General features: G+C 40.2%; 9 protein-coding genes and 1 long non-coding RNA gene across 14 annotated transcripts; 2 read left to right on the forward strand and 8 right to left on the reverse strand.

Annotated features, from left to right (window-relative positions):
* Nucleotides 1-708: 708 nt before the first annotated feature.
* Nucleotides 709-1,913, reverse strand: LOC123864979 (CDGSH iron-sulfur domain-containing protein 3, mitochondrial). Its single transcript, XM_045905805.1, has 3 exons — nt 1,700-1,913; nt 1,322-1,554; nt 709-943 (listed from the first exon to the last, which is right to left on the reverse strand). Exons 1-3 carry the CDS (start codon nt 1,748-1,750, stop codon nt 811-813), a joined length of 417 nt encoding a protein of 138 aa, XP_045761761.1. The 5' UTR covers nt 1,751-1,913; the 3' UTR covers nt 709-810.
* A 1,006-nt stretch (nt 1,914-2,919) lies between these two features.
* LOC123864742 (cell division cycle 7-related protein kinase-like) lies at nt 2,920-11,722 on the forward strand. The gene is made up of 10 exons (XM_045905368.1): nt 2,920-3,239; nt 3,367-3,592; nt 3,912-4,005; nt 4,215-4,357; nt 4,579-4,672; nt 7,600-7,743; nt 7,995-8,129; nt 8,554-8,734; nt 9,030-9,193; nt 9,760-11,722. The coding sequence occupies exons 1-10, from the start codon at nt 3,095-3,097 to the stop codon at nt 9,940-9,942; spliced, it is 1,509 nt and encodes a 502-aa protein (XP_045761324.1). The 5' UTR covers nt 2,920-3,094; the 3' UTR covers nt 9,943-11,722.
* A 437-nt stretch (nt 11,723-12,159) lies between these two features.
* Nucleotides 12,160-14,253, reverse strand: LOC123864745 (protein OPI10 homolog). Its single transcript, XM_045905371.1, has 4 exons — nt 14,083-14,253; nt 13,740-13,992; nt 13,462-13,571; nt 12,160-13,252 (listed from the first exon to the last, which is right to left on the reverse strand). Exons 1-4 carry the CDS (start codon nt 14,119-14,121, stop codon nt 13,052-13,054), a joined length of 603 nt encoding a protein of 200 aa, XP_045761327.1. The 5' UTR covers nt 14,122-14,253; the 3' UTR covers nt 12,160-13,051.
* Nucleotides 14,254-15,040: 787 nt separating this feature from the next.
* Nucleotides 15,041-18,108, reverse strand: LOC123864741 (delta-1-pyrroline-5-carboxylate dehydrogenase, mitochondrial). The gene has a single exon (XM_045905366.1). It carries the CDS (start codon nt 17,546-17,548, stop codon nt 15,845-15,847), a length of 1,704 nt encoding a protein of 567 aa, XP_045761322.1. The 5' UTR covers nt 17,549-18,108; the 3' UTR covers nt 15,041-15,844.
* Nucleotides 18,109-19,878: 1,770 nt separating this feature from the next.
* Nucleotides 19,879-80,834, reverse strand: LOC123864740 (serine/arginine repetitive matrix protein 1). 2 transcript variants are annotated; one of them, XR_006795834.1, is made up of 8 exons: nt 80,465-80,834; nt 79,477-79,544; nt 75,887-77,472; nt 33,335-33,517; nt 31,653-31,863; nt 28,158-28,247; nt 26,360-27,773; nt 19,879-26,061 (listed from the first exon to the last, which is right to left on the reverse strand). XR_006795834.1 is itself a non-coding variant. In XM_045905365.1 (7 exons), exons 2-7 carry the CDS (start codon nt 79,514-79,516, stop codon nt 27,601-27,603), a joined length of 2,283 nt encoding a protein of 760 aa, XP_045761321.1. In that variant the 5' UTR covers nt 79,517-79,544; nt 80,465-80,834; the 3' UTR covers nt 19,879-27,600. The 2 variants fall into 2 exon arrangements, 1 of the variants encoding a protein (XP_045761321.1); XM_045905365.1 differs by having other exon boundaries at nt 19,879-27,773.
* Nucleotides 60,395-62,825, reverse strand: LOC123864744 (protein ANTAGONIST OF LIKE HETEROCHROMATIN PROTEIN 1-like). 2 transcript variants are annotated; one of them, XM_045905370.1, is made up of 3 exons: nt 62,307-62,825; nt 61,114-61,328; nt 60,395-60,993 (listed from the first exon to the last, which is right to left on the reverse strand). In XM_045905370.1, exons 1-3 carry the CDS (start codon nt 62,609-62,611, stop codon nt 60,440-60,442), a joined length of 1,074 nt encoding a protein of 357 aa, XP_045761326.1. In that variant the 5' UTR covers nt 62,612-62,825; the 3' UTR covers nt 60,395-60,439. The 2 variants fall into 2 exon arrangements, with proteins under 2 accessions (XP_045761326.1, XP_045761325.1); XM_045905369.1 differs by having other exon boundaries at nt 60,395-61,328.
* Nucleotides 80,835-85,678: 4,844 nt separating the features above from the next.
* LOC123864250 (FMRFamide receptor-like) lies at nt 85,679-177,046 on the reverse strand. 3 transcript variants are annotated; one of them, XM_045904546.1, is made up of 5 exons: nt 173,621-173,627; nt 153,602-153,679; nt 104,667-104,671; nt 91,256-91,260; nt 85,679-87,758 (listed from the first exon to the last, which is right to left on the reverse strand). In XM_045904546.1, the coding sequence occupies exons 3-5, from the start codon at nt 104,669-104,671 to the stop codon at nt 86,494-86,496; spliced, it is 1,275 nt and encodes a 424-aa protein (XP_045760502.1). In that variant the 5' UTR covers nt 153,602-153,679; nt 173,621-173,627; the 3' UTR covers nt 85,679-86,493. The 3 variants fall into 3 exon arrangements, with proteins under 3 accessions (XP_045760502.1, XP_045760503.1, XP_045760504.1); XM_045904547.1 differs by lacking the exons at nt 91,256-91,260; nt 104,667-104,671; nt 173,621-173,627 and adding an exon at nt 176,725-177,046; XM_045904548.1 differs by lacking the exons at nt 91,256-91,260; nt 104,667-104,671; nt 153,602-153,679; nt 173,621-173,627 and adding an exon at nt 90,334-90,339 and having other exon boundaries at nt 85,679-87,740.
* LOC123864251 lies at nt 146,014-158,079 on the forward strand. The gene is made up of 3 exons (XR_006795737.1): nt 146,014-146,066; nt 151,631-151,637; nt 158,068-158,079. It is a non-coding gene; the product is annotated as an uncharacterized LOC123864251 (long non-coding RNA).
* Nucleotides 177,047-210,971: 33,925 nt separating the features above from the next.
* On the reverse strand, nt 210,972-238,692 carry LOC123864750. The gene is made up of 3 exons (XM_045905375.1): nt 237,232-238,692; nt 233,562-237,176; nt 210,972-212,261 (listed from the first exon to the last, which is right to left on the reverse strand). The coding sequence occupies exons 1-3, from the start codon at nt 238,690-238,692 to the stop codon at nt 210,972-210,974; spliced, it is 6,366 nt and encodes a 2,121-aa protein (XP_045761331.1).
* A 6,219-nt stretch (nt 238,693-244,911) lies between these two features.
* On the reverse strand, nt 244,912-246,867 carry LOC123864751. Its single transcript, XM_045905377.1, has one exon. The coding sequence runs from the start codon at nt 246,865-246,867 to the stop codon at nt 244,912-244,914; it is 1,956 nt and encodes a 651-aa protein (XP_045761333.1).
* Between the last annotated feature and the right edge of the window lie 1,074 nt (nt 246,868-247,941).

The raw sequence follows: 247,941 nt of genomic DNA on the forward strand, positions 1-247,941 counted from the left end.
GAAGACGTTTTCCACGCCATTAAAAATGGCGGGGAAGACCCACTCCTGCGCATCCTGGAGGGACTGCGACGACTCGCCGCCTTCACCGGTGAGGCCCAGCCTACCAAGGACGCCAGACAGGAGGAAGAAGAGAACCGCGCCACATAGATGCCTCGGAGCGCGTCCTCCGCACACGTCGACCACCCAGCTGGGCTTCCCACAAGCGGGTTCCACCCGGCTAGGTCGGACCACGACGGCGTGAGGACCGCTCTCAACTCCCTCTTCCTCACTGAGGAGGAAAGCCCGTAGGCCCATGGGCCAACCCAAGGACCCTGGCGTAGTCACGCCAGGCGGAAGATCCCGCATGCAGGAGGCCATTGCCTCGGACGTGCCTCTCCCGCGCCCTTGCGGGCGCGCGAGCTCACATACCGGCTATCTTTTCAGTCGACTTGTGCCACATCGTCTGGCTTCGTCACACAAGTTCACTGCAAACATTGTGTAAGGCCAGCGTAATATTCTGAGTCCTTCCAATCCTTTGGATGTCTTAGGCTGAAATCTATAAAGCGCACTTTGACTTTGCTCTGACTTAAGATTGGAGTTAAAACGAGACAGATTTATGTGAGATATAGCTTTGTCTCGTTTTAACTCTGTCTTAAGTCTAAGCAAAGGCAGAGCGCGCTCTATAGATCTCACCCTTAGATAAGTAGGTTATTTGTGTATGCAATAAAGTTTTAACAGAATGCTACCATTTATTTTAATAATTATTATTAACAAATAATATTTTATAAGCTAAAGGATCCTATCTACAGTAGATAATACAGTTTTAACATTCTAAACTCTAATAGTTGTGGCTTCCATCACTTCCTTGCTCTTGTGTGTTCCGTCACAAAAAGGTCTGTTCTTTGTCTGCTTGCAGTTACAAAGCCAATAGTCCTTCGTTTTCTCCACTTTGAATATAATAGGTCTGTAAGCAAAAACAGATAGAGGACAGTCAATAATAATTACTTTATCTCTTGTCTGAGACTATTGTAGCCTAATGATTGAGTTTGACTATAAGCGTTCAAATTGTGAAGTTTCTCTCCAATAGGTCCAGTTCTTTTAAGAGTGCACAGTCATACTAATGACCTCCCAGCCATCTTACCCTGACCCACACACAATACACACCCAACCCGACCTCAAGCCTGTTTACAGTCCAAGGACTGATCGCAGATCGAAGGAATATAGAGAAAATAAATTTATTATAATCATTCAATGCACAGCCCTTTATCTTTCATCACCTTGTGACTTGCATACAACCTGTTTTCCATTTGGTCTAAGTACCTTGGGTGTAAAATTAACAAACCTTTGTGTAATCTTTAGAAACACATCTTTATGTGTGCCATCGCAAAGTGGCTGTGACTTGGATCTACCGCACAGACACCAGGCGTAGGTCTTGCCTTCCTCCAGAGTCAATTTGAAAGGTTTCCTGTCATAAACGATTCCATTATCCAATTGCTCATTAGCTGCATACACTTTCTTTAAAGGATTACTTGGAATTTCAGGTTTTGGTGGTTTTGTGACATATCCTGCTTGAAACTACAACAAAAATTATGTTTTTAGGTTATTTTGGATGTAGCACTTTTACTGTTTTACAGAGACCACTATGCGATACAATAATATTATGTAGTACGTTTCTAAAAACAATAAAATAATTTATTAATTATTGCATATTTCTACTAACAGATTTCATGAAGTTATTGACTAGATTATACCGAATGTTTCGATGGAGCATTTTTAACTTATCATTTACTATGTACTTATAAGTTAAACTTAGATGGTTAATAAATCTCTGGGTGTTATTGTATGTACACAATAAAGAATTTTTATTTAATATTTAATTTTCATGTAATAAAATTAAAAAATAAAATCCTATTTTTTTTATTTTTTTTTCTCTCTCGTTTGGCTTTACCACGGCTTTCATAGATTAGCCAGTGTCAAGTTTGTAGTTACAAGTTAGGGAAACTATATAAACATGGACTTCGTCTGTGCCGGCGCCCGCCGACATACGCGCGGCGCCCCCTTAGAGCGATTCCCAGTCAGTTCCAGCATGGTTCCAGCACCAAAAAACACCAGTGAAACACAAAAATCAGCCACTTAAAAAAATACTCCAAAAAGGCCTCGCACGCGCGCCAGCACAGTGCAAACGCTAACACAGACGAAGTTGTGATTACTTGTAAACAACCACAGACCACTATATCATAACTACAAAATATCAAGACCGTATCAAGACCGGGAGCCGCAGCAGAAATGGCTGAAAACGGCAAGCGGCGCAAGTATGCCTCTCTTATTGAGAGTTACATTTTTGTTCCGTTTGCCGTGGAGACCCTGGGGCCATGGAGTCTTAGTGCAAAGAAATTTTTACGAGACATTTCACCGCGTTTAATAGCCTCATCGGGTGACAGAAGGGCTGGCTCATTTTTTGCGCAACGGATCAGCCTGGCTGTCCAACGCGGAGATGCAGCCAGTATTCTTGGCACCATTCCACGCGGGCATGATTTGTACAGTAATTAGATAAGGCTAGCTTTAAGTTTTATTGTAATATTTTCACACATTATTATAATTTAAAAAAAAAAAAAAAAAAAAAACTACAAAATTGACATTGGCTAACATGATATTATTATACTCCTTAGTTGGACTTCGTCTGTGGTGGCGTTTGCCGGCGCGCGTGTTGTGGCTTTTTGGAGTGTTTTTTTTTTTTTTTGTTAAAAACTGGAGACTGGAAAGCGCTCTAAGGGGGTGCCGTGCGTATGTCGGCGAGCGCTGGCACAGACGGGGTCCATACTTGTATAGTTTAGCTAACTTGTTACAAATAACTACAAACTTGACATTGGCTTATCATTGTAAAAGCCAGACGAGAGAGAAAAAAAAAATACTCCGTAGTCTTTGTTGGTTAATCTAATCTGTTATCTGTGTAAGCAAAACCAGGCGAGAGAAAAAAAAAAGAAAAAAAATTATTCATTTTCTAATTTTGTTTTTATTTTTATTTTAGAAACATGATGAAGTAAAAGTGCTATAATTTGTTTAATTTATTTATAAAATGAAACACTGCTTTTGAATATTCGAATTATCTTGAGTTATGTCTAGAATAAGAGGAATAGAGAAGTTGAAAGTGCAAAAAGATGGGCTGCAAGCGTTACAAGATTTGGACTATCAGAAGAATAAATATGTTGAAACCAAGAAGAAAAACGAAGAAAGTTTTGACTTGAAAGTGGACGTCGAAAGTAGGTTTCAGCGTTGGTTTTTTGTGACACTTTGGACTTGAAGGTTATTTCGTAAACCATCATGCGACCTAAAAATATTTACAGAACATAGAAATCATTGATTGATAAACAATGTTACCCTTTCCAGGCCAGCAAATTAATGAGTTATTACTGAAACTGCCAAAGTTAGAAAAAATATTCGACGTGCACAAGAAGATAGGCGAGGGTACGTTTAGCTCAGTGTACCTGGGCTCATTGAAGCAGCACAGCACACTGCCTGATGCTGAGAAGCGCTGGTTCGCCATCAAGCACCTAGTGCCCACGGCGCACCCTGCCCGCATAGAGCATGAGCTGCGTTGCCTCCGGGACATGGGGTGAGGATGGTTCTTATATTGTACCTACATTAGAACTTCTGGCATAAAATTTAGGATCATTTTAATTGTTCTTACTGTCACCATTTACTGTACACTATGTAAAATTGGTGGTATCAACATTGATTAGTGCCAGATATTGAGTCATTGTGCTTAACTAAATTCAATAAAGTGCTGTATATACTGTAACACTTGAAGTGATGGTAATCTTGACTTGTCATAAGTGCCATGAGTTGGTTTAAATTTGTCTACTGATGATGAACAATAATTATAAATGTTATGAAGTTAAGTAAATGCTATAAAGCTTATTTATTACTTTCAGAGGGAAAGACAATGTGATTGGTGTGGAGCTGTGCCTTCGGAACTTAGATACAATAGTGTTTGTGATGCCCTACATACCTCATAAGAAGTTTTCTGTAAGTCTAATGTACACATATCAAAATATTCCTTATTGACGCTTAAGTTCTAATACCATTTTAGTAATTTTTTTGAGGTTTTAAGATTTCAAAGCCATTCACTAGAGAATCAAAAGATGTGGCATTATGGCATGTCAGAAACAAGAAGGCATACGGTACACAAAATATTAAATTTTATATGTGTAGAAGATTTTGGTCCTCTGTTGTAGGAATATGTGGGGAACATGGATGCAGAGGAGGTGCGTCAATACATGAGTGCTCTGCTGGTGGCGCTCAGACACGTGCACTCCTTCGGAGTCATCCACAGGGACATCAAGCCCAGCAACTTTCTCTATGATAGAGAGAACCGAAGGTGACATTGCAATACTCTGTGGTTATGTCAATGAATTAAGAGATTACTACAAACTCATAGATATGTTACAAACTACAATTTTTAGGTGGCTATCAGGTGATTTAATTGGAAGTTACTGGTCATCATTTCGCATGAGATTTACTATAGAGCGGACTACTGTGTCTCTTAACTGTGGCAGTTTGGTTGTTTCTTCAATTATGAATTTGAATTTGAATATGCAGGTACCTGCTGGTGGACTTCGGGCTGGCGCAGCGCGCTGTGGCCGAGCCGCCGCCCGCCGCGCTCGAAGCGCCCCGCAAGCGCGCAAGGGAACAGGTACACAATATTATATTTCTACTAGCTGATGCCCATGACTCTGTCATCCGTGGACCCGACAGTGGTTTGGAATTTCTCTGATCTGGTCTGTTGGGATGCTTCGGCCGTATCTAGCCTCCCTACCGGCAAAGCCGTGCCGCCAAGCGATTAAGCGTTCCAGTATGATGCCATGTAGAAACCAAAGGAGTATGAGTTTCATAAAAACTGCCATACCCCTTCCAGGTTAGCCTGCTTCCATCTTAGACGGCATCATGACTTACCACCAGGTGAAATTGTAGTCAAGGACTAACTTGTATCTGAGTAAAAAAAAAGTTTTTCCAAAAAGATAGAAAAACTGTTAGGAGCTATTCTCAAATCAAATCAAATCAAATCATCATTTATTTGCTCAAATGTAGGTAGCATAGATTTTACAATTTATTTTAGTGTCACTACACTTGCCATGTAATGGCGTGCAAATATTTTACATAAGCAATGTAAACTACACTAAATAGTTTAAATGTACATTGAATATGCTCAAAATACCTTACACCTTACAGTCATACTTAGGTAGGTATACATATACATAGTCATAAAAAGGTCTGATTTCACAACACCATCATTACTGTTAAATAAAATATAATTTAGAGCTCTTAAAATTAAAATTAAAATGTAAATAATTTAATAAATCATGTATTATCTATGTGAAATGTCAACAAAAAAGTCACAAGAGTATACAATTAACATACTTAATAATTGATTAATAGACTAGTTCCTCATAATAAATCATTTAGTGTTGAAGAATTCATTTAAACTGTAGAAACACTCATTTAAATTAATTAAAGGAATTATGAGTTTATTTGGATACCTTGTGTTGAAAACCTTCTGGCTTTTTTTTGTGTAGAAATCAGACTTATTTTTTTGAACAAATAGGCTTATCTCATAAATGTATTATCATAATTATCCTAGTCATAACAATTTCTTTTTTGCATGGAGTTACAATATCATAATCATAAATCAATAATAATAAAAAATCATAAATCAATCAGTAACAATAAAAAATCATAAATCATAAATCAATAATAATAATATGTCAGATCTTACAGCTATCTAAAAAATCTTTAACGCTATAAAAACATTGGTCAATTAAATAATCAAATAACTTTATCCTAAACTTCGACATTGGTAAATTTTTTATGTTATCAGATAACTTATTATATAGGGTGACAGCCATACAATATGAATTACGAGAGCATATCGCTAGTCTTTGTCGTGGTATTTCCAATTTAAATTTTTGTCGCCGGCTTTCGTTGTCAGGCTTCCTATCAAATAGATGCTCGTGTTTCTTTACGAATAGACATGTCTCAAATATATATAGACATGGCAAAGGTAATATCTTTTTCTTTTTAAATAAAGGCCGACATGGAGCTATTATATCCGCACCACACAGTGATCTGATACATTTTTTTTGTACTCTGAAAGCATTTATAATATCGACAGAGTTACCCCATAGTATTAGTCCGTAACGCAGTATAGATGCAACATAGCCATGGTATGCAGTTGTGGCTGCTTCTTCAGAGATTGTATTTCGTAGACGATATAGTGCAAATACGAACCTATTAAGTTTTTTACACGTAATATGTATATGTTCTTTCCAGTTACAATATTTATCTATTGTAATCCCCAGAAAAGTTGCCGACGGCACGACATTTATTTTTTCATTATTATAGTTGATGCTAAGGTTAAGGGATGAGCTATTATAGGTCTGGAATTCCACTACTTTTGTTTTATTTAAGTTAACGCAAAGGTTATTCATGTCAAGCCATTGAATAATTTTGTTTAGTGCAATATTGATGTCTTGTTCAAGTTCATTTTTTATTTTACTTTCAACTATTAAGGTAATATCGTCAGCAAAAAGGATTGTATCATTATTAACCGTGTCTGGTAAGTCATTGATATAGAGCAAAAACAGCAGTGGACCCAGGATACTACCCTGGGGAACTCCGGATTTAACCTCTTTATATAGTGATCTATAAGTAGATTTTTGTTTATTTTTTACTGTCGTAATCTCAACACATTGCTGACGACTATGGAGATAGCTCTTTAGCCAGTCGTAGCCTTTGCCTCGTATACCGTATTTAAATAGTTTTTCGAGAAGAATCTCATGGCTGACGCAGTCAAAAGCTTTGGACATATCCAATAGTATTGCGGCAACTGAACATTTTTTGTTGAAGGCACCATTTACCTTTTTAATTAAATCAAAGCATGCTAATGTAGTTGAGCGCTTTTTTTGAAATCCGTACTGGTTCGTTTTCAGAATATTATTTTTATCAATAAAGTCGTTTATTTTTATATGCATTACTTTTTCAAGAATTTTTGAAATAATTGGTATAAGGGTTATAGGTCGGTAATTATTCATTTCATTTTTAGCACCCTTTTTATGTATAGGTTTAACAATAGAATACTTTAATTTTTCAGGAAAGGTACCATCTTGAAAAGACATATTTATTATGTGGCATAATGGCCCTGTTATTGTTGCTGCACAAGCTTTTACAATCTTCGTTGTAATGTTATCATAACCTGTAGAATTAGTATTTTTAAGATTTTTAATCACTTTATACAGGTCATATTCAATGATAGGCGTTAAGAACAAGGTATTAGTGTTAAGTGGTATGTTTTTTGTAGAATTGTAAATATTTGTGGCTTGTTTATACTTAGTTATATTAATAAAGTAATCGTTGAATTTTTCTGCAATGGTGTATGGATCATTATGGACGTCAGAGTTAATTCTTATTTCATTGATGTCATTTGATTTATTGTTGCAATTAAAGTTATTCTTAATTAATGTCCATGATGCTTTACATGTATTCTTAGCTCTTTTAATGTATCCTAAACTCTCTATTTTTTGTGACCTAAAAATACAGTGTTTTTCTAGATGTGTTATGTTCCAGGATGAGTGTGTCAGTGTGTGTGACGCCAAGCGGATGGCGCTGGACCTGTCGCTGGGCGCGCGCTGCACCAACATAGCGGCCCCCGTCGCCCCGCGCCGCGCCATTCTGCCAAAAGTACAGATCCCTAAGCAGAATATACCAAAGGTAATTAGGTTCCCCGCTACCTATAATATACGTACTTGTCTTCAAAAAAAGGCTGAAAGGGCAAGAAATTAAAATCGGTGGTACTGAATGTTTGACTTTAATTCAAAGAGTTTAATAATATTGCTTTAAATTCAGTCCAGTTTACCCTGAGGTTATTGTGTTTCAATCTGGATTTCTATCAACATTGAATGAAATGTAAAGTCTCATAAAGCATATAGATTTGTATGGTTTAAAGCGCGGCGTATTCACAGAACACGCCGGGCGAGTTTGTGCCTCGCGCAGGGCTGTGCCTGTGCGCCAACGTGGGCGGCGTGTGCACCGCGTGCGCCGCGCGGCCCGGCGCACGTGCCCCGCGCGCCGGCACGCAGGGCTTCCGACCGCCTGAGGTAAATGTTACTGACTAATTAACGTATCCATAACATTTAGCTGAGTTCAGGGTCCTTTTGCTGGCATGATACATTTCATCCCGCTTGCAGACACAGTCCCATCACTTTTATATTATGTAAGTCGCATCGATAAAATTCGTTTTGCGTAGAAGAGTTGACACTGACTGAAATCAAATGTACACCAATGAAATAAATACACACCTTATTTGTTGATGAAATAACACAAACACAACAACAATAGAGACTCGTGCCATCGCGCGTACAAAACATGGCACGTAACCAATAGCGGATGAACGCGCGCTAACATTGGCGGGATATTTACACGCCATTCAAAAATAAGATGATGCGCTGATTCATCGGCGTAACTTACAAAAGTGGCGAGTAGTGAATAGTGAATAGTAGTGAAGTAGTGAATGTAATGCAGGTGCTGCTGAAGAGCCCGCGGCAGGGCACGGGCGTGGACGTGTGGGCGGCGGGCGTGGTGCTGGCCAGCCTGCTCACGGCGCGGTACCCGTTCTTCCGCGCCGCCGACGACGTGTCCGCGCTGGCCGAGCTGACCGACCTGCTGGGCACCGAGCCGCTGAGGAGGACTGCACACGCGCTAGGTGACACCTCCTCTCTCAGGTGCCGCTGAAGAGCCCGCGGCAGGGCACGGGCGTGGAACTCTGCCAATCCGCACTGGGCCAGCGAGGCGGGCTATGTACAGACACAGGGTGCCGGCGATGAGTTGATCGTGTCCACAAATTCTGCCCGCCAAATTTCATAATTCATATTTCCTAAAGCATGCCAGCTCGCAGTGGTGCTTACCAATCGTCATTTATCTTATAACTTTAAGCCCTGAACGTTTGGTGCAAATTGCTGTTTGGTTTTACAATCGTGACCCCGTGTGTGGTGCCGCAGGACGGCGCATCGTGACGTCGTCGCGGCGGCGCGGGCTGTGCCTGCGGCGGCTGGCGGCGCACCTGCGCAGCGCCGCGCCCGCCGCGCCCGACCCCTCCGCCCCGTCCTGCGCCCACTGTCACCTGCCCCTCCCGCACTGTTTGTGTAGAGACGAAACCAAACCCGTAAGTACACATGCTCACCATGTTTGATCGATTGAATTGGACGATTTCTTTGGTTTTACAGTTATTATCACATGTTAGTTTTAATAACCCAGACCAACGGCTTAACGTGCTCTCCGAGGCACGGAGGAAACCAAAATGCCAAATTTGGTCACTCATCCAGTTAGCGACTTGAGTCAACGTTGCTTAACAATCGCAATCGATTGATATGCGTTGTTACAACTAGGCCACACGCTCCTCAAAATGTAATTGAACTACTTTATTGTGAATATGGGTAAACAGTGGAGATGTTACAAAAAGAAAAGGGTACAGCCAAATTCTGCCTATTTACACACAATGATACAACTTGTATACATGGTTTGTTAAAATTAGTCACATTAAAATACATAAATATTTGTCACAAAAATATTAAAATACTATAACAAAATGTCAAAAATTAAAACTTTTCTGATAGTTTTTTCAATTTTCTCTTATATAAAGCAAATTTTCACGTTTCAATAAAATTATACACGCAATAAGCGTTGATCTAAAATCGCTCTAAAGTAATTTTTGTGTTATTGAGTTTACAGGCGGATGCAATAAACGACACGGCCACAATAGCAGGGTTCCCCGACTCGGCCTTCGCCCTCGCGGCGCGGCTGCTGGAGCCGCTGCCCAGCGAGCGGTACTCCGCGCACCGGGCGCTGGAGCACCCCTTCCTGACCACGCCCCTCACGCCCCGCGCCGCGACGAACACCGATAAGCCGGCATAAACAAACTACAGGATCTGCCGTTTTGTTGCCGTAGTTTTTGAGTTATCACTCTCTCACTCAAAATGGTTAACGCCCACTGACTTTTTGTTTCTGTCCTGCAATCACGTAACAGAGAGAGTCACATTAAATTATCTCTGTGGACAGAGCATAATGTGAGTAGTGAGTAGCACTGACAGCAGCACGAGCGCAATGTGAGCTGGGAACTAAATGTTAGTGGTGAGACATCTGTCAGCATAGTGTCAATGAAGAAAATTTGATACCATGTGTCAATTTTAATTTCTGGTACCACCTTTTCTGGGAACTTGTTTATGTCTATTTCAGTGAGGGGCTGTAATAAAACAGTACCCTGGCAACGCATAGCTTCAATTGGTGCTTTTTAAAGATTTTTGTTGAAGGAAATAATCCTCGAGTGCTCTGGCAGTGCACTGAGGAATAAGGATTTTGAGAAATTCCTACTGGATCTTTAAACATCACAAATCCACGCGAATGAAGTCGCAGGGAATAGCTAGTACAAAATATATTTTGGTATTTAAATTAGCCCAATCATATGAAAAATTGTGCTGTTTACATTTTTATTATTGTAACTGGAACTGTTTTAATTCTATGTACAATACTGGGAGTGATTGTATTTATACATCTCATATAATGAAATGAAATGACATTTGCTGAATATGAGTAAATGTTATGATGTTTTTACAAGAGTTAAAACAGTATTTAATTTATATTAGGCTGGTGTGGCAGTCTGCAAAAGTTTTTGTTGGAAAGAACCTATCCGGTGTAATTATATAGAAGTCGTTGTACTATGTACTATACTCGATTACTAACTCCAATGAATAATACTAGACCATGAATTGTTGAAGAGGTTGTTTTGTTAAAAAAAAGTTAGGTTATTTCTTCCGTATTTTATTATCTTTTACGTTGAATGCTTTGTGTATGATGAAGGCGTTTTGTTGAAGTAATTGTTAATTATTTGTAGCATGGATCTCAGAGCTAATTTAAGTTTTTAGTACAAAGTAACGGTTGCTCTATGCACAAGCTGCACAATTTAGTCACATTAACCCAAGAGCTTTTTAGTTTTTAACTATTTGTGCTTCCTTTAACTGGACGATTTAGTTATGTTGATAGTTTAAGTCTGACTAGACTGGTATTTATAAAATCTGTGCGCCAAATACTCAATAGGAGTCAACCATAAAGGTCATCACCGACTTTTTCAATAGATTTTTGAACGAGGAGAAATCATATTTACAACTTTTACAAACGATTGATTGATTATATGCTTGATACTGGGATTTATTATTAATGGTTAGGATTAGATGAAAAAGCTGTGCTAGGCTAGTGGTTAAGAAGTGAAGCTTGAGAGGTTGGTGGTTCTATCCTGGTCGCACCTCTAACTTTTCGGAGTTGGATATACTTATTGTTTTAACGGCGATGGTGAAGGAAAACATCACACGGGAGCCTGCACGCCTGAGTTCTCCGTAATGTTCTCAAAGGAGTGTGAAGTCTGCAAACACGACTACTGTGGTGGACTATGCTCACACCCTTCTCATACTGAGAGGAGACGCTCTGTAACAAGCCGGCGATGTGTTGACCATAGTGACTGATAGATTTTAATTTTATTTGGTGCACAGATTTTAATGAAAACTTTACAATAATAAGCTTAGGTAAGATTTTGGGTATAAAATGTGATCGGTTCCAAGCAACCTGTGCCTTAGGTATGTGTTCACTAGAGTATTGTTACCTCATTGTTTCTATTGACTCCAAATAAATGTTGCTTCCAACACTTGTAGTTTTTGTTAACTAGAAGAATCTTTGTCATATTCCATTACAAGTTAGCCTATGACTGCTATAACACCTGATAGTAAGTGATGATCATGATAGTGGGCTAATTTCGAAGGGTTGAGGCGGTTTTGATTACACCCATAATTGATTTCTACATGGCATCATTCCGCAACACTAATGCTCTTAGCGCCGCGGTCTGCGCGGGCAGGCTGGTAGCTAGCCACGGCCGTAGCCTCCCATCAGAGAAATCTGATACTCTAAGGGCCTGTCCAGACGAGGGACTATTGTCTGCAGAGGACAAAAGTCCCTCAACTACAGTGTTTTGCCATATTAGTTCATTGTGTGTGCATTATGCGATGCAGTTGTTAGTGATCCATCTGTCTTCCGCGGACGATAGCCCCTCCTCTGCACAAGCCATTAGGAATTCAAAAACTCTTGCATTCATAATAATAATTTATTATTATTGTATTAAAATATAAATTCATAAGCAGTCTTCATTATCAAATAATTGAGTCACATTGCATCTTAACTTCTTTATTATTTATATTACACTATTATTAAATTATGCATTGTTACCACATTAAAAAGGAATTCAAATTACCTGATTGCACATTTGGCTGCAACAAACAGGATGTTTTTCTGCATGTAAATAAATTAAATTCACTGTCCCCTGCCATGTACCGTGTGGCCAAGTGTGCAATCACCTTTACATTTTGAAAAACACTTTCATTCAATTCAATGTACAGCAAAACTTACACTCTATATAAAATTACATATTTTTATTGTATTACCTTTACAGCAATGTTTTAATCACACAAAAGTTGTCTTCCTTTTAATAATTTAATGTATTAATTTACTTTAGGAGACTTGCCTTGCATATATTTCATGACAACAGCGGGGCAAGCTGGATATCTTGTGCCCATTTTCAGTATTTAATCTACCTGCAATCTGTAGATATGTTACTGAGCAACATTGTTATATTTGTCAAAAACACTAGTAAGTATAGTCCGTACAAAATGAGAACTCACTAGCCACTATAACTCTGTGTCAACTGTCATGTCAACTCAAAAGTACGGTTCACCTTAATTTGTAAGGACTAAATTGTACTTTTGACATAACAGTTGATACATAAAGTTAAAATTTCAAGTGAGATCTATCATCAAATAACTAAAAAGTTTGTCACAACTAGTAAAATAGATTTTGTCATAGCATATTAAGACCCAGCCATACACAAAGTGTTGCACCAGCCTACACTACAGCAGATTGCACTCAAGCTGTCAAATATACACTAGCTCCTCACTAAATCTCATATTTCATTATGTCCACAACACTAGTTCTTCCAGAAGTTAGGGTTTTGTTGCAACCTCCTCTCAAAGTTGGCGTACCAGGTGTGTAGTGTGTTGAGAGGGATGTAGGAGACGCCGGGCGTCGGCGTCATTTGCTCTTGAGTCACAGAGAAGGACGCCACAAAATTGACTAAGTTCTCTAACATTTTCTGGGCAAATGTTACATAGGAATATGTTTGTTGAGCCTAGAACAAAATATAAAACATTACAATTAGGTACTTTACTTCAAAAGAGGATTATGTATTTAGGATAACTTAATTTGTCATAATGAAAATGATTACAGCAGTTTGAAACTACTTAACCAATACTGCCACAACATCAAAATTAGATGCAGACTAAGCCAGGGTAAAACTGAAAAACAAATTGATATTGACAACATATGTATAATGTTTACCTCAGAGTTTGGGAGGAGTTGCGCATTTGCCTCTGGTTCTATTGAGATTCCAATTTGTGCATTGTGACATATCTGTTGTTGACCAAATGCACTCATAAATTTATTTTCATCTGCAAAGGGAGATATCACATTATTTTATGATATTATATGATATTTAGTGATACCAAGAATAGTCTTTATCCTCAATGATTATCCAAACAAATCTTCGAGAAAAATATTAATACAAACAATAAAAAATAAAACAATGTTAGTAAACATAAAAACGTTTCAGAACTTGCCAGACAGTTCATGTAATTTTTTTAAGTTTGATATCTTAAAAATAGCTGAGGGTTTGGCGTTGGAGATGTGTCCTAGAGGCTGCCAGTTGGGCGGCGCGTTGGGGTCCGGCCAGCTCCAGTACACCACGGCCACCGTGCCCGCCGGCAGCGGCGCCGCGCCCGTCAGGAACACCACCGCGTGGTTGATGGAGTCCACGTCCAGGATCGTGGTCACCAGGCTCGTCTCCGACACTGGCGTGAAGTCGGTCTGCACCTAACCACCATCAAAAACTTTAAATTTACCTCTCGACTCTCGTTATAGGTTAAGTCCTATTTTTTATAAATAAAGTAGCGCTCTACCTACCAAGCGTCCTGACACGATTAATCCAAAAATGTTAGCCATCTTAGATTGTTGAGTACACGTTAAACTACAGTTTTAATTGAGAACTTTAGTAATATTTAACCACACAAAATATTTAATTCTAGAAAGAACTTTGAAATAGAACTTTATCTTTGTGTTGCTTTGCAAAACTGCCAAAACTGCATCACAGATCACTATAACTGCATCAATGAAACGTCAAACTTCAAAGTCCCTGTCTTATATTTACAAAGTACTCTGTGGTCCAGTACATTCTACTCTATGGTTAAGTCAACTGTCAAATTATTAGGTCGGACCAGCGGCCAGCCTGTGGACTGTGGACCGATGATCCGACATGGAGCCAACAGGAGTCAGAAATGTAGGTCGATCATTATAGAACAGACAGTACCATATTTTCCACAGATGAATGATGATTAGCCCTCTATTTTCCCTTTTTTTTAGGTGGAGTGGAGATACCTACTGTGCATAGAGAGCGTTTGATGCTGAATCGACAATAATATGTCAAATATTAAGCTATAGGGCTATGATGACTTGAAAATTGAAATCCATTCAAAGAAAAATAGGACTACCTGCGTCAAGTCAAATACTAACATTTGACGCTTGCCTCTGCGTTTTGTTATAAGTTCCTTAACTGTCGTGAACTGTGGCCTTCGCCCTTACCACCTTGCTTTTAGGCATTTACATTTACCTATGATGAATCTGTATACCTTCTACTTCGTGGCCTGATATATGTCTGTAACCATCCTCTGTTCATCTGTCTGTAACTGACTAGAGTAAATTACTGAACCGATTTTGATGTGCTTTAGCTGTGGGCTGTAGTATTGTAATCTATGTATGTAGGTAGGATTTGGACAAGCACAAAGCTATTACTAATTTGAGGCAGTACCTACATCAAAGAGAACTTGCATGATGAGCATCAATTATTGAAATAAAGAACCATAAATGAGCAGAAATATTTTATTGACTTATAGCAAACAAAATAAATAATAGTCTAAAATCCAATGAACTTAACAAATAAAACTTTAATGATTTATTAGGTGCTAAGAAATAAAAAATTACTTACATAACAAAAACAACAAAATATACAAAAACTACAACCAGTAGGCTATAAATAGGAATTTGCTTAAATGCAGGACAAATACAGAGAGCAGCGGAGGGCCAGTTACTGATAAAATTGTGAGGAATTCTAGAGATAAGGCATAAAGCAAATAGTTGAAACTGAGATAAGGCCAGTGTGGGACTGGTTGTGGTTCAAGCTTCATTCAACTTATCATAATTACATAAATTAATTTTTCAATCAAATATATCACAATTGTTGCACTGCACCTACTTTTTTCTAACAGGAATACCACATAGGTAAGATGTTAACAATTTAACTATTATCTTAATTATTGAAACAATTAAAATTATTATTATCCATGAGGATTGTATCTATACAATCTCCTTTTGCTCCACTGCAAATTTAGTGATTATTATTATGTTATAAACACTGATATGAGATATAGTAGGTATATATTTTCTGTTACAGTAATTATACATCTTTATTCAATTCGAATGCTAATCTAGTATCCTTAATAATGTTATTGTTAACATTTTCTAATAATAATTTAATTTACTTCTAATAATAATTCATTTTACTCCTAACAATATCCTACATTGGAAATGTTGCATAACTCAATTAGTTATTATTATTATTGTACTGATAACTTGATTGAAATGAGTGCTGAGCATGGGGGCCCTTAGCTAGTTAATCTCTCATATAGGGGTAGTCAACATCGCGCAGAGGAACAAAGGTCTCCTTGATGGACTGAGGCGTGGTCCAGCGCATTACATAGTTGGGTCCGCCCGCCTTGTCGTTGGTCCCCGACATGCGGCCGCCGCCGAACGGCTGCTGCCCCACCACAGACCCCGTCGACTTGTCGTTCAAGTAGAAGTTGCCCGCCGTCATCTTCAGCTCCTCCAGAGCCGTGTCTAGGAACTTTTGGTCAGAGGCAAATACAGCTCCGGTTAAGGCAAATTTAGTGGATGTACCGACAAGGTCTAATGCTTTCAACAAATCTTTGTCTTCAAACACATACATAGTGAGAACTGGGCCGAAGATTTCCTCCGTCATCAACTTATCGTGTGGATCAGTGGTTTCGATAATAGTCGGTTGCACGAAGTAGCCCTTACTGCCGTCGAACTCCCCGCCGCCCAGGATTTTGTTGTTGCGATTGTTCTTTGCATTTTGAATGTAGCCGGTTATTCGGGCGAAGGCCTTGTCGTCGATGACGGCGCCCGTGAACATTTTGAAGTCGGTGGGATCGCCGATCTTCAGTTTGGCGCGCTCCTCCAGCAGGCCCCGCTTTATCGGCTCGTAGAGCGACCGCGGGACGTACATCCTCGAGCAGGCGGAACACTTCTGGCCGCAGAACTCGAACGCGGAGCGGATGGTGGACGTCACGACCGACTGCACGTCGGCGGAGGGGTGCACGAAGTGGTAGTTCTTGCCGCCGCACTCGCCGATGAGGCGCGGGTAGTTGCGGTAGCGAGCGAGGTTCTTGCCCACTTCGTTCCACAGCCAGTTGAAGGTGGGCACGGAGCCCGTGAAGTTGACGCCGGCGAAGAACGGCGACGCGGTGATCGTGCGCCCGAACGTGGGCCCGTCGGCCGGCACGAAGTTGACCACGCCCGCCGGCACGCCCGCCTCGCGCATGATGTTGAAAATGCGCCAGTTGGACAGCAGCGCCGTGTCCGAGGGCTTCCACAGCACGGCGTTGCCCATGAGCGCGGGCGTGTAGGCCAGGTTGCCGCCGATCGCCGTGAAGTTGAAGGGGCTGATGGCGGCGATGAAGCCGTCGAGGCCGCGGAAGCGCAGCGAGTTGCGCGTGACGGCGGGCTGCTCCGAGATGGGCTGGTACTTGGCGTTCTCCTTGAGGAAGAACACGTTGAAGCGGATGAAGTCGATCAGCTCGGCGGCCGAGTCGATCTCGGCTTGCACGGCCGTCTTGGACTGCCCCAGCATGGTGGCGGCGTTGAGGCGCTGGCGGTGCGCGCCCGCCATGAGGTCGGCGGCGCGCTGCCAGATGCGCACGCGCTCCTCCAGCGGCGTGCGGTCCCAGCGCCGCTGCGCCTCCACCGACACCGTGATGGCTTTCTGGATGGTCTTCTCGCTCGCGTAGGAGTACTGCGCGATCTTGCGCGCGTGGTCGTGCGGCATCACCTGGAACTGCGGCGCGCCCTCCTTGATCTCCTCGTCGCCGATGACGATGGGCACCTCCTCGGTGACGGCGGCGGTGCGCTGCAGCTCGTCGGCGAGCTCGGCGCGCTCGCGGCTGCCGGCGCGGTAGCCGAGCACGGGCTCGTTCTTCACGTCGAAGTCCTCGAACTTCGGCAGCTGGACGACGCTCGACGCGCAGCGCTCCAGGGAGCGAGCCCGGAGCGCCGTTCTCGCGCAGATCGTTGAAATCATTTCGCTCGCTAGTGTCGGGTTTTCGGGGAACTAGAACAAGATCGTTTCGTAGCAGAGTCGAGGACAGCCCCGAGATCGATTAAAATCCTGTACGGATGCAACGTATGTCAAACGCAGCTCGTTACGTAAACGCGCGCCGCGCCTCACGGTCTGCTCGCGGACTGCCGAGTGCCGCGGTCGCGCGACGCGGACAACGGATTAGGAAAACTACTCGCTCGTGTTTGGCAACGACGACCTAAACACGCACGAATTATTGATGACCTTCACCAATTCACATTTTGTAGCGATTAGCGAATGGCAAATGTTCGATTTTTGCAACGTCTTATAGGAACGCGAGACGAGCTTGACGTAGGTATCGCGAGAGCTGTGGGAATCTCAATGAAAATTTTTCGTATCGATTCCGTTTATCAGTATCATTTTTCTTATCACAATTCACAATCACAATGCAAAATCATTCAAAAATTCGAATGAAATTCCACAAAGATTTTGACTTTTGAGAATACAAATGACAGTGACAGGTGTAGTTTCTATTTCTCTTTGGATTTTGAACTCGTTTGGCTCGGCTCCAGGCTCAGCTGATTTTTGCTGTAGGCACAGATACACTCTCGGTTCATATTTCGAAACTATGATATTCTATGTCCGGAACTGAGGAAAAAATTAATTTGAGCTACTTTGTAACAGGCCGGGCGATTCAGAACACTCAATTCGGTAAGTTATTGTTCGTTATATCGTTGGTTTACGAATCGAGTGTTCAGAATCGCCCGGCGCGGCGGGTCGCCTAAACTAAGATTTGTACGTGATATCGGACTAGGATTGCCAATTTGCCACTTCTTCATATGCGGGTTACCAGTTACCAGCATCAAAGGCAGGTAAAGAGACAGTATTTTAGTTACATAGATATTTTTTAAATATATATGAAGTTGTTTGAAGAAACTTAAAATAACATATTTTAACTTGTAATTCTGCCTTCACGGAGGTATCAATATTAAGTTTGTTAGTCCACGCATTGCCGCACAAGGAAAATATTCTATCTAACTAGTTACTGGACAAAACGTGAGGGTTTGGTTTCATCAGCCAGCTCCGGCTGAATTTGTAAAAATACGGAAGCTTCACACAACTTTAAGAACATTATGCAAGCACACACCTTTGAGAACCAACTCAGGCATGCAAGTTTCCTCATGATGTTTTCTTTCACCTTTAAATCTTATTTAATTGCTTAAAACGCAGAGAACTTCGTGGTTAGAGGTACAAAAGTTAGAAGTGCGTGCCCGAATCGAGCCCCCGAATATGAAACCGATGTCTTGTATGTGTGTATGTTTGTTACTCCTTCGCGCAAAAACTACTAGACAGATTTGGCTGAAATAGATAATATCCTGGATTAGCACATCGGCTACTTTTATCCCGGAAAATCAAAGTTTCCACGGGATATCAAAAAACCTAAATCCACGCAGACAAAGTCGCGGACATCAGGTAGTTTCTCATAAATACATACCATAATAATAGCAATCATACGGGCATTGGCAGTGTGCAAGAGTGTGGAGCTGCAATATCATTATTCATTACGGATTGGATTCTTCTACTATCTATGGTTTGGTTCCCCTTCCAGCCAAAACAAAATCGAGGTGAAGCGTGAGGAAGCCGGAAGTAGTTTTGCTAACTACCTACAGTGCAACTTTGGCCTCTGCCTCGGTGCATTTTACTACCTACCTAGGTACTTATTCAGTTACATTTTATTATGCAACAATAAGGGCGGTGTGCGCTCCAATGCGACTCGCACTACCTTATTGTACCTTGATGGCAGGTAGGTACTGTAACTGCCAGTAAACCTTCACGCAAGCGGCGACAATTATTGTACAAAGTTTCTACTCAATCAGATGAATATTGAGCGCATGCATAGGTAATAAATATAAAGACAAATCGTGAAACTCGTGTGGAGCACTAGTTATGATAGAAATAACTTTAGCCCTGAATCCAACACCAAGTGGAGTCGTAAAATCCACTGGTCGTTGTAAGATCGATAGATGTACGAGAAGACAGTATAATTTTTACGTACTCCGTAGCGAACACTGAGGGCATAGTCAGGTGAAAAACAAAGCTTTGGGAGAAAGTAGACTCCTCCACATAGCACAGCGACAAAACGATTCCTACTGCACACTCGCTTCCTGACTTACTGACAACAAACAAACTGAGCATTATTTTTCTCAACATAATATTTAATTATTCCATGTTCTCGTCTCACAAGTTGCATCCATTGACGGCGAGTGTAGCGACAACGCCTGTGTGGATGCAGGGTAACCGGGGTGGGCATCGGAGTAAAACAACGGCAGGTGTATATTTGTGTACATGTTTATTGCCGCCCAGCGTCGCGGACGTCCGCACTCCTGAAGGTCGGGCGTCCGTGGCGACATGATGACCGCTTCCTTCCGGTATGGCTTAACAACACATGTCGCGCAGTGAAACTATCTTATGTTGGAACGTGTTTACTATCACGAGTTTAAAAATGTCTTTTTTCAGGACAAATCATGAAAATATAGGAAGATTATTAGCTAGTCTTCAAGTTTATTTTGAACGCGTTCCAAAGAAGTTTTCAACGAATTTCTTTAAGGGTCCGTAACGTGACACGAGGCCTTATCGTCCGAAGCGGTGATCATGTGCCCTTTTGTACCCAAACAACTATAATATTTGAACCAATAAGTTTATGTTTACACTAAATAAACGTCATCGGTTGCTATCACTCGCAGCGAGTGAAACCGGAGTATTTGACATGTGTTACGCTCGTATAAAAGAAAACTCGACTACGGCGCTCAGTACTGCGCATTACAATCTAAATTACAGCTCGCACCAAACTTCACGATCGCTCTGAAGGTATAGACACATTACTGCGATGTTTGTGCTGACAAATCAGAGGCGCTACTTGCGTCACAACCTCACAACACGGTAATGTGTTAGCGCCTTTAGTTTACTTAAATGTAAATAAACTGTAGTATGGCATGTACAATGTAAAACGATGGTACTATATTCAAAATCAGTCCTTATAACGGACACTGAGAATCAATCAACGGACACTGAAAATCAATCAATCAATGAATCAATGCGACAATGCAAATCCTTCGATTGACAGGTAGGTGTTGATATGAGTTTCGACAGAAGTGTACCATAAATCCAGCCAATCACAACAATAGCTGGCTGTAGGCCTAGCACCAAAGTTTGACAGCGACGTGTGATGATTCTTATCACCTCTGATTGACTGTTAATATCACAACTTCCGCGTTAGCCTCCTTGGCAGATCAACGGTCATGTAGTTTGGTGCGACTTGTCGGCATACAATTATTACAGTACATTAATAATTTTACATGATATAATCACCAATAAAATACTTAGTCGATAAATGTATGAATGTCATAGTAGTTGCAATGTAACATACTAACATATAATAAGTAATACAATATAACTAGGCATTGGCAAGTGTGCGCGCCCTCCTACACGCAGCGTCTAACAACTAGCTACATCAAACGCGGCTCAGGGAGGACACGATAGGGAAGTGCCGTGGGGGGAGATATAAGGAAAATCTTCGAGAGTAGCTAATTTTCCTTCCTTCAGCACGCGATCTAAACAATACCTTACCCATTTGTATAACAATATTTTCCCTATACAAGTGCAAATAGCTAATGTTCTAATTGTATCTCTTGAAAATAGTCCAAATAAGAACACTGATGCTTTTATATATATTTAACTTTTAAACTGTTATGTAACGATATTTTGGCTGTAAGACTGAATGTTTTGTAAGTTTGTATGTGAGCACATAAAGTAAACACTACTGATCCAGTTCTTACAAGCCTTACGCAATTTAAAAGATGAAAATAGAATCAAACTGTATACTGACTTTTTGGTCAGAATTCGTGATCTCTTAGATAGAATTTCACGCAAGCGAAACCGCGGGCAAAGGTTATTTCAGAGTTGCGCGATGCGTATATTGCATATGCTTTGAGAATGCACTCACCATTTTAGCTTTATGTATCATGCCAAGAGTACGATTTATTCCATAATCTACCGTTACCATACTGTTGACATTACAGTCTGTTGACACAAAACAAATATGACGAGTTAGCAATCAACCTGTGTATCGGATCAGTTTTCATCTAATAAAAAAAAATGGAGTTTCGAGTATAAAAGGTAGTCACCACACTATCGTCGTCCGCCCTAAGCGCTTAGCCTCCATGCGGTCGAACCCTAACAACAATCGCACCATGGGTTCGATCTACTTTATCTCTGCAGCCCTAGCACGTAACTGTGATAGCAATCAATACAATAATCGCAATCCTACTGACTAGCTGTCTCGTGCTAATTCGGTTGTGTACACTCCCTGACTGAACTAAACCGACGGCCGAAATGTATCCTATCTGTAATCTGTCGATAAGATACTTAGCAACGTCATGCACGTATGGTCTTTTTGAAATAAAACAACGTCGCTAAGTAACTTACAGAGAGATTACGGATAGATTGATTTATTAATTCGACCGTAAATTTACAGGTCTATCGATATTTCTGTCCTTTTCTATGCAGAACATTGTGGGAGGGGTGTCGTTATATTGAGAACTTTCAATTTATTTAAAAACTGAATAAGAACCAATATTTTAATGGGAGTAATACAACAACAATTGCGATAGTCACAATGTCAGGACAACAATTGCGATAGTCACAATATCTGACAACTATCATACGATGCTAGGGATGCTTATCTACACATAACGGTGCTAATTAGTTTGTACACAATCTGTAAACTCTACATACAAATCTAAAATAGTGCTATCCTGTTCACAATGTTCCCTGCGGAAAGGGATAGCTTAACTTTTTGACATGTACGACCGAATCAGCACCGTTATCGACATAGTTCTTGCGTTTCATGAGTGCATATGGATTATGCTCATGTTAAAGTAGTATTGGTATACGTAAACGTGTGCGTTGCGAGCGCTTGCTCGCGTCTGATTGGTCCGACCGGCACGCACACTTACGCAATGTTCTTGTATACGACGCGTAACCACAAGTAAAGTCCACGCGCGCTCGTGAATTGCAAGAACTGTTACACGTTATAACGCTGGATGTACGAAGCAGCGGTCAGTACAATACGAACAAACAAACATAATATGACACTCTTAAAGCGTGCCTGAACGAATCAGCTACTAAATACTAACCTACGCTAAATATACGCCACGCTGCGCGTCGCACGCGCGTCATCGTCATTGTACGCTTCCTGTACGGTTGCGCGCTGCTTCTTTGTAAGGTACACGACAGACAACTCACAACGAACTACCTTACTGTATTCACACATAAAGAAAAGTGTAATGTTTTATTCAATGTACATATCTACGTCTTATCGTGCGTTTTTAAATACATATTCGGATCTAAAAAAACTAGCCTTTTCATAATTTATTTATTCACGCATTTCTTTTGAACTGACGTCTCGTTTTGAACTCCTCGGTTTAGTTTAATTAACGGTCGAAATTAATAATAATCTACCCGTAATCTGTCGGTAAGTTGCTTAGCAACATACGTTGGTTGTTTTGTCAAAAAGGACCATTCAATTTTTGACCAATAACCACGTTGCTAAGTAACATAACGACAGATTATAAAAAGGATTGTTAATAATGATTTCGGCAGTTAAATGTGTGGAGTTACAATTTCAATTCGATAGCAAGATATAAAAAAAAAATAGTAATAGTTAAGGTCGGTAAAAATATAAAAGCATATCGCAAGCGTACGGTGAGCATCAAATTACAACGACGCTTTACGGAGCGAAGCTACGCATAGTGACGTAGAGTTAATTAACTAAAATAAATGCTCGTGAGCCTCGCCCTCCCTCGGGCACCCCCTCGCGTCAATCACAATACATACAACCTAGCAATGCACACTATTATTAAATACACTAAGTGTTAATTCAGTTCCACACATAAATCTATAAACTAAATTGATAGATTTGTAACTAGTGCCATCCTTTTCCGCAAGGAACATAATGAAAGAGATAATACTTTTTTAGATCTGTCAATTTAGTTTAAAGATTTGTGTAAACCAAATTAGCACCAATATTATCTATAGCACGCGTCTCGAAAGTTGACATCCCTACCCATATTCTAACTAAATGCGCAAGTGTGTTGGTTTGTCCTTCAATTACGTCGCATCGGAACAATAGATAAATGAGATGTTTCACATGGATATATTTTAAGATCTGGAAAGTAACACATTATACTACTTTTTATATATTAGGGATTTAAAAAAAAATCCACGCGGACGAAATCGCGGGCATCAGCTTGTATTACAGTAAATGACGTATCATCTGAGGTCCGCAGGTCGCTTCAAGCACAGGGAACCCGAGCAATATCCACTTACTTTTTCAACTTTCGTGACGCGTATGTAGCAATAATGGCTGTTATCCAACCGCAAACTAAATTAAGGGGGATAAAATTAATGCTATCCTTTTCCGCAGTCCATTTAGTGTGAAAAGGACGGCACCACTTAGATCCTTTCAATTTAGTTTAGTTACAAATTAGCGCCAAACGTAAACAAAAGTACATTTTACGTTTTGTACTTTGTTACTAAAATCATAATAATAGCGTAGTTCCAAATCAAAACCTAGCAAGTGATTATTTATAGTCTTTTTTTTCATTTTAATATTTACAACGATCAATCCGCAATCCGATTTATCCGTAATCTGTCGTTAGATTACTTAGCGATGTTGTTAATTATTTCCATACATTTTTTGATAAATAATAACAATGCTTAGTAACGTATCCACAGATTGCAGATAGGATCAATTAATTATTAAATTCGGCCATAAATCACTTACCAAGTTTTGATACGGTGCAACTAATACGCGTGTGTAAACCAGGCCTTATAATATGACATATTTGCTTGGAGCAAAGCTTGCTTAGGTTAAATACTATAAATACAATAAGAATTGCACACAGTTCCAGCAATATTATGATCACTACTCACTAATTAGTACATGTTGTTTATGTAGTACATGATAACTATAGTCATAGACTAAAGGAAAAACATAGACGGACCACCAATATGTGAAACAGCACCTCTAGTACAAAATTTTACGCATAAAAATCACTATTTTTCAATTATCTGAAACTGTTCTAGCACATTAATGTGGCTATTAAGAACGATATTGAATCGTCTCTAATAGTCATGAATTAATTGTGGTGGCAAACTAGGTAATAGGCTACAGAACCACTGAGAGCTTTACATTATTGAACATATCTGTTGCATAGGGTTCCATCTACATTTTTCCTTTAATTTGTAATATAATACTAATAATAAATGGTTACGTACTTATCACTTCATAATATATTATTTTATTTCACGATAATCGTATTCAGTATAAAAGGTGTAAAAACGGTCCAAAAACTTCAAGTAGATACCACAATAATTTAGGAATGGACTTTCAGGAATGATTCAATATAAACTATTACATTTGATTACATCCAATATACATAAGATTTGACTCTACAACAAAAAAACATTTACAACAGACACTTTTGGTCACTTGTAAGCTTTTGACATGAAAAGTACTGTAGATTTATAAAAAATTTAGAACATTCTTTACAGTAAGCTTGTATAAAACCTTAGAAAAGTTGTCAAAATTTTGTTTTCCATAAGCTATACTAATCAGTCGAGCTTGTTTAAATAAAATTCATGTTATTTCACAGACTATAGGAAAATAGGGTACAAAGAAGCCAATATCAGAACTCGAATGCACCACCACCGAATTGAATGCAATAAAACTGGCTTCACTTTGAGTAGCTTGTATATTCGCAGGAGCTTCTATCTTTGTCCTATAATCTGTGTGTTAAGTACTTGTTAGATATGACTGAGCGTTCTACAATTGAACTATTATTGAGCAGAGCTTAACTTACGTTGCACATTGTACAGTGTGCTTTTGGCATTTCAAATGTCATTGGTTACCTTAAAGGCCAAAACGCACGGATGGTCAAATAATAATCCTCCGTGCATTTTGAACCTAATACTGATCGCATACTACAGTACTACCACATTTATAAGTTACGCTGATGTACCTGCGCAGAAATACCATTTTTGAATGGTGCGAAAATATATCAGCCAATCATAGCGCGCTGACTACAAATCAAGTTCATCATTCATTCGTCATTTTCAGGTATGTACTGAAGAATATGCGGTCAACTTAATGAACAGTTAATACTATGGACCGAGAGCCCACATGATGAAACCCCTATTTCTGTGTTAATTATTATTATTATTCATGTAATTTATAGATTATAGTACTAATATTTATAGATAGATATTAGGTTTTATTGACATCTTTACACCATTGCATTTTATTTATTTATGAGTTCATGATATTGATCCATGTTCATGACTGAATTTTTCATTTCTTATTCGGACATTTTCATTATTTGACATTCTCTTTATCATATGTTTACTTATTTTTTTTAACTTTAATATTTGATCTGATTTGTTTTTTTTTGTATAAACTCCAGATTTATTTGACTATCCAAACGTATCTCATAATAAATTAATGAGTGTAATTTTACAAACAGCATGTAAATGTACAAAAAATCATTTATGAATCTGAATTTATGAATATTTATGAATTTTTATCATTTGATTTATAATTAACTACCACAATATTTGTACGCCGCTACGGCTAATGTCATGGACTTTGTAATAATCACCAACATCTTTTGTAACACTTATGCAAATAAAGAATTTCTTTCATTCTTTTTTTTCAGGAATTTTATCAATTTTTCCATTATTTAGGTATTTTTGTACTAAAGATATAAAGTCATTTATTGAAATAGAGCTACATACTGTGGTCTCTCGGACTATTGATATATCAGTTACAAATTCGTACACATTATTTTAAAATGGTTACAAAAATACTGCTTTATTTTTAAGTTAAAAATCTGTAGGTCTTTTCGTTGATTGGAAGACTGGCGAATTTATGTATATTTTTGCTTCGTTACATCTATTCTGCTGTTTTATGTTTGATTCTTTATATGCAGATAACATCGGAATGAGTTTGTATTACATGGAATGTTTTAACATGATAAACGTATTGTTTCGATTAAGACACTTTTTTATTAAATTTCGGTTACAGGTAAGTATAATCCGTACTAAATGAGTTCTCGCGCGCCATTTTTACTCTGTGTCAACTGTCAAGTCAAAAGTCCGTACTTCTGACATGCCATTTGACACATAAAATTATAATAGCGCGTGAGAACTTATTTTTTTACGCATTACACCTACAATTTTTTTTCATTGGATTGTATTCCTCAGTTCAGTACAATATCAGTGTATAATATCGGTACTACAATATATGAACGACGCGACTAGATTACGAGTACATCTTTACCTCTAATTTTAAGGCAATTTTGGAATTTATTAAATGCAGACTATAATTGTAAAAGCTGGTAAAGTATTTGAAAATCAGTAATTTAATTTCCGATTGACAAATAATACAGTATCCAGCAGGAAATATTGATGATGGATTGACGCTCTACGAAGCAGAAATCTCTTTCCAAAGTTCGATGTGTGATGTGTGTGTGTGTGTGTTCGATGTGTTTCCTGCCGGTAACTACACTACGTTTCGTTAAATCAACTTTGGAGTATCAACGATTTCGTATAAAACGTTCGTAGCTCCACATGGCTACGACCGAGCACGACACGGTTTAACTTTATTTCTGTTTCGTCCGTGTCCAATTTACTATACCAATATGACTATTAAATGGAACACAGAAATGTTAATAGTTGATCAGTTCCATAATAGATGGCACCGCCAGTACGATAGTTCACGCTATAACACAGTGGCTTTAGTGGTAAATAAGTTCAAAGTTTAATAAAGGCCCATGCGTTCGGGGTTTAATGCTCATCATTTCTCCCCCGGCTAACAGCGTCCTGTCCGTTTTATCTCGATAAGTCACCTCCGAGAGTAAATCCGCTCGCCACAGTATCCATGGCTCGTCATCGTTACATAGTAAAGGCTAGTTCGCCCCCGTCGTCGGCCGGCGCGCTCAGAACAGCAGGTCGGTGGCGTGCGTGCGCGCCTCGCTCCACGAGCGCGCGCTCTCGGCGGCGCAGGGGCGCGCGTCGCCCAGCTCCGCCTCGGCTTCCGGCGACGGCTCCTTGTCTATGGCGCTCCGACTATCGCCGTTTTCTGTGATACTACCGTCTGGCTGCTCCGACTCTGTAAATTATTTTGCCATTACAAATTAGCCCTTGACCTCACCTGGTGATATGTGATGATGCAGTCTAAAGTGGAAGTGGGCTAGTTTGGAAGGGATATATGGCAGTTTTTTGTATCTTTATTCCAAAATGCCTACACAGATTTGGGTGTTTGAATCTGCCAATCAATCAAATCATCATTAGAATCCTTACATTCTTCCGTGTAACAAGAACAACCGGCTGTAAATTTTTAAAAATATGTAATAAATTCAACATGGCGGCTGTATGGTGCCATTTTCAAATGTCCGCTTTTTGGCAGGGCGGTCGTGTTTTTTTAATAACGACTGTGTCTATACTTCTTTTGATAAAAAAAAGTTATAGCAAATAAAAATTGAATTAGTCATACCATGCGGCGAGCAGGCGGGGCGAGTCATGCCGAGCGCGAACGAGTCGGCGAGCGTCTTGCACGGCGTGTAGCGCGACAGCGACGCGGACGCTGCGACACAAAACCATCAGTTAATATATCCAATAGTAGCTCATTCTATTACCTACATGTTAAACAGTCTTAGCTTAACTCAGATAATAGTATTGGTGGCATAATTAAACAAGAAATAATGCTATTTAATACAAACTTTGGCAATGTTTGTTTAATACAGTCTTCAAACTATGCGTAAGAATTCTCAATTAAACATTTTATTAGCTACCACAGTTCACAAACAGAATTAGCTCTCTACAAGAAAGGAATATTATCAACAGTTAAATAATACAGAGGTAGCCTATGAAGACAGTAATTCCAGTTTTTGTGGTAAGAGCTGACTTTTTTGGAATCGTCCGCGTGGATTTAGGTTTTTAAAAACGAGGGAGCCCTTCGATTTTCCGGGATAAAAAGTAGTTATGTCACTTTTCAGGCCTGATACTCATGCAAAAATTACGCTGGTCCGTTGCTCTGTTGCGACGTGATTGGAGAACAAACCAACACACAAACATACTTTCGTATTTGTAACGTGGGTAGTGATTCATTGTCTGACTAATGCCACACACAAGATATATTGTACAATCAAATAGTTTTTTGCGATAAGTATTTAGAGGACCTCTAACATCTGGTCTCTCAAGTGGCATCGATAATTATGTTACTGTATAAGGTTATCCATTAATTGTTTACATTTATCTTAAAGTCGCGCAGTAATGATGACAACTCACACGTAAGTCGTAACTGATAAGCGCCAGACTGGGCGTCTCAACCAGCGATCCAACGCCCGCCGATAGTTTTGTTTACAAAACTACAATACTTTACGTTTTATATTTTACTATTAGACTACAGGCCCATGTTTAAAAATGGGTGGGTCATATGAACCACCAGGTGACGTATACAGGACGATATAAGAGCATAAAATAATAAGATTCAGCACTATGCCGTCACTTGTAAGCTGTCCAACAGAGTGCTGGTGAGAATTGAAAAGTGCAGGTAGAGTGAGTACATTTTGGTCATATATTTTTGTACGGCATTTTTACACTATCATGTTAAAAAAAAAGTTGCCGTACAGAGTCAAATGATTTTACAGCTTTAAAAATTAAGTATACCATGAAATTAAGATAATTATTGATACACATTCAAATGAACACTAATTTTTTTACGGCATTATTTTTAATAGTACTTTTGAGTGCTAGATAATGTTTTGGAACCAAAGCCGTACTTTCTCAAATCACCCCCCGGACCACGGAAAGAGAGGGGGTTGCTACCCTCAATTTTTTCCCCTTGTCGCATGATTTTTGTACGGCGTTGCGGAATAATGGATTAGAGGCTGTATTGAAACAGTATGAAACTAGTGCCGTACAGAATTAAATGACCAAATTTACCCCGGAAATTGTCAGAAAATCAAAACATTTACTGACTTTGTGGCGCACCATTTTTTTACGGCACTGCGCGCTTTCTTATTATTTTTCATGGATCTATCGATGGTAAAAATGCCGTACAAAAATATATGACCAAAATGTACTCACTCTACCTGCACTTTTCAATTCTCACCAGCACTCTGTTGGACAGCTTACAAGTGACAGCATAGTGCTGAAACTTATTATTTTATGCTCTTATATCGTCCTGTATACGTCACCTGGTGGTTCATATGACCCACCCATTTTTAAACATGGGCCTGTAGTCTATATAGGAAATAATACAGAGTGTAACCAGAACGTTAGCAAAAACTTAGCGTTATTTACGATACTATCTTAACACAAACCATGTGCTTTATCTTGTAGTTTTAGTGATATAGTATTTTTCAAACCCGTATTGTATAGCGTACAAAACCCGGGTAAAGCCCCTCCTACGAGGCTACGACGCGGCATTGACTTCGAGTGGCCTATTCACGAAACATTCGTTGACCTTTAGCGTCAGTCAGGTGTTTTGTTCGCAGTTTATTATGAGTTTAAAAAAATATAGTTTTTATTTAATTTTTTCGTGATTAATTTGGTGGTGTCTTATCAGAAATCATCCTATCTTCGTTGTTGCTAGCGTTTTGGTTACACCCTGTACAGAGAGAGAGCCAGCGCGCGCCAGACCTTCACTATATTATAAAAGCTGACAGTTTCTCTGCGTATTGTCCCCAACACACGGAGGAACGATCAGCGACTATGGAGTTTGGATCGTGGTGGCTTTGGGAGTTAATGTGGTCATTAACATTAACCTCGAGTCGTAGGCGAGGGTTCAAAAGGGTAAACCAGAGATTACAAAGGTAAAAGACATAAGAGTTTAGATCGTATAGCGGGGTAGCCTACGCTGGTCGCTGCTAGTAGATATATGCTAGTTATGCCAGGCGCCTGGGGCACGAGCGGTTCGGGTGCTTGGTAAAATTGTATCAACGCCAGCAGTGCTTGATGTAATCCGATCCACAGACATTCATACGATTTTATCAAGCGTCCGAAACGCAGCGAACTGCAGGGCGTGTTCTTCATACGCCTGTTATAACTAGTTCCATAGTAACACACACACAAACACACACACACCACGCGGCGTGAGGCTCGGCGGCAGTCACACGAAGGCCTCGGCGCGAGCCAGGCTAGTGAGGCGCAGCAGGCGATGAGGCAACATTGCGAACACGTCTTTTGACAAACAATGTTTTGAAAATGTATCCAAAAATGTGTTAGATAATAATATTTTAGGAGTATTTTATATTACACCGCACGTTTTTAATATTCAATCTATACTGTAATCTGTGAATAAGATACTTAGCAATGTTGTTATCTGTCAAAAATTGTATGGCCCTTTTTTGGCAAACAACAATGTGGCTAAGTCACATTGCAGACATTAAATATTGAAAACGGAACAAATTAAAATTGGTCTCCATTTTGATTTGCACTTTATTGGGGCCCTTGTCACAATGTTCATTGCGAAAACGGATGCCACAATCAGTCATTCATTCATGTTCAATCATTGTTGAGTCTGTACATCTGTTTTCTTTGCTTTTGCTTTACCTACTTGTAATTTGTTACTAATTTACAAGTAAACAAATAATATACTTATATGTTTATTTTCAATGAGCGTAAATTAATTATGCAGCTGACAGTAATTGTGGTTAATGGGCAATATTACAGCATTGCTGTGATAACCCCGTTCCAGAGTGCGGCCGTGTCAACATATTATTATAATATAAACGATAACATAATATTCAACGTTACTCATCTTATTAACTAAAGTAAAATTCATAATATGTGTTGTGGGTAATATGGCAGTAAAACACAGTTAAATTGAATAAATAACCAAGAGTTTCCTCACTCTAGTAATTATTGTTCGTGTCAGGTCGACATGGCAACCGGGGCGCCCCCCCCCCCCCCCCCCTCTACGACTAACGTCATACGCAACTGCCATGTCAACCTGTCGCGAACTATATACTCAGTGCGAACTCACCGAGGTGCGTGTTGGCGGCGAGCGGCGCCATCATGGTGCTCTGCGACAGCTGCAGCTCGCCGTTGCTGGGCGCGGCGGGGGCGGCGGGGGCGGCGGGGGTGGCGGGCGCGGCGGGCGCGGGGCAGGGCGCCGCGGGGCTGTCCTCGCACAGGGAGGTCTCGGAGGGGTACTCGAACGTGCGCGTCAGCGAGTCGTCGAACTGGAGCTTTAGCTGCAACCAATGAGGAGGACTTGGCTAGACTTGTCAGTATACCAGTGGCGAAGGGTGCAGATCTGAAAAAGGGAAGCCGGAGCAAAAAAAGTTCTAACCTAACAGAATATCAGCACCGCCGTCACTGATGTTTCTATGGTGATTAAAGACCCAATTTTACCATTAACAATATAAAAAGCACTGGGACTTCGTCTGTGATGGCGTTTGCTGGCGCGCGTGCTATGCTTGTTTGGAGTGTTTTATTTTGTTAAGAGTGGATGGTTTTTGTGTTAGTTGGTGTTTTTTGGTGGTGGAACTGACTGAGAAACGCTCTAAAGGGGCGCCGCGCGTATGTCGGCGGGCGCCGGCGCAGACGGAGTCCATACTTGTATAGATTCAATAACTTGAAAATAACTACAAACTTGACATTGGCTAATCAGAGTAAAGCCAGATTTAAAGAAAAAAAAAAAAAAAAAGCACTGATATTTTGAAAACCTCGGTCGCTTTGAAAAAAAAACTTTTAATATAGCTGTGATATACATCCTTGCTTGCTTTATTAAATACACCCTTAACCCATATGGAATTGAAAACTATAACAATTTTAGTCTTTAGTTTAACACATACACTAAACAAACTGAAACTAAATTACCGTTAACTTACACTTATTAGTTATTAAAAATCGCTAACTTCAATTTGTTATATTATCAAAATCAAACAATCACTAAACTTTAAATTCAAGCATGCATGTATGTTTCACGTAGGTAAACGATTGTATTAAATCACCCTTAAAAACAGAAAAGTAGTATGTAGCAGGTACCTGTTAAAATAGCAGTGTAAATAAAATATTTAATTTTAAGGTACGATAAGCCGGTTTGCATCGGCTTATGAACCATATTTATCTGACCTGTCAGAGAGGCGAATTCGTATTCGTTCCGGGGCCACATTTAATTGGTGGTTCCATATTGGCCACCGCAGAGCGAGACAGACTTTGCTCGCTTCCTAGGGAAATGAAAGAGATGGAATGCTAAGCAGCAAGCCGGTATGTTTACGGGTTATCGAAGCTTTTTTCTATTGATGATAATTTTCCCTGACACTGTTATAAATTTTTAGGCGTCAAATAAACGTACACAGTACGGTAGTATCATTTACTTTGGTAGCCTGCATGGTAATCGAACTTTTGCCGTACATTTGTCACTAAGTAGTAAGTGCGTACATAATATGCCAATTCTTAAAGGGAAGCCGATGGGAATCGGGTTACATGGACCTTTCGCCACTGCAGTATACAGACCTATGTGGTTGTTTGACAACCCTCGCTGATGTTAAACTTGAAATCTATAAAGCTTACTTTGACGTTGCTCAGACTTTACTTGGAACTAAAACAGATTAACGTTTTCCTCCTCCGAGTGGAAGCCTTGCACCAGTGGCTAAACACGCAGCACCACTATGCCCGACTCGCCCGCCTGCAGACAGTAGACAAACTAGGGAAGCTCACCCGGGCAGCTCTGTCTTTGGCAATAGTGATCCGCGCCGCCATGGACGAGCGCCCGTTGATCAGCACGTTGTCGTTGACGAAGCGCACGCTGCACGGCGAGGGCGGCCGCGCGTCCTCCTCCTCCGACTCCGAGTCCGGCTCCAGCGCCTCCGGCCGGAGCACCACTATGCCCGACTCGCCCGCCTGGAAATATCACAAACACTTGCTTAACATCGAGAAAGAAAGCGCTGCCGAATGCAGATGCAACCTAGCCAAGACAAGGCACAAAGCGAACTTAAATCCGCCATTCCCCGAAATGCCGTTGCACTACTGTCGTACCCTACTTTACTACTATAAGTATTACAGTTTGATTTTACACGGAGTCGCTCAACAACCGGTAGAGGTATTGAGTTAATCCAAACTACATAATATATTTGAAGCCTGGGAGGAGGAGTGACGTAATGCGCTGGGCGGTTTCAGTGATTTATCCAAGGCTTTCGACTGGGTTGAACATGAAACATTAGGTAGTCAGCAAATTAGGCCACTACGGAATAAGGGGTGTAGCATTGGAGTTAACGAGATCTTACTTAAATAATAGAATACAAAAAGTAAACGTGATTGGAAAGCGGTCTTCCAGATTAGTCGTAAAATGGGGCTCCCACAAGGTTCCATCTTAGGACCGGTCCTCGGTCCCTCGTACTGTTCTATCATACCGACTCCTCATACTGTTCCCGCGGACCGGAGTTGACGGTAGAATGTGATATGTACTAATGGGAAAATATGTTTTTAGGGTTCCGTATCTCCAGAGAAAAAAGGAACTTTTATAGGCTCACTGCGTTGTCTGTCCGTCGTGTCAAGACCCATCAGGGGAATCAAAACCTATAGGATAAGACCTAAGACTTCTCGTTGATGTAGAATTATGTATAGTTTACAGCACAAAGAAAGGGAAAAAAATGAAAAAATCCGAAAACTGTGAATTTGTGGTGACATCACAAAAAAAGTTTTATTTCTTGTACGATGGTTCTGGTTCGGACTTCGGAACCCTTCGTGTGGCAGTCCGACTCGCGCTTATCCAGTTTTTTCATACGTAAGCTAAGCTCGCAGTCCTGACCGGTAACCGTGTCGGAATCCGGCCCCGGACAAGTTCAAGGGAAAAGGCGAGCGTTAGGGTTGTCACTTGCCAACTTATGCTATTATCTGCTTGAGAGATTTAATAGTCACCTATTCCATCCAATAGTAAGCCGATCTAGCCAATCACACTAATATTATAAAGGCGAAAGTTTGTGTGTATGTATGTGTGTATGTTTGTTACTCTTTTAAGTATAAATTACTGAACGGATTTGGCTTAAATTTGGAATGGAGATAGATTATACCCTGGATTAACACAAGGGCCACTTTTTATCCCGGAAAATCAAAGAGTTCCTATGGGATTTTGAAAAACCTAAATCTACGCGGTCGAAGTCGCGGCGTCAGAGTAATAGATATTTAAACAATCGCAATACAGTGCTCAAATTTTTGTGCTAGAGGGCTCCCTAGTACTCGTAAATTATAAACATTGCGTAGCAACCAGTGAGACTAAGGTTATTAATAAAACTTTTTCACATAATAATCGATAATTTTAATTATATAATCGATAGTTCGTTCTCATATCTCGAGTGTCGATTATATCTGGAGTGGTTGGGCAACTATCTAGTAGATCTACTACTATCCACTCGGCCGGGGACCGGTCCACCCTCGTACTGTTTCTGTGGAATGATACGAGGAAAAATTCTCTCGAGTCGCTTCTAAATGGCATTAACAGTCACTTTACTGAATAAAAATACATATCCAGAAATTTCGGCACTGAGCAGTAAGTGAACCGTGGCTTAGTTGGTCGAAGGAACTCCGGGCGTGATACCCAGCGAAGACGCAGATAGAGATATCAAAAGTTATTTACAGAAATTACTCCTATTTTCTACGAAAGTGATTCAAAACGTTATGTTATTCCGCGAGACTAGGTTCAACAGAAACGCACGTAAAATGAAGCTAAAGATTCTTCAAAATTTTAATAATATGATCAGAAATTAAAAACATTTTTGTGGAGTAGTAAAATAAATATTATTTTGCTACGCAAAATATCGTAGGACGTACTATGGCATGATAACATAGGAATCTGGTCTAATATCCTAAATGATAATATTGAACATTGATATATAGAGTTATAAAATTAATATACGAAACTGTAATTGTTATTTTTTTTTTAAAGTGGCGTGTTGGTAGCCCTCAGAGTACTAGCCACTAGGTAGGTATACTGAGCTTTTTATTGAGAAGGAATCGCTGCACGAATCAATCAAACAGCAGTGCAACAAGCATCGGAGCGCCCATAAGACATTTTTCACTAGAAATACAGACGCATTAATACTTTTATAAAACTGTAATAGAGCTATTTAACTGACGTGAGAGTACTCTTAATAAATAAGGACTCATCTGTACTCACGTCCTAGTTTGTGTTTAAAAAAAGTACTTCGGTGAGTTTTACACTGACAAGTCAAACAAACTAGAAAAAAATTAAAAACACGACTGCACTACCAACAATGAACTAAAAGTACAATTTTTTGTATTTGAAAATGGCGCCATACATCCGCCTTATTGATTTTTTCAAAAAACTTATAACCTTTACCTTTTTATAACCTAACTTTTACAGGGGATGATGTAAGGATTTTAACGATAGGTATACCTATTACCTACCCCACAACTGAAACTCACATACATACATAAGTATAATGTATGAATCCTGTAAACATTACACTCTTTTTTTGGGCAGTCTGAAAAGCTGACTTTTTATTTGTATAGTTTTGATGCAAATATAATTAATAATAATCATTAATGGTAAAGCCCAGCCAAAGTTGAAAAAGGACGCTGATATAGAATTCCAACCATCTATCTATTCAACAGCCTGAATGCCCACAGCTGGACATAATATAGGGCGTTTGGAGAGAGTGCCAACACAGCTACTCGTCATTATAACATACAACATTATAAAATTAGTCACGTGTCACTAAGTTTGTTTAAGATAATACGATGATAAGTAATCGACACATACCTACTTATCATAACAACACTGATGTAAAACAAGATACACCACTCTATATTATATTGTATATTCTGTGGGAAGAGGATTCAAGCATTTCTAAGGAAAATATCGAAAAAAATATAATATTGAAATACGATCAAAGAGAAAGAATCATTCAAGCAAAATGTATTCATGATGAATGATGTGAGCAAGATTAATATAAAGAGAAGGAAGTATCAAAGAAAGAGCCTAGACAAAATATAATATTAAGTGATGATGAATAAATGTTATTTTGTTAATATCCAGCAGCGCGGGAATTCGCTAACTCAGTGGCTAACACTGAATGATAAGCTAATGCGCACTTGGTCAGCGTGGCAGACTTCGGGCTAACCCTCCTCATTCTGAGAGGAAACATGTGCACAGTAGTGGGCCAGCAATGGGTTGATCATGTGGTTATGACTGAAGAACATTTAGTCTGCGGGACGATTTGGTGGTAAGTAAATGCTGATGCAGTGTAGTTGGGGCTTACAGCTTAACTAGTTAAACGGTTAAGTTACAGCTTAATTTATAACTTGCAGTTTAAATTCAGCTAAAAAGTAGGTCGTAAAGGCAGGTAAATCCTTACACGACAATGGCACATTTCACAAGTATTCAAGTATTGGAAACTCACCGTCACCAGAAAAATTGGTCCCTCTTGAACCATTATCGATATAATTTAGCAGATAATTAAGTGACTATCACAACCATAGCACGTGAGTACGTCGCGAGCTGTGCTGCGGGTGAGCGATGGGCTTTATCGCGGATTACTTTGGCCTGATAATCCTTTATATTTCAACTGATATAAAAGGTGCTAGATAATGTCCTTAACATCCGTAAGCTAAGGTTAGGACTAATGTGTAGATGTACCAAAAATAATGAGCTTCGTAGCGTGATACCCGTGGGAGATAATATGAGGACTTCAATAATTTGTTTAAAACTCCAATGTGAGAACCCTGATCAGCAAACAGCTGATTGCGATTCTGTGAACTCGAAGAGCCGTTTGAACGTTTGACAAGTAGCAGTGACTACGGAGAATTTATGGCACTAACTTTTTTTTTATTCAGATACAAGTTAGTTGACTGCAACCTCACCTCGTGGTAAGTCATGATTCAGTCTAAGATGGAAACGGGCTAACCTGGAAGGGATATGTCAGTTTTTATCAAACCCATATCCCTCTGGTTTGTACACGACATCGTAACGGAACGCTAAATCGCTTGGCGGTGTTAGGGTGGTAACCAGCCACGGCCGAAGCCTCCCACCAGATCAGACCAGTTGTAAACCCCTGCCGGGAATGGAACCCGTGACTCCCGCTACAATAAGACCACAGCGGCAGGGAGGCCGTCAGAAACTATTTGTTACGACATTAGATGTCATGTTATAGGTATATTATGATACTTTATCAATCACGCTGTATACAATGATATTTTATTATCGGATTCTTTAGGGGCCTTGATATGAAGGTGATGTCTATTTTGGCAGGAAATGAGTCAGCAATGCTGATTGAGGCAGCAATTGATTGAGTGATTTCAAAATAACTAAAGGCTCTTAAAATTCGTGAATTTTCAATTCTTCATTCAATCTTATCCCAATCCAATCAATATCAATTGTGATGTATTTTGAAAATGTCATTGAATAAATGAATGAATGATTTATTGTCGACCTCCCTGGAGAAGTAGTGACTAAGGGCACAAGTGGGAGGTCCCGGATACCATTACTGACAGGGGTCATTTGGAAATTTATAATTTCTAACTTGTCTCTGGTCTGGTCTGGTGGTAGACTTCTGTCGTACGTGTTACCAGCAAAGGCATGCAGCCAAGCTATTTAACGTTTCGGTACGATACCATGTAGAAACCGATAAGGGGTATTTATAGGTTAAGCAAAGCTGCCATACCCCTTCTAAGTTTCTTCTATCTTTGACTGCATCTCATCACTTATCGGGTGAGATTGCAATCAAGGGCTAACTTGTAATTTTATTTATTATATTTGTTAATTTTTAATGGTTTAAAAAAAAACAACCTTGAGATTTGTTCATAATCGTGAGGATATTCAAAGTACTTTTATCAAATTAGTTGACTTTGATAAACACAAATCATTTCTGAATTGCTATTTGTCCAACTTGGTTTTCTAGATTTTCTAGAAAACTGAGTTGCAGGTTCCTAGCAGGTTTTACTTATTATTCTAAGCCCTTACTAGACCTAAAATGTAAGACAATTAGCTTTCACAATTAAAATAGCCAGAGTCCAGACCCTTATTTCAATAATGGAAATCTGAAATGAAAGCTTAATTGGTATTCGATCACATATTTTCTCTAGGCTCGACCGACGTGTGTAGACCACAGAATTATAATTAAGTAATAGAGATGGAGTCGACTGTTCTCTTATATCGGATAGCGACGCTGATTTTTAGCTACTCACATGTAAGTACAGAAATAACCTCGCCGGCACCAATCTGACGCATCCAAAAAACTGAAACGCTATGCAAACAGTCTGTTATAATAATAACGTGCACTGATGCTTCCTTGTTTATTTAAGACTTGAGTGCAGCTTCTAGTTAACTTAGTGTGTAGAGATGTCAAACTTGACGTTCCTATCCATATTAAATGACGTATTTACGCAGAGTTAAGGTTAACTTGTTAGGAATGACTCTGTGTGGTGATCATGCTGCTTTGCCACTTGTATCGTCATGATCAGCCCATTACCGGCTCAATACTGAACACGAATTTCCTCTCAGAATGAAAATGGTTTAGGCCATAATCAGTTACGCTGGCCCAATGCGGATTAGCAGACTTCACAGATCTTTGAGAATATTATGGAGAACGCTCTGACATGCAGGTTTCCACATGATGTTTTCCTTCACCGTTAAAGCTAGTGATATTTCACTGCTTGAAACGCACTGAACTCCGAAAGTGCGTGCCTGGGATCTAATTCTCAACCTCCCAAACCAACTGAATAGAAGGTTCAACCTCTTAACAACTCTTATCACCGCTTAGCCACTTCTATGGCTATTCTGAATTCTGTGGCGAGCGCAGGTCACGCGCGAAGTATCGGCGGTGCAAAGCAATTAAATCGTGATTAAAATATCTGATACCCGCTACCAATATGTACTGCTCACGTACCTGCTGTAAACAATCGTATTCTATGAGCTGGAAATTAATAATGGAAATCTGAATTTATTGCTGCTTTTTAATATTGAAATTAATTTCTTGTTGGTATAATATAACTGTTGATCGCCGACATTTTTCGGTGCGGTTCAATGCGGTGGTTTCCCAGATATTTCCGCACATTACTCGACTATACATATATAATATGGATAGGTAGTCCAAAGTTCAAGCCCAGACCAGCTTTTCTAGGTCCTAGTCCTAAGAGTTTGGACCTAGAAAAGCTGAGATTTTCACTTAGGTTTCCTTTATAATGTAAACAACGAATCAGGCTAGATTTTTCGAATTTCCCACGAGGGCGAAGATACGGGAGATTCTAGTCTAGTTCCACGCATTGCAATAGTCAGCTCAGAAGTAGGTACAACGCAAAAAGTATTATGGCACGTACAATTGTGTGTGTTGCTGTTCGTTAGTACTAGCAGTACGTGCTCATTCGCCAGTTGTGCCGATTACATGCTGTTCTGTCGGCGAGGGACCCCTCCACAAACAAACAAGCTTCCGACTTGTGATCTTTATATTAACCATAAACTAACGCAGCTTTGTATGCTGCGTATATGTACATTCGACGACCATATCATAACCGCGCCGGCCCAAAAAAATATGTCCAAGCGGATGAATCCCCAGGGATTTCTTTTTTTTTTCATATAAAGAAATTTGGTTTGACTTGATTTTTTTTTAAAGAATATTAGGCATGCTAATCATGACTAGTACTCCCCTTTCCCCTCCAATAAGCGTAAAGTTTATGCCAGGAATGGGGACGTCAATAGCGCAACGGGTGGGGTTTTAATTGCCGACCTTTCGGAATTCAGTCCACTCTTCAACCGTTGAGCTATTGAGGCTCTTATATTAAATATCACTTGCTGTGACGGTGAAGGAAAACATCGTAAAAACTGCATGCTTTATAATGTTCGGAACCCTCGTAGCTTTAGTTTTAAGTTTACGTAATTAATTACCACCACTATATCATCTTTCAAATCTAACAAATCGGACAAACAAAAGGTGTGCATTAGTACGTACTTTGAATAAATGATTTTGACTTGACTTGTTCTCAATGATGTGTGAAGTCTGCCAATCCGTGGTTCAGCGTGGTAGACTATGGCCTCAACCCTTCTCAATTCTCATTCTGTAGGAGAACCGTGCTCAGTAGTGGGCCAGCGATGGATTGATCATCATGATATTTCAATCAATAGTTTAGTTACATTTTCAAGGTCGAACATCCGATCTATTTAAAGCTTTATGTAGGTAGAGCTAAAATATTTATTGATACCTTCAGAAACTTGGAAGTTTCAAGTTTTCAAATGAAACTTGGCTAAGAGTGTAATTTCCCCCGAGGCGCGAGGCCCGCCGTCGCGGCTGATCACTATCTTGGTGGAAGACAATCTAAACGCCTGCTAATCTACGAGTAGAGATCTTCGTTTGTAATTGAGTCGTTAAGTTTCAGTAGCATATCGTCGGTGAAGTACTAACAGTGCGTAACAGTATGTCTGTCTGTCCGTCTGTCGTGTCTGTAGAAAACCTATAGGGTACTTCCCGTTGATCTAGAATCATGAAAGGCAGGTAGGTAGGTCTTATAGCACAAGTAAAGGAAAAAATCCGAAAACGAATTCATTTACAATCATTTATTACCTAATGGTTGAATTATAGCACTTATTTATTTTATGCTGTATTTATTACGTGAAATACAATAAACGATAGGAACTTCCTAGTCAGTGCCGGGTATGGAATCACGTAAAATGTTGGATGGATTAGCAGATTATGCCTATTTGTGTCAAGGGAAGCGGCCAGAACTGCGGATTACTAATAAAATGCCTTCACGTCACATTAGATAATGATACACCTACTTTGCAACATATTATGTCAACACGGAAGTTATTCCAAGTCGATAAATTATAAGAATTTTCTGCAACTACCAAATACGAGTACCTACAAGTATCATTCAAGTTACAAAAGTTTTTCTATAAACTAAACATAAGTTACAGTTTCAAGAAAAAAAAAGGCTGTATGGCGGCGCTATTTTCAAATGTCTTTTTATTCGTTATTTTAATTACGACTTTTACCTATCCGATGACTCGGACAAAAACTCCCTGATTAATTATTTAAAATCTACTTATTACTCTGTAAATGTGAGAATAACGAGGCAGTTGCTGAAAACTATAAAATCGAATTCTGCCAATGTTCCAAGGCCTAGATTTAGGTCAAAATGTTAGTTGCAAAAGTCACCAAGAATTAAACAGAAGTTTTTTTATATTTATAGAATTACTGTTTGAACTACGATGATTGGACAAAATGGCATTAAAACCGGTAATAACAAAAATGTCACGGCCAGTAACAGACAGTGCAAGCGCCAGTGCCAGCTAAACGGACATTCATTAATGCTCATAAACAGCTTCGTTTACGCCAATGCTATTTATACGCGTCATGTTCGTCGAGGAGTCCTCATAAAGTATTTTCAGCGTCATACGTTTTGTACGAGTAGAGTTAGTTCATTTTGTTCGTCGTCCTCAACTGTTAATATCCGATAAACCGGTAACATATTACCGATTAAGATATGCCTGTTTATTATAAATTAAGACTTGCAACTTCTTCAACCGCAGGTTTTCTCCTTTCCACCTTTTCAGTGAGTGTCGGTTGTGATACACAAGAATTTTTATAGCGCGCTCATTCCTGCCTTGTTGTCTTTGAAATTTGACTCGTAAGAATGCTCAGTCATTAAGCAGGATGCTAGGAGTTTCCCTACGTGATCAAATCAACAGATCCGTAGGAGAACTCAACGGGTAGCGAAGCTGAAGTGGTATTGGGCGGGGTACATAGTTCGAAACCCCGATAAACGTTGGGGTCCCAAGGTGCTAGAATGGCGACCTCGCACCGGCAAGCGCAGCGTTGGAACACCCACCACTATAGGTGGGCAGACTGCGTCAAACGAGTCGCCGGGAGCCGCTGGATTCAGGCGGTGCAAGAACGTGGCGTGTGGAAGTTCAGCAGTGGGCGTCTATCGGTTGACAATGATGATCATGATGATTATGCTTCTCGTATGTCATATGTTGACGCAATGCAAATTAGCCCGCGATTGTGACATCCCCTTCCGTCACTCTACTCGCTGACCGCTGAAACGCAATCTGCGTCAGCCGGCGCCATTACTTGCTATCGTTTACCCACACCCTGTGCAATCCTAGCAAACCTTCACCGATTAGCGGTTGGGGAAAGTGAATACTGGACAACTTTATTATGACCACATATGTATTACAACAGTCTGGATCTGATGATGAATAGAATGGAATGGAAATATTTCTATTCAAATAAACTTTTACTCACCCTTTTTAACCCCCGACCCAAAAAGAGGGGTGTTATAAGTTTGACGTGTGTATCTGTGTATCTGTGTGTCTGTGTATCTGTGTATCTGTGTATCTGTGTATCTGTGTATCTGTGTATCTGTGTATCTGTCTGTGGCACCGTAGCGCCTAAACTAATGAACCGATTTTAATTTAGTTTTTTTTGCTTGAAAGGTGGCTTGATCGAGAGTGTTCTTAGCTATAATCCAAGAAAATCGGTTCAGCCGTTTAAGAGTTATCAGCTCTTTTCTAGTTTTCTTGTAGCAAAGAAGGTTAGATAACCGTTAGGTTCTTAATATTATGTCAATTGATAAATGTCAAGCTGTCAAGATGGACGTTGCCTAAATACATAATTATTTATTTGTAAATGATGTTTTGGAAAACTCAGATACTTTAGATCGTAGGCGCGGAATAGTCCAAGAAAATCAGTTCAGCCGTTTGAAAGTTATCAGGTCTTTTCGGTCTTTTCTAGTTACTGTAACCTTCACTTGTCGGGGGTGTTATAAATTTTTAATTTACACTTGTGAATCATCAAATGCATCTACCACCTAGTATTGACAGCTTTTGCTTTACCGAGCACAACAAAATTTTAGAGTATGCGCATCCTCTTCTTACTAATGTAATATGAAAAAGTCAGACACTGTTTGACAGTTTAAAATTTAATTTAGAGCTGTTAAACCTCGTGACTTTAGCTGCCAGTCGCGAGCCTGTTGTTTAGTAGCGTACACTAAAATTGAGAGAGTCCTTAAATGTTAAAGTCATGGTCCCTCCTATTTTAGCAATATTAAAAAGAGAAAGATGCAGATACTCTTTTAGTTTAGACAACACTCAGCGCCACTGTCTCATTAGAATTCCCTGTAAGGGCAGCGTACATTATGGTAAAGTAAATAAATAAATCCATGTGTCTAGTAGTGTAGAAGAGGTGCTTCGCGTTGCACGTCATTGACCCAACCCGATGTTAACACATTTTCTTAATATAATTACATAATCCTATAGAGTTGCAATGGTTTCGCTACTACTCTTTGTTTAACTTCTACACATTTTCATGTACCTACCGTTGTAGCAACGGAATAAAGTGTGGATTCAGTAATAGACGGTACACGTTTTCGACACTTTATTCATTTGCTTATTTTTTCTTCAACTTAATAACTCTCATTTCTGCAATCGTCATATTTAAGATTCTCGTCGATACTTTATCAGGTGAGAGTTATGCTCGACTCTAAGTGACCAAATCCGAAATAAAGAGATCCGTGGAAGAGCCAGATAACACAGGTCGCAAAGATTCGCAAACACCGATATACGGCTTCGTGGCAGTTTGGCTCCAAATTACAGCACACAGAATAGAAAATAATAGAAACAATGTCTTATCTACATAATTATCTTTTATCTGATATGATGACATATTAAGGAATCTAATAATATTGATAATATTTGAGATTTGGCATAAAAGATAGCATTACTTGTTGTTCCTACTATCTACAAATTATTCAAAAAATAATATAAAAGACGCGATCAGAGAAAATTGATCTTCTATTAACAACAAGCCAGGGCTATCACAAAATAATAATTGTACGTAACAAAACAAATTATAAATCCAATCATAATAAATTCCATCGACGCGCGTCGCGTGGAATTTCACGCGCGTCCAATTAAGTTCCTCATTTAAGATAAGTAATGAACCTGGACGTTTTAATAAATAGGATTTTAATTAATGAGTAAATGTTTGCTGATAGTATGGAACAAAATGTTACAGCCTTTTAATAATCCATCAATGATGATAAAAACATCCTTCCTCATTACAGAAACAATGCATCTCATCACGAGCAATTTAAAACCAATTAATTACAATGAACCCACCGATGAAAAGAAAATAAATATTCATAAAGTTCGTAGTCACCTTCAATACGTTTGCGGATATGACAATGCTCTACATGGAACGATGAGATTAATTTGCGGCAATATCAATGTCGGGTATGTACCGCACTACCATCGCTCTCCTAGCGCATATGAATTGAAGTTACATACTCTAGATTTCCCATATTATAATGCACATGTGAGAAAAGCAATATTATTATGATCGTGCTCTTTAAGCTCCCGTGTTTCCTTCCACGTACAACCTGTAACCTAAATACCTTGAAAGCAAGTGTGTAGGCATCTCTTAGGCGACTAGACCTTATCATTGCGTTGTATGAAGCAAATGGGCCGTGAAGCACAAGCCTATAGATACTTGCCTATACTATACTGTAGCAAAAAATCTTAACTACTAAAAATCGTAAAGTAGAACCACTAAGTCCCTAAATCAACTCTGGCAGATAATAAGACAGCCCTAGCAGGAACTAAGATTATCTTTCTAATTTAAACTGACAAAACCATTTTCCGCCGCATTCGTTCAACTAAAGTTAACGAAACGGTCTAATTATGTGGCCTGGGAAATAATTTATCCAACTAAAACCGTAATTGATACAAACTTAACTTTTATTTTTAATTTATAGTGTAGCCCTTGGCTGCAATCAGACTTGCTGATTAGTGACGATGCAGCCTAAGAGTGAGCGCGCTTGCCTAGAGGATGCCTGGTCACTCTGAACTTGAAGGTATCCATATTAAAAGTGGAGGGGAAAACTGATGCCTGAAGAGCGTTCGAAATAGAAACGGGGAGGCAAATCGCTTCGTTACGTGTCTGTGGAATTTCCTTCCGATACATTAGTCATTTCATGAATGAAAATGTTAGAAATATTGCGTACACGATTGATAAATCCATTGATAAAATACGTTACAGTCATCTTACCTTAACCTATAGGTATATTTATGATATTTGATCTATTTATTTAAACCTAACTTTTGTTAGGGTAAGTACAATAAACTACAGGATAATTTTGCGCGGAAGAATTAAAGTAAAACAATAATTAAATCAAGGAAAATAATAGCATCACGTATGCATTGTTATAAAAAACATAATTGCTATCGCCCAGTGACTAACGTGCGAGTCCGGTCGACAGAAGCGGCGTCGAAAACTGTAAAATTAACATTGAACATTAACCTAAACTAATTTAAATATTAATAACAAGTAGTGATTAGTAAGGAAGAAAGAGGAATGGACGAAAGAAAATGGCCATCCTACCCGATCCACAAAGCAGCTGGCTAAAAATTATGCTCATTCACTTTGATTCAAATAGCAATTCTTTTTTCCAAGTATAAACCATCCTGACACCACACATTACTCTTCAGCAAACGTTTTCTTTATATATGTAAATGTTAACATCTAGGGAAATAAGATACAATGGGCAATCTGCCCACAACTTTTGTTATGACAACATTCTTAGCTCTCTACAAAAATGTAAATCTCACGCAATAAAAGAACCCACATAACTTTATGTACATAAAATATAAACAGCTATTACATAAGTGGCAGCCGTATGCGAAAGGTATAACCACGGCGCGCAATGGCAACTTTTTAAACAAACATTTTATTTCCCACTTTTCCATTTGCGTTTACAATTTACCTACACCGTTTCCTGCAACTCCGAGTTCTGCGATTTTGAAATACTTCTTGGAAACTTTCGGATACCATATTTAGCTGTCAGTTTCTAGCAGGCTTCGTTATGTAAAACTTGCGGGATGTGATTCAATTTATCAAATTATATTCTCATCGGCAATACTTCAGTACCTGAAGACGAAATTCTACTGTGTCCTTCCCGTCCTCATTTATGGTGGAAACTGCCAAAGAGCTTGATCTAAATTTAAAGTCGCTCAGCGAGCTATGGGAGAGGTCAGTTAAGAGTCTTTCTGAAGGATTCGAAATGAAGAGATCGCAGAAGATCCAAGGTCACAGCCCAAATTATTACCAGCGAGTTGAAGGGGCAAAGGGTAGGCCATGTTTGCGGTAGAAGCGATGGCCGATGGAGCTTGAAAGTTTTAGAGTGGAGACCGAGAGTAAGTAGGCAAGCGTAGTAGGGGCGCCCTCAAGCAAGATGGATCGACGAAAGAGGGTGGTGGGAAGTGGCTGGATGAGGATAGGACAAACATGGGAACGTTATTCAACATTTTGAGCCTGAAAGGTTAAACAAAGCCCTTTGTGTACTGCAGTGTCGCGACACAACGCACAAATGATTAAAACCCAGAGGGGAATGACAGGCGCACTCGATCACGCTCGACGACATAAGATGAACGGGGCCTTTCTTTTTATAGGGTCCCGTGCCTCGAAAGGAAAAATGGAACCCTTATGGGATCACTTTGTTGCCTCTCTCTCCGTCTGTCGTGTCTATCAAGAAAACTTATAGGGTACTTCCCGTGAACCTAGAATCTTGAAATTTGGCAGGTAGGTAGGTCTTATAGCACAAGTAAAGGAAAAAATCCGAAAACCGTTAATTTGTGGTTATACCACGCAAAAAAACATTAAAACGTGTTCACGAAAAATTCAATTCACTAAATCATATTATTATGTAGATGGCGCAGACCGTTATTAACTTGCAGAGTTCTACATAAAAGTGTTAGGTATATCTTGTACGATAGCACGGAACCCTTAGTGTGCGCGTCCGAGTCGCACTTGACCGGTTTTTTTTAAAATTCTAACTCACCCTCCGCAGCGTGCGTCTGCGGCTAACAGGTTGTACTGGTTTCGAGAGTTCGGTGTTATCGCTCTTATGATACCAACACTGCTATTACGACATTTAAATCACTTTTATCCGTACGCGCTTTGAATCTTTACGATCGATTGATCTTTCAAACCTGTATGTAAATTAGTCGATACATGGGAGAAAAAAGAAAGGCGACTTGTAAAGTATGTTGATTGTAATTTATAGTTTTTTATAGTTTAGTTATTTAACTTTTACACAAAATTAGATAGTAAAAGCAATAGAAATTTTGTTGCGAAACAAAATGTCTGAAGATATACCTAATAGCTTTAAAGAGTTCACTTCTTCATCACGATAAACCCATTGCCATATTACTACCGAGCACGGGACTCCTTTCAGAACGTGAAGGGTTTGGGAATAGTCTAGCACGCTGGCTAAGTGTGGATTAGCAGACTTCACACACTTTTAAGAACAAACATTAGGTATAGACAACTTTCCAGCATGCGCGTTTATTCACGACGTTTTCCTACGCCGTTAAAGGAAATGTAATTAAATTAACTTTGGGTGGAACCGGGATCGAACCTGGGGCCAACGTCTTAACAGTTTACTAGAGATTTAAATGTATAATTACTAATGTTTTTGATTACGTGGCGGAGTCTAGTATCTACTATCTCTACTAGACCTAGCAGGTACCTATATTACTAACAGTAACATTTTAATTGCTGTCCGACCTTGACAGTACAGGTTATAATAATGTGAGTGAAACGTGTTGTATTGTAACAATTATCGCGGAGACCAAAACGCGCAAATTGCACGAATAATTGCTAATTTTGCAGAGCAATGTCATATCAAGGCCACTCAACAGTTTCAACAATCGCCTCTTTGCTTCGGCTATTGTTAATATCGGCAGTCAACAGTTAATGCAACATAGATAGATTTACCAGCAAATCAGTAGCTCGATTCAGAAAAACGTGCATCAATCATTATTATAATCGCAATCGTTGTGATTGGCTGAATTTATGGTATTCTTGTTGCAACAATGCATTGTAGCCAATGGCGAGCGAGCGTCAACCAATCAGACGTGATTGCAATCGTGACATTGTAGCTGTCATTCTACCGCAATCGAGCCGCTGATGCTGTATTACTGACATGTTGCAACTTGTAACACAATAACATCATTTGAGTGTCCCAATTGCAATCATCTTATCACCAAACAAATCTCCTTCAGTATTGTAGTTTTTAACCCCCGACCCAAAAAGAGGGGTGTTATAAGTTTGACGTGTGTATCTGTCTGTGGCATCGTAGCTCGTAAACTAATGAACCGATTTTAATTTAGTTTTTTTTTTTGTTTGAAAGCTGGCTTGATCGAGAGTGTTCTTAGCTATTATAATCCAAGAAAATCGGTTCAGCCTTTTGAAAGCAGCTCTTCATCTATTTCTATCAGCTCTTTTCTAGTTACTGTAACCTTCACTTGTCGGGGGTGTTATAAATTTTTAATTTACACTTGTACCATTACTTATTATTAACTGGACATACATACTTACTTTGCACTCATTTGTTAGCATTCATACACACAAGATCTAGTATTGTTACAAGTGACCTTTATTCATCTGTTGAAACGAGTGTTACGTTAACAGTAATTTGATGAGTTGGTAGTAAACTCATTATCATCGGCAACACACAGACGTCCACGGCTGGACTCCCACACGCCACGTAGTTGGTATGTCTGTATGTACTGTGTATATAAAGTACAAGTGATAAGTGGTATTGTGTTCGCGAGTGCGTGAGTCAGCGAGGGCCGGTCGATTAACTGGCCGAGTTAACTGGACGGTTAGGGGTTTTCGCGGAAATACGTACACTCATATCCGTTATGGATTCGATGTCCTCCCAGTCAACAAAGTCTTCAACGACACCTTGATAGAGGCGCTAACAAATGTACCTATTTAGTTTTACGATTAATTGCTGAGAAATCAAAATGCAAAACAAATATTTTGTTTTGCAGACGCTACTAGCAAGTTAACTTGAAAAAAAAACCGATCAAGCGCAAGTCGCACTCACGCACGAAGGGTTCCGCCGACGATCATACAAGAAATCTCAAACCAGTATAGTAAACATTTGCAAGTTAATGACGGACAGCGCAGGCCGGGCACTTAGGGTCTTTTGAGCAATATTATCATTATCAATTAGTGTTTCACTAGACTAGAATAGAAATCTGATCATCCCGACCCCATGCAGTCCCTCTAGAGTATTTTCTTGAAAAAGAAAGTCGGTCCGTTCGGTCCGTCATTACATTTCATAACCTATGCTCCGTATTCTATGATATCACTAGATATTTTGTTTAGTGAAATGGTCTAATTGATTTGTTGTTTTAACATCTCCCGGGAGTTGGCCATATCCCTCAGGGTTTATGCCATTTCGCTGCGACATACAGATACCAACTGTTACTTAGAGGCTAGGTGAGCGGTGTAAACACATATAGGGTGATTAGCTGCCCGCATAGCGCAGCTCAAGCCGTTAGTTGCAAATCAGTGGCATCGCTCGATGCTAACTCATTTAGTGGTTCGCTAACGGTTCTCGAGCACGGGGCGACATCTCAGGCATCTCGCATGGTCAGCTGGGTGCCAATAGTGACAATATGTGCCTACCGTTTATGACCTCGATTCATAAAACCGGTCAAGTGCGAGTCGGCCTCGCACACGAAGGATTCCGTACAAGATAATAACACGATGTGCCTATTTTTTAATTTACATAGCGGCCATTTTGAAATTTTTATTTGTTGCTATCTTGCATTTGATCGGATTTTAGGGTTCCGTGCCTCAAAAAGAAGACCGGAACCCTTATAGGATAATTTTGTTGTCAGTCTGTCTGTCCGTGTGTCGTGTCTGTCAAGAAAACCTATATGGTACCTGGTTCCTGTTGACCTAGAATCATGAAATTTATCAGCTATATGTCTTATAGCACAAGTAAAGGAAAAAATCCGACAACCGTGAATTTGTGGTTACATAACAAAAAAATATTAAAAATATGTGTTTCAATTTTCAAAGTAAGATAACTAGGTATACCATAAGTATGGTATACCTAGTTATCTTATGATAAGTGGGGTATCATAATATGAAAAAGCCTTACTTGTACATTCTAAAACACATTTTATTTATTTTTATGCACAATAGTTTTTGATTTATCGTGCAAAATGTCGGGAAAAATACTCGAGTACGGAACCTTCGATGCGCGAGTATGACTCGGACTTGGTCGGGTTTTTGAAGTGGAGACTGCCAAAAAGATACGAAGCGTGTTCGGGAAATGGATTTCATGTATAGATCTGCCTCATAAAGAGCAATAAAACTTATTAGTCACCATTAAATGTCAATATATTCGAGTTGATGATCGTAAGCGAAGGTCGCTTCGTCGTCCGAGCACAGAATGTCACTTGAACAGACCCATTCCGATTGCAATTATCATATTTTACTGCATTATGGCGGTTTCCGCGTCCCCAAACTCAGCACTAATGTAGGATTTGCTAAATTGATGCAGAGCGATTCAGGCAAAGTTATAAATTAGGCGTTTACGAAGCATAAATATCTACTAAATAAAATAACGTTGTTATAGTTTGTCTGTTATTTCGTCAATATATAGAAAATATTCTTTTACTAAGACTCCGCTGCACTGTCCGTCCGTCTGTCTGTCAGCGGGCTGTATTCGTGTTGCGTAGATAGGTATGCGTTGATAGGTTTTTACGCGGCATCATTCCGTGACGTTTGGCGGTACGGCTTTGCCGGTAGGGTGGTAACTAGCCTTGGCTAAAGCCTCCCATCAAATCAGACCAGACACAAATCGGAAATTATAAATTTCCTAATCACTCCTACTGGAATGGAAGCCGGGACCTCGAACTTATAACACCACAGCGCTCACCACTATACCAGGACGGTCGTCATCGCATTGGATCAATAAGATTAAAATACCTACTCGTAAGCCGTATGATCGTATCCCAAGCAACTTCGACATATTATATTTTTCTGCGGACAAAACGAGGGCAAAAGCTAGTAGCATAGTTATAGAAATAAATATAATATATGTAATTAGCTGTAGCACATTCCTCAGGCGGTGCCTAATTGAATAATGCCTCAGTGAGTGGGTCGACGGTTACATTTACATGTACAGTTAGCGCTGACCAACTAAAAACTTATAATTTGATAACGTGCCCATTGTTTTGCGGAACTCATGTACGAGTAGGTAAAGTTTTAGCACTTGAAGCATTCAACGAATATTATGTTTTATTAGCTGATGCCCGCAGCTTCGCCCGCGTGGATTGGTCAGATCCCCTGCAGCATCAGGATTGAGGAGTTGGACTCCAAATTTTTTATGAAACAATGTCGCAAAGTTCCTCTATCGATTAAAAAAGAAATGACGCAAATCGGTTCAGAAATCTCGGAGATTTCGGTGTACATAGGTAGAAAAACACAACTCCCTTTTTGAAAGTCGGTTAAAAAAGTAGCCTATTTTACGCCCTGGTCAATCCTCTACTTGCCTGTGAAAGTCCCGTCAAAATCGGTTCAGCCGTTCCAAAGATTAGCCTTTTCAAACAGACAGACAGACAGACAGACAGACAAAAATTTTAAAAACGTGTGATTCAGTTATGGTATCGTTCAAATAACCATATGAGCTTAATATGAGGTAGTTATTTCGAAATTACAGACAGACACTCCAATTTTATTTATTAGTATAGATTAGCGGTCAAGTGCGAGTCGGACTCGCACACGAAGGTTTCCGTACCATCTCGTACAAGAAATAGGTACCTAACAATGTGTACTTTTTTAAACTAATGTTTAGAGTTCCGTACTCAAAGGGTAAAACCGAAGCCTTACTAATGCAACTCTTCTGTCTGTCTGTGTGTCCGCCGGTCACAGGCCTCTAACTCGTAGACGAACTGATTTAAAAAGCTGAAATTTTGGTATTCGGCGTAGAACGTTGAGCTAAAACCAAACACTGAATTGGAAATTCAATTAAATTATTTTTCAGGTGGCTTTCATACAATTTTTTTTTCTTACCCTAGCATGTGGGGTCTCATTGTTTAGTTCTCATGTTCATTAACAAATTTCTTTTTTAAATAAGAAAATGGTAGCTCTACTATAGCCCTATTTTTCTACGATTTCACGTCACACTAATATATTTTGACATATCGTCGATTCAGGACTAAACCGAGAGTTCCCTCACTCTAGTTCACTCTGTTATAAATGCAGTGTGACGCAAGATTCGTCCAGTAGCTGAACACGGCATAGTTTGACAATAAACATAATATAAACACATTTATTTCGGCAGCGTTACCAAGCGTGCCGCTCACGTGCTTCAAACATTTATTGAACGAGTATCGATTTCAACTTGTACATAATTCGTAATTCGCCATTCAGCGTGGCGTGTTTGCTGACTGCGTATCCCCGGCACGCGCGGAAGCTACGGCGTTCGATGGCTGACAATTACGGGCGCTTTCTACGCCATGCAAGACCGGCAAAACCAAAACACATGGCTGCAACACAATGGCATCTGCAGCCAAAAAACGCGCTCCCGGCGCGTGGGAGCGGTGACTGCACTTTACATCATTGCCGTTATCAAGATTAACGCCGTTCGCCGAGCGCACAGTAGCGACGAGTCGCATTACTGATTGCACATTTCGATATCGGATCCATATACATTCGTCTAGCGAAAACCTTAACTTATATAAGCTAGTTTATTCCCGTGACTTCGCGTAGACTACATAAATCCCAAACCCCTATTTCACCCTCTAAGGAGCTGAATTTTCAAAGATTATTACAGTTGATGTCTACATCACAATAGCTATTTGCATGCCAAACAGCCCAATCCGACAGTCAATCAGTCAGTCAGCTTTTCCTTCTATATACCTAGGCGGTCCCATAATGAATTGGCCTAGCTATGAAATAGTCAACAAAATGAAATGAAACCAATTTTATTTTTATATGTAATCTCCACTAATATAAACACACTTTTGAAATCTGAGAATTAACACCTCTAAACCTTCATAAAAGTGACTTCAATCTTTGTCTTCAAAATGACTAAAAACGGCCGCCTACAACTCTTCATCGTTTGAAAATTTCCTTCCTCTTAAGCCCCGCTTTAAAGGGAACAAATAATAGTCTGATGGGGCCAGGCCTGTACTATACGGTGGATGTTCCAGTTCCGTGAACCCGCATTCACAAACTGCAGCCTTCGGAACACCGGCAGTGTGAACGGGTGCGTTGTCGTGGAGCAACAGGACGCTTTAAGACAACTTGCCTCTGCGCTTCTCCTTAATCGTGTCTCGCAGTTTATATAGTAATGAAGCATAATATTCGCCGTTTACGATTATATTACGTTTTTTAAATTCTACCATCAAAATCCCTTGAGAATCCCAATAGATTGTACACAAGACATTTTTGTTGGATTTTTGCACCTTTGCCTTACTAGATGGCTTTTCACCCTTGTAACACCATTCCATTGACTCGCGCTTGCTTTCTGGATCATGATATAAGACCATAGTTTCATCACCAGTAACTAGCCGCTCGATTACATTCTTTGGTTTTCGTCACAAAGACCTAAAAACTCGGCTGCACAGCGCACTCGCTCCTGTCTTTGGACAGCTGAAAGAAGTTTCGGAACTCATCTTGCACTAACTTTTTTCATACGAAGATGGTCATGGATTGCACGATGGATGGTACTTTTAGAGAGCATAAGTCTAGCTGCAATTACTCTAATCTTCAAACGTCGGTCACTTAAAACCTCCTCTTCGATTACAGCAATAGTTTCAGGAGAGAGCACTTCCACCGGTCGACCGTCATGGCCGAAGTCTTCGACCGTTTCTCTCCCGAAGCGAAACTCTTTCACCCAGTTTTTTACTGTGCTATACGAGGGGAAAGACTCCTTGTGCACATCATCTAATCATTCTTTTATTTGGGCGGGAGATAAGTCTTCTTTAAACAGAAACTTGTGACGCTTCGATATTCGGTTTTCGACATTTCCAAAAAACACGCGAATCTTGATGTTCAAACCACTGCTGAGCTGAGACTACGCTTTTCATGTCGATGCATGTTAGTGTATAAAGTAACACGATAAACGTACTGTCCGATGTAACATAACATGTATCGATATGTTGCTTAGAACTATATCAGGCCAATTCATTTTGGGACCGCCCACGTATAAGTATCATAAGTATAGACAGCGAGTAAATGAGCAGACGGGTCGATAGATGGTAATTGATTACCGCCGCCTGTAAACATTTTAAGCACTAGAGAAACCGCCGAAAAATTGCCCGGCTTTTCAGGAATTTGTTAATTCGACCCTTGATTAGCAACGAAAGAAAGGCGGGATCCATAAATTCCTGAAAGGTTGACAACGCACTGGTGGTTCCTCTGGTGCTGCAAATGTCTATGCCCTCTTTACATCAGGGGACCAACCTGCTCGTTTGCTCACTATTTTTTATGTAAAAAAAGCATAAGTATTTTTTTCAAAAGTGAAAGGATGTTGCGTTCGGAGCCTGCGACTTGTGCAATGTGCGATCGTCATGGAGCGGTTCTCCCATCTCTATCACTCGTTATCAATCGTTTGATTAGTGAAATCGATTGGGAAAATTCATCGTCTCGGCACGTGCAGCGCCCGATTGTCATTATTCTGTGACGCGCTCATGTAACTTCCTTATGTCATTACTCCGACGAGGCTCACGTGCACTTTCTATTTCCTTTATCGTTTATTTCGGTACGTTAATAAGGTACAGCTATGGCATAAAATGCCGTCATGTTTTATTCGTAATCATGATCACAGTATTTGATGTTATAAGTTACGAGATAGGTATATTCACAGTAGTTTCTTATGGGCCAAATGTTTAGATTAGGAGTCATTACTTTGACCACAGAAAAATCAGTTGTGAAAGAGAACTGGCAAGGGCATATAGTTCGAAAAACTGATAGATGTTGGGGTCCCAAACGCTGGAATGGCAACCTCGCACCGGAAGTTGGATGACTAGTGTTGGGAGACCCCCCACTAGGTGGACAGACGATATCAAACGTGTCTGGATTCTGGAAGCAACAGTGTAAATAATATATGGATGAACTTGAGCAAAATAGACCTTAACCGCTTTGTTACTACGCTTAATTACAGTTTTACCTCGCTGGGCTTCTCCACGGAGGTCAAAGGCGGAGCTTTCGGTTCCTTTCTTCCGCAGGGGCGGTGGTGACGCACGCCTTCAAGCAGACCTTTTGAACGTCAACTTGACGTAAGTACATTCAAAAGGTATGCTCCAAGTCATGGTCAGCTCCACGTACGTGCAGTGATAGAACCACGGCAAAGGCATCGCACTTCCTCTGGAGATGATCACAGATCGGAGATGAGATGGCAACGAAAAGTTGAGGCTATTGAAATATGACGGGCCACTTGTCGAAAGTCTCAGACGTTCCTCGTCGCGCGAAAGTAAATCTCAGGTAATGCCGCCACGTTTGATACGCGAAGCCTTATCAGTTATCACTACATACATACATACATATGCCTACTGCGAGGGATTATGTAACCGTATATGTTTTCGTTCTTTGCAGACTGACTGACAGGAAATCATTGTAAAATGTTGATGTAAATATTTGGTTAGCCTCTTTACAACTACCCTTCTACTTTCTACCGTTTCACAATATATAAATACCAAAAGGATATAACTTAGACAGTGCAGTTACTCGAGTGAATTTAGATAAAGTTGGCGGCATTGGTGTCAAACCTTGATCAAATACTCGTACTAAGATATGACCACAGACTGCAATGACGCAATCAGCTCTGTGGACTAAACGTGCCAAATATAGAGTCCAGCGAGGAATGCGCATGAAAGCCAGCGCTCTACTGAATTTGCAACAATTTCCCAAGAGCCCCGGCCGGCGCTCGCGCCACACTCAGCACTGAGGCATGCGACAACTCACCTTTCGGGGAATTCAACACGGCTGGACTCCCAGTGAACTGATTCTTTGTTGGCATTTCTAGATTTTAAAAAAAAAACATTATAGGCAAGCTCTCGGCAACCTGTCGCGAATTATAGATGCAAGGCGATATGACAAAGACAATTCATTTACTCAAAGCGAAAACAGTGAAGAATTTGGAAGACTAATTATTTAATTAACTACTATCTTAATAATTGTCTGTTCAGTTAAGACGACACCTAAACTTTGTGTTATCTTTTTTTTCATCATGTCATTAGTAAGAGTTTACCGATTCGTCAAACAAGATATACCAAAACGCATTACATAAGAAAATTAAAACGAAAGCCATGTATAATTAATAATAATTACGAAACGCAAAGAACATCTTCCCCAGCGCAGAATTTATTGTAATTTAATTTGCTGCTCTCATCATTAGACAAATCTTCTATTTTAGCATTTACTTATTGTTACCATAGTAGCCTTGCAATTAGACATCAATGATTTGCTAACATTTATGGACGCAAGATCCTGGTATTGAAATCCCTACAAGAGATTTTTATTCAGCAGTTAGAAACTTGGGCCATTTGTTAAGATGACGATAAATGATTTGGCATTATGTTAAAAGTTATTTGATTAGTTGGAGAATTCATTATCATCGCCAACCAATAGACGTTTCACAGCTGGACATAGGTCTCTTGGCGGCCACGTGTCACCACCGCCTGAATGCAGCGGCTTCCTGCGACTCGTTTGATGTCGTCTGTCCACCTAGTGGGGGTCTGCCAACGCTGCGTTTGCCGGTGCGAGATCGCCTTTCTAGCACTTTAAGCCCTCAACATCTACCGGCTCCTGGAGCTATATGCCTTGCTGTTCCCACCTCAGCGTCGCAACTCGTTGAGCTGTCATTTACTCTGGTTCACTTACGGATCTCGTCATTTCTGATTTGATCACGTAGAGAAACTCCAGCCAACTCTTTTCATCACTCGCTATGCGACTCTGAGTTTGAGTTGCAAACGTATTTATTTGTCCAAGCATAGATTTGACTCGCTTCAGCAATGCGCGGGGGTGCAATTTTTTGTATAGTATATGGCATAATATTGTAAATTGAATTAAGTACTGAAAAGGGCAACCGCCGAGTTTCTTGCTGGTTCTTCTCGGTAAGAACGGCATTCCGAACCAGTGGTAAATTATTTTGACGATTCAAAGCACTTGTTAAAGTATACTTGAATAAAAATATATTCTATTCTATTTTACATCTAAGAGGTAAAGTTTGTAAGTTTCTTTGTAGGAGGTAATCTCTGGAACTACTGAACCGATTTTGAAAATTCTTTCACCAGTACAAATTATTTTTGAGTGATATTATGTTTTATTTTCCAAAAAAAAAAAAAATAGAGATCCCTACGAAAATTGTAATAAGCTACCCGTGCGAAGCCGGTGCGGGTCGCTAGTAATAAATAAATGTGGACATGTTATTGAATATTATTATTAATATTGTGTAAATAAAAATGGATGCCAAAGCAATTTGTCAACAGTATATTAAGCGATACTTTATCGCTCCGATAACGCTCGATAAGAAGATTTACTGCCGAATATTTATCAAGTCATTGCTGTATAAATGGAGCCTCTTTATTATGTCGCCGTACGTGTTCAGGGTGCCCGTGCCGAGGTAGTGCAGTAGCCCGATCTCGGTCGATAATGATCGAATGCACCGTCCATTACTCAATTTATTATGTTGATTTGTAAATAAGTATTGAAGTGGTTTTGTTTGATGGTCTTAAGGGTAAGCCCACACTGCAAAATTTTACCGCGCGATTTTTTTGTAGAATACTGTGACATGGAAATTGATAGCGTGCGGAATCATACAATGCACATACGTCGTAGAATGCTGCGAGAAAAATCGCAGGATGCTTCGTAGTGTAGGTACATATGGAAATTGTATGAAGCCGCACGTACTCGAATTCATAATAACGTCACAAAATTTCCCAGTGCGTACTTACCCTTATATTTACTCAATTTATGAAAGTGTCGTTCTCTTTTTTAACCGACTTCAAAAAGGAGGAGGTTCTCAATTCGTCGGAATTGTTTTTTCTTTTTCCTGTTTCGATTCATGTTTTTGAAAAGATTAAACTCTATTGCGAAGATACAATTAATTTTTCAAAATTTTAACATTCAACTAAAATCTACTCAAATATCTAAAATCTACTAAAAATAAAAAGTTTGTCATATTTATTTCTATTTTCTACACATCTTTTTTCCTCTCTCCTGTTCGTTCCTATTTGGCTCGAAATTTAAAAGTACCGTATAAAATATCTCGTACGTTTAAGCCATTTCTGAACTTTTTATTACTCTTACGTAGAATGTGTACAAAAACTATAAAATAATTAAATAAGAGGTTAATGCCCCTCTAACTGGACTAACTCGGACGCCTCCACAGTAGCTATAACAGATAACATCTGAATAGTAATCTTCGCATCATATTCATTGTCATCTCGCGACGCGCTCTCCGCGTTCCGAGACACAAACAGCCGACACTAACTGACTGTTGACCTCGAGACGGGACCTACTTACCTATTTCATTGATAAGACGTGACAACCAACAAACGTGTTGAGATAAACTAGCGCCACTTCGGGGGCGGCAGGCTTGGCACAAGTTTGCACAGCTCAAAAACGTTGATGGATTTCGAGTATCGAAACATCTGAACATTTAATATTCACAATAAAGCACCCCAGTCGGGACTTTGTTAAAAAAAATTGGGAGAATATTATGGCGCACCGCAAATCGGCAGAGTGGAGTGGAGCCAAGAAGCACGAACACGATGCGCCCAGGCGCGCCATGCGTCCTTTCAATCATCTCTATGTTCGTTTTTAGTATACCAATTTCAACAATAAGGGTCACTGGTAGAGATACACATAAGCTAAAGTGCTTCCCTGTCCACTTCTTATCTTCTTCCTTGTATTGTTATTAATTTTTGGTACTTACGAATAAAAAAAAATAGTTTAAGTCGTTATCAAAAAGATTCGGCACTACCTACAGTCTCTGTATGAGTTACTCCTGAATGACTTCAAAATTGATTGACATCACAGTGTTTTGATATTCGAAATCTATCAACATTATCGATATGTGCACACATGTACTAAGTGTACGGGTAATGTAAATATTATGAGTTACGGCAGGCCGCAGTTTTATCGCGTCATATCACTAAACACTGGAACGTTTGGATTGCACTCGCACCCGCTGACATTGCATTTACATAATAAAACGATTAACTCAATCTTAATTGTTGCGATCAAGTTTACAGAGTTCAAGAGTCTTATTTATTGCATCGCGGAATGTAGATAGTTTCCATAGCTACCTCAGTTCCAAAGATAATGAGTCTAATTCCGTGAGTTTGAAGTAAATATGAGATATGGTTCCATAAATGATTACTCGCTATTTCCAAAGAGAAACAGGTTAAAGTGGTTAGACTCTAGCCACGGAGAGGCATGGGACTCTCTTTGTTAAGGCCTACGCAGACCGGGACGGCAAGGCAAGGGATTTTAATTTTTACTAATGGACATTCAACCGTACTGGTACAGAAATACGACATAAATTGCTATGCTTTAAAATGATGCCGTGGCATTGAAAGGGATTTTATCGCAACACGCGCCACAGGCTCCCGTGGCGGGATGCCGTGGCATACTGCGGTAGGCAACGGCATGCCACGGACTCCGGCGCTCGTAGTGATATACTGCGGGGTGCGGCGGCGGGAGTAGAGAAGCGGGGAATGCACACCAATATTGACCATCCATTTGCGCCCGCGTCTTTGACGACTGTGCTACGTGATTTTTTCGGAGACCAGTTTTTTACGTTTTTTATTCCAACATGGAGGAAAAATTAATAACTTTAGTTCAAGACTATGATTATTTATATAATATGTCATCAAAACATTATATGAACACTCAAATGAAGAACAATGCGTGGAAAAGAATTGGAATAGAAATGAATAAAACAGGTAAGTAAATATTTTTGCACTATAATTATATTTTAAGATTTAACACAGTATTAATGTCTATTTACAATATCGTTTTGCCATGGAATAGAGCCCTCATCAGACCTAAAGTAATCTTTAAACATCTCCCGTACTGTCATACCATCTAATGCATTGTTCATATTATTATCGTTTTCTAAATTAATGCTTACACTTGCTATATTTTGGCTTTCTGTGCTTGTACCACCTATGATGAAATTGTGTAAGCAAGTACATGCTAAAATGATATTATCAACATATTTTGGTTGAACCTGAATTCCTTTTTGACATAATTCGAAACGTTCTTGAAGTATACCAAATGCATTTTCGACGATACGCCTGGCTCTACTCAAACGATAATTGTATATTTTCATTGCTTCATCTGTCAATCGATCGCCACTAAATGGTCTCATAATGTTTGTGGTTAACGGAAAAGCCTCGTCTGCTACAAAAACATACGGCAACTCAAGATCAGTCCTCGGTAAACGTTTTTTTGGGGGAATATCGAGGGCATTAGAAGTCAATTTTTTTCCAAATATTGAGTTTTGCATTATACCTCCATCACTATTTCGTCCATATGATCCTACATCTGCAATCACAAATTTATAATTTGCATCCACAACCGCTAGTAGTACGATACTGAAAAACTTTTTATAGTTTATGTAGAGACTTCCACTATTGCGAGGTGCTTTTATCCTGAAATGTTTACCATCTATTGCACCGATGCAGTTCGGGAAATTCCATTTTTCATCAAATTCCATCGCGATTCGCGTCCATTTTTCCCTTGTTGGTTTTGGCATAACACTAGGTCTTAGGGCATTCCAAATGACTCGGCAAGTTTCATGTACGATAGAGCGCACTGTACTAAACCCCATGCGATAGCTGTAACCTAGAGACTTGAAGCTACTTCCCGTGATCAAAAATCTGAAAGATAATATACCATTTTACCTGCTTATGTTTTGTTTTAGGTGAAGAATGCCAGAAAATATGGGGTAATATACGTAATAATTTTAGGAAAGCTCTGAATAACAGAAAAACAAAGAGTGGTGACCCGTACACAAAGCGACGCCCTATCAAGTTTGAAAAAGAGCTGGAGTTTTTGAAAAAATTCATTCAGCACAGAAAACAAACCTCGAATCTGGACTCCTCTTCAGAGGATACGCAGACTTCTTTCGCAGAATCCGCTGTCAATGATAATGATGAACGTTCAGTTTCGCGAATGACCAATGATTCACACCATTCCTTAATAAGACCAGAACCTACAACAACTGCTGAAATACTAAATAAATACATTGAATCGAAAAAGGAGGTGGACCCCATTGATTCGTTCTTTCAAACAATGGCTGCCACAGTAAAAAAACTACCAGAAAGAGTGCAGGTCCAAATAAAGAGACAAATATTTAATGTGGTAACTGACGCCGAATTAAAATACATAGAGGGAACTCCAGCTCCAACATCTGAAGATGTCTCTAGCTATGAAACCACCTCAGGCTCTGGTTATGAAGCTGCTTCGGGGTCTGGCTATGGAACCGCCTCAGGCTCTGGTTATGAAGCTGCTTCGGGGTCTGGCTATGGAACTGCCTCAGGCTCTGGTTATGAAGCTGTTTCACGGTCTGTTTATGGTACCGCCTCTGGCCCTGGCTATGAAGCTGCTTCAGGGTCTGGCTACAAAACTGCAGTTTCTGAATACGAAACTAATCTAAACTAGTAGGTACTCTAAATTAAGTAAAAACAAATAAAGATCCAGGGATTATCAGTGAGAAGGTTTATCAGTGCAAAAACTTGAAAATCGTTATTATGTGTCTACAATACATGATTGTACTTGGCAAAAAATATTGTTTTTTTTTTTTAATTTAATAAAAGAAGAAAAAATAAAACTTATACAATCATTTAACTACCCACCTCAAACACAAGGATAATCTCTGATCGGCTTCAATGGGGTTGCGAAAATTGGTCCTCTGTTTTTCGATATATGGTCGACATATATTCAACAGTGCTTGAAATTTCTCATAATCCATTCTATGATAGTCATAAAATTTTTGCACGTCGTATTTTAAATCATTAAATAAATTATTGAATTCACCCTTTGATTCCCTTTCTTTCCATAAATTATCAACCCAAAATCTTCTTCTATCCCTATTATTAGCCTGTGCACCTTCTTCTTCATCTGCAATAATCGATATCAACACCAAATCCCAATCTACCATTTTAAAACTGAGGCACACCAACACTCGATCAAACGCAACTGAAGACTAAAAGTGTATCAGGCAGCAGGAGTCGCTGAGGCGTGCTTTGTCGTGCCGCGGCACGCCGTGGCATGCCGTGGCAAAGTGCTGGAATGCCGCGGTATCTAAGCGGCCAGTGTGCGCTGACTCACGGCAAAATCCCTTGCCTTGCCGTCCCGGTCTGCGTAGGCCTTTACGTAATGTCATACAAGTGACAAAGACAAAAGCTCAGTGGACGTTAACAATTTTGAATCACTAACCAATCACAAACGAAACTACGTTTTCTGTGCTATATGAAAGAAAAATTATGTTTTCAAAAAACATTCGAAATTCAATTTGTAAACATAATTGGTAGCTACGAAAATAGTGCAACAGGTGGCCTTTGACCCGTCGACCTTTCGGATTTCAGAGCGCTTTTTTTAACCCTTGAGCTATTGAGGTTCTTTGGAACTAAGGTATCGGTTTGAAGTTTGAAACACTCATGTATCAAAACAAAACGCGGCGAACGCAGTACAGGTTTAAATAGGGATTCCCAAACGTGCAGCAAATAACAGACGTTGCCAACATGGGCCCTTCGATTAAGGGAATTGGGGCATAGACAAACCCAAATCCATACGTTAAGCATCAAAATATATTCGTATGGAAATTACATTGACTTGAGAGATTTTCGTAACATCAATTTGATGTAATCGCGACGCTTTTGGAGAAAATTGTGTTTGTTTACAGAGTCTCACCTCACATAGGTGTAACAGAATCTATAGGATAATTTAATTTACCCACATGCACACAACGACGTCACAACACAGAACTAATCGCGATTACGACGAAGTATGTTTTCGAAGAATTCATAGATTTACGTAATCGTTTGTTTTTACGCTAGAATTATGTAACTGTACCTACTTGAAGTTTTTTTTATTACATTTAAAACTAAATAAATTGATTTATTTTTATTTTGACGTGACAACGTCTTATAATTCGATAGAGCCGGCTGCACGCACGAAAAAACATTACGGCGTTACCTCGCTCTGAGGCGTTCCATGTAAGGCTTGAAGTGCAAGCGAGAGCGCGGAACGAGCGACAAAGAAGCACAATCGGCCTTTGTTGTTATTTACAACTAGTGCTCGGCTGCATCAAACCTGCTAGCAAGTGATGATGCAGCCTAAGATGGAGCGCGCTTGCCTATTCACTCTTGACTTGAAGGTACCCATGGAAATATTAAAAGTGGAAGGGAAAACTGATGCCGGAAGGGCGTTCTATATCCTAGCGGTTCGAATTAGAAACGAGGAAGCAAATCGCTTCGTACGCGTCCGAGGAATTTCAACTACGCACGGATGCAGACCTCAATGATGCTTTGCAGTACGATGATAGAAAGTTGAAGGAGGAACCAGGTCAAAGAGCTCTTGTGCAAACTCTACAGAACTTAATGAAGGACTCACTGGTAAAAAAAGACTTATCTATGTCCAGCAGTAGACAATGATGATAGTGATAAATGGAAGGGGTCACGAGCCGCAGCGACGAAGAATACGAGCATGTGTAATCTGATATACCGAGTGTGATCAGTGGAGGCAGTGACGACGGTGTCAGCTGCGCGGGCGCGGTCGTTCCGCTCTGCTTCGCGCCGCTCCAACGTTGCCAGTGACGAGCGGTTACGGGCCGCTCGCGGGCTTCTCCTGCACTCATTATAAGTATTGTTTACTCGCTCGCCACTGCCAATGAACTTGACGCCCGTACCAGCTTGAAGGCTGATTGGTGTTTCGGCGTGAAAGGTGGCTGTAGCAGCTTCAGAAGGGAAGTTCACACACAGTTCAACCATTTACAGGCAATATATTCTTCAAACACCACCAGATAATAGAGATAATAATAATTCTCTAAACCGATTTTACGAAATACAAAACACAGAGCTATTTGACCTCAGTAGTACGAAAAGCACAAAATTATACGAACATGCTGGTTCCGTTATTGAGATACAAAGATACAGCTTCTATTAACAAGCTCATGTGAAGTTTTGGTAGTTTGTGCAAAACTTAAAACAAAACAAGACAAAACAACAATCTAAACTCATTATACTAATCACCAATAGGCACCAAAATGACCAAACTGCCACTGAACTGAATGATGACTCGTCACTCGTGTAGTTATTGTGAACGCGTGTTGTTGGCCTACTTTAGTTATGTTGTTCGCGGATTTCGCAATGAGTCGTAGTTTCAGCTGAAATATGAGCTTCGTCATTCTTCTTTTTGAAAACAGTGCAATTGTCTCTTTTTATTTGTGTATATTAGGAAAGCTAAGTATCTCAAAATATTCATAACTCAGTGGTGACAGCCCAGTGGTGGACGTCGGCCTCCTATTCGGGGATTCGATCCCGGGCGCGCACTTCTAACTTTCCAAGTTATTATTGTTTAACATTTAATTATCACTTGTTTTAACAGTGAAGGAATATAACGTGAGGAAATTTGCATGCCTGAGAATGATCCATAATGTTCCCAAAGGGGTAATAAGTAGGTATGACAATCCGTACTAGTCCAGCGTGGCGGGCTATGGTCAAAACCCTTCCTATTGAGAGGAAACCCATGCTTAGTAGCGGGCTGGCGATGATGATGATGATGAGATAAAATTAAACCTAATGTGTATCTGCTATCCTGAACTGAAAGTTCTGAAAGTCCTGAACGAAAGAAGTAGCGTTTTATCTTTAGAGCCTGCACATTAAGCTTCATCAGCCTGTTTGCGTCCAATGCTCGACATAGGCCTTCCCAAGAGCGCGCCACCACACACGGTCCTCCGCCTTTCTCATCCACACACTTCCCACTACCCTCTTAAGATCGTCAGTGCAGTGGATTGGAGGTAGTCCCACACTGCGCTTGCTGATACGCGGTCTCCACTCCAGAACGCGTCTGCCCTAGCGGCCATCGGTTCTGCGACAGGCATGACCTGCCCACTGTCACTTCAGCTGACTAATTCGTTGAGCTATGTCGGTCACTTTGGTTCTCCTACACATTTCCTCGTTACGTATTTTGTCCCTCAAAGAGACACCTGACATAGCCCGTTCCATAGCACACTGAGCGACTTTGAATTTGTGGACAAGGCAACTGTCAGTGTCCACGTTTCAGCGCCATAGCCCATACGTCATCACAGCAACACATATTAAGCTTGTACCTCCATAACTCTTGTCTCAGTGTATTGTCTCCTTATTGTGATATTAAAGTAGAGCGGATTTATTCGCACGGGCGTCAAATTTTCTCCCTAACTAGATGCGCATAAATTTGTTCACCCCGACAGCCGCCGGGACGTGGAATGGAATAGCTTCGGCTATTTATTCCCTCAGGACAAGTACAAAAGGATGAACCTGTCCGACTACAGCTACACTAATCCAACATTCCTGGAGTTGCTTTGGTAATTTATGTATAAAAAGCTGTCTCGGTTTGATTAAGCTATTTGGTTTTATTTTTAGTGTAACACGACTGGCAAGTGTGTTTTGCTGGATTTGTACTGTTGCTTGCTTGCATGATGCAGCACACGGATGCCAATGCCTTGCCTATCGAGAAAAATCAGCAAGAAACTTGGCAATTGTTCTTTTCAGATTATTCAATTTAATTTACAATAACATTATTATACGGTGTACAGTACAATAGTAATTATAGTTGTGGGATATTATAGGCATATCTATGTAATTGGACGAAACGGCGGTGATTTATATACTTTGGTACGCCGAGAGATAAAATACATTATTTGCGCAAAACAAACCCTTTTGCGTAGTCAGCCTACGAGTATATCCTCCAGTGAGTCAGTGTTGCGCGTTCGAGGGACAGTCATTTAATTTCCTGCACCAATGTCGAGCTTTATAAATTGTGTATGTTACTCGACCAGTTTTATTGGGGACCCTACTACAAAAAAAAACCTAATCATCGAACAAGAATATCTGCTATTGCAGTGATTAATTCGTCTAAACAACGGACAAATTAAGATGAAACTTTATACTTCACTATATCGTCATCGTGGATTTAGGTATTTACAAATCCCGTGGGACCTCTTTGATTTTCGGGGATAAAAAGTAGCCTATGTCCTTCCCCAGAATGTAAGCTAAAGCTGTACCAAATGTCAAAATCGGGCCATGAAAAGCTAGCAGACAGACAAACAGACGGGCAGACACACTTTCGCATTTATAATATTATAGTTTGGATAAGTATGGAAGCATGGATATGGATAGTATGAATGATGGCTGGTGAAAGCAGTGATGAGGAATAGGTCGAAGCGCGCTTTGAGGTGCCTATCCATACTTACCTTGAAGGTATTCTTGAAGTAACGAACAATAAACCCAAATTAGTTAAAACCTGATGTAGATCGTGTAAAAAGTTGATTAACAAAACAATACAATTAGTGTGCCAATAAACTCAATTGCGTGTGCTGAATACATACAACGTTGACATAGCTGCTCGCTATTGTCACAGCAAGAGTGTCAACGATATACGCACTATTAGTAATAATTGGATTGTTAAATAATTATGTTTTGTTTCAAGTAATTACTACGACAGAGAGATTTCATCAAAACCGTAATTTACAACCTACCCCATCTAAACCAAAATGTACTAAATAGATGACAAATATTCCAAAAAAACAGTAAGTTCGTCTTGCCAAACATCGTAAACCCCACCGACCAAGAGTGAAAATATAATCCATTTCATCACCATCATTATCATCATCATCATCAGCCTGTGGACGTCCACGGGTGGACATAGGCCTTCCCTAAAGAGTTAGTCCATTTGGTTTTTAATAACCTTGAAAACAGCTGGCAATGATATAAATAAGTACCAATGTGCATCTTTGTTAGTACTGCTTATCTACGCTAATATTATGAAGAGGTAAAGTTCGTACGTTTGTTTGTAGGAAATACCCACCTAATCTCTATAACTACTGAACCTATTTTGAAAATTCTACCAACAGTAGAAAGCTACACTATTCCTGAGTATGACAGGCTGTATTTTATTTTCAAAAAAAATTAGAGAACCCTACGAAAATTGTTGTAAGCTACCCGTGCGAAGCCAAGCCCGGCGCGATTGTTAGCATATTTTATTAGTCCAAAGGTATGAGACATCAGGGAACTTAATAAAATCATTGACGATAAAAACTAGTTTCCGTGGACACGAGGTGACGCATTCGAACTGCATGTGTAGACAGACACACGAGTAAAATAAAAGGTTTTGTTCACCATGGACAGTTCAGATGAAAATCTTAAATAATCCATATTGGTATTATAAATGCGAAAGATCATCACAGAGGCTTGTTGGGCACAGATGTCCATTGTGTCCAAATTCATACAAAAAAAGCATGCAGTCGAATTGAGAACCTTTTGAAAGATTTTTTTTTAAGTCGGTTAAAAAGAAAACCTAGTTGATTTTTTTAAATTTGTAATACCTAATTAAATTATATTCTGCACTGTTTTTAATCTAACTAACTTTTTTATTCTAAACATATCCTTTACTTTTATTCGTATATATCTTATATCTGTAATAAGATATATACAAATAAAAGTAAAGCATTCAACCAAAACGACAAGACTTAATCCAATTCCGTCTCCATAAAAATCCATAGGAGTTTTTTCAGTAAAAACATAAACGTAAAAAGATCAAGTAAATAAATAATCAACTTCAAGTTCAAAGACAGCGTCGGTGTACTGTGTAGGTATCTGCAGCCGGTATTTGCTCCTCGATGGAGCGTGACGCCACGGTTCACTGAGGAGCCGCGAATGCTGACGATCAACAGTTCCGGACACTTTTAGGGTTCCGTACTCGAAGGATGCCATCGGGGCCCTATTACTAAGCCTCCGCTGTCCGTCCGTCCGTCCGTTTGTCTGTCAGCGGGTCTGTATCCCGTGAGCCTTAATAGACGGAGTTGAAATTTTCACTGTCTGTCTCTACATCAAGACCCGTCAAAGATATCAAACCTATATTTCCTCGGTAGGAAAGGCATTCCGAACCACTGGTAGATGCTTTTGACGATTTAAAGGAACTTGTAAAAGTCTAATTGAATAAAAATATTTTGAATTTTGAATAGGGTTGACCGTTGACCTAGAATCATGAAATTTGGCAGGCAGCAATGTCTTATAGTAAGCAAAGGGAAACATCCGAAAACCACGAATTTGTCACAAAGTTTTTACATCACGAAAAAATTAAAGTGTTATTTCTTGTACAATGATGGTACGGGCTACGGAACCCTCCGTGTGGAGTCCGAGCCACACCTGACCGATTTTTCATCATTGTTGTTGATATGCCGGTGGGCATTGAGTCCAGAAAAGCTCTTTATTATTTTCTTGCCTGTCTTTGTGTGATTTGAAAAGTGAACAATGCACATCCTTCCTAGTGTTGCTTTGGTTTGGTTCTACCGATGGAGGCTTCTACTAATATTCTAACGTTCCGGCGCGATGACGCGTTGAAACTAGAGACCGATACGGTTTTATAAAACTGCCATACCACTTCCACCACTTCCAAGTTGGCCTGCTTTATTCTTAGAATGCATAATTACTAAGGTGACTATCGCAGTCGAGGTCCAACTTGTAATAAAATATAAAATAATAGTTATCCAGATGGATTTGACTTGTAGAGGAGACGTGGACAGTAACATTGCGTAACGTTCAACATCAGATAGGCATCGGAATGTCCGCAGCCAGCGGAATGCAGGGCGCCTCGTTAGCATTCGACGGGCAGGCACTTTCCTCGTGTCACGCCGAAACCGAGAGTGGCATCGACTCGTACGCGTCCGACAGTTTCACCCGCGGCCGCGAGCTCCGACCCGTCCGGCCCACTAACTTTCACCGTTTGAACAAAATATTTTAATATTTGCATAATTCGGGTTGTGCAATCAATTGAATTGATAGATGGTCAATGGAAAGCTGGCAGGTTCAATGAAGAACTTGTCAGGGCGTGCGCCTTCAAAGCCTCATAGATCGCGCCGTTCATCCCTTCCAAGCAAAGTCGTACATTTTTTCTCAAACCGAACATTTTTACATACAATGTGTAACATTTTGTTTTTATAAACAGAAGAGCAACACCTAAGTTTCTTGCCGGTCTTGGCACAGGTAGGCTATCCTACATTTTTTTTTTAAATTCAGTATAGGCACACGCTTGGCCACAATCACACCTGATGGAAAGTGATGATGTGGCCTAAGATGGGACTTCTGTCCGTCCGTTTGTAACTAAGCATGATACAACCGAGCTGCACCATTGATTCTTATATCGGTACAATAGCGTAACCTTTTAGTTCATATTGTATTACCCGAATTAAAGAAATAAACCCATTTCATGACTTTCGACGCCATTAAAGATCATGTTGATAGTAGGATAAAGAGTAATCGAGCAATGGGAAGCTCGGGAGGACGAGTTCGCCCGTTCGCTTGTGGAGCGGCCCGTGAAATGGAGCGCTTCGAGCGTGGGCCATTGTCTCGGACATTACGCTGTCTCGCGATAAACGCGGTCACACGTAAAACGTAACGTATTGGAGCTCTAATCAGCGATCACAACCAGCGTATTCCAACCATTTGTTACGCAATTCTTGTGTTGACCATTTTCAAGCTTCCGTATCACCAGAAAAAGGAACCTTTATGTGATCACTTTGTTGTCTGTCTGTCAAGAGCAGTTAAACCTATAGGGTACTTAGCGTTCACCTAGAATCGTGAAATTTGGCTAGTGTAGGTGTTGAGGACTTAAGGCTTCTTTTTACTTTGGCAGTATTAGGATATTAAAAGACACGTACTCCTCCTCTGACTGTTTATTTGCGACTGATTCTTACTTATTTATTGAACATTCCGCCCGCCAAAGGACTCTCCGTCCTTTCTAATCCTTAATGATAATATGATGACAGTAATTGTGAACTTAAAATACATCATCTTATTAGTTATTCGCATATAGAATCAATACGACATCAATCAAAACCATACAAAGTTACAACATGCGCATAAACCAATTAAAACTTAGGTAACAACAAGGTAATAATAGTTAGGTAACCTAACAATCATTATGCACCTACTAGCAAAACATGATAACAGAATATAGCTTCAAAAATTCTATTAAAGTAGGTACCTAGGTGCAACGTTAAAATGATACTCTAATAAAAATAAACATTTTTTCAACTTAACCCTTATACAAACTAAGAATAAAACTCAAATTAGTAGTAGGCATTAGCTAACATGACAAGTAAAATTCTATGGCAATGTTAATCCAAACGTAGGTAGATAGGAAATCTTTAAGCGACCATTGAATGGAATACAACTTAGTAGGCAAGTATTGTTGAACCAGTTTCAGAGTGACATCTCGGCAGTGTGTCGAGCCAAGTTCTACTATAAAAATTACATTTTTTAGAATTTACTTTACTTTTATTTTTTAAATCTTAAAATAACACAAAATTAAATGGTAACTCATTAATTGAGGAATATCTATTGATATGGCACTGAGTTTGGATACGAACCCCTGCCGATCACTACTTTTGCTACTATATACACAAGTTACGGGACAGGGCCAGTTTTTATCGGACCTTTTCACGTCGCTGTGTGCAAAAGGGCTTGACGGATTTACTCTTTCTAGAGGTAAGTCTCCGTAAGTAGTGACTTTATGGCTTGAATTTGCTTGGCATATATTAAACATTTCATAAACTCTGATTTTACACTTTTTTTTATATTTCAGGATCCAGTATTTTTGGCGTAAGTATCCTATCATCAATTGTGGTCCACCATGCAACGTCTTCAAATAGGCGTTGGCGACAACGAGCCTGGACAGGTAAGTATCACAGTCTAGTATTATAGGATGTCTACCATCTTGGTTTAGATCTGCATGGCGCAATCGGCCGCCCACCCTGACGATTCCTTCATTATCAAGGTAAGGTAGTAAGGTTTTTAATTTACTTTTCACTTGGACTTTTCCATTAGACTTTAAATAACTTATGTCTTCCTTAAAGCTTTCTTGCTGTGTTATCTTAATGCATGTTTTTAACGCTTCATCTAACTCTTTTGTTGTGATAGCTATGTCTTCATCTTGCAATCTCTTTCCTTTTAAAAATCTTTTACTGTAAGTTATAACTTTTAGCAGTTCCGTTAAATTATCACATTCTTCAAATTTCGCAGTTAATCTTGTATCTTTATTTTCTATTTTTAGGTTTGTTTCTAAAATTTCTTTTCTTTCCAGATTTGTACTTATGTTCTTCGGTCTGCAGTATTCGATCTCATCATTACTTAACCATTCAGGACCTTTCCACCACATTTTGTTTTCTTTCAGATCTACCAAGGATATTCCTCTCGAGGCGATATCAGCAGGATTGTCTTGCGATTGGACATGATACCAATTGTGATTGCCGATGTCATCTAGGATCTCAACTACGCGATTTCGCACGTAAGTATTCCATCTTGCAGGATCTCCAAATAGCCAGGACAAAACTATAGTAGAATCCGTCCACGCATATATCTGGCTGGCGGGTATTCTCATAGATTCCTGTATTTGTTTTAGAAGACCAGCAAGCAGCACTGCGCCGTTGAGTTCAAGACGAGGTAAGGATTTAGACTTAACCGAGGCCACACGTGTTTTGGCTGCGATGATTGTAGTCTTCACTTCTCCTTCAGAAGTTTTTACTCGCATATAAGCGACGGCACCATAACCTTTATTGGAGGCATCGCAAAATCCGTGAACTGTAACATTCTTCATCAGTTTTTCAGTTGTTTGAAGCCATCGATTAATCTCTATTCCAGATAAATGTTGGAAACTGTTTCTTAGATCGAGCCATTCGTCAGAAATCACGTCGTTTACTTCTTCATCCCACGTTAATCCTTGTAACCATAGTTTCTGAATTAATAACCTTGCAAGTAAAATGGAAGGCGCTAACCAGCCGAGCGGGTCAAACAGACGGTGTATATCAGCGAGGATAGTTCTTTTTGGCTCAGCTACGGCAGGTAAGTTGAGATTGTATTGTAACTTGTCAGTTCCTTTGTTCCATTGTAATCCAAGTGCTCGTATAGTATCATTGATTACTATATCTAGGTTTACTTTGGAACTCCTTTGTTTTAGTTCAAATTGTTTCAGGAATTCAGCATCGTTAGAGCACAACTTCTGCAGCACAAAGCCTTCCTTTCGCAATTCTTCTTTTGAATCTGTATTCATTGCAGTCTTGGCAACCTTTTCCAGATTATTCACCTTAGCTTTGACCACGGCATGATGTAGTAGACCGACTGCTGGATTGTTGATTTTTTCCCTTGGTACTTCTTCCTTGTGATTCATCTCTTTATGTTCGTCCATGACTTTAACGTATTCATTTTTTAAACTTGTATTCTTCTCAAATCTTCTTTCTAACTGATATAACCCTTTTAGCGCAATATCTCTTGTTTTTCTTTCGGCACATTGTAGCTGTTTTATTTTTCTTGGTAGTTCTACAGTGTATCGTTCTTCATCTGTTCTGGTGGTTGTAGTTTTGTATATTTCTTCTTTCTTATTTCTTTCTTCTTGTGTGGGTTTTCGTATTTCATTTGTGTCTAGCTCCCACATATTCTTTAGCATATTGTCCAATTCCAGATTCAGATGCATGCTTATAATCTCATCTCCTTGGGTCTTTTGTATAGTGCCGAATAAGATCCAACCCAGGCTGGTATTCTGCGCGCTTGGAGTTCCTGGGGGACCTTTGATAATTTCTCCTTTGATAATTTGGGCACATACATCTACACCGAGCAACATGTCTACTCGTCCTGGTTGGTTGAAACTTGGATCTGCCAGAACGAGACCTTCTAAGTGCGGCCAGGTGTTGTTAGAGATGGTTGTGGTTGGTAATTTTGGGGTGAGTCGCGTTGGCATGATATACGTCTTGATCTTGAATGCTTCTTCGTGTCTTGGTAAGACGTATAACTCTGTTGCTTGCTTTACAGTGGTTCTTGTTGATCCAATACCTGTGATCGTGCCTTTAATCCTTTTCTTCTTCAATCGTAAAGCTTGTACTGCCCTTTCACTTACGAAGCTTGCTTGTGATCCTGTGTCCACGAGAGCTCTTACTACCGTAGTGTGTCCATAGTCATCTTTTATTCTTACTAAAGCCGTTGCCAATAAGGCTATGCTGGTAGGTTCCTCAGTAGGTTCGATTCTTGCGTTAACTTGCACTATTTCCTCACTGTGTTCGGTAGATACCGTCGGTTGGGTAGTTTCTTCACTATCCGAAGTATCTGTGACTCTTTTTTGATGGAGAAGTGTAGAATGTCGCTTATGGCAAATTTTACAAGTATGCTGAACCCTGCACCTGGAAGAAATATGTCCCGAAGAGAGGCAGTTGAAACAGATGTTGTTTTCTTTCACATAAAGGCCTTTTTCCACTGGAGACAATTTTAAAAACTCCTGACAGTGGCCTAGTGTGTGGTCACCCTTACATCGGACACAAATCTTCGTTTGGTTGGTCACGTGGAACACTTTTTCCTTAGTAGTCTTCTCTTTACTTGTAGAAGAGGTCACTAACTCTAAAGTTCTGAATTTAGTGTCGAGGAACTTTGATAAATCTGCCCACGCCGGTAGTTCGTCAACGTTGTCCTTGTGTGCAAAATCTTCCCATTGCTTGTGGGACTCTTGGTCCAGTTTCTGCACTGTGAGAAATATTAAAATAGGATCCCAGGAGTCCGTATCTATTCTCTGATTACGCAAACTATTTATAATTTCGCTAGTGGTGTCTAAAAGTGTTTTTATATGTTGAGCGGACTGTATATTATTATTACTTTTGCGAATCGAAAAAAGTCGTTTTAACAGGGAATTAACTATTAGCCGTCTACTACCATATCTATTTTTTAATATATCCCAGGCGAGGGAGTAGTTGTCATCTGTAATTTCAATAAATTTTAATAAAGCTGCTGCCTCACCTGTGATACTTGTTTTTAAATAATGTAGCTTTTGCACGTTGGTTAACGCAGAGTCCGTATGCACTAATGAAACGAACAAGTCTTGAAACGTTGGCCATTCTTCATACTTTCCATCGAACGTCGGCAACTGTATTTTCGGCAACCGCGCTAATACATGACTCGATGTACTCGTATCGTTGACACTTGGGCTTCGATTACTGGAACTGGTTTTTAACTCCAACAAATCCTTTAGATATCCTTGTAAGTAGAGGTACACGTCTTCTTGTACATAGAATTCCTCATTTACGAAATATGGCAAATTGCCTCTCTGCTCCCTTGTAGTGCACCTTATTAAATCTTGGTGAGCTTGCTTGAATGTTTGCCAATATTCGTCTATAGATTTAATTCTGGATTCCAGGTACCCCTTTGTGAGGCGTTCCTTAGGGCATTTCTTAAGGTTGATCTTAGCCTTTTGGAATAGTTGCGCCGTATCTTCCAGAATGCTTATAACTTGGTCCGATGTCGTAGTCATAATGCACTGCTAAAATGTGTCTTCATAGAACTTGGTGCGCCACACTTGGCGTGCGCCTTGCTAATTACCGTAGGTATCTTTACTCGACGCGCTTCGTGTTTCGTGTCACTTGCTTGTCTATGAATCCGGCTTCGATTTTCGACCATATGTTGAGGACTTAAGGCTTCTTTTTACTTTGGCAGTATTAGGATATTAAAAGACACGTACTCCTCCTCTGACTGTTTATTTGCGACTGATTCTTACTTATTTATTGAACAGTAGGTAATGTCTTATACTCGTAGTAGCACAAGTAGTACTGTACAATGGAACGGAATCTTCGCGTGCGAGTTCCACTCGTCCTTGGCCGATTTTTCGCAGTTATTCTTTTCCCTTATTTTAAGGCATTCGGAAATTCAGTCTAGAGTAACTTTTCAAGTTAACAGTGACTGTGAAAACGTCAGGTTTGGCTTAGTGTAGGTATAATTATAAGATGTTCCACATCTTTCTAATTTGTCTTGTAGCTAAGTACTTGGCAATTTATTCGTCATTTATTTTTCGGTGGAACTGCAACTAATTTGATGTTCGATAGAGATTTTTTCAGAACACAATTAGCGGCAGAACTAACTTAATTCAGACCATGAAATTGTAAGTAAAGATCGGACCGCTAGCGAGTTGGAGTTATTAGGAGATTATGAACTTGGCTATCTACCATAAACTCTATAGGTACATTCTGAGAATTCTGTAAAGGGAAACCAATACTACGGTTAAATCAATAGACCGCACTTCGACTCAGCTCAGACTTGAGACACTGTTAATATGGCTGGCATAAACCTGTCTCGTTCTAATTGAAGCTTAAGCCTCAGCAAAATCAAAGTATTCTCTATAAGTGTCGGTGCGAGGCACTCACCTTGAACCTGTTCCGGCGGCTGGCGCGCAGGATGATGCCGTCGTTCTCGATGTAGTCGGGCACGTCCTTGCGCGCCGAGAAGTTGAACACCACGGACGTGGCGCCGCCCGGACTCGCGCCCTTCGTCGCACGGACCGCGCCCGCGCCGCGCGCCCACGCTGGCACGGGGCTCGCATCCCCGTTCTCGCTCCTCTCCTTGCCCGCCGCCGGACTCTTCCTCTCTTCCGCTCCCGTCCACGCTCGCTCGATCCCAGCGGCGCCGATCTTCGAGAATGCTCCCTTCGGCTTCGTTTCGGAAGGTTTCGGTGGGGTCGCGTGGCCATTTATCGCCGGTTTCGCCGCTACCTTTGGTGTTTCGAGTTGCGCGCCCGGAGGCCGCGGCTTCGCTTCGGGTTCGGGGGTCACGTCGCGGGTCGTCGGCGGAGCTGCGGGCCCGAGTTGCGCGAGAACGAGAGGACGCTCCTCGGGGGGCGTTCGGGGCAGCGGTTCCACGGTGGCGGAGGGCGGCGAGTCTTTCTTTGGCAGGGTTTCGGCGTTGAACGGCGGCGGGGACGCGACGCTCGGAATGTCGTCGAGTTTTTCGTCGACCACGTCGACGTCGCTCGGCACGGGCGTGGGCGACAGGACGGTCCGGTCCCTCTGCGCGGGCATCGGGCGGATGACGCCGACGCGGCGCGGCGACGCGGAAGCGCGAGCGCGGCCCAGCAGCACGGGGTTGGTGGCGCTCAGCGGAGGTAGATGTGAGGCCACCCGCGGCGCCGGGAACGAGTAGCGGACCGACGAGCCGGCGCGAGCGATGCCTTCCAGCGCGGCGCGAGACACCTGCTTCGCCTCGCACGGGGACGAGCATCCCGCGCCCTCGGGCTCGTCGATGGCCGACAGGTCGGCGGCGGCCGGGCTGGGCGAGCGGCCGCGCGGCTCCGGCGTGGAGCTGCGCGGAGCGTTTTCCAGGCCGCGGAGGACGGCGGATACGCGCGCGGCCGGCGCGGTGCGGCGCGGCGGCGCGGTTTCGAACTTTCTCAGCGTCGAGCGGACTACGTCGGCCGGGGGTCGCTCGGTCTCCCGCAACAGCGGGGTCACGCGGCGCGGAGGGCGCACCGCGCGCGGCAGCGGCGGCGGCGGCGGCGGCAGCGGCGGCGGCGCGAGCGGCACGGGCGGGGGCTCGTCCCGGTCCAGGCGGCTGAGCGCGTCGACGGAGCGCGCGCGCTTCACGGACTCGCGGCGCGTGGGCTGCGCGGCGAGCGCGTGCGGCGCGGCGAGCGACACGGGGCGCGCGGGTCGCGCGTGCGGGCGCGCGGAGGGCGGCGCGGGCGGCGGCCGCTCGTCCAGCAGGTGCTCGAGCGACGCGGCGCGGCGCAGCACGGAGGGGCGGCGGCGCGGCGCCTCTCGCAGCGCCAGGCTGAGGTAGCGCGACTTGAGGCGCTTGACGATGCCGGGCCCGTAGCGCAGCTCCTCGTCGTCGTCGGGCGGCGGCGGCGGCGGCGGCGCGGGCGGGGGCGCGGGCGGCGGCACGGGCGGCCGCGCCCGCGCCGCGCGCCGCTGCAGCAGCTCCCGCTTCCACTGCGGTAGCACGCCGTTCGACATGCCTGCGCCCACGCACAAACCTCGTATTAATGTCATAAATGGAGTTGCAGCTATTGAAGCATTTAAATTTATACTAAACACAACCATGTGATTAATTTAACATGTACTGGATATAAAAACTGCTCTTTGCCCCATGAGGTCAACCAACAAATGTAACATAATGAACATAATGTTCATTCATTATTTATCATGTCTTTATTTATAGGCACTAAAATGTGTTAGCAAAGCAAAGTCAATGACCTCCGTATCTCTGTCACAAGTAACAACTAACTCTAGCCACAGTTCACTCTGATTAACGTCTGTTGGTCAGAACCACTCAGGAAGTAAGGTAATAAGCATTGAAAATAATTGAAATTGCACAAATAGATAGTATGACACATGTATAAAGTCAAGCAAACATTTTTTTTTGCATGCCATAAAGAATATATCTATCTACTAGTTGACGCCTGCCATTTCATCTGTGTAGATATAGGTTCTTTTAAAATCCCGAAAGATTTCACTGGATAGAAAAGTAGCTAATTTGTTAATACTTAAATTCAGTGCAGTTATAAGCTATCTCCATTCCAAATTTCGTAAAAATCAAATAAATGGATGGGCCATGAAAAGGTAGCAGACAGACAGACAGACACTTTTGCATTTATAATCCATATTAAGCTGGCTATATGGACTCTTCATTTTGCTGTATGACATGAGCTACTTCTTATCCAGGATAATTGAATAGTTCCCTTTGGATTTAAAAAAAACCTGAATTCACACAATGTTGCAACATCATCTAAGAGTATAAAAATTTGTTGGTTAAAAATTAATAAGTAGAACCAGTAAGTAGAACTCTTCAAATTATCTAGATTCTAGACGTACAAAAGACTTATTATATTTTTAGGCCTTGTAGTTTAGAAAGTATAGAAAGTGGTTGGAATTGCAATTATAAACCGCTGACTTCAAATTGACTGAGTTAGTTGAAAATAATTAAATCACTCAACACCAGGATTTACTCAGTTATCATACAAATATTGCTGTCTAGATTCTGAAAGATAAGAATTTAGCACAGCTTGTTTGGTTTGTGAGCTTGGTTCTTATGACTGCAAATATTCAATGTCAATGCCCATACATTTTTTATGCTCTATCTCATAGGTTAGGAACCATTTTCTTTTTCAGCTCAAAAACATTCTAAATGTTACTTGACTAACTTAATTGTCTATACTAATATCATGAATGAGTAAAGTTTCTAAGTTTGTTACAAGTAGTAGGAAGTAATATCTGGAACTACTGAACTGATTTTGAAACTTCTTTCCCTCTTTTTCTTGGCGAAAACCATATCACATTCTGTACTGTAGTTACTAGTAGTGAAGTTAGTCTGAACAAACAAAAAGTCTGCTTGATGTGGGACTTTAATAATAATAATCAATGTAATGATAAAAAGAAAGTGATTGTTAGTTTGATATTAGGTAACTGTTTCATACTTTTTATGCCTCAACAAATTAAATTAAAACTCAACAAATTTTAATATTTGCCACAACGCTTAAAGATTTAAGAATATGGCATACTTATTAGCTCAGGAAAACAATGATTTCCTGATGAGTTCCTTTTAGTTGATTGTTGCAGACAAAACATAGTTTCCTATTTATTTAGATTCTTACTCTATTTATTGTGGCAAAATTTCTGAGGTGTATAAATTAAAACCATCTTAAAAGAAAAAGATGATTGGAACCAATTGGTTATGTGAATTCTTCTATATTTTTTATTGACCCAGCAAATATATAAAAATGTGCCTCATTGGGTGATTGTTCTATAGTATACTGAGCATTGAGGCCTGAAATAATATTGAATCTTTATGAAATCTGTGGTCATGTACCAATATATTTATTTGTCAAAATGGCATGATCTTTTTTGAAAATGTTGCTAACAACTTATTGACAGATTACAGAAAGTTTATTGATTTCAGCTGTATGTCTATTATTATAGATTGATCTGGTTAGTTGAAATAGTTAGATGATAGAGCAACTTACCAAAGTCCTGCGAGGACTCCAGAATGGTTTCCACCATCATCTTGAGGCGGCCGTCCCCGCTCTACCAACTGATGTGGGATGCCAAACAATAACATATTAAGCAACATATAACATCAAATATAACATGATATAACGTCGTCTTAGTAGAGTGAAAACCTCGGGAATGCATTTTTGCTCAAATTTATTTTATTGCGTTTCTAGGAAGAAAACCTCGCAACGCACATCCTGATCTGACTTTGTTCATTCGATACTCGTAACGCCATCTATGACATTAAATGAGCTCGTAAATACTCGCTTCTGTTAGTTACAGCACGCAGTTTTTTCTTCCTCCTGAAAAGTTACTTCTTTTACACTTACGAGGTTTTCACTCTTAAGCCGTCGATAATGCAAAAAAAAATAATGGCAAGCACTTTCATTTGCAGTCTAATAAGGATATCCTCACTATGCTGTAAAAAATTCTTGTATCAATTACTTTTAAACTTTTTAAATTGCTAATTATGTAACCCAAATTACATAGTATATTTGTTATTATGACTTCATAATAACCTATAACATAAATTAATTTGTAGATTAAACACTAACATTGATTAATTAGAAAATTTTGATAATTTTGTGTTGATACCATAATCAGTTTACATAGTTAGCATTATCTTAAAAAATAAGGTAATGATCCATTTTATAGGGCAACTAATAGTAAATAAAATGCAAGGATTCTTTAAAGTATCTCGCAAATTAAATATAAGAAATTATATTTAATTTATAAAGCACTCCTTTGTCGTAAATAATACATTAGCTAGAAATCATTGACCTGCCAGGCATAGCATCAGACATGCCGGCAAACATAACTGTTCCCTCCACAGTCGCCTCCACACCAGTCGCCACGCACCAAACAACAACAACAGGCAGCAGCGGCCATCGACCAGCGCACACCGGCGCATTCCAAGCCGCCATGCTTCACATAACTCCATTCTTTTGCATATTTACTCACCTATGCTCTGCCCATCGGCTTCTTACAACAACGCGTAAAAGCCAGGCTCGGTCATAGAAATTCCATTTATCCAATATTTAAACCACAATGCACTTTAAAGTCAATGAAACTCAAAAAAGAAGAACATCCACATCCGTTTTTTTCAGAAATCACCCCGGGCACGGATTCTACAAGCGATCATATCGGTACATGCATCGATTCGATTCCCTGCATTGACTTTTCAAATTGTTACGCTAAGAACGATTCACAAAAAATTATGGCTGAGTAACTATATATTTTACCAATCAAATACCAAGAGAATTAATAATCAATTTATTAAAATTACACTTCTTAAACAAAGCACCACACGACCGCCATTCGAAGCGAATTTTTTGACACTGACGTGAGACGTCTGACCTGACAGTTGCTGACATACATGACAAGCGCAAGACAAGGTGACAGATGTTATAATCTACCGTAGTCTACAGTAATGCTCGATATACACTACCCGATTCCCAACCAACAGACAACGAGACGAGCTATCCATTGGATAAACTTAACCCACTTTGCATTTCAAATGTATTGATTGCCAAATCTCGTATTAGGTCTTTAAATAGGTCTAAAGTGGGTATATCGGTATGTTTGTAGTCTGCTATCTGAGCCCATCCAAGCCGCTATTCGCATGCATTTCATACGCACTTGAAGCAAATCGTACGAATTTGTCTAATAATAATAATAATATGTAGGTAGCTCAAGTACCTACATATTATCATGCGTAAAATATAACAGGTCAAGTGCGAGTCAGACTCGCACACGGAGGTTCCGTACCATTGTGCAGGATATTTTGACATTTTTTGTCCAACACTGGAAGGTAATGACAACAGCTCCAAACAGTAAATTCACGATTTTCGGATTGTTTCCTTTACTTGTGCTATAAGACTTACCTACCTGCTTCATGATTCTAGGTCAACGGGAACTGGGAAGTACCTACCCTACTTATAGGTTTTCTTGATAGACATGACCAACGGACAGACAGACAGACATACAGACAACGAAATGATTCTATAAGCGTTCCTTTTTAGGGTTCCGTTGGTTCCGTACCTCAAAAGGAAAGCACAGAATAAAATGCACTTAACTTACATAATTTTACCTACCTAGTATCGTTAATAGTTCCTTAATCTAAGATTAAAGCATTAATATATTTGTCTACAAGTACCTATTTTATGTAGGTATTTACCTAACTTACAATTTAAAAAAAAATGCCTTTAAAATTATCGCGGCAAATAATTCACAAAGCAATTGCAGAAAAGTACCCGGCAGGCGTCACAAACCGTAGCAGCTACCTTTCCGCGTAGCGTGGCAAATTACGCTCCAAAGCCGAACTCCCAATGAAGAGTGACGGCGCCGCAAAAGGGTATTTCTTCATTTACTGCGCCGCAATAAAGCCGGGGCCCGAGTAATGGCGTCCATTACAGCTGATAACCCTTGCTGTCTGGTAATGAGAATGGGATTGTCTCCCCGGCGATTGCCATTCAAGATGCTCGTACATTGCAGTTAGGTGAATTCGTTCGCATTTACACAAATGTTTTCACCACTGCGTCACCTCTCAATGAATCCCGCAATGGGAGATATTTTATTTCCCATTATTATGGGATCCTTAGCGAAGTGGGTGAGTCGGTGACCTAACAGCTAAGTATTTCGGATCGAAAATTTTCGGATTCGAGTAGGACGCAGTGCGCCTACTGTTACTACAGCCTTACTGTTTTGATGAAACCAAACCAGTATAAATCCGCTTCATTACTTACGTACTCTCTGATGCTCTTTGCTTTATGAAGAGATTTGCAGGAGTAGTTTTGACTTTTGTCCATACATTGAATTATATACGGATTTAGGTTTTTTAAAAATCCCGTGGGAAGCTCTTTGGTTTTCAGGGATAAAAAGTAGCAGTAGCTCCGGAATGTCTCTCTGACAAATTTGATCAAAATCATGGTCTTTGAAAAGCTATCATTCTTAGTATGGATTACATTATTATTTTTATACCTACCTATTGGTTTAGATTGAGAGAATGAAAATATTCTAAAGGTCTCTACCATAGATAAAGTCGATACTAAATACAAATGTGGCACTGGTTATCTCTAGGCCAATAAAAGATAACTGCTTTAGCCTGGTTATTACACTACCCACTATCGCTGACTGAAAGTTTGTGTACTTTGAACTTACGCGAACAATAGTTTGAAAATATTAACTAGATTTTATCATTTTTATGCCTAGGCTTGCTTTATTTATTTTATTTATTTATTTAGTAATAGACTTAATTTAAAGAGAAACATTTTTCACCATTTTTTATAGACCAAAGCACTAGATAAAAAACAGACTGGAGCACTTTGAAATTAGAGTTTGTACTTTAGATAATTTTCATATGAGCATTGAATTGTGTGGTAGCTTATGGTAAAGACGTCGGCTTTTTATTCGAGGGTACCGGGGTTTGAACTAGGGGGCGCACCTCTATAACTTTTCAGAGTTATAATATGCATTTCAAAAAATTAAAATATTTCACTCGCTTTAACGATGAAGGAAAACATCGTGTGGAAATATGCATGGGCTTGTGTGGCAATGTTCTCAAAGGTGTGTCCAATCCGCACTTAACCAGCGTGATGGACTATTAGTTTAAACGCCTCTCTTTCTGAGAGGAGGATGAGGAGTGCTCAGTAGTGGGCCAGCGAGGCAGTTGAGGTGATTAAGTACTTAATATTTTTACCACTATGGTTTATTTGGTCAACATAGGTTTTCAGGAATTCTCGTAGTCCTTTGTCAAGGCAAAAAGTAACATATTGCAGTAATTCACTATGAACGCTTTGTGCGCCAGATAAAGCGCCCCCTTATGAGCAAGGGATAATGAGGTCGCAATCTGCGAGATAAAAATATATGAGTGTTTTCATAAATAAGGTCGGTTATTGTCTGAAATCCGTAGGCGAAGCAGACTAGGATTGCGAAGCTAAAGTGACCATGAGCAGGGCACATAGTTTGAAGGACAGATCGTTGGGGTCCCAAGGTGCTAGAATGGGGACCTCTCACCGGAAATTGCAGCATTGGGAGACCCCCCACGCGGTGGACAGGCGACAACAATCGAGTCGTAAGGAGCTGTTGGATTCAGGCGGTGCATGACATAAGTGATATTTAATTACTTATTATTGCACATAACTCGGAAAAGTTAGAGGTGCGTGTCCGGGATCAAACCCAGGACCTCCCGCATAGAAGACCAACGTCTTAACCACCACCTTGTAGTCATGCGTCATTTCAATAAATTATGAAATACTAGCTGATGCCCGCGACTTCGTCCGCGTGGATTTACGTTTTTCAAAATCCCGCGGGAACTCTTTGATTTTACGGGATACGGGGAACATCCAAACATCCACACTTTCACGTTTATAATATTAAGTAGGAAGGATGCTTATTCGTAATACTTACGAATTGTTAACGTTAAAAACAGGCAACGTATATTCCCCTTTCTTTAGTCACGGCAAATAATCCAAAGGACCGGATCCCAATAAACAACCTTTACCCGAATTTGCGTAGAGTTAATAAACTTGGTATTACTTAGGAATACCTACTTCATCGCAGCTTCAAATTACAGTACCTACATAGATAACTGGGGAGTTTGGGCGGACGACGTTCGCCGCAAGACGGAAACCCGATACGCCATTTCCCATAAATCAAGATTGCAATGTCGATAGACGATACAGAGTTATAATTAACTGACCAGTAAATACTAAATAACCAATTTTATTTCACTAAAAATAATCCATAATCTTTTTGAACTTCTTATTAATCTTCTTAATAATCTTCATTATTTATCAAAGAAAACCCATGAGAAGAAAGTACAACTTTGACATTCCATTTTCAAATAAGTTAGGTGGTTTGTATAGAAAACTTAAGAACCCGCGAACAAATGATTTACTTACTCGTATATGCCACTAGAGATGAGGTTCCGATAAGTTCGCCACAAAAGCCCGCTCCACATTTCCTGTCACAAGCAGACAGACAGTGAGAACAAGTAATGCCCAATTGATGAAGCGATCCGTTCCCGATGACCTCATTAACCCTCTTCCGCCCTCCGGCCCTCCGTCGCCGCCCTCAGCCTAAATAGTGGCACATTACTGCGATATATTACTTAAGCTTGACCGTTGATCATTGGATACTGTTGGGAAGACCATCGATTAATACTAATTAACTATAAAATTTGGTACTGCATATACCTACCTAAGTACTTTTTTAGTTTTGGCCCCTTCTTCATCCACGTGTTTTTAGGCTTTTAAATCCAGCTGTAGCGTCCTTTATTTTGTAGTGATAAAAAATGTGCCCAATTGTGTTAACAGACAAACAGACACGCTTTCGGTTTCATCACTACCCATGTTAAAAGAAGGAAAGAAAAGGAGGAAAGTGTATTTATTCGTTGGTTTAATAGTTTGTTGGTCCTCCAGTCACGCCGCTACGGAGCAACGGATCGGCGTGATTTTTTGCATGGGTATAGTCACAGACCTGGACATAGGCTACTTTTCATACCCGAAAATAAAAAGTTCCTAAAGATTTTTTAGAAACTTAAATCCACGCAGATAAAGTCGCGGGCATTAGCTAGTAGCGTATAAATGTGGATATGAAAAAGGATTAGAACCTTTGTGAGGATTCACGTACTGACCATTACACAATTACGACTTTTTTATGAATGGTACAGAAGGCTGTAAACCGTTCACTTCGTGCCTAACATTAAACTGCTCACGAGTAAAATAAAGCATCATCCAAACCTGCGGGACCATAGCGACCAAGCGGGAACGTCAGCCGCGCGGTGCTCACCGGCCAAGATATTGACTAATGGCGCCATGTATGCCTACGTGACCACTACACCTGGACGTCGTTACTGAACGTGAAAACTCCGCTATGCGAAAATCAGAGGTTTTCAAGAGAATATGAAACTATTTTGAAAAAAATTCTTTACTTTAAGAGCAAAATCACATAGGTAGTTAAAAAAAATATCTCTCGAACTAACCATACTGTAAAGGACGGGTTTCTGCTTGAATACATGCCGCTCAAAACCGGAAAAAATAACATTATAGGCGAAAATTCTAAAATGCAGAGACGACGTATAGGTCCGTGTCGTGGACGCTCCCGCAGCCGGCGTTCAGTCAGACACGCAGGTGTGGCCATAGCTTAAGGGAAAGGTAAAAACACAAAATGAAACACATGTTTGTAAACGGTGTGACACATTGAAATGATTTTAATTAGTTAAACTATTAGGATCATGTTGCACATGACTCCGTACACGTCACAGAATAGAACCCTCGTCCTCTGAGCACGGCAGTTTATCACAATAACGCCTGTGCCACTGGGCCACGACCACGTTACATTAGCGACAGTTAGTATGAGCTGCGTTAAATCGCGTGTGTCGTTTTTGTTGCTTGTAGCGTACCCGTTGTCGCTTATGCTGCAAGGTTGTGGCCCTGCGGTTACAGTTTCAATCAGCGACTATTTACAATATAACTAACATTTTACATACATACACATAGTTGGATAGACATCAACTTATCGGAAACTCGACCTACTCAACATCAAGGGCTGTAGGTTTGTACATGCTGGTCACAGGGGTTGCTTACAAGGATATAGGATGTTCAGTGTTAGCGGCTGCACTGTAGGTTGGGTAGTTTATGTTCTGAGCGTAGTAGGGTTGCCGTTCTAAAGGCCATTTCACAGCCAAAAAACAGTGTTGTAGAGGAAATTCTTTTTAATTGGAAAAAAACATTACGCTTAGTAAAAAGTATATCTTATAGTAATCGTATCACTAGGAGCATTTACATTGAGGTACGCGCCTTCGTCACCCGGGAGAAGGCTACATTAATGTCTTTTATTAGTTTTCACATAACCTACACATTGAGCACGAGAGTTTCGATGCGGTCAGCACTTCACATTCACTCGTCATAAGTTCACTAATACTGTCACACTGGAGAGGTAGATCAGCAACTACGGGCAGCACCGCTCGGCGCTTACGAGTCCCGACGTCAGAAGTGCAGCCTGGCGGTGCCGTTCCAGCGCGCGGCGGGCGGCGGCGCGTCGGCGGACGCCAGCGACACGTCGGTGGAGGGCGGCGGCGCGGGGTAGTACACGGTGGGCGCGGGCGAGGCGGCGCGGCGCGGGCGCGCCAGGCGCGCGGCGCGCGCGGTGCCGTTGCGCGCCAGGCGCAGCGACATGCGCTCGCCGCACGACGCGAACGAGTCGTCGCGCGTGTGCTCGGGCGAGTCGCGCAGGCCGCGCGGCCGCACGCGCCCGGCGCAGAACATCTTGAGGAACACGCGCTTGAACTTCTCGCCGAAGATGACGTAGATGACGAAGTTGACGCTGCTGTTGATGGTGACGAGCAGGTTGCTCGTCTTGACGAGCGGGTCGAGGTTGTCGAACTGGTCGCCGAGGAACACCTCGAAGGCGTTGGTGACGAGCGGCAGCAGGTTGCACAGGAAGAACACGAGCACCACCACCAGCAGCATGGTGGCCAGCCCCAGCTCGCGCCGCTGCACGCGCGACAGGCGCGCGCGCTCGGCCTGCGCGCGCCGCACCTGGCGCACGATGCACGCGTTGAGCGCCGCCAGCGCCGAGAACGGCACGATGTACATCACCACCAGGTACATCCAGTGGATGTACACGGCCACGTACCTATCGGTGCGGAAGTCCACGTTGGCGCGCACGCAGTAGATCACCTCGACGGCGGGGTCGCCGACGGCCACCACCTCGGCCTCGAAGAACTTGGGCGCGTTGTAGGCGAAGGCGAAGGCGGCCGTGCCCAGCACGTACCAGCGCGCGCGCGACGACGTGCACAGCGCCTTGGCGCGGAAGGGGTGGCACACGGCCACCCAGCGCTCCACGGTCACGATGAGCGTGAGGTACACGGACATGGTCTGCGCCACGTTGGCCAGCGGGTAGGCGTAGGGCGTGAGGCGCGGGCACACGTGGTAGTAGTAGTAGCGCAGCGCGCCCGCGTACGGGTACACGGCCGTCAGCCCGAACAGCAGTACGGACGTGAGGATGAGCGCCGTGTCGCACGCCGCCAGCCCTACCAGCAGGCAGTTGACGGAGGAGCGCATCTGCGGTCGCGACAGCACCAGCACGGCCAGCGCGTTGCCCAGCAGCCCGGCCGCGCCGATGCCGTTGAGCAGCACGCCGTGCACCACGAAGCGGAACAGCTTGTCGGCCGCCGGCACGTCCGCGTCTGTGTCGCACTCCAGCGAGCCGTTCATGACGCGCGTGCCGCATGCTAGCGCGCCGCGCCCATCTGCCGGCAAACGAACACAATCAGTGATGAGCCATTGAGTTCGGAAACCTAGTGGTTGAGATTCGGTGGGTCGGGAACTCTTTTGACTTTTCCGAGTTACGTGCGTTTAAGCAATTAAATATCATATGCTTCAAGGGGGAAGGAAAACATCGTGAGGAAACCTGCATGCGAGAGTTCTCCATAATGCTCAAAAGGGTGTGTGTATAACGTAGTGATTACATACTCTTTGGGTGTGTGAAGATGTGAAGATGTTTTAATCTGAGAGGAGACCTGTGCTCAAGTGATCACATACTCTTTAGTCTTTGGACAGCGATCTCGTCGGGCAGCAAAATGTTACTGACGCGACCATCGTTGAAAACCTTTGAAAAATCTATGGCATAATACAGACTGCTTATATGTATTATGAACGAAGAATAAGTACACTCATTTTAAATTTAAGTTTAAAAAGGCAGCCCAAAAATTCAAAACGCAATTCCGCGCAACAAAATGAGTGTAAAAATGGTAAAACATACACATCTGGTCAAATGCTCGAAAACACAAAAAGTATTCTGTGCTCGGAAATAAAACAGCCGACATGCAGCCGACCGCAGCGTTCGTTGTTAGCATGTTGTTAGCAAACCGAAATATAAAATCTTTTTCTTCTTTTTGGCAGAGTACCGCTCTGTGCGCTGAGTGAAATTATGTATGATTTGGTGGCATTATGATGTCAATATTATTTACAAGAAGTTGAACGCTTTATTTTCGCTGTATTTAGCTTTATTTATTATGACCATTTAAATTTTAAATTCAACACTGTGATGATTTTGAACAAATTATGCGTAGTTCGAACTGTCTTAATTTTGTTTTTTTTTGTAACTGTAACAAGTACAGTAAACCCAAATAATTTGAGTATTTTTAATCATTTGAACTTGAAAAAGAAAAATTGTACGCGGCATGCATTCTTTCGGAGCATGGACGCGGAGGCAGTCCCGGGAGCCCCCGGGTCCCGGCGCGTGTTCGGCGGGGCCTCGGCGGAGTTGTCGCAGTTCCCCGCCGTGTGCGCTCTGCTGGACCGCTACTGGTCCGTGCGCTGCAGCGCCACGGTGCTCACCGCCCGCTGGGCGCTGACGGCGGCGCACTGCGTCACACCGAACATCGCCTACGTCAAGTACAACACGAGACGACCCGCGTCTACCGATGGAAACGTCACAGCCGTTCACTTGCTCTATCGGCATCCTAAGTTGGTTTGCATTTTTTTTAAAACAATTTTATTTCAAATAGAAATAGACGGATTTTTATTTTAATAAATTTTTACAAGTGGTTTCAAATCGTCAAAAAAATGTACCACTGGTTCGGAGTGCCACTTATACCGAGATGAACCAGCAAGAAACTCGGCGGTTGCTCTTTTCCATAAATTATGCCATATCATATTGCTGGAGCGAGTCAAATCCACGCTTTATTCTGTGTATATACCTACTGCAATATTTCAGGCTAAACTTTGATATGGAATTAATCAAGAGAAAGATAATTAAATTACCTAAAAGCAGACAACGCGGGGTTTTCTGGTGCTACAAAGCCAGTATCATCAGTTATGTCATCAGTTGACCTGCTATCATTTACAGACTTTGAGTTAACCTTGATACTTATCTTCTACACGAAATGCTAATAATGAGACCTATCTCGATTAATGAATGGCAATACAGATCAAAAGATGGAAACTTGAACTTTCGCAATTATTTTGATCGAATAATGAAAAGGAAAGGAATTTCGTGAAACTCGACCCCTGATATGAAAACCTCAATACGTGGAAGGTGGATGTTGTGTGGGAATAAGGACTATGCAGATATCTGAATATTGATGTTTATTGACATATTGTTGTGAAATTGGTTTCTATTTACAAATTCTCGAATTGATCAAGTGGTTAGAGCTCAGCAGTCCTCATCTATGTTTTCGGGCTTAAAGATCTTAAGATCTTTGCATAGAACATGCTAACTTTAAAGCACATTGATAAAAAAGTACGAAGCCATAAATGAAAGTCTACAGCAACTGTAAGATGACAGATGCTGCTCCTAGTAGCATTTGAATAGAGTAATAACGCGTTTTCTAGTGAAGGAAAACATCGTTAGGGAACCTGCATGCTTGAGAGTCCTGTGTAATGTTCTCAAGGGAATGTCATCATCATCATCAATCCGTCACCAGTCTACTACTGAGCACGGGTCTTCTCTCAGAATGAGAAAGAGTCTTCTCTAATAATAATTAAAGGAAGTCTGCTGCGCTTGCCCGGTGAGGATTGGTAGGCATAAGGCAAAGGTGTGTGAAGTCTGTCAATCTGGACTTGGCCAGCGTGGCGGATTATCGCCTAAATCCTTCTCATTCGGAGAGGAGACCAGTGCTCAGTAGTGGGCCGGTGATGGGTCAATCATGACGATGATGAAAAAGCTTCTGTAGCTTTGTCAAATGAAAAAATGTTCTAGGTTGAATAACATCCGTGTACATGGGCAAGTCCGTTAAATATGCTACTAAACGGATCGATGATAATCCTTGTCTCCAGATATGAGGTGGAGCAGAAGGACGAGGGTCGCGGGATGGACGTGACCCTGCTGCACCACGACGTGGGGCTGGTGCGCACGCGCGACGCCATGCAGCTCGCGTCTGCGGCGGGCGACGTGCTCGACAGCTTGCGTCTGGTCGACCCATTGAGCTTGTATAATCAGGAAGTTCAGGTGATGAAAAACAAGTTCTTTCATTGTTGCATAGAAGCAGCCGTTACTTTGCGAAGTCCATGATATACAAGGATGTTAGACCTGAATCCTTAAATGTAAGGTCCTTAAACCTAAGGTCTACATCTCCTGAGGATGCTCCGGTGTCGGAGTAAAACGTGCGTCGAGAGGTTTTGGGATTTGTGTAGTGCTGCGTGGTGGTGGTGCGTATTGCTTGCTTGGCGGCTGACTTTTTCTGCATGTTTATCAGTGGGAGGGGTGGCAGTGCAAATCACATGCTTCATGTTCCCCCATACAGATTTGTCTTGTTTAGCGGATCATAGTAAATTAAGCTTTTGGTTCCTTGACGTTCTTTCATTTCTATCCTGTGTTAAAATGTAGCTATAAATTAGCTCCTTGTTCGACAAATCGTCATAAATAAATACAAAATTATACACAAAACTGCTTGCCAAGTATAACTTACATACCATGAGGCAAGAGTGAATAGTCATCTTATAGGCAAACATGCTCCAACCCAGACTCGCTGGTATTTGCGCAGGTGCTAGGGTTCGGGCGCACGGAGCAGTCGCTGCTGGGCGAGGAGCTGTTCTCGGTGCGGCTGCGGCTGGCGAGCTGCGAGCGCGGCGCGTGGCTGCACTGCGTGTGCGGTGTGGCGGAGGAGCCGCGCGGCGTCTGCTCCGGCGACTCGGGGGGACCCGTGCTGCACCAGGGCTTACCCGTATGTTCTTCATTATCTTCTACTGATGCTAACTCCAATCGGAGGTTGGCAACCATGAAGGCTAATTGGTTTTTTTTAACGCTGCCTTAAACAGTGAGCTTGTACTCATGTTGAACCACTGGCGAAGGTTCTTCAGCCAGAATGCTTGTCTACGGACAAGTCTACGTTTGCCTTTTCCCTTGTCTCATATTATAAGCTGAAGTAGGTCATATTTAGGATTGCGCATTATAATGGGCAAAATATTTTTGAGCCTTCTCCTTTGAACACATAATATTTTCTCCGGACAACCCACCGACCTACGTCGGTTAGTTGTCTTTCGTATTTTCTCATTTCTGATTTGATAAACTCCAAGCATAACTCTCTCCATTGCCCTGAGTGACTTTGAGCTTTCTTATGTTATTTTTCGTACGGTGGTACGGGACCCTGCGTGTGCGAGTCCAACTCGCATTTGACCTTTTTTTTAGATCGGGGTCACATCGATGGGTCCAGTGGAATGCGCGCGCACCGAGGGATCGCCGGCGGCGGGCGCCACCAGCGTGTTCACGACGCTGGAGCACTACACCGACGTCATCAACGCCACCATCCGCGACACGGAGAGCGCGCTGCGCATGCGCATCATCGCGCACGCGACGCGCGCGCGGCACCGCGCCGCGCTCTGCACGCTGTGCACGGTTGTATGCCTTGTGTATTGGGATTTAATTTATATAATTACGTGAATATATTGTACACCTGTAAAAACTTTGTTTATTTTTTTGTAAAAGATCTAGGTAACCTATAAAAGCTTTTTGGTGGAATCTTTTCAGTTGTATGTCTGTTGCATTAGATTATAATTAATTAGGCTACTGTCTGTGTCGAACAAAAGTCCCATTAAAATTTAGATAGAGGAAAAAAGGTAACATGTTCCGTAACCGAATATAAGCAAATTGTATGTACTCTTTACTCCAAATCTGAGTCGGGCTCACACGGGCGCCGCGATAAAGTAGGATATATCGTGGGATGCTGCGATATCTCACGTCAAGCCTCGTGCTCAGGTAACGAGCACCTGAGACGAGCTAACAATCAATAAGCTTGCGAATTACCTCGAGAACCAATTTAATGCGTACGTTCCTTGTGTAACGGTATCCAGTAACGTTATGGTAACGTTCTTATTTCACGAACGCGGTATCGTTACATGCGTACTTTATTAGTTTATATATCGCGTTATTTTTCTAGGAAATTACGTATTTTTAGAGCCATCGATAAATTCACATGGGCAGTAACCGTCAACATGCTTGTTGAGTGTGTAGTCTCCACTAACTGAAAGACTCGATATTACTATGACCCATACTAATATTATAAATGCGAAAGTCTGTCTGTCTGTCTGTCTGCCTGTCTGCTAACTTTTCACGGCCCAACAGTTTAACCGATTCTGACGAAATTTGGTACAGGGTCTGCTTATATCCCTGGGACGGACATAGGCTACTTTTTTCCGGAAATGATTTCCCGGAAAAAAGCGTTCCCACGGGATTCCTAAAGATCCATTCGCTTCACCGATTTGTATGAAATTTTGTATCGAGGTAGCTTACGTCCCTGTAATTGACATAGGCAACTTTTTATCCCGGAAAATCAAAGGGTTCCCATGGGATCTTCAAAAACCTAAATCCACGCGGACGAAGTCGCGGGCATCCTCTAGTTGTTGATAATTATGTTGTATGATTTATCAAGCACGCTGTATAAACGACTTTGCATGTTACGTGACTTAATATGCAAGTTTCCCATCACGTAAGTTACGTGATGGGAAACTTGCATGTATTTCAACTATAATATCGCGAATGTTAATAACTACCTCTACTAGATATCGAAATCAAACGCTATCGTGTACCTAACTATCATACACTAAGGGTTAATTATAGGGAGCTTCTCTAGCGGTAACCCATGTACGTCATAATATAACATAATTACGAACCAATCATCACCAGCTCATTACTGAGCACGGGTCCCCTCTCAAAATAAGAAGGGCTTGGCCATAGTCTGCCATGCTGACCAAGTGCAGATTTGCAGACTTCACACACCTTTGAGAACATTATGGAGAACTCTCAGGCATACAGGTTTCTTCACCATATTTTACTAATATTGAACTGATCAAAACGCATATACTAGCTGTCGTTACGTTAGAGGTGCGTGCCCAGGACCGAACACCGACCTTCCGAGTAGAAGGTGGACGTGTTAACCATGACGCTATCACGGCAAGTATCTATATAAAGCGTATCATTTATTTCTAGCTAAAAGCGTCCTTTATCGGATCTCGTTAGTATTCTATTAATGTCCTTTATCCTATTCCTTATTCCAATTGCTTCAATAAAATAAGTGGTGGCGCAATATAGTACCCGCAGCTACGCTTCGTAGAGTCGTCGTAGAGAAATTGTAGACATCTTTGTTGAAATGGTACAGTGTTTGCACTAACGATTTTATTTCTACAAGTGTGATAATTTTCAAAAAAAACACCGGTCAAGTGCGAGTCGGGCTCACACACGAAGGGTTCCGTAATCGTATGAGAAAACACTTTAATTTTTTTGGATTTTCGTGGTAATCATATTTAAATTGTTATTATTTGTTGTTATAGTGGCGTTAGAAATATATATACTGTGTGAAAAATTAAACTCTCTACCTATTACGGTTCACGAGATACAGCTCTCTGACAGACAGACGGATGGACGGTCGTTTTTAATTATAAGAGAAGTATATTAGTAGCGCGCTCCAAACAAATCTGTCTGTCGTTTGTTAAATTTTCATTGAATTATTTGGTTTCACAGTTACACAAAGACTCAAGGAATTACATACAAATACTTTGTACCCGTGTATCTTTAAAATTTGATATTTTTAACCCCCGACCCAAAAAGAGGGGTGTTATAAGTTTGACGTGTGTATCTGTGTTTCTGTGTGTCTGTGTATCTGTGTATCTGTGTATCTGTCTGTGGCATCGTAGCGCCTAAACGAATGAACCGATTTTAATTTACTTTTTTTTGTTTGAAAGGTGGCTTGATCGAGAGTGTTCTTAGCTATAATCCAAAAAAATTGGTTCAGCCGTTTAAAAGTTATCAGCTATTTTCTAGTTTTCTTGTAGAAAAGAAGGTTAGATAACCCTTAGGTTCATAATATTCAAGTGTCAATTGACAAATGTCAAGCTGTCAAGATGGACGTTGCCTAGATATACATAATTATTTATTTGAAAATCATTTGTCGGGGGTGTTGAAAATTTTTAATTTACACTTGTTATGGTAACTGACTCAGGCAAAGGCGCAGGTATTAGTTTTTGGCACGTGTTTACAAAATTTAATTGAGTTTGATTGTAGATAACCCATTATATGCAATCAGCACGCACAGCGCACAGCGAGCTGAGTCCCTATGAGAAAGAACCTTAGAAACTGGTAGGGCATGCGTCGACTGAATACGTTAGTATAGCCCTAGCCGTAACAACCTATACTTATAGTGGAAGTCACCCACGATAGCTATATTCTAACAATCTTATTTCATACATAATTAATACTAAGCGAAAACACAATTAATATCCTTGTAGGCGGAGATATTACAGTACGAACTAATTATCCTGGGAGTAAGTATCTTCCCAACACGTAGCAGGTTATATCATGTACCTACTTAATCCCGTTGTACGTGAGCAGATTCCCACTCAACCTATTACACAGTATATAACCTCATTGGGATAACTACCACACCTCCGAGATTTAAAACAAACAAGATAAACCGGTCAAGTGCGAGTCGGACTCGCACGATGGGTTCCGTACCATCGTACAAGAAATTACACTTGTCTTTTATTTTTATTTTTTGTATGGCGGCCATTCTGAAATTTTTAGTATTTGCTGTTATAGCAGCAATAAAAATATAATATTACACTCTGTGATTTCAACTCTCTACCTATTACGGTTCATGAGAAGGCTACAGTCCACTGACAGACAGACAGCGGAGGTTTAGGCATAGGTTTAGGCATCCTTCGAGTATAGAACTCTAAAAAGGCGAAAAAAGAAAATAATTGTGAAAGTGTGTCTATCTATCACTCTGCCATATGATGATGTCTATTGCCTACCTACTTTTTAACGGCTCTTAACCACTAAACCGACCGCATAGAGATAGCTTGCATCTTGGACGCGAACATACGATTTGATTCCGCGAAATCAAGTATCTATACTAATAAATAAAATTGGAGTGTCTGTCTGTAATTTCGAAATAACTACCTCATATTAAGCTCATATGGTTATTTGAACGATACCATAACTGAATCACACGTTTTTAAAATTTTTGTCTGTCTGTCTGTCTGTCTGTCTGTCTGTCTGTCTGTCTGTTTGAAAAGGCTAATCTTTGGAACGGCTGAACCGATTTTGCCGGGACTTTCACAGGCAAGTAGAGGATTGACCAGGGCGTAAAATAGGCTACTTTTTTAACCGACTTTTAAAAAGGGAGTTGTGTTTTTCTACCTATGTACACCGAAATCTCCGAGATTTCTGAACCGATTTGTGTCATTTCTTTTTTATTCGATAGAGGAACTTTGCGACATTGTTTCATAAAAAATTTGGAGTCCAACTCCTCAATCCTGATGCTGCAGGGGATCTGACCAATCCACGCGGGCGAAGCTGCGGGCATCAGCTAGTCTAAAATAATAAAGAACCCCACGATATATCTAAACCCCTAAATTCCCGTGGTGGAAACCCTGGGCATTAACTAATACCTACAGTTACTACTAAAGAGAATGGAAAAACTTTTCAACTGAATACATTAAGCCCCGAATAAGCTTAGAAAGTTTACGATACAAATGGCCGGATGCCAGATTATATTATTGTCATACAAGTTATCATATAATTTATTGCTTTTGGTAAGTTTTATGAAAAGATTTTTTTAGTAAAGCTTAAAATAACCCATACCTAGTCTGTTATTAATTATTATTAATGGTATGTAATTAAGTAAAAATTCTGAAAAGTAATATTTTTAAAAAACCCTGAAGCATTTAAGTACTTTTTCATTTTTGCCCGAAAGCCCAAACACAAATTTTCATGGATATAACTTCAAAATCGACGGACTTTCGTACTAAATGGTTTTCCAAAAATCGGTAAACGATTTTTCCATTTTTAATCGACAATCTAAATACCAATTTTGATAGATAGATATGGCTTGACGGGTTTTCATCGAATTTTGTTTTAATCCCCTTAGGGGTGGAATTTCTAAAAATCCTTTCAAAATTTTAAATTTCTTACCCCAGCGGTATATGCTGCGTTGATGTCAGTCATGCGGGACAAGTTTTTTTATATCTATAGATATTAGGCATTAGTTTTGAATATGTATACTTTTGTTTGTGCAATATGTAGGTTGCTTACGCGTTGAATTTGAACAAAAGGTGATACAAAATTATGTAGGTTAGATTAAAAAATATCAATTAAACAATAGCATTTAAGATTTGATTATAATTACTGTTAGATCGTAAGAATAGAGTCGATCATAAGCTTGCACTGAATAAAGACGTCTACCACAACGCCGTCTCTCCATCATTTAACCCACCAACAAGAAATTAATATTTCATTTGAAATTTGGTGCAGTGGTAGCTGATACTGCGGGTTAATGTATACAGTGATTTTTATTTTTTTTGGTATAAAACTTTTTATCGATTTTACTCCATAACTCAATTTACAAAGTTTGTAATGTCAAGTTGGTACCATGTTTTTTTGAAGATCTGATAAACAGTTTCGGAAAAAGAGGATGGAACTCCTCAACGGGTAGCAGCAAAACGATCGCGATCAGTATAATAGCTTAGTAGAAAGTAGACTCTTAGTCATAACACCCATACTTTACCCATACTTTGTCTATGGAATAGGCAGGCTCCCCGTGCGAAGCCGGGGCGGGGCAACTAGTCACAGTAATATTATAAAGGCGAAAGCATGGACAAAAGTTTGTGAGTATGTACGCAAAAACTACTGGACGGATTTGGCTGAAATTTAGAATGGAGATAGATAATGTCCTGGATTAGCACATAGGCTACTTTTTATCCCGGAAAATTAAAGAGTTCCCATGGGATTTAGAAAAACCTAAATCCATGCGGGCGAAGTTGCGGGCATCGGCTAGTAGATTATAATTCTCGACTGATTGCAGTCGACCTAATATGTTTTCATTGATTGGCATTGGCATGCCCACGTATGTGGCGCAGGGTAATATCGTGTGCTATTATTAGTGATTCATAAAGATTGATGGCTGTTTGGCTCGATGGCTTTCATGTGGCGTTATCATGTTTTATCGACGAAAAATTAATCATCGCCAGACAATTTATGTGTAATATAAAATTATACATGTACTTTCCTATTGTGTGCATAATGATAGTAAAAATTTTATAAGAGACTAGCTGATTGATGCCTCCGACTTTTTAGGTTTTTTAAAATCCCGTGGGAACTTTTTGATATTCCGGGCCATAAAAAAGCCTATGCCACTCTCCAGTTTTTAACTATGTTCTTGCAAAAAATCACGTCGACTCTTTGCTCCATTGCGTTGTGATTGAAGGACCAACCAACAAACACACTTTTTCATTAGGGATATATTATACCTATAGCAAAAGACAAATCATTATCTACAAGTTAATAAGTTAAAAGATTTTTTTATTAAGTAAAAGCTTTTTTCATGTATTGGGATTGCTCCTGAAAATATAATATATAAGTCCAATTACTGTCTTGACATACAGTGCCATTAGCGAGTTCCAGCGCCCACTTTCCATCTCTATTGTAAGGGTCAGATAGTCATTATATTTTTCGTAAAGTACCAACCTACTCATGAAAACAAAGCAAATGAGCCTAAATTCGACTATCCTGCCCATTGACTTAAGTATGATAATCTAAGGTCCTGCCCTATACCATCAGGGAGTTCTAATACTCCAATGTTCCAAACCTATCACCTATTATCATTCAAATTACACGTGTCTGCAAAATTTCACCTTAATCAGACAGTCGGATTTTATAGCTGAATAATTATTTCGACGAAAGAAAATATACAAATACTAAAAAAAGCCAAAATAATAAAAAGCTTTTAGAAAGCTCTGTTAACAAAGGAATAGATTAAATTCAGTTTGTATACTTAACTCTTTGTCAAGGGCTTATGTCGATGTCTAAGCCTTCAAGGCAGAACAATAGCTTAGGTTAGGATGTCGCTGGCAAGAGCTAGACTTCAGAGGCGGTAAACTATTCACTATTCAGTGTGTAGAGGCGTTGCGGTGACGCGCCCGACGAAGCCTGACTCGATATACTTGAATATAAGTACCTAGTCCATATGTCGACTTTGAATGAGTCGGATACCAGAAGCTGGCACAATACACAAACGCAATCTTATTATACACTAGATGTTGCCTGGGACTTCGTCCGTTTTTTAAAAATTTAGTTCGAACTCTTTGCTTTTCCGGGATAAAAAGTTGCCGAAGTGAATTTCCATTTGTTTTACATTAAATAAACTAGAATTGATAAGACAAGAACTAAGAGCTTAGTTGAATTTGATACTCACATTATAATATATCAAGCTTAACAGGGCTCTCTCCGTCACTCGTTTCATACAATCGTAGTTCCAATTTCATTTGAATATTAAGCAACCAAAGTCCATGAAATTTTGCAGACATATTTTAGAAACTAATATCTGTGTCTGTGGTGTTTTAGATTTTTCTAAAAATATGTAGTTGTAAAATTACAGGGGCTCAAAGATTTGTAAGAATTTTTTTAAGACCGCGTAACTTTGAAACCGAATATTTTAACAGAAATCTAGAAAACCACAGACATAGATATTAGTTTCTAGAATATGTCTGCAAAATTTCATGGACTTTGGTTGCTTAATATTCAAATGAAATTGAAACTACGATTGTATGAAACGAGTGACGGAGAAAAGCCCTCTTAACGAAAATTATCAAAGTTTTCGAGAGGTGATAACTCTTGCTAGGGGTCCAGGTGTCCGCGTAAGGAGTTTCCACGTAAATTCCTCTTGGAGAGTGCCTGTCGTGGTGAGCGGGGTTATTTATCGCGATCCCCACTTGTGTGGTCAGGACGAAGTTTATTACTTAGGTACATTTTAATTAACCATTAAGTTACATAAATATTCTGTTTAAAAAGTACTTTCTATTTTAATAAGCCTTGGCAGCTTAGATATAAATCTTTATTGCACACAAAACATGAAATACCAAAGAAACTAAAAATTAAAAACAATTGTATGTAAAGGCGGCCTTATTGCTCAGAGCAATCTCCACCAACCTAGCCTAAATCAGCCTAGTGGCCGTAAAGCGTCCGCCTCGTATTCGGCAGGTTGAGGGTTCGATCTCGGGCACGCACCTCAAACTCTTCGGAGCTACGTGCGTTTTAAGCAATTAAATATCACTCGCAATAACGGTGGATGAATAAATTATTATGATAAGAATAGTTTACCTACTCTTTAAGAATATAAATTAAAGTTAAAATATATTTATGCTTGATGTTAAATTGAATAGAGTAGTAATACTAAAAGAGCAGATAATTAATATAAAAGTCCCGCGAGAAAAAACCTTTTAACCTAAATATCGGAGATGCTTTTTGTTCGTGCCGCTAACAAATGGCTTTCAAGCCGATATGAATAATATGTTAAATAGTAAAGATTTGGATAACTCTTCAAGATTAATAAATATTCAATAAAAACTCTATATAATATAATATTTTGCAAAAACTGTATGATATTACGTAGTGATTACAGCTAACGCGCTCTCCAAGGCACAGGGGGTCAAATTGGACTTCCGGAATTTTTTCTGCCTTGACCCTCTATTACTAGGTACGGCTTGGGTACAACTTAATAAGTCCAAAAAATATATTCTGTTCACTAAAAATATGCTGTTATTCGAAAATATTCTACTCATATTGTCTTGCCCTAATCTCTAAACCTAATATTACGCAATAAACTGTAATTTACTAAGAAAATACTTATAACGATCTTCGTTTTGTTTTTGTGAAATTCGTTTGTTCATAATTCTTTTGCAGAGTTAATTTGGCAGTCTACCACTACTACCTGGATAAAATACTGATATATTCACAGTATATAAAATGAATCCTGTAAAATTGACGCCCAGCTCCCTTATAGAATCATAAATGTAATTATGAAACAAAGAGTAGTTAATGCGGGACAAGGTCTAGGGTTACCACATATAAATCAGAATTCCCAAACCAAAACGCTTAGTTTCTAAAACATTTCACATTAAAAAAAACAAAGGTCTAAAAGGAAGGTCTAAATTATATCTTTTTACAGGGAACCCAGAACGCCTTTCAGGTTGAAATCTAAAGAGCGCACTTTGACTTTGCTGAGACTTAAGTTTCAGTTAAAACGAGACAGATTTAAGCCAGCGGTATAACGCTGTCTCGTTTTAACAGTGTCTTAAGTCTGGGCAAAGTCAAAGTGCGCTGTATAGATTTCAGCCTTAGACCTGTCAATTAGATTAGAGATTAGTTTACACTTTACAGGCAAATAGCCGAAGCACACGTCGAAGTTCGGTTGGAAGGACATTAATATTACTCTCCCAGTCACTGCTAACCCTATGATGACGTCACAATAATTAGCCTCGTACGCTGCACGGAGCGGGCAGGCGAGATACATCGTCTCTAACAATAATTTATTACGGCTTACTCACGCTTCCCAACAAGACACATTACCGAGCACAGGCCTCGTCAGATAGTCGGATGCATGCTTTAATTAATTTGAGAATATTACGAGTAATAAGACTATTACATAAGCCCCTGAGACATTATTCCAGCTGCACTAAGTACACGTAAAGTACAGCATTGGAAAATAAATTGAGAAACCTGGTCAACTTCTAAATAGAGACAAGTTTTTAAAAGCTTTTATTAGTTTTATTTGTTCATATAATATTGTGTTCATATAATTTTAAGTATTTTTAATATTTGTGAAAATCTTTAAATAAATTGTCATCTGGTTCAAAAAAAAAAATCGTCATTGAATATCAAATTGATAACTGATTTTTCGATTTCAATCATTGATATAAAATTAAGTGTTATATAGTTTAATAAGGCAGGTATGTACATTATGTTATTGTATCCAAGCTATTGTTCTCTTCTGAAATATCAAACGGAATCGTTAAAATACAAAAATAATAATATCCAGTCAAACCATTATCATAGCATCAATATTAATTTAATTATTAGTAGAGTTAGTTACCTTTGCGTCGTGTTTAGACGAATGGGCATATCTTTAATATTCATTTTCCGACGCCAAAGTGAAGAGAATTATGTCAAAATCTCGTTTAATTTTTGTTAAAGTATGAGAAACCTCATTTTGTACGTACGGAACCCTAATAAAATCTTAATTAGATAATTACGCGTGAGTGAGCTCGCAGATAGCGCCCACCCATTTTTACGGCCCGTCAGTTGAGATACAGTCAAAGGCCGTAAGTCGTGTAGCACCCTAATGATCATATTTGCATGGCACGGCTATGCACACGTGTTAGGTGTGTGTGGCGTGTTTATAGAAAAGGTCATTCTTTTTTAAAAGAAAAAACGCAACGCAGACGGAGGCGCGGGCATCATCTATACACTTAGTTTTAAAAAACGTGTTAAAATAAAGAAAATTATTCTAAAAAAAATGCAGGTAGCATGTCTAATAATAATAACATTCTAATAAAATCTGTAGGTTGCGTCGTAGTCTAGACAAAGAATAAATTATTTATTAATTAAACAGTGGAGACAGATTTCCTTTAAAAATGGTGCCGGGCGCTACGTGGTAATTTTCGTAGCGCTGTAGGAGCTTCGTAGGTAGCCTCCGTAGCACTTCCAAAGATTACGTGGCACCACCTGACCAATCATTGCTGTATAGTATACTAGCTGAGCGCCCACTTCGCTTTGATGTACCTATATTTACATAATATGTTACTTCTCGATTAGGTAGTCTTCAAACGGTGAAAGAATTATTACGTGCGGTGAGAGTTCTCCATAATGTTCTCAAAAATGTGTGAAGTCTCCCAACTCGCACTTGGCCAGCGTGGCAGACTATAGACAAATTCTTCTCATTCTGTGAGGAGACCCGTGCTCTGTAGTGAGCCAGCAATGGGCTGATCATGATGATGATGACAGTATAATATGAAGATAATAACAATTTGCAACTGAACTGTGAGCACAACTCAATCACCATTATAACCTAGAGATGTTTGTTTATAACCAATTCCAAATATTATTCAATCTCTCAAAATAATTTGGAATCCCCTTTAAAACTTAAACACGAATAATAAAGTAAGTTTGAACAACGGGATTAGCATCGATCGCTGAAAAACAAAGCTCCTCCATTTGCTTGTTAGCGCTTCGTTCAGCTTCGTTCCGCGCTGCCAGGGATATGAATGTTCCGCTAGATGCGGTTCTAAAAATGTACTCAATACTGATGGCCTAGTGGTTATAACGACGGCCTCCTCGAGCCACGGGTGTTTAGTTACTACTATTCAGACATATAATGCAACACAACAAATGACCTTACCTTTATTTTATTTTAACCTTAGTTAGTGAAACAATCGTCAAATATTATTTATTGTAAACGCTATCGGTATATTGTTAAGCGAATTAGGTACCCACGACACAGGATTGCCTAGTGTGGGTACCATCGGACAGTGACAAATTGAATAAAATATAGTTCTTTGGTTAGTAAATATATTTTCATTTTTTTTCATTTTCCTCCTATTCGGGCGGTCGGGGGGACGATCCCGTGCACGCATCTCTTACTTTTCGGAATTATGTGCGTTTTAAGTAATTAAATATCACTTGCTTCACCGTGAAGGAAAACATCGTCAGGAAACCTGTATGCCTGTGAGTTTCCATAATTATCTCAAAGGTGTGTGTTGTCTGCCAATCCATACTTGGCCAGCGTGGCGGACTGTAGCCTAAATCTTTCTCTGAATAATAAAAGGAGACCCGTAATATGTGCTAAGACTGCGTCTAAAGCCAGAGTGAACTGGGGTAGGGGAACTTTCGGTTTGATGCTGAATCGAAGATATGTCAAATATTAGGCTATGTTGACGTGAAATCATAGAAAAATCACACTAATATTATAAAACCGAAAATTCGTATGTGTGTGTGTGTATGTTTGTTACTCTTTCACGCAAAAACAAGCAACGGATTTCTCTGTTTGGAATTGAGATAGATTATATCCTGGATTAACACATAGGCTACTTTTTATCCCGGAAAATCAATGAGTTCCTACGGGATTTTTCAAAACCTATATCCACGGGAATGAAATCGCGGGCATCAGGGCTACCTATGTCAAATGTACTAACATTTGACACCTGCCAGTGACGACGAAGCCTCGACGTTTTGTTAGAAGTTCCCTAAGATGTTTATTGGAACACGTTGTCACTATCGCCTCATCTACTGGGACATTGATATCGCTGCCAGCTCCGACCGCTCTCCGCCCGCAACACTCCAATACTTGGATTGCGACCAAATTATAAGAGTATAGATTTTTTGACTAGTATTTGCATGAAAATTATTCCATCGAAAAGCACTGAAGTACTTTTGTAGAATTTTACAAGAAATAAAATTGTTGAGAACTACAACCTCAAAGCATTGACAAGCTTTGGTCTTATGAAAGGGTTCGATTTCCAGCTGGGGTCATTTATAATGATTTTTAAATAGGCTTTGGTCTGACTGAGTGGGAGACTTCAGGCATGGTTAGTTACGACAACACCCGTGACGCCAAGCGGTTTGGAGTTCCAGCACGATGCCGCATAGGAACCAATTAAGCGTATGGATCTGGTAAAAACCACCAGATTCTACGTTAGGCCACTTTCATCTTAGACAACATCATCATTTACCACTTACTACTAGATGTGTTTGCAGACTAATATTATAAATGTAAAAGTATGTCTATCTATCAGCTAGCTTTTCATTAAATCCATAGGCGGAGGAAGGCGGGACCGCTACTATACTTTTAGTACATAAATATAAATCAAATCAAGTTCGAGATTTATTACAACATACTTATTTTGGGATAATATTGGATTTGTTTGATAGCCTTTTGTGATATCGATATACGTAAAAGTGATACCTTGCTAGTATAAGGCAAATTATCTGCTCGTAATATTTTTGTAGGAACCGAGTCGGGACGGTAGGAATAACTCGCGTCAAGTGGGCCGATAAGAAGTCAATTAAACAGCCGTTAGCAGGTTATTAAATATTTGACCTTTCCTCGCTCTCGGCCATCAATCTTCCAGCGACACCCAGCTTCTCTTCCATGTCTATAGATGTTTATTGACTCGAATAATACAAAGTTTCGTGCTAAATAATGCTAAATCAAATGTTACTAGTAATTTTCAGTAATCGCGATCGGTGCCTGGTGGTACGCAACGCAGAGTGCCTTCTTAACTTAATTTTAACCACAGACCAACAAGGCAGTTGTTAAAATAGCTTGATTAATTTACTAAATATCCAGAACGCCAGCAAAAACTTAGCGTTATTTTTATACTGCCTTTACACCATCTAATGCCAATAGCCATTTGCATTATCTTGTAGTTTTATTGATTTAGATTTTATTGTTTTATTTTTCAAACCAATTTTTCAAACCAGCATTTTATAGCGTGCAAAACTCGGGTCAATGCCCCACCTACGACCCGGAATTGACTTCGAGTGACCTATTTACGGAACGTTCGTTGAACTCTACCGTCAGTCAGGTGGTTTTGTAGTTCTTTTATAGTACCTTATCAGTCATCATGAGTGCTATCACCTGTCTTCATGTTTGCTAGCGTTCTGATTACACCCTGTATAACCTTATAGAGTCTATCACCTACTATCTGAAGCTGCAAGTCACGTGCGACAATAATCGCTTTCCCCGTATCTACAGCGCAGAAAAGGGTATCAAATGAAATCTAAAAGAAAAAATTTTTTATAATTTATTTCAAACAAGAGTTGAAGATCTTGAACGATAGCATTTCCGAGAGAATGTAATATCTGAGATTTATCTCGGATATTACTTTCAAAAAGATATTATCAGGAAAAAGTCTCAATAGATTTTATAGGATTTGAACTAGTTCACCCGCCTCCACTACAATCGGATAGAACTTCTGAGAATCCTAAGTGGGCCTACACTACACGCAATCACTATAATGAATGGTTTGTCCTTCAATCACATCACAAAGGAGCAACGGATCGAGGTGATTTTTTGCAAGGGTATACTTAAAGACCTGGAGAGTGACGGGATTTAAAAATCTAAATCCACGCGAACGAAGTCGCGGGCAATAGCTAGTTTTCACTGAAGTCAAAGCCATACCATTCTCTTTTATTATTTATTGTTGAATTTGTAACATAATGATGTATTGTTGAAAATTATGTAAACTTAAAACTAAAGCTACAAGGGTTCCAAACGCGCCCTAATCAGACTGGAATTAATAAAAATGATTTTCAGCCTGACCTGAACGAAGCTTGGAGCGTTAGATGGTCCTTTTATATAATTAAAAGTCAAGAGGTTTGTTTTTATATGTTGAAATAAAACAACGTTGGAATTTATCGAAGAACAAAGCAAATAGGATCATGTTTTGTCAATTCCAGATAAATATCAGACGCTATAATATTATCGTCAAAATATTTGCTCAGATTTACGAGTTCTTTTCACATTTTGTCGAGTTGGGAATTTTCCATTCCTTTTCAATTACGAACGAAATGCGTGATTGTTTATTTCTTTCTGTTTAGAAAACTGTTAGAAGCTTTAAATTACATTTAAACAATAACAGAAAACAACTAGGTACTCTATTAAATATTTGTGTAAAAATGGATACTAATTAATCTTTAGGTATTATTCTAGAATGGTGAGCAGCTCGCACCAGAAAGCGCAGCGATAACTCAACTAATCACTAAATGGTCAGGCGACATTATACGATTCGCAGGGAGCCGCTGGACGTCCCTAGAGCTATGCCCAGCAGTGGACGTCCAGCGATTGACAATGATGATGATAATTTATTTTTAGGTGGAACAATACTGCAATGTGTATCGTGTTGGAATAAAAATATGCGTTCCTGGAGTTTCAGTGAGATTTTTGAGAGAAAATAACTCTTCCAGTACCAACAGCCAAAATCTACTTTCAAAAAGAAATAAAACATTTGTTTATCAAAAAAAACCTTTTTTTGTGTAGAGCGTACTAATTTTTTGTTGTTTTATTTTGTACGTTCGTTAAAAGTTTTTTTAACGAACCCTTGAGACATAAGGAAAACAAAGGGTCCCTGCCTAATTAATTACGGCGTGTGTCACTAGCCGGTCTCACACGGGCAGCTCGAGCAGTTGAACTTGAAGCTGCCTAACAACTGCAGCTGACCGCCCGGAGCAGTCGCAACTGCTCGAGCGGTTACATGTATGTATGCAAATAGAAGATTGTAGTTCACTATGTAGTCGCAGTTTGAAGCAGTCAATCCTGGCTGCTTCAAACTGCCCATGTAAGGCCAGTCTAGGGCCCATGCTTTGTTTATTCACTATAATAGGTATATACGCTTGACCACGACCACACATGATAGGAAGTGATGATATTGCCTAGAAGGTGGCTATTCATTTTTGTTTTAAAGATACGCGTATTAACATTTCTAGGAAACCCTGATCTCGGAAGAGTATGTCGAACTCTAAGCCATGCGTACCTTAAAGTCTTTGATAAGTAAGTATTAGTGGTAAATAAATTTATACTTAATTATAAAAGTTATTTATGCAAGTTTAACAATAGAGGCACGCTGAACAAAAGTTAAATGAAATGTCAAGAAATCTCATTTGCAGCAATCACGAAAACTATAATAAGTTCAACTTTCTGTGAAGGCGCGGTTTCAGGGGTGGTTCGTTTCGTATTTACTATAATGAATTTTATACTGTACAAACGTTTGCAAGGGCAGAAGCTTTGCTAGGCTATAACCATGGCTATTTTGTATTTTTTTTTTCATAAAAATAGCGAGCTAACGAGCAGGCAGGTCACCTGATGTTAAGTGATTACCGCAACCCACTTACATTTGCAGCACCAGAGGAACCGCCAATGCGTCAGTAGTTAAGGTTATTATTACATACCTACCCTACAAATATTACGATTATGATTATGGTTATTTTTGGTACCTAGAGACTAGAGTCATTTCCATAATCTTATTAAACGGATTATTCTTTCAATTTCTGTCAGTTATTTTGTTTAAAAAATTAATAACTTAAATATAATTTTGCAGATAAAGACACCCAGCCTTCGCTAGCTTATTTAACGAGGCTATTTCGCAAGATTTGGGACAATTAGCGAGGCTTTGGGACCGAGGTCGGACGGAAATATTCAAATCAGGATAGATAATCGTAAAATAATATTTATTGGTAGATTTACTTCCTTCTTGGAAAGTATCCTACTTCGCAAAAAATAAATAAGTTTCATTTGTAATAAAAACATCTTAGGTAGTAAAATTAAGTCTGCTAATAATAATAATTAATATAATTTGCTGCATTAATAAATAATTATGGATCCTACTATAGTCCGACCTACACCTAGGTAGGCCCTTAACACCTAGTTACAGTACAGTACAGCATTTTCTTGCATCAGGATCAGAAGTTCTTCCGAATTCAGTATACCTACCACAGGGTCAACAATATGCTGAAACCTAAGTTACTTTTCATGACTTTGACTTTTAGTTTTAAATATAATTTTCTGTGTATTTCTTTTTATTTATAGACTAGCACTATAGACTAACCTTAATAAATATACAATTGAAAATTGAAATATAATTCAAATAGTAAAAGTTTTAAAAACAGCTTTGATGGAAAATACAAAAAGAAATTCTAAATCTTATTGTACAAAAGCGGATTAAAAATATTCCCACATTAAAGCAATTTTTCTTTCGCAAAAATGTAATTTGATCGCGTCAGAAACCCCTAGAGTAGGTCGAGTGTATGAAATAAAAGAAAAGAAAGAAATAAATAAAGTGGCGTAGAGACAATTGTAAATGGCCGCAGACATTGAAGGGAGTGCGTGGCTTCAAGAAGGCGCAATTTGTAGCCATTTGTATGAAAACGACTTTTTATCGAACGCTTTTGAGAGTATGGGCCGGCTTAGGGCAGTCAGTCTGATTGAGTTGCGGGTAGAGCCACGGTGTTACAGCATCCCATTTTTTGTTCAGTATAGGGATCCACTTGACCGCTATCTCGCGTGATGGAAATCCATGATGTTAGTACCTATTCGAAGAACGCACCTGCGTTGAAAATAAAACCAGAATTTTATCTCTATAGGTTAGGTATCGATAAGTTTAGTGACGCGGTCTTATTGACCTAGGTAAGTAGGTATGTTAACGAAAGTTAAACGATTCAGATTACCTTTGAAGGAATCCAAATTAATCCAACCTTGGTAGGTTGGTTACCTGGTGGTAAATAATAATTTTAACTACTTTTAAAGTAGGTAGTTCCATATATTGACTAGGTGAAATACACTGTATTAAATTCTGTGTTAAATAAGCTCTTAAATTGTAATAAAAGCATTAAACTATAACGAGAAAGCGCACAAGCTTTAACGATTTTTCCCAGCCATCAATGTGAGGAACGAGGTCGCCTCGTGACGCGGAAAGTCATTCCGTCATTCTCATGTGTGTCGGTGCAGTGAGTGTGAGCACTTGGCTTATTGCCCCATTGTCTGCGTGCCGCGTGCCGCGTGCCGCGTGCCGCCAGGCGCCTACTGTGTGCCGCGGGTAATAACTTGCGAGGCACGTACGATCTGCTACGTGCAAGTCTGTAGCACACCACTATAAATCTAGTTGGTGTATTGTTTCAGCTGGTGCAGAAACCTTGCACTAGTGGGTCACATCAGTTTTACAATTTTTTATTCAGTTCTCAATAATATTAATGCCCTTCCGACCGAATATCAGCCACGGCGACCAATCTCCATACAGATTAGCCGCCGGGAGATATGATAGTGCATATGTGTGTCCGCAGAAACAGATGCACTCCCACTCCCTATTCCGTCACTCCGACGTCACTTGGACGGAAATCCGACACGACCGGAGAGAGATCAGACGCAGGTCCGACGGCTTTACTTGCTCTCTGAAACACGGGGGTGACACACCGCCATCTTCCTAATTCCAGGCTAGTACGAGTACTTACTGAGAATTTCTTTACACAAAAACCCAATACATATTTTTTTTTGGCCCACCCCAAAAATCGTACCCAGGACCTCGTCATCAACATAGTATTAGTTATAAATAGATAGCTAAATGCAGCGTTAAAGTCAAATCACTAAACAGCTTTGGCTTCAGTGAAGTGTTGAATGCCGTCCAGCTATTGTCAATAGCTGTAGTCAATAAAGCGATTAGAGCGCACCAAAGCAAGTGGGAATTACTTTCATTATGAGTTGCACGCCACTGCTGGCCGGGCAAGAAATACGAGTAGGTATGGAGAGATCATAGATATTTTGGATTTCTGTGGGAGAGATAACCTTCCCGCTAGTCCCACGACGTCGACTAGTTTGTCTGTCTTGTGATTTCTATCCTAGGTTATTATCAGATGTTAGTGATACTGATGATAACCGGGATTGACAACGGATAGTTCGGAGACAACGAAAAGGACCTTGGATGTTCAAACTTGTTTACCTATGAACCCTTATGTTCACTCTGCTTTCGTAAGCAATGCCTGGGTCATAAAGCAGACTTGTTTAACAATCTTTATGATAATTAAAAAACAAAAAACAAGCGCAATCGAATGATGCAGTGTCATACGAGTAATTAGGCCACACGCCTCTCAATAATTTCAACTAATTTCGAGTAACAATGTGTTAATTCTGACAATAGGTGGTAATTTGCATGGAACGTGGTCGCGCGGAACTCACTCGCCGCTGAATGTGTGTAGGCACATTGTTCGCGGCAACTCTGTTATCTGTTATCGCGCTCACCACTTCACTTATTTTGTCAGCACGCATCATCACGCGGCGAATGGTTTATTGAGCATTCTCTCACATAATGTCTAAAATAATACTAGCTGATGCCCGCGACTTCGTCCGCGTAGATGTAGGTTTTTCAAAATCCCGTGGGGACTCTTTGATTTTCCGGGATAAAAAGTAGCCTATGTGTTAATCCAGGATATTATCTATCTCCATTCTGAATTTCAGCCGAATCCATTCAGTGGTTTTCGCGTGAAAGAGTAACAAACATACACACACACACACACACACACACACATACAAACTTTCGCCTTTATAATATTAGTGTGATTAACAAATAATTTAAAAACTCTTTAAAAACCTAAACTGCGGTTTGCACTGTTGTCTCAAGTATGTCGACATGTGAAATGTTATCAAATAATTGTGGATTTTTTCACATTTGAAATTGCCTCATACAGCCGCCATATTGAATTTCTCAAAAAATTATAGCCAGTGTTACTCAGGATGGTGTGAGGATTTTAATTATACCCCATACATCCAAATCTATTCAGGCATTTAGAAGTTAGGATGGAATAAACAAACTCACGTACATAACTACACACATAAGCCCTGAAAACATTTTTTTATGTATATGTATCTTGTATTGTGTGTGTGCTTTCGTGAGGAACGCCGACCGAGAGGCTGAATCGTAACATATTGCATCTTGGAGACGGACACTGATCTTAGAAGAATGAAAATTAAAAAAAAAAACCTTGCTCGTCATTTTAAATAGCGCTTGAACGTAGCATCGCTAAACAATTAAGTATTCCTCTAGTAATGAGCTTTTGAACTTAACTTAAAAATAAAAATTATTGAGTCCTTTCTTATAAAATAAAATTTCATCCAATTTCATATTCTTGAAATTAGATGGACATCAGTTGACCAACTTTGCAGTACGAAAGGAAATGTAAAAAGGGTTGAAAATAAATGAGAGCGACACTGCAGCAAACTCATTACACGAAGCATGGCGACAAAGCAATGTGACTTTGAAAAACAAACTTTATTTGACTTCCAGTGTTGCCAGTTGCAGTTATATACTGCTTTGAATGCGCGAACGAAATTGGTTTTCAAATTAAAACCAGAGTTTCGAATTGCAATTTACTATTTCTAGGAAGTCCTTTTTGGTGACGTCAGAGTGATCTAGTACAGTGGTCATCGTTACATGCTTTACGCTTAGTGGGAGAGGACGGGGGCTTACATAGATAGATAGAAATAGAAACAGAAAGATTTTAACATAAAAAACTTTTACGATTGCTTTTGAATCGTACTTAAAATTACCAGTGGTCCATGCCTTCCTGCCGAGAAAAACCAGCAAGAAACTCGGCGGTTGCTCTCTTTATACCTACGTACCGCATTAAGAAGGATGAAAACAAAAAGAATAGAAATACACAGGCAGAGGTGGTGGAATACAAAAGATGGCCTTAAGGCCCGTTTGCACAAATTTTTAATGCTGTCGCTTTTTGGCAACCGCATTCTGCTCTTGCTAAAAAGTGACAGCAGTAGGTACAACATATAACTATGACTAAACTATTAAATTTTTATTGGTAATTTGATAATGCCATTGATTCCATCCGTACGAAGGCGCGAACAACCATAATATTCTTTAAAGAAGAACAAAAATATACAACGGCAAAAATATTTTTTAACTTTGTAATTTGAATTTAACTTAGAATTAATAAAAATCTCTCTCTTTGTGGATTTCAAAGTTGCACTTTGGTTCTCAGAAATATGGGAAAATGCGATATTCGAGCGCCGCGGAAATTAGATTAAACTGAGTGACCGCGGCAAAGTGAACTTGATTTAAGTTTGGATATAACTGACTAACTAAAACGTAAGTTTAGAGTGAGTGCCTCATCCACTCTGAGTTACTCGTTAAGCTAGTTAGCGTCACCACGAATGACAAACTTTTGTTTGGCAGAGAGTTGCAGCAATACGGGAGTAACTGGGCTAGTTTGCATCCCTTTGTCATTGAAACGACTCATATGAAGCGCTTTGCATCATCTAGCCTTATATTCTAAAGTTTTGAACACTTATATAGTTTGGTTTCAAGTTGACGTAGAATTATCTGGAGTATATACAATGTGCTATATAATAATATACTTGACATCTCGACAAGCGGAGCGCTGTGTAGATGTACTAAAAAAATAAAGGGCTTCATTCTGTGATACCCGTGAGAGATATGAGGACTTAATTGTTTAAAACTTTAATATACTTGATAAACGTGCCAATAACTGATCGCGAAAGTGAGCTCGTAAAAAACTTCTGAGAACTGAGGACCGTTTGAACATTATCAAATAGCAGATACAGCAAAAGAATCCATGGCACTAACTTCTTATTTGGTACTCAGTACATCCCTCATTTGTCCTGTCACGATTTACCAACACGCTATATACTTCACGCCTAATTTCACCAAGCAATTAACTATGGTTTAGTTAAAAATTCTTTGTATCCCTCCTTTTTGAAAATCTCGTATGTCATCTGCCAAAAAGGGACAGCATTACAATGTTAAACGGGGGTTAAATACTTGGTGAAATTGGGCCTTAATCTCAGTCATTACCTCTCTTTTATTACTTTAGTTGTTAAAAACTATTGACATTCGAAAAGTATACAAGGATTTTGAATACATTAACTTTTTGATTTGAAACTTTTCTGGAAATCGAATAAACATAAAATACAAACAATATAAGTTTTGGGCCTAGGTTAAGTTAGGTGAATCTTTTTAGCATGTTAAGTAGATTCATTCGACTGATTGAAATCACTTTTATAAAATTTGAAATCTATTCTACAAATATTTGGAAAACCTTACCTTGGATACCTTCATGTTAAAATCGGTTAGCAGTTCTCCCAGAGCGCAAAGGTCCGCAAAGGTAGACCACTCGACTAGTAGATTGAATCTCAATATTTACATACCCGGTTAGTTGAACCGCAACTTAACCAAACTTTAAATAGAAGACGAATTGAAACTAAATGTAATAGGATTCTTTTGTGTCGGGTGGCTTGAATGCTCGATAAACACTACTTCTAATGAACTGCGTGTGTCCTACATTCGAATTCCCCGTCGGCCAAACTATGTACATAGTTATTACGCGTCTTAACCAAGAAACAGGTCTCCTAGTTGGGAGGTCATCTTCCATCTTAGCATTATCACTTACCATCGGGTGGGACTTGACTGTGAAGTCAAGAACTAACTTGCAACGGACTAAAAAATCATAATACACATTTTTGGCATTTCTGAATCCAAATAAATAAGTTTTTAAAGTTTATTTCTAAATCTATTCGATCCGTACAAATATATTTAGAAGCAGATAGTCTGAGGAATTTTAAGAAGGAACGGTAAAACAATTACATCCCTTTAGAAAGATGTATTTCTCTAGGGGCCGAAACATTTCCCGAACTTTATTGAGCTGGGACACCGGACGGGGTAGTATTTTAATAATGGACCGTAACTTGGAATGAAAATCGAAATATATAAGTGCTAAGAAAAAATATAGACTCAACTTAATATTTGAACTTAACAAATATGTTAATTAACAAAATATTACTAAGCAATATGAAAACCACAAAACACAATACACTTGTTATAAATTCATAATTATTTTTGTTGTAGGTATTTTTATTTCGCAATATTGCGTAACATGTTGTCCGTAAGCCGTGTGTGAGCTGTGACGAATTATAAACTCAGTCTCTATGGAGAAATGCTGGAGTAACGTTGTGTTTTTTTCCGCATCGTTTTAGATTCAGTTAATCTTCATTATTTTAATCATGTTATTATTATAATCATTTTGTTCCATTTCGCTATGCACCATGGTAAGCAATTGACCGATATTGAAAGACAAAGAATTATTGACTTAAGAAGTTGTGGGAAAACGCAAAGAGAGATAGCAAGTGTGATTTGTAAATCTCAAAGTGTAGTTAAAAACTTGTTAAACAGGGGATTGAAAATTATGGCAAGAAAAAACGATCAGGGCGACCTTCTTAATACGCACCTACTGTAAAACGAGCTGTGTTGAGATAACTTTCTAAAACGGGGATGTCATCTTCAAGCCTGGTGCGCCAATTTAACTTGAACTGCCATCCTAGCCTCGTGAGGAAATGGATGGTACAGTCTGAACACTTCAAGTATCAGAAGTATTAAAAAAAACCGGTATTGAAGCACGCAGTCATTGCAGCTCGAATTGCATTTGCAGAAAAGTACATTAGGAATTCGGATACTTGGCAGCATGTGATTTTTAGTGACGAAAAAAAATTTATCTTGATGAACCCGACAGTTTCAGTTACTATTAGCACGATTTAAGATTCGAAAAAAAAATTATGTCACGACGAGCTCAGGGAGGAGGATCTGTCATTGTTTGGGCTGGTATCTCCCGACTTCAGAAAACTGAATTAGCCAACATAAAAGGTAGAATGAACGCTGCCGGTCATCAGAATTTGCTTCACGATTACTTATTGCCTTTTATCACCTTAATTGAAGATTGCAATGTGGTTTTCCAACAAGACAATGCACCATGTCATGCAGCATCTACTACTATTCAATGGTTTCAAGAGTTTGGGATTCAGATATTGAAGTGGCCACCTGCAAGCCCCGATCCCGGTCCAATCGAGAATGTGTGGAGCATATTAGCAAAGAATATTTATGACCAAAATAAGGCACCAATCGCGAATTTTCACCAACTAAAAGAAAGACTGGAGTTATCATGGGCTGAAATTTCAAGTTCTGCTTTGATGAAGTTGGTATACAGCATGCCTGATAGACTGATAGACGTGCTTAAAAATAAGAGAAAAATGAACCCAATATTAATTAAAATGAAATTAAAAGAGACGTTGAGTTTATAATTTTTCTCAGGGCCTGTGGCACGTCGTAGACTATGTTTTAAAAAAAAATCGTTATTATTAAAAACAAACAAGAATAAATGTAATATTTAGTTTTAATACTACTCGTAGTACTTTACTAGTATATCTAATTTGAAGTATCATTACTATCTTTTTAATTAAAGTTCTATATCTGCTTGAGTCTATATTTTTTCTTAGCACTGTAACTTGGCCCTCGCATTCTTGTGATACATTTTGTGACAGATCTTAATTTTTTACTGTATTGAAATTCCTACGCTTTTATTTCCAACTAAGTACCTAGGTGAGGGCCGCGAATTCTTCCGTCTGGATTTAGGTTCTTGAAAATCCCGAAGGAACTCTTTGTTTTTCCGGCGACAGTTTATATCTTTTGGCATAGAACGGATTTTTAGTATAATCTGTTAAGATAAGAAAAGTCTTAAAACCTCTCGAAAACACTTTCGAAACCAAACTTTTAAAAGTTGTATCTTAAATCTCGTTTTTGTTACATCGCTAAAGAGTTTCCTATGTATGAATGGACAGTTTCAGAAACAAAAGAAATTCTCATTTTGTTATTTCGTCGAGCAAAATGGTTGTTAGCTTAAAAAGCACTTAGGCTTAAGTAGGAAAATTGATATAAATTGTTTAGATTGTTCCTTACTGTCATCACATTACAGCTGTTTTTGATCCATCCCGAGTAATTTCTGGAATCATTTGTAGCGTAATTTTAGCATTACGCTAATTCTTTTAAATTCCAAATTTTTTACTACTTGAGCAAGGGTCTTCTTTCAGAATGAGATGGCTTTGGCCATAGTCCACCACGCGGGCCAAGTGCGCAGTGGCTGACTTCACACAACCTCAACCGTTGAGGAGCGGACTGAATTCCGAAAGGTCGGCGGTTCAAACCCCACCCGTTGCACTATTGTCGTACCCACTCCTGGCACAAGCTTTACGCTTAGTTAGAGGGGAAAGGGGAGTATTCGTCATGATTAGAATGGCTAATATTCTTTAAAAAAAATATGGAGATTTCTTAGGCGTGCAGGTTTGTTTCCTCGCGATGTTTTCTTTCACTGGTAAAACGACATTTAATTGCTTAAAATGCACATAACTCCGAAAAGTTAAAAGTGCCCAGGATTGAACCCCCGACCCGCCGAATTGGGAGGCGGACGTTTTGACTACTAGGCTATCATGGCTTTTTATATAATAATTATCATTAGGTATCTTGTAATAGAATACATTTCCAGCTAAGACGACACACTATGGCAGACACGATTAACCTTTCTTAGTTTGGACTCGTTAGGACTTAGATAGGTACTTAATCCAAATTCGCCAGCACAGTTATTCTAAGTTTCCAGATATCTTTTTGAGAACCGTCGGTGTCGAATGGACGGCGGGGTAGCTGCGGCGGCGGGCGGCCACTTGAATGGCGACGCGGCCAGTCGACACCGGCTTCAGTAAATTGTCGGCTCTCGCTAATTGATCGCCGGATATAATTGGATCGCAGGCGGATTCTCAATTTTCGGCCATGTTGGTTCGTCGAGTTATCTATTTTCTATCGAAGTGTTGACTTTAAAACGAGTACCTATCGGTTTTTAGTGAGTACAAAAGATTCTATCGAACTTAAATTAAAATATAATGCACTTAATTGGATTTGGCTTTAATAAGCTCTTTTGTATCGTCAGAGTGTCTCTTCGCAGTAGAAATTGCATTATAAATTGGTGAAATTGTGATCCGCACTGATTTCAAAAACCAGACCATCAATATGCCGGCTCACTACTGAGCACGGGTCTACACTCTCCTCTCACAATGTCTCTGGTTATATAGTTATAGTCTACTATGCTCGCCAAGTACGGATTGGCTACTTTACTACTTATTATATGAACGTACATCTCATACTTTTTAGAAACAGAATAAAGCTTGTTTTTATTAATTAAGTATCTATGCTACGAAACTTTAAACTCTAAGCACTCTAAATATTTGTATAAATACGCTTTTAACCCATATTTTTAGAACAAATTTACATAAATAATAGGTAATAAAATAAACACAGAAAGTTATTATTTGAGTGTAGCAAATTAAAAGGGAAAGTTCTCTCGAGAGAGTTGAGAACTGAGACGCATGAAAATGATCATGAAACTAGAGTAGACGTACTAAGGAAACTGCATACTTAGTATAAATGTGGTGTGTATGTGTATATGTGCAGTATTGCAGGGCGCTGTTGTGCAGATGGGATGCGAGGCTATCAAGATGCAAATAATCCCCTAATGGCGGGCGCGCGTAGGTACTTGATAAACATTGCCACCTGATGGACTTGCCCATTACCGCTATTGCTTTCCAAATACGAGCTTCCCTCTACGTTATGGTTTAATTATTCGATTGCTACTTATTCTAATAAATACATGTAGCAGTGATAAAAAATATCTATGTAAAAATACTGTTTCCCTTAATAATAACCCGGCCAAGTGCGAGTCAGACTCGCACACTGAGGGTTCCGTACTCGGGTATTTTTTCTAACATTTTGCACGATAAATTAAAAACTATTATGCATAAAAATAAATAAAAATCTGCTTTAGAATGTACAGGTAAAGCCCTTTCATATGATACCCCACTTGGTATAGTTATCTTACTTTGAAAATTGAAACACATTTTAATATTTTTTTAATGATGTATTAATGAGAATGGCTTGCCACAGTCCACCACTTCCACAGGCAGACTTCACACACCTTTGAGAATATTATGGAAATCTTTCATGCAGGTTTCCTTGCGATATTTTCCTTCACTGTTACAGCAAGTGATATTTATTTATTTAAGGGCATATATAACTCAACGAGTTAGGAGTCTTCAAGCATTTCACGGTCCATTCGCTTAAACAAGAGATAGGAAGAACACGTTGCATCGTCTAAATGTAGAGCACGTGGAAACGCAATTACTGGCGTACAATGAAGCCATCTAACGCTGTATTCAGATGACGTCTCGGTCGACGCTTCATCATTCCATCTGCACCGTCGCCTCGAGGACCAATGCCTCGCCATTACTGACAACTGATAATGTAACCCCGAGCGTAGGGTTACCAAACAGTCTAAATTGGACGGTTTTTAACAGTTGTAGATATAGAAGCAGGCTTTAAGTTTGCGGAAGTTCATGATATACAAGGAACCAAAAGCTTAATTTGTTATATGATATGCACCGCCCGCCATGTTTGGAGCATGCAAAAAAAGCCGGCAACCAAGCAAGCAATGCACCACCACCACGCAGATCCCCAAAACACCTCGATGCATGTTGCGCTCCGACACCGGAGCATCCTCAGGAAATGTAGGAAACAATTTTCTTTTGGTTCAACACACTCTCGAATTTATCACTGCATATAGTATCTATTAATTATAAACAAAGATAAAATTATAGTGACGCTATTTAAATCTTTTTAGTTACCAAATCTAAGAAAGTGAAGAAAGGATTTTTTCCAAGTTCTTACCAAAAGATACTTAATCAGTGTCGTAATCCCTACAGGAAAATGTTGCCAATTTAAACTATGTAAAAGTAAATAATATACTTACTTAATAATTAAGTCTACCAATGCAAAACCTCTTCATGTATTAGCATTTAATAATCGAATATATTTTTTTAATTCATTTCAAATGTTTTTAATCAATCACTGCCACTTTAAATGCCGCCCGAATATTTGACATAGGGTCAAATTCAAGTGTGTCAATAAATTCTATCGTAGACCTTCGTAACCCTAGCTCGGTACCTACTGCATCGATGATGGATTGCTTCCTCCAGTTAGTTATTACTTTGCTAATAAAAAGAAGACCTTTCCACCTTCTCATAAAGTTCAAAGCCCAAGGTTGATCAAGGTTGGAATGTTCTCGGTATCATTTCTCTTTTTACTTAACTAATGAGCCGAATTCCGCTCCATTTTTTTGTCACTTTTTGACTAATTAATGAGCTTAGTAAAAGGTTTCCATCATCTTGTAAAAGTGTTCAAGTAACAAAGGTTTTGATAGCGACAGGAACTAATTTTTTTTTTGACTTTTTGTTTTTCTTTTTCTTCCCACACTTTCAATAACGTTTTAAAATCTGGTGTAGTATTTATTGACTGAAACAGTTTGAATGATTCTTTTATTATTTGACTAGCTGATACCCGCGACTTCGTTCGCGTGGATGTAGGTTTTAAAATTCCCGTGGGAACTCTTTGATTTTCCGGGATAAAAAGTAGCCTATGTGCTAATCCAGGGTATAATCTATCTCTATTCTAAATTTCAGCCCAATCCGTCTAGTAGTTTTTGCGTGAAAGAGTAACAAACATACATACACACACACACACACACACACACACACACACACATACAAACTTTCTCCTTTATAATATTAGTGTGATAGGTTAAGTTCAGTTTAGTTCCACACTTTCAGATAATTGCATCTCCATTAAAGCATCGATGTTCAATAGCAATTTTCCATGTGATTTCCACATTAGTCATGCAGCAGCCGTCGCAGTATGACACGCGTTGAGAATACCGTGCAGCGTGCCGTACGGGGTTGCCACCTGCCACTTCTTGATTTACGGGTTATCAGCATCAAAAATACGGGGTTTAGATTATTTTTAAGGGAGACAGTGTTCTATATAGATATTTCTATGCTTATTGTTTGAAGAAACAGCTTTTCAAATCTCGTTATTTTGTTACACAAATCTTAACACTTCACAGTATCAATATTGAGTCGGTTCCAGCTACGCGCATATTGGTCCACGATTGCCGCACAACGAAAATATTCTTTCTACTGGGCAAAACGTCGGGGTTTGGTTTCGCCAGCCAGCTCTGGCTGAATTTCTAAAAAATACGGGTTATTTACCCCTATTTTATTTTCGCAATTAAGGACTTCTGTATTATCCTGAAGGGGCAACCCGTAAAATACGGGGCATCTGACAATCCTAGTGTCACATAAACCCATTTGTCAGTATATACTTTATTAGTAACCAGTTAATATGACGCAGGCGACATATCGAGCGTACGTGACAACAACTTAATAATCTCTGATGTCACGTAGGGTGTTTACTTAATATAGTCTAAAGACATCTTTTAGTGCGAGTATTTGAAGAATATGGACCGAGTGGTTCTAAGACGTTGTCTGTTTAGGTACAACAACTGCTCCGATATTACGCCAGTCAACTTTTATTTAATAAGCTCTTACTAGATGATTATTCAGATTTAGTAGAACTGAGAACTCTAATTTTAACAATATAGAACAATAATCCTAGAAAGGACAAAAGCGAAAACAGACATATTTTGGGAAGCAAAACTACCCGTTGAATCAACAAACATTGTGAACGCAGTGAAGTTTGCTGAGCCAAAGTTTTATGAGTTTTGTTTTCATCTTAACTATTTCGAGAGGAAAGCATGGATTAAAACTTTATAGAAGTTTATCAATCGCAAGTGCTAGCTAATATTTAAACACTCGCTACTCTTCTCGAAGCTTCCACGGATTTGAGAGAGCTTAAAAGATTTTCTATCAAACAATATTTTCATTTCTTAGCTATTTTACGCTAGCTGTGTTCCATTCTTGCTTAACGCGTTGTTTTCTAATTGTTGAGAGTCGTGAACTCTTCTATTAATAACATTATGATATAGGTAGTTTTTCTTTCAATATAATGAGTTATTTGTATTTTGAGGTTCAGTTTTAAGTCAGGATCAGCTAGAATCTTACTTGCTGCTTTGGTCGTCTAACTAAAATCTTATCTTTCTCAACTTTGACTTATCCTTTCTTGATAAACGGTGTGCTCCAGGGCAAATATACCCCATGCAATAACACGTCAATCCGTTGCTCCTTTGCGATATAATTGAAAGGGCACACCAACAAACTAATAAACCAACAAACAACCACACTTTCGAATTTATATGTGTAACATTTGTACAAATACGGAAATCCATTTATCTAAGGTTTCATTTCGTTATGAGTTGGAAGTTGTTTTAGACAGAGCTTTACCGCTTCCTGTTTCATTATTATACTCGTGTTATATTAAATGTTCCATCAAAAGTTAATGTTTGGCTGACTACATTTAGCGACACGTGCTCGCAGCTTCGATAGCTAACTTCCTGTTTGCGCTGTAGGCTTGAAATTCACCAAATAATTCTAAACAAGGCGTTAGCTAATGACTCTTTAAAAATAACAGCGCTGTTATGTTATAATATACGTTCCATGAAACATTTTTAACTGGCCGTCAATTAATTAAGCATTATTTGAATGATTCACAAGGCTCACTAGCTAACTTCTTCTTTGGGCTATTACTGAGAATTTCGTAACAGAAACCCCCAAATAAATAGATACCTGTTTTCGCTAGCGTTCTGGTTACACTCTGTATAACGTTTAACTTGCAAAAATATTAAATGCGGACTCCTTTCCTAATCGCTTTTGTCATTAAGAGAAGCAGGCGACTAGCGTTATAATATCATAATATTATGAGAATGCAATTTAGGTAAAAATTCATGTTTTGAGGTCGCGTTCACTTGTTCTGATGCCACCACCATTCTTACGCATCGGCCATGCGGTCGAATTTCCATGCTGGAGCTTTCAGTATCAAACCAAACCACGTGCTACTATTTCATAAATAAAGACCTAAAACGAGAATATTTTTATATTTGAATTACATGATGGAATGGACGTCTTTCTTTTTTTCGTCTTAGTTTATGACTAGGTATATTTCAGTCAAATAAACTTTGACAGCGAATGAGATATTTTTGCGAAAGTGGATATTTATGATATTCATGCGTAGTTATTTAAAGCCGACGTTATTACAGTCATGTTTGTGGATATTACGCGTTTTCTCCCAAACGGCAATAACGCGGCAATCTCCTCTAACGATGCCCGTGTGTTATTACGATACCACTATGGTAAAATGAAACAGAGTAAAGAAGTACTGGTAATATTATTAAAGTTATTGTGATTAAATAAAACTTTTTTTAAATGACTTTTCCTCAACTAAGTAGAACTTAAGAATTTACGGATCCTTCACCAAGTAATTCGATTCGATTTTGTAATTTTTAATGTAACTGATACATAATCAAATCCCAGTAAGTACTATAGATTTACGACGCGAAACGATTCAAAAGTAAAAAAAGATTGTAAAAAGTGCGGTCTTATGACTTTTAATACCGTTGAATTAGTTTCTCAAACCAATTTCATGCCATATCGTAACTTCAAATTCAAATTCAAGTTCAAAATATTTTTATTTAATTAGACTTTTACAAGTTCTTTTGAATCGTCAAAAGCATCTACCACTGGTTCGGAATGCCTTGTCGTAAGTCTAGGGTTGCCAGATGTGTTGAAAAAAAAAACCGGACCAGTTTTTAATTTTAATATTATTAACATAAAATTAACTTACCTAAAAAGGTAACTTTCTATCTTAACTAAATTTACATTGAATAAGAAAAAAAAACGATCAAAAGAGAAGAGAAAATCATTATTTCCAATAACAGTAGGTAAATCTACTTAAACTTTTTTAATATATTTTGTATTAGATGCCACTGCTTTCAATAAAGATGTATTGTCTGAGATGGCATCTTTGAATTCAGTGCAACTAGCAGATATATTAAAGAAAACGCACAATTCACTCTTCACAGTATTAACGGCGAGACGATTTCTTTCGTCTGTCCATACATTTCCCATGACGCTAAAGATTCGTTCCACAAAAGCATTAGATATGGGAATACTACACACATACTGCACTATTTTCAATAAATTAGGCGCTGCTTCGTTGGTAAAAAACTTGCACCACATATTAATAGAGTTTCCTTCAAGTGAAGAGAAAACACTTTGAAGTGCAGCCAGTTCTTCATAAATGTTTTCAGGGGGATTTTGCTGCTTCCATGGAGACAATGACCATAACTCAATCAATTGATCCAGCGTAGGAAATCTTCCGCATTCGAGATCTAAACAACTAAATGCCTTATAATTGTTATTTTCAAAAGAATACCACTGTTCTATATATGCTAGGGCTCTTTGGTAAACTATTAGAGCGTTTTTAGTAAATTCTCTTGATTGATTTTCTGAAAGATAGCCTTGTCTTAATGCCATATGAACTTTCATTCCGAAATGTTTGTCACTTATTTTCTTTGCAATACTGTCCCGGAATTTCACCATTATATTGTGCAAATGAAATGCTGCTGTGGTACGTTTTTCTAACAAAAGTAAAATTTCTTGAAAAGAAGCCATAAAATTATGAGTGAAATATAAATATAATTCATTGTAAGTAGGAGTGGTTTCACTTGCAATTTCGTCTACTTGATCAGACAAGATAGCCCAAAGAGCCCTAGGACAATTATCAGAACCTTGTTCTAAGAAGTACCTTTTCAATGGTCCCCACGACAAAAGCATCCTATCAAGAGCTTTAAACAAACTAAGCCATCTTGTAGGAACATGTCGTATAACTTCTCTGTATTCGCTCTCAAAGAAATCAAAGCACGCCTTCAACTCTTCTCGTTTCTTCGCGGAACAAGAAAACTCTGCAAATACTTTCATCACTATATTTTCGACATCAACAGGCATTACTTTCAAAGCGTTTTTTGCGCAGTTGTGAAATATGTGGTCATTACAGTGAGCAGCTATAATTTCATTATTTTCTTCAGATTTTAGCTTTTGAAAAACGGAATTATTAACTCCAAAATTTACAGAGGCATTATCTGCTCCATATGCTGTTACTCTACTCCACGACAGTTGTGAATTATTCATGATTTGACATAATTGTTCCTTAATAGATCTTGAATCTTCGAATGAGTCTTCATAAAAGTCCAAAATTTTATGACAAATACCGTTTCTTGGTGAGAAATATTGAATCGCAACTGGAAAGAACTTTCTGTTTCCTTTATTAGAAGCATCGGTAGCAATGGAAAACGGAACTTCATTCTTTAAATCCTCCTGCACAAGTTCCATCGAATATGGATATAAAACTTGGTTTGCGATAGCAGTACATTTAGTGCGTCCTCCTGTCATTTGCTTTACGATATCTGAATCTATAATTATTTTTTTTAAAACTTTAAATGAGCAATCTTGAGCAAGATACGAAATATGGTGCTTGATACCATGATAAACTTCAGTCAATTCGGCAATACTAACTTTTTCACTTTGTGCGCTGCCTTTTCGTGTAAAGAAAGAACTCATTCGCTGAGACATGGCTGCAGCACTTTCTGAATCTTTGTGCTTCTTTGACGCAGCGTGATGCGTTAATGCTTTCAAGCCATCATAAGCCACCGTGAACTTATTTTTACACAATTTGCAGTAGCCTTTTGTGTTGTCTTCGTCACATTTATTTAACCACGAAAATCGAGATTCCCAGTCAACATTATAGTGGCAAACCCTTCTTACTTTTTTAGGTGGAGTTTCTTTACTTGTTGATGCTTCCTCGTCTTCCATTTTGATTGACAAAGCCACACACAAACAAGATAACGATGAAACACAGCACAGGAAACAAAATATAATAACAATAATAACACGCTGCAAGCGTCGCTAAAAATACTTTAGGGCGCGACTACTCTCACTTGTAACTATTAAGCGACTGAAGTGAAACAAGTGCGTGGGAGCGGGTCGGGGGTGGCGGGCGGCGCGTCGAACGAAGCGTTCGAGAGTGGTTTAAGCGCCAGGTGAATGAACTACTCGTAATTTTTACTAAAACCGGACAATCTTTTGTCCGGTTTACCAAGATTTTCTTGACTGGACAAGCATAAAGAAAAACGGACTGTCCGGTCGAAAACCGGACATCTGGCAACCCTAGTCGTAACATGTCGTTAAACCACGAAATAAGCCTAATTATCGATTTTCCGTCATTTGAGATGTTTTCCACCTGATTTCCCGGTTTAAGAATGAGAAAGTACTCTCGAATACTTTCTTATTCTTAAACCGCGTAAAATGCTTGTTGCTTCAGGGCGCGAAAAAATGATATTATTTAATCGCTTGGGATTACATCTAATCTCAAGCGAATATGAAGGGTGCCCGAAAGTATCTCACGTGATAAAATAACGTTAACACATCATGTAGCAATAAATTTATTCAATTTCTAAATTTAGATTAACCCTCTCGTGAGCGTCTAGCTATTGCAGTTGAACTTTTGTATTGAGAGGGGTTTTCTTCGTAGTGCGCTCCAAACGAACGCAGTTTGGGTCTCATCTGAATACTATACGCTTAATATTGAAATGATCACCAAACTACGTTTGTATGTTTTTATAGACCGAGTGACGGAGAGTCCTCGGTTAAGGTCTGAACTTTGCCCTTGTCCTGTGAGGTTGGTTTTCACGGTCATGTTCGCTCCAGCGGCTGCGCCCCAGTCCGTTGTAAATATCGGCGGCGTGTAACGGATCGCTGTTGCTTTTACGTAAGTATTTGTATTTGTTCAGCGATGACACCCGACACGCCGGGCTCCGTTACAGGCTGAGGTTGGACATAAATTAGAAATACGATATTCAGCCAACTGTTCTTTGAAATCTAGAATATCCATACTATCCATACTAATACTATAATTAATGCGAGAGTGTTCTGTCTGTTTGTCTGCTAGCTTTAATTATGACGGATATAGGCTACTTTTTATCCCAGTGGTTCCCAAAGTTGACTGGGCTACGACTCATCTGATTTAAGTTTACACACTCGGGACCCACCTCTAGGAAATTTAAGCGTTAGCAATATTAATAAAGGACTTTTGAAATAACAAACTGTTTTAATACAATCTTTTATTACTTAATTATATAAATTGAATGGGAAGGATGAAATTGTTTCCTATGTTTCGCCATTACAGTTTTGACATCAACTTCAACTTTAGTTACTTTTAATCGCAGTGAGTTTGATAAGTCCAATTTATTTCGGTATTTAGTTTTAATTCGGACGGTTGGTACTATAGGCAGGGCCCACTCAATATTCGCTCGCGACCCACCAGTGGGTCGCGACCCATAGTTTGGGAAACCCTGTTTTATTCCATAAATTGAAAAGTTGCCACGGGATTCTCAAAGACTCATCCGATTAACCCATTTGTATGTTTGGTACAAAGGTAACTGGGGTTCCAGTAATTGCCATAGGCTACTTTTTCAAAAGCAAAAACTTTCCACGGGATATTTAAAGCCCCTAAATGCCACGCGGACGAAATAGCGCGCATCATCTCGTTTTCCGCAATTCCATCTATACTAATAAATAAAATTGGAGTGTCTGTCTGTAATTTCGAAATAACTACCTCATATTAAGCTCATATGGTTATTTGAACGATACCAACACTGAATCACACGTTTTTAAAATTTTTGTCGTCTGTCTGTCTGTCTGTCTGTTTGAAAAGGCTAATCTTTGGAACGGCTGAACCGATTTTGACGGGATTTTCACAGACAAGTAGAGGATTGACCAGGGTGTAACATAGGCTACTTTTTTAACCGACTTTCAAAAAGGGAGTTGTGTTTTTCTACCTATGTACACCGAAATCTCCGAGATTTCTGAACCGATTTGCGTCGTTTCTTTTTTAATCGATAGAGGAACTTTGCGACATTGTTTTATAAAAAATTTGGATTCCAACTCCTCAATCCTGATGCTGCAGGGGATCTGACCAATCCACGCCGGCGAAGCTGCGGGCATCAGCTAGTTATAAATAAAGCATACGCAGTGGTGAGCGCTTTGGCTTTTTAAGTGAGGGTCATGCAAGTCAAAAAATTTAAAAGTAATCTTGTACGATGATACGGAACCCTTGGCGTGCGAGCCCGACTCGCACTTGACCGGTTTGGCACGATTGTGTTCACAAAATGCGGGTGTTACAGTAGATTACAGGTTTACAGCATCAGTTAAATGAGTTAGAGATAAGAATTCCAATTAAAATGTTTTCACCCAACGGATTTCTTTGAACGAAGCGCTTTAACTATGTCTCCGGAATCCAATTACAGTGTGTGGTCCTAGGATTTAATTAAACATAATATAAGATATAGGTATTTACTTACAATTTTAGTTTTTTATTGATTGAAATATTTTATAATACTATGTATGATGAAACACCTACGAGTAGGACAAAAGATAATGTTCAATGGTATTTGTTGGACAAAATCCATTGAAAATATCAAAATTATTCAATATAAAGTAGGACGTCACAACATAGCGGAAACGATTGCCCTTTGTTAGTTTGGACGCATTATATGTATTGAATTTTGATATAATTATCCACCATACAAGAGCTACTAATTTTTGCCTCTACAGAATTTTGTGTCGGGTGTTTTCCCGCGTTATCCTTATCAGGGCCGCTGATAAAGGGCTGTAATGAACGGGAAATTGAGGGTTGATGAAATGTAACGAGGGTAAGCACCTCGCAGAGGGTCGCGGGGTCGCAGGCGTCGCGACGCCGACGAGATTATGGCGATGATGTCACGTCCAAATGGTGCCCCGATAGCTCAACGGAGGAGCGGACTGAAATCTGAAAGGTCGCTGGTTCAAACCCCGCCCGTTGTACTATTGTCGTCCCTACTCCTAGCACAAGCTTCACGCAAGTTGGAGGGGAAAGGGGAATATTAGTAAGTGTAGTAGAATATGAGTATTAGGGAAATAATAATATTTGAATTTGAATTAGGTATGGCATATCAAGACTACCACATCAAGCGTAAGTGGCACATGCTGCCCTGAGTAAAATATGTAAATCTAAATTCAAATTCAAATATTAAATTAATCAAAGGCATAATACCACACTTTTGAAAATTCGCTGAATTTTCCTCGAGGAAAATAATAATTAATTCTTAGGTAGCATGTATATCTGAGAACACCTAATGAGTATTATTCTATGCCAGTAGACACACAAACACCTTCAGATCAGTAATCCAGATTAACGAGATATTAAATTACCTACTTCAATCTTGTTAAATAATTAATTTTCAGTCGGTGCTCGGTACATAATAATTTTATTATTATAATATGTTATAGGATTATCTACACTAATATTATAAACAGATAAAGTTTGGAGGTTCGTTTGAAGGAAGTAATCTACTGTCTGCAACTACTGAGCTGATTTTAAAATTTCTTTCACCTATAGAAAGCTACATTCCTCCTGAGTGATAAACCATATTTTATTTTTAAACCCCCGTGCGAAGGCGGGGCGGGTTCCTAGTACTTACATAACTCATTTATTACGTGTCAAGTTGGTTAAAATCCGCTTTTACTTACCTAAATACAAAAATTAGGATCTCTTTACTATCTGCATTCTGCATCTATGGGAAGTTTTACAGACTTCAATAAAAAGTCGAGGAGCTAGGTATGTAGGTATTAAGTAGGTTTGGTTCGTATTCTTGAGCCGTTTTTTAAACTATATTTTCCGGGTCCGATACAAAGGACTAAAGAAACGCTATCTATACAATGATTGATTGAGTAACCGAAATTCAAGTCCACTTTTGACTTCAATGTTGATTAATTGACTCTCTTGTCTGCTGTGCCTAGGCTGTGCACGACGGGCGAGATAATAAATTGTAGGAACGTTTTGTTATCTACTGGCTGTCTTTTCGATGTTCATTAATGATTTTAACTTACTGGGGCAGGTCGCAGATTTACTAATTTAATTAAATACGCAAAATGTCGCAATAAATACCCTAGTACGGAACCTTCGGTGCGCGAGTCTGACTCGCACTTGGCCTGTTTTTTTTATTACTATTTCTTACTTTATTGTCTGAAATAAACGTGAACAACTCAATTAACGTAGCTCTTTGATGCAACTGAATGGGTAGCATGTCTGAAAGTTCTTTCATTCACGACGAACTATGATATCATAATTAAATAGAACTAGCACGGTTTGAGTTATGTTAGTCAGTCAGTTTAACCATTCACATAGAATGGATAGAGTCGCAGCGCGCAGTGCGGCCTACGCGTATGAATAAACATTTAGCCGGCATTGTTGATGCGAGCCGTGAGCCGTAATCCGATCACTTGATTGCGGCTCAGCCGCGCGCGTCCCAGCGCTCTGTGTGCGTTTCATTTTAACTTTGCACACCAAATACCTACAGCCCGCTAAGGGGGAAATACGTCATCATTATCATCATTATTATTTAACTAGCTGTGCCCGCGACTTCGTTCGCGTGGAATAGCTCTCAGCGCGCTTTATATAGCCACGGACGCTCAGGCGCGAGGCGTGTAGTACGAACTCTGTACGTTAAAAATGTTCGCCGTGATTCTTTAAATTGACATAACTTTTTTATTTATGAACCGATTGACATGAAATAAACACTAAATGTTAAGTGAAGCTTACTACAATATATTAATGAAAACCGTATCTAAATCGAGTAAGCCGTTTCTGATATTAGCGTGCACAAACACACAGACAAACAGACAAGCAGACAAAAAAAATTAATTACAATTTCGGGTTCGGCATCGATATAATAACAACCCCTGCTACTTTTTTTTTTTATATTTCCATTGTACAGACACCACTTTTCTACAATTTTATTATATGTATAGATAGATTGCTTAAAACGCACATAGCTCCGAAGTTAGAAGTGTGCGCTCAGGACCCAACCTCCGACCTGCCAAGCGGACGTCTCGACCACTGGACTGTCACCACTCCGCTAAATGTATGTTATGTATGTAATGTCAATACCTTTATTATGATAAATAATAGGTACAGTCTTTTGTTTTTTACGGAATCCATTAGCGACTAGCAGCGAGGGATGTCGGATCCATTTAGCGAGATTGAAACATAATTATGTAATACGATCTTGTTGATGTCGTGACGCGTGGCAGTGACAGCCTCGGCAGAATCAGTTCCACGGTGTTGGGCTTCACATGGACAAAACCGCTAGAACGAGTTGTTATACCGATTGTACTAAGGCTGCTGGTTCACCAAACAGGTGAGGGTGCCAAAAAAAATTAACGTACCCATATTATTAAAAGTTGCTTCATGCCTACTTTTAACGAAAATACCCTGATTATGAATATGAATTACTGATTAAATTAAATTTAAAATGAATAAGTTTTATGCAAATCTTAATCATCAATCATCATAGTCATCAATCATCATTAACTGCCACGTTATTTTTTCATAGCTCATATGAAAAAATAATGTGTCAGTGAAAATATTATACATGCCTACTCTACATCAAACGTAAGCAACCTCATAAATCAAACCCCCGACTCACCAGGCCCTAAAAATGAATTGAATATTTTTTTTTAATATATTATCCAAGTTTATTAAGCTGACTAATATTCCCCTTTCCCCTCCAACTTTCGTGACGCTTGTGCTAGTAGTACGACAATAGTACAACGGGCGGGGTTAGAAACGGCGACCTTTCGGTTTTCAGTCCGCTCCTTTAAAAGTTGAGCTATCGAGGCAATTACTTATTAATAAGTAAGTATTAATTAACTTAAACAGAAGTTTGAAAAGAACGACAAACAACTAGATGTCTCTTGGGTGAGGCTGCGCGTGTTTGTCAATAAAGTTAGAGGAAAAATCCCAAAGTAAATAAAAACATTTTATAGGTACAACTTAAGTCACTTTAGAGTCTCTCACGGAACGCCCTCGGTTAGTTGAACCTAATCCCTTCCGGGTTGCTCAATAATAAACGAGCATCTAATAAAAAGGAACTTTCTACCATCACAGGATCCTCATTTCTTTTACTACGTAACTGACAAAGTTAAGGGTGTGCTTCAAAACTCAATATTTTGTTTGATGAACCTAATGGAATACTCGTCAAAGAAAGTATCAGGACTTGTGGAGGACGGCAATCCACTCTTGACTAGCGTAGGGGATTCGAGCTTCATATATCGTTGTATGGAATCAAACGATGTACTTAAGCAGTGAAATACAAAAAATACTTCTACTATGTACGTGTAGCACCTGAATGATCATTTTCGCGTGGCTCACTTAAGCACATGCGTTAGTTGTATGCTTATAGAAAAAGGTCATACAAGTGTGACAGGTTTTTTTGCAATAGTTTTACGGCATTGCTACTCGAATTCTGAGGCCGACCGTGCAATGTTTTTTTTGTGTTAGTGCAATACAGAGTCGCATTATAAAGTTTTTCGGACACGTCTTTCGGCGTGTGCGTGGCTCCATTGAGTGACTTGTAGGGCATCAGAGGGCGCAGAAGGTCGCTTGTGCAATGTACGAAACATACGGCCCCTTCCACGAATGTACCAACCAGGCTGTCGGCCCGCAGCGCGCAGGGAGAAATAGAAAACGCGCAAACCCCTATCTTAAGCGATATCAATCTTTACTATTATTATTGCTATACACTGCCTTATTGAACCCTCGAGGCTGTTTAACACGTTCCTATCTTGAGTGCATCGTGTCGTCACTAACCAAATGTTATAAAAATAATGAGGATCGTAAAAAATATGCAAAAGATCCTTTTCCCCAATTTTCTGCAATTGAAAAGAAACGTATTATTTTCCCATCATTCAGCAAACACCATTAACACGATTGGTATTCCATTCACACTTCCGCTTCCCCGGCACTGTTGACTCTGCCAAATCATTGTAATTTGCGCCGAGCTCACAATAGTAGATTGTACAACAAGGGCATTAAATGAGTTTTATGACCGAGTTATACACTCTGCTTATTACTTAGATTGCGAGAAATAGAAACTTAAAAATCTAAAAATACTTCACCTTTTCTGGTCATATTACGTACATATTCTGGTCATATCTAGGCATACATCGATAAATCACCCACTGCGCAGCTACAAGGGCAAGGGCCTTTTAACGAGATTCCAAATATGTAGAATATATCACCTACTGTGCAAGTTCAAGGTCGAAGACCTTTAGACGTATGACCATCATACATGAACCAGCAGAGCATATGAGGCTAGAGTCAGGCATGTAGAAATATCCGTACAACGCTTTTATGTGCAAGAAAATAAAAAGCAATTTTAGTCCTTACCCCCAGCATAATAGCAACTCATGAGAAGTGAAAATAGTATTGCATTCTGAGAACTTCAATAACTTTATTATGTAGATCTATATTCTGCACGAGCATCTCCCTTGCAATTGGAGTTACGAGTACGAAACGCAATATTTGCATATAATACCTCGTTGAAAGGAAGCAAATATTACATTGCAGGCGTATATTTTTATATCAATACCTTAGATTGTATAGCGTGTTTGATAAAATAAATCATATAATATAACATGACAAAAATGAAATAATAATGTAGTAATCAATTAGTGTTATCAGTTGTTAAGTTGCTTGACAAACGTTCAAATAGCCTATTGAGTACACACGAGTTCCGCGATCAGCTGTTTGCAGGGTTGTGTTATATTAGAGTTTTAAACGAATTCTGTAAAGGAAAGTCTATATTACAATAAAAAAGCTTCTTCTTCAACTTCATCGAAACAAATTCAGGCATTTAAGCTGATTCACACCAAGCGCGTACACGTTACACGCGCGTGGTGACGCGCGTGAATCCGTAGACAACTGCACGCATTACATCTACGCGTACGTTCACGCCACGCAAGCGGTATGATATGTGTCATACAGTTCCATACATTACAACGCAATGTTACGCGCTACGCTTACGCGACGCATACGCGGCCTGCGTGGCCGGCGCTTTAAAGAAACAGACACGCTTTTTCATATTATATTCTCGTATATGATATTAGTGTGGACAGACGTGGATTGAAACACAATGCAGCGTACTTATTTGCAATGCTCATAAGTTATTACATAACTTGCTCGTCGAGAGATATTTGAACTGTGAAGCTTCAGTTGATTGGATTCGTAGGATCCAGCATTGACTCGCTTTATAAGGATTCGAGCCCAATTGAATCCTCACACTTTGCTGGGTGCTCACTCATAATATTTACACTACATAAAAATGCATGTCAACTTTCACCAGATTTCGAAGGAAAAAGAGGATGTGATTATTGTGTGTTTTCTTGTCATTTTCTTTATTTTATTGTTTTGTCGAGATTAATCCCCAAAGAATAGCCACTTCGCAGCAACTTTTTCTTTTTCAAGTTTCTTGAATTCAAATACCGTCTTGCTTTTATTTTTATTACGGCTGCTATACACAGCCAGACGATCAGACGGAGTGGACGAAACTAAAGAGTTCCTCGTTTTGCTGTAGAACTATTAAAAATACCGGGAGATCAAACATTTTCGAGAAATCAGTCCAGGTTGGAAACATTGATGGGAAGTTGCTCCAAAATACATTAGCTGTCGGTAATTGGGCAGTTTGGCGTAGCTGCCGGCAGTTCGCGTCAATATCTCCGCAAACGAGCAACTTTACGAGCGGGCCGTCAGCTCCGCAATTTCCACCATCAGCCAACGTAATTATGCACATCCAGATACCTGAAAGTAAAGTAGGTAGGATATAAAATTGTCGGATCGGGAGGAAAAGTTCTGATACTCTGTAAATTGGGCAATCTAGATCTCAATACCATCACTATGACAGAACCATATCGCCGGCGCACTACTGAACACGGGTTTCCTCTCAGAATGAGAAGGGTTTGGCTATAGTCCACCACGCTGGCCAAGTGTGGACTTGCAGACTGCACTCACCTTTGAGAACATTATGGAGGACTCCTATGCATGCAGGTTTCCTCCCTAAATTCTTCTTCAACGTTTAAGCAAGTGTTCTTACACATTTTAATCCGAAAAGTTAGAAATCCGTATCCCGGATTGAATCCCCGATCTCCCGAGCAGGAGAAGGGTCTTTTAATCATACACTACGACGTCTAAATCATTAGGCGTCACAGTTCAATATGAACTACATGTATCATTTGGATTTACGTTACTCACTTATTGAGTCTGACAAATTAAATATTTGGTTCACTTGTCAGTAGGTACCTAGTGCCGAAGTAATTAATAGTTTCGGAGAAGCAACATTAAATTGAGTCGCACAAATTGGCCAGAACTCGCAATGTCACAACAAACAATAATGTGTTTGGAGAATTCTGTACGTTCAATTTCTAGCGAAACATTGTTCACGTGCAGATGTAACCTTTTTAATGATCGTAACTTTAGCAGCAATAAGGCCGAGCAGGGATTTGTCACTGTTTTTGTCGTGTTTTTAAATCCATATAAATTGGAAATTGTGTCTGTCTGCTGCGTTTCAGACGAAAGGTACAGATATAGCTCGCACGCGAACATGGACATAGGCCACTTTATATTCTGGTAAATCAAAGAGTGCCCACGGAATTTACAAAACGTTAAATCCACGCGGATGAAGTCGCGGGTTTTGTTTAGTTTTGTAAAATTAATATAAATTTAAAGATCCTAATAAAACCATCATGTAGACGAAATAATGCGATGGTAACTCTCCTTTTTAACCCTTTTGATAGAGCTACCGTGGTCATCATAAAGTGACTTTTTTCGGAGCAGAGGTTTCACACACGAGCATTTACCGTTTCTTTCTGCTTTTATTTTCATCCTTAGGGCCGATTATTCAACCGACAAATAACTTTTATCTGAGGAATAATTTTGACGTTTTGACAGATTTCCTATACAAAAAGTTATTTGACTATTGAAAAATCGCTTTTTCTCTGTTCTCAGCACTCGTGTTCAGTTTCTTGCGTTGCTAATAAATGTAATTCCTGTGTACGTTGTTGCCACAAATATGTGATTGTAATATATCGCGGCTTGTTAAGATGTTATCTGTCAAGTGTTATGTAGTGTAGCGCCTCAGTCTCGCGTCGCGACGGATTAGCAGACTAATGAGCAGATTAACGCTACACGCGCTAGTGATGCGGCCAATCATATCAGCTGGAATGTTAGCTTAACAGCGCCTATCTACTCTACTAAAGGCGAATTCTGTTGCCTATGCCGCATAATAATTTATTAGTTGACGTAAACTGAACAAGTGAACACTCTTTTTACCCGCACGTAGTCGAAATTCTACAAAGCTTCTTGTGCTGCGAACTTTAACAAACTTAAAATCAGTAGTAAGCTCAGAATACAATATACCTAATAGTTAGTCATTGAATAATTAATTAAAATAAGTTTTTGTATAAAAAGGCCATTGATGCTACTGTACCTCAGAATAAACGGGTGGTCTAAAATCATTGGACGCTACAGGTTTTGAAAAACAAAACCTGAGAGCTAGTATTTTTTCTGAATTTCGCTGTGCTTCAATTTGTCAACTGTGGCGCTCCACAACCATTCCGAGGAATGCCTCAAGTTTTCACTATCGGAGCTTAATGAAGAGAATCTCATTTCGCTTTCAAGGTTGTTGTCTTTATGTTGAGAGAAGTTCTGACTTAATTCATTCCATTTACTTCGTGAAGTTCTTTAGGTAAACAAAATTAAAATTCAACTGAGTTTTTTACAGCTTTTGTCCGTGTGGATTTGGTCTTTTTTTAAATTCCTAGGGAACTCTTTGTTTTCCCGGAATAAAATAGTGTTTATCCGTCTTCAGGTTAAGTTATCTCTGTACCAAATGTCAAAATTGGTTAAACCATGGTTAAACAGATGAGCCGGCAAAAGCTAGCAGAAAGACAAATGTACAAGACTTACGCATTATTATTACGTATCATTAGTTTATATACAAACTGCCATACCCCTTCCAGGTTAGCCCCCTTCCATCGTAGACTGCATCATCACTTACCACCAGGTGAGATTGGCAGTCAAGGGCTAACTTGTATTTGAATTAAAAAAATTCACTAATTTTCCTCTTTACTAATATAATATATAATAAATAATAATATATAATTTCTAGAAGGTACGTTCTAGAAAATACCCTGAATAATAATATCCAGGCAGACTACGGCCTAAACCCTTCACATACTGAGAGAGACCGTGCTCAGTAGTGGGTAGTGGGCAGGTGATGGGTTGATCATGATGATAAAAATACATATTGGTTAACAGAACATACCAGGTAGGTCGTAACTCGTATCATACTGTACGATAGCACAGAAAGATCACTAGGATCAACGCCCTGTACTGAATATCCAGACACATGGTCCGCTTATCCGAGATAGCGCCACCACTCATGCGGGCTTTGTTGAATATATCGCCCTGGAACTTGGCTCATATCTCCTACTGGTTGAAACATTTCAGGAATTAAAAAATAAAACTAACAAATAAAATAAAACTAGTTGGGCTTACATCGACTAAATATGTGAGCTGTAACAACCTATACATATAATGGAAATCACTCAGGGTAGTTTAATAGCTCGTTCAGACAGGCTGCGTAACCGTTGCGTAATCGTAGACGTAGAGCGTACCATTGTGTTGTAAGGTATGGAACTGTATGAAACATGGCACACCGCTTGCGTAAAGCGTGGACGTATGCGTAACATGGTGTGTTGGAGGTTTACAAGCGTCACTACGCACGTGTCACGTGTACGTGTTTGGTGTGAATCGGCCTTAAATGTTAAAATTAAAAATACCTATACAATTTTTCCATGTCAAGCTCACAGTAGAGATATTTGATACTTTTTCGCATCGAAGAGATTCGCATAAGAAAGATTCCACATATTTGTAAAGAAATAATACTTTAAAATGGTTTTGTGATAACCACTAATTTATGGTTTCCGAATTTTTCTCTTTACTTGTACTATAAAACATTCCTACCTTTCATGATTCTAGAATCTTACAAGGTACTTCCCTTAGTAGTACTTTGTACAAGTACCTACTTTATAGATTCTGATTCCCCTAGTCTTGACAGACACGAAAGAAAGACAATAAACTAATCCTATAAGGGTTCCTTTCTTTCTCTGGCGATACGGAACCCTAAAAATAGCCAACTGGACTCAATTTCTTGGCTTAACTTAATTTAAAATCTTTCTTTTTACCTCTTTCATGTTTTATTTTCGGAATACATATACCAATTTCAATCGTTTGCCAACAAGTGATTAAACACGAATTTCCTCCGCGCCCGTCTGTAAATATGCCCTGTACGATTCCCATAAATAGGTCAAAGCATTGTTTCTGCGGAAATGAGCCGCAAACTTGACTGATGTCCGATAGTATAATGGATAATTCCGCGAATTCCGCCCGTCCGTCCGTCCGTCGCCCGTCCGTCCGTCAACTGTCACCAATATGCCGGCCGCGTCCATTAATCAATTACGTCGATTTTGGATAGGAGCAGGCGTCACTTTGCAGAATCCCATGATACAAGGAACTACAAGCTGAATTTGCTATCATCCGCCTAAACAAACACAACTGTATGGTACAACGTGCAGCATGCGATGTGCAACCCGCTCTCCCACTACTAAAGAAGCAAGAAAAACAAGCGATGCACAACACCACACGAATCTTGCAAAACATTTCACTCCGACACCGGAACATCCTCAAGAAATATAGTCACCACAATGCACAATTGTTAAATCAGATTTTCTGTACTAAACGCATTAGCTTCTCGCTGAGATGCGTAATGCTCGAGCCACATGAAGGTTAACGTCAAATTGCAACGTCATAATTATCGCGATAATCAACGCGTTAAACTGAGTGGTCACACTTGAACGGCCAACGTCTAATACCAATTGAATTGGGGTAAAATGGTCTAACGCCAAATGGCATTGTGAATGCCGTTGTACGTTGGTCGTAGCTACATCTACGCTTAACGGGAAACGCCGTTGAACATCGCGTTATTGACCGATCGTTGCTGGAACAGAAGAGGCGCACTATACGCGGCACATAGGACCTCGTTACCGCGAACTGACTATAACATCATCATACGAGGTAAGGGTGCTTGCATAAAGATGCAGGTTTCCGGTAGCGACAGGCCGGTCTCTTTATGTTAGAGCTCTTAACGAAATATGGGGCTATTTTACCCGCACCGATCGGTACTGAACCGCACCGATCTGTCAGTAGGTATGCAAAACCTGACTCTTTATGCCAGCACCCTTCAAATCTAGAGTCGGGTAAATTGCGTCGCTCACGAGTTTTTTCGAGAAGATTTGTACGATTTGTTTATCTTCTAAGCCCGCTAAGAAAAATTAAAGAATATTGTATATTATTTGTAATGTTTTAATGTTTAAACTATTGTGAGTGATTTCAATTCTAAGTATAGAATACTATACTTACGTATTTAGTGGATGTAAGCCCGACTAGTTTATGAGACGTTATGTTATTCCGATCAGAAGATAGCACGCCGGCCGCGTCGCGGACAAGGCCGCGGCGGCTGATTGACAGCAATTCGTGCTAACTCGGTGAAGTGAGGATCAATAGGATAAGAGACACCGCGCGGAGTAGGGTTACAGCGGAAGTGTGGCCCAGTGGCGGCCACACGTCACTCCGATCACCAGTTAACCTAACTGATGTATCGCTACCGGCAACTGCTACCACAGAATAGTTAATAGAGCCTCACACGCACAGAAGGCTCACTTCACAGAGACGTCTATAGACGATCTCCAACAATATAGCCTGCGAAGTGGGAAGCCCTTTAAGAAGCACCGGATGTATAAGTCAAATTATTTATTCAAATTGGGTACTATTGTACACTTTCTGATTGTCAAACAATGATGTGGTGATAATCACACTAATATTATAAAGGCGAAAGTTTGTATATGTGTGTGTGTGTGTGTGTGTGTGTGTGTGTGTATGTTTGTTACTCTTTCACGCAAAAAGTACTGAACGGATTTGGTTGAAATTTGGAATGGAGATAGATAAGATCCTGGATTAGCACAAAGGCTACTTTTTATCCCGGAAAATCAAAGAGTTCCCACGGGATTTAGAAAAACCTAAATCCACGCGGGCGAAGTCGCGGGCATCGGCTAGTAATAATTAATTGCGTAAACTTAAAACTAAAGCTACGAGGGTTCTATGTGACTACCAAGTGACAAAGGTGCTAAATAAATGAATGACCTACATATAGCGGCGTAATTCCGCAAAGTAACGCCTGTCTCTAACCAACATTTCCGGCGAATGTTTGCTGGGCCGCTTGGTCCTTGCTGGACCTTTGCCACGGTCGGTGCGGTAACTATCGAATGGTATGACAGCACGATTTGCAAACAGCGTTAACACATCGAGACACTCGTCAAACTCGTTGGCCTTCGTGTACTTGTTCCCTTTAAAACAAAAAGTTTTCCGTTTGGAGTCCATGGATCAATTAAATAAGATTCCACTGTCGGGTGAAATGCGCATTCCAGAATTTATTGTTGTAAAACTAATTAAAAGCCTGTTTTTGTACCTAATTTAGATTAAGTAAGTACAGGAAAATAATTAGAATACAGAAATTTTTGGAAATTCTGACTTAAAAACAAATGCCCATTTTTAACCCCCGACCCAAAAAGAGGGGTGTTATAAGTTTGACGCGTGTATCTGTGTATCTGTCTGTGGCATCGTAGCTCCTAAACTACTGAACCGATTTTAATTTAGTTTTTTTTTTGTGTGAAAGGTGGCCTGATCGAGAGTGTTCTTAGCTATAATCCAAGAAAATCGGTTCACTCGTTTGAAAGTTATCAGCTATTTTCTAGTTACTGTAACCTTCACTTGTCGATGGTGTTATGAATTTTTTATTTACGCTTGTTGACTAAAAAGTCATCAATGTGATAAATACAAAAAATACTTATTTAGTAACTAAAATAGTGCTGATACATATTTCTGAAAAAAAAAAATATACCGTTTTGCTCCTCAGTAATGACAGATGAGGGATATTTTAACATACATACACTTCACTTCAGTATTTGATAATTATTTTTTAGGGGAAGAACGTCTTTATTTTCAAATAGTATGAATACTTAAATATTGCAAAACAAAAAATGTCGTCCAAACCACTGTAAAGAGGCAGGGTGCCCAGAACGCTGGCTGGGTTACCTCGTTGAGTGGCGACTACGAGAAATATGATAAATTATAAAATTATTTGATAAATTAATATAAAAGTTTATTTTCATTGGATCAAAGTTGGTCGCTTTGTGAGCGCGATCGTCAGCGGTGCGAGTAACTAGAGAGTACGTCGAGGAGCAATTATATCGCAGTGGCTCTGCTCATTGCCGCAGAAGCTGTGCGGATACAGTCATTTCCACGAGTTACTACACTCTCCCGGGACGATAAAAGGCTACCACTGTACGGATGGTTCGGAAAACTATTCATTAACATATTTCCTCTTCGTTTGACGGTGGCGCAGTCTGTGCGCTGTGGTCTTGTAATGATAGGAGTTTTGGCTGAAGCAAATACTTTACTATTACTGAAGCAATACTTTTGCAGAAACATTTCACATATTGTTAAGGTGTTACAGAGTTTAGCGGACAATGTTATCAGCAGGTAATATTTTGCTTGAACAATAGCTTTACAAAAACTTCAGAGCACAGTATTTTAAATAATTAAAAATTATGCAACTGAAAGAAACAGTGACTGACTAAAATAAAACATTTGTAACGTAAAGCTCAAATCGCTGGGGCTAGAAATTTAAAATGTTGCATGTAGGTAGGTTTTCTTTAATAACGTAAAAGGTAAGAAAATATAAGAAAAGATTTTCAGAAATCACCGCGAACCCGGGCGGGTCAATAATAGTAAATAGTGTATTAAAGTGTAGTGTGTACTCTCCTAGGAGTATAGTTAGTAATTAACAGCTAATAGCGAGTTCATGCTGCGATGCAATTATATCGCCCTGCTTGTATTGTGTGCGGTATACTCCTAATGCATATTTAGTGCTGACTGTTGTTGCGTTGTTGGAGAGGGGAGAGGAGAGGGTGGGCGTCTCTGCAGGCACATTCGTTTCCTCGAATGAGAGGTTCTTCCGGGACAAAGGGCTATTAAGTTTCTACGAGTTAATGTTGTAGTAAAAGTAGAGCCCAGTACGAGTGTGCGGTATAATACTTAACCTAAATCGTTATGGTTTGAGGGCGCTTATTGAAGCCCACCGCAATATAATATCTAAAGCTTTCGTGTAATTATAAGTGATGACTAAAATATAATGGGCATCGTTATCGTTGGCGCGGGTTTCAGCCCCGGCGCGGCGCAGTGTTGGGAACACCTCTGCAGATAACCTGTCGGTATCAGAATAACGGCGGATTTCCCCGCCGCCTGTAGGCAGCTTTCCCGCCCGCCTGTTGGCTTAGCATGAGATTTTACAATAATTCAGGTGAATCAATTTAGAAAAACATGGATCACAATCGCCGTGTTTTAAAACTCAAATTCGTCTTTACCCTCCTAGCCAACGCTCCAACGGGAAACATTGCAAATATTTGTTGATGTTGATTGATGATTTAAAATCATTTTCATTTGATGAAATTATTAATTTCGTCCCAATGATTCCACTGTTGATGTTTGACGGAAAGTAATTTTTCAATTTCCGCAGGTTGGATGACTGCGATTGCGAAAATTTGCTTTTCATGTAATATAGCAAACAATTGCTTGCTACATTTAATTAAACTAGACGTTTTTCCTTCTTTAACTTTTCACAGGCTATTCTGAGTAAAGTAGCAAGGTGTTAGCAGGTAAGTATAAGAAAATATAATGCCTAATTTTTCACTTATGTTGTCTGTGAAATTGAGAAATTGGGAAGGATTGCACGACTTTAAATTAAATCAAGGATTTTTAGGTCCAGATGACTATTCTGTTCATACATCGATGGCTCTGACGCTCGAATTTCATCAACGTTTGTGAGAAGTAAAATCTCATAGCAAAGCTACGGTACTTGCGGCATTCGCCCTCGCACTCGATACTACATTGCGCATCGAGTTCCATAATATCTCATTTCCATATAAGCAGCTGAAATTTGTATTCTGTACATTGTGTACATTATGGGGGATGAAGGTTTTACGCGTATAGCGTATTTCGTTTGCCGGCGGGGGTGGCTTTGAACGTCTAAACTTTACTACCCATAGAATTCCGATCAAGTAGCTAAGTATATCCTAAATAGGTATATTATATATAGGAATCTTATAGCAGCTGCGAGCATGCCAAATTGCAGCCTGATCCATATGTAGATCATTTCAATTCGTCGGAATCTTTTTTATAATATAGTGAAAATTATAGGAATGAGGCAAATTCAACATGGCGGAAATGACAAAAAAGCGACACATTATGCTGTTTTATGTCAACAAATATTACGGTTCCGTATCAATTTTCTCTATGAATTTATATTGTGAATGAGAGCGGCCAGCGATTTGCTAAGCACACATAATTTTTCATTTCCCGAGCTCTACATTATGGCAGGTACTTTATGAAACTTATTAAATTTTCTCCTGCATTAAGCTTCGGCTTTAAGAGGCTCTTAAAAGTTCGGGTACTTTTAGGCTAAAATCTATAAAATAAAAATATCTTTTGTTTCGGGCTATCAAATTCTGTACCTATTCAAATTCAAAGCTTACTCATGTTCATTAAAAATACCCGGTAGTAAGCGGTTGTCTCATTTATCACTATCATCGCCGGTTCACTACTGAGACCGGATCTCCTCTCAGAATGAGGTGAGTTTAGGGTTGAGAACACACACACACCTTTGAAAGGATTATGGAGAACTCTCAGACATAATATTATGCAGGTTACCTCACGACATTTTCCTTCACCGTTAAAGCAAGTAGGTAATATTTAATTGCTTAAAACGCACATAACTCCAAAAACATAGAGGCACCGTCTGCTGGTAAACAATAATATCTGGTTCCGGAATGCTCTGTAGCGGAAACAAACTCAGTGGTTGCTATTTTCAGATAATAGGTATGATGACTACTAGTCAAATCAGCGACTTTTTATCAAATGTTAAAACTCTCGCTTAGTAAAGGAGCTTGTATGAAATACTGAAGTAGGTACTTTAGCAAACTTTACACTAACAGTGGACGTGAAGACCCTTTTTTAATTAAGTTCTTTTTGACATAAACATCACCCCCACTCTTTTATCCAAGTCTACCATTATAATATATCAGATACTCATCTAATCCATGTATTGTTTTATGGCATAAAGAGAAATATGAGCTTAAAAGCGTCTATTGTTTGACTATCGGGAACTAAATTGATGAACAAGAGCGATGACATTGATATCTTACAGGATATTATGTGGTATTGACCTCCCTGGGTTGTCAGCTTCAGGTCGAAGCTTCTAGGTAATGGGTACATTTACACACTTGGGCAGTCCGCGGTGGAAGGATAAATGTGAACTGTATCACTATTTCAGTCTGTCTTTAGTTTACACACCTAAGGTTCTCCACACAACACAATAGTCACAAACTTACTGATGCAGAAGGTTCCTAAAGTTCACCGCATTATCAATCCAACAAAATCCCTACCATAGGAGGGTGTATGAATAATGGAAAGAGTTCACGTTTTTACATGCGTTTTGTGACCTCACCTTACAATTATTCCGATAGACGTCTACTGCTGGACATAATTTTGCAGAGAGTTGCACACGCCAAGGCCTTGCGTCTTCTGAACCAGCGGCTCCCTGCCACATGATGTCATCTGTCAATCTAGTAGGGGTCTTCTAATTCCAAGACGACGCCATTGCAGCACCTCGGGACCCCAACCTCAGTCATACCTCAGCTGCGCAACCCGCTGATTTAGGTCGGCTACTCTGGTTCTGCTACGCATCTTCTCATTTCTGATTTGATCACGTAGAGAAACTCCAAGAATACCTAGCTCTTGCCGTTGCTCGTTGAGTGACTCAGAAGCCAGAGCTTTCTAAAATTATAAGGCCCATAGTTAGTTTGAAGTGATGACTGTCAGTTTGGAGTTAGTTATACATGTAAATATGGTTTGAAAATGATAACGGACTTCGTCTGTGGTGGCGTTTGCTGGCGCGCGTGTTATGACTTTTTGGAGTGTTTTTTTGTTAGAAGTGGCCGGTTTTTGTGTTCTGCTGGTGTTTATTGCTGGTGGAACTGACTGGGAAGCGCTCTAAAAGGGCGCCGCGTGTATGTCGGCGGGCGCCGGCACAGACGAAGTCCATACTTATACATATAGTTTCCTAACTTGTACATAACTACAAACTTGACATTGGCTAATCAGTGTAAAGCCAGACGAGAGAAAAAAAAAAAAAAATCATAACTCATATTGTAAGATTGGACCATTGTAGTACAAAATAAAGGATAACAATATGGTTCCTTGATCCAATGAAACGTATCTTTCGTGATCTATCTTTGCAGAGAGTGGTTCGGCGCCCCTAGTGGTGTCACGTTACCCCGCGCGGGGAAAATAAACGAATGGCTGGAATTGGGGACGAGCGTGTTTTTTCAGTCGAGGTAATGTGAGGAAACACGAAGCGACACAAAATAGAGCCGACAGTTGGAGAGTTCCGCGGCCGAGGACATGCTCACATACAGCACATTCAGCATCCGTAAACACGGGAGATTTTATCTTTTATAATATCATTGTATCTAATTCTTCTGTACTAGCCATTTATTAACGTTTATACGATGTGTCTTATAATTTTTTTTTTGTTAATATTCGTATGTATAAAAATTGTTTGTTAGTCAAAAAAATTATAAAATTAAAATTAAAAAAAATTGTATCTCTACCCCTACTTATAAACTATATTAGATTATCATCCTACTTATTATAAACGCGAAAGTTTATATGCATGTATGGATATTTGTTACTGTTTCACGAAAAAACTATAGGACGAATTTAGCTGAAATTTGAAATACTAATAGATTGAAAAATTAATGAGTTCCCACGGGATTTTCAAAAACCTATATCCATCGTAGGCATCAGCTAGTATAAACATAAGTGTGTTTTGCGAAACTGCAAATCAAAATTGGAAATCAGCTAGTACTTACATCGATAATGATATAATTCTTACGATATTTGGAGCTGTCTCAGCCAGTAACGATATATACCTACGATATTGTGCGTGACAGCTCCAACTTCATGTATCGCAGCTTTGAGACCATGATTCAAGCATCTGGGTCGAAATATCGGTAACTTTGTATTTATCGTGGTAATGAATAATAATATGCCTGATCTCCACGAATTCGTTCGCGTGGGTTTAAGTTTAAAAATCCCTTGGGAGCTTTTTGGTTTTCTGGGACAAGAAGTAGCCTATGTTCGTTGTAATCGCTTGAACGGATCGGCCGTGAATAGTTAGCAAACAGACAGACAGACACTTTCGCATTTATATGAATATAAAGCACTAAATCTTGTACCAAATAACTGCATACATCTTGACCTGGGCCGAATCTGCAATTTCCGCAAGCGGTATCTGACCGGTACATCAATGTTTTTCGACGATCCATTAATTCGGACAAGCATCACTTGTGAGTGCATTATATATATGCACCCACAAGTGCGCTCGACGCCGCAACGTGCAATAAATCACTCACATTCCTCCACAATGACACGGTTGTACATTTGCATGTAATTGTGTATGTGTGTGTGTGTGCTCGTGATGAATGATCGCGATGCTATAGCTCTAAATCCTTTCAATATTTGCTGTATGAAAGGGCAAGTTTTTAAACGGACTGTGTATCGATACAATAAAGGCTGTTATTAAAATTATTGAAACGGAAAAAAAGAGCGTGGCTTTGATTTGCTCTCAGCAATTACGTGTGGCTACAATTATCATGTACGTATGTTATTAGTTACTAGCTTATGCCTACGACTTTATACACGAGGAATACATAAACTTCAAACCCCTATTTTATCCCTTTAGGGGTTGAATTTTCAAAAATCCTTTCTTGACGGATGTCTACAGTAGATAGAGTCAGTCAGTCAGTCAATCAGCTTGGATTGAATTTTTGGAATTTCTAAATAGTGGTAAAACTGATTATTCAAAAGCACTTGTACGTATCTAATGTTTATTTGTACCAAAAACTTTCTATTCACATAATTTCTATTTCTTAGCTAGTTAAGCCGAGTTCTATTGGGCTCCTTTAGTCTGGCGTGTTGCGCCGAGAAACTTCGATTGACCAGCAAATCTAACTTTACCGAAACAGTTGATTTCCTAACTTTATAACCCAGTTTCCATGAGAAGAAGACCAGCCTTCATGCACGAGCCGCCATAGTCGCAAGCACGATGGTTTGATCTGAAGGTATTTCTTATCAAGGTTTCGTCATGACTTCATCATTTATACCTAACTCTTTTGCCTCGGTATTCGTTTGACGATTGAAATAAATGTAATTTTTGTTTACAATAAGGTCTGTTGTATTAGTTCGCACGTGGGCAGTGGCGTGCCAAGGCGGCGATGTCTCAGAGACAAATATATGCTATTTATATTTGGCGACGCATCGTCTCCACGGAAATACACGTTACAATATGCAGGAATGATTGGTCGACACACTAGTGTAAATGTCATCTACTTATAAAACACATTCGTAAGAATCAAATAACAAAGATTACAAAGTGTTTTTTTGATCTAATTGTCCTATTCTGACAAATTAACAACTATAAACATCTTTTTTCTTAGATGTTTATATAATGTAGGTCTATTGTATAAAGAGAAAGTTTCGTCTCAATAATAGTGTAGTAGATTTTATACATAAATACTTATCAATTTTTGGTTCTTTGGATCATTCATACAAATATTATCCATCCATACTAATGAATACTATTATAAGTGCGAAAGTGTATCCGTCTGTCTGTCGCGAAAGCTTGCATTTTGATGTTTGGTACAGAGATAGCTTGCATCTCGGGAAAGGACATAAGCTAATGATGATCCATCCATTATTACACGGTTCATGTTACTTTGTTTATATGGTTTATATTTGTTCAGCTATGGTAGTTTCTGTGCTATGGTTCAAGGCTCAGCATACTATTTAAGCAACCATTAGTAGAATTATTCGACACACACACATAAACCAAACATATAAATATTCAATCGAGTTTGTTGACCCCAACCTGCAATCCGATTTGCCCATTTCGAACATCAAAGAGTTACAGTTCATCTCAATTGACTCAAATGATAACTGCAGCCGTTGCCCCGGTTGCGTGTATTTATGAGCTACATGTTTGTTTTCACATCTCCACAACACATAAATAGCGGCCGCTTTTCAAATATTCGACGTGCGACGAACTTTTTTATTAGCACAGTTGTTAAATTTTATATTATTAGAAAGGAATGTACCAAAATGTAAAAGCTACTAGATATAAACTACTAGATGTGCCCGCAACTTCGCTAGCGTGGATTGAGTGTTTTTGTAAACCCTGTGGGAACTCTTTGCTTTTCCGTGATGAACATCAATTTCCGGGACGCAAGCTACCTATGTATCTTTCATTTAAATCGGTTGAATGAATGGTTTTTAAGAAACCGTGGGAACTCTTTGATTTCCCAGGATAAAAGCCTACGTCCTTCGCCGGGGTGTAAGCCGCGAAAATCTAGCAAACAGACACACTTTCGCATTTATAGTATGGATATTGGATATGGTTATTGTGACTGCTTGAGGCAGTCATAATTAACTGGCCTTTCGACCTTCCTTTCGCTGTCGTAAATCTGTTTATTTCGTTATCATACTATGGATGGATGTGATGTTTCCATGACTCCGGGACTACTGGGAGTGTCGATACCAGTTCATGGGGTTTGAACCGCCGACCTTTCGGAATTCAGTCCGCTCCTCAATCGTTGAGCTATCGAGGCTTAAAAAATCTGCTCGCGCTATCCGTATATTGTGGCCGCGCTCAGACAATCAACAGCCGAAGCACCTACAATAAGTGCGAGTGCGCTTTCTCGTGGTATTTTCGGCAACATAGCAATGCAAAAGCTGCGAGCGAGATATATGATGATAATAAAGCTTGAGATTAAACCATCAAATCAAATGTAAAACTATTTACATAATATGCCAACATGAAAATATTGTGTTCCCAAAAGTCGCTTTAATATTTTGTGTCTGTGATCGTTGGCAGATATTATACAAATGAACACGTGTCTCCGTGACGACAGCGTGTCTGGTCACGTGTGGAATCTGTCAATATGATTTAGCTTTTAGTTTAGTTGGAAAATTCCGTTCCGTACTGTCGTCGATCATGACACGGTCGTAGCGCTACGACTCGCGACCCCCAGCGATGACCATCCGCCATCTAGTGGGGTCTCCCAATGCTGAGCTTCAAGCACCTTCGCGTCAACTTTTCAAAGTTAACCCCCATTCAGTGTTTTAACTTATTGCTTTTAAGTTTGTTTGCACAGTCATAGGTCGGCAACCACGCTCGAGGAGGCAAAGTAAAGGGTAATGGCGACAACAGCTATAACTTACTTAATTGATAAACGAATAAAAAAACCTACATATTCTCGATTGGAATGTGTGAGGTAGAATGTATAACGGCTTACTGCTTAGCTTACTTGCCGCGCGCTAATCGATCCTATCCATAGTTGAAGTAGGTTTAGATTTAGTAAGGAATAGGTTTAACTTACATGTACCAACAATAGGTACTATTTATTAAACAGTCAATGAATGTGTAATAACTACCGATATAAAGCCAACAGAGCAGCCAATAAATACAAGCTGTCGCATCATGAGCTCACCTCAGGCGCGCAATAACCCACTATTTATGATCCGAACTTCGGCAAGAACTCTTCGGATATGTTTTTAAGAGCTACTGGAGCGCAGCTGCTGCAGGCGCGAGATGTTACGGATCTTACAGAGCGAAGCGTAACGTCTGTCTGTCTGAATGTAAGGAATGGTTGCGATCTCATTTATGCTATAACTAGCTGATGCCCGCAGCTTTGCCCGCGTGGATTTAGGTTTTTAAAAATCCCGTGGAAGTTCATTGATTTTCCGAGATGAAAAGTAGCCTATGTGTTTATCCAGGGTGTAATCTATTCCAAATCCGTTCAGTAGTTTTTGCGTGAAAGAGTAACAAACATACACACATACACACAAACTTTCGTCTTTATAATATTAGTGTGATTGACTTTTCATACTCGTTTTCATAAATCGGTGATAACCTAGTCGTTAAGAAGTCGATCCGTTGCTCCGTTGCGACATGATTGGAGGAGAAACCAACCAACTACTCGTAACACACTTCCGCAATTATAATATAAGCAGTGATCGGTAAAGAATTCTATAATATTATTTATTAATTGATTTTATTTTGTGAGAAAGCTGGTTCAACCTAACCTTCCTTCCTTCTTACCTTTAGTTTTTTGATGAAAGCATGAGAGGAACTCAACAAGGACTTTTAAAGCATTTTTTCTTAATCTTAATAATATACTTAACATATTTTTTCTTATGACCAAACAAACGTTAAAAATCTAAAAGAAAAGTTGTTGGAACTAAACTTAACCCCCATTCAGTGTTTTAACTTATTGCTTTTAAGTTTGTTTGCACAGTCATAGGTCGGCAACCACGCTCGAGGGGGCAAAGTAAAGGGTAATGGCGACAACAGCTATAACTTACGTTTCCCCACATTACTGCCGGCGGGAGCTTCTTCACTTTGTTCCCACTAAAACTTTTACACGTAACCCCATAACTCGTGGAGCGTTAACATTCAGCTAATTTGCGGTCTAAGCACCAAACTAAATTTAACTTTAAAGTGCAAGTGTGGTATTTACTCTATAATTGAGTTAATTATATCAGGAAACAAGGTTTTCAACCGAAAGGCATTCCGAACCAGTAGTTGATGCTCTTGACGATTCAAAAGTACCTACTTGTAAAAGTCTAATTGAATATTAAATATTTTGAATTTTAAATTGAAAAATTATTCTGTAGAATTAATTATCGTCAACCCATCACCGGCTCACTACTAAGCACAGGTATCCTCTTAAAATGAAAAGGGTTCGGCCGAAGTCCACCACGCTGGCCAAGTGCGGGTTGGCGGAATTTACACACCTTTGAGGACATTGTGGAGAACTCTCATACATACAGATTTCCTCACTATGTTTTCTTTCGCCGTTAAAGCAAGTATTTAATTGTTTAAAACATAACTCCAAAAAGTTAGAGGTCCGTTTGTATAAGTATAGGTTAATGACGTGGAGAGTGATTTAGGAAACTTTTTATCACAGAAAATCAAAGAGTTCCCTTTAAAAACCTAAACACGGACGACGTCGCGTGTATTAGCTAGTAAAATAAATAAACACAATAAGTAATTGTTACTATTGTAAATTATATTTCAAGCAAATAAGCATTTTATGTAAAGAAAACGAGGATCCTCCAGCGAAAGCCTAAAATGAATACAAAGGAAGTGAAATATTCTCCAGGGACGAGGCGGACGGTGGTGGACAATTATAACGAGTGTCCGGGCTTGCGCAATCAGTTAGTGTCCGGAACAGGAAGACAAACGGACCTGTTAACGAAAATTCTAAAGTTTTGTTATCCTCAGGAAGCAAAATGAGTTACGACGGACAGTTTGATTTATTAATTATTCGCTGACGCCCACGACTCCGTCCGCGTGGATTTAGGTTTTCAATAATCCCGTGGAAACTCTTTGATTTCGGGGATAAAAAGTAGCCTATGTCATACTCACCAGGTCTTTAACAGGTATTACCCGTGCAAAAACACGTCGATCGACTGGTTCGCAAACCACCAAGCAAACACACTTTCGCATTTATAATATTTGTAGTGATTAGTGAAGTAGTGAGTCGCTGATGCCCGCGAGTCGCGACTTTATACACGTGAATATAAGTTGAGGGGGACGGATAGGAACAATTCGGGCAATTTTTAGGGTTTCGTACCTCAAAAGGAAAAACGGAGCCCTTATAGGATCACTTTGTTTTCTGTCTGTCGGTCTGTCTGTTTGTCTGTCCGTCCGTCCGTCCGTCCGTCGTGTCTGTCAAGAAACCTATAGGGTACTTTCCGTTGACTCGCATTTGGCCGGTTTTTTAGATTTACCAGGGTAAAAATAGCCAATGTCCGTCTTTAGGAAATTAGCTAGATTTATTTCAAATTCCGTCAAGATCTTTTCTGCGATTGAGCTCTCAAAGGTAGAGGTAAGAAAAGGTCAGAAATACTTTCGCAATTATGATAATGTGGATATGGATAATATTGCCTTGAATAAGACGGCCTTAAAGGTTGTACTGCAAATATTGCTGTAAGAAATATCCACTAATAATAAAACTTGCAGAAGGTAGTTTTAGCAAGTTACTTGCACTGTGCAAACATTCGCTGCAAATCAAGTTATACAAGTTTTGTATACCTACTACTTTTTTTTTGTTTTTTAAAAAAAGAATATTAGCCATTTCAATCATGACTAACATTCCCCTTTCCCCTCCAACTAAACGTAAAGCTTGTGCTAGGAGTGGGTACGACAATAGTGCAACGGCTGGGGTTTGAACCACTGACCTTTCGGAATTCAGTCCACTCCTAAAATCGTTGAGCTATTGAGGCTTAAGAGGGCTCTCTCCGTCACTCGTTTCATACAATCGTAGTTCCAATTTCATTTGAATATTAAGCAACCAAAGTCCATCTATAAATACGTTAAATGGACTTGTTGCGCGTGTATTCGTACATCAAACTAAAACATTTAATCGTACTAAAACATTTAATGTTAGTTGAAGGACGTTTATTAAGCTTATTATCTGTCGCTATGAGAAGCGACGATTGGCATCAATTGTTCGCAATCATGACACTACCAACTGCTCGTCTTTGTGGTGACCTTACTACTCATTGACCCCTCGATACCTAAACTTTGAACCAGCTAGGTACTTGCTCCAATGAATTTTGTGAACTAACTCCATTATATTTTTCAGTTACTTTAATTTTTGTCTGTTGCTATTGAGATCAGTTTTTAATGCTCAATAAAGTTTTACTCCTACCAAAATATTATGAATGTCATATGATCATACAATTTAATAAATAATTAAGACTCAATCATTTAATTTCAATGTCCCTAGTTTAATCCCTAAGTTAGTAGCTTTAACTATGTAGGTACAACATTTATAATTTTTATAATAGTGTTTATGATTAAAACTTGTTTAGGTAGAATATGGTAGCAGTTTTAAGTAATTGTCTATACTCTAAAAAAATTACATTTAAGTACCTTACTCTATTTACTTAGTTTTGTTGTTAAATATAATAAGAGGTACTTATCAATCGTGGGTTATTTATATTACACTATGATACAGTGATGAGGTGATACAGATCGAAAGAAGAAACTATTCTCTTTTCAATAGTATAAAAAGGACAAATTAATATCCCTTGTGATATTTGCCGCATGTCCTATATCGTACGTGCGATGGTGCGGTGTTTAGCACAGACAGTGGTGCCTACGCACTATGTTCAGATTGCCAATCGAAATCAAATCAATCAAACCCGGAGTGGGCTGACCTTCACCATCTACCGCAACGATTCTTATCTTTATTTCTTCCTAGACCACTTAAAAATATGATAGGGACTCGATCAATTTTATACTTTTATTATTTTGTTCTGAGCCTCAAATGATGGAGGTGACCGGATAAAATAACTTACCTTTTTGTATATCTAGTGATGTGTGCCACAATTTGTAAATAAACGTTTTTCTTCTTTCGTTCAGACATAGGTAAGTAGGTAGGTAGGTTAGGTAAGTCCAAATATAATGAAATATAATTATACAATAATAATAATTAAATAATATAATAATATAACAAAAACAAATAAATATAAAAATATCTGCAATTTCTTGCTTTTCCTGGCTTTTGTTACACAAAAAATCTTTAGAGATGCCAAAAAAAGTAAAAATAAGTCGCCGTATATCTATTTGTATTTGTTGATTTGTCTGTTTCGGAACAAATGAGATGATTGCCACAGAACAGAGCAAATGCTGAATATGTAGGTGAATATTAAAAAACGTTCAAGCGCGAGTCTCGTACACGAGAGGTTCCGTACCGTCGAACGAGAAATAATACTTTTCATTTAGGTATTTTAAATTTTCATGGCGGTGTTTTGATATTTTTCTTATTTGTTGTTAGCGACAATGGAAGTTCACATTCTGTGAAAATTTCACTTCTCTTCCTATTACTGTTCATGAAATACTGTCAACTAACAGACAGACCGATGGATAGCGGAGGCTTAGTACGGTACGGAACCCTACAATGAGTCACGTTGCATTAAGACGCTACACCGTAGAGCCACGTAGCCGTAGCACCGTAGCTGCTCTGAGAGCTATTGGTTCGACGATGCGATTACGAGCACTCGCAGATTAGCTCATTTGCATCACAAAAGTTAGATGTGCCGTTCAATATATAAAATGTTTACTGTATGTACGGATATTAGTTTAAATAATTAAGATGTCCAAAGTAAACTTTAAAACTGAAAAGATTGTTCTCTAGACGGACGGATGGACAGACGGACGCATGTACTTACGGACAGCGGAGGCTTAGTAATAGGATTTGGTCGGAACTCTTCGCTACGGAACCCAAAGGAAAGTAGCTTTATAAGCCTATCAGGGCGTGGTAAGCTTCCCTTTATACGTTTTATCTTATTCCATCCAAATATTATCAGATAAAAGAAAATCGGGACAATATCTTTGTCGACAAAGGTAAAAAATTCCTTTGCACGCAAAATTCCCGGTATGGGTGCGATATTTTATTTATATTGAAAATTGTATCAGCAAGAAAAGCAATCACGTCGATACACTGTACAGTGTACACACCTGACACTAATTTTTGTCAGGGCTTACTCTATTATTATTTATTTCTCCTTATTTAGAGAGCTAAGCTATTTCTGTTGTGTTATTTGTACAATAAATCCAATAAAAACCGGCGGCCAAGTATAAGTCATACGCCCACCGAGGGTTCCGTACCATTTAGTTTTTCGGAAAAGTTTATCGCTGATTTCTAAAAGCTGTACTATTTAGGAAGTTACATTTTTCCTGGACGTTTCCATAAACTCTACTACTTTACTAAACTAAAAAGTTATCAACTCTAATTTTATTTGTTGAGATTTTTTGCTTTGCAAAGTTAAACGGGCATAATCTGACCCGCTTTGCTAAGAGTTCCCTGAATTTTTTTACATTACTAAAAAGTTATTTTCTGAGAAAATTATAACTCACTTCAGGTAGTGTTCCTGTCTCGCCGCGGCCGGGGAGCCATAAGACCCGAGGACAATCAAATTGAGCCGCCTCAGCAATCTGTTGAGAAAATTGAATTATTTTTTACGTACTTACAGAAATTATTATAATTCACATGATACTGAAAACATACAGAGATTATCGTTTCAAATTGTCTAAAATATCATCATAAATAAATAAGTATCAGCTTCAATTTTAGATCTAAAGAATCTTAATTACTATTATGTAAGCGTGAATAGTGAATCTTCTAGTAAACGCCTCCCATCTTAGGCCACATCATCAGGTGTGATTGTGGTTAAGCGCTTGTCTATCACACTAATATTATAAAGGAGAAAGTTTGTATGTGTGTGTGTGTATGTTTGTTACTCCTTCACGCAAAAACTACTGGATGCATTGGGCTGAAATTAAGATTATACCCTGGATTAGCACATAGGCTACTTTTTATCCCAGAAAATCAAAGAGTTCCCACGGGAATTTTAAAAAACCTACATCCACGCGAACGAAGTCGCGGGCATCAGCTAGTAATGAATAATATAATGAATTAAGAAATGAAACTTGATATCCAGTGTCTACTAATTTAGTACAATGGCAACTACTTTATCATATTTACAGCATAAAGCGAATAGATTGATGGCCGACATTTATCCCCGCGCCAAAGATAAAAAACGAGGGGTAAAATAAAACGATTTATGATGTCTCACACGAGCCGCGCCAATCTATTAAATGTTTAGGGCCTTCGCAAACCCGCGGTTTACTCGCCATGGGATTCAGGACTAACATACGATTCCGATGTAATAGAAATTCCTGGCCTAACAAGGCCCAGCACCAATCGGAGCGACGACTCTTTCTCGCGGCTTTTTCGTCATTGACAAAGCGTTGCAAAGCCACGGGACAGGTGGCTTTGCAGTTTTATACTAGTTTAAGATAGAGCCAAAAACAAACAAGTATTAACAACATATGGACAACCAAATCTAAGGAATTACTTCACGAGGCTCGACTATATTCATATGTGAATATTATCGAGTCTCGTATTGAAAGTCGGTACTCGTACAGTACGCCGTCCACGCCGCCCGCGGCGGCGGCACCAGGGTAAGACGCATGTCATCGTTTATCTCCCCGCAGAGCAATGCACCTACACTGCCCACAAAATACTTTATTTACGTTTACGTACACCAAACTCAAACGTAACAACTGAAATTTTTGTTTCTGTCACTTAATTATATGGGATCACGTAACACAAAGAGTGCTATACTAATTTATCTCCGTGCATACAGTATAGAGGCAATATTGCATGCAGATTCTAATAAAGTATGCTCCCCCTATGAAAGGTTTTCCAGCAATACTCGTGTGAAGCCAGGGCGCGACAATTAGTTTACTTATTATATTATAAAGTGGAAGAGCAAGTAGTTTATTTATGAGCGATATTTTCATTCGACTATGTTATTTATGGCATATATTTACGGTAATAAATAGCTCCGAGGAACGATATTATAAAATTGATCGCTTTATTAATGCGTACGGCTGAACCGATATGGTGTAATGTTTTACCATGAGTTATGTGCGCGTGGCGTCGGGGGACGATCCATCAATATCCTACTCACACCATAAGAACGCCACATATGACAAATTAATGTTTTAAGAGATTGACACCACATAATATGTCAAAAGCTGGAGGGATCTACCCGGGGATGTGGGAATCACCATTATAGGTACCTACATTTCGTCGTTTAAGTTCTAACACAGTAAGTTTAAATCAGCAACTTTGAGAAAATATACTTGTTGTTTTAGTGGTTGGGTTATTATGGATACCGTGCAGTTGCTCTCTTTATTTGTTTAAGAGTTTCTGTTGAACGATTTCTTGTTTCTGATTGGCTGAAATGACGAATGGCTTCTAAATGCCAAGACGTCGGGTGAGCTTCCATTCGTATGTCGTCGACATTCCATCTTTACGCACGAAACGTTTTTCGTCATCAGTCCTCATACGCATGGCTAAAGTTCGGAATATCTACTCTTTCGCGATCTGTGTTTTCTACCAATTCAACGCATCCCATTATTAGGGCACATCATCACTTTCCATTAAGTATGATTGTGGTCAAGCGTGTGCCTATAATGAATTAAAAAAAACACAAAAAACCTGCTAAAAAGTGACTAGTGGTAGAACTTTAGCGACGATTTGTTCTGAGCGAATTTCAAATCAAAAGGAGAGCGCAATCTTTATATCAACACCAGTTGGTACCAAAACATTATAAGAAACAAATCAATTTAAGTAATAAAAAGCTGTTAAAAACCTAGGGCCCAACCAGGAGTCGAACCAGCGACCTCGCGTTTTACTCTTATGACATTCTGTTCTTAAAGAGCTTTATCCTTTAAAAGCGATATTTTTCGGTACAGGAAAATATGAACAATAGATGATTGTAGCTTATTTGTAAGTAGGGACTTTGCCCCAGTAGCGCCTGAGTGGTGTAAGGAGATTGGAGCGCCTCGGGGAAGCCTTTGATTTTGTAAAGTGGCGACATATTCCTCTTGGTATAAACGCCTTCAGGACTAGTCGGTGATTATTATAAAGTCTGAACACACAGCTAGTTACTTAGGGCCATACCGGTTAATTTAACGTTGCAGTGCGCTGCCTCACAGAAACCGATCAGGGTATGGGTTTAATGAACTGCCATACACTTTCCAAGTTAGCCCGCTTCCATCTTAGACTGCATCATTACCACAAGGTGAGATCACATAAAAAAAACCGACGATGCAGTCTAAGATAGACGCGGGCTAACCTGGAAGGTTCCGTGTATCTTCCACTCCAAGAAGACCCGTTGGATAAATATTAAAATAAAAAAATTTGAAAAAAAAAAATTCCCGTCCCGTAATTCTATTTCAGCCGAAGTAATTTTTACAGCGCCTTTGTTAGGTGCATACTGACTCTGATAAACTTGCCAGTTTTCAGTTTTGTCTTTCACTTTAATTGTTAGGAAATTTAGCTAGCCTCTGACATTCAGATCAATTGGGAAGCCTTACTTTATGTAGAGCAAGACAAGTCAACTATATTTAAGTAATATCTATAGAAATAGAAGCTTTAGAGAAACTTACGAATATCGCTTACAGAGGGATTACTCTATTGTGTAGGTACATACTGTTAGTAATAAATTGGTATTTCACGACCTTAAGATTAAAAATTTCTCAATTCCTATTATAAAAAAAAAACTGTTAAAAGATATGCATAGTTGGAGATAATAATATCATTAATTTCCTTATAATTAGATTTGAACCGGTAAAAAAACTTAATTACAATAAAATATGTAATATGATTTAATAAAAACATAATATATCATGGTTAAAATTAATGGCCCAGTCTCGAGTTAATGTACATTAGTTAATACTACAATTAGTAGTTTCTATATTTACCTCATTTGAATGTGCATTAAAACACCATCTGACCACAAAAACTAAACGAGTTAGATCAGTTAATGTTTTGCATATTTTACGCGAATGATGTATTACGTCTTTATCTTAATCTTAATGTGTTCCTGTAATTAATTATCTTGTCATTTAAACGTCTATGTAACGGATTATTAAACTCGTACGTCAATTTTTTAGGTAGATGTATGTTATCTTTGTCTTTTTCCCAGTTTTTTATCCACTAGCTAGCGCCGACTCACGATTTTAGATTTGCTTTAACTAAGAAACACTATTTTAAAGCATTCTACTCACGAAACTGAGGCAGCTGATTTAAGAGACAGCTAGATTGGAGCAACTAGGGTGGACCCTACATTTGGGTCACTTGCTATGTTAGATGCATATCTGCTCAGTGCCGCCCGATCTAGGATCCGACCTAGAACTCTCCTACACACGACATGTTTAGGAGGCAATCTAGGTCCCTTCCCACTTTTTAATCCTAAATCAGCCCTGCGGCAGTGTCGTGAGTAGGCACCATAACAGGCGGTCATTCAGAATTCAGACGTGCTCTGTGGACAAAGTCCATGTGTTGTGTGTCCACTAAGTGTAATTAGTTGAATGTGACTCGTGGTAGGCTGGTACTTCCATATCGGGGGTCGGGGGTTCGATCCCGGCCACGCACCTCTAACTATGCGGTGTTATGTGGGTTTAAGCAGTTAAATATCACTTGTTTTAACAATAAGGGAAAACGTCGTGAGGAAACCTGAGTGTCTGACAGTTCTCGCCTTAACGTTCCTGGCCAGCTGGCGCCTACGGTCAAATCCTTCTTATTCTGAGAAGGAAGTCGTAGTTAGTAATGATTATGATAATGTTGATGAAGTATACAGCTCACAATAATACATTATTTCAGTAGTGATGAGGGCACAGATGCACATATACACTCTTTGTGCTTTGCCAAATGACTTCTTGCACTTTAACAACAATTTTAATATTCATGACGCCTTTTTACAGTTAATTAATTACAAGAAATACAAACTACGCGTCAATGGTCCAAGCTCCCGTCCGAGCGACGACGTGCTGACGTCACTGAGTTAATAGTTTCATTAGTGTAGTGACGTCATATGACCCCCGCTTCGATGATGATTTGACGTAGACGTCCTGATAATATTTCTAGTATAACGTAGATTAACGAGCTAATGGTACAGGCTGTAATTACAATGCTAGCGAAAGCTTAACGCTTCGTAGTACATTTAAACACAATCCAATACCAATATACTTACTTGCGTTATACTGCAGTGAATAGCGTACAAAATCAGGGTCAATGTCCCACCTACCACGTGGCATTGACCCCGTGGTGGCCTATCAACGCAACGTTCGTTGACCTCTAGCGTCAGTCGGATGTTTATTTGCATTGCAAACTTTCAAAAATATAGGTTGTTTTTAATATTTTTACGCGTTTTTTTTGTAGTATCTTATTACTTCATGTTCGGATTGACAGACTTCAGATTACAAAATAAAAAGTACCTAATAATATATTCAAATAATAAATCAGATAATCAATAATAATTCATAGTCTCACTTAGTTACATTAGAAAACAGGAATAAATGTTTTCTATCTGTACCTACATATTTTCTATCCCAATATTTAGATCCTTTATACCCATAAAGACTAAGATTTGTTTCACAATATCCAGATAAACTTTATTTAAAGACGTTATGACAGTTTTTGTATTGGAACTCTGTAAAAATGTAAAATTTATCCGTTTGATTAAGTTTATCTGGCAATTGTAAACAGGCAGTGTATATTTTTCGTCAGTTCTAGTTTTTTGGTAATAGAATAGTTTTCAATCCTGATTGCCAATTTGACCATCAAAGCCCAAAGCAAATCAAAGCCGCTACATATTGAACAAATCCACAAACCAATCATAATCTTTTTTAAAACCATAATATATTGATAATCGTTATATTGCTATGGATCTTTTTGATTCCAATACCGAGTTATTGGGCGTAAACACACTGTACCTATATTGAGTTGTACCAGCTGTCGCCCGACAAAAAGTTGTGACATATCCCACTGTGTCGCCAATCTTCTAGTGCGCTCTGAAGTTGCAACGGCTGCGTGTTTGTGCAGGTAAGTACAGGTAAGAACAGATTACTTTATTTAATTTTTTTCATTTAATTATACGTAGGTAATATACTAGACTATCACAGTTTAGAGTATCACAGTTGAATTTTGACAGCTGTAGTGTCAAATCATGTCTGATTGGAAGCTAGAATATCATAAAAACAGTTACAATCACAACAATTGCGATTCTAGCATTGTGATATTATGAGAACTGTAATTGTGCTCAGGGGCTTTTGTCATGTTACTATATCATTAGCTACAAAGCATATTGGCTATATAGCAAGTTTTAATATCGAGTGCATGTCACAAGGCAGAGCGGCACGATGGCTGCAATAAAGGCATGCAAGGTGAAGGCTCTCACGTGGAGAGTAGATTGCATGGCGGCGCCGCGGGGTGATGATTTGCTTTTAATTTTCGGTTCAAATATTTTGTGTCGAGAGAGGTAAATTAGCTGAAGGAAAGGATTTAAGCTCGCAAATTGCATCATAGCTTGCTTTAAATTATATGCACTTTATTCAAAGATCTATCTTATTATAGATATACTTTAATAAAAATCTTATCTTCTTTTAAACTATTCATCTACTCATTGTTGAACTTAGTAATAAAATGAAAAGTTATGACTATGAAGCGCCGTTGAATGAATCGCTCACTAAACTATCGGCGACGATAAATTAGATGAATATTTAGATTGATAATGATAATTCCTGAATTCTTCAAACAAATGTTTTTACAAATAAAAAGGTTTTCGCTGGTATGAACATTGAACTAGTGGGTATGAATCATACTCTATTCCGTGCCTACTACGAATTAGAGAAACTCTATGTTCAAAAACATACGAAATTCGATTGGAAAACATAGATTCGTTTGTGATTAGTTGATCAATCTAAGTGGTTAACGCCCACTAACTTTATTGTCATTGATATGGAATTACGTAACTGAGAGAGCCCTAAACTAACTTCTCGCCGTGGATAGAGTATAGACGTACTTACTGTTTCTCGATAAAATTGGAACTGAAATAGAAGTGTCTAGAACATGTAGAAAGGCACTTCATCTCCGAACTATTGTCGATTTAATTTGGGGAAGTTTCAAGCAGTTTAGGATCCAATTATAAATCAATTTATGCTCTTTGTTGGAGCGAACTTGAAATATTCAGCGCTTGATTATTTCTACAAGTACTCAGGACTGTAAAAATCATACGATAAAACATACGATATGTAATGCGAGGCTCAAAACACTTTTAAGATCGATGGTATTCTGCCGTTCCTGAGAATACTAAACGCGTGTCTACCAGGGAACACCTAAACTTTCAATTTCGTGATAACTTGCAAAAAGGTATTTGCACTAGGTGTCAATTAATTTTCACCATTTATTTATTGCAATTAAAAACCTCATCTTCTTGTATATACTAGCAGGTTGCGTGAGGAATTCTGTTATAGCAGAATTCCTACTCCAACGTTAGCTAGTACGTTGGGCTTGCGCTCTGGCACGGGGCAGGTGTGCCGCATGCCAGACGACTTGTGGGCAAAATCGGCTTCTTTTTGGACTCCTTAGGAACGTCAATGCCAGCGTGACGAGGCGGTGGCGCGATGAACAATTTCACAGTCAGCTACCCGAAGAGGGAGTGGTTAAATATTGGAGCGACACTTTTGTTCAGTCGTGGGACAGTACAGACTAATTTTATATTAAGATTTGGAATTAAAAACCTCTGTAAATTTACCCTTCGATTTAAAAGTTGTGAATATCAAAGCCCGAGACCTTTTTATCTAATTTTAATTAAAGTACGATTATAAATAGGGTAGATTCCTTCTACGAGTACATCAATGATTTTATTTTATACTAGCTGATGCCCGCAGCTTCGCCCGCGTGGATTGGTCAGATCCCTGATTATATTTGATTCCTCAATAGGATAACGATAATTAGTGTCAATCCCTAGCCGTAAGTATATTGTATTTTAGATGATTTAGATAATTTAGCTTAGTTTAACTTAAATTTACTTTAACTTAATTTTCATCTTATTATATTCTTTTAAAATTTATAACCTAGGTATTTTTTCATAGTCCTTAGGTTAGCTATTATATTATATTTTATATTTTACCGTACGACTTATGTTTATGTTAATGCACGCTGTGACTGCCCGTAAGTGGAGTTACATAAGAGCAATAGAAAGTAAGGAACAAAATGTATAATTAAAATGTGTAACTCTGTGGGCGGTACTATAGTAAATAAATAAATAAATAATCCCCTGCAGCATCAGGATTGAGGAGTTGGACTCCAAATTTTTTATGAAACAATGTCGCAAAGTTCCTCTATCGATTAAAAAAGAAATGACGCAAATCGGTTCAGAAATCTCGGAGATTTCGGTGTACATAGGTAGAAAAACACAACTCCCTTTTTGAAAGTCGGTTAAAAAAGTAGCCTTTACTCCCTGGTCAATTCTCTACTTGTCTGTGAAAATCCCGTCAAAATCGGTTCAGCCGTTCCCAAGATTAGCCTTTTCAAACAGACAGACAGACAGATAGACAGACAGACAGACAAAAATTTTAAAAACGTGTGATTCAGTTAGTATCGTTCAAATAACTATATGACCTTAATATGCGGTAGTTATTTCGAAATTACAGACAGACACTCCAATTTTATTTATTAGTATAGATTTTATATATAGCTCAACGCCCATAAACCATTGTATCTTGTATCGGAGGTTAATCTCTATGGATTACTGGATTATCAACGGGAAATTAATATTTGGCACAGTAATGGCTATTTACGGAAACAGGAAATGTCAATTATTGGTTATTGGTTCGATTAACGGACGCGATTCAGCGCAAATCACATCTACGAACCCACCACCTCCTAATAATTACTTACCAAATAATAATATTATTAACTCTATAAGATTTTCATTTAATGTTATGGGTATTAAATAATAAAATTAGAACATAACCCGTACATTATTATGTTGAATGCAGACAATTTGTCAAAAAGGACCATACAATTTTTGAAACAATTTTGCTAAATAAAGTGCCTATTGTCCGAAGACGCTTGACCAATGCACTTGGCAAACATGGGCAGTGCTGGCCGACTACTGCGTGGCTCCACACTTGACCAGCGAGGTCTGCGGCCAAAACCCTTCTCATGCTGAGAGCAGACCCGTGCTCAGTAGTGAGCCGGCGATGATGATGATGATCTATTATACTATGAGGTCAGGAAACAGCGCGTGTGACGCCGCGCCGGCCGGCCGGTGCTGTGCCGCGCTTGTATTTGCATTTTCATTTGCATTAATTTCACGAAGGACTTGCTGAACAGCAATTATAACATTATGCTGTGGCAACAAAAACGATCATGTAGACTGAAATGGAAATGCGATTTGGCTGTTTAATAGCGCGCGTTTGGAATAATTCTCGTGGCTTTAGTTTTAGGTTCACGTGGTTAATTATTATCAGCATTACATCATTTTTATCCATACATTTATCTTACAAATAGAACAATTGACAATCAAAAAGTGTACAATGGTAGATACCTACCTATTTTGAATGAAATTATATGCTTTGACTCCTTTGACTCATAAAGTATGAACACGGGCCGTGCCTGTATCACGTTTGGTTTCTAAGCTTCATACCTACAGTACGCGACAGATTGAGATGGCAATCGGGGTATGAGGCGGGGCAACGGGTGAGCTTAGCGTGCGGGGTGTCCCGTAAGTACCTGGTTGCACTATACCGTTATAGGGATTTTGTCGCAATCAAGCATGTCTTTAATATGATTACATACACACTGTATAGAGTCTTCAGTTTAGTTTCTCTTTGATTGTCTGTGCTCTTTGTAAGGTATCCTATCTTACAAAGAGCCGACAACTGCTTCAGGCCGCTGTTGAAGAGCAGCAGGCTTTGTCAAAGCCACGAGAGCGATGTCGCGCGGATTATGCTAGGGCTGCAGGCTATTGCACGACACAAACGGCCAGAGCAATACTCTCAAACCAAACACACACATTGTTTTATTACCAAATGCTGTCCTTTGTATTGACTGGAATTGCTGTCAGCCATCCGTATGGACTGTGGTCAATTTAGTTTTCATTTGTTTCTAAAATAGAGTTTGAATTTGTCGATCCTTGTCGAGCTGTCACACTCGTTCAGTTTAATTTAGATTAGTTCTGTGCCATTTAATAGATATTGTATTTGACAACATCTATTAGTATTATGGTATAATAACTACACTTGTAATAGGTGCCCTCACGATGTTTTCCTTCACCTTTGTGTTGATATTTCGTAAGGTTATAGAGATGCTTGCCCGCGTCTACCCCGACATCCCGAATACTACCTACTGATGTCCATACTATTTGGCTATCACAGCCATAATATATTTAAGTAAGTACAACTGTTTAATTTTGTGTATAACAATACAAAAATATCCCATTCAAATATCGTGCCAATACGTAGGCACGTTTTACGCGGTACGTAAGTTGTACGGCGCGCCAGCTGACTAACGTTTGTAATTATTTTAGTATCGTCTGTTTGGTGACAGTATATTATTATACATGTATATATGGTGTGAGTATATGTTATATGTGATGTGTTGGCTGCGAGCGGCGGTCGTGCTCTTGGCAGGGGACGGTGGCCGCAAATAGATGAACCGCCATTGTAACTCGTGGCCGATACAAGTACACCGTAACCCACTGTCGTGCTGACCGGAATCCACTAGCTTGTCACATGGTGTGCGACAAACTAAATAAGCGAGATCCTACCAAACTACGAAAACCTATCAAAAGCTTACGACGCTGCTACTCGTAAAAAACCGTAAAAACATCAAAAAATCATTTGTTTGCTGAATTTTCCACAGTGGATATTAAAGTAAGATTCTTGTACTAAGAATTAGTACTGCCTTCTTCCACGCTTGGATTTGTGTTGTCGAATTTTTGAAGCGTAAGAAAGTCACTAATGATAAAACAACTCTACTTAATTAAGTCTCTTAGAAAAAGCCTCTTAGGATCGTTGGCAATAAAGAAATTTTCCGCGAGCGACGCGATGCCCACACTCGTTATTACTTACGACGTTGTGTCAACAAACGGTCCGCCGCGACACCAGTCCGCCACTCCTATTTACTTACGCGCCGAAACTGTTGCTCTTGCACGGAGTTGTCGTGGCCCCTTAGAGTAGCAATGCCTGGAAATATTATCTGAACCGGGTCGGTGACCTGTCGATCCTGCTTTGTAGAAATAAATAATAATAAATAATAAAACGTAAAGCTTGTGCTAAGAGTGGGTAAGACAACAGTGCATGGTGTATGAACCACCGACCTTACGGATTTCCGTCCGTTCGTTTACCGTTGAGCTATTTAGTATCCTCAGTATAAGATTTTACTTCTCACCAATTTTGTCAGTATTCGAGAGTCGAAACAGAATAGCGTCAAAGTAAAATGCAGGCAATTAGTGTCATAGATTAATTAATAGCTTTACGTACTATATGATATGAAACAAAACCGTTTCTAGGGTTCCGTACCTCAAAAAGAAAAATGGAGCCCTTCTATGATCACTTTGTTGTCTGTCTGTCTGTCAAGAAATCTATAGGATAATTCCCGTTGACCTAGAATCATGAAATGGCAGGTAGGTAGGTCTTACAGCAGAAGTACAGGATTAAATCTGAAAACCCCGATTTTGTGGTTACATCATTAAAAAAAAAATCAAAATGTGTTTTAATTTTTAAAGTAAGATAACTATACCAAGTGGGGTATTATATGAAAGGGCTTTACCTGTACATTCTAAAACAGATTTTTATTTATTTTTATGTATTATAGTTTTTGATTTATCGTGCAAAATGTTGGAAAAAATACCCGAGTACGGAACCCTCAGTGCGCGAGTCTGACTCGTACTTGGCCGGTTTATTTACTATGCGTTTAGTTTCTCTGCTGCTCTATGTGTCTATGGTCGGGCTCACGGGCCGGAGTTCAGCAACTGATGTCGCCGCCCGATAGCAGCTAAAGGCTGCCATAAACAACCCTACAAGCCGCTGAGTGCCATTGTCTCTATTTTGGGACACCATTTAACTGCTAAATGACTTCCGGAATGGACGAATTGGTCTTTCATAATTTTACGATTATCAGGGTTCTGTACTGCAATCATTGAACCTTTCTCTGGGCAGTCTATTTGTAATATTGTCTGTACATGGTTCGTACAGTGTAGGATTTAAGTATATCACAATGTCTTTCTAATGAACAATCTTTTCTCAAAAAGTATATTATAAGTAGGTACTTACAGTTGCATTAATTTTATACACATAATACTAGCCGTTATCCGCGACTCCGCTCACGTGGGTTTTTTTTAAATGGCGGTGGAACGCTTCATTTACCGAGATAAGAATAATCAACAAACAAACAGACACACATTACAATATGGGTAGGTAGTTAATACAAGGATATCATTACTTTTAGATCGGTCAAAAGTTAAGAGAGTAAACAACCGAATTAGCACCATTGCTAATTTAATCGCATTTAGATTTAAATAAGCGCGTTATCTATACATCAAATATTGCTGCCATAACATTCGACAGAGTTTATCGCAGGTCGCCATTTAAAGCCGATGTGAACAAAAAATAACTTCTATAATTCTGCAAAAATAATATATTGACATCAATAAAGATGCGGTATTTGGAAAATCCCGGATATTTTTGTGGAGGAAGGGTAATGTTCAATAACTAGGTGGGGAGGGTCAAAGGTGCAACATCGCTGTGAGCCGGACACGCGCTAGGTTAGCGCATCTGTTAGATATTGAATTCCACCGACTATATTATATTGCAATAAGCGCCTATATACCTGAGTAATATTGAAACAAGTACTTAATTTTAAAAGTTTTCGTAAACCCAACTAACGTTTGCACTACATCAAGTTTGCTGTTTATTAAGTAAAAATAAAATGAAAGACTTTTATCACATTAGAATATGCCGTCATACAGCTGCCATATTAATTTTAAAAAAATGATAGCCAGTGAACTTGGGATGAAATTAGGATTCCAATGATACTCCATACATGCAAATCTGTTCAGGCATTTAGAAGTTAATGGTGGAATAAAAACTCAGATAGATACATACATACTTACAGGAACCCTTAAAAAATTACATCCTTTTTTGGGTCCCTTGAATCATCACTACGCAAAATATCCCAAGAACACCCCTCGGACCATCATGTAATTAATTAGAGGAGAATATAGGTACAGTCATAAATTCCAAAACCGGTCATAAATTCCAAATTTACCACTGAACCTCCTTGACCTGTCATAATTGCAAAATATCATATTCTGACGTCTATATTTAGTACTACATCATAAAAAATTAAATTACTTTGCAAAAAACCTAAATGTTACTCGGCAACGTAATATGGTATCATTAGGTAGCAAAAAGGTAATTCCCCGAGTGAATTAACATAAATGCTTTTAGGATTATAAATTGTAAACTGCTAATAATTTACCCGATGTTAGATCGGTGTATTAAAAATGATTAGGTCAAAGATTGTAGGCAGGGAGCTGTCGCAGGAAACAACGTTGAATGATGTGTGCGAAAATATTAAGTAGGTTATATGCCGGTTGAGCGTATGATTATTATCATTTGGGCGATTTATACATTAACATTATCTGATTGAGGTCAGTTTTACAATTCAAGGTATAAACACTCAAGTAAGTACCTACTTTGTTTTCGCGAGTGCTGTAAACAAAATAAGTCGAAACGACACTGAGTCAGATTTGGTAAGTGACTAGTGAGTACCTCAATAGATCTTTTCACAAATGTCGCATAGATAGGAAGTTAAAAAATCTACTTGGCAAAAACTCAAAGTCTACAGGAACTCCTATATTCTTGATGAGTATGGAAACAGACCTGTCTGGCACCGTGACGAGTTTTAGTTGTATCTGTCGGTTCCTCAGATCGCCTTATTTACCAGCCATTGTAATACATAATAGGTAACAATGTAAAGGTGCAGTGAGTTTCAATGGAGCGCGCCTTCTGAACTGTGAGTCAGCTCGTTTGTTCCTCTTCGTTGTCGTGACGTCAGGGTTCAAAAAGATTCTAACAAAAACCTAAGGTATAACTCAATGATTTCATAAGTTGTCGATACCTTCATAACTTGTACGATAAACTTTCATGCCATGATTATAGTGTAGCTGCATTACCATGACTTGTGGAAGTAGTAAGTATAACGATGCCTATTTAAAGAATAATATTGTAACGGTTTTGCATAATGGCTCATGTGGTGTGAGGCGCTCTATATTTTGCTGACATACTAATCTTATAGAGTAGGTACTTCTTGTAAATTAAATATATTTAGTAGAGCAACTTCTGCACTTAAGTTGAGATATGTATATAAAGACTCTACCACTGGCTCGTAAAGTAGATTCTACTGAGAAGAGCCGGCAAGAAACAAAGCAGATACTTACTTTTTAATAAAATCAAAAGCTAACATTAGAACAATAATAATGTAATTTTCTTTTCTAAGCTTCCAAATTAACTAATGATAAATATTTTCGCACACGCGTTTTTAACTTTACTAAGAAAAATTTTTATCAATTATTTTTGAAGTGATCAGCTCCCTGTCTATTAGATAATTTTAAAATAAAATTAAGTATAAATCGAGCCTGAATAAAGGTTTGAAACAGTCGGTGTCGATGTGATCGAGATTGATTCGTACTCCGCATGATTCATCGCGCCATCCGTCAGATCCGACGTGAGGCAAATTCATTCTATTTGCTTTACCAACTTCGGTTTGTCGAACACTGAAAGAAAAAGCTTTCAAAATATTATATACTTAACAAACTCAGCTCAATCGGTTGAGGGGGAGTTGGTCTAAAACTCAGAACTGCAAGATTTAGAGCCGATTTTTCAATCGTCAAATAACTGTTATCTGAGGAATAGATTTACGGTAGGTATTAACAGATTTTGTCATCTGGAAATCAATCAAAACGTCATTTATTCCTCGGATAAAAGTTAACTTGAAAAATTGGCCCATAACCATCTAAAACCACAAATTAAATTAAAGCTTGTAAAAACAGAAATGGTATCTGCTGTCTTTAATACCGGGAAGTGTGTCGTCGATGCTTAGCAGCTCCTCACTAGTTCACCATCACCTCATTACAAAACTAATTCGAAAGGACATTACATTAAAAGAAACTTAAATTACACTGTAAGTTGTAACTTTATTCAAATAACACGTCGGTTTTTATAAAAAAATCTGTGTGAAGCTCACGCTCATTTACCACTTCTATTGTGAATTCTGTGATCGTAATAGACAATAGTCATTCCCGTACGAGAAAAATCCGCCGAAAGAATACGCCGACAGACAGACGGACAGGACGGACGGACGGACAGACGGACGGACGGACGGAGTCTTAGTAACAGGGTCCCGTTGCGTTGGCACCCTTCCAATACGGAAATGATAATACTGTCGGAATATCATTATTTTATTTGAAATGAAATTTGAATAAAATCATTCCTGCAGTTTTGCCCAAAACAAGTAGCTAGAGTGGAGGTGAAGTATGTTAAAAGTGAATAAGTTTACATTGTGTTGCGTCGTAAGATGCAAGCTACAGACAGAGTACATATAACGTACGGCGACCGACGAACGGGGGCGATACCGCATTTACATATTATGAGCTTCAGCGATATGAAATGCTAAGGAATATCTACATAGTGTACCTACACATAAACACATACACACACACACACAAGCGGTGATAGCTTAGAGTTATAGAGGGAATGAAGGTCGGGGGTTCGATCCCGGGCACACACCTCTAACTTTCCGGAGTTATGTCACTTGCTTTAACGGTGAAGGATGTTTTCATAGGTGTATGAAGTCTACCAATCGACACTTGGCATAATGTTGCAGCTACATTAAAGTAATTAACGTCAATGCCCATCAACAACGCCATAATTACTGCGATAATCAACGCCTTATACTAACTACTTTAACGGTTAAAGTCTAATCCCATTCGAATTGGTGTTGAAATCGTCTAACGCCAAACGGCATGGGGAATGCCGTTGTACGTTGATCGTGGCTACATCTACGTTTGATGGGGAACGCCGTTGAACGTCGCGGTGTTGGCATAAAACTGTGGCATAAAATAACGAAGGCCTGGCCCTTACGGGTTCTTGTGTATAAAATGTGCCGTACGACGACAGATCACGGCCTGGCCGCTAAGCGAGAGGGCGTATCAAGCCGGCACTATTAGCATTTGTATAGGGCAATATAAATGAAAGTCAGCCACGCGCCTGTCTGCCTGAAAGTGCTACTTTCATAGAATATCTACCTATACTTATTCAAATTTTCGCCAACAGAGTGTTCTTCGGACAAAGTTTCTATGTCGAAGGCCACCGGCGCGTCGCGTCCGAGCAACTCAGACAGACAAATCAAAACAAATCATAATATTTATTGTATTTGAATTGACTTTTACAATATGGTTTTTGCCACATGTGGCATAAACCATATTGTATTGTATTGCAAAATACGTAAAATTCACGTCCTTTGTTAGTTTTTAGTGTAATAACCATTTTAAATTATCGGTTAAACTAAAAAAAAGCGCGTCAAATTATTGTGACGTCACATGCCAGTATTTCATACAAGTTCGCATACTAAGCGCGTGTTTTGACGTTTGATAAAAAGTGATTTGACTAGTTGTCAAACACCGGATTAGTGCTTTTCATGAATGTTTTCAAATAAGTACCTACTAGTTTTCGTCAAAGTTAACAAAATAAAGTCGCGGGCCATAGTCACATAGGCCATAGTAGGATAAGTAAAATAAGGTATTTTATATTATGGTTAAGCTTTCATTAATTAGAGGCTTATTAAAATACAAGCATAGACTAATAATAATAAGTTATTATTCATTTCCACATTCCAGCAATACAGCATACCCGTTTGTAAAGAGATAAACTCGCCCCGCGACATTTGCTGGCGTGGAACTTGGAACTTTTGTACTGTATGGATATGTATGAATTAGTACCAAATTAGCAAACTGGTTGTTGTCGCGTGTGGGCCAGTTTGCATTGAACCAGAGACCCGCAGTAAACATGTAAACAGAAGTCTTACCAACGAACTTTGCTGCGAATACGATGATTCATACGAAAGTATGTCTGTCTGTCTGTCTGTCTGCTCGTTTTCCACGGCGGCCCATAGACTAATTTTATTTTATCCATAATTATCTTAAACATAGAGGTGCCTCCGAACATTGACTTCTGAATTTTTATTATTTAAGTTATCCGTCTATTATGTAAGTGGCATAAAAATATTGAACAAAGCGTATTTTCCTGCGATCTTACATTTTTTCCTCATAATTATTACTTCAAAAATACATTTAATGGTAATCTTTGCCAAAAATAGCATTATTATTTATTTTAGCGGATAGGTAGTAAATCTTCGGTCATATAAATCATTAATAATAATATTATTCTACGTTACTAATTTGTTACTTGAAATATTATTGTTATTATAAATTATTTTACACCTAATGTTACGTTATTTTATTTTTACCTTACGTTGTTCTGACCTTATGTTACTTTATAAGTAATTAGTTATATTTATCACGAGGTTTATACACTAGATGACGCCCGCGACTTCGTCCACTGGGAATTAGGATTTAAAAAATTACTTGGGAACTTCCGGATAAATAGTAGCCTGTACGAAACAGAAACCGTGCGTAACGTATGTAATGTTACGCACGGTTTCTGTTTCGTAAAACGGAAGGACCGTAAAAAGCTAGCAGACAGATAGATAGACACACTGTCGCATAATATTAGTAAATAAGGAGAAACCGACTAACACTTTATTTTTAATACTAGAGGATGCCTGCTGCTTCGCCCGCGTGGATTTCGATATTTTTAAATCCCGTAGGAACTTTTTGATTTTCCGGGATAAAAAGTAGCCTTTGTAGCCTTCCCCGGGATGTATCACAAGTCTGTACCAAATTTAATTGAAATCGGTTCAGCGGTTGGGCCGTGAAAACGTAGCAGACAGACAGACAGAAAGACACACTTTCGCATTTATACTATTAGTATGGATGAGTATTTATCTTTGATAAAATAAAATCCTATCAGTATTTTCAGGAAATTAGTTTGTCCATACAGACAGACACAGCTTGATACTATGTGGAGTAGATTACATAATAATACCTACCTACGTTTCTGACCGACTCTCCCCGGCTTAGCTCTGGCTGGGTGACTGAAAATCCTTTCTTAGTGCGGCTCTACACTTTACGCTACACAGATGTTCCAGTAGGTACACTAAGATAATAATGTTAGTCAGTCAGTCAGTATCCTCTGGTATATTTATTTAGATTTATGTTTATTTGATTGCACTAATTGCAATCATTCTGATTTTATGCTTTGAACTTAAATCGGACTCGATACTAATTGATCAGTTTAATCAAAATAATTAATTTAGGCATTGTACGTATCATCTGGCGTTGATGGTAGTTGCACGTTGTAGAGAGAGGCACCGCTTTGCACCATTTTACCCATAATTCATACTAATATAATAAATGCGAAAGGTTGTCTGTCTGTCTGCTGTTCACGGCCCAACAGTTTAACCGATTTTGACGAAATTTGGTACAAAGTTAGCTTATATCCCGGGGGTGGACATAGGTTAGGTACTTTTTACCCCGGAAAATCAAAAATTTCCCACGGGATCCCTAAATACTCATCGACTGAACCGATTTGCATGAAATTTGGAACCGAGGTAGCTTGCGTCCCTGCAGTTGACATAGGCAACTTTTTATCCCGGAAAATCAAATACATAGTTCTCATGGGATCTTTAAAAACCGAAATCCACGCGGACGAAGTCGCGGGCATCCTCTAGTATAACATACAACTGGTATTCGCGACTTCGTTCGCTTGGGATGAGGGTTTTTTGACACTTTGCTTAGTGGGAGAGCGGGAATTAGGTCATATACTTAGTAAGAACCTTGATGTCAAGTTCTTGGACCCAGCGGTTTGAACTGTACGTTTGATACGTCGTCAGTCAATTATTTTGCCTTTGTATGTATATCTTTACCCCTCCTTATAAATGCTTAAGTGTGTTTGGTTGTTGGTATGTCCGTCAATCACGCCGCATCGGACCAACGGATTGACGTAATTTTTATGGAGAGTGACATGAGCTAGTATTTATTTTAGGTTTTATTATTTTACTTCGATCCTGGGCCTGGAACTTTTCGGAGTTATGACGTACTTACCCGTGTTTTAAGAAATAAACATACTTCAACGGAGAAGGATAACAGCGCAAGGAAACCTGCATGCCTGAGTGTAATTCATACGCATGTGACAAATCTGCCTATCCGCAGTTGGCCGGCTTAGTGGACTGTGGCCTTATTCAATAGTGAACTGACACTGGGTTGATCATGATGATGATAATTAAATTAATATATACGCGACTTTATTTCAACTAAGCAATCTACAAAAAGTATTATATCAGTATGCCTCGTGGAAGCACGGCTCTTCAGTTTATGTGTTGCGCATGCGCTTGTACTTATACTACCTAAATATATTATGAGTTACCAATTACGTTGTAATGGAAGCGATCCGTCGCCACCGTCTCGCCAGTTCGGAACAATACGAAACATGCAGACAGATTAAAATGACTACACAGCATTAGCCCGTCTGCCTGACTGCGTCACATCGTCTGACCTCAGGAATTATGCAAACACTAGAAGAATTAGGCACTTTATACTTCATCGTGGTCAACATGTAGATTGTAGATCTATGCCGTGAATCAACCCATCGCCATCGCCGGCGCACTACTGAGCACGGGTCTCCTCTCAGAATGAGAAACATTTAAGTCATACTCTGCCACGCTGGCCCACTGGCAGACTTCACACAGCTTTGATAACATTATCAGAACTCTCAGTCATGCACATTTCCTCACGATGTTTACAGAAAATATATAAGTAACTCCAACAAATATATTTTTTTAAGATTTGATCTTCACCTCCTGCATAGCTATCACTGCCACTTCACCTTGCTATCTGCTTTGGGCTATGTCAGTTCCTAGTGCACCAACATTTAACGCAACAGTTCCGCTTTTCTTAACCAACTAGCAATCCTTTTAGCCAAGTCTAGTCCGTCTAGCCAAACTTTGGTATGAATACATTGAAAGTTAGCGGAAGGCTAATACAATACGAGAAATGTTTTGCTAAGTATCCGAATGTGAAGTCGCAAGTTCGGCCACAGGGACACAGTTACAGCTAAGTTGGGGTTGTGCTCCGCGCGCGTAGGCGCGGGAGTTATAAATAAGCTATGTTTCTTCCGAACTTTGCCAACATCGTGTATATTGTGGCGTGCCACATGCAGTTCGCTGTAACACTTTATTGCCTACACGAATATCGCCTCTTTCCTCGTTTCATTGCGCCGTAACTATCTGTAACTATATTGTTTCTGGGGCTCGTTTATGCGATGCTCTTCAACCTTTCTGTTTTCTCTTCTCCGTACCTATTTTTCTTTATAAACTTTTTCGCTTTCAAATACGTATTCAAAATCATAGGTATTAGATTTTAATGAAATATATGAATAAAGAGGAATGTTCTCTCTTTTGGGGTACGCTAGTTTAATTCAAATGTTCACAGCTTTTCACAGTTAGGTAGGTAGAGTGAGCGAGGTTTGCACCCGTCCATAGTCGCTTACCCTGGCGTATTTATGCCTAGTTTTGTTATATTATAATCGGTTGAACGTTTGAGCCGTGAAAGAGTCAAAGACAGACAGACAGACAGACTCTTTCGCATTTATATTATTAGTATGATTTAATCAGTTAAATCTATTTGTGTGCATAAAAATAATAATTGAACATGATAACTAATCACACTGTTTTGTTTTATTAAAAAATATTAATTAACATTCCTAATACTCGTAACTACCTATTTTTGTTTGTTCAAAAACTTAGAGACAATTTAAAAGCCAAGATTACAAAGGTCCGCTATATTAAAAGAAGAAAAAAAATAATGAACTCGTTTGACTACATCATCTCTATGTTGAATATGACTCGTATCTTGATCGCCGAACACGTGTTAGTATTGTACTTTGATTCTGGATGGATTCTGGTCATTAAAAAAATTGATTGGTTTGTTGAAACATCATTTCTGACGATCTTCACGGCACGGTGAGGAGCTGTGATTTTGTAAGTAGGTAATTTTCATAATTACTAAAGTCACTATTCTTATCTGGTGGGAGGCTTCGGTCATTGCTAGAGTACCATCCTACCGACAACCTAACGTAAGCGATTAAGCGTTTCGGAACGAGCCCTAGAAACCGATTAGGGGTAAGTATGTTTTTAATTTTCTTTATGGTGTGTTGTGACTCGTAAGTCCATCTAATCGTACTTGGTCAGCGTGGTAGATTGCCACTAGATCCTCCTCACTCTGAGAGGACACGTCTTGTTTTCAGTAGTGGGCCGGCGAAGGCTTCAGATGACGGTCATAATATGCTTTAATTAATTTGCCATATAAGATTTCATAGCCCTTATTTACTTATCAGCCACTAACATCGCACATAACAGATAACGTCAAATTTAGATGATTATCTATGAAAACCTATCGTTATGGAAATTATCATTATAATACATATCGATTACCTATGAATGTGAGTATCAAATAGCATACGGCCTCAGGGAGTGAGCTCACTGAGCGCTAAACAGAAGGCCGATGCTCTCTCGAGGGCTTTTTTAAAGGCTTTTTGGCAGTTATGGAAACGTTTCAGTCAGATTTTTTGGCTTCTGCAACCATGGGAGTGGTCAATTAGTAACTGAGTACTGTATATACAATAAACAACTACTATGGGAGTATTGCTCTACTTAGAATTGCTTGAAAAGTATAAAAAAACTTCCGTAGATTAACACCTACGAAAGTTTCACCTCTTTTCTTGTGTCTTAAGTATATATTAAATTAATAGATTTGACTATATAAAACTTTAATATAAAGTATTGCATATCACCACATACCTACTAAAATAATTTTAGTTCCTGTCAGTTACAGCAAATCTCAGAAACGAATCTACGGATTTCACCAAATGAAAGAGGGATTATTTATCTAATAAGGTTACAATTTTTAATATACGAGTCTGGCGGTAATAAACTGCCGGTATGATAATAATTTTATTGTGAATCAAGTAGAAAATATATCGAACCACCCGAGCCCATAGGTACATGTATTTAGTTAAAGTTACACGAAAACAATTAATTTATAGTAGAACAGTTCCTTTCAAGCTGCAGCCCGGGGTACGGAACCCGAGCAAGTGCGACACCGGGGCGGTCATTAGTTATTTAAAAAATTAAAATCACCTCAAAAATCTGTGTGTTTTATAGGATATATTTCGGAGAGTGTGCACAGGAACTTTTCGATCTTGTCCCCCCTTCACCATTTTACCACCGAACTGCAAGACGTCGGGCGAGTTTCCATCCTTATGTCGTTGACATTCCATCTACACGCACGAAACGTTTTGCGTCTTCATTCCTCATACGCATGGCTAAGGTTTGGAATACTCTTCCGCGATCTGTGTTTCCTACCAATTACAATCCGGGTATCTTTAAAACAAGAGTGAATAGGCACCTTCTAGGTAAACGCGTCCCATCTTAGACCACATCATCACTTTCCATCAGGTGTGATTGTGGTCAAGCGCTTGCCTATGGAGAATAAAAAAAAAACTTAATTTTTTAATCTGCACAAATAAAATCAGCTCAAACATTAATTTCTCTACATTGTTAGGTAAATAAAAACTTGTTTTGTTGATTCATAGTTTATATGCATATACATAGTTTGCTAAAAATACCCGAATAATATTTAAGAATATAATTCATGAATTATGTATCAGAGCGATAAAATAAAACCAGACGAGGGAGCGCACTGTTACATGTCACTTTATGTATATTTGTTGTAAGTTATTGTCTTGCTGATATTTTATCCTATCCCGGGTCTAGATTTTGGAATCGTGTTTATTGCTCTATCGGCTAAAAACTGCTTGATAGCAAAACAATTGAATATCTTGTGAGTTTATGAAACTATACTTCTTCCATACTTATAATTTTATAAATGCAAAAGTGTCGTCTGTTTGTTTTTTGTTCTGTCTGTCTGCAACCCTTTCATATTCTATCCGTTTACCGATTTTGATGCAATCTTGTATAGAGGTAGCTTGCACATAGGAGACGGACAATGGACATGGGTTACTTTTTATCCCGGAAAATTAAAGTTCCCATTTACGATAAAATTTCACATTTCGAAAAATTTTAATCCACGCAGGCAAAGTTGCGGACATCACCTGGCTACCTAAAAAACTAAACCGTTTGTGATAGGATTTTTTTACATAAATTATTATTTTTGATAAGTGACACAAATTTTTATTAAATATGGTACATATCAAATTAATTATTAATTATGCATATAAAAATTAAAGTAATTTTTGACAGTACTAATAAATTAAACAAGTAATTAGTTTTGACATCTGTTTTTTAAAACGGATGGAAGTTTCCAGACACAAAAAATATGTAAAAGGCCAATACATTTGCATTAAAAACATTTCGATTGCTCGATTACGTTCCGACACATTCAAAACAAAACAAACGAACATATTAAACGGGTACTCACGTATCAATAAATCAGAACCACTCAGTGACAATACGTTTCAGTAATTAATTATCAATTCCCACACGTAACTTCTACACATTACTATCATTGCCACTGTCGAAACTGTTCCCAGTACACTCCACTCAATAACACTATCCAATTAATAAATGATTTATTATTATGACAATAATTAATTATTTTATTCGTTAGGAAATTGTGATGGATTTTTTCACTGTGGAAACTGTAACCGCTTAGTACGTGAGGGGAAATGGGGAAAGTTTTCCCGCGTTAGTGCGGCGCTGTCGGTAACGCAGCAACGAGGTAACGGCGTGAGAGCGCGCGTCCGCTCCGCGCGTTACTGCGCGCCGCCACGCCACGCGGCGCCGCAGCGCGCTAGTCGCGCCGCGCGGCGTTGCGCCCTGACCATTTCATTTTTCAGTTCAAATCCCAAACTAGCACACAAACTCAAACTAAGCGAACACCTGCTGAGTTTGTTGTAGTGTTCCCTGACTCGCAGCTCCAGCGTGCGATTCGCCACCTAACACTGGAATTCATAGTCAAGATAGGGGCTTCTTTAGGGGACTATTCAGACGACATTTATGTCATACTCAATCTAAATGCATTGCATAATGATAAAATCCTAAAGAAACTCCTATCTTAACCATGAATTCCAGTATTAGTGCTTAAAACTGAATAATAGACACCGAGCTTTTTTGACATTTATTTTTAACTAGCCGATGCCTGCGACTTCGCCCGCGTGGATTAAGGTTTTTCGAAATCCCGTGGGAACTCTTTTATTTTCCGGGACAAAAAGTAGCCTATGTGCTAATCCAGGATATTATCTATCTCCATTCCAAATTTCAGCCAAATCCGTCCAGTAGTTTTTGCGTGAAGGAGTAACAAACATACACACACACACACACACACACATACAAACTTTCGCCTTTATAATATTAGTGTGATACATTGAAGATACATAGGAATAGTTATTTTAATATCACTCAGTGAAGTAGCAATGTAGAACCAACTTTAAATAAGTTTGATGACTATCATTTGTGTTGATCACTGAGTTAGGTTTTTTTATTCACTATAGGCAAGCGCTTGACCACAATCACACCTGATGGAAAGTGATGATGTGATCTAAGATGGGACGCGTTTACCTAGAAGGTGCCTATTCACTCTTGTTTTAAAGATACCCGGATTGTTATAATAGCCCGGTAGGAAACACAGATCGCGGAAGAGTATTCTAAACCTTAGCCATGCGTATGAGGAATGAAGACGCAAAACGTTTCGTGCGTGTAGATGGAATGTCAACGACATAAGGATGGAAACTCGCCCGACGTCTTGCGGTTCGGTGGTAAAATGGTGAAGGGGGGACAAGATCGAAAAGTTCCTGTGTAAATATATCCTATAAAACACCTTACGGCGGTGATCAAGACTGAAGTTTCGCCAACAAAGGAGAGTCTTCGCCTATAAGTCTCCTAGCTCGACGGTCAACGGCATCCAGAGCCGCTAGTTGGTACTTAGCGGAGCCATCGTAGAGGTGACTGCAGTACTCCATGCACGACCTGACTTGTGCTTGATACAAAGCAATCAGTTGGCGCGGCGTGAAGTACTGCTTGTTAAGAATGCCTAGTTTTTTTTGCGGCGGTCTTGGCTTTGGCTTCGATGGATCTTCCGAAGTTGATGTTAGCCGAGACGTCGAGACCTAGGAGATCTATGTGATCAGTGAAAGGTAAAAGGACTCCGTTTTGCTGTAAGTAGACACGCCTGGGTTTTGGCAGCGTTAAACTCTACCAAACTGGTATCACCCCAATCTGAAACGTATTTCAGGGTAGAGTTTAACCGCAGTACCATTGCCTCCCTGAGTTCATTGATATCACTCTGCTGGGCGTTTTGGGACTCGGGAACTCTGGTTCAGATTAGACATTCATGTTTTTGTCCGATTACGGCAAAGCCAAAAGGAAGGATTATAGTACTTATATATTTATGTTTACAGATTATGTCCCACCGTAGCACCTAAACTATTGAATGATAGATAATCATTTGATACATGATTGAAGATGATTTGTTATTATAGTCCCGGTAACATTATGCTACATTTTATACAAACCAAAACAAAATCAATAATTATGACGGATGTTACATAAAAAGAATAGTAGAGTCTCAATTTTTTTGCTGTCCTATTAAGTTAGATGTCAAATTTAATCAAAGAGGAGAAAATTTTGAATCATAATTATAAAATAGTAGAATATTAAAATATACCAAGCAACAGAACAATTATTTAAATCTATTTCGCCTTTATTAAGAGGAACTGAGTACCAACCTAATTGGGTTTTAGTTGTGGACTTTATTGTTCAGAGAATTTAATTATCATGATTAACTCACAACTATAAAATTTAATATCATCGGCGGAAACTACATCGGTTCTAAAACTAAATATATAACATACACGAATAATATAAAAACGATAGTTAGTAACCGCCGGATCTACAATAATATTTTGTAATATGAAAGGAAGATAGAAAGGAAGAAAAAAGTTTTATTATATAAATTGTGCCAGACAATACAACACGTCATGTTATTCTTTAGAGTTGGTTATCCATATATTTCTCTTTAATATAAAAGCAACTCTACCCGAACAAAGCCGGGGCGGGACACCTAGTTCCTCCTTATAAAAGTATTTTTTTTTTTAAATCTTTAACGGATTTAGAAGGTAAAAAAAAATTGATCAAGTGCGAGACAAACTCGCGAGAAATAATATTTTTTTTTTTAAATTTTCTTAGCGGCCAGTTTGAAAATTTTATTATATGTTATTATAGCGGCAATATAGATAACATTCTGTGAAAATTTGAACTCTCTAGCTATTACGGTTCACGAAATACAGCCCGCTGACGGACAGACGGACGCACGGAGACGGGCGGACAGACAGGCTTAATAACAGGGTCCCGTTGGCCCTCCGGGTACGGAACCCTCGAAATGATGCTGAGTCTTACCACTGCAAATAAAAATGAAAATTGTATAAATATATCATATTACGAGTATATATCCACTGCACAAACATAAAAGTGTACTTTAGAGATCGCAAGTTTATTTTACTTTTAGTTTAATCCTAAAGCCAGGCTTTCAAGGATCGGACTTTCACGTTGGATTTAGTGATATTTGATCATCGATAAAACGTTAGAATTAATCTTTTTTGTCCTAGATGTCTCTTTTATAAGATGGGTAGAGCAAAAGGTTCAGAGAAAATCAGTAAACCCCTCCATGTAAAATTAATAAATTGGGAAACCTATAGAGCCTGAATCTTTCCTGCTCAGTGAAGTATCCTATGTTATTAATATTTTGTTTTGGTAATGAATACTTATACTTTTTGTTTCGTCCGTTAGCTGGAAATCCGGCGCAGTACTAATGTAACTGAAGGCATTCAGTTTGACACTTGTCTGAGTTAGAAACTTGTATTTTTTATGAGCTTTTCAGATAAAATATGTATCCCACTAAAAACATTTCATGTAAAGGTTGCCAAGACTCACAAGTTCATAATGTTAAAAAGTTATGAGATCTCTAGTAGAGCTAAGTCCCAACTGAGCTTAGATTCCCACACGAAGTCCTCCGTATGTAAATATCTGCAGCCAATATATTTGTTTATCCGCCATAAGTACGATCACAGAAGAGGCAAGATTTTAACAATGTTATAGTGTTGCTTGTATTCGACATAAAAAATTATGCGTTATGTTCATAGAAATTTTGTACTATTTCCAAATAGCAGTTTTATTTGCAATAAAAGGTACTTACAAATATTAATTCAGCGTGCGATTTTTGCGAGTCGTTAGCTCTAAATCTTTCATCGCGACATTCGGACAGTCTTGTCTATAAATACAGTGTGATAATTTCGGCTACGACTGAGCGGTGATTCGACGTCCATCACAACGTCGCGTCGTCGGGACGTACATCTTAAATGAGTCCGTGACGCGGGCGCGGCGACTCGACAGAAACTTTCAGCAAAACTTTCAACGGAGTCGCAACCAAAGGATCCAAAGGCTTTTGGGTAACTTTTCAAGTAAACTAATGTGACATGTTCGTTGCCGTAAAGTTATTTAGTATGAACAGATAATCCGGGCATCCAGCCTCCCCATGGATGTAGGAAGTAATAATTCTTAGTTGTACGAAGTACTTAATAATTTCACGAGCCTCCCTCACCAAAGTGACAGCTAGGTACAGCTACAGTATGACGCTCGCATCGCTCTGACTGACCGGCTTCCTGGCGTTGGATAGACGCAGGTGTTACTTTGCGGAATTCCATGATATGAGGAATGCCAAGCTTAATTTGCTATAATCCGCCAAATTAGACAAATCTGCATTGTACAACATGCTGTATGCGATATGCATCACCCGCCTCCCACTAGACGTAAGAAGCAGCAAAAGCAAGCGATACACACCACCGACACACAACACTTCACAAATCTTTTGTAACACTCATCGTGAGTTTCATTTCGACACCGGAGCATGTTCAGAAGATGTAGAATCAACAACGCACAGTTGAAAGTCACTTTGTATTGCTTTCTTTTCTTGATTCTTTAGTAGTGGCAGGGCGAGCGGCGGATATCGCATTCTGCACGTTGTACTGTAGAGATTTGTCTGTTTTTACGGATTATAGCAAATTAAACTAGAGTTCCGTGATCAACCTGCACTATTGAAAATGCGTTGCAGCAAGAATACCATAAATTCCGCCAATCATAATGTAGACTCTAGCGATGTGGTACTAACCCCGCTGGTGCCACATTTAGCCATGGTACTAACCCCGCTGGTGCCACATTTAGCCATGGTACTAACCTCGCTGGTGCCACATTTAGTCATGGTACTAACCCCGCTGGTGCCACATTTAGCCATGGTACTAAGTACTAACCCCCGCTGGTGCCACATTTAGCCATGGTACTAACCCCGCTGGTGCCACATTTAGCCATGGTACTAACCTCGCTGGTGCCACATTTAGCCATGGTACTAACCCCGCTGGTGCCACATTTAGCCATGGTACTAACCCCGCTGGTGCCACATTTAGCCATGGTACTAACCTCGCTGGTGCCACATTTAGCCATGAAAGTTACATTAGGGCTTCAGATTATCTCTCAACTCTCGAGAGACCAAGCTATAATTAAGTAGAGTAAATAAATTTCATTAAAACCCACAAATTTTGTTCGCTCCCCAACAAAAACCCTGTTTAACGCGAACACCAATAAGTCAAGCTTCACTTCAGGCCAGTTCACAGTTGATTAACTTCTGCGACAAATAATAAATTGCTCAAGTTAATTACTTAGTCCGAGAGCCCGTGAAAGAAAAGGCTAACATTTTTCCCCGCAAGTACTGTGCAGGCGGTAAGAATATTTGGCTGTCATGAACCCTGAGTTGTGAAGGCTTTGACATATGAAAAGGCTTTTCATATTGAATTTTCCCATGGCGCCTGGGATGTGGTTCATCTCTAGTAAAAGCAGGATTTTACCGCTTCTGATCTTAAAAACGTGAGATTTTGCACATATGATGTTCTCGCTGGAAACTGACTGACTGACGTGTCAACATGCAGCTCAAACTACTCGGTTCGTAAACTTGTGCAAATAGATTTTCTCTATAATGTAGACTACTACGAAATGACTGAAAGTTTTCAGCTGGATTTTGACAAAGCTAAATCCACGCAGGCGTAGTCGTGGGAATGAGCTAGTCTATTCAAATAATTATTCATTTAAAAAGTCTACCTACATCGATGTCGAGTCTTCAATCAAAATAAACATGTTTTTGTTCGTTTTCCTGTTGGAAACTACATTTAGTTGAACATATTAATATGTTGGTGTAAAATGGCAAGTCATGTGATTGCATCGATCTAACGCGTAGGTTTATTTGATAAAGTTTCTTATAAGAAGTGAATATTTATATTACTATAGTGATATTACACTAACCCAAAGTTTTTATTTTAAAATTTCGTGGTACCTGCCTACTCGCACACGCGATCCTTACGAGTTATAAAATAATTACTTTTGGAATTGCCATCATTATTTATGTAGTTATACAGGTATTTGGATAAACATAATATATAATTAGATATATTTCGGTTAAAACTTTGCTGTGAATATACTGTGACTTAGCATCTCTTAGTTTAGTTTAGGCACTTAAATAAATTGATAAACTTTATTGAAAGTTACAATGACTTTAATTCAGTAAGTATATACTTATTACTAGTATATATTTATACTGTAAATTGAGAGTTATAAAAAGTATGACAATGATATGAGCTCGAGTCTATCATATTAATTATCAACTGGGTGTATCGCTTGATATTTCTAAAACAGTATTTGCATATCCACGTATTGTTTTTGTAGACCAAAGAGTTTGTAAAGCCTACGTGTTACTGTGTGAGCATTTTCATCTCAGCTTTTAATAAAAGACAGCTTATACAAAGGATATTGTATAAAAGAGTTGAATTTGTCCGTCGCGTCGCGCCCACCGCGTAGGAATAACAACAAAACACTTCTATATTGCGCCGATCAAAATGAAAATTAATGGTTTTCCTTCACCACAGAAATTAGCTTTTCATTGAGCGTAATAATTGGGTACAGACTGCCCACGCATTTGTTTTGTTATGTTTACAACAGAATTACACGCCGAAGCTGGGTTTGTTCAGTCAAGATGGAATCTTTGTCTTAGTATCTACGAGTGGGTATCTAGGTTTAGATGTTCTCGGTATTTGCCCGCGATCTACGCCGTGTCTACAATCGGATCAATTCTTACGAAAATAAGAAGGCCGGGGAAGATGTTAAAGTTCGATACGGGAGCTTGGAAACTCAATTCACGTTGAATAAGAATCATAGATATTTATGTTATTTGGTTTTAAAATATAAAATGTAGCCTATGCCACCCGGGCCTAATAACGAATCGATTGACACCTCATTCATCAAAATCGGCTCAGTAGTTTAAGCGCTACGGTGTAACACACATAAATTCAAACCTACATACACACATAATATTATATACAAATGCTATAAAATCATAACCCTTCCTCGGGTAAAAAATCGTGCGGGTTATCTGAATAGGGATGTTGCCAATTAATCAAATGAACTCTTTATCAATTTCGGTCATAATATTATTACGTACGATTCTAAAGCACTTGCAAAGTTTTTCAAAATCGAATGAAAGAATTTTAAACGTCAAAACGCTCGCTTAGGTATATGGGAGCTTGTATGACATAGTGAAATGTAACGTCATAAATGTTTAAACGTACTTCCTGTTTTTTTGCTAGATTATTTAAAAATGGTTATTTTTAAAACTAACAAAGTGGATTTTGCGTATTTTGGAAGACTTTCTATTTTAATAACATGATTATTGCACAAATATACAATAAAATACACAAGGAGTAACACTTCAGCCATATTCAAAAATATATTTTATTTTTCTTATCAGGAATCTTATTTGAGAGGAGCTTTACTTTTCTTTATACAAAACAAAACTCTTCTTCAAACCTGAGTTTTATAAATATTGTTGTTATTGTCTAAATAATTCTACTCGCACGCAAAACAAATTTCTTCAAATGTACAGAACTCTTAAATTTATTATGACGTCTCTACAATTTAGCACTCTGACCTTAAATTGGTGTTTTCTACTCTCTTGTAACTACCCACTAAGTTGACGCACTGCGAAAAGTTCATTTCTTTTTACTATTTCGAGAAAAATACCTGTCTGTCAAGCCGAAAGTGTAAACAACTGAACATTGAGGTGGTTCCAAAAATATTCCTTTACCGAAGAACTCAAAGTAATTCTGACCAACAGACTGTCTGTTTGTGCGGAACTGATTGGCACGTAATATATTATTACGTAATACAGAACTGTGCGGCGACCTCCCACGCACTTCCGTCCGAGACTCAACTCGAGATTAAGAAAATCACCAAGAAAATACTTGACGCCATTTTTGCTAAGATTGAAAGTAGTTGGATTTGTAACGCGTCCGCCACAGGAAATACCCGTCCAGGTAATAAAGTGGGACGTTAAGGAAAAAGTTTATTTTAATGGAAAGCTACGATGTGGCTACGGCTTTATGCACGGGTAGCGTCCCGGCGGCGCTACCCGTGCATAAAGCCTATGTACTGGCTACTGGCTACTGGCTACTGGCTACTGGCTAGTGGCTACTGGCTACTGGCTACTGGCTAGTGGCTACTGGCTACTGGCTAGTGCCACAGCCTGCAGCGAGGGCCACCAAATCCAAACGTAACGCGTGAAAACTAAGAAACGGAAAATCGTGTGCGCATTATTGTGACCTCGTAGCTAGAAATGTTTTGCTTCAATAGTTTAGCCGATATATCGCTACTACTACTTTTACTATAGTAAAAAAAATACCCATCTGAGTTTGTTGTGGGCTCTTCTCAGACCGGGACGCATTTGGAACCCTGGTAGTTTTAGTTTTAAGTTTACGTAATCAATTAAGGTGCAGCGGGGCAATCTCGACTGGTAAAACCTAAACCACAACTTTGAAGGTATAAAAATATTAGATGATATAGTTTTATTAAAAATGTAATGTATTGAGGCTCCAGAGTCATTATCTGTGTATTATTTTTACAAACTCATTTTGAAAAATATTCAATAGATAGGCTTAAAAATGTGTTTTTGTCAAAATAGGCAAAAATAGTTGTAATTCCCCCTCCGTGGGGCAATTTCAACTATTAATTATAATTTCAGTTGCAGAGTTCTTTATAGGGATGGTAATCTAAATTGAATCTTGTCATTTATGCAGCTAGACTCATTTCTGAATAAAAACACGTTAAAGGTTTAGGCGGGGTAATTTCGACTGCTCGCCATAGTTAATAGTGATGGGAACGTAATAAAAAATAAGTCGATAGATACACCAATAAATAATTTTGGTCTGCTATCTACTAAAGGTACTATATCTACTCACTAATCATAAATCAAAACTTAATTTTAAGAAAGGAATATGTATTTAAAATAGAACCAGAGCACCCCTCGTCCTAAATCTACAATCGATCATATAAACGTTACGCAATGGTTGATCTAGGAATGCCATATATTTCTTCAGCTTGGTAACTCATCATTACTTTATTTTTGACATCTTGCACTGCGTGCTGCAAATCTGCCATTGTGTATGACTTGTCCGTTTTTTTTTCTATAGTGGCGAACCATCTGCAATAAATTAATAAAGTAGTAAGAAATTGAAAAATCTCTCGAAATTCATCGATTTGAATCGTGTTGCGATCATGCGAATAGAAAGATTACAATAATATAGCTACAAGTTAAATATTTGTAACGTATTTACATCGACAAAACATATCGAAGCATGCACATCACTAGTGTTTGTTCATTTCCATATAAAATCTGGTGGGGCAATTTCAACTGCAAAATAGTTGACATTAGCCGCCATTACAATCCAGGTGGGGTTATTCAAACTCACACCAAAATGCTGTTAAAACGCAAGTTACAACAGAAAAAAATAGCTAAAAACATGAAATAGGCTTTAATTAAATGTCTTACCTTTGAAAATCTTCGAAAAACAAATTAATTACCACTTTTTTTCGCAAAAATATGAGACACCAATTGGGACGTGCAAACAAGAAAAAGAGAAGAAAACAAAATGGCCGTGTCGATCAAACAGTATTGGGTCTAGCAGTGTCATCTATGTAGAAATTATTAAATTGCTTTTGAACTATCCGGTCATAGATGGCACTTATTCAAATAAAGTAAAATGTAGAAGTTATTAAGATTAGTTGAAATTTCCCGCTGTCGAGATTGCCCCGCTGCACCTTACATCATTACATCATTATCCATCATCTACTTAGTAAATGGTGAAAAGAAGATTGTTTATCTGCTATCCCTAAGAAGTTACAGTATAATGTGGATGCAATGTGGAAGCCCGCCGCGCGCCGCGCGCCGCCGGGTCGCGAGGCGCATCCGACACGATAAAAGTTAGCGAATTTATTGCACGAACCTATAATATATAACTGCTCGCTTCTGCCAACAAATTACTGAGATTTTTCCGTTGTACGAACACATTTAATGCTTCATAAATTATTGTGAAATTAATAAAGTTTTCGCTGTTATTTTATTTTTGTGTGAGCAATTCGAAGTTTCAGAGTTTCATAACATTTTACAGGGTTCACGGCATTGTTGGCGACGTATACTGTGCCAGAGCGACAAAGCAGACAGCCAAAGCAATTGTAGTTTATTTTATCTTTGCGGCATGTACCTAGGTACTATGTATTGTGTCATTTTACTACTACCTAGGCTATGTATTATATTATGCGCAGGGAAATACAAACGTAGGTATATAATATTTTTTTTAAAGAATATTAGCCATGCTAATCATGACTAATACTCCCCTTTCCCCTCCAATCAAGCGTAAAGCTTGTGCTAGCAGTGGGTACGACAATAGTGCAACGGATGGGGGTTGAACCGCCGACCTTTCGGAATTTAGTCCGCTCCTCAACCGTTGATCTATCGAGGCTCTATTTCATGTGTATATAAAATCTAGTGGGAGCTCTGTAATTTTCTGGGACAAACATTAATTTATATCCATCACCGGGATGCAATACTATCTTTATACCAATTTCGTCAAAATCGGTTAAACGGATGGGTCGGGAATAGCTAGCAGGCAGACAGACAGACTCACCTACGTACACATTGTATATATCTATTGTGCTTAACAGAAAGTAGAGATGAAGACAAAAATCGGAGTTGTAGGAACTGGAGACAGTTCGTTTGTGATAGCATAACTTATTATTCAGCATCAGATAGTAATAATATTTGATCCAAAAACATACGTTGGCATTAGATTTTGGCAACGTTACTTCATAATATCTGCTCAAGTAAGCGGGAAACGAGGACGCACATTTACTAAGCGAGCGATGGCTTTACAATAGCTAGGGCGAGGGCGGTCGAGGGCGGGCGGGCGGTGTGCGAACCCCGCGATTTCCATAACTGTAACGATTACGTTTACGGTTCGAGTAGCTTGCAGTAAAACTTTACGAGTATTTGCATTGCTTCTGTCTCGTGCTCCGCGTATTAAGCTCATCGCACATCGGCTCGTCGCAACAAGTGCGCGCCGCATATTTTAAATGTACGATGTATTTGGCGGTATAAATGGTCAAGACATTCGCATTCCGAGAACAAAATTTATAGTGCACAGCTAATCATGCCCAAAGTTTGATTATTTATTTTCGCGAATTTCGATTAGTAGTAATCGGATTATTGAATTCGGAGGTACTACCTCCGAATTTTCTTTCACAAAGTCTTCAGTAAGGTCACTGAACCGGACTTGAAAATCAACTGAAAATGTGTTGCATTCGACGTGTGCGGCGCATTTGCCGAGCTTTGTCGATGTGCGATCAGAGATACCGTAACGCTTCGAAGCACATCCGGTAGGTATTAGTACCTACCGTACTACTACTACTACTACGAATTTATACTTGGGATAGAAATAACTATTTCATTCTCATGAAGCGGGAATTCATTATTTTACAAAAGGTTTCAGTGTCGTTGAATGTTTTCTTTGAAATAGTTATCTTCAGAGCAGGTTCACAATATTTTATAGTTATTTGTCCTTGTTTGGAGCTAAATATTTAAGAACATTGTGATCTTAGTATTTCTTCGCGAATTCATTGAAAAAGGCTTGTTCAAAAAATATTTTCAAACCTATTTAAATTTTTACCACGGACAGGCCAACAATATTCATACAGAATTCGCAATACTGAACTAATCAATGGCAACGTAAAAAGTCCAAACTCTAATAATAATTGTAATCTAGTATAATCACTACGTGTGTACCTACACAATATAAATCAGTGTCGATAGTTACTTGGAATTACAAGCTTTTTCAGCCATCAAATTCTGATTGTTTGGATAAATCTCACATTAAAAAGCACTTTGTGAGAGCAGTCTCTAATTGTGAGTGGCGGATCCCTGCTTCGGGATTTATTGTTATTACTTATTACCATCTGTAGTACCCGGGGCTCGTACAGTCGGGGCGCATCACACTGCGCGGCGCCGCGTACTTCGTCGGTTGTCTTATCTCCTATAAGACGAGAAGAAAAATATCACGAGGGAAGCTGCATGGGTGAAGGTTCTCCATAAAGTTCTCGGCAGTGTGTGAAGTCCGCCGAAGCGCACTCGGCCAGCGTGGTGGACTAGTCTTCCTATTCTGAAAAAAGATCTGTGCTCAGTAGTGTGTCGGCGACGAGTTGATGTAGATGGTGACACTGTACAGCATCATGTATCATTCGCCATACACTAAACCACACCGCCACCACCACAATTTATTATGTTTCTATTGCGTCGCACAATGTTCGATAGCTCTAATGAGTGATTTTGTAAAGTGGTGAAAATAAAAAAAAGAACACTCGGCTGAGTTTGTTGTGGGTTCTTCTCAGACTTGGGCACGTTTGGAACCCTCGTAGCTTAAGTTTTAATTTTACGTAATTAATTACCACCACTAGTATATCATCTTACAAATCTAACAATTCTGACTATCAAAAGGTGTACCTACAATTATAGAACCTATTTTGAATAAATGATTTTGGGTTTGAGTTCGACGCGTCCGCACTTCGTCGCGGCGACACGACATCTCAGTCCGTGACGTGAACCGAAAGTGGAAGTTTCGCTCATCGAGACGGTACAGAGGAGTCGACATTTCATTTTGAGTGCGATGCCGACGCGACGACGGGGGAACTTCGGTAATGATAGGGCTTAAGCGACTAAGTTAAACTTTAATCTCGGCTTCAGTTGAATCCTAAATGCAACTGAATTTCTTATAAAACTGGCGGATATATTATGATTATCGTTAGTTTAAGCTTTTCACGGACAGGAAGTAGGTATAGTAAATAAGCTAAGCTGATCGCTTATTCCATGAAGCTTTTTAGCTTTTTGAAAATATGTACTGATTAAAGTTATATGTACAAAAAGAGAAACGCGTCAACGCTCGATCCTTGGACCGCATCATCATCATCAGCCCACTGCCGGCGCGCTACTGAGCACGCTACTCCTCTCAGATTGACAAAAATTGTGGCTCACAAAGCTGACTAACGTTGGATTGACAGACTTCACACACCGCCGAGAATAATTATTATGTAGCGCGACTAAATAATATAAATGTGATATATATTATTGTAGCTAATAAATTTTATAAACGTGCGTAGAAATTCGCCGAGTGAAATATTTTTGTGTCGCGACCGACGCGTCTCACACGTGATTAGCGTCCGATAGACTGTAGCATAAAATTATTGCATCGTAAAATATATTATACGTAATGTATATTTTGAGAAAAATAAGCGAATTGAATTTTTTTCATAATTATTTACAAATCTATGAATATGTTCGCGCCTTCTGTAGGTTATGCTTCATAATATTACTTACTATGTACAACTCCCATAACACAGTCTATACTTTTTTGGGAGTTAGGGGTCCATGCATAACTTGTAAATCTTTTTTGCAAATAAACGTTTTTATTATTTATTATTATTTATTTATTTATTTGTTTTATTATTATTATTATTATGTATGTAAGACATGAGCCGTGATAGCCCAGCGGTTAAGACGACAGCCTTCCAGGCATTCCGGAGATCAGGGGTTCGATCCCGAGCACACACCTCGAACTTGCGTCGGTGCATATCAGTTATCTATTCAGTGATATTAGTCGATTACGCTGGTTAAACAACATTGACACAAGTCGGTAATTGGATGGGTGGCCGAATTTTAGAATTAGAATTTGCCGTGCGTGTCTCGCAGAGCAAGCTATGCCATAGGCCTCTATGGTTCCGGTGATCATGACTAACATCTGATAACAACCGTAAAACCCGAATGGAAATCTCGTTCGTCTCGAAGAAAACTCCTACCATTGTGAATTAATCACAAAACGGGAAGGAGTCACGACCCTCAGCGAGAGGAATACGCCGCAGTGAGATGCTACACTGCTAATACATTCATAGAACGCAGTCGGGTGGTGATATTAAACTTCAACGTAATCAGGCAAATAACAAAAAACGTCGCATTTTGTCAAATCTGTTTTATTACGTAGGTACATATTAACACAACGGGATAGAGCGGACGGGCGAGGGGCGGATACCGCTTCGTATCTAATTGTACCCCGCAGCTGATCGCTCTGTTTGCAGCCGCGAGTACAACCTTCAGTAAATGAGATCGCGCCGCTGCTCTGTATTCCGGGCCCGCTTCCGCCTCCACGTAAAAACCTTAATTAACTACCTATTTATTTAGCGCACGTGTTACTTATTATGCTGAATTAAAAATGTGGAGCCAATTACCTCGGCGCTACACCAACTCTCTTCCTGAAAAAAAAAAAACATTATATCGTTGTTATTTGTATCACTCGTAAATCGTAAAAGAGAAACTTTTTCATGCAGATAAACGGCGCCATGTCAACGCTTTGCCAAAACGCAGTCGCTCGTGAACTGATACAAGAGCTGCGTGTGTCGCGCCAAACTCGCCAACTCTCGTTTTACAAAGTTGTTGTTAAATGCCTACATCATGTATATCCTATTTGCTGACGTCACGTGATAGCGGCAACATCTCTCCGACTTAGCTGTCAACTAGAGGTTCATTTGCAAGGAGACCATTATCTTTATGCTACTAGCTGATGCTGCGACTTCGTTCGCGTGGATTAGATTTTTTTTTTTTAGAATGGCCATTCTTTATTTTAGCCAAATCTGTAGTGTACTTAGTTTTTGCGTGAAAGAGTAACGAACATAGGCAAACATCGCCTTTATAATATTAGTGTGATGATGCCCGCAACTTTGTTCTTGTATGATAGAAATCCCGTAGATGTTCCGAGATAAAATTAGCCCGTGTCTGTCTGCAAGATGCAAGCTATTTCTGTATCAGATGTCCAAATCGGTTATACTTCTCATGCAATTTCGAACGAAAGACTACTTAATTAAATTATTACTTGATGGTGGGGGTCACATAATACAATTATGTAGTAGGTGCGTGAGTGTCAAGGTTTCAACAAGTGCTGCACCAGAACTCGCTTTGACGCTGGAGGAGCGATGAGCTAACTCAGTAGTCAACGCTAAGTAGCCACCGAGCTCACTTCAAATTTATTTTTAATCCATTGAATGTTTTCCACGAAAAATTGTTTTAGTATCATTCAGTGCAGCAGCAATGTAGAACCAACAATAATGTCAAATGAACTCGGTGGTTATCATTCAGTTTTAGACACTGGGTTAGCAAATCACCCCGCGGGTCAGCTTCACAGTATTTCAGCTTAAAATGATCTATGCATGAAGCGTAAAAGTTTCCTATATTGCTGCACAAATGAAGTAATAGTGTCAATGGACATTTTAAAATCACAGAATCTGAATCAGAATGGACCTCTTGTAATCTGAACTGATGCCAACAATGGAGGTTTAGCTTCTGTTGGAGCTGCAGCGCTCATAAGCACACAAGTCACGCAACTTCAATCGTCAACTTGTATGGCGCCATTACACTACACACTGAGAGGAAAATCTCTCACTGTACTATTTTATATTAGCTACGTGCTCTGTGTGGAGTACTGAGTACCTACCTAGCTTGACGCGAGAGTTTAACTACTAACCACCCCTACCCTTATTTCTTTTCCTCGTTTAGAATCAGTCGTTTTACAATCTATATACATATAATAAAATTGTAGAAAAGTGGTGTCTGTACAATGGAAATATATAAAAAAAAAGTAGCAGGGGTTGTTATTATATCGATGCCGAACCCGAAATTGTAATTAATATTTTTTTTGTCTGTTTGTCTGTTTGTCTGTTTGTCTGTGTGTTTGTGCACGCTAATCTCAGAAACGGCTTATTCGATTTAGATACGGTTTTCACTAATATATTGTAGTAAGCTTCACTTAGCATTTAGTGTTTATTTCATGTCAATCGGTTCATAAATAAAAAAGTTATGTCAATTTAAAGAATCACGGCGCCTCGCGCCTGAGCGTGCGTGGCTATATAAAGCGCGAAAAGTCACTATTCCACGCGAACGAAGTCGCGGGCACAGCTAGTAGGTAATAATTCTGGGAAACCATACAAAATCTTAAGTTTCTAGACCCAGCGGTTTGAGCTGCTCAATAAATATTAATGTATGTAAATCAGTCAGTTTCTCTTTTTATAGTAATTATTAGTACGTATATAATAGAATGGAATGCAAGAGAATGGAGTAGAATAGACTGGAATAGTACAATTTCTATTTATATAAACTTTTACAAGTACTTTTGAATCGTCGAACGGTTTTTTTTTTAATTGGATAGTAACATATTAGTTTAAATATATAGACGTGCAAACTGTGGACTCAACTCCCTTCTGCGGTATTCCCATTGATAGATTACAACATGAGGTTATTCAAGAGCCGGACCAGCAAATTCCTGAAAGGCCGGCAACGCAATAGCGGTTCCTCTGGTGCTACAAATGTTCATGAGAGGCGGTAATCACATCAGGGTGACCCGCCTGCTCGTTTACTCGCTATTTGTATAAAAAAGAGCTCACCACCTAGATGTTGTATTTCTATTTAAAAAGTCCTTAAATTGGCTCATTAAATACCTCTTTTAAAGTACATGCTATAAATTTGGTTTGTTTGAACTAAACAACAACAATATATTATGTAGTTAATCATCCACATTAGCAGTGACAGGGCGCGGGCTCACGAGTCGCTGTGCACTCTCACAGGTCAGTGGTCATTGGTTGACAAATAGCGAGCTAGAATGGAATAGGGACATATTATTGCAGGTGCGATACTTTGACTATTAGCTGAAACTAACCGTGATGCCACGTTAGGTGTGTTTCGACGAGTATAATATTACACAAGGTGTAATCAGAACACGAGGAAAATCTTAGGGTTACACTCATTTATTTATTTTTCACATTTTATCCTATTTTTAAACAATAAAATAACAAAATAACAAAAGTTATTATTATACTACTCAAACACAATACAATGCCAATAACCATTTGCCTTGTCTTGTAGAAAACTACAAGACAAGGCAAAGGGTTTGAAAAATACTAAATCACTAAAAAGTGATTTAGTATTTTTCAAACCCGCAATGCATACAGTGCAAAACTCGAGTCAATGCCTACTACAACGCGGTGACTCCGACTGCCTTATTAACGTAACGTTCGTTGACCTCTAGCGTCAGTCGGATGTTTTATTTGCAATACATTGTGAATTTTAAAAAATACACTTTTTTTTTAATTTTTATTTCGCTTTCGAAATTTTTTGTTTGTTTCACCCGTCTTTGATTTTGCTAGCGTTCTGGTTGCGCCTTGTATGTAAGGTCAGACGGTCAAGTTAAGCTTTTTACCCCGTCATTCAGTAAAATTGTAATCCACAGTTACAAGTTTCTGCCGAGTTCGCTCACAAGTTTTTTGAGATCTCACTTTCCTTTTTTGTGAATAAAAAGTAGAATTACAAACGGGATTTTAACTATAAATCCATCCAAAAGTTATCTATCCGGTCTAGTCTAGAATTGAAAGGTTGGCAAATAGCATCCTACTTAAGTACAGTTCTACGTCATAACTACAGTTGTATCAAGGTTGCCTCGGTTTAGTTATACTCATTTAAAAGTACAGTTGTAAAGTAAGTTACAGTTGTAAGTTAAGTAAAGTTGATGGTATTACCCTGTGCCTGCGCCTGATTTCTCTCCGGTCGTGTCTGATTGCCGTATATCACAACGACAGTGAGATAATAGATATAATGCATCTGTTTACACTTATACACACGTCTTGGACATTGAAATATCTTCTGCGTAACTTTGGCTGATTTCCGTCGATGTGTTGTGCCGTTACGATCTGTAAAAGTTCGGTCAGAAAAAGTTAATGCCGATGATATTATGATGACGATGTAAGCATTTTATTTGTGTGTTTGGGCGATACACGCTCTGCGGGTTGTCGCGGCTCGTTAAATTAATGTCGCCATAACCGAGACAGTCACATTAAATATGTCGCTAAATATTACGAGGCTCGTAAACGCGCCCCGGCGATAATATAATTGCAGATGCTTCCGAACTAAACTACAAACATTACGGAATCAAAGCCGCCGCGCCTCAGCTGCTTGACACGGATAACAAAAGTGCCCCCTTAGCGACTGACATAAAGCGGAATTTACTCTACAAGTTGCGGAAATTACTTCCCAATGCAGAATTGAACTTGCAGGCATCATACTAATATAAATGCGAAAGTGTGTCTGTCTGTTTGCTAACTTTTCTCGGCCCATCCGTTTAACCGATTTTAATGAAACTTATGTACTTAGTAACTACCAAATTTCTCTCGATAGCTATTATTGGATAGTCCCCGGGGTGTAAGGCGGCTTGCATAGGTTTCCTTTTATCCCAGAAATTCAAAGAACTTCCACGGGATTTTTAAAACCTAAATTCGACGAAGTCGCGGGCATCATCTAGTCAATAATAAGCTTTGTACAGCGCAGCGGGTGAATTATCTATAAACCATATATCTTATTCAGTCATTTAACATTCGATAGAAAATATGTGGCAAATGTGAACGTGGAATAGTACGCAATCCTTTTTCCATACAAGTTTTAAATAAAGGAGAAATCTGCATTGAAATCCACTAAAGTTTAGACATTATAAGCAAATGCTACGACAAACTTGGATTGCGAACTCCGAGTGCGGTGTTTCCGATTTTACTTTAGACGTTAGAAGCACTCTAAAACTATCATATTATTATGTTTCCTATTCAACGTTATCTTCCTCCAGAACTAAAAATATCTAGCATATTTATTATTAGAATTATGAACTCCATAGAATGCCGTATCACGCGTGCGATCGTATACTGGTAGCATCCGTCGCGTCGGTGGGACGGAAGTATTTGAGGCGCGGCCGCGAAAATCTCAACGTCGCTTGTTTTACGTTCTCTGTACCTACTTACTTACAAACATTTTTATAAAAATACTTGAATAAACAAAGTGTTCTTAATTTAATTTTATTCAATTACGTCCTATTGGTCTGTCCTGGAACAGGGAGTCCTTTAACATAAAATTATCGTCTCTCGTTATTCCTAGCTATTCCCAAATCCAATTAATTCAATTAGTGAAAAAGGTGTAGTCGCTTGACTAAATATTCGAATTGTGATTGAATTAATATTGTTGGCATTTCGTCGGGTGAATATTACCTAAAGGTGATTTATTGCTGGTAGCCGAACTATTTCCGCATTGCTTCACACGCACATAACTCCGAAGAGTTACAGATGGGTACGGGACCGAAGTCGAACCCCCGACCTTCCGAATACGACGCCGACCTCACCAGGCTACCACAGCTCTATCTCTACCCAACGATAATATGAAAACAGCTAACATACGCGTATCTGTGTACCTATATTACGTTAGACATTGAAATAATGAGTTGACCTTAAGCTAAATTGAATACCTGAAAGCACTGGGAACATGTAATGTGAACGTGAGAGTCGACAATTAGGAGCACTTTCACTGCAGCAGGCGCATGCTAGGAGCGCGGGGGCGGGGCGGGGGCGGGCGGCGCCCAGTTGCCTCTACGAGCAGCTCGCCTCGTGTGCCTAATGCTGCACTTATCGCACCTTTGTGCGACCTACTACCTATTGCACACAATTATGCTTGTTTGTCGGACTAACTTGACTAACAATGGGAAGGTTTTTGGTTGTTTAAACCCCACGTAACTCTAAAAAGTTAGAAGCGCGTGCACAGAATCGAATGCCCGACCTCCCGATTAAGAGACCAACGTCTTAGCCACCAGACTATCACCGCTTTTTATTAATCCATATATCCATATACTATTAATATTATTTATCAAATGCGAAAGTGTGTTTGTCTATCTGCTACCTTTTCACGGCCCAACAGTTTAATCGACTCTGACCAAATTCGGTACAGAGTTAGCTTATATCCCGGGGACGGACATACTTTTAATCCCGAAAAATCAAAGAGTTCCCACGGGATTCCTAAAGACCCAATTTGTATAAAATTTGGTATTGAAATAGCTTGAGTCCATGCAATTGACTTAGGCAACTTTTTATCCCGGAAAATAGAACAGTTCTCAAGGGATCTCTAAAAACCAAAATTCACGCGGACGAAGTCGCGGGCATCCTCTATCTATTAATATGTATGAGTATAGATATAGATAATTTAGAAGGTACACTAGGATTTGAAAAGACCGATCAGAGGTATGAAAGCTCAGTTGTACTTGTCACGTACAGTTACGCAGTGACGTAGCAGCCGCGCTGTAATCGGATTGCCAGACGCGCGAGTGGCAAAGCGCGAGAGAAAAATATAATTTGCTCTTCGTGCTGAACCGGGTAACCTTTGGTTCTGTTATCGAGTTAAACTGGCCTGACATTAACTCGGATTTCATACTCTATTTTTATCTCTGAACACATCCGAGCACCTACACAGTACCCATGTTTGAAATGGGTAAAAAAATAATTGTAAGTAGTCTTTTCACTCTATATAGATATATATCGAGGTACCAAAGCCATTGAAAAAGTGTATGAATTTCAAAATAATTGCATATTGGGTGCGAAATAACAGCAGTTGGCGTGGATATGAATAATTGTTTGAACGAATTCATACGGTGGCGATATGTCGGCGAGTGCTGCGTCGCGGGAACTATGTTATATCATTTGGCTTTCTCGCTTCTACATGAATGGTTTAGCAGTCTGGTAATTGAAATCAATTTGAGGAATTTCTCTAATTTAGTTGTCACCGGCAGCAAACGAACCAATGGCAACGCGTGCTGTTCCCGGGAGTCTGGCTTGCAACCGGACAATCTATACATATAATAAAATTGTAGAAAAGTGGTGTCTGTACAATGGAAATATATAAAAAAAAAGTAGCAGGGGTTGTTATTATATCGATGCCGAACCCGAAATTGAAATTAATTTTTTTTTAGTCTGTTTGTCTGTTTGTCTGTGTGTTTGTGCACGCTAATCTCAGAAACGGCTTATTCGATTTAGATACGGTTTTCACTAATATATTGTAGTAAGCTTCACTTAACATTTAGTGTTTATTTCATGTCAATCGGTTCATAACTAAAAAAGTTATGTCAATTTAAAGAATCACGGCGGACATTTTTAACGTACAGAGTACGTACTACACGCCTCGCGCCTAAGCGTCCGTCCGTGGCTATATAAAGCGCGCTGAGAGCTATTCCACGCGAACGAAGTCGCGGGCACAGCTAGTTTTAGAATAAATACCATATTGTATTAGTACCTAAGTGCAACGTGATGGACTGACAAACTAAAGAGGTTGGTATTCGTCAGGGACCACATAGGTTCAACACAGGCTAACATTACGGTGATGACGACGAGTTGTCAAGTTCTCACTTAACTTTATAAGTTCTTAACAGATAATGAAAATTACATTAGGTATAGCCAGTCTCAAGTAATTAGTATTTGTTTTATTTGAGCCAATATTTTCCAAACTGAATTTCATGATTGATCCATCACCGCTCCACTACGGAGGACGGATCTCCTCTCTTCAGGCCACAGTCTGCCACGCTGACCGAGTGCAGATGGGCAAACTTCGCACACCTTTGAGAATATTATGGAGAACTCTCGGGCATGGTTTCCTCTCGATGTTTTCCTTCACCGTCAAGGCTAGTTTTATTTAATAGGTCAAAACGCACGTACCTGAGATCGAACCTCCGATCTCTCGAACAGGAGGCGATCATCCCAACGACGAGGCTATCAGCGCCATTAAATAGTCTGCAGGAATCGAATCCGACACTTCCCTCTCACAACAACACTGCGCCGGGGGGTCGTCAGCGGTCGTGTCGCGATCAGCTGTGTCTATCGCGTCGTTGCCCACGCGTGGGCGTGGGCGGTGGCGCGCCGCCAGCTGCGTTTGTTGTTAGTTATATTTGTCCGTCCGTCCCACTGCGTATAAATAAACGTGTGTGACAATACCTACTGTACCGTGTACTTGTATTCATGGCTATATGTTATTGAGTCTGATTTTTTGAGGTTATTGGTGTTTCAGTTCGCTTCGCCCGCGTAGATTTGCTTTTAAATTTCATATTCGTGTTCATATTCTTTATTTTGCATTTCACATGTACATTGTACCTACATTAAAAAATTTCCATTTCCCTGAGGGAACATATTCTTTTTCTGAGATAAAAATAGCCAATGTCCATCCCCGGGATGTAACGTTAGTCTATAGAAAATATCGGCCAGTTGCGAGTCGGACTCGCACACGAAGGGTTCCTTGCCATCGTACAAGAAAAAACAAAGGGACAACATTCTGGACTAGTGGTAGATGCATTTGTCGATTCAAAAGTATTGTTTAATTGAATAAAAAAAAAATTATTATTTATAATGGTTCACGAAACCAATGATATTAGAAGAAAGAAGAGGTTCGAGTCTATCTTCAAGCTACGTGCTTCGAGATTATTTGAGCTGTATCGGTACTCTCGATTGGTAGAACTCTGAACCGTACTTAGCGAGATCGATGCCTTCAAGTTGTGTGAATTACGGATAGTGGTAACTGTTGAAACTAGTCTAGTATTGGTGTAACAGGAGCAGCGTCGATGGCATCGGGCAGCAACGGCGAAGTTTCGCGCTCAGCTCGTCACGTTGACCCGCAGCGCCGCCGCGTGCGTCGTGTGTGTGGGGAGAGTTTAGTAACAGTTAAACTGTGAAGCTATTGGAGGGGCACATTCCTCAGAAGCCGACAGCACATCAGCTTACTGACGTAAAATAAAATCTATTTTCAATGAGATTTCAATTTATCGTTTTTAAAATAAATAAATAATAATTTATGCTTTCAAGCTGCGAGAGCTTTTGTTCAATCAGTCCAGTGTTTGTGGGATGCGCGTAAATCTACCACAAGCTATTACATACTTTTACGCTTTTAATTTTCATCTTATTTTATTAATATAAACAAGAATTTTGTAGTTGAAAATAAATCTTTCATTAAGAGTATTTTATATAATATATGATAAACAAATGGGTGTAATAATTACATTTGATACGAAATCTTTCAACGCGGATGTCGCTCGCGTCGCCACAGACACCTACAAGCGACTTATCATTGTAGCGACACCTGGACGCTCGCTCGCGATGCTCTTTGATATCCCAGAATATATATTTTACGATACATATGAAAAGTAAGCAATAAAAGTATCTGTAGTCGATGTTTTCATAATTGGCACACGTTCAAACGACTGCTCGATAAGTAAATAGTTTTTTTTTTCAAATGCAACACGTGCTCCTAATAAATCTGAAATTATAAGTGTCATGTCACTATAAATTTTCCCACGAACGATTTATCGAAAACTTTGAATCGTGGAACCCGACCTTAGCCCAATATCGCACTAGCGGCCTGGCCGCCGCGACCTGGCCGCCGCGGCCTGGTGCGCGTGCTCTGTGGCGATTTCATACTAATGTATGTATATTTAATGGAGTGTACCCGGAATGTAGTCTGAGAGCCACCACTACCAAGATTCTACGCAACTTAACATTAGTAAACCCAGATACGAGGAAGTTCCTTTTGTAGAATCTATTTTGTTAATAACAATGCGAAAACGATAATGTGACCACGTGACGTCCGCGCGGCGCGAACTCAATACTTATCGATAAACCACACGATATAATCACGAGTAGGTAAACACACAGTCCCGATTTGTGACCGGCTTTTGTTTGTGGAATCTGCTTCGCTAACCATAAATAAAGTACCAAATGTTGGCCTGGGTGTATGAAATAAATATGTTTCATTCCACATTCACAGAACAGGTGTCGAGTGCCGGAAGTGACGTCACCTGCATCCGTGACGCGCCGCGATCATTCCGGTCTCGCGAGCGGAAGGCGGAGTGTGGGAAGTGTTTCTTTCTTTTGTGCTTTTCCTTTTATTCGTGCGTCGTGCCCGCCGCTTGCTGGCAATCAGGAGAGAGGCGAAATGTAATGGTTTCATGTCATAGGAGTACTAACTCATGAGTTCAGACGGGTCAGGAGGGTTCGAGTTGCAGGTCGGGATTGTTGGCGGTGTTACACCCCCGTGCGTTGGCGAGCACTAGGCCGTTGGACCTACGCCTGCTCTCTCTCTGGTCGTGTTGGATTGCCGTCCAGACTATGAGAGTTGACTATGAGAGTGAAGTTCAAGTGTGTGTGTGTCTTATAGTGTTCACACTTGAACACTATAAGAAAGAAAACAACTCATAAGAAAACCAGGCTCTCTTTTGCGTGGTTTGAGTCTCACTAACACCGATCACGCAAAATTTATTGATGTCAAATTTCTTTAGATTAATATCTAAAAAATGGGGCTAATGCCCCAAATAAATTCGCTCAATAAATTCGCCTGCAAGATACTCTTAGTAACATAAAATTGTACGGTTCATTCACTTTACACGTAGTCCTATTGCCCGGAGATTATCGCCGCTTTCTACGACTTCTGCGAGCAGTGGGAAGGAGTGAAGGGAGGGGGGTGGGGGGGGGGAATAGGATACCACGTTGGGCGAAATCGACACAAACGAGCCAAATCCATTTGTGATATCAAGTTGTAAGTAAAGTCTGATCCGTCCAGGATAGGACGTGTTAAGATTTATTGTCTGCTCCAGCGTGGAGCTATTGTCTGCGAAGGACTAAATCTCATCATTTACTACGGATGTTTTACTGTACTGTAAATTAGTCATTACAGTACAATGAACCCAGTGGTTTTCTCATAAATTAAAGCTCTATTGCTTTGGTCTTCTGAAAATATGCAAGATACAAGCACTAAAAACGTCAACTGTTACTGAAACTCAAAACGAACCTCTGCAGCCAAAGCGGATCGTGGGACCCTCGTCATATCAATCACGTCTTTTGTGAGTGCGAGTGAGTACGAGTAGATACCTACCTGCTTTTAAACATCCATTAATCACTCAAAATGACAAAAGTATTCCAGAAAATCGGTCTTATAAGGCCAGAGACAAATGTGGCGGTAAATCGCCAGGAAACTCGCTCACGGAATGTCGTTGTGATAAAATACTAGCCGACTCGTCCCAGTTTTGTTCACGTAGAATTTCTGAACATTCTTTCCTAGTAGTTATAGCACTTAGGTTCCGGGAGTAAGAAAACATACTCATACATATTATGCAAAATTTTAAATTTTTAGAAGACGGTTCGAGTTATGTTGAAATGTCAGTCAGTCAGTTTCTCCTTTTTAACCGAATTCCAAAAAAGGAGGAGGTTCTCAATTCGTCGGGATCTTTTTTTTTTTTTTTTTTAATTTTTTATGTATGTTCCCCGATGCTAAGACCCCTGGACCGATTTGGAAAAATTTTTTTTTGTTTGAAAGGGTATACTGTGCAGGTGGTCCCATATAAATTTGGTGAAGATCTGATTAATATCTTCGGAGATGGAGAACAGAACTCCTCAATGGATAAGAGCAAATTGCTCGCTATCAGTGTAATAGCTTAGTAAACAGTAGGGTTTTAACTGGGCATAGCATATTATAGTACAGTGCCCCCACTAAAAAGTGTGAAATAAAAAAATTTCAAAAGAAAAATAAAACCGAGCGAGCATATTAAAACAAAATTAGAAATCCAAGAGTGAAGCTCGCCCGACTTCATACCTAGGTACATTACACGTGTAGCTAAACAAAAATTATTTTGTACTTTTTAGTGTTTGTGGTTTTTGAAGTCGGTTTTATTTTTCTTTTGAATTTTTTTTTAAATCATTTAAATACGCACAAAATTTGCTCGGGCGAAATGCTAAAGAGCATTTTCGCCGTTTTTGACGTTGTTTCTATTCTAGCGCCTCCCGCGATGTTGCCAAGCATGTGAGTATACTATTGCATGTCATGAATTCTACAGCTAAATACAGCGTGTAAGCAGCACGCTACCAAAAACTTAAGGTTACTTATTAATGTAGCTTAACACAATCCAATACCAATAACCATTTGCCTTATCTTCTATTTTTCAAACCCGCATTGCATAGCGTGCAAAACTCGGGTCTATGCCACCTACGACGCGATATTGACTTCGAGTGACCTATTTACGGAACGTTCGTTGACTTCTAGCGTCAGTCAGATGTTTTATAAGCAATATATTGTGAACTTTTAAAAAATAAAGAATTTTTTAAATATTTTCCTCGTAGTTTTTCTTATGGTATGCAGTACTATCACCTGTGTTCGTTTTTGCTAGCGTTCTGGGTACACCCTGTATAAGTTAGTGAGGTGAGACAGAGTCAGGGTGGGGAGCGGCAGCGCAAGTATGCGGCGCTGAGATTGCGAGCGCCTCCCGCGTGCCGGCGTAACACCTGCTCGTTGTGATAACGATACCTACTGGATTTGAAATTCCTTTCCCGAGGAGACCATTATCGCCATTATATCTTTAGCGCTTACTACGGAACACCGGCACTACGAAACTCCTCATGAATGTAGTTTAGGTATATATGTAAACAGAAGAATGCGGATAGAGCAAACCACAGTTTTACGCTAAAACTAAAACTAAGCGTCACCCAACGATTGATTGTTATCAACAAAAACAGGAAAACACGTCGAAGCCCTTGTAGATTTAAAAATGTTTAATTTTGATCCTAAATAGAGTTATATCCCTAGAGAACAATATAAATATTGAATCCTGTATACATATATGTACATAAGTATATTATAACTCACAAACGATCGGTTCAATGAAATAAGATAGTTAAATGTCCCTCTACCCTGAAAGTTATTTTTCACTTATCATTATGTAGATAGCTACAAATCAGAACTCCCGAAGCTCTTCTTTAGAAAAAAAGTTAGAAATCTGATTTCTAGAATCTGTCGCATTACAGTTCTACGTCGCCCCTGAAACCTTTCGGCCTAAGATGGGAAAATACTCGGCTTTCTAAGGATCGTAAGTAAAGTTCCCCGACCCGTAGCCTCGAAACCTAATTGAATATAAACGTCCGCGTCGTACGTGTCGGCCTCGCGTCGGCCTCGTGTCGGATCCCGATGTGTAACGATCCATTTGTTTCAGAGAGGATTTCCTCCAACCCTTAACCCGATACTAAAACAACAGCTCATTGAGTTTGGCTCTAAGCTGTTTCCGTGAATGAATGTGAAGCGCCTCGATATGTCTTCTTGGAATGGCTTCACTAAGTACTTTGTGTGGTTTGTGACCACGAGTGCGGGACGACTCACAATATGTTTGTTTGTTTATTTTTAATGCGAAACTTTTTAATGCACGTTGTAGCTGTATACTTTATATTTCTTATAAAATCTAGTTCAGCAAACAAGCTTACCCTGGACTAACTAAATAAATAAATACCCTAGCTTATAAATGCTTATTTAAATATAACACTCTAGCCTATAATACGTGTCGCGAGCCTCAGTTGCCACTAAAAGTAAGGGTTTGTATGTACCTACCTACACGGATATCTGGTCTGATCATAACATAATATGTACGCATAATTTGGTATCATGGTCATCATCAACACACTATCGTCAGCTCACTACTGAGCACGAGTACCTCACGAGAGACGACTCGTGATGACGAGATGAGAAGGGTATGGTCATCGTCCTCGACGCTGGCATATTATAAGGATTGACCGACTTCACACACGTTTAAGAGCATCACGGAGAACATTCAGGCACGTACTTACCTACAGGTATCGTCACGATGTTCTCCTTCACGATATTTTTACCTATTGCTTAAAACGCATATTATAACTCTGTTAACTAAGAGATACTTATACTTAGAGTCGAGTATACTTTAGCTACGAGATTTGAACTGTCGATTGATGAGAGTTATATTCAAGATATAATTTTACATAAGTAGTTCGATAAGTTATGATGGAACACGAGAGGCTGTGTAGTCGGTGTAGGGCGCGTCGCGAGCGGCGGCGGGTAATTGGTGTCGGGTGCTGAGCGTGTCATGTCATGGGTCCAATCAGCTGAGGTGATATTGAGGTTTCCACGACCGCCGAAATAGATGTTACGTGAGTGACGGAGCACAGGCATCAACTGTTTCTGCACACTCATAGCCAAATCGTATTACAATATATTATAGCTACATTCTACATACGAGCAGATAGGTATATCGACACAGTGGCCTGCTCACAAAAACATAGCATATTGAGCACTGCACGGCAAATTCACTGTACAAGCAAAATCCGTTACGTAATTTTTCGAATTTTTTATGTCTGCAACCCCTGTTTTTTTACCATAATGCTAAAGATGTTATCTCTTGAACCAACAAAATATGGTTCAAGAAATAATATTTTAAGCTATTACAGTAGGTACTGTATTTTACTAAAACCTAAAACACCTAATTTTCACGTTTTTAGTTTCTCATGAAAAGTTGCAATTTATTACATAGCGGAATCCGCGCGCACAGCGACTATAGTGTAATGAAGGATGTAATTTTTTGTCTTTTTAATGATTGTAATTTAATTAGCTTTATTAACAAACCGCACAAGCACAAGTAAAAATATTAGTCGCTACTTAATGTGTCCACCTACTTGGACACATTAAGTAGCGACTAATAGACTGTACAGTAATAATAATAGATACGTAAGCAGGCACTTAATGTTTATCTTACGAAAGGTAACAACTGTTACAACTGTTAAACCATTGAACGCTGCAAAAGGCCTTCGTACTGTATCCTGCGCATCCCTCGTTGCACATGTCTACACTGTGGTCGACACACACGCGACAAACACGTCTCTTAGCGGAACGTTACTGTATCCTGCGCATCCCTCGTTGCACATGTCTACACTGTGGTCGACACACACGCGACAAACACGTCTCTTAGCGGAACGTTACTGTATCCTGCGCATCCCTCGTTGCACATGTCTACACTGTGGTCGACACACACGCGACAAACACGTCTCTTAGCGGAACGTTACTGTATCCTGCGCATCCCTCGTTGCACATGTCTACACTGTGGTCGACACACACGCGACAAACACGTCTCTTAGCGAAACGTTACTGTATCCTGCGCATCCCTCGTTGCACATGTCTACACTGTGGTCGACACACACGCGACAAACACGTCTCTTAGCGGAACGTTACTGTATCCTGCGCATCCCTCGTTGCACATGTCTACACTGTGGTCGACACACACGCGACAAACACGTCTCTTAGCGGAACGTTACTGTATCCTGCGCATCCCTCGTTGCACATGTCTACACTGTGGTCGACACACACGCGACAAACACGTCTCTTAGCGGAACGTTACTGTATCCTGCGCATCCCTCGTTGCACATGTCTACACTGTGGTCGACACACACGCGACAAACACGTCTCTTAGCGGAACGTATCATGCAAATTGTGTAAAGTTTACTGTAAACGATCTGTCAAGAGCAGCGGCCGCCAGCCCCGACCGACCGTTGTAGTTACATTAGCGCGGAGTTTCATCACTCGTAACATACCCCAACCCTGTTTTTGCCACAAACATTTCCATTATTGAAAAATTGACTCTAGTTTTCAATTTGTTGAGGAATTTCTTATTTGTTTTATTACAGATTGTATGCCCCAGCGTCTCGCGGCGACGTGGAGCGCAGGACGCTGAGATTTGATTTTTAAGAAATGTAGTAAATCGGCCTCGTAAAACTATCATTACGATTTAACCTCTGCAAAAAGTTTCACACTAATAGAAGTCTTAAAATTTGACTCGGAAGCACTGCTGCATATGACATTCCAAAATAAATTACAGTTTTCTAAAATAATTTTACGAAATCGTAAAAATCGCATCGTTATCGAGATATCGATCGATAAAGTCAAAAATTTAGGACACAAAATTTTTCTTTTTTTCTTTTTTTTTCTTTGGAACTTAATAAATATGAAAAATTGTGGAATTCAAACTTGTAGAACATATTCAGACCTACAATTTCCTTCTTGGATTTTTTTATGTTGGACAAAAATTTCGATCTCCAGCGCGCCGCAAAGTCGGTGAATCCACGCTCAGCGTCGAGCGCGCTCAAGTTAGTATATCGTATCGTATTGAGTTTTTGCTGTGCGTAGTGTAAATCGAGGGTTCCGATATTCTGGGCAAAAATTTCGATATCTAGTTGGCTGTAAACTCGTTATAACGGAGTGCCCGCATAGAGCGTCCGTTGGAGTTGGAGGGACCCTTTTGTTAGGGTCTACGTGTTGAAACGTGTTCTTCTTTTCGTAGCATCTCGGTCAGTTGCCTCGAGCCTTTCGAAGTGAGCACACGTGTTTCAACAATTTTGTGACCATGGGAGACTGTTTTATTTGTAAAAAAGCGTTAATCGACGACATTTATGTTGCTAAAAAAAGAGCTGTTCGAACTCTCTTGACATTATTTGTTTAATAAATTACTATTGTGTGATCCTTAATTTGTTGTTCTATGTACTTATTTTTTATCCCATCAATTTCCTGAACAATTTCCCATTCGATTCGACATCCAGACACAACCGAGCGAGCAGCTTGCTCGACGCTGAGTGTGGATTCACCGACTTTGCGGCGCGCTGGAGATCGTAATTTTTGTCCAACATAAAAAAATCCAACAAGAAAATTGTAGGTCTGAATATGCTCTACAAGTTTGAATTCCACAATTTTTCATATTTATTAAGACCCAAAGAAAAAAAAAGCAAAAAACAAAAATTGTGTCCTAAATTTTTGACTTTATCGATCGATATCTCGATAACGATGCATGAAACGCTATGATTCAGGCGTTATTGTAGAGCACAAAGAAAGCTACAAAAAGTGTTCTACAAAAATTTTCGAAATCTCATCGGATAGCCGAGTTATTGCCGAGAAACAAATTTTACCCCTATTTTCAACATGGCGGCGAAAGCTCCTAGGAAAGCTTGGTCGACAATCTCAAGTTAAGCTTTTCTAGGTATCCCCTACAACATATTAAAAAATTAGAAGCGCAAATTCATTTTCTTTTTTGAATGTACGTAATGACTGGACTAATTCTTTGAAAATCTCATAAAATATACTTAATCTAGGAGGCGATCGATATGAAGCAACGCCTTTGTCTCAGGAGCCTGTCTGGATTTCAAGTAAACCTATTTATTGTTAACGACTCCTTCCCAGTGCTGCCTCGACGAGAACAAACGATCTAGTATTTTTATTGTTACAAATCGCCTAATTCAATTACATTGTCACTGATATTGAACCCATTTATTGTTCAGGTTTTCACGTACGTACCCAGCTATTATAATATTAAAACTGAATTATTTTAGTTTGTGATTACAAATTCAGTCTTGACCATTGATACGAAGTAATATAAAGTCATAGATAAATCTTTCTTTCACGACTTCAAAGACTTCACAGTTAGTTCACACCCCCCTACGCAATATGATACATTTTCGTAAAACTATCACAATAATATAAGAGAATCTCATGAAATTACAATTTGAACAACTGAATAAAGTATAAATTATGCTCAAAAACTAAATTTTCTTATGATTTTGTCCGCATGAATTTTGGTTGTTAAAGATCTCGTCGCAATAAAATTCTCAAAGTTCTTTCTCAGTTATAAAGAAAACCAGTCAAGTAGTTTTTTCACTTTGCATGTTCATTGAACAAGCAAAAATCTCAAGCTTCTAGAGCCTGAAGTTTGAGCTGTAGATCGATGATTACATTATGATCACTCAGATCTACTTCAAGTAAAATTATCGAGAAGTTCCTGTACGAAAACCCTACTGTTATGTTATGGTAGCTTTAGATTTTCATAATATGAAATAATGGAATATTTCCAGTTATTTCGAGGCGGTACATCGACCAATGTTATATGATCATAGCAAACAATGCAATTTGACCCAAATCAGTAGTCATTTAGACACCGGCGATGCAAACATTCTAGACTATTGAAGTCATGAAGTGTGTCCGCTGCACGCGGGTGCTCGGAATATTGGATGGTCAACATTTTTGAATTTCCAATCCGCCGCTTTGCTGGCAGCGATAAAACTGGCTGCAGTCAATAAACGCCGCATAAGCCGTGTTCCTGCTAATGGAGTGTTGACGATAAACTGGAGATTAGCTAGCGGGCTTACTGCCTCTAAATATCTTATATTTATAAGCAAGTGAAAAAGGAAAAGGAAAACTTTTTAAAATACTAGCTGATCCGCCCGGCTTCGCTGCGGTGAAATTTGATACATAATGTGTAACCTATATTATTCCTGGGTAAAGTAGCTACCTAGAAATGAAAGAATTATTCCAATAGGATCAGTAGAAGTTTATCGATTACAATTAAAGAAACAAACCGTTCCTCTTTAAATAGTAGATAGAGCAGTAGGTACCTTTTGGAAAAGCCTGGCCAAAGTCATGTATCCTATAGACATAATAACTCAACTAAGTACTCGATACTATCGGGGTATATTTAGTACTGAAAACTCTTATTAGCTAGGTAGGCGTTTTTTCACTATCAATTTATCCAGATTTCAGAACAATATCCAATATCCATACTTCCATACTATAAATGCGAAAGTGTGTCTGTCTGTCTATCTGCCTGTCTGTCTGTTACCTTTTCACAGCTTAACAGTTTAACTGATTTTGACGAAATTTGGTACAGGATTAGCTTATATCCCGGGGACGGACATAGGCTACTTTTTATCCCGGAGTTCCCACGGGATTCCTAAAAACCGCTTAACCGATTTGTATGATTACCGAGGTAGCTTGCGTCCCTGTAATTGACATAGGCATTTTATCCCAGAAAATCAAACAGTTCCCACGGGATCTTTAAAAACCTAAATACACGCGGACGAAGTTGCGGGCATCCTCTAGTGGAAAATAAATGTTACACGTGGTTCGCGGTTCGTGTGCATATGTTAATATAATAATGTTTAATTGAGAGAAAGCTGAAAATGATCAGGTTACACGCGACATTACAATGATTACCTACGTATACGTACATTCAATAGCATTATTACGAGAGTGAATCCTGCGGGAGAGCAACGTCAACGAGTGCTGGTGAACTTGAGGTTTAGCGCGTAGGCTCCTTCTCACGTGGAGCCCCACTGAGGAAAGACTTTAAGAAATGAAACCCGAGAGGAGCCGGGGCCGGGGCCGGGGGGCGGGGGGCGGACAAGCGTGAAATGGTATAAAGTGCAGTCGCATCGGTTCGATAGTGCGAGTTAATGGAGCACGTGCGCCGAGATTTCTCCGCTTCTTGCATTACAGCGGGAACCATCGAGATGAAATATCTTCGTGAGACGATTCAGAACTAGGTATTCCTTCGACTCACTTTTCTTTTTTACTTAGTTTTTATTGACATATTTTTTTCTTTTTAGGGTTCCGTACCCTTATAGGATCACTTTGTTGTCTGTCTGTCTGTCGTCCATCTGTCCGTCTGTCGTGTTTACCTTTAGGGTAGGTACTTCCCGTTGACTTAGAATCATGTTTAGCAGGTCTTATAACAGAAGTAAAAGAAAAAATCCGAAAACCGTGAATTTTAAAACAGATTTTTACTTACTTTTATGTATAATAGTTTTTGATATATCGTGCAAAATGTCGGGAAAAATACCCGAGTACGGAACCCTTAGTGCGCGACTCTAATTCGCACTTGGCCGGCTTTTTTTTATTCTGACACAAGTTAGCCTGTGATTTCACCTGACGGTGAGAGCTGACGGTGCAGATGGAAGCGGCTAGCGGGTACATACTACATAGCTAAGGTTATGTACTTTAGGAAGTTATCATCTTTACCAGCTAACTATATTATTACTAAACTTTCTCTATGGCATTCAAATACTGTTTCATTCATTAATAGAGAGCCAGCTCTGTTGGAAAGTTTGGATAAACTCGCGAACTGGTGAGCTTTAAGTGTCGGGTAACCTTGGTTCGTAATTGCGGCAAGTTCCGAGTTAGCAATAAAAGGAGTTCCTAAGTTGATGCCAACTTCGTCGAATAGTTTCGTTTTGTCGAAAGTCTTTGTGGTGGAGCTGTTTCAGTATTACGATTCTTAAATAAAATAGATATTCCAACAAAACTCGTCCTAATCGAAACCAAAATTCGTCTAAATATTAACTATAAGAAATTCTTTTAATTTATAAAATGCGAATATTTGTCCGTCTGCCTCCTGTTTATTTTCCCTAAAATAAATCCCTAAAGCGATGTTAAGCACAGGAAATGGAAAGAATAAAGGAAATGAAATTTGCTTTAACTGAAAAGCTAACCAACTTATCACCGCTTTTGGTCTAAATATGGTCACACTAAAATACCTACTGCTTCAGCGTTAATATTCAAATCAGTTCATATAAACTCGCATTTCATTAAGCAGAACGCGATGTGAAAATGAAAATTCAAGAATTAGATCTAAAAATAGAACTTTCATTTTACGACACTCGACAACAATATAAATTAATAACTTACCTTTATCTTTTATACGGTGACGAAAAATCGCTCTAAAGATAAGTCTTTGGGCCGAGCCCCATGTGAGGCGAACAGTGAGCGGCGTACAGCTGTCCGCTGGCGAACTCTGAGCGGCGTACAGCTGTCCGCTGGCGAACTCTGAGCGGCGTACAGCTGTCCGCTGGCGAACTCTGAGCGGCGTACAGCTGTCCGCTGGCGAACTCGGAGCGGCGTACAGCTGTCCGCTGGCAAACTCTGAGCGGCGTACAGCTGTCCGCTGGCGAACTCTGAGCGGCGTACAGCTGTCCGCTGGCGAACTCTGAGCGGCGTTCAGCTGTCCGCTGGCGAACTCGGAGCGGCGTACAGCTGTCCGCTGGCGAACTCGGAGCGGCGTACAGCTGTCCGCTGGCGAACTCGGAGCGGCGTACAGCTGTCCGCTGGCGAACTCTGAGCGGCGTACAGCTGTCCGCTGGCGAACTCTGAGCGGCGTACAGCTGTCCGCTGGCGAACTCTGAGCGGCGTACAGCTGTCCGCTGGCGAACTCTGAGCGGCGTACAGCTGTCCGCTGGCGAACTCTGAGCGGCGTACAGCTGTCCGCTGGCGAACTCTGAGCGGCGTTCAGCTGTCCGCTGGCGAACTCTGAGCGGCGTACAGCTGTCCGCTGGCGAACTCTGAGCGGCGTACAGCTGTCCGCTGGCGAACTCTGAGCGGCGTTCAGCTGTCCGCTGGCGAACTCGGAGCGGCGTACAGCTGTCCGCTGGCGAACTCTGAGCGGCGTACAGCTGTCCGCTGGCGAACTCTGAGCGGCGTACAGCTGTCCGCTGGCGAACTCTGAGCGGCGTACAGCTGTCCGCTGGCGAACTCGGAGCGGCGTACAGCTGTCCGCTGGCGAACTCTGAGCGGCGTACAGCTGTCCGCTGGCGAACTCTGAGCGGCGTACAGCTGTCCGCTGGCGAACTCTGAGCGGCGTACAGCTGTCCGCTGGCGAACTCTGAGCGGCGTACAGCTGTCCGCTGGCGAACTCTGAGCGGCGTACAGCTGTCCGCTGGCGAACTCTGAGCGGCGTTCAGCTGTCCGCTGGCGAACTCTGAGCGGCGTACAGCTGTCCGCTGGCGAACTCTGAGCGGCGTACAGCTGTCCGCTGGCGAACTCTGAGCGGCGTTCAGCTGTCCGCTGGCGAACTCGGAGCGGCGTACAGCTGTCCGCTGGCGAACTCTGAGCGGCGTACAGCTGTCCGCTGGCGAACTCTGAGCGGCGTTCAGCTGTCCGCTGGCGAACTCGGAGCGGCGTACAGCTGTCCGCTGGCGAACTCTGAGCGGCGTACAGCTGTCCGCTGGCGGACTCTGAGCGGCGCATCATAGCAGCGATCTGGCGAACTCTTGCGAGGGAAGGTGTACTGCGCGCATACCGGCGCTCCCTGCTTGAGTTGGCGAGCGAAACGCCGTATTGATATTGCATTTAAATATTATAGGAAGGCAAACTGGAAGCAAACAGTCAACCGCTCTGCACGCCTCGTGGGGACAACAGCTTTATACATCGACAATTCGTTACAAGAGTTTTAGATGTGGGCGTACGACGACCGCCAGAGGCACTCGAGCTGTGGAAGCAATGCCTTCGAACGATCAAACACTTATTGGTAAGGGCCTACTTGAACAGAGGCTCAGACAAAGATTTAGGTAAGTTATTTACTTTCAAAAGTACAAAAACTGAAATCAATAAATCAGTGATTCAGTAAAACCTGCAGTTTATCGAACCGGTACGCGGTGCGGTAGTTGTAGAGTACAGACCAAGCAAAACTTAATGTCCTACATGAAATCAGTTTGAAATAAACATGTCTTTTTAAACTTGAAAGAGAAGTTTTCATTCTCTCTATATCTTATTGAAAGTCTAGCTCTTTCCATTAATCACATAATAGTAAGTAGTTTTCTTGGGCTAGTAACGCTTTAGCTCTCAGATTCTTTCACATATGACACTACTATAAGTTCTGCGATTATATTATTACCAGAAGTTAAATGATGATGATGACAAAAAATGTAGTTCGCAATGCCTTCTACATTTTTATTTAAAAAACTTTTTCCTGAAAGTTTCCAAGAAAAAAGCATTTCAAAAATTTTTTATTCATTTTTTGAATTTCTCAAAATCAGCAATCAGCACGACCTTTTTATTTTTCCTGTGACCTCTTGACATGCCCCCCTAACGATACATTATGTCAAATTACGGTAGGTCTTTTTTCGGAGGTGTCGGCGGTACCGACTTTTAGCTGTCAACACTTTGCTCACTGAGCATTATTACGTCATCTCCCCACTATCGTCGTTGGACTATAAAATCAGACACGCTGTGCGTAGCGAGGCATTATTCGTCCGGTTGTTGCCGAGGACACTTCTCAGTAGGAATAATCTGTCGTACTGTAGGTTTTAGAGTAGTGGTTACCTAAAGTGGTACTGTTGGTTAAACGAGTTGTTATTGTGGTGGTTAGGTTAGATGGTTGGTTTGGGACCGGTGTAAGGGGTGGAGGAGCCGGTCTAGGTAGGTTAGGTTAGGTTTACCTAGTTACGCTGGTAGTTGTGACATGCAGTAAACGGAAGTATTGTTCTTAACACGTCTGAAGATCGCCTAGTGATCGAAGCAGACCCTAAGGATCTCCGCCTGCCTTCATCAATTCTTAAACGATCCTCGGCTCGATCCGACATCAGAAGCGGGATGAACCGTGGAGCCTCTTCAGCTCCACCTAACCACATCGAAGAAAATAGCTGGCTTGTTGCAAGGTCGAGCCAAAACTCTTGGAGATACGTGAATCAATTACCAAAGCTTGGAATATCTGGAAACGAGTGGTTAATGGTGACAAAGACAAGGACGTCCGATTCAAGTCCAGGAGGTGAAAGCTACGCAGTGCTGAAGGTAATCTGCACTTTTTCAAAATCTTAATATTGCCGTTTTGTGTGTGTGACGTAAGTTGAGGACAGGGGCCTCCTTACTTCTGTGTTTTGTGTCGTAAGTTGAGGACAGGGGCCTCCTTACTTCTGTGTTTTGTGTCGTAAGTTGAGGACAGGGGCCTCCTTACTTCTGTGTTTTGTGTCGTAAGTTGAGGACAGGGGCCTCCTTGCTTTTGTGTTTTGTGACGTAAGTTGAGGACAGGGGCCTCCTTACTTCTGTGTTTTGTGTCGTAAGTTGAGGACAGGGGCCTCCTTACGTTTGTGTTTTGTGACGTAAGTTGAGGACAGGGGCCTCCTTACTTCTGTGTTTTGTGACGTAAGTTGAGGACAGGGGCCTCCTTACTTTCACTATTGGTCGTGTCCAACGAGGACGAGGGCTTCCGTGCGTGATCTGTTTCGTACAACGGTACTGTGTTCTTTTTTTTTCCTTTGGCAGGTCGAGGGCGACCTGTGGTCGGAGTGACCGTGTCGGCGCTGATTTACGAGGGCGAGCGCGAGCGCGCACGAGCAGTGTCGGACAATCCATGAATCGGGGACGGTGGGGACGGACCGGTCACCAGCTAGCTCCCGAGGACGGTCGCGCGTCAGAATGGCCGTGACGCGACGATGTTAAAAGAGTTTTACTGTCATAGACACCGCACAGTTACAGTTAACCACATATCCTTAACAATAACCAAAAAAAAAAAAAAAATTTTGTTTTTAAGTTCAGTTAGATGCCAAGAAATTAATAACTCAGTTAGACGCCACCGAGTTTCTTGCTGGTTCTTCTCGCTAGGTTGTGGCATTCCGAACCAGTGGTAAATTCGTTTTGAATAATGTTTAGATCATGATTGATTAAGAGTTGCAATAGCAATTGCGCTCTAATCGTATGAACTGTAGTTTAGAGTCGGTTCAACTAACTTTCGCGTCGCGACATGTCAGTAGATGGTTTAAAGTATTGAGATGTGATAAATTAGTCAAGCCAAAGAGACCTAGAAAAGCCGTGATGGTCAGAATCATAACCAATAGCATTGTACGTTAATTATTGTAATGTTTCTGGTTTACGGAGGTTTAGTGGTTGAGGGGACATTGATGTCCAGGTTTAGAATGAGAAAGATGTTCATTGACAGTTAACTGCTAGTCAGGATGGACGAGCGGTATAATGATTTTGTGGTTATGGTTTTGCCCTCACATGCTTTGTGACATTTAGCGTACGAGGGCGTACACAGGTCAGAATGGCCGTGTCGGCGGTACCGACTTTTAGCTGTCAACACTTTGCTCACTGAGCATTACGTCATCTCCCCACTATCGTCGTTGGACTATAAAATCAGACACGCTGTGCGTAGCGAGGCATTATTCGTCCGGTTGTTGCCGAGGACACTTCTCAGTAGGAATAATCTGTCGTACTGTAGGTTTTAGAGTAGTGGTTACCTAAAGTGGTACTGTTGGTTAAACGAGTTGTTATTGTGGTGGTTAGGTTAGATGGTTGGTTTGGGACCGGTGTAAGGGGTGGAGGAGCCGGTCTAGGTAGGTTAGGTTAGGTTTACCTAGTTACGCTGGTAGTTGTGACATGCAGTAAACGGAAGTATTGTTCTTAACACGTCTGAAGATCGCCTAGTGATCGAAGCAGACCCTAAGGATCTCCGCCTGCCTTCATCAATTCTTAAACGATCCTCGGCTCGATCCGACAGGAGGGCATCTAATTATTCCTTGCATATTGACTGAACTATTTATACGCTGGGAATGATAAATACAACCAAATTATTTAAATATTATGTAACTACACAGACGGGTTTTTGAAATAAAATGAACAAAGTCTGCTTTCACGTAATGACTCGAGTTTATTTTAAATCCAAAACAACTGATTAGGATTACGCAATGTTAAAAACATTTTCTCGAACAAAACTTTTAAAAGCTTCCAAAAAAATGTTTAGACTAGTGTTCCAATGTACATTAATCACGGGTGTCTGGTAGATACCTTGTCAGTACTGTATTGGTATTGAAAGTAGAATTATAACGTTTTCTTTAGAAAAATAGGCTGATGAGATGTTTACATATTTTAGGGTTCCGTAAGATTATTTAATAGTATAATCTAATCACTAGGCTTAGGCAATGGTACCCATTCTGTTGTCTTTCTCTAAACTAACACAGTAAATTAACACAGTAAACAAGTGAATTTTACGAGCGACGTCGAAATCGATCACCGTTGTAGTCATAAATCGATATTTGTGCAAAGGTATAGTTTCAGTGCCATGAATATCGGAGGCCGTAGTGTACTACTGTTCAAGTTATCGTGAGTTTGGCTAACGGGATGATTCTGTCATTGACTGCAGTGGTCGTGGTCGCCAGACGTCGCGATTTGAAGGCTTTATACAAAGGAAGCTGTCGTAACTCGAGACACATGTAACGACATGAAGATCGAATTTACTGTCGATAGAAGTACTTAAAGATGTATGCGGCTTAAACTGATGTCAAACTGATGTTAAACTGATGTTAAACTGATGTTAAACTGATATTAAACTCATGTTAAATCCAGTTTAAGGTACAATAGTGGTAGGTAAGGTATTAAAGTATTGAGTAGTAGGCAAGTTAATTTTTATTTAAGAACACATTAATAATAATTTATGTGGATTTATATGTATAGGAAAATAGAAAATTCCAAAATTATAATAGCAGTCTGATCCCTCTCTTTGTAACTTTGCTTAGCAGTTTATTTTGCTGATGAAAACTACTTACTATCAGCTGACCTTCGGGCTCCCTGCCTCCACATTATGAATATTGATGTCTACTACGGGCGGCCAACGATCTGTTGTGAAATTGTGAGAGCGACCTTAGCGGGAACTTTACGTTTATTTATAGACATGGTAAAGGGCCTTATGTGCAAAATTCAGCTTTCTCAGCTTTCTAGGTCTACTTACTGGTTTAGTCTGGGTGTTGAGTTTAGTCAGTTTCTCTCGAGTACAAGTACTCCCGGGCTCGTCTCAATATTTCCATTGAATTCAATTCAAATTTCACTATTGCGAATATGGGTAAACTCTATGGGTAACTACGTGTATGGGTCTCAACTGATTTTAAATATGTTCAGGGTCTTATTATCATACTTCTTATATTCACGCCATCGACGGTGTTCTGTACTTTCGTCTATTATTTGTATGACTAATTTTTAACGTGTTTTTCTTACAATAATTGTATACAAGAAGGACATAGATAAGTACTATGAAGAGTGATAGGGCGACGCACTATTCTACTCTTTAAATGATATGTTATGTTACTAGCTGGTGCCCCGCGACATCGTCCGCCTGGATTTAGGTTTTTCTTTGTTGTTTTTCTCTTTGATTTTTCAGAATAAAAAGTAACCGATGTCACTGTCTAGCTTCTCAACTAAGTAGGCACATTCGTGCGAACAATCACTGACTTGTTGGGAAGTTTCCATCAAGCGAGCAGGCGATCCGTCGCTCCGTTGCGCACAAACGCACAACAAACACACTTTCGCATTTATAACTCCTATATAGAAATTGATGTAAGGAGACATTTTTATCTTCACCTGCTTTAGTGCGCCAGGCGCTACGTATAGGAAGGTTCAGAAGAACTTAAACAGCAAGTTGCAAGCAAAGTTCCTACTTTGGCAACTTTGATTACTTACAAATTTGTAAGAGTCTACTTGTTCACTTCGCGTTGCTCGCTCGCAGCCGCTTATGATAAGTACAAGTTTTATGTACTTACAACTTTATGTAGGAGACTTGTGGACGAGTGTTTAAGTTTAGCGGCGCGCCTCCGCGCTGCAGGCACCTACTTTCCAGATTCCAGTTACTTAATCAGAATTAATTGTTGTCTATTTATATGACGGTGGTGTTAGCCTGGTGTGGTGCAGATGTCGGCTTCCTATGCGGAAGATGGAGGAGTCGATCCCGGACACTAATTGTTATATCAATTCTCGCTCAAGAAATAAAATACTCTGACGCGAATCCCCAGCAGGACTGAATGCACCGAACTTCCAATACTTTAATATTTGTCACGAAATCCAAACTTGCAGCGACGTCTTGTGATAAGGCCGCGGCTTTGTTGCGAACTTTATTCATTTGGGGAAAGTTCGCGCCCAGCTGTTCATGTACATTGAATCTTTTTAGCTTTCCCTTCGATAACACTACTTTCCAAGTGGAGCAACGTGTAAACCCTTAACAAGAAATTGCTGTCTTAGTGAGTTCTAGCTATAGGTATCGCTGAGTTTATTGAACCTTGTGCTAAAGGCGGTGCACAGTGGAGCAGCGTAGCGCAATACACATAATAGATATATCTTCCTCGAGGGCATATCGGAGGTACCTCCGATCTCTAATGAAATTAAGAGGGGTCTCTCCGTCACTCGCTTCATACAAACGTAGTTCCAATTTCATTTGAATATTAAGCAACCAAAGTCCATGAAATTTTGCAGACATATTCTAGAACCTAATATCTATGTCTGTGGTTTTCCAGATTTCTGTTAAAATATTCGGTTTCAAAGTTACGCGGTCTTAAAAATTTACATACAAATCTTTGAGCCCTTGTAATTTTAAAACTACATATTTTTAGAAAAATCTAACACACAGACACAGATGTTAGTTTCTAGAATATGTCTGCAAAGTTTCATGGACTTTGGTTGCTTAATATTCAAATGAAATTGGAACTACGATTGTATGAAGCGAGTGACGGAGAGAGCCCTGTTAAATAACAATGTAAGTTACTTAGAACTAAGAACGTCTGAGTTTCGCGAAAGCAAGGGAAGCAAAAGACGATGCGCGGCGTCTGTCGTTCCCACTGTATAGTGGACAGCTGACGTTGAAGGTCATCTTTGTTCCTGCTGCAGTAAACAGAGCAATAGCATTGCATCCTGTCCACTGTCCAGCCAATAAGATTCATTTCATAACCGAGTTCGTTCGTTTCATTTTTGGCGTTTTCATTTCATTCGTGGCGTTCGTTTCACACTTGGTTATTTTACGTTTCACAGATTGCCAATAAAAAATTTCGCTTGCAAAAAATATTTTATAAAATTGGATAATGTGCGAAACCGCAGACCGCATCGCACACCGCGGCGGCCTCAGCCTGGCTGTTCTCTATTCTATGCGAGGTGACCGTTTCCCAACATTAAGATGCCGATGAAGATTTGCGCTCCGTCAAGGAGGTATTCCGTAAATCTCGGCCATTTGCCCGACCTCGCTGAGCACGGCGGTAGGCGCGGCCGGCGGCTGGCGGAGACCTATCTGCATAATATATTCCGACAAAAAGCTTCACTCTTTCACATCTACATTCCGGAGCGACCTGCCGACGACACTGACGCGGCGGCCATGTTGTTGACAAATGGAATGTGATGTAGCGCCCTGCAGCCGGCCTGTTGTCTTGATTGACCTTGTAATTATGGCTTCACATTATTATTTAAACAGAAAAGATAGAATAACTTGTGTGTCATAGCGACAGATAGTACTTGCTCATATACAGCGGTGTATTATGTACCTATAAGTACGATGTAGAACTTCAAAGCAACACGGATATACGCTACAAGTTGTGTGTCTATCTTTGTTTAGGTACATATAGGTATAGGTTAAATATACTAATGTAAATAGGTTAACATCTAGATACATAACTGCAGGAAGTCAATTTTCTTAGACATTATATTATGGTTGGTATTTTATGCTTCATCTAGATGATTATCGCGGCGTTCGCGTGGATTTATTATATGGGCATATTTTACTAGTTTTTATATACTTAAAGTTAAACATTAATGTATACGATAAGCTATAATACAACATGTATAGTTAGTGTATAGGTCTTGTAAATAAGATTCAAGTAAGGCGTAGTATTTCTTAATTTATTAGCGAGTGTGGGTTCCGCGCTACGAGTCCTCCGAGACCGTCGACCGGCCCACGACGCCGGGGGTGAGTCTGAAGGCTAAAATAAATTTGTATGTATGGATTACCTTTGTATAGATATTATTAAATCACTTGGATCAGAAGTTTATTATAAATTTCGTTATGTATAGTACAATTTTTTAAATTTTTATAAGTACCAATGATGTTTGTCGCGGTTTTCGTTTGTTGTGGTTCAATTAGCCGCCGCTCCCGGACTTACGAAAACTGTTTTGTTTTCATTTACTGTCTCGTTATCTTTCGACTTCTTCTTACTTCCTAATTGTTAAGCAAGTATTTAATTATTTTTAATTAACATTATATTTTGCCCTCTGCCTCCCCCTTCGGGTTAACAAAATGAAAAGAACAGTTGAAATTACTAGTAACTGTTTTTTTGTTAGCCTTAAAAGGATTCCCGTGTTTCCCGTTGTAGCTACATTGTTGCGCTTCTGTAACTACTTACAGTTCAAGAAACTTAAAAGTTGGACCTCTCTCGAACTAGCCATTGGTAACTTTTTACGGAAGGATGCTAATGATAAAATTCTACCTATTTGAAATTGTGGCGAACACAACAAATAACAAATCTATTAAAAGTCTAGAATCTTTCGCATCAAGGTCATCGGGACCGATGTTTCAACATCAATGTGTTTCAATCGCTTTAACCTTTGTTAACACAAATCCTTCTTGAATTTAGTCCGCAGTTATTAAGATAATTTAGCGATTGTAAAATTGGCCTTGAGTAAATTATATCTACCATTAAATGGCTAAAATATGGAGTACCTAGGTACCTAGGTATATTTTATTTTTTTCCGCCATCCAATTCTAAGTGATTCCAAGTAATCCTTTTCTCAGCTATTTATGCATTGTCTGATAGTATTTGAGTTTGTTTGTTCCATCAATTAACAACAGAGCGTAGAGCACGTTTCTATCAGTTGTCATTCGAATAGGGCGTCTCAAACTCGTGTCTGCTCAACCCATAACAGGCTCACGATTGGTTCGTCATGTGGTTATACTGCAATACTGGCCGCTGTCGTGATTGGCCGACACAAAGTGCAGTGACACAGCTTCGATCGAATTGAAGAAGTATCGGTGTGCCGTGATGTATGTTGCAATGTGCCTACCGTTCGGCGTCCACTTCGGTAGAGATTTCATTACGCTATAATGGAGTGTACGAAATATTTGTATGTTTTGCTGTTCACTGGCTCGAACAGTCAGCGCTGTTCTGGACGAGCGCGAGATGAAGCTGAAAATGTGATTTTACTGTGAACTTCAGCGTTGCAAGTCGAGCGAGCTCCCGGCTCCGGAGCATCGCGCAAATACAAATACTCTCTCTCACACTGTTTAAAAGGAACCCGGACAATAGATCAAAGCCATCTAATGTCGCTACGAGCGGTGTTCATTACGACGGGTAAACTCCACGGCATCAGTCCCGCGCCGCAACGCAGAAAAGCGTTTTCTCTTTTTCCTTTCTTAATTGTTTGTCAAATTAGCGAGTCCCAGGACACGCCGATATCTCCTCGGCCTCCTTTTGTGGGAATATCTACGGTACGCAATTCTCCGCATTTATTTGTCAGCAGTGACGGATTAAGACTTCTTGGTGCCCTAAGCAATCCATGCCTATGGGCCCCATATCCGTATGTCAACTAGAATCGGTCTTTAAACCTGTACCGCCTAAAAACATTCGTTTTTTGTAAAATAAGATGATGAGATGTAACATACTTTAGAAGTGGAGTAGTTAGGTGCGACAACAATAAAAACCAAAGCATAATTTATTTATTTATTGAAATGCGCCTTGCGGCTTTCGGGGGCATTCGAATTGTCGAATGCACAAGCGGGCAGCGAGTGGGCAAACGGGAGTGGGGTTATGACTCTAGATCGGACTCTATGTAAACTTAAAACGTGCGAATTTTCAAATTAGTCCTAGAAACTCTTTTTGGTGTGGTTTTTGGTGACGTGAGTGAGACGTGATGCTCTAAGGGCGGTTTTTTTTTGTGCTTCTTCTGGTGCCCCCTCAGACGTGATGCCCTAGGCAATTGCTTAATTTGATTAAGGGTTAATCCGTCACTGTTTGTCAGTTGTATCCCTAGTACGAGTTTCTACATCTCGAACACTTCGATGATTTTTTGAGTTTCGATCTGTACTCTGTAGTGTCAAACTGAAGTAAAATAGCCCATCTCCTTACTTAAATTCTTACGATAATTCTTACAAAGTTTTCGGTAGGTACGCACTTCGAATTTGTGCTTGAAACGTCAATTTATTTATTGAAAAAATATTGACAAGTAAAACGAAATTAAGCAAAATATTAAATTACCATAGTGGCCAAGAGAATTGACAAATAAAAACATGTGCTGAATCTCATTCATAAAATCTATAAAAATTCGTGCTAAAGTTAGAGATCGGGGGCGAAGGCGCGTGCGGTCGGCGATATGAATATTACTTCAGTAGCACACAGCCTCATTCATTCACAATCGATACACCCGCGGAGACAGCCTTTTGTAACGACTCATATTAATTAAACGGCACTCAACGAGTGTAATCGTCACTAACAGCCCGAGCACAATCAGCGCGACAACTCTTCATCATCGACAAAGCGTCGCAAAGCCGAGAGAGAGCCGTGTCGTGTGCGGTGGTGCTCGGGCCGGGGCCGCTGTCGCCGGCTACGACAACACTCGATAAAACATTTAGTGCGAATATCAGCCGTTAGTCACAATTAACGTCACGGGAGAGCTTTTTATTGTACTCCCTAATCGTCGAGCTTCCTACAACTGGTTCGGATTGCCTTTCCTACTAACAAAAATAATCTCAACTCATAGGAACAGACTTTATCCCATAGTTCCAATGCATAGCAAACTTTAGCTTTAGTTCTAAGTTTTACTTATCAATTTTTTTTTTTTTTTAAATTGTAAAAGTATTTTTTTTTGTTTCAAATCAAAACGTTCTCTTTTCTTATCAACTTACATTCGTTTTCTGAAATAAATCTTCGCATTTCAAAGACACACCTACCAGCATCCCGTCTCGTATAAACAATCAAATCCTTCAATTAGCGTAAAGTGGAAGAATATACAAAGGAAATTAAGTTACTGGAGCCTCTCGGAGATAATAATGATTGTGATAATGATAGCTCGTCAAATGCCTCACTGCGTCTTTCTACAACGAAATAAGCAGCGAGCTTGAAAGATAAATCTCACTTTCTAATTAATTGGCAGACAGGAAGTAGTATATTATTATGTTTGTTTGACATACCTAATCGTAATATATTTTCTCATACATACGATATAATTGAACTCAACGCCGGCGAGTCATATCCTGACTGTGTGTTTACTTATGACCCTTTGAGTGAAACATTGATACGCTTTGCGCACATACTCGTGTAACAACAAACAAACAACTTTTTGATTGTATTTGAAAGTTTACTTGTTAAACCACGATACTGAGTTACCTGAACCATTATATTACTTTAGACGTAGGGCCAGTTGTATAACAGGCAGTTAAACACGTTCACAGATCACCAGACAAAAGCCAAGTGCGTTGCACAAGTCAGTTTTAATCTCAATTTGGTTCAAAATGAACAAAGTTTGACTTGTGACACTTTTATTTTCAAATACTGGCTCTAGACTGTAGAGGTATTCGACTCGATGAACTTGTTTAATGAGTACATTTAAACGTACTGAACGTTCACGCAAGTCGCGTACTGTGGGCAGGCAGTTCACTGCGCGCAAAGGTCAGATGCATACAGCCTTGCGTTTTCATAGTTTTGAAATGTTCAATGTTTTATTGAAGCAATCTATTGCAGGTGCTCGCACAAACAATGCCTGTATTTGTTTATTTTATTGTAAAGCTCTCTCCATTGTAGTTGATTCAGAGCGCGGCGCACGCGAGCAGCATGGCGACCCGACGCCGGGTTCACTCGATGGATTTATATTTATTTCCATTAACAACACTGTCGTAGGTTAGGTACCAATTGTTTACTCGTACCCTACAGCTACTATAGGTACCTACTGAAGCCTTTGTATCTGTATCGATTACTTTAATTTCTAATATCGATAATGAAATTATCGGAACCATTGAAGTTTATTAGCGACACTTTTCCGTTTCATCGATTTTCAAACACAATGGTAGTAAAGAAGTTTTCACTTCCAAACTTCGTAGTAAAAGCGAATCGCTGACAGCTGGCAGGTACCCTACACCAGGCACGAGTTTTTTTCGAATAAACGAACATTCATTCCCATTGACACAGGTGTGACATATAACCACACAGGTGTGACACAAGGCTTGTACGGAGCAATGTTCGAGTTAGCAGCCGCTCGCAGGATTACAGGATTATCGTCTCCGGCTGCGGCTCACGCGAGTGTCAGCAGCTCCGCTTATCTGCGCACTTCGGGATTGATGTCCTCCCCGGCTCCGATAGTAGCGGAGATCGCTTTGATGTTCCTCACGCGTACGATAATACATTGACCTTTAGCTGTTAGCACAGAGTTAGATCGCGGAGTATTGCATGGCACGCACGCAGCACACGTGACGCGATTTCGCATTCATCATTCATCGTCTGTCACTAAAAATAATTCCCTTCAGATAAATCGTTGAAACACGTAACAATAACGCTTGGGTACCTACTTCGAGTAGACTTTACAGACTCTTTCGAAACGTCCAGTCTGTGCGTTTTCAGGAGTGTAGACTAACTAGATACGAGCACGTACTACGAATGAGTCGAGTTTCTGCTGACGAGAAGCATATACAATATAAATGTACTTAAGTACTTAATTATTATGTAGAGTTATAAATTACACCAAAACATTATTGTGTTTCTCTTCACACAGTAAAGAAATAAAAAAAGTTCAATTTTAGGTAAAGCAAATTCGCCGAATACTTCAACAGCCGACAGCTGTTGAGAGAGTAGGTGTAAAAATGGAATGAAGGGAAAATTGATTCATGGATCTCGAAATTGGGTTAAATGGTGTTGACAGTAGAATTGGTTTTCATTAGTGTGTTGTGCGACGACGCACAATTCGCCATTTGCCAATGTGCCTACTGATTACTCGTACCACGGCACGCACCTACCTAAGTTAATATTGCAATATAAAATCAGCTACTAATTAGTTTGAACGCTCGATATATCGCGATTAATTAGTTATATTAGACTCCATTCCAGCTAAGTAGGTAGTGGCACTAGCATGAGTTTACATTTCGATACGTTCATGACTTGGATGGTTTTCTTGAATAAATGATATCGTAAGGGCAAAAAAAATATTTAAATTAACTTTAAAATTAGTTAAGAAACCAATTGTGAAGAAAACGCGCTCTAGAAACTAACTATAATTGCTAAAGCATGACAGCTTTTAAATTGAAAGCTTTGCAGCAAAATGTGAAATTATTTGGGAGAGTCTGCAGAATGAATGATTTGTATTGTTTTGTATAATGGCGGCTTAATCAAAGCCATTAGTCAGAGTTAGCGCCGACTGCGAGCTACAGCAGTTGAACGTTCAAACAATCTGTTTCTTCTCCTCCGCTAACAACACTTCAAAACGGCTCTCTGAATAAGTTAACTGTTTAGCTGTTGTTGCTTAGATCCTCAGGCCAACTTCCAAGGTTTGAGGTTATTTAATTAGATTCTAAGTAAATAACCTTAGACTTTCGAAGTTCTCAGAAGAATCGAATTTGTGTGGAGAGTGGATTTGTCTAGTTCTAACAGTTAATTTCTGTGTAAGAAAATTACTATGATGGAAGAATTTACGTACATAATTCTAAATACAACCACTTTTATCAAAACTTTCATATGTTCCTGTTCAACTAAAGTAATAAAAAATACGCTACGAGAAAGAGGCTTCAGAAGTGCAATGTATGGGATTTGAGACTACGACCTTTCGGGTTCGCTGCTCCCGTCGAGCTGACGACAAATTATACGCGTTTCCTATCACAAGTAATACGCAAGCATACCAGCGACGACATCACATTGTTTACGTTCAAACCCTTTGAATCTATGTATGTAATTACTTAACTAGGATATAATATTATAGGAATTCAAAGAGAATACACAAAATTCCTCACGTGAGAACATTCCGCTTCAGAAATAACATTCCAAAGCGCTATCAATGAGTCTTTGATGATGGCTTCACGTATAAACCGAATAGTCTATATTTCAAAGAATTAAAATAAGGTTTGTACTGCAATCTGTTTAGTGGTTTACTAAACGAACATGATTGACATGTTGACATTGTGGAAGAAAAGTTCATTAATCCCCATTAATGATTGTCAATGGGAATGAGTGGAATGACCCTTAAATTTCAGGTTCTGCGATTCTTGAATGGCTGTCTTTACAGTCCTGGTAACACGAATATGTCAAAAATCCTATCCTTTGAACGTTTTCCATTCTTCTGGAGGGCGTACAGATTGGGGAAATGAAAACTTAGGAAAAGTTCTTATGGCCATCAGGGTATTCTTCAGCAATTACCTATTTGATATTTTATTATAATTGCGTCTAAAAGTCTCGAGAGTGAAACCCTAGAGATAAAATGGTCGCGGCGGAGAGCGGCAGGGTGAAGGATGAAACACAAGTTCAAACCATTTCCTTTAACTACAAGCAGAACTAGCAGTCGCAGGAAAACAGGGAATATTCTAACGCATGATTAACTTAGCTCATCATAACAATAAAAATATAGTTAGGTACCACACGCTCGATTCTTAACTAAAACAATATTACTTAGATGGGTATAGCGTTGTTTTCAATTAACCTATGTATTTCTTTTCACCTTCACTGTATAATCAAGTTCAAAGTGGAATGTTGCGACAAAGGCAACGCTATCGGTCAGATCGCAACACCAGCGCAGCAGTGATCGCAGGACCAACACAAGTGTGCGACATCTCATGCATATTCACTACACCTTGACCTCTGTGCTGTGACCTTCGCTGCGCCGACCTCCGTCCCGTTCGGCCCGGGACCCCATTGAAGGTCAACGTTACAAAGAGAACCTTCGTGGAAGATCTCATGTGAAGCATAACAACAACAATATCATGAAATAATTAAGTATAATATTGTGCTGAACGTAAAAACACTCGGCGCAGGCGAACAGCTAATAATAATAAATATAAATGTCGTTTGCTTGTGATGTAAACAAAAACACATTACACGCGAACAATAGCGTAATAATGAAAGGGAGATGAAAACCTAACAATGTTTAGTTAGTATTTCCTCATTACATCAAACAAAATGGGCTTTGACGAAAGCTTTCATTTTTGGTCTCATTAATAATGTTAGGTTTACTTCAAAATAATCGCTGTAATAATATAATGTACCTCTAGCAGGTCTTATCGGTCGTATAATGTCGGCTTCACTTGTACGGTTATAATATTCTGCTAAGCTAGTACTTACTGTCCTGACTATCTAAAGAAAATTTCTAAAAAAACACGATATTATAATAAAATTTTGCACATTATTATATATTGTGTATTTAACAATATATTTTACTTTTCTTAGAATTGCCTTCATGTGAGTTGTCTCAGTTCTTACAGTAGGTATCGTAGGTAGGTATTTACTATTATCACATTTTCACGTCCGTCGCCGCCTGTGAGGCGCACAGCTTGAGAGGAGCCGTCGCCTGGAAGCAGGATATAGCGCGGCAGACGTCGGCCGGACGCCGGAAACCACGAGCGGCGGACGTGGACATGGCCCGTCCGCTTCCAAATCGAGTATGTTTTCTGTATCAGAAAATATTTATAAACTTCACTCTACAATGTTACTGTGATACACGACGGAATTTCCTCTTGGAGATACCTCTTACAATACTCAGTTCGATGCGAATTATCAGCTGTATAGAGCTGTATATAATATCAGCTGTATGTAAGCACTAGTCCAGTGCGTGTAGTGAGATGTTTGCATGCTTTGCCGTCTTCTTATCTCCTTGCGTCAGGAAAAGTTGTTTTCACTTTATGTTGGCCTCCAAGCCTGCAGAATATCTTAAAAAATCCATCTAAAATTTACATGTTCTTAGCTTCCTTATAAGATAAGTACAACTCATATACAATATGAAACGATAAACAGAAGAAACTAAAAAAAACCGGTCCAGTACGCGTTAGAGTCGCACTCTTAGAGTTCCGTGCAAAATTATAAACATTATATTTCACATTTATAAAATATTTCTTTTTCGAGCTAGAACATCGAAATGAACCCCAAAACCCAAAATTTATTCGATTTTTGGGTTTCCCCTCTCTCTTTTTAACATCCCCCTCTTCGCAATCCTCTTAATCCAGCGACCATTATCATCTGCAGCTGCCGTACCTACAGCGTCTTTCATGTCGTCCAAATAAAAGTTTAATAATTTAAAAAGTTAGCCTTTGATTGAGAACTCACCCTAATCCCCCCCCCCCCCCTCCTATCTTCTCCCCCCCCCCCCCCCCGGTAAAAATAATATAATTGACCTTCTCCTTAAGAGACCTATGTCCCGCAGGGGATCTCCGTTGGATGATAATGATGATGATCATTACAGAAAAAAAGTGAACACGTTACATTTGTTTTTATTATAGAAAAAGTGAATGCATAGTAATCAAAACTTTGCAAACAGTACTAAAGGAATAATAAATAATTTACAGAAATTAGTAAATCAGAGCCATTTCCTGACTGCGACTGAAACAGATTCCTTTGAAAACTACAGTAGCACAAGTGCTGAAAGTTGTGGAGGGGCAAGCCAACATAACAAACTAACAAACGAAATTGTTTTGGCTAACATGAATCATTCACTGTGGGAGATAGAGTTGACCAACATAAGGTGTAGTAATTTCGATGTAATTCGTATCAACAAAACAGCAAACGTAAGTTTGTAAAGTTGGCGTCAATATAACCGCAAGGTTAGGTGCGGTTAGGTTAGGTGCGGTTAGGTTAGGTGCGGTTAGGTTAGGTGCGGTTAGGTTAGGTGCGGTTAGGTTAGGTGCGGTTAGGTTAGGTGCGGTTAGGTTAGGTGCGGTTAGGTTAGGTGCGGTTAGGTTAGGTGCGGTTAGGTTAGGTGCGGTTAGGTTAGGTGCGGTTAGGTTAGGTGCGGTTAGGTTAGGTGCGGTTAGGTTAGGTGCGGTTAGGTTAGGTGCGGTTAGGTTAGGTGCGGTTAGGTTAGGTGCGGTTAGGTTAGGTGCGGTTAGGTTAGGTGCGGTTAGGTTAGGTGCGGTTAGGTTAGGTGCGGTTAGGTTAGGTGCGGTTAGGTTAGGTGCGGTTAGGTTAGGTGCGGTTAGGTTAGGTGCGGTTAGGTTAGGTGCGGTTAGGTTAGGTGCGGTTAGGTTAGGTGCGGTTAGGTTAGGTGCGGTTAGGTTAGGTGCGGTTAGGTTAGGTGCGGTTAGGTTAGGTGCGGTTAGGTTAGGTGCGGTTAGGTTAGGTGCGGTTAGGTTAGGTGCGGTTAGGTTAGGTGCGGTTAGGTTAGGTGCGGTTAGGTTAGGTGCGGTTAGGTTAGGTGCGGTTAGGTTAGGTGCGGTTAGGTTAGGTGCGGTTAGGTTAGGTGCGGTTAGGTTAGGTGCGGTTAGGTTAGGTGCGGTTAGGTTAGGTGCGGTTAGGTTAGGTGCGGTTAGGTTAGGTGCGGTTAGGTTAGGTGCGGTTAGGTTAGGTGCGGTTAGGTTAGGTGCGGTTAGGTTAGGTGCGGTTAGGTTAGGTGCGGTTAGGTTAGGTGCGGTTAGGTTAGGTGCGGTTAGGTTAGGTGCGGTTAGGTTAGGTGCGGTTAGGTTAGGTGCGGTTAGGTTAGGTGCGGTTAGGTTAGGTGCGGTTAGGTTAGGTGCGGTTAGGTTAGGTGCGGTTAGGTTAGGTGCGGTTAGGTTAGGTGCGGTTAGGTTAGGTGCGGTTAGGTTAGGTGCGGTTAGGTTAGGTGCGGTTAGGTTAGGTGCGGTTAGGTTAGGTGCGGTTAGGTTAGGTGCGGTTAGGTTAGGTGCGGTTAGGTTAGGTGCGGTTAGGTTAGGTGCGGTTAGGTTAGGTGCGGTTAGGTTAGGTGCGGTTAGGTTAGGTGCGGTTAGGTTAGGTGCGGTTAGGTTAGGTTAGGTTAGGTTAGGTGCGGTTAGGTTAGGTGCGGTTAGGTTAGGTGCGGTTAGGTTAGGTGCGGTTAGGTTAGGTGCGGTTAGGTTAGGTGCGGTTAGGTTAGGTGCGGTTAGGTTAGGTGCGGTTAGGTTAGGTGCGGTTAGGTTAGGTGCGGTTAGGTTAGGTGCGGTTAGGTTAGGTGCGGTTAGGTTAGGTGCGGTTAGGTTAGGTGCGGTTAGGTTAGGTGCGGTTAGGTTAGGTGCGGTTAGGTTAGGTGCGGTTAGGTTAGGTGCGGTTAGGTTAGGTGCGGTTAGGTTAGGTGCGGTTAGGTTAGGTGCGGTTAGGTTAGGTGCGGTTAGGTTAGGTGCGGTTAGGTTAGGTGCGGTTAGGTTAGGTGCGGTTAGGTTAGGTGCGGTTAGGTTAGGTGCGGTTAGGTTAGGTGCGGTTAGGTTAGGTGCGGTTAGGTTAGGTGCGGTTAGGTTAGGTGCGGTTAGGTTAGGTGCGGTTAGGTTAGGTGCGGTTAGGTTAGGTGCGGTTAGGTTAGGTGCGGTTAGGTTAGGTGCGGTTAGGTTAGGTGCGGTTAGGTTAGGTGCGGTTAGGTTAGGTGAGGTGCGGTTAGGTTAGGTGCGGTTAGGTTAGGTGCGGTTAGGTTAGGTGCGGTTAGGTTAGGTGCGGTTAGGTTAGGTGCGGTTAGGTTAGGTGCGGTTAGGTTAGGTGCGGTTAGGTTAGGTGCGGTTAGGTTAGGTGCGGTTAGGTTAGGTGCGGTTAGGTTAGGTGCGGTTAGGTTAGGTGCGGTTAGGTTAGGTGCGGTTAGGTTAGGTGCGGTTAGGTTAGGTGCGGTTAGGTTAGGTGCGGTTAGGTTAGGTGCGGTTAGGTTAGGTGCGGTTAGGTTAGGTGCGGTTAGGTTAGGTGCGGTTAGGTTAGGTGCGGTTAGGTTAGGTGCGGTTAGGTTAGGTGCGGTTAGGTTAGGTGCGGTTAGGTTAGGTGCGGTTAGGTTAGGTGCGGTTAGGTTAGGTGCGGTTAGGTTAGGTGCGGTTAGGTTAGGTGCGGTTAGGTTAGGTGCGGTTAGGTTAGGTGCGGTTAGGTTAGGTGCGGTTAGGTTAGGTGCGGTTAGGTTAGGTGCGGTTAGGTTAGGTGCGGTTAGGTTAGGTGCGGTTAGGTTAGGTGCGGTTAGGTTAGGTGCGGTTAGGTTAGGTGCGGTTAGGTTAGGTGCGGTTAGGTTAGGTGCGGTTAGGTTAGGTGCGGTTAGGTTAGGTGCGGTTAGGTTAGGTGCGGTTAGGTTAGGTGCGGTTAGGTTAGGTGCGGTTAGGTTAGGTGCGGTTAGGTTAGGTGCGGTTAGGTTAGGTGCGGTTAGGTTAGGTGCGGTTAGGTTAGGTGCGGTTAGGTTAGGTGCGGTTAGGTTAGGTGCGGTTAGGTTAGGTGCGGTTAGGTTAGGTGCGGTTAGGTTAGGTGCGGTTAGGTTAGGTGCGGTTAGGTTAGGTGCGGTTAGGTTAGGTGCGGTTAGGTTAGGTGCGGTTAGGTTAGGTGCGGTTAGGTTAGGTGCGGTTAGGTTAGGTGCGGTTAGGTTAGGTGCGGTTAGGTTAGGTGCGGTTAGGTTAGGTGCGGTTAGGTTAGGTGCGGTTAGGTTAGGTGCGGTTAGGTTAGGTGCGGTTAGGTTAGGTGCGGTTAGGTTAGGTGCGGTTAGGTTAGGTGCGGTTAGGTTAGGTGCGGTTAGGTTAGGTGCGGTTAGGTTAGGTGCGGTTAGGTTAGGTGCGGTTAGGTTAGGTGCGGTTAGGTTAGGTGCGGTTAGGTTAGGTGCGGTTAGGTTAGGTGCGGTTAGGTTAGGTGCGGTTAGGTTAGGTGCGGTTAGGTTAGGTGCGGTTAGGTTAGGTGCGGTTAGGTTAGGTGCGGTTAGGTTAGGTGCGGTTAGGTTAGGTGCGGTTAGGTTAGGTGCGGTTAGGTTAGGTGCGGTTAGGTTAGGTGCGGTTAGGTTAGGTGCGGTTAGGTTAGGTGCGGTTAGGTTAGGTGCGGTTAGGTTAGGTGCGGTTAGGTTAGGTGCGGTTAGGTTAGGTGCGGTTAGGTTAGGTGCGGTTAGGTTAGGTGCGGTTAGGTTAGGTGCGGTTAGGTTAGGTGCGGTTAGGTTAGGTGCGGTTAGGTTAGGTGCGGTTAGGTTAGGTGCGGTTAGGTTAGGTGCGGTTAGGTTAGGTGCGGTTAGGTTAGGTGCGGTTAGGTTAGGTGCGGTTAGGTTAGGTGCGGTTAGGTTAGGTGCGGTTAGGTTAGGTGCGGTTAGGTTAGGTGCGGTTAGGTTAGGTGCGGTTAGGTTAGGTGCGGTTAGGTTAGGTGCGGTTAGGTTAGGTGCGGTTAGGTTAGGTGCGGTTAGGTTAGGTGCGGTTAGGTTAGGTTAGGTTAGGTTAGGTTAGGTTAGGTTAGGTTAGGTTAGGTTAGGTTAGGTTAGGTTAGGTTAGGTTAGGTTAGGTTAGGTTAGGTTAGGTTAGGTTAGGTTAGGTTAGGTTAGGTTAGGTTAGGTTAGGTTAGGTTAGGTTAGGTTAGGTTAGGTTAGGTTAGGTTAGGTTAGGTTAGGTTAGGTTAGGTTAGGTTAGGTTAGGTTAGGTTAGGTTAGGTTAGGTTAGGTTAGGTTAGGTTAGGTTAGGTTAGGTTAGGTTAGGTTAGGTTAGGTTAGGTTAGGTTAGGTTAGGTTAGGTTAGGTTAGGTTAGGTTAGGTTAGGTTAGGTTAGGTTAGGTTAGGTTAGGTTAGGTTAGGTTAGGTTAGGTTAGGTTAGGTTAGGTTAGGTTAGGTTAGGTTAGGTTAGGTTAGGTTAGGTTAGGTTAGGTTAGGTTAGGTTAGGTTAGGTTAGGTTAGGTTAGGTTAGGTTAGGTTAGGTTAGGTTAGGTTAGGTTAGGTTAGGTTAGGTTAGGTTAGGTTAGGTTAGGTTAGGTTAGGTTAGGTTAGGTTAGGTTAGGTTAGGTTAGGTTAGGTTAGGTTAGGTTAGGTTAGGTTAGGTTAGGTTAGGTTAGGTTAGGTTAGGTTAGGTTAGGTTAGGTTAGGTTAGGTTAGGTTAGGTTAGGTTAGGTTAGGTTAGGTTAGGTTAGGTTAGGTTAGGTTAGGTTAGGTTAGGTTAGGTTAGGTTAGGTTAGGTTAGGTTAGGTTAGGTTAGGTTAGGTTAGGTTAGGTTAGGTTAGGTTAGGTTAGGTTAGGTTAGGTTAGGTTAGGTTAGGTTAGGTTAGGTTAGGTTAGGTTAGGTTAGGTTAGGTTAGGTTAGGTTAGGTTAGGTTAGGTTAGGTTAGGTTAGGTTAGGTTAGGTTAGGTTAGGTTAGGTTAGGTTAGGTTAGGTTAGGTTAGGTTAGGTTAGGTTAGGTTAGGTTAGGTTAGGTTAGGTTAGGTTAGGTTAGGTTAGGTTAGGTTAGGTTTTTTTTTTTTTTTTTTTTTTTTTTTTTTTTTTTTTTTTTTTTATTTTAAATACATTGACCTCTGACGTTATCAGAGACTGTGACTGCTTTTCTGTTTTTGGCTACTCTTTCATTCCAGTTCTCGCTAACATTCTGCTCGTACTTTCATTCTTCATACTAGATCTTTCTTTCATGCGTCTTCTTTCACTCGATGGGTGGGTTCCCTTCCTATCCATCTTTCTACTTTCGGGGGTGTTTTCTTTTCTTTTATTTTTATTTTATTTCTTTATTACACAAATCTAATTACATTCTTATATCTATTTACATCTATTTATATATACTATTATTTATATATACTATTTTATGATGAATAAATAACAATACGATATTGGGGACAGAGCGGATCTAATTTTTACACATGTTGGTTACTATATTCAATAATATACAAGAAACACTGTGTCTACATTAGTCCGCTCTGTTCCCAATCAGGTTACTGTTTCGCTTATTTACTTCTATGCATATATCTTTACAATATTTAAAGAAAACATCCCTTTTTTTATTATCGTGTATGATATCCACAATATTACCTATCGACAGTTGAATTTCGATCTCTTGTTCCAGCTTCATTCGTTTATACGCATGAACTGGACAGTCAAACAGGAGATGGGGAACAGACTCGGACACCCCGGGGTCGCAGATGCAGGACGGACTCTCCTTGCACTTGAAGCGATGCAAGTACTCGGAGAATCCGCCGTGCCCCGTCAACACCTGGGTGACGAGTCCGTCCACCTCCATTTTACTTACAACTCTGTAGGCCGCCACCGCATCAGGAAGAAATATTTTGGTGACGCCGGCCGTTTCACCGGCTCGGTACCGGTCGTTCCACTCATCAAGCGATCGCATACGAATGCTTCGCTTGATGAATGAGACGGGGCAGCTGTCGTAGTCAAATTTGCGTTTAGACCTCAGAGCAGCCTCCTTGGCCAGATTGTCGGCACGCTCATTCCCCTCCAGTCCTGCATGGGCTTTGATCCAGAACAAGCTTATACGTTTGTTCTGGAGCAAAGCGTCTCGCAGGAACCCTCGCGCTTCTACCGCCAGGGGGTGGAGAGCCTTTGGATTTTGCAGCGTCTGCAATGCTGACAATGAGTCGGAGTAAATTCCGACAGATCCGGCCAAGTTTGCTGCGGCCATCCGTGCCGCCCGGCATATCGCCAGAAGCTCCGCCTGGTAGACCGTGCAGTAAGACGGTAACGCAAGCTTGAGGGCTTTGGTTTCGGCGGCGTCACTCCATATGGATAGCGCCGCCCCCACCTTGCCCTCAATCTTGCTACCGTCCGTATAGATATTGAAGTCATTGTCATTATTGGCCATAAGTTGCTCCTGGTCCATCAGGCACTTGAACTCGAGGTCGAGATGACTGGCGGGATGCGGTGACCGAAGGGCCGAGGACATTCGCTCTACCTCCCGATCCCCTATCTCTCGCTGGGGCACCCCCTTCCTCGCCTCATACAGCGCCGCGGCTTCGCGGACGCGAAGGTCGAGTGGGAGTATCCCAGCGAGCAACAGGGCCGCGTTCAGGGAGACAGTGCGATATGCCCTACAGAGCTTCTGTGCGAAGCCTCGCTGGACCACGTTCAGCTGCTTCCGGATTCCGAGCCTGTCCACAGCAGGCGCCCATACGCTGGCGGCATACAGAACTACAGGTTCGACCACCGCTACATAGATAGTACGGATTACTTCGGGGTGGAGACCCCAGCTGACCTTAGCTGCTCGTGCCAACTGATGGTAGAAGGCTACCGCGCGCTTGCAGACACTCGCGACGTGGGCGTTGAATGTGAGTTTTCGGTCAATGACAACACCCAACAGTTTGATTTCGTTCGACAAGGCAACGTCGACCCCGCCCATGCGTAGACGCGGGTCGTCGTACTTCAATTTGCGCGTCATAACCATTGCATTGGTCTTATGAGGCGCAAATCGAAGTTTATTTGCCGCTCCCCACATTCTCACACGTTCAAGGGCGGCGTTGGCCTGCCGTTCGATTTCGAGGGCCGTGTCACCCTCGAACACCAACACCACATCGTCAGCGAATGCCTGCACGTACGCGCCACTAGTTTCCAAGTCCCGGAGCAGTGGGTCTAAAAGTAAGTTCCATAATATTGGTCCGCCAATAGATCCCTGCACGCAACCCTTCTCGGTAGCTATTGCGTACTCCTCCCCACAGTACCTGACTTTGACGCTCCTGTCATTTAGATAGCTGCTCAAAAGCCGTCGGATGTTTATGGGGCATTTTTCCTCCGCCAGCCTGACCTTTATTTTGGGCCACCAAGCGTTATCAAATGCGCCCTCTATATCCAGTGATATCAGAACGACAATCTTCTTGCTGTCTAGTTTATGTCTGATATGTTTCACTAAGGTGTAGAGGGCGTCTTCGGTGCTCCGTTGGGGCATAAAGCCAAATTGGCGTGTGCTAAGCCTAGGCGCTATATGAAATTGTAGTCTAGTGACAAGCATCTTTTCCAAGACCTTTCCAAGTACCGGAAGGAGGCCTATAGGACGATACGATTTTGGGGTCGTGTAGGTGGCCTTTCCGGGCTTCCGAAGGAAGATTACTGTGGCCTCCTTCCAGGCCCCGGGAAAGTGGTGGATTGCCAGGCACCGGTTGAAAAGGCACAAGAAGAGGTCCGGGTTGAGGTTTATCGCATGCAGGCATATGTCGGCGGTGAAGCCGTCCGCTCCAGGGGCTTTCTTCGGGTCGAAAGAACGACTCGCCAGCTTTAACTCTAAATGAGTGAAAGGGGGGTCCCCCTGGTCCGAGGAAGTCTCGCTATCCGTGAGCTCCGCCAGGGCCCTCACCCGTCGGTGCTCCTCGGAGTCTTGCTCCTCGGAGTCCTTGGGGTAAAAGGTCTCGGCCATAAGTCGGGCGGAGCTCTTGGCATCAATTTCCGTGTTTTCTACCACCAGCGGTGGATCTTCCTCCCGCTTGGCCGTCCTGCCCAACACCCTATATATACCCCCCCAGAGAGACTCTCGGTCCTGTTTCCCGCAAAATTCCTTCCAGGACCTAGTTTGAGCCTCTTTTTCTTTGGTCTCGTACTTTGTCCTGGCCTCCAGGTATTCTTCGACCACTTTCGACCGTCGAATCGGTGCCGCACACCGGATCCTCCTCTTCCTGGTGGCCACCTCGCGCTTCAGCGTCGACAGCTCCTCAGACCACCACGGCAACGTGAGTGTGTCCTTCCTCCTAATTTTGGGAATTGCACACTCACTCGCTTCAGTTAACGCCTGTATAAGTTTGTGTATGATGTAGTCTAATTGTGTAGCTGTGATAGTGTCTTGGATGTTTGTGACTGTAATGTTTTGGGATTGCAAAATTTGACCCAGTTTCTCACGAAACTGGGTCCAATTGGCTTTCCGTGTGTTATATGATCGTGTTGTGTGCTTGATATAGTTGTGTCTTGTGCGTTTTAGGTGTAACTTAAACGATATGCCGTTGTGGTCCGAGGTAGTTAAGTCTTCGCGCACGCGCCAGCCGTCCACCAGGTCCAGGAGGTCGGGTGACGCCGTTGTGATATCGACGAAGCTGGTGTATCTTCGCTCACCTCTTACGACGTCAAACGTGGGAATTTCCCCTTTGTTAAGGATAACAAGACCCAGGTCCTCCAGAGTCCCATGCAGTTCTTCTCCCCGGCGATCCGTCACGGGACTACCCCACCAAATGTTTTTGGCATTGCAGTCACCCGCGACTATCCATTTTTGTGCTCCCAACTCAAGCCGGATTTTGCGGAGGTGCGCCAGGTAGAGGTCCATCTCTAGGTCAGGCTCGAAGTAGAGCGATACCAGGGCTATCTCCCAGGCGCTGGTTCGGATCCCCACCACCGCGATGTTGTTCGTGGTGAGTTTTGGGTACTGTATGACGTGGAGGTCCGCATTAAAAACAATTACTGCAGCCTTTACCGTACCCTCCCCGTTGTCAACGTTCTGGAAGACCCTGATCCCGCTCCGACCCGAGACCCTGCCTTCTCTACCAACATATGGCTCCTGTACTAGCGCTATGTGCGCCCCGCATTTCCCCGACTCGAGTAGCAGCTCTGTGAACGCCAATTTCTTTCTCTGGAGATTCGCCTGGAGGAGATGAAGTGCCACCGTATCCACATGCGCAACCTTAGCAATACGCCACTGTGGAGCGGGCCAGTTCGTCCCATCTCCGCCTAATCGGGCAGTCGCTGCTGAAAGCGTTGTGCTCTCTATTATCGAGCTTCGCTCTCAAGCAGTTCCTGCACGAGGGCGGGGTGGCCGCGGCCCACTCCGCACACTTGGTCTTAAGGTGCGGTCCTCCGCAGTGGCTGCACCCATCCTCAGTTTCCTTACAAAATTTCTTACTGTGGCCGTAGCCCAGGCATCTCGAGCACTGGATCAGTGGAGACTGGTCCTCCGCTCTGACCCTCTGGAGATCTATGTGGACATTGCCCTTTACCGTGATCTGCCTCCAGATGGCAGGCGAGGCGCTCAGTACCACATCGGCCATGTGCGGATTGCGGGTTCTTTTTCTGTACTTGACTGAGATCCGGTCGTCCCCGTCGTTGAGGTTTCCAAAAATTTCCCTATTCTGGTTCCTCAAGGCTTTTGTTATGTCCTCATCAGTGTTTACAGTTAGGACTCCCTTGAGGACCAGAAGCGGGTCCCTATTTTTCACCTCCTCGACGGTGAGATCGGTTCCCTTCACCCTCAGTCTTTCCTTTACCTTGTCTCTGTCTTCCTTCTTTTCAAAACTCATTATGATCTTCCTATTTTTCGCCTTTCTCACCCTATCAACTCTGATCCATTCTTCTTTAGCGTCAACTGCTTCCCTTATTTTATCGAGTACTTTTTCACCCGTTATTCCTTCATCCTCTGTAGTTACGGCTATAGAGTGGAGGGCTGTTTGCCTAGGTGGTGATTTTGTAGGCTGTCTTGCCACTGCACTAGCATATGAGATATTTGGCATATTTTCTTGGCTAGTCCGCAGTGCCTCTTTCAGCCTGTCCATTTTTTCGGTATTTTCGGCAAGTTTCTTGCTATGCTCTTCCAATACCTTCTTAAGAGCTGCAGTTTCAGACTCAATGACTCTCCCCACCTCCCTCTCCCGCTCAGAGCGGGAGAACGATGAAGGAGGAGTCACTGGGTCATTTGCCTCTATAATTGGCTTAGCCGCACTAATGGGTGGGGTTGCTTCGTGGTCCGCCTCTGCCTCTTTGACCAGACGGTAAAGTCTGTCCACTTGGTTTGTAACTTCTTCTTTTATTTCTTTCTTTATATTTTTGGAAAGAGCCATGGCGTTCTTGACTTTCACGAGGCATGTTCTAGCCTCGACCACTCTTGGGTTCCGTACGATATTTTTGGGGCCCGGAGGGTTGTCAATTTTGAAGGCGATTGGCCTTTTTTGGGCGGGTGGGCTGGCTTTCTGTGTCGGCTCATTAGCTGTCTTCTTGAGCGAAGAGATGGACTTTTGTTTGTCTTCCAGTCTCGCTTCCCATTCGCCTACGCTTTTCCTTATGCTGGATTGCGAAGAAGATCCAGCCTCCTCCAGTGGCTTCGGCGGGTTCCTTTCGGGTGATTTTGCCATTGACGCGTTCTTGGTCGGGGTGCGTATTCCTAACATCTTTACTACTGATATAATATCCGCTAGTACAACGTCAACGGGGTAGTGTAAAGGTACCCCAGTCAATGTATTTAAATGTATAAATTTGATAATTAAATATTTAATAGTCGCTTACAATAGTTAAGTCAATAAGCTTAATAAAGGTTCCAATGAATAAGTGGTGTATAGGGCCTGTAGTCAAAATTAAAATTAAACTTAAAACTTAAAGCTACTTTTAACAAACTAAACCAGATTTGAAAAAGTTAGAGGTGTAAAAAGCCTCCAGCTGTCAAAAACCTATTACTAACTTATTTAAAGTACTAACTATCAGTGTACAATCAATCTGGTCCAATGAATCTTGTTAATGGTCAACACAAACTAGCCTCCATAAGGTTTGTACATCAAAAAGAATCGTCCTTTACACAATGAAAAAATTTGTGTAGTCGGAATTGGTTTTGACAGAGATATTTTTGGGTGTAAAAGGCCCAACAGTCAAAAGATAGCCTAAGATACTTATAACTAACTAAATTTAAAACCTACTTCTAACTTATTTAAAGTACTGACTAACTAGCAGTGTGCAGTCTACTCAGTTAAATAACTTAAAATTAATAGAATTTAGTGTCCACTGTTAGTACGTATTTTGCTATATACAAGTTTTAAAAGTTAAAAAGTTGGAGGTGTATGGGGCCTCCTACTGTCAAGAATCTATACTAATTAACTAACAGTCTAATTAACTACCACTGCACAATCTAAGGCCTATGCACGCGGTAGGTCCGGTGTATTACAGAGTTATTGCACTGTTTTTTTTGGAGTGTCGTGAGAACCCCGAATTTTTTAAAAATTTAATATCTAATAAACTATTAGGCCGAAAATTTTGAAATTTAAAATGTGTGTACAACTAATTGAGATCTACAAATTCTAATAAAAATAAATAGGGGTTCTCGATCTATATTTTTTGAAATAAAATTTTGAAATTTTGAAATTTTTAAAATTTTCAATAACTCTGCGAATACTTAACCGATTTTTAAAATCTAAGTGTCGCCGTGCGGGGCTTGATTTCTTCTTTTAAATGCGGCCTCCCGGAGCAACCCAAGTCGTCTCGATCCTGGACCACGTGGCCACGTGGTCGGTGGTTTTTCCTGTATTTCCCCCACTTAGCGGTGCAGGAAAAATCCAGCAGAGGTGTCGCCTTGTAGGGCTCCGTGAGGCTCGTCGACTCCAGCAACAAAAAAGGTATGTCGTCGATCTGGTTTTTGCGGCGCACGCCGTTTAAGTTCGAAAATTTTCAAACTTTTTGGTTTTTTGGCCACTGCCCGTCCAATTTTCAACTTATTTCTATGCACTTTCCGCCAGGTTGAAGGCCTAAATGAGGCGCAACTTTTGATGCATAACACTTCACAATCTGATAAGAAAAAACCACTTTTTCTATTTTCCAAAGATTAAAACTTTGCGGAGCGGGCGTTGAAGCACTTAAAACGCGCGCGATTCCTGCTGTGGGCAACGGCGGCACTCCGGTTAGGTTAGGTTAGGTTAGGTTAGGTTAGGTTAGGTTAGGTTAGGTTAGGTTAGGTTAGGTTAGGTTAGGTTAGGTTAGGTTAGGTTAGGTTAGGTTAGGTTAGGTTAGGTTAGGTTAGGTTAGGTTAGGTTAGGTTAGGTTAGGTTAGGTTAGGTTAGGTTAGGTTAGGTTAGGTTAGGTTAGGTTAGGTTAGGTTAGGTTAGGTTAGGTTAGGTTAGGTTAGGCTAGGTTAGGTTAGGTTAGGTTAGGTTAGGTTAGGTTAGGTTAGGTTAGGTTAGGTTAGGTTAGGTTAGGTTAGGTTAGGTTAGGTTAGGTTAGGTTAGGTTAGGTTAGGTTAGGTTAGGTTAGGTTAGGTTAGGTTAGGTTAGGTTAGGTTAGGTTAGGTTAGGTTAGGTTAGGTTAGGTTAGGTTAGGTTAGGTTAGGTTAGGTTAGGTTAGGTTAGGTTAGGTTAGGTTAGGTTAGGTTAGGTTAGGTTAGGTTAGGTTAGGTTAGGTTAGGTTAGGTTAGGTTAGGTTAGGTTAGGTTAGGTTAGGTTAGGTTAGGTTAGGTTTTTTTTTTTTTTTTTTTTTTTTTTTTATATCCCGCTGGTGGAAATGCATTTACGCATCCCTGTCGAGACCTGCATCGTCTTAAGAGGAGGATGCAAGTCCCGGCAGGGTATGTGGGACTCCCAGAAACTGAACTACCCACTAAAACCACCAGCGGCCCACTTACCTGTTGCTATGAGTTATGCAACAACTTTGCATCCATATTTTACTACTACTATTTTAAAATTTAAACCTATGATTTAGTATACATACATATATACATTTTTACATACATAATATATATATTTTACATACATAATACAGATACACTATATATTATATTGCGCCCACATCATTATACTTAACTTAACCTCAGCTCCACAATTACATTTCAAATCTACCAGTAGCCCTAAGCTGACGTTGAACCATTGGCTCTCGCAGTGCTCTTCACCACTTCCAAGGCAAATGCGAGAAAAACGCCACGGTGGTTCTTGTCGCTTAGTAACTCTTCCAGGTTACTCAGTGCAATCACCTGGTCCATCCTGCATTCACAGTCGTACCTGTCCCTCAAAAATTTAGGGCATTCAAGTATGACGTGCTCTACTGTCTGTGGAGTTTCTCCATCACAGTTGCAGAATGGATCAGGTGCCAGTTTAAATCTATGTAGGTACGCTCGAAAACCTCCGTGCCCCGAGAATAACTGAGCAACTTTATTGTCTAACTTAAGCGAACGGATTATCCTGTAGGCCCGTCTCACGTCAGGCAAGAACTTCTTCGTTGTGGCTCCTTTGTTCGACTCGGCATATCTTGCCTGCCAAGTGTCGAGCGTGGAGTCCCTGATGAGACGCTTGGCGAAGGACACAGGGAATCTGTCACACACAGGAACAGTTTTGCAGCTTGTAGCCGCCAATTTGGCAAGCTCATCTGCTCTTTCGTTTCCTACTATTCCTATGTGTGCTTTCACCCAAAAGAACTGTGCCTCCCCTTCCATCTCATTCAACTTACTTATAAGGTCTTTTATTTCCGCAATGATTGGATGTAGGGCTGAGGGGTTCCGAAGGCTGTCCAGAGTGGCTCTAGAGTCCGACAAAATGAATGCTTTTCTGAATCTTCTATCCTTTACCATTGTCTTAACCGCTTCGCGCAGCGCTACTGCTTCAGCTTGATATACGGAGCAGTAGCTTGCCAGCGGCAACTTTTTCTGAAGAATTTCCTTGTCCTCAATGGTACAGGATAGGGCTGCCCCAACCTTCCCTTCGATTTTGCTGCCGTCTGTGTAAATTATGGGCATTTTCAACTGCAGAAGCTTCTCCAGGTCCTGTCGGTCCTCTACCAGTCCATAATTAATGCTCCGTCTTTTCGCTGGATGTGGAAGGTCGTATGGGCTTATGGTAATTTCAGCTTCCCGACCTGGCAGTAGATCCAATTCCTTTCCTGTTTTTCTGACTCTGTATAATGTAGACCTCTCAACCGCTCTCAGATCCAAAGGCAATATACCAGCTAGTATAGCGCTGGATTCCAAGGAAAGTGTTCGATGTGCTTTGCATATAGTTATACCAAACGTCCTTGTAACACGATCGAGAAGCACTTTCACCTGGGCCGTCTGGCTCTTCCCAGCCCATACATTAGCTGCGTACAGCATAGTTGGTTCCACAACTGATATATAAATTGTCTTGAGGATCTCCGGACTTAAACCCCAATGTGCACGTGCTGTTCTGGAAACCTTTTTGTACAATTTTATGGACTTGGCCGTCACTTCCTTTATGTGTTGTACATAATTTAGGTTTTTATCCAGCGTAAGTCCAAGTACTCGTAATGTGTCAGTTTCTTGTAGTTCAAAACCATCCATTTTTACCTTAGGTACCTTGTATTTTAACTTCCTGGTAACCGTCATGATTTGGGTCTTATGAGGGGCGAATCTAAGTTTATTGTTCTTTCCCCACATATTTATCCTGGCTAGTACGTCGTTCAGAAGTTTTTCTATGGACTCCCCGTCCTTTGCGTTGCTTATTATTAGGATGTCATCGGCATATGCCTGCACATGCACTCCGTGACCAGTCGTCTCTTCCAATAGACTGTCCAAGAGAATGTTCCAAAAGATGGGGCCGCACGTAGAACCTTGGATGCAACCTTTATTTGTTGTTCTGCATGCTAGAGCTCCTGCATATTTAATGCTTATTTCTCTGGACGAAAGGTAGTCAGCTATTAGGAGGATGAGGGACTGGTCCACCTTCTTCTTAATCAACTGATTCAAGATAGCTGGCCACCAGGCATTGTCAAACGCGCCTTCTATGTCTAATGACACCAGGGTTGATATCTTTTTATTGTAATAGGCACTTTCCACAACTTGTACTGCGTCATAAAGGGCGTCCTCCGTACTTTTTCCAGGCATGAAGCCATATTGCTGCTTATTCAGGGCCTCTTCCTTTCCAAGTTGCCAAAGGAGGCGGTTTACCATCATTTTCTCCAGTACCTTGCCCAGAATTGGGAGTAGGCCTATGGGTCGATAAGCTTTGGGGGATGCATAATCCTCTTTTTGGGGTTTAGGGATTATCTTGATTATGGCTCTCTTCCAGATTTTTGGAAAACAGTATAGATGGAGACACCTATTGTAAATTGCTAGGAGCTCCTTTGGACACGCCTGATATGCTTTAATACAAATATCGGCCGTGAGTCCATCCTCTCCTGGGGCCTTCTTGGGACTCATATCCATCAGAACACCCTCTACCTCTTCTGCAGTGAAATTGATAATGCACTTCTGTCCGTTTTCTATAATCCCCTGAATCTGCTGTTTTACCTTATTTCTAAATGAACTTTGCACGGTCGAATCTGAAGAGGCATCATCAAGTGGGTAGAAAGTTTCTGCTAGCAAATCCGCAGACTGTTGGGGGTCCAAAATTGTATCTGTTGTAGGAGATCTCAGCAATTTATCTTCACTGTGCTTACTATCCTTTTTGAGTATACGATAGATGTTCTGCCACATGGTATCCTTGTGCTGACGAGTACAAAAATTCTTCCAGCTGCTGGTTATTGTATTCAGGATCTGTTCCTTGTATTCCGCCAGGGCTGTAAGATACTCATCCACTACAAAAGGTCTCCTTCGTGGATTTGATTTGGAGATCTTTCGCCTCCTCCTTAGAACTTCTGCTTTTTTATACGTGAGCGCTGGTGTCCACCATTCACTCTTACCTAATTTTACACTGGCTGAAATCCTGGGGATAGTCATCTCACAGGCCTTTTCAATACTATTTACGTAGATAGAGACTAGGTCCTCCAGTTCAGCCGTAGTTTGTATCCTTTGAATATTTTCAATGTTAATTGATCCTTCAGCCAGTTGAGAATTCAAGGCAGCAGTGAACGCTCCCCAGTCCGCTTTAGATGTGTTGTATCTTCTGGTAGAATTCCTTTGGGCCTTACCGGACTTGTTTCTGTCAAAGGTCAGATTGAATTGGATGCCTCTATGGTCAGATAGCGTGACCATTTGTAAATCGACATGCCAATTATTGACTTTGTGTAGTAGTTCATGGCTCGCAAAGGTCACGTCCACTATGCTACTGTATATTCGGTTGTTTCTGATCGCAAAGAAGGTTGGTTCATTGCCTTCATTTAAGACAGTCAGGTTGAAGCGAGCTAGAGATTGGATCACAGCAGAGCCCCTAGCGTCTTCCTCCTCACAGCCCCACCAGGGACTCCTAGCATTGATATCGCCACCGATGATGATATTCGGCGTACCGAGGTTATTGACCACTGTCGCGATGAAGTCTAGGTCCATATCAATGTCCGCATCTTTTTCTAGATAGACGGAGACAAAGCCTACCAGGACACCGTTAACCCTAGCCTTGCATGCCACAATATTCTCCGTAATTAATTCTGGATTCACGATTAAGTGTAAGCTACGGTCAGTGACAAGAACTGCCGACTTAACTGGTTTGGATCGGTCCATGGTGTCTTTCTGGATAACTCTGCAGTTACATTTAATTTGTGCGTCCGAGCCCACATACGGTTCTTGAACTAATAAAATAGCGATTTGGAGGTCGTAAGCAGCTTGAAGGCATTCTTTTTGGGCAGCATATCCCCTGCCCAAGTTTATTTGCGCTACTTTTAGTTGATCAATTCCCCTAGTAGTAGAGCTAGGGCTCTGAGGTTCTGAGAGCTGTGAGTCTAATACTCCCTCGTTATTGTCCTGGCTGCCCGTATCAGCAATATGAGACCGAACTTCTAGCTATTCGGTCCCATTTCTGCCATTCCGGGCAGCTTTGACTATAAGCTCCGTGGGTGCAGGTCTCTGGCTTTTCCCCTTTGTTTGAGCAGTTTATGCAAATAGGGGTTTCCGCCCTTCTCGGACAGTGCCGCGTGTCGTGACTTCCCGCGCAATGTCCGCACGACTCCTCACCCCGGCACTCCTTCGAGAAGTGCCCAAAGCCCATGCACTTGTAGCACTGGACTATCGGTGATTGGTCTTGTGCTACAATCACCTGATAGCCAATTCTCAATCTCATGTCCAGGAGAGTTTTATAGAGACCAGGGGAGACCTCGATTATGACATTACTAATGTCTTTGGTTCTCCCTTTAGTTCTCCTCACTACTTTGATATTTTCATTCAGCAACACTGCTTCCCCCAGAGTCCCTGTATTTTGCCTCATGATCGCTTCCACCACCTGTGCATCCGAAGTGTCGTTAATGACCCCTGGAAGCCTTAGGAGCGGGCGTTTGGTTGTAATTTGCGCCACAGTTAACTTTTGAGAGGCGTCTTTCAGCGCTGTTTGCAGCTTAGACCTGCCTTCAGCTGAGTCGCAGGTCAGGACCACTTTTTGGTTTTTCCGTCTCCTGATGGAGCTGACCCCAACCCCTAGTCCAATGACGTCTACGCTTGATTTAATTGCTTTAACTACGTCGTCACTGGTATCCCGGGGGTCGGCGGACTCCACCAGCAGAGGGAAATTCGGCCCTGGCTGCGTCGACGGCTTAGGTGTTTTCAATATTGTTGCAAATGTTTTCTGGGCCCACGGTGCTCCTTGCGGTTGCTCAGTGACCCTTGGTTCTTGCACCTTATTCTCCTCAAGGGTCATAGTGAGCGTTCCCACGTCCAATCTTAGTGCTGCTATGTCCTCTTGGACCCTGCGCATCTCCAGGACGGGGCATGGCGCCGTTGGGTCGGTTCCCACACTATATTTCTTTACCTGGTCCTGTAACTCATAAACCAAGTGTCTGACTGCCTCGACTTCTTTAAACGTGTGCTCTATTTTGAGCTTAGCCTCAGCCATCAGCTCCAGATGTCTTTTGTCTACTTCCAGGAGTGAGGCACCGTGCTTGGCCTCCATTTGCGCTAGCCGTCGCTCGTATCCGGCCCGCTGTTTTTCTTTTTCAGCAATATGTCGGTTACGAGAGTCTGCCAAGCGCAAGATCATTTCTTGGAGGCCGTGCAAGCCGCTAATGACATCCTCCCTGATGTCTCTATGCAAGTTTCTACTCTCCTCCAGCCTGGTTTTTGTTTTCTGAAGGAGAGTATTAGCAAGGCGAGGCATGTCATGCAGCGCCCCTCCACCGACGGCCGACAGATCCGACATGAAGGAGTCATCCCTTGCCTCATCTGCCGGCTCCTCGGCTTGCCGGACACTGCATTCTATCTCGGCTGCAGCCGCTGCTCTCAGCTGCGCTCTGATACGCAGCAAGGAAGACTCCGACCGTGGCTTGGCCGGTGACGTCCCAGGTTCTATTATCGGAATTGGAGTAGAGGTGGTGTGAAAAATGTCACCTTCACTACCTCTGCGCGCCCTACTGCCCTCAGTTTGTGGAGAGCTTTCCGCACTCCTGAACTCTGCGGAACTAGGGATCCCTTCTGTGGAGTCGCCTATCGCCTGAGCCACTGGAGATTCAGCTGCGCTCTCAAAGCCAACGCTACCAGGTGATGAGGTGCACGTGCCTCCGTCTCGGTCGGTGTCCTCCTCCGAAGGGGCAGGGATCCTCAGCCTGAGAGGCGGAGCTTGCTCAGGCGTAGGGTCCCGCTCTGGCCGTTTTGAGGAGGCCATTCCCTTGGAAGTCTTGGTATTAGCTCTACGTACCATAGAGGCAAGCCTCCTTGTTTGTTTTGCTGGCGAGCACGGCTTCGCCGTCGCCCGCCCGCTGACGCTCGACGATGTTGTTGCAGACATCTAGTAGTAAAATAGCTACTAATAAAATCGGTTTTTATTTGGCGCCGTAGCGCACCGTCACGCTCGCGATTTTAAGGTAATTTCGTCAAGAATGTTTTAAAGACCGATCGGAATCCGGGGACACAAAGGTCAAGGGGTCGTTACAGTCGCGTTTGGTCGAGTGTGATGGGCCGAAGGATAGTGCTCGTCAAGTCCAAGGCCCGAACTCGGGGGCTAACTGTAAGAGATTGGAAGCTGCGGGCTTAGGGGCCCTTCGGGGAAGAGAATTTCCCAGCCCCAAAAAACACCCCCTTAAGTGAATCAATCCAGGGGCGCTAATGGGCTGAAACTAGAACTATGGGCTGAATAAATTGAAGTGATGCACCAGGGGGCAGAGGGTAAGTAATCTACTCGCCGTCGGGGGCTTTAAAGGGGGCCCACGCTTTTGGCCTACGTCCCTTGGTTCAAATACGAAGCTGTTTGTGATTTGTCGCGGTATTACAGTCGGCGAGTTAGTTCGTGGCCGCTTAAAATTAAGAAAGCCAGCGGACCTTGCACCCCTAAATACCCCGACACGCCCAAAATAAAATAGCTCGTATATACCTTGAACAGTTGAAAACCGCCTTCACACGGCGAGTATTGTCCCAGTCTGACTCCCTAGGCAGGAGGTAGTTCCCGCCCAGCAGCAAATACCTCCAGATATCTTCCCCCTCCCACAACCTCACAAGCACACACGCGATTTTGACAAATGAAGTGTCAAATGGAAGGGCTTGACGAGACCTATCCACACTGGCAAAAAACGGGACTCCTCCAGGAAAACTGGGGTAGTTATCCCTGGGGGAATACTTCTTATTTGACTCACTGTAACTCCGCTCCCGATGATCGGAGAGGGATATCGATTTCGAAAATGCCCCTGAACTTTGGTCTGCTCCTATTTCCAGCCGGTCTTATCGTCGTGGTCCCACGGGAACTGGTACCACGTGGCCACGTGGTTTTGAACAACCCCGTTTCGCTCGGAAATTACACCAAAACGCAGCGATATCGCTTGCGGACGGCGCGCGACGTCCCGCGGACGCGAAAGGTTTAACGGTGTAT

This window comes from Maniola jurtina, chromosome 4 (genome assembly GCF_905333055.1).
Source record: "Maniola jurtina chromosome 4, ilManJurt1.1, whole genome shotgun sequence".
NCBI classification, from domain to species: Eukaryota; Metazoa; Arthropoda; class Insecta; order Lepidoptera; family Nymphalidae; genus Maniola; species Maniola jurtina.

What these genes read in the sequence shown, in the direction of transcription:
- LOC123864979 (XM_045905805.1), bottom strand. Translation starts at nt 1,750, where the DNA reads ATGCTCCATCGAAACATTCGGTATAATCTAGTCAATAACTTCATGAAA. An exon ending in TCAATAACTTCATGAAATCT is followed by an intron (nt 1,555 to 1,699) that starts GTTAGTAGAAAT and finishes TTTTTGTTGTAG; the next exon opens with TTTCAAGCAGGATATGTCAC. An exon ending in TTTCTAAAGATTACACAAAG is followed by an intron (nt 944 to 1,321) that starts GTTTGTTAATTT and finishes TTTTGCTTACAG; the next exon opens with ACCTATTATATTCAAAGTGG.
- LOC123864742 (XM_045905368.1), top strand. Translation starts at nt 3,095, where the DNA reads ATGTCTAGAATAAGAGGAATAGAGAAGTTGAAAGTGCAAAAAGATGGG. An exon ending in CTTGAAAGTGGACGTCGAAA is followed by an intron (nt 3,240 to 3,366) that starts GTAGGTTTCAGC and finishes TACCCTTTCCAG; the next exon opens with GCCAGCAAATTAATGAGTTA. An exon ending in TACCTCATAAGAAGTTTTCT is followed by an intron (nt 4,006 to 4,214) that starts GTAAGTCTAATG and finishes CCTCTGTTGTAG; the next exon opens with GAATATGTGGGGAACATGGA.
- LOC123864745 (XM_045905371.1), bottom strand. Translation starts at nt 14,121, where the DNA reads ATGGCTAACATTTTTGGATTAATCGTGTCAGGACGCTTG. An exon ending in AAAATTACATGAACTGTCTG is followed by an intron (nt 13,572 to 13,739) that starts GCAAGTTCTGAA and finishes CTCCCTTTGCAG; the next exon opens with ATGAAAATAAATTTATGAGT. An exon ending in AACTCCTCCCAAACTCTGAG is followed by an intron (nt 13,253 to 13,461) that starts GTAAACATTATA and finishes ATTTTGTTCTAG; the next exon opens with GCTCAACAAACATATTCCTA.
- LOC123864741 (XM_045905366.1), bottom strand. Translation starts at nt 17,548, where the DNA reads ATGATTTCAACGATCTGCGCGAGAACGGCGCTCCGGGCTCGCTCCCTG.
- LOC123864744 (XM_045905369.1), bottom strand. Translation starts at nt 62,611, where the DNA reads ATGGTAGATTGGGATTTGGTGTTGATATCGATTATTGCAGATGAAGAA. An exon ending in AGATTATCCTTGTGTTTGAG is followed by an intron (nt 61,329 to 62,306) that starts GTGGGTAGTTAA and finishes ATTATCTTTCAG; the next exon opens with ATTTTTGATCACGGGAAGTA.
- LOC123864740 (XM_045905365.1), bottom strand. Translation starts at nt 79,516, where the DNA reads ATGATGGTGGAAACCATTCTGGAGTCCTCGCAGGACTTTG. An exon ending in GGAGTCCTCGCAGGACTTTG is followed by an intron (nt 77,473 to 79,476) that starts GTAAGTTGCTCT and finishes GCGTGGGCGCAG; the next exon opens with GCATGTCGAACGGCGTGCTA. An exon ending in CGCCGCCAACACGCACCTCG is followed by an intron (nt 28,248 to 31,652) that starts GTGAGTTCGCAC and finishes TTTGTGTCGCAG; the next exon opens with CGTCCGCGTCGCTGTCGCGC.
- LOC123864750 (XM_045905375.1), bottom strand. Translation starts at nt 238,692, where the DNA reads ATGTTAGGAATACGCACCCCGACCAAGAACGCGTCAATGGCAAAATCA. An exon ending in ACGAACTGGCCCGCTCCACA is followed by an intron (nt 237,177 to 237,231) that starts GTGGCGTATTGC and finishes CATCTCCTCCAG; the next exon opens with GCGAATCTCCAGAGAAAGAA. An exon ending in GTAAAGATATATGCATAGAA is followed by an intron (nt 212,262 to 233,561) that starts GTAAATAAGCGA and finishes TGCGCCGCTCAG; the next exon opens with AGTCCGCCAGCGGACAGCTG.
- LOC123864751 (XM_045905377.1), bottom strand. Translation starts at nt 246,867, where the DNA reads ATGTCTGCAACAACATCGTCGAGCGTCAGCGGGCGGGCGACGGCGAAG.